Source organism: Notechis scutatus, chromosome 3 (assembly GCF_049901735.1).
Source record: "Notechis scutatus isolate UNSWTSFEM ecotype Mainland chromosome 3, rNotScu1.2, whole genome shotgun sequence".
Taxonomy (NCBI): Eukaryota; Metazoa; Chordata; class Lepidosauria; order Squamata; family Elapidae; genus Notechis; species Notechis scutatus.
The window spans coordinates 109,312,191-109,600,548 of record NC_142011.1 but is presented as its reverse complement, the minus strand read 5'-3'; the positions used below and the strand labels follow the sequence as shown (position 1 = coordinate 109,600,548).

Genomic DNA, 288,358 nt, shown 5'->3' with positions numbered 1-288,358 from the left:
GAAAGTTTTTTTTTTCTCGTTTCACTCTCCTTCCTAACGTGACAGCGGATGGAATCATAAGAGAAATCCGAAAACCTGCATTGGAGGTAATTGAATGCTGAAGGGATAAGGATTTCTGAACATTTAAAGGGAAAAAAAATCTTTTTGGCTGTGAGTGGGAAGGGAGAGGAAAAAAAATTGGAGCAAAATTTGAAAATAAGGAGAAGATTGCCTAGAATTCTAAAGAGTTACTAAACATCAATAAGACTTCTAAAAGATATATTTTAAAGGGAACTTTGTGACTAAACTTTAACCCCAGAAAGAGAAAGTGAAGAAGGAGAAAGTATTTAAAAGAAACAGCTTGTTTGGATTGTTTGGTGATTTTGGAACTTCTGAGAATTATTTCTGATTAAAAGCACTCGGGTGGTTGTTTGGAAAAACTTTTTCTCTACACAATGGCATCACTTGTGGATGGACTGAAACTTGCATACCAAAAATATGAAAAAGAAAAGCAAGAAGGAAAAGATGTCCTTGGCACTCTTTTTCAATTTTTAGAAATGGCGGTTTGTACTTGTGTAAAGCTGAATGAGCAACAGGATGACTGGGACAAAGAAGAAGCCATCTTTGATGAACAAATAATTTTGGTCAGAGAAGGAAAAAAGAAAGAGAAAAAGGAAAAGAAGACTTTAAGACCTGGAAAAACAATCCAAAAAGAGAAGAATAAGGTGAAAAGGGGATATTATGTTAGGAAACAACAGAAAGGGGGAAAGCAGAATAAAAGGGAGGTGGAGAGACAAGGGGGTAAAGAGGACAAGGAGAAGAATAAGCAAGGGAGAAAGGAAGGGATGAGAAGCCTTAATGGTGGGGAGCAAGATGTAAAGAAGCAAAAGTTTTTTAGAGATAATGGATAAATTTTATTGAAAAAGGGATTCTAGAAAAGTACATAAGATTGCATTTCTATATTTGTATTTAGAAATAACCATAGAAAATTGGAAATAATATGTAATTTAAAATGCGATAAAATAGTATAATCTAGTGAAATTTTTGTTAAGAAAAGGGGAGTACTGTAATGAAACAATGATTTAAGATATGTGATGTGGGGGCGGGGGGAATAATTTTGGAAAGTATAAGTGTTCCCACAAAGGCATGATATTTAACTGAAAGGGGTAAAATGTTTAAGATATAAATGATTGTTAATATTAATGATTAGACTATGTTATCCTAGTGAAACTTTTTGTGAAATGAGAGATTTGAAGTAGGAGAAGGGGGAACATCGTAATGAAATAATGATCTATAATATGTGATGTGGGGGGGGAATAACTATGGAAAAGAGGTGCTCCCATAAAAGTATGTGATTTAACTGAAAAGTAATGTGCTAAATGTTTAAGATATAAATGAATATCAATATTAATGAATAGATTTGTATTGGTTTTGATAATACTGTATAATTTTAGAACGTACCAGACAGAATCCCAATGTAAGTTATGTGTTCTATATTAAGTATTATAAATATAGGGGAAAGAGATAAAGGCATCATACTCCATTTAGTGTACAGGAGAAATTTTTTTCAAAGAAGAAAGATAAATGGATAGCTGGAAATAGAACAGACAAAGAATAATAAATATTATGATTCGAATTGAGAGGAGATAAATAAAATTAAATTGAGAAAATTTAAAAGAGAGGAGAAGTTATATAGAAAATTGAAAATGCTAATAAGATATGGAATGGTATGTAAAATGAATATGAATTTGAATTTGTGTCTGTACCAAGAGTTTTAACCCGGGACTAAGCAACTTTCAGAAAAGAGATTTCTTATGCTTTTATGTTTTGTGTTTCTGTGTATTTATGTTTTGTATGTCTTTAAAAATTAATAAAATTTGTTCAAAAAAAAAAGAGAATATTTTGAGAGGCAGAAGTTCAGCTCTTTAGGCATTCCTCCTAATTTTCAATAAAGAGTTATGACCAGAGGTGGTATTCAGCAAGTTCTGACCAGTTCTGGAGAACCGGTAGTGGAAATTTTGAGTAGTTCGGAGAACTGGCAAATACCACCTCTGACTGGCCCCGCCCCAATCTATTCTCTGCCTCCCAAGCCCCAGCTGATTGGCTGCGTCTTCTTTTGTTGCCCTGCACAGGAGAACGGAGCTGGAAAGCAGGTTAATGGGAAAGGAATGGGATTTTACAGTAACCTTCCCCTGCCACACCCACCAAGCCATAACCAGTGATGGGATTCAATTTTTTTTACTATCGGTTCTGGTTATGACATACTTTTGTTCTATGCATTGAAGAAAGCTTTGGCTGGATGAGACAAAATCTTTAATCATCCTGAAATATATGATTTGAGATATTTGAGAGAGCCCAAGGATAATCGTGGGGCTCAACACTTCAGACATTTGGTTTTTTTTGTATTCGCTTATCATTATGACATTTTGCTGCATGTAATCATTTATTTTCATTATGTTTTATATTTATCTTGAAGATAGAGTATTTGATCACAGAGATGCATGATCTATGTAAGTTCAAGTGCACAATAATATAAATTTTAGATTTATAGTCACTCTTCTGATTGGGTTATTTTGTGTTTATACAAATAAAGTATGATTTCGTCTCTTTTTAAAAATGAAAAATAGAAAAGGGTTGAATAGGATGCATTATAAGCAGCAATTTCACAAACTATTTAAAAACAGAACAGTAAAATACAGAAGAAATATTAAATGTGGACATAAGGAATTATAAGAATGTGTATGCTTTTTGTTGCCCAAAATATATAAAACATAACTACATGCATACAACACATCCTTGTCATCCTCATTTGATGGTTGTTATGGAGACCACTATCTTTCAGTTTTAGATTTTAAATATTCTAATTTTTCCTCCTTTTTCCACCTCCCTCTTCCCAATCCTTCCTGTTCTGCTATCCTTTTGTGTGTGGGAGCCCTCTGGTGCCTCATAAGAGTAATGTAATAATTTTTTTGGGTTGGTGGACTTCCAGCAAAATGTTAAGAATACTTTTACCAGGAACACAAGAGAACAGAAGCAACATCATGAAAGTTTGTTCTTAGGCCAAATAGCTCAACCTCCTTGTTCTAATTTGAGCTATTCTATGTAATGAGAACTTGAACTGAATAAACCTACTTACAAATAGGTTTGGACATTTGGGTATTGTCCTCCTTGCGCATAACGAAGTACAACAGGAATATTTACAAAGTAATTGTGTAAAGATTGCCCCTTTGGAGAATTGATTTCATTCCCATGTAAAGTTATATTGTAGTATGAACCTGGAACATGCTGAAAAGGTTGTTTATAAATATTGTCACAACAAAATAATAAAATAAAATATGGAGTCATGTGTGTGGTTTTGCTATCTAAAATAAAACAGGCCCAGATTCAGATCGTGTAAATGAATGGAAGTCTATTCCAAATTATCCTGTTCCATCTTGGAATTATGATGTCAACAATATCTAGTGCAAGTTTCTTATCATGTGTATATATATATATTATGGGTAAAATATGAACATAAGTATACAAAGATATAAGTGACATGTTGTAAGGGTGACTCCACTCTTCAGGATACCCAGTAAGCAAGACCTCAGCAGTGACTTCCATACTAAGTATTCATATATTTTATTTCTCATCTTTTGGGAAGTGAAAAAAATAGTTTAAATTCAATCTTTCATACAAGTTTTTTGTGATGAGCTACAAGTAACTTTCAATGAGCTGCAGGATGCCCGGTTCCTCCTAGCCGCTATTTAAAAGTTTGCATATGAACAACATTCCGTTTTTTTAAAAGCTAAACACTTATAGGAGTTCCTATTCCTTTCTGAAAGTCATTCCATACAAACGTTCAGGAGAATGGAATGGGTGAAAGCAGGCAGGTCAGGAACAAAACCTCTTCAGTGGTGTCATTTGCACTTTCTTGTTAGCATCCTGTCCTCATTAGGTGATTTGCAGAGGTGTCTCTAACATCTCCATAAGAAAGGTGTCAATAGGGGTATCACCAATTAGCTTGAAGAAGAAGAGATGTTCCAGGCATTTCAGACCAATAGATCTCAGTGCAGGCAGTCTGAGAAGAAGTTTAGCAAATCTGGAAGAAGGAGGGAGGGAGAAAGAGAGAGGAAAATCTGTAATGAGTTATTGTTGGTAACACCAAGGTCAAAGAGAACCCACCTTTTATGAACTGGGTTGCCAGCAGAAGCCTGCATGCAAGTGCTAAAATATCTGACATCATTAAAACCATATGTCCTTTGGATGCCACTGATTTTATACACACCCACACACATCAAGAAAGAGAGAAAAAGAGAGAAAGAGAAAGAGAGAGAGAATTATTTGTTATTTGTGTGTGTGTATTTGTGTGTGTATGTACTGTATGTGTATGTATATGTATATACTTTATTAAAGATTATATTTACAAGTAAAACATTAATACAGATTAAAAAATATAAGTATAAAAAGAAGGTGCAAAATAGGAAAAAAAAGATAAAAGGATATAATAAAGGGAAAAAAGAAATAAAGAAGTGACATCCCAACAAGCGTAATTCCAGTAAATTATCACCTCCTCTTAACAATGCAGAAATGATCTCTCCTTCCCATATAACATCTCTTAACTATAAGCAAATCCATAATGCATTGTCATTTCAGTCCTTTCAGTCATTTTTAAGAGTTACGAGGAATAACATATTTATTTTAACCTTGATCAAATAAACTAACTTTATATTCCTTTCACTTCTAACAGTCTTGATGTTTAGTGATCAACATCAAATAATGATGTAGAACTCTCTTTCCACTGTTTCTTTCTCTCTTCCCTCGAGATTCTTCAAAATTTTAACAATAACTCTTTTGTAAATTGAATATAGGAAAATTATCAGATCACTCTCTTGATATATTAATTGAACATCATTTGTATATTGCTTTTAATGAAGATATTAGACGTCTTCTATACATTCAGTATAACATCTTTTTCCATGTTGTTGCCTGTCATTTATAAATATGGGAGGCATGGTGGCTTAGTCACTTAATGACACTGGAGATAATCTTTGCTCCAGAGGTTCAAATCCTAGCACTATGTGGTGTGGTGAGCTCCTGTTGTTCAGCTTCTGCCCTCCTAGCATGCTACACATGAGTAAATAAATAGGTACTACTTTGGTGGGGGGAAAGAGGTGGCACTTTGTGCAGACAGTTAGAATCCTGCTGGTGCTGAACCTTCCAAGTTGCAATGCCTGTTGGTGCAGCAGCTTCAGTGGAGGGAGAGGGCCTTGGATGCTGTTGCTACAGGAAAGCCACATGCCTTTCTTGCTGGTGTGGAGCCAGCTCGCCCTCATGTGGCACATCTTAAGAAGCACGTGAGTGGGAACCAAACAGGGCTAGCTAACAGGCAGCCAAACTACAATTCTGCATTAGCATTGTAATCTCCTGGTTAATGTAACATTGCCATATTCTAAATAAATAAATAAATTTGTAAATACACTTTCAGCTCATTCTTGTCAGGTAGAACTTGTTCCTCTTCCAATAACATTTTTAGATGCAGACTCGTCATAGAGGCAGATGTCTCTGTTGACACTAATAACATTCAGAATCCATTCTTGTATCAAAAATATCATTCAATTTGCCTAATATTAGAATAATTTGCTTCATTCTGTAACTATGTCAAATTTAAAATAAGTTTTTGGAATTAATTATGAAGAATTTTCCCTGTAGGAAAATGCTGTTGTTCTGAATTTAAAAAGAAAAAAAATAACATTTTTTTAAAAAATTGGGCATTAGAGGGAACTAAAGATTACAATTAAAAAGAACACACAAACTTGACATAGTTACAGAATGAAGCAAATTATTCTAATATTAGGCCAATTGAAGGATATTTTTGATACAAGAATGGACTCTGAAGGTTACTAGTGTCAACATTTTCCTACAGGGAAAATTCTTTATAATTGATTCCAAAGGCTTATTTTAAATTTATCTGGATCCTTAGTCCATTTGTAACTTTCTAAAATCAATTTTTATTCACTTTTGCTGTTTATTACATTTTTAAAAAGTTCTTAAACTTGAATTTAAAATTTTATTTATATATATTATGTTATAAACTTAAAAATATTTTTTTATAAAATTATTTTTATAATTTATAAAATTGCTTACTGTTGATACATATCTTCAGAGAAATTGTCTAGAAATATATATTTTGGAAATGGGAATAACAAGAAGGGACATATCATGTTATCATGTTCAGTGGATGAGTAAAAAAGCTACATTTTTTTTTATTCAGATACACATGTTGATTCAGAAGATTTTAAAAGAAGGATATACAATTGAGGACAGAGGTTTTTGCAGGGGTGGGATTCTACTGGTTCGGACTGATTGTATAGAACCGGTAGTTATGATTCTGCACAGTTCAGAGAACCAGCAAATCATGCCCATGGCTGGCCCTGCCCCTCTCCATCTGCCCCTCCCCTCCCCACCAAGTCAGTCCTTATCACGCATGCACAACATCGCATGTGCATGCCCAACATGTTCTCCCCCCCCAGTCACTCCTTAAAGGTATTTCTTTTTTTCCCCTTCCGATGATCAGCTGTTCCAGGACCCCCCTCACTCTCTTATTGCTTTGCCCAGGAGGCTTCCCTGAGGCCCAGGAGGCAAAAAGGGGCGTGGGGGGGTGGGGACGGGGGGTGCTGTGCCCTCCCACGCTCTGTTTTTGCCTTCCTGGGCCCCTTCCTGGGAAGCTTCCTGGGAGCAAAAACACCCCCCAGGAGGCTTCCCTGAGGCCCAGGAGGTTAAAAAACAGGGGAGGGGTGTGCTGAAAAAAGAAGAAGCCACGCTTACCCAGTCACATGGCCACGCCCACCTAGCCACGCCCACAGTACCGGTTGTTAAAAAATTTGAATCCTATCCCTGGGTTTTTGTCTTGGGTTTGATGGACAAACTATTGGGAAAATGTCATGGAACATTGTTTTTGTACATGATAACTGCAGCAAGATTATTATTTGCCACAAAGATGAAAAAATTGGCATTACACACAATGGAGGAATAGTTGGTAAAGATGGTGGGAGTTGCTGAAATGGCTAAATTGACATTGAATTAGAGAAAAGACATGTTTATTGCTAATTGGAAAACCCTTACGGACATTTTGTGTAAAACAGAAAAAAAAATAGCATAATGTATGGTTTTGATGATCAGACAGGGTAGATTATAGGAAGATGAGATTTATGTAGATTATAGGAAGATGAGAGTTATGTTGTAACCATAGAGTAAGTGGTAAATTTATAATTATACTTATAACTGTTGTAAAAAAGATTAGAAACTACTTTTTATATCTTTTTTCTTTATTTTGTATTTTTTTTCTTTCTTGCATTTTAAACTTTCTCTTTGATTTCTTTTTCTTACTTTATATTCATTTGTATTAGTTATCTTCCTTTAATGAAATTGAGGGTATGTGGTGTGTTTATGTATGTGTAAAATTCAGTATTATTTTTTCTCCATCTATTACTAAATTTGTAATAATATAATTAAAATTGAACACTTTGAAATGCTGTTGGAATGCATTGCAAATGCCAGTATTCCTTTCAGTTAGAGGTCTCTTTTCTCTTTAAGTCATCTCCATACAATACTACTCTCTTAGTTATGCATATTGGACAAGAAATATTAATTGGCTGGTTTAAAATACTGCTGCTCAAAAAAGAGATGAAGAACACAAAAGGATTTTAAAATAATTCAGAAAATGCAAGGGTTTTTAAAACTTTAGCAATCTAAATATTGTCCAGCAGATGGCAGAATGGGACAGCATAAAAATTATAAAAGTTAGCTTGTGGGAGATTTCTCTTTCAAACTAAGAACTGTATTTTTTCCTAGATAAGTTTTCAGCGCCAAATACACTGGAGTACTAATCCACACCAAGCCACATTTATACTCATACCTTCACCCTTCCCCACTTTTTGTATTCTATTTAAAAATAGCTCTCAGGACTTTTCCACTTTGCGGTACTACAATGCCAGGCTGAAATGAAGCTGACTTCAGAAATCCCTGCATTATATATAATATTTATAATCCAGCAATCCAGGCAGAATATCAGGTCATCACTGGGGTCAAAGCAGAATAATGGACTGAAATTCATCAGTCCATGATTCTGCTTTGACCCCAGTGATAACTTGAAGTTCTGTCTGGATTACTGGATTATAAATCAGGATACCAGGCGTTTTAGTCCCCCCTTGGGCATGGAAGTCTGGGTGTCTATTGGCCAGTTGTTTTATCTCATTCTAACCCATGTTATGGGAAAAACTTGTTATGGGGAAAACAGGAGGCAGGAACATTATACATACTGCTTTGAAAGGCAGAGTATACCTACAGAGTATAATTAAACTCTCTTATTGGTGGACCTACCCATTTCTTTACCAGTACAGGATGGCGGAGGAGGGGAATCGAAAAGTAAACACCACAAGTATTACATTTTTTATGTCCCTTGGGCTGGAAGGAGAAAGTGACTGACTTCTTGTCAATTGCACTTTAAAAGATTAAATTAAACCAGGTTAGGCCAGTCTTCCACTGTTATATCAGTGAACTTGTATATACAGTCATTCTCATTTAGTGACTAACCTTGGTTAGTGACCAATCACATAATAGTAATAGTAGTAGTACAGGATGATGTTGTGCATTCCTGCCCTCTGAAAAAACTGATCATAAAAATCAGCTCCAAATCTTTTCCTGTCTATATAAGATTCAATGGCCTGAGAAGTTAGTAAGAAAAATAAAGCAAAGAATTCCTTAAAATGAAGATGCTAAAAGAAAAATCCTTCTCAAATCCAATATGAACAGCAGAAACAAACCAGTGTATCTCTGCCAAAAAAAATTATGAAAATCTGATTTAAAACGACACACACACACACATACTATATATAGGTAAAGAAAAAAGGTCATCAAACAACACATAGAGGTAGTCCTAATATGCAGAGACGTTGTCAGGAAGGCTCAACTTCAACACGAGTGGAAGGTAATGAAGCATGTGAAGAAAAACTCAAGTGCTCTTTAGATATGTTCAGAATGAAACCAAGAGAAAAGAAGCAGTATGCTAGCTACTCTGAGACGATGGCAAAAGATAGCAAGTAACAGAGAAAAAGATAACATACTCCACTCCTAGATTGGTTTAGTCTTCTTGGAATGGAGGACATGTTCTACTTGATAATTTCAAATAGATGATTAAAAAGCAGGATTTGAATCTGAGCTTGACAACAGAATAGTCAGGAAATATTGACTGACCTTGAATGCATTTAGATTTCTAGAGCCAGCTAAAGCATCCTAGCATACTGAATGAATTTCCTGGCTGTTTTCCACGTTCAAAAATTGACATTAGGTTAGTCTGGTGAGACTTATTCTAAAACAAAGACATGTCAACGTCTAGTAACCACTGTTTTATTTACAGATACTTAAATGTTTTTTTTCACCTGCTCTTGAATCCTTAATGTCAAAGTGCTTGATTTTTGGTTCTTTGAGAACCATCTTCTTTTTGAAGATGGAAACCTTTATTCTCCTTCAATCAACCAGTATGTCACCCAGGTTATTTTAAAGGTAATGGATAATATTCAAGCTAGACATCAGCAAGTTTCTTCAATATCTTAAAATGCAGGTTTGAATTTGAACCTACTCAGAGTCAGTAGGTATTCTATGTCGTGTCTATGCTTGAGCTAAAATCTTACTCTTTCATTCAGCTCCTACAGTTATCCAGTGTAACTCAAGTCCTCTTTTCAGAAAAGATGAAGCAAAAAGAAGAGTTCAGCAGTTTTGCCTTTTTTCTATTATCTATTATCCTCATACTGTTTTCATAAAACTTCTGATATACTGAATCTTTTCCTTTAATTCCCTTTTCTAAAAAAAATTAGCATCCTTTGCCAAGCTTGTTTTGAGATTTAGCTTTCCTGGCACCTTTCATACTTATTAAATCACTTTTTCTGGTGACCTGTTTCTATTTCCACCTCCCATATATGCTTTTTAAATTTTTAGATATACACCAAGCTTTTTGTTTAGTCACAATGGCTCCTTCTGCTGTTTTTCAAAACTTTTCCTTCTCTGGAATTGTTTGTGATTGTGCTTTTAGTTGTAAAATTAACACTATTAACACAAATCTTGCATGGTAGGATTCCCCAAATCTTGTTAGAGTGTGCTTTGAGGAGCTCCTTCCTTAGAAACTCTCACCCATCAGAGCAGAAGGAGGAGTAAAAGGGACTTGTATTAAGGTAAGGGCACTAATAACCTTACAAGGTCTTTGGAGGGGTGGTGGGAATAGAGAGATAAGTTTTGATTGTCATCTTCAGCTGAAAAAAGACTATGCAACACTCTGGGAATAAGTGCCTCTGACTCGCATGGCAAACTTTAAAATCACTTTGGCTGATTTATTTCCCTTCTTGAACAATGAAAACCTAAAAGAAATACAGTATGTATTTACTTGTAAAATGTCTCAGTACTATTACCTCAAGCTAAGATACAAAAACATCATGGTTGATGTACTTCTGTAACATCTTAATATCATTATGCATTAAGCAGCCTAAACAATTTCTATTTACCTTCCAGGTTGCTCAGGGTACTTCTGTTTTGTGTATGCCTCCAGGGTAGCATAAACTTTCTCACGTAGCAATTCTATCTCTGCAGGACTGGACAGGCCTTTGGCATCTGATGCAGTGACAATAAAGGAAAATGAGGGACAAATATTCTAGTCCCTGAAACAACCAATTAAAAAAAATAGCAATAACACTTAGACTTATATACCACTTTATAGTGCTTTACATCCCTCTCTAAGTGGTTTACAGCGTCAGCATATTGCCCCCAACAATTTTGGGTCCTCATTTTACCCACCTCGGAAGGATGGAAGGCTGAGTCAACCTTGAGCCTGGTGAGATTTGATCTGCCAAACTGTAGGCAGCTGGCTGCAGCAGACATAGCCTGCAGTACTGCACTCTAACCACTGCGCCACCATGGCTCTAATCAGCTGTAATCATTCTTAGGGATGAAAGTGCTGCACCATTTCGGACAAGTATCAGAAACAGTCATATTGATTCTTAAATTGTGTATTATATGAAGAAAATCTAACAATTTTGTTATCTATTTTAAGAAATCTATGAAAAGACATGTAGCATAACGGCATAGTTACAGTTGCAATTTGAGAAGTTATAACATAGCCAATACTGAATACTGGGGACAATCTCAGCATTCCCATTTTCCCTTCTATTTTGTGAAGGATAATCCCTTCTCTTTTTTCTTCTGCAACCTTCCTTTGCTATTCAATTACTCTTCTCCACGTAGCATTCCATTTCTCTTTATCTTTCATACATCTACCCCTATTGTTTCTTGTAGATCATTGCTGCCTCAGTAATGCAGCATGATAATGGCAAATATTGAAAGTCAATTAAAAAGAAAAAAAGAAATCAATTATGAAAAGTCACAAGAAAAAAAAAATACTCTCTGCTCCTCAGAATCCAACATAGTCAATGGCTATATTAGCTGGGTGTAGAGAGGTATGAGAATTTCCTGAGGAAGATTGCAGCCTTCCCAAGATACTTAACCTGGATTGAACAAGACAATGGCTCGCAGACACCCCAGTTCAGATTTGTCCATCTGCATGTCTTTCATTTTGGATACCAACTCAGTAAGAACCCTGCATACAGAGACAAGGAAGAAGGGGAATGAGTGAATCAAATTATATGTATGCATTACTGGTGCTTCTACTGGTTAAGTGGGTCTAGGACAACTCACCACAGCCATTTGGCTATGCCCAACTCACCGTGGGGCAATTCCATGTGGGACAACACAATCCAGTAAATGTTATCCATCACTGTTTCTTTGACATTATTTTCTTTTTTGTCCATTTCTACAAAAATAGAAATAATGTCAAAGAAACATGGCAAATAACATTTCTCACATGGAGTTATCCCATGTAGAATTGTCCCACAGTGAGTTGTCTGCAGCGAGTTGTCCTGTGGCGAGTTGGCCGCCGCAAGTAGTATGGAATTACAAGGAGGTGGGTTCTTGTTTTTTGGTTTAATGAGCCATCAATTCAACACTATAATCAATTAGAGTCACACTGCATTTCGTCTATTTTCATGGTTGTGGAAAATCTGAATTTTTTAAACAGGGAAATAGTGTAATCACGCAAATGGATGTTCATACTGTTTTTTATCCTATTTCAAACTGGGATTTTAATCTAAGCAGTGATAAAAGCCCCTGTATGTTTTGGAATGCAGATACCTGCAGAATTATCCATTTCAACTAAATCCCACTCATTCAGTTTGCATGTCCTAGAGGAAGGTGCTCTTGTGAGAAATTTGGGGGAAGGGGGACAAAGCTTCTCTATGGGATCTCTAATGCTCTGGCTTTCTTGTAGAAATCAGCATGTCACCTTTTCTGCCAGATTTTAGGCTGTTGATGGAAAGAGAACTTTCAAGAGAATTGTTAATGCTTAGATGTTAGAGCTGTATGATTCTGGCAATTTTACAGGCTGTTGTGTAATTTTTATTCTGTTTGAATATGCTTTATGTGGTACATCACCAGGATTCTATTTTAAACAAATAATTGTGTAATAAACAAATAACTGTATCACTCAACTGATATCACGCCTTCATTACTTTGCAATGTCTTTCATATTTTTGTCCCAATTATTTTATATATTTATTCCAAAGGAGAACAATTCTAAAGGAACATGTGAATTAAATCAGGGAAAGCTACAACTTTACAACTGAAGAACTCTTATAAAGTGTTAATCTTTTTATCTGTTTGAGCAACTAGAGGTACAAATCATTCCTTCCAATCTCCTGTTGTCTACTATATTTGCAGTGTTGATTCTATATAGATTTCATAAAATATCCTTAGCCTACCATATCAGTTACTTTTTAAAATCCACTTCGCTGATAATTCCTTATGAATCCTTTCTATGGCTTGTACCTTTAGAATATGCCTGTGCATCATGTCTGTATTTCCTCTTTCTTACAATAGACTACCTAGTTAGCTAGGCTACATATGTGGAAACTGAAATGTCCCCATATCTTCTTTAGATCAACACATTCCATTCATCAGAAAAGGAATTACCATATTTTTCGCACTATAAGATGCACCTGACCATAAGACGCACCTAGGTTTAGAGGAGGAAATCAAGAAAAAAAATATTCTGAACCAGAGCCTGAAAGGACTACAGATCACCAAAGGATTGGCACCGTGACTGGCATTCGCTCCATAAGACGCACAGACATTTCTACCCACTTTTGGGGGAAAATAAAGTGGAGTAAAAAATATGGTACTTTTCCTGTATATGACCTCTATTAACCATATCCAATATTATTTGACATTGTCTCATAATGAACATATCACAGAGGAGGGAGACATGCAATTGAGATACGCTCTTATACAGGCAATATGTACATATAATCTTGCAGAAAAAAATAAGATCCTATATTTTTGTTAATAGGGTACAGTTTTAATAAAGTGGCCACTAATATTTTGAAGAGAATTTGAAGAGAAGAGAATTTAACTAGGGTTCTTAAGCTGTGGCTTTTGCCCAAGACTACAGCTGATGGCAGTAAATAGAAAGGATTTAAATTCATTCATATATGCTGTCCCATTCACAGGAGCTGGATCATTTCCACTCATGGACACAGTAAGAAGAAATGGATAGTCAGTAAAAAATGTTAACATCACTTTATTTTTTTTAAATTTCCCTTGATCTTTACAGCAGAAAAGCAACAACAAATAATGCTAGAAACCATCCATCTATAAGAAATTGCAGAATAATATGCAAAACAAGGAACTAACAACATGGTATATAACTGGCGTGTAAGCGAGTCCCAAGGCAATTTCTGAAAATCAAAACTTTTTTGAAGGGAACAAAATTAGAGCAGAGAACTTTCACAAGTGTCTCCCTGCATAAACGCAAGCAGCCTTTCCTTTCTGACAGATTTCAGAAGTACTTATTTAAGCTTTTCTTACTCTGTCATAACTAACCAGAAGTCATCTAAGAAAATGCAAATGCTGGAATTAAGAATAAAAACATACCTGTCAAATATGGAGCCGACTCCAGCGCTGTGTGCACTGCTCCGGTGCACGTGTAAGCCAGTGGCCAGTAATATACCATCCTGTACAGAAACAGAGCGATGGGAAAAAGAAGCAATCAGCAGTTCATTCCAACCTAAAAAAGGAAATAAGAGTGATATATACTTTTTTTTTTTCTTTAAAAAGAATGCTGCTTGATAAACTGGCTGTTAATTTGACTGCGCGAATTTATGCTACACTAGAGTGTGCAAAGTTTTATTTATTTAATTTCACCCCTGTAACTATTCTCCCTCCCAGAAAGTTCAGTTTGTTTGCAAAAGAACAAGTATTACTGGTATTACTTATAAGCAACAAAGATCAAGAAGATCTTTTTTTTTAAAAAGCAACTGAAATAAGTAATAAGGCAAAAGATAATAGCATGGATATTGAAAACCTATTTCTCATTTTGCACATTATTAGAAAATGTTTGCATCTCATGGCATAATCTTTGAAGAGAATTCAAATATATGACTTGCTATTGAATAAATATGTTTCTGCACAGGGACACCAGATATTAGTAAACCAGTAAATGTTTAAAAGAAGTTATTTTAAACTTCACAATGCAATTGGAGAAAAATGTGTTTTACTACTTTCCAATACTAAGAAGACAAGCAAACCTACAAACCAACCATCAAAAACCTGTGTGCTGAGGATTTGTTTGAAATAAATTCATTTCCTAACTTAGTCACTGCTTAACTTTGTTCTTATTTTTATTCTTTTCAATCTCACTTTAAAGAAATGCACAAAGGACAGTCATTTGACTTGATGTGTGATTCTACAGATCAGCACAAGCACCATGACAATATCTCAATATCAAAAACCTGTGTGCTGAGGATTTGTTTGAAATAAATTCATTTCCTAACATAGTCACTGTTTAACTTTGTTCTTATTTTTATTCTTTTCAATCTCACTTTAAAGAAATGCACAAAGGACAGTCATTTGACTTGATGTGTGATTCTACAGATCAGCACAAGCACCATGACAATATCTCAATATCCATGGGGGTTGTACAATCACATCCAATTGGGGAGATGTTTTTTCCCCCAAGTACAGGTAGTCCTCGACCTATGACCACAATTGAGCCTAACATTTCTGTTGCTAAGTGAGATAGTTGTTTTGCCCTGTTTTATTACCTTTCTTGTCACAGTTGCTAAGTGAACCACTGTGACAGTTATTAGTAAGCACTGTTGTTAAATGAATCTAGTTTCTCCATTGCTTGTCTGAAATTCACAAAAGGTGATCATGACTCTGGTTCACATAAATATGAACCAGTCATAAATATGAACCAGTTGCCAAGAATCCAAATTTTGATCACATGACCACAGGAATGCTGCAATGGTCATATGTGTGAACAATAAATCACATTTTTCAGTGCCATTGTAACTTCGAATGGTCACTGAACCAATGGTTGTCTAGGACTGCCTTTGGTCCATAGATAGTGAGAATTTAGAGGATTAGATTTGAGGTTCACAATATTACTCATAACTGCCCTGGTAGTAACTGTACTACCTGTACTACACTCTGGCTGTCAAGATGAAGCACTTCCTTTCAGCCTTGAGACAGGATAAATCCTACCATTCTGCCTTGTTTAGCTCTGAGATTCATTTGCATACACAATTCCAAAACCCACCGCCTACCTTTTCCTGACAACTTTGGACTTTATTTTAGGAATGCAGCATGAAGTAAGATTCAGAATCCCATTCCTTTGGGATGAGAGAATCTTACCACCAGCTGAAAATGATGACCTCGATGACTGAGAAACTCTACAGACCACCAGCTGAAAAATACTAATGTTTAAGCTGAAAACCAGTTACAGAGAAAGTAGGAAGATTGGATTATATGAAAATGTGAGGAAGCTGAACAGCTGCCCAAATTCTGAAGGGCTGGGCATTTCTTCCTTGTCTCTAGCCATATTCTGTCCACATTTTTTCCAAAATGGGAAGATGTCTTATCTTCTGGAAGAACAAAACCAGTGGTGGGATTCATATTTTTTTACTACCGGTTCTGTGGGCGTGTCTTGGTGGGCATGGCAGGGGAAGGATACTGTAAAATCTCCAGTCAGAAGTGGTATTTGCTGGTTCTCCGAACTGCTCAAAATTTCCAGTTCTCTACCAGTTCTCCAGAACTGGTCAGAACCCTGCTGAATAAAACCACCTCTGAACAAAACACCTTGCAAAGAGCGATGGCAAAGAGGAAGCCTACAAGTCATTACCTGCTCGAAGGAGGATAACTTGGTCTTCTAATGTCAGGTCTGAGAAGTGCGGAATCCGCTTGGCCCATTCAACCAATGTGAAAAGCTGTTTATCAGCTGCATGGCAAATATTGGTGACAGGATCATTGGTCTAAGGGAGAAACAAGTATATAAGCCAGCAAAAATACCTTGTTTGGGCGTTTTTCTATAAGAAAAAAACTTTTAAATCTTTTGTAAGAGTCTATCCATCTTGCCTATCTACCCAAGGACAGTCCAGGGTGATGGAGCAATTCTTGTCTTCAATTGGTATTTTCTGCCCCCTTTACCCCATCTCCTCATCCAGGGAAAGAGAAGAAGAAGAAAAAAGAACGAAATTGCCTTTCTGTCAACTGAAAAGTCTTAAAGGTCAGACTGCGACATGAAATTGGTGGCCAATCAACAGAGCTGAATCTGAAGCAGATTATAAGATACACCTTGGCACCAAAAATATATATTTAAAATTGTACTTTGTTTATTAGGGAACAGAACAGCAAAGAGAATCATGGATGAGTTTCTCATGGCTTAGACTAAAAAGGATTCAGGGAGCAACTTTAAATAAGGGTGATCTTGTATTCCGGTTTGAGCTTCTTCGGCAACAGACCGAAACCATGTCTCTGTGCGGTTTCAATCCGTGCTCGCCGCTGGAGTGCCCCGAGCTGGCTGGTTTTGGGGCTAAGCCACCCCATAGAGGTTGTGAAGAGGGGGGGAGACTGCCTGCAGGGTTGAGGAGAGCTGCATCTCTCCTCCCCAGCTGGCCATTACTCCCTTTCCTGAAGGCGGTTGTAGCGGTGGTCAGTAATGACCACCACAGAAGAACTCGACTGGAAAAGAATGTGCAGGAGGAAGATAAGAAGAGAAAGTTTTGGTTGACTGGGTCAAACAGCAAAAGCAACAAATAAGGTACCCTGGAATTGAAACTATTTAAAAAAACCCAATAACATTGTTCCCTAAGAAGATTTCTAAGCTGTGAAGGAGAGAGAAAAGGGAAAGGATTTGATTTTTTTTCTCCTCTTCCTATACTGACAGCTAAGAGACTTAAGCAAGAAATTGGAAAAAAAAAATCCACTTTGACATTAATAGGCATTTAATGCTGAAAATAAAAAGTCAAAGGGATAATAAAGATTTCTGGATAATTAAAAGATTTTGAAAACAGGAAAGGAGAGAAAAAGAATAAAAGGGCAGGATCTGGAAGGGAGGAGACTGCCTGGAAGTAAAAAGAACTTACAGCAAAATCTCAACAAGACTTCCAAAAGATACATCTTAACTGAAACATCGCAACAAAATAGTAAAACCCCAGGAAGAGAAAGTGAAAAAAGAAATAAGAAGAAACAGCTTGGGACTATTTGGATTACTTGGTGATCTCTGGATTCTTGGTTATTATATTTGAATTACTAAAATCAATCGGGTGGTTGTTTAAAACTGTTTAAAATGGCTCCACTTTTAGAAGAACTGAAAATGGAACTTAAAAAGTACAAAGAAGATGCACAAGAAGGGAGAGGTTCTTTTGGCTTCATATTTCAGTTCTTAGAAATGGAGATTTGGAACTATGAGAAACAACAAGAAATGCCTGCAGAACAAGAAGATTGGGACAAAGAAGAAGCCATCTTTAATGAACAAGTAATCTTAGGTGGGGGGGGAAAGGAAAGGGGGGGAAAGAGAATGGAAAGTTTAAGATTGGGAAAAACAACCCCAAAAAAGAATAGACTGAAAAATAAGTATAAAATCAGAAAGCAACAGAAGAGGGAAATGCAGAAGAGAGAATTAAAAGTAGAGAGACAAGGGGGTAAAAAGGGGAGGGAGAAGAAGAGAGGGAAGAAAGACAGGAAAAGAAGTTATAAAGGACAGAAACAAAATATAGAGAAACAGGGCCTATTTAGAGATAATGGGTGAAAATCTAATGGAAAAAGGGATTCTGCAAAGGTACATAAGATAGTATTGTTATATTAGAAATAGAAATAATTTCAGAAAATATGAAACAATGTATGATTAAATGTTTGATAAAATAGTTATTGTAACTAAGTGGAATGCTTGTCAATAAATAAATGTGACAAAATGAATATTTAATGATTTACAAAACATATGTGAAGAGAAATAAGGGAAAAATTAATTATGGAGATTAGATGTGTCTTTAAGGAAGTATGATATTAAATTGAAAAGAAATGTTAAAGATGTTAAGACTTTAATGATTATTAATGATAGAACTGAATTGGAATGGAATGAGGGTTTATAATTACATATATTTATAATCCTTTTTTTTAAAAAGAATATAGTATGTATTATAAGAATGTACCAAGCAGAATTCGATTGGAAGTTATGTATTATGTATTATATTAAAGGTCATAACCTTAAGGTATATATTGAAGTTTAAATAAGAGTTGAATGGATGTAATTAAAAGATATAAAGGTGTCATACTCCAATTAGTAACTACAGGAGAAAATTTGTTTAATGAGAAAAGATAATATGAAATTGAAACAGAACAGACAAAAGTATAAATATAATGATTTGAATTGAGATGAGATAATCAAAATAAAATTGAGAAAATTAAAAGAGGGGAAAAACTATATAGAAAATGTAAAATAGTATAAGATATGGAATAGAATAGAAAAATGAGCATGAAATTGAGTTTGTGTCTGTATAAAGAAGTTCAACCCGGGACCATGCTATTTTCAGAAAAAGATGTTTTACTTGTATTTTGTGTGTGTGAAAACCCAAATAAAACTTTATTAAAAAAATAAATAAATAAGGGTGATCTTTCCAAAATGCAGAACTAGTCTCAAGGAACTAGCTTGTAAGGTTTGAGTAAGAAGTGTCTAAAATAGAATAGAAAATAGAATAAATAAGTATAATAAAATCTCTATTGCACTCTGTTTGACTTCCTACTCTATTTTTAAGTTAGGTTTGCCAGTTTTTGCTTCCTGAATTCTGAAAGTCTTACCTTTGAGCTACTGCATATGGATTGTAACACTCCATTAAGACCACTATATGGCTGCACAAGGAATATTCTATAATTATTTAGTGCCATCTAGGAATTATCCTGATTTCTGTGGCGCAAACCTGAGGTTGTACTTAACTCTGTGATAACCTAGAGTATATTTACATTTTTTCCCTTGCTGCTGTTAACTCCAGAAGTTTTCCAAAAACAAAAGTATTAGGAAACCCCCATTTAACTGTGGGAGAGAATTGTGCTTGCTCAGGGATTTAGCCAATGGCTTTTCTGGCATTCCATACTAATGATATAAGGATTAGGTTTGTATTCTGGTGCTACAAGGATTTTTGAATGCTCCTCTTTCCAGAGGTGCCTATTTAGCATTTAGTTTCTGAACTTCCCATTTGTCTTTTGCTGCTAGGCTACTAGGAATGCAGGAAGGGAATTGGACAACTTGCCATGGCCAACTTACCACAGGACAACTCATTGTGAGACAATGTAACAATTCTATGTAATTATTTAAAATAAATTTAAAAATATTTTAATTTTTGCCATTCACATTTTATTCTGTCTTTCTTTTTGCATCCTTTCTTTAATGATTCTTTTCCACCATTTCTTTGATATTGTCCTGTGGCGAGTTAGCTGTGGTGAGTTGGCTGTGGCAATTTGGTCATGGCAAGTTGGCCATGGTGAATTATCATAGACCCTGCAGGAAAGCTAACTACATAGCAGGATCTGAAGCAGATCCAATCCATAGTCATACCCCATATCAAGCAAATGTGCATCTTAAGAATCTGAAACACTGCCCAAATGCCAGGCTTGCACATTGTAGGGACAGCAGCCCAGGCCGTGAATGTTGGGCATCTTTCTTCCATTTCATCCTAGGAGATCAGCCCAAGACAGCTTGGTTCAAAGCAAGGAACTCTCCCATTGAGCAGGATGGGTGATGACCTCTGTGAATTGAACTACTGCCCTTTTGCCTGTGCTTGTCCACAGAATTCTTTGGCAGCTAACAGATCAAAATTAAGCTGAACTCTTATTTTTCTTCTGTTTTCTGGCTTTGGTGAGGGGAGGGGAGGAGCAGAAGTTAAGGTTTAATGATGTTGGAAGCCCAACCCACCTCACAGGAAAATAGGAGGATGAAGTCTCTTTGTGCTACTTATAAAAATAATGAAGTCAGGAAATAAATAAATAGGAAACCATTTGCATATGCATATGAACATTCCTGAGATTGGGAATTTAATCCAAGTAATATTAGTAAAGCAAAAACATTTTATTTAAAGTAAATACACTCTAGAAATTTAACACTTAGCTAAATACAATGTATCAGGAGGAAATCCAAACAACATATGCTCACTGTGTGCATGTCTGGAAAAAGAGGCAGAACAAGCAACTTCAGATTAGTACTTTCTTAGACAAGGAGAAACCAAAACGGATAGATTTTTTTGTCCTAACTTTCAAGTTTCTGCTTGTGTGTGTCATAAAAAGACCCCAGGTGTCTATCATTACCAGTTGTTAAAAACATTTTAGATTATGAACCTATAGTGCACTTGCCAAAGAGGTCATTTTTTTGAATGTGCACTAACTCATGTGTTTGTATTCAGGATATTCAATGTTACTCACATTACTCACAGTTACTCACAGCCTAAGGAACAGCACAGAAATGAATCTCACCTACCGAGGTTTCTGCACTCACGTCACCATATGATTCAGACTTTGGTTCAACTGCCATTTCAGCTTCTAAAATCCTTTCCACGGGCATATCCTCAAGACTCCCACCATTGCTGCTTGTAGATTCCACTTCATTCTCACTCCGCTCTCTGCTTCTTTGCCTCTCTTCTTGAACCGCTTAGTGCACAAAAAAAGATCCACAAGAATTTTGACACACTCCACTCTGTGTCCCAAAATGTAATCCTATAATTATACTGTGACTTTCTTACATTTTCTCTGACTCCCGCCCATCAGCAGGGTGCTTAAGTTCAGAACAGGGTTTTCTCCTTCCTTAGATTCTTTTCTATGTTCAGTTATTCTACTAAGACTTTCCTAAGCAATGGCTGTGCAGATTTTTTTTCCCTGCCTAAATGCAGGACCTTACTCAACACTGAATTGCATTTTGTTGGCTAGGCCCCAATATCCAAGTCTGTCAAGATTCTTCTGAATATTGAGTCTAGCTTCCAAAGTTTTAGCTATTCTCCCCAGCTTGGTGTCATTTGCAAATTTGATGACTTCCCCTTTTATTCCCTCATCTAGATCATTTATGAAGTATCAAGTTTGAAAAATGCTTAAGCTTCTTGAGACTATTACTGCTTTTCAACTTGCCAAAGAACTGGGGGGAGGGAAGGGCGAGATGAAATGTGGAGGCTAAAATCTTCAACTGTGAGAGTCAAGGACACTTCTGCAAGTGTCAGCCAAGACATGGACTGTTATCAAAACAAAAGGCTGATTCTTAATTGGACAATGTAACCAGTTCCGTGGGAGGAGGGGATGAAACTCATTTTTAACTATTCAGGGTTGCGTGGGGAAATTTAGAGTTGGTTTGGCTTTCTTCAGTGCTGAAATGATGTACTCAATAAAGTTTTGCTTTGGGGGTTTTAAAATTCCTGAAGATACCTGCTTTTATTGGGTCAGTTGGTCATACGGTTGACAGGAAGATGGTGAAGAGTACCAGGCCAAGGACAGAATGTTGAGGTACTCTACTAAATCCTTCCCTCTATGTAAATGTAGTTCTGTTCAGGGCTACACATTGAGTATGGTTTGTTAGCCAGTTACAAATCCATTGATGGTGATGCTATCTATACCAGTGGTCGCCAACCGGTGGGCCGTGAGAAAATTTTGGTGGACCTCAGAGAAATGTCACCCCCAGAGCACACACCCCCAAAGTAATTAATCCAGGCTGCACAGAAACACAAGGCTGCGCCGCCCACATGGCCCCCGGGAACCCTCCCTGCTCACTCACTCCTTACTCAGTAAACTTGCCTGCTAAATTTCTGTTTTTTCTTTTTCTGACCATCAGGTGTTCTGCTGTGCCAGGAGATTTACATTAGCTAGAAAGCAGGAAATGGTTGGATTTCTTTTTTTCTAGTTAGGCTTTAGATCTTCGGCTCTGCTTTAAAATACAGCCGAACCTCCCTTAGGACTGAAGGTTCTGTTATTCAGTGCAGACTCATGGCAAGCAAATTTGGAGACTGAGCTAGCCGATGGCAGATAGATAGATCACTGAATGATTCTGTGAGCAACTCAATCTGCCTGCCTGCTTTGCCTGATTTTGGGTAAAAGTTGTTCTTTTTTTAATAAAAAAATTCAATATTTACATACATGGTGTGTTGTGAGTTAATTTTGTGAGTTTGCTTGCAAGCAAATTTTATGTGACAGACTGAGCTAGCCAATGGCAGATAGATAGATTTCTGAATGAATCTGTGATTCTGTGAGCAACTCAATCTGCCTGCCTGCTTTGCCTGATTTTGGGTAAAAGTTGCTCTTTTTTTATAAAAAATTCAATATTTATATAAATATTTATAATATTTACATACAAACCATGCCCAGCTAGTCACATGACCACCAAGTCACACCCACAAATTAGGCCACACCCACAGAAATAGTTAGTGGTCCCTGGGGTCTAAAATTATGAGTTTGGTGTTCCCTGAGGTCCAAAAGGTTGGTGACCCCTGATCTATACCATATTTTTCTAACTTACCAAGAAGTAGGCTGTATTCTAGTTCTGTTCTAGTTATAAGCATCTTTTTGTTAATGGTGGTTTGTTCTTTGGGCTTGCTGTTTGACATCCAAACATTTCATTGCTAGGCTAGGCAACATCTTCAGTGGGATTTCGGTTGAAGAGTCCTGTCTCAATTTCCCTTTGCTTTTATCTATCCTGAGTGGTGACGTGGTTGGTTGGTCACATGACTGGATGGTCATGTCATGTGAAGGTCACCAAGTGAGGAGGTGGTTGGTGCTGTAATTGGTTAGTTGTCCAATTAATCTGGCTCCTTTCGGGCTCATAGGCTGGTTCCAGATTGATATATTTGTTGAGTGGCCTATTTGTTGAATACCAGGCTTTGACAATTTGCGTGCATGGCATGTGGTGGCATGGCCAATGATTTTTGTTCCATCCCAGTTGAATTGGTGTTGCTTGGTGTCACTTTGGGTCAAGATCAGGGATTTGCAGTCATGCCGGTTGGCTGCTAGTCAGGATTCTTGTTTTTAGTTGTCATCCTGTTTGTCCAACATAGATGGTCATAGCTGTTGCATTTGATCTTGTGGATTATGTTGCTATTCCCTTCCTTCAGTCCTTGGTTTTCTTCCTTTCTTGTCCTTGGTTCTGTACAGCTCTTGTTGGAATGTTGATGTTGGTTTGTGAGCCATTATTATTCCCAATGGTTGTAGAATTCTGGCCAGATATTGCTTTTCCATGGAATTCTTCTTAACCTCCTTATTTTTTTGAGTTGATTCTGCTTGCTGCAGGGTGTCTCCTAGTTGATGTCAGGGTAGTTAAAGTCCCCCCACAGTAATATGTTTTCTGCACACCTTATTTAACTGATCAGCAAAACATTCATCTATTTCCTCTGCTGGGTTAGGTGGCCTGTTCTATACACCTGCTATAACCCACTCCCCCCCCACCCTCTCTCTCCTTGAGGAAGTGACAGTTTAGGAAAAAACCCACATCAATTTAGTACTTGGCAAATCTCTTTATAACTAGTGCCCTGCTTGGATAGAGTTTTAATTTATGAATCGCATCTTGTTTTCTTTCACTTACTGTGACTGCCACAGTCGCACTTCAGAACACATTCTCCTATATTCTTCAAAATGGCAGATCATCAAACGTACAGAGTAAACTGCATAGCAGTGGCCTGACTTTCAGTTGTTGGAGAATTGATTCATCTATTCCAGACGAAGAACAAAAACAATGGGGCTATGTTTCTTCTGATGTAATTAAGGATGGTTTGTGTATGCATATCTTAGTAAAGTATATGCTAAGTATGTACTTACTATATACCGTATGTTCATATATGTGTATGAATGTGTATATCTTAGTAACATACCTTCTCTTTTCATGCCTGTTGCTAGACATTTCTGATAGCGGCAATACTGGCAACGGTTTCGCTGACGCTTGTCGATCAGACAGTCTTTATTATCTCGACATGTGTAGACAAGGTCCTTTCTTACTGTCCGCTTAAAGAATCCTTTGCAGCCTTCACAACTGTACACCCCATAGTGCTTCCCTAACAATACAGCAACATACATCAGTACATTCCAATTGGGATATATTTAAACGTTTTCTGCACTTTTGAGTTGGGACATTCAAATTATATGTGACAGAACCACTCAATATGCCTGAGAAGTCTAAGAAACTGTATAGGAAACAGACCAGACTGTGATACAGAATACTGTGAAGAACCCAGATGTGGATCAGAATAGCAGCCAACCAGGGAAAGGGGTGTAATTACATGAGGCATGGGTGTTTTACCACTGCAAGAGTGGTTAGCCCCTCTCATCAGCTGAAAATTTGGCCTCAAATAAAACAATAGTCCAATGTTCTCAAAAGCTATACATTAAAAATGATTTTGACCTGAACGAAGAAACAAAGAGATACTTCCTGCATGACCAACTGAAAGTGCTACACAGAGGGAAGAATCCTGAGGCAATATTATATCATAATAGTTATTTAATACTTCCCAGACAGTCCCCTTGACATGCAAGCTGTGGGTACCTGATGATCTGTCTCCACAAATTGCGCAGACATGCTTTGTCAGGGATCCTGGACTTGGGGATGAATAATTCATTGCTCCCATCTGTTGGAAATTTGGCAAAGGCTTTGTATCTTCAGAGGTTCCAGCACTGTTCACAATACTGGACTAAAAGGGAGAAAAAAGCAAAATGGGTTATACAACCTCAGATTGATCTGTGATCCAATATTCAGGACAGGACAGAAGAAATAGTCTTCTGTTGGTATTTCCATATGAGAGCAGAACATGTGAGCATCATACTTTCTATGATCAAGCAGACTCCATTCACAAAGTATTTGTTAACATAAGTTTAGAAAATAACCACCATAACCTGGCAACTCATGGAACAATGTGGGATTGAAAGGGGTGGGACAGGGGCAAAAGAAAAGAAGTATATTATTTACTTTATTTGCTGATTCATATAAATCCTAAATGTGTCTGTGTGATAATAGAACACGGGGGCGGGGGTTGCTTGGTTCTGCCAGATTTTAGTAACACTGATATGACATGATATATATTCTAAAAATCCAGACAAATAAACATGAATAAGACCAGAGAGTTTTTATTTGTCCCAGAAAGAGGTTGAACAACTGGTCCTGTGATGCAGCTGTAACATTCTGCAGCTGAACATGTTTAAAACAGTAAAGATGAGAGTGGATTTTAGGAGGACCTCTTCTATTCTACTACCTCTTACCATATTAGACAGCATAGGATCAGCAACAGAGTCCTTCAAATTTTGGGGTTCTATAATCTCCCAGGACTTGAAATGGACACTTAACATTAAAACCATAATTAAAAAGGCACAACAAAGAATGTTCTTCCTACATCAACTCAGGATGTTCATACTGCCCCTGTTATGTGGCAGGGGCCTATCAGTGGTGGGATTCAATTTTTTTTACTACCGGTTCTGCTTGAGTCCAGTCCACTATTCCAGCTGTGTATCTAATGACTGAAATTGTCCAGGTGTTGATTGCCTTGCTGGTATTTCCTCCATTGAGTTTGGACTTTAAGATCTTCTATTCTCTCTTGATATATTGACCCCAAAAGTATTCTTGACTTTAGTGTGCTTAAAGGATACCCAGGTACTTGTAATAATCATCTTCACCCAGACTCTTAATGTTATTTTCATGGGGCATCTTGATTCCTTCAGTTTCCACTGTTTTTCCTTGTTTGATAATGAGTGTGGCACATTTGTCCAAGCCAAACTCCATTGCATTATATTGACTATATATACGGACAGTGTTGAGCAGCGATTCTATTTCAGATGGAGTTTTTTCCATACAGTTTCAGATCATCCTTGTAAAGGAGATGGGATAGTCTGGCAGATGTTTGATGTTTGATAGCCACGTTTGATAACTGAGTTATTCAGTATTATTGACATAGGTGCAATGACAAATAGTAGTGGTGATAGTGAATCTCCTTGAAATATTCCTTTCTTGATATTAACCTCTCTCAGGCTCTCACCATTGACCTGCAACTGCCATCGATCTTTGCACAAAGCTTCTGATGTTTCTACTGACTCCTGTTATTTATAGGCCCTTGATTATCTAGTCATGTGGCAGAGAGTCGAATGCCTTTTTGTAGTCAATCCAAGCTACATTCAGGTTGGTCTTCCTTCTCTTGCAGTTTTCCAAAGTCATTTTGTCAATTAGGAGTTGATCTTTTGTTCCTCTGCTATTGGGGCAGTTTCCTTTCTGCTCAGGTGGAAAGAGATTGTTTTCAACTAGATACTGTTGGACTGCATCAGCTACCACACCAGTTAATAATTTGAAAGTTGTTGGTAAGCAGTTAATTGGCCTGTAGTTGCCTGGTGCTGTCCCTTTTGCTGGATCTTTCATTATCAGGTAGGTTCTGCCAGATATAAGCCACTCTTCAACTTCACCTCATTGTAGTACGTTGTTACATTGTTTGGTAATGAATGGATATAGACCAGTTAGATGTTTCAAGCAAAAAACATGCAGTTCATCTTCACCTAGTGCTGACCAATTCTTGATCTTCCTTTCTCTTTTCTGTACCATTTCAGCTGTTATTACTAGTTCTTTCATTTCAACTTCTTTTTTATTCTTATCCACATATTTTAACCAAGCTGCGTATTTCTTTGAGTTATCCCATATTTGCACCCAGAACTGCACTGTTTCTTCCATATCAGGTACTGACTGATTCACTACAGTTTCTCCATTGATGGATTGGTAGAAACGTTTCTGATTGGATTGAAATTGGAGGTTCTGCCTATAATTTGCAATTTAAATTTTGTATCTGCTTATCTTCTTGGCTATTGCTGTTATTTGCTGTTTTATTATTTCCAGTGCTTCCTTGTTTCTCAGAGGTATTTCTTGGTTAGGTATTCTTTAGTCTTCTTGTTCTTCAGCTTCCTTTCTTTCATCTGTTCTACCTTGTTTGCATCTGATCTCAACTTGCTGATCTTATTTTCCAGTGTAATCTTCCATTTTTGTGGTGCAATGTTTGGTTTTTTTTCTTCTCTGTTGATTTTGCATCCAAGATATTCATTTATAACTACAATGTGCTATACATTAATTGGTTTGTTTCATGCAGTGAGTTGGTGTTTAGATTTGATATTGCAGTATTTGCATCTTTTAATGCTTGTGCTAGCAGTTTCTTTGGAACAAGCTGTACAGTCTTAATGCAATATCATCCATGCACTAATTAATTTATTAATCAGTTCTGTGTTCATGAAGCACAGAACAGAGCAACAATGATTAGGAAGTGCTACTGAATACTGCACTTTCCTAAAAGGAAGAAATGTTATCAATATTCCTTCAATCTAGCTTCTTCAAAGTCAACTTCCTGCCATAGTCTGCTTAACACTGCCTAGAGCAACAAGGGGTGTCCATAAAAACAAATATAACTCAAAAAATATTCAGATTTATGGAATTTGGTTACTATAAATTCTGCTATGAATTTACCCATTCCTAGGCTGATGTGCACATCTGTATATAATCAATTTCCAGAGTTCCATTTTTCTGGTTTTTAACATGAACAAATGTACCAAAGAATGTTTTAAAACTGTGTTACAGAATGAAACATATTTTAGAAATGCATAAAGAATGTAACATTTAATCATGTTTAGATGAAGCTTCAACTGGCACAGAATGTAATGGTGAAAACAGTGGTGGGCCTGCCTAGGATTAAAAATCTTCAGAGGTGGTAAACACAAAATTTAGAACGTAAAGTCATAGGGTGGGAAGAGATCTCAGAGATCTTTTAGTCCAATCCCCTGCTCAATTTGGTAGCCTTATATTATCCCAGTCAAAAGTTTTTACAGTCTGATTTTGAAAACCTCCAGTGATGAAGCACCCACAATTCTGGGAGGCAAGCTATTCCATTGGTTAAGTGTTCTCGCTGTCAGAAAATTTCTCCTTATTTCTAAGTTGGATCTTTTTATGAGAAGCTTCCACACATGCAGAAGGTAGACTGTTTTGACAGTGTGCAGATCTTACCTTCCCAATTAATTGTAATTCTTTTAAATACAAGAATTATAATTATATTGAGTCAAATTACAAGCATTATAATAATTAAATGTATTTATATTTCAATAAAATCTTGGTAACTGAAACTTTTACCCATTATTTCTGGTCCAAGTTTCTTTGGCAGTGGAAAATAGTTTCTGACCATGTGACCATGACACATTAGTGATTGGTCTCATTCGAGACAACAACGAATCTGCATACAGACAGGAGGTTATATAACTTGCCTCATGGTGTAACCGGAACAATCTGGAACTTAACACACTCAAAACCGTAGAAATGGTGGTAGACTTTAGAAGAAACCCTCCATACTACCACCTCTTACAATACTAGACAACACAGTATCAACAGTAAAAACCTTCAAATTTCTAGGTTCTACAATATCACATGATCTAAAATGGACACCTAACATAAAAAACGTCATTAAAAAAGCACAACAAAGAATGTTTTTTCTGCGCCAACTCAGAAAGCTCAAACTGCCCAAGGAGCTGCTGATCCAGTTCTACAGAGGAATGATTGAGTCTGTCATCTGCACCTCTATAACTGTCTGGTTTGGTTCTGCAACCCAACAGGACAGACACAGACTTCAGAGGATAATTAGGACTGCAGAAAAAACAATTACTACCCACCTGCCTTCAATTGAGGACCTGTATACTGCACGAGTCAAAAAGAGGGCTGTGAAAATATTTACAGATCCCTCACATCCCAGACATAAACTGTTTCAACTCCTTCCCTCAAAACAACACTATAGGGCACTGCACACCAGAACAACAAGACACCAGAACATTTTTTCCCAGAAAGCCATCACTCTGCTAAACAAATAATTCCCTCAACACTGTTCAACTATTACAAAGTCTGCACTACTATTACTGTTAATCTTCTCATCACTCCTTATCATCCATCCCCGCCCACTTGTGATTGTAGGACTGTAACTTTGTCGCTTGTATCCTTATGATTTATATTGACTGTTTCCTAGTATGATTGATTGCTTATTGTACCCTTTGACTATCATTAAGTGTTGTATGTTATGATTCTTGATTCTTAATGAATGTATCTTTTATTTTATGTAGTATTTCTTAGTGGTTCTTTTATGAGTATTTACACCAAGACAAATTCCTTGTGTGTCCAATCACACTTGGCCAATAAAGTATTCTATTCCATTCCATTCCATTTCATTCCATTCCATTCTATTCTATTCCCTGTAGCATCTTCCTGTGTACCTGAATCTGTCATCCTTCTTTTCTACAGCTTAAATAGCAGTAACACTTAGACTTATATACCACTTCATAGTGCTTTACAACACTTGCTAAGTGGTTTACAGAGTCAGGATATTGCCCCCAACAATCTGGATCCTTATTTTATTGGGCTAGAAGGATGGAAGGCTGAGTCAACCTTGAGCCAGTCAGGATTGAACTCCTGGCATTGGGCATAGTTATCCGGCAGTACTGCATTTTCACTACTGTGCTGCCACCACTCTAAATATCTCAAAATCTAATTAAGACAGGAAAATGTGGAATTTTATCAGCAATTTCTCTCCCGAAGTACTTTGATCCAGATTGAAATAAAAAACTTTTATTTTAAAAAAAGAATTGGAATTTCTAGATCACTGAGGTTGGCAGCAGCCCCAATCTTCTGCATGTGACTATGGTATGTTCCATACCCTGTACACACTTTCCTATCAACAGTGGTGGAACTAGGGGTTCCTTCCATTTTCTATCTGCTTCTTTTAAATAAAGGAATTTAAAAAAACAGATAGGGTTGAGGAAAAACTGTACTATCCTTCTGACATGGAAACAGAGATTTATTCTGTCTATTAATTAAGCAAGTTAACTTGCTTGCAATCAGTCTGACTGATGGCAGAAAAGTGGAGGAGACCAGAAGATGGCAGAGCAGCACCACTAGTAGGAACTTGCATTCCATACCTTCCCTCAGGCTCTCTGGCAGTGAGTAGGGCAGTAGTAGCTCCTTGTGGACTGGTTCTATTTGCTTTGAGTAGAGGAGGAAGAGCTCTACATTTCTTCCATCCCAGAAAGCAGCTCAGTATAATCCATCCCTGACTGGCAGCTTCTTCTGGATTTTTTTTAAAAAATGTAACTAAATTAAGGCCCTTTCATATAAACAATTTCTTAGAAAGTGGCTTTGGACCTCTATGATTTCACAACATTGGCAGAGCTGATTTATTTCCTTCTCAACTGTCTTATATTTCAAATTATAACAAATTATAACAAACTAGTCTTTCTTTGAAAGGCTGGACTCTATATAAGCAATCAATTTCCTTCTTTGCAGAAACTCTTTCAGAGAAAAGTTAGCTTCATAGCTTTGTAGTATTTTCCTTCTCCAAGTCCAAAGGAAGTATGGAGCAGGACAGTAATTCTTTCACTGGCAAAAGAAAAATGACATTTATTACACCCTAAATAGTTTTGAAGGCTTGAGTGTAGAAACTATGGTAGTGTGTTTCCTTAGGGCATCAGGTGTAATATATATATATAGCAGATGAGAGATACAGAACTACTCTGTGTGGCAACAAGGAGAAAGCCACTGAAGCACCTTTAAACATTATTGCAAATGATCAATATAATATGCCTGTAAATATATAAACTAATCTTCCTTAAAGAGGAACTTTTTATTGAGAGAGAAAGAATATAATTGACCAGCCTCAATATGTGAAAAATCAAGACAGAGATAGAAAATTTTAAATAGCTACTAACTCAATCTATTTTAGTTGATTATGGACTCCTGCTTTCTTTCTGCACTAATTCTAGGATGCATTTCAGTACTTTTAAAAAGAAAAAAAAGGAGGCTCAATTTTGTTCCTCTTATATTGTATTTCCAAATTCTAATATAGAGGGTGTTGGTGTTTCCTTAAAAAAATATTGGTTCCTGCATGCTAAGTTCAATGATATATGACATTTGGGACAGCAGCTTGAATCCAAATCCATTAGCTGGCTGCTTGCTAATCCCTTAGGACCAGCTGCCTCATCCCATTAGCAGAAAAGCAAATGTAGCACACTTCTTTGAACTACTCAACACGACAGCTTGGCATTACAATCTTGTTCTGAAAGCCATTTCATGACAACTAGGAGGACCTAAATTTGGTAAACAGAATTGGGGTTGTTTTTGTTTGACTGAGTATCTTCCACACACAAGTGATCCAGCACTGGGAAGAACAGGACCAAGAAAAATGAATATATGCTATGCTATCAAAACAGCATAAAAATAAGTTATGTCAATGCTAGAAAGAACCACCTCAGGGAAGGGCTCTTGATTTTGTCAGAAGACTTCTGTTAAGATAAGTTCCATTAGGAAGCTGCATTTTAATTCAACAGGGTTTCTGAAACTGAACGAAAATAAAAATATATTGACTAATCATTTTCTTTTTCTTTTCCCTTAAAAAAACTTCATTCATTTTCCGCCTGTGGTTGAATTATCACCAGTCATTTGATTACACACTACAAAAATTTGCATTGCATCATTGGTGAATATTTATTTTTAGTTACATTTACAATTTTTACTTTTCTCTTCCTCAGGGTGGGTGGGCAGGGGAAGGACAATAGATACTCAGAAGACAAAAATGAATGTTCCATAGGTCAGAAGTGCTCAGTCTACATTTATTTATTTATTCAATTTCTGTAGCTCAACCAGGTAACTCTGAGTGGCTTAGAATTCTAAAATTATAAAACAATGTAAACAATTTAAAAAGCACTAAAACAATAAAAATATATACAAAATAAATAAGTACAAACAGCAGTCAGGATGATTAATCAACTAATAGTAAAGCTAAGGCCCATTACTTGGCTCTATGATTAATTGATTAATCAACTAATATTAGTTTAGCCCAAGATCTTAGCTGAATCTCTGGTTACAAAAATAATTTTATTGTGAGCTACATAAGAGAAGGTAACATATAAATTAATCTAGAGAAGTAAATAAGTAAATTAATTAACTATGTGCCTATAACATGCAAAAGGTAACTTCAAAAAATAAAACCTTTGAGTGAGGATAGTTAGAGAATAGTTCCACTCTTTTCCTACTTATCATTTCTCCTTTTTTATTGCACAAAATGTTGAGAAATCAATTATCCTTTAGAAAACATATTCCTTAGAAATAAAAGGTAATTTTCAGAAGAAAGATGCAGGAATGGACACTGATTTGACCCACTCTATACTCTATGGTTCTTCAACCAAATTGTTCTACAAAGCAACTATTAGGATATTGCTACATGGAATCCCATAAAAGATTAAATGCCACCTCAGGCTTTAAAGCTGGGGGGACTTCAGGTGGCCTAAAGGACAGAAAAAATCTGGTCTTCAGTGGCAGAAGCAGTTACATAGAATTGACTGGATTGTCAATTGGGAAGTCAGATTTATTTAACAATTGCATGATTCACTTAACAACTGCAGTTAACAACTATGGCAAAAAAGGTCATAAACTGGGGCATAACTCACTTAAGAACCGCTTTGATTAGCAACAGAAATGTTGGGCTCAGTTGTTGTCTACCTGTATAGCTAGACATTGTTTCCCATGGCCAGTCGGGATCAGGAAACAGACCATTTGGCATAGTTGAGAGACTTTTGATCTTAACCCTTGGTCACCATTCTGAAAAGCATCTGTATCCCTAGTTATTTTTTGTCATTTAACACCTGTGAAAGAAATGCCTTTAAAAATTAAGAGCCTTGATAAATAGTGGGTAAGAAAAAGACAGAACCTTTTATTCCAGTATAAAAGCTTCTTTAACTGCTATTGCTATTTTTTATTTCCAGACTGTATAACTTTGTATTGATGTAACCTATAGAAATATAAGCACAAGGCAGGCTTTAATATAGAACAGAAAAAGAACATTTACATCTTTATTTTAGAAAAAGGAAAGAACTCATAGATAGAAATAACTCCACACATGGATTAAATTTATGCTGAGGATATGAAATAATAAAAATGCTGATTTTATTATACTAAACAGAAATTATGAGATTTGGTGCCTACCTGTGGGCTGCTATGCACAGCAAAACTCATGTCTGGTGGAGAAGTCAAAGGAACAGCATGGGATGCAATGGGGCTCGTGATTCTCATAAGTGGACAGCCTGTTGTACTGCCGGACCCTATGGAGTTTATGGGGATGGACAGAATCTCTGATGCACCAAGAGATGCTTCCAGATAGTTGGATTTGCTGTTTATAACAGAGTTCCCGTTTGGTGGCAGATTTCCACGTACAGACCTGGTATGAACTGGGAAACCTGAAAGAAGAAAGAAAGAGGGTAACTCACAGGGAAGACAAGAGCATATTTCCCATATAAAATGTTCTCTCATTCCTTAAGTAGGGATAAGTATAGGGTTTAGTTTCCTTTTGTGGAAAAAATAGGATGCTGGAGACTTCTGTCACCTTTGTCTCTTCCGGGCAACCTCTCGTGTGCCATTTCTGGCACGCATGCCATAGGTTCACCATCAAGGATATATAGTATCTTCTTTGCTGACCTAATAAAACTTTTTTTAAAGTAAGCCTTCTGTGCTATTTACATTCCATCTAGTACTAAGCTAAAGAATTAGGTAAGGCTCTCAGGGAAGGCATGGTGGTTATATCTTCTGTTGCTCATGCTTGCTGGAAGAACTTAAGAGAGAAGGATAAACAGATGAAGACATAGAACATAGTCTTTCCATGTGCAAAATTAAACCTGCCTAGACTCCAGAGTCCATTGACTCTGACAAATGTTTTTAACGTGATTTAGCAAGCTGAGCTTTTCTTATCTTTTCTTATCCATATTCTCTTTAAATCAGATTTGACTCTTATCTCCAGTAAAAACACAATCAAAGGAACAATTCATACAGTAGATTAATAGGTGGGTAGGACAGAAAGAGAGATGAATGTGCCCAATTTGACTTGTATTTATTCACCAGGAAAAGAATCAGGCCAGGTCTAACCTTTCTGTTAAGCGTCTTTTGGGGGATAAATTCAATGAAATAATTGTGCACTGTTTCATGTTAAGATGCAGTGAATTAATCATTTCTATGTTCTTTAGGATATCAGATAAAAACCCTCCAAATAACTTCTTAGTTGTCCTTAATGTGGTGTGGCTTTTACTGCATTTCTATAGTGTATTTCATATAGTATAGTATATAATTTTGGTATATATTGTTAGATAGGAAAGAAAGGAGTGTACTCTAACACTAACATATTTTAATAGTCATGCTTGACCTCTGCATGAAACTCTTCCATGTAAGCAACAACTTAAGAATTATGTAAAGGAGACTTGTACACATGCACAAATGCACAAACATACAAACATATCTACACACAACCATACATGCCTACTTCTCACAAGCACTAATATACAAACACTGAAGGCATGGGCAGCCAATGTTCTATGTTTCTTTTGTCATATTTCATATAAATATCTTCGGAAACATTCTGTATCTAAGATTTTAAATTATGGGAATTGCAAAGTGATTTTTATTCTTTGAAGTTGATAAAACATTGCATGGCCCTTGTACAGTTTTCAAATGTCTAGGGGTCAAGATTACCATTATCTAACTCAGACTAACTCTCAGACTAGCTCTCCAAGGAAGAAGAGAGGTTTCACAGTTGTCTGCCATTACCAGAGGGTGGCGTTTAGCACAAGTGGTTTTTACTGTGGCTCAGCACCTCTTCAGCTTTTCCCTTTCCCCATGAAGATGCCCAAGGGGCAGTAATGCTTGCTTGGTTCTGGGAGCTGTCAGGACACTCTACAGAGGTGCCAAGACCAAGCAAGCAGGCCAAGAACCTATTCAGTTTGGCACTGCAATCTTCCTTCCTTCCTTCCATTTCTATAACCACCCAACATATCCAAGCTTACACAGATAACAGATAATCAGAGTTGGAAGGGACCTTGTAGGTCATCTAGTCCAACACCCTGCCAAAGCGGGAGACCCTACACCATTTCTGACAAATAGCAGTCCAATCTCTTCTTGAAAGTCTCAAGTGATGGTGCTCCCACAACTTCCGAGGGCTAAGCTGTTCCATTGGTTGATTGTTCTCACTGTCAGAAAGTTTCTCCTTATTTCCAGGTTAAATCTCTCCTTGTTCAGTTTCCATCCATTATTCCTTGTCTAGCCTACAGGCGCTTTAGAAAGTAGCTTGACCCTCTCCTCTCTGTGGCAGCCCCTCAAATATTGGAAGACTGCTATCATGTCTCCCCTGGTCCTTCTCTTCACTAGACTAGCCATATCCAGTTCCTGTAACCGTTCTTCATATATTTTAGTCTCCAGTCCCCTAATCATCCTGGTTGCTCTTCTCTGTACTTTTTCTAGAGCCTCAACATCTTTTTTATAGTGTGGTGACCAAAAGTGGATGCTGTACTCTAGGTATGATCTTAGTTTGGCCTTATAGAGTGGTATTAGTACCTCATTTGATCTTGATTGCATCCCTCTGTTAATGCAACTTCGGATTGCATTAGCTTTTTTGGCGGCGGCTGCACACTGCTGGCTCATATTTAGCTGATTGTCCACTAAGACTCCAAGATCCCTGCTATTGAGCCTGGTTTCACCCAGTCTATATGTGTACTTTTGGTTTTTCTTGCCTAAGCGTAGGACTTTACTTTTCTCTACACTGAATTTCATTTTGTTAGATGCTACCCAGTGTTCTAGTCTTATATAATTAAAACAATCCCCTAAATAAACAAGTATCAACTGCAGACATGATGACACCAACACCAAACTGTTTTCAGGGAAAATGCCAAATGATCAACTTGGTTTTAGAAAAAGCCAAGGAACAGACAGGCATCATTGCTGATGCAAGCAGGATATTTGAAAAAGCCAAAGTGTGCCCCAAATAAATCAATATGTACTTCATTGTACATATTGATTTCAGAAAGGCTTTGATCATATAAAGCTGTGGAATGTCCATAATAAAATAAGAATCCCATAATATTTCATTCTCCTTATGTGACACCTAAGAACAGGTGTGAAATCACAGGCAGAATGTTCACAAAACAGACTAACTCCAGGTGGGCAAAGGAGTATCATAAAGCTTTGTAATCTCTCCCTGATTATTAAACACATATGCTGAATATTTATTGAATAAAGCTGAATTGGAGGCTATGGTTTTAAAATTGGAAAAGATATTAATAAGCTGTACTATGCTGATGACATTATTCTCATAGCTGAAAATAGAAAAATGAACTCCAAGCTCTAGCAATGAAAGTCAATGGAAAAATTGAAGCTATGTTTCAATACAGTATATAGATCAAAAACTAATTGCAACAAATGAAGTAACCAACATTACAGTAGAAAGAATGGGGAAGGCCCTGAAATGATAGGTAGTTTCTGCCTTTTAGATGCAAACATCAATAGTAATCCTTTTTAAATACACCACTCTCTAATTAGATTATCTATTGTGATTAACATCACATCAGTCTGAGTCAATTTCTTGCAGAAGTAATCAGGTGAAACTGTTTCTCCTAGCTACCAGTTACTCATTACAATATTTAGTACAAACATTTCAAAAACCATGCTTTGTCTCACAAAGCTCCCAATGTTCACCACTGAAAAATGGTACTGGTATAATTTTATGTAACTTTTGTAATGTGGAAAACAGTCATTTGAAATGGTAATTAGCACTCCCTTATTGTAACTTTTCAGGTTTATAGTCTGAAGATGGATAAGACAGAATCAAGATAGCTACTTAAGAATCAGTTACATGTTATGAAATATGCAGATCTGCCACCAATCTAGCTATCTCCATACTTGACCCTCATAAAACTAAGAAGTGACAATGTCATTTTATTTTTGTTGTCCTTATTAACTGCATGTTGTCAATGCATCTTCCATTTTTGAGGAAGAAGGGGGAGAGTGACATAGTGGAGAACACAGTCCAAGTCTCACAATTATTAAGCTAACATTTTAGATCCAACTTTGGGTCTAAATATAAAGATATATAAATGGAAATCTTTGATATTTCAGTTCAATAGTACATGTGTTAATTTCCATCTCTTACATGTATACAATGGTTAAACTTTTTTGAGGCAAGCAAGTTGCATACTCATACAGCCCATTATCCTATCTTGGTAAGTTTACTGAGGAGTGATACCACTATATGGCTACCCTACTTCAAGCTCATAAGATTAAATACTGATCCATAAAAGATATAATTAAGATCTTTTCTTCTGATGTGTGTGCATCTGAGATAGAGAAATAGAGAAAGATGCATCCTATAAAATATGTGGCACCAATTTATCAGCGATCAACTATAGACACTATAGATGCTGAAAACAGTCTTATAAGTCTTAAAATAAAAGCAAGCAATGGCTTTTATTTATGCATTTATGACAGCTATTTTACAGAATTCATATGGGATTTTAAACTCATGAATTCATCTGAAATTTAAAAAATAAACTCACAATGAACTAACTAAAAGAAGGGTTATGCATTCACTTTTTTTAAAGGTCATCTCCTGAGCTCCAGTAATATAATGATGAAGGAGCATCTTCCCAATGAGAATGTATCTTGGTAGATGTAGGAATATCATTTTCTTTTCCTCAACATGAACATAAATCCAGTGCCTGTTCCCATCCTCCAATCTAGTGTTCATCTGCACACAAGCACCTAACTTACTATTTGTGTTGAAAATCTGAAATCCAGAACTGTGCATGATGTACTTACTCACAAAGTCTGTGTGAAATTTCATGAAGTGTGGCTGATCCCCGTACATGTTTAATCGTCAATCCATCACCTCACTGGAACAGCAACAGTGCCTCCAGTTTCAAAAATCCTTAAAAATGTTTTCTTCTCATGATCAAACATGACCCAAAGACAGCAGTTTCCAGCAATTCCAGGGTAGAGCAGTCTCCTCAAGTGGAGAAGAAATTATGTGCAAGCAAATCCTGCTTAACCACAAGACAGCAATAGCAGCTGCTGGCTGGCTGGTTAGAAACAGTTGGAGCTGCTTTTCCCTCCTTCCCTCCCTCTCTCCCTCTCCCTCCCTTCCTTCTTCTCTTTGCTTGCAGCAAACTTAAAATCTCTTTCAAAGGGAGCTGGATTCTTGCTTTATGATATCCTGATAGCTGAATTCATTAATGAGAAGACCAATCAGTGTATCACTTTACTGGTATAGCTCTCAAATCAAAAGCTGGGGGAATAAGACTGGGTTGGATATTATTCAGTGTGTTCGTTTTTAGAAAAGTTCAGTGCTTTGTGAAGTCAGTAACAATGACATAGAGCTAAAGTTATAAATAGCTATTTCTGTGCTGATCTCTGTGAGATACAAATTAGATAATATCAATTATCCAATAAGGAGTTTTTAAAATGTAAGATTGAGACATTGATTTGACATTGCCATAATTTGATAGCTGGTGCTCTCTGTCTAATAACAAAACAACTGCAATTAACAAGTAAACCCTTTCCATTGCAATTTGCATCTGCATGCTTAGAAGTGGCAGACCTGTTGAATTTGTTGATTAATTAGGTACCTTCAAGTTGGTGTTGATTCTTAGCAATCACTTAGATCTTCTTCAGACTGATTTGTCCCCAACCTTGTCTCTCAACAATGCACTCCTCACCACTAAAATCAGGTTAGGACATCAAAGTGATTCCTTGAAAATGGTGAATATATGTTCAAGACCATATCATGCAAACTAGTTAGTCTCTTCTTCCACTTTACCTTAACCTAGAGCTTGCACCATCCAACCTGAGGAACCTAGCATATGGCACTGCATCATCAATCACTTTACCTTGTTTAGCCATGTGGTTTCTTTGTAAAACACAAGAGTGGTTTACAATTTGCTCCACCCACGCAACAGAAATTGATGCCTTTGCTATTGTCATACTTCTGCTGCCCAATACCGGTGTCTTCTTGCTTTAGTTGAGTAACTGGGGCCAGATATTTATTTATTTTATTAGTTTATAATATTCAATATAAAAATACAAAAGCAAATAATAGGAAAAATAGGGAAGGGAAAAGGGAATGAAAAAGTGTAGAAAAGAAGGGGAAAAGAAAGAAAAGGCATTGACTTCCAACTCCCTTTGGTGCAGTAGAATAAGATCAAAACTCAACTTTTTACTTTTATATAATAGTATAAACTAGCCATTTCTATAACAATAAACCTATCTAATCGGTATAGCCCAAAATCAAAGTTTCATTTTTTTCCACCTCAAGCACCAAGTCCAGAAGCCGTTTCCAAGTAGAAACAAAAGTAGATATATTTTTTTCTTTAATCAAAGCAGTCAAATTTAGCCATTTCTGCAGACTTCATCAACATTTGCAACCATTTGTCCATTGTGAGAATCAAAGTGTCTTTTCATTTTTGTGCATTAAAGTAATCTTGCTGCCATCAATATACATAACATCAAAGTTCCATTTTTTCTCCAAGTCTTTTTCCATTAAACCCAAAAAAGAGGTTTTGGTTTTATCTTTATATTCACTTTAAGAATCTTCTGTATTAGTATATGAATCTTACTCCAATATTTCTTTCCTTTATCACATATCCACCATAAATGATAAAAAGTCCTTTCTTTAAATTTGCATTTCCAAGATTCGTTTGAAATATCTTTATACATTATTGACAACTTATTGTCTGGTGTTAAATACTTGACAATTTGTCAGATTTTCTATGAAGCTATCTCTTTGGGTGTCATCCAAGGAAACTTTTTGTAGAAAAAAAATGGTGGAGAAGCCAGACTGGGGGACTTATAATCAAATAATACTTTTAAATTTTTGTGATCCTATCCTCAAGTGTAAGAAGGACATCTGTCATTGGTTTACATATTTACAACTACTCCAACCCCTTGTTCAAGATAGGAATCTTCATACCAGCATACCATCTGAAGTCCAATATTTTATTGAAAACCTCCAGTGATGGGACATCCAGGCAGACTGTTCCACTGCTTAGTAGCTGTCACAGTGAAGAGAGTTCTCCTTATTTTAAATTTGGATGTTTTTCTGATAAGCTTCTACATATTGGTTTTTAGCCTACCCTTGAGAGCCATGGAGAAAAAATCTGCATCTTCTTCCCTGTGAAAACCCATCAATTATTTTAAAAATTGCTATCATATCTTCCCACATCCTTCTTTTCTTTAAGCTAACTCTAAGATTTTGTAAGATTTTGCTTTCAAGTTCTCTACCATCATTTTTGTTCTTCTTGGCACTCTTTCTTTTTGCAGAAAGTGGTTTGCCATTACTTCTTTCAGGTTTTTTTAGATTTCCCTGTCAGTCCATGGCCCTAGATTTCCTTTTTTTTTTTTTTTGAAACAAATTTTATTAATTTTAAAGACAAACAAACCATCATTAACCATTGAATACATAAAACCTCTTTCCATTATAAATTTTACAAGTCGAATAAAACATTATTTTATACAACATAATTCTATTTTACACCATTTCCATATGAACATATAAATATCTCTTAGCAAATTTCTCATTATTTCTCTTTATTCTTATTCAATTTCATTATTATTATTATTATTTCCTATATTTATCCAATTTATAGTTATCATCTTCATTTCTCTCTGACTTGGTTACCGTTATTCTCATCCAACATTCCTCCAAGGTTTTATTAATTCTCACACAGACATAAACACACAAAACACAAAAACATAAAACTTCTTTTAAGAAAGTAACTTGGCCCCAGATTACCTCTCTCTATATGGACTTCAATTAAATTCATGCTCATCTTATATACCATTACCTATCTTATTTACCATTCTATATCTTCTATATAGCTTCTCCCCGCTTTTCACTCTTCTTAATTCTATTTTATTTAATTCATTTTAATTTAAATCATTGTGCTTGTATCTTTTGTCCATTCCCAAATTATCCATTTATCTCATTCCCTATAGTAAAAAAAAAGAATTTCTCCTGGAATCACTAATCAGAGTATGATGCCTTTCTATCGTCCCCCTAAATTAACATTTAAAATAACGCCTAGTACCCAATCTGATTCTGCTTAGTACATTCTACCTACTAACTTTTAAAAAGAAGAAAAAATAATAAATCCAAAATGATTAAATACATAATTAAATAATAAATCTAAATATTGAATCTTGTAACATTCCAATTATCTATTTCAAAAACAAATGCTACAGTAATAAGTTTATAATAACATCAACACAATAGTCAATTAAACTCTTTAATTAAACTCAATATTCTAAACATTCCCTTTAATATTTTATTAAATTTTAAAGTCTATCATTACTAAACATTTCAATATTTTAATCTTTTATTAATTCTTATAACATTCTCATTTTCTATTTCTAATACAAATACTACAATACCATCTTATGTACCTTGCAGAATCTTCTTTTTTAAAGAAATTATACATTACCCTTTGTCCCTAAAAAAATTCCTTTTTTCCCATCTTGTTTCAAACCTTTGTGGCTTTCCCCCCACTTTTCCCTTCCTTTCTTATCCCACCTGACCTTTTTACCCCCCCTCTCCTAACCTCTGCCTTGTTAGCTTCCCCTCTCTGTTGTATTCCTTTTTTCTTTTGCTTTCCAACATTGTGGTGATTTTGCATCTTATTTTTCCTCTTTCTTGGGTGTTTTTTAAAGTCTTAAGTCCTTCATTTTCCTTCCTCTCTTTCTCCTTTCTTTCTTAATTAATTTTTTGGATTCATTAAAGATGGCATCTTCTTCTTCTTCTTCTTCTTCCGCTTTCTCCATCTGTTGTTGTGTTTGCTGATAAATAGCAAGCGCCATTTCTAAAAAATGAAAGGCTTCTTTCACAGCGTCCTTGCCTTCTTTCTTTATTTTTCCATATTCCTTTCTAAGTTCATCAACAGGTAAAGCCATTGTGAATCTTTTCTTTTTTTCCTTCTTCTTAAAACAACCAAGATGTTTCAAAAGTTAGAACAGTCCCAAAGTCCCAGAGTCATCAATCAGTCCAAGCAAAGCACAAAGTTCTCACTTTCTCTTCCTAGGGTAATATCAATAAAAAGAAAAAAAAAGCCCAATCTGTATTTTAAAGCCTTGTTGCAATTGATTTCTAGTCTCAAAATCTTCAAGGCATCTCCTCCAACAAGATCTCAATATTTTTTTGTCCTCTCCTTCCCACTTATCACAAGAAGCCAAATTTTTACCTTCTATAAAAAGACAGGTTTCTCAATATCCATTTGTTGATTCCATAGGGAAGGAGAGTAAACTTTCCTTTCAGCACCTCGAATTTGCCGCTTGAAATTCTCCTCTGGAAACAAAATATCATTCAAAAAGTCATAGCTTTCAGGATGTTAGGTGCGTCTTAAAGTCCTGGGTCAGCCAAGAAAAACTTTCTCTTCACAAACTTTCTCCCTCTTCCTCCTGCACAGTCTTATCCAGCTGTCGTCTTCTTTGTGGCGGCCATTACAGACCGCCGCTCCACCGTCTTGAGAAAAGGGGGTTTTGCCGGCTGGGGAGGGGGTCTGCAACACCCCCAAACCCCTCTCCGGATCCCCCTGTCTTCGGCTGCCTCTAGGGGGCAGCCCCAGCCTCCAAACCCGTCCGGATCGGAGGCACCAAGATGGCTAGCGCTGCAGGGATCGCGCAGTATCGCGAATCCCTGCCGCTACCGAAGCCGACAAACCGGAAGTCCCCCATGGCCCTAGATTTCCTGATAGCCCCTCCTCCATTCAATTGCCCAGCACGCTCAGGGGTGGGATTCTATCAGTTTGCACCTATTCGCTAGAACCGGTTGTTAACATTCTAAGCAGTTCAGAGAACCGGATGTTAGAAGAAATTACTGGCCTAATCCTGTAAGGAAGGCAGGAAGGAAACATTCTGGTGTTGCTTACAGAAACTGCCTCTCAGTTAACCCTTATTACATTCTTGGCAGGACTAGACTTCCTGCCACAGGAACGTCTCTGGAGTTTTTTTCCCCTCCTTTGCTGGTACTTTGCTTGTGTGGAGTGACCATTCAAAGTTACAATGGCACGGAAAAAAGTGGCTTATGACCATTTTTCACACTGACAACTGTTGCAGAATCCCCACAGTCATGAGAGGCCAGGTGAGGAGATGCGTGCCTCGATGTGAGTGATATTGAGTTGGCCACGCCCAGCCAATAACATGACCACCAAGCCATGTCCACCCAGTCACATGACCACCAAGCCACACCCATCACCTAAACCACACCCACAGAACCGGTTGTTAAAAAATTTGAATCCCACCCCTGAGCACGCCCATAGTTGACACTTCCTGGGTAAAAGGATATATTAAATACTATGTCCTTGATTATTTAGAAGAGCAACACTTAAAGGAAAGTGCTAGTGTGCTACATGCTTGTGCCACTGAATTTGTTGTGAAAGCACAGGAACAAAATATAAGTGGGATAATAGATGCAGTCTGGGATTTATGTGTCTGTTTTCACAGTTTGATTTCAGAGGAGCCTGCTTTTTCCTTCCACTTAACACACTTAGAATGTGGGTATTAAAGATGTACCTGCTGGGAACATTAATGAAATTAACCCCAGAAACCTAAGCAACCAATTCGATTACCAAGAGTGATATGTTAAACCATGACACCCTAAGAACACATGCAGAATACATTTCTCTCTGAGTACCCATCTGCTAAAGCATATCTTTACTAATAGAGCTCTTCCAATTTTACTCATCCTAGCTTAGAACAAAACTCTCAGGTATAAGTATTTAAATAAAATAACATGCTAGGGAGATGTTAAACATTTCCTACCTTAGAAAATGTACTTCCAGAGCAATCTGTCCCCAGAAAGCAAACCAATTTACAGGCTATTTAAACCTCAAGAGATCTTGAGTTATAATGCTAAGACCTTAATGAGACTGAACATTAATGAGTAGGGTCATTAAGTCATCTTAGACCGACTTAAGAATCTTCAACAGATGTACTTTATTGTAGGCACAGCTGCCTTTTTTGCCTTGAAAATTATCAGTCACTTTTGACATAGAGCAGGCAAAAAAGAAGGTAGCTTAATTGTTTTGCTTACTTGTGTGAGCAAAGTTTTCATTGCCTAGGACTGCTGTAACTCTACAGTGAGTCATAACAATGTTAGGATTCATTTTAGGACTCATATTATTATCTTAGCATATTGCAATCACATAAAAATGCGGGTGAAAGAATGAAAACATTGGCTTGAAACTTAAAATTAAAAAACCATCATGGCATCCAGTCCCATCACTTCCTGGCAAATAGAAGCGGGGTGGGGAATGGAAGCAGTGACAGGTTTTATTTTACAGCATACAGAACAACAGAGTTGGAGGTCTTTTAGTCTAACCTCCTTCTCAAGCAGGAGAACCTATATAATTTCTGACAAATGTCTTCTTAAAGATCTTCAGTGGTATAACACATACAGCTTCTGAAGGCAAGCCTTTTCACTAGTTAATTATTCTCACCGTTAGGCAATGTATCCTTAGTTCTAGGTTGCTTCTCTCCTGAATTAGTTTCCATCCATTGCTTCTTGTCCTGCCTTCAGGTGCTTTGGAGAATAGCTTGACTCCCTCTTCTTTGTGGCAGCCCCTGAAATATTGGAACACTGCTATCCTGTCACCCCTGCTCCTTATTTTCACTACATTAGATGTACCCAATTCCTGAAACCATTTTCCATATGTTTTAGTCTTCAGTCCCCTAAATCATCTTTGTTGCTCTTCTATATGCTCTTTCTAGAGGCTTTTTTTTTTGGGTTCTGAGATCACTGTAGATAGTGACTGCAGCCATGAAATAAAAGACACTTGCTCCTTGGGAGGAAAACTATGGCAAACCTAGACTCATATTAAAAAGCAGATACAAAACCTTGATGACAAAGGTCTGTATAGTTAAACCTATGGTTTTCCCAATAAATGGCTCTGAGAGTTGGACCATAAGGAAGACTGATCACCAAAGAACTTTGATTGTTCTTTGGAAAGACAAATACTGAAGCTGAAGTTCAAATAGTTTGGTCACCAGAGGAGAAGAGAGAACTCATTGGAAAAGATCCCGATGTTGGGAAAAATTGAATGCAAAAGGAGAAGGGGACGGCTAAGGATGAGATGTTAGATAGTGTCATCAACACAGTGGGCAGACTCCAGGAGACAGGGGAGGATGTGGGGGGGGGGCATGCTGTGGTCCATAGAGTTGCAAAGAGTCAGACATGACTTAGTGACTGAACAACGACAAAAGATATGAATCTTAATATGAGTCCTAATAATTAGAATTGTAACCCTTTCCTTCCTTCTTTCAAATTAAATGACAGATGATAGATGGATAGATAGATAGATAGATAGATAGATAGATAGATAGATAGATAGATAGATAGATAGATAGATAGATAGATAGATAGATAGATAGATAGATAGATAGATAGATAGATAGATAGATAGATAGATAGATAGATAGATAGATAGATAGATAGATAGATAGATAGATAGATAGATAGATAGACAGACAGACAGATAGATGATGATAGACAGGCAGGCAGGCAGATAGATACTCACCATTCTCTTCGTGAGATTAGAATTACACTATGTCCAGTCTCCACAATTACATTTGTCTTTATTATTTCCCCTTCCCTTAATGTTTATCCACATAATTAGTCAAGAGCCATAAAAGTCCAGTGGCACTGTTCTGTGGGCAGTTAGCTAATATTGGCACTAGATGATGATGATAGCTTAATTAAGAGCATACACTTTCAGACAAAAAAAGTACAGCATTTTATACTGCAGAGAATTTGCTCAGAAATAATTATTTCCTCCACCTGTTAAAAATATCTAATATCTATAACCATGTCATGTTGAAAATATCCACATCATAAAAGGAACCAAATTATAGATGGAAATTGAGAAATACCACATTGATTTCACTTCTTCTCAGCATATACACAGAACAATCCTCCAGATACAAGGGTTATTCCACAATATCACCTTCAATGTTAGCACAAACAGTGTAAGTCCAGCAAGTAATAGATTGGACAGAGGTTGACATCCCATATCCACCAATTTTACTGCTGATTACAGTACTCAGGAAGTGACAAATTAAGCAGCAGCATATTTTAATTACCTTTTATGCAAGAAATGTGCAAAATGAAAAGGTTAGCAACCTCAGAGTAAAAAAGCTGGCCTAACTTTTGTTTGAGATGTTTTCGGTTGGAGGCATTAGAAACTTTGAAACTTTGGTTGCAAATCATAGGCACCAATGTTTCAGCTATAATATACTATAATGCTGGCTCCATTTTTATCACTCATTTGCAAACAATGATAGGAGAGGTTTTTTGTAATTTGTTTGCATGTGGCAATATCAAAGAACAACTTATCTCATGTACTTCTAATAGTTGTAATGCCCTCAGGTTCCAAAAGATCTGAATATAACACTATTTCGTTTAATCAATTTATTGAAAAAAAATTGAATGCCTTATTGTAGTTGATTATTAATGCTTCTAAGGAAAAGAATGGAGACTGCCCAGCTTGCTGCTGTTGAAAAGCAGCAAAGTGAGATGCAAGGAATCATTTAAGACCATCTCCATGCTCCCAATCATCCCACTTTGATTTTTGCCTCAAAAAATATTTGTATTGTTTGTAGCTGCATTCTGTGCCAACCTCTTGACATTCATGCAGTGGAGCAGAAGGAAAAGTAACAGACTTTGTGGGATTCTCTGTTTCATCCATATTCTTCATTCAGTGTTTTTGGCTCACTTAGAATTCTCTGTGTTTTCCTTTCCAGCATTACTGTGTGAGAGATTTGTTCCAGATATGATCGGAGTTATTCAAGAGACTGATGGCACATTCATTTGGTCTCAGTCTCTGACTGAACAATGCACTCTCCCCCCAAATAGCGTGAAAGTGGGGGAGGGGGAAAAAAGAGAACTACTGTAATGCTGAGATGTATCCTGAGGAAGAAAACACATTCAGAACTCAGGCAGGGAAAGTTGAGTCAATTCGATGCTCTCTGAGCCACAGACTGCCAACAATTCCGTCTTTTGTGAGAGCCGAAGAATCAGAGTCTATGTACTCTGCCCTCTCTTCCTTGCCAGAGAGGAAAGGTCATGAAGAGGCACATAATGGAAAAGCATGAGACAAACTTTCCCGAGGAAGAAGAGAAGTGGCCCAGCCAGATCTCTGAAAAGGAGCCTCCGCTTCTTGGTTTTCAGAACAGGTCACAGGCTGGGTGAGACTCCTCTGGGCATGAGCAAGGGAAATTTCACAGCCCAAGCCACCGAGAGATATTTGGGCAAAACGAGACTGAGGAGGAAGTCCAGACAGCACTATACAGTAACATCTTCCAGTCAGCAAGCACATTTTTAATTAGTCATTTAATTTCTTCTCTTGGCAGAATATCCTAGTCTTTTTCAGCGTTAATTTGGAGAACCATATGATCAACATTTCATAAATAAATTGCATAGTTTTTCACATTCATAATACTGTATTATATTATTATTTCATTATAAATATACAGTATAAAAATGAATAGGATAATCAGTTCTAGTCCCACCTTAGGCATGAAAGCCAACTGGGTGACTTTGGGACAGTCACTACCTTAGCCCAACTAACCAAGGGAAAAATAGGAGGAAAGAATATTAGGTATATTTGCTGCCTTCAATTATTTATAAAAATAATAAAGATGGGATAAAAGTAAATAAATAAATAAATAAAATAAAAGCACCTCATCTAATACCCTACATTAGCACAAAAGAGGAAAGAAGCAGATTCCTAAGAAGCTATGAATTCTGGATTTTACCATCAAAATTTGAAGCAGTGCAAGGAAAGGAAAGCTGAGGGACTAACCAAGAAGGAAATCAGTGATTTTGGAATCAGATTTTGGAAAAGCAAAGACTCTTAAATCATATTTTCACATTCTGTAATTGGGTTCAAGCTGAACTTTTTGTTCTGATATTCCTGCTTAGATGAAACTGGAGGAAGTGAGACTAAACTTTCCCTGGTTTCTGCAAGGGAGCAATTGAATAGGAAGAAACTAACCAGTGTTTCATTGACTGCAATCACCATTTGGAAAAAAAAATTAAAAGTCTGTTTTGCACAACATACTAGCAGAATGGAGTTGCCTGGCTTGTACTTCAGAGTGTATTGTATGATGCAAATCATGCAAGTGAGGTTAGAACATAGTATGTAGATTAATAGGGTTGAAAGGGACCTTGGAGGTCTTCTAATCCAACCCCCTCTCCATTGCAGGAGTTCCTATTTCATTCTGGTTTTCTTTGGGCTTGATGGATGGATACACGTGATTATAGAAAGAATCACAGAACAGAATAATAGGGTTGAAAGAGACACCAGAGGTCCTCCAGACCTGCCCTCCAGCCAAGCTGGAGACCATTTCAGACAAATGGCTGTCCAATCTCTTGTTAAAAACCTCCAGTGATGGAATACCCATAACTTCTAGAGACAAGCCCTCCATTGATTAATTGTTCTTCCTGTTAGAAAATTTCTCCTTAGTTCTAGGTTGGTTCTCTCCTTTATTAGTTTTCATTCATTGCTTCCTATCCTACCTTCAGGTGCTTTAGGTTGACCTCCTCTTTTTTGTGGTAGTCCCTCAAATATTGCAACACTGCTAACATGTCCTTCTTTTCACTAGACTAGACCTACCCAATTCCTGCAACTGTTCCTCATATGTTTTAGCCTCCAGTTCCATAATCATCTTTGTTGCTCTTCTCTGTACTCATTTTTTCAGAGTCTCAACATCTTTTTTACATTGTGGCAACCAAAACTGGATGCAATATTACAGGTATGGTCTTACCAAGGCATTATAAAGTGGTACTAACATTTTACGTGATCTTGATTCAATCCCTCTGTTAATGCAGCCTAGGATTGTGTTGGCTTTTTTGGCTGCTGCAGCCCAATTCAGGGTCATATTTAGGTAAGAGGTTGTCCACTTGGACTCCTAGATCCCTCTTGCAGTTACTAGTATTGAGCCAGGTTCTATGCATTTAGTTTGCATTTCCTAAGTGTAATACCTTACTTTTCTCACCATTGAATTTCATTTTGTTAGATAGGACCCAGTGTTCAAGTTTGTCAACATCTATCTGGATCTTGAGCCTATCTTCTGGAGCAGGGGTCACCAACCTTTTGGACCTCAGGGACCACCAAACTCATAATTTTAAATCCCATGGACCACTAATACGAATCCAGCATGCCGCTCGCTAAAGTGCCTGGGCTCCCACTGACGGGATGGAGTCCTTCAGGCATTTAGCTTGGCGCCTGTTTCTACAAACTTATGTGTCATTTGGACCAGTTTCCCACAGAAAACAAAACACTGGGATCTCTCATCTCTCTCTTTCCCTCTCCCCTCTCTTTCTCCCTCTCTCTCTTTCTCCCTCTTTCTGTCTCTCTCTTCCCCCACCTCTCTCTGTCCCCAGGATGGGGGTGGGGGGAAAGGAACCTCTGAACTGGTGCTGGGTGATGAGAATCTGATGTCCAGAGGCCGACAAGCTACGTGCTGAAGACTAGATGCCTGGAAGGGAGGTGGGGCAACAGGGGTGATTCCGGTGGAGGATGGACTGATATGCATGGGAGATTGCAGCATTGGAGCCCTTCCCGGGTGTTCCCTGGCCTGCGAGGGGGTGGGGGTGGTGGGAAAGGAACCTCTGAACTGGTGTTACCTCCTGCCTCCATGCATCAAGGAGGTCGAGCCTCTGCCAGCAATGCCCTCAGGTGAAGATGTTGCGAGGGGGAGGCTCAACCCCTCCTCTCAGGAGCTTCTCTTCCTCCTTGCTAGAAGCGTTCACCACTTCTCTGGCACACACCAAGCTTCCTCCTTCCTAATGGGTGTGTGAACACTTCTAGCGAGGAGGAAGAGGGGTCGAGCCTCCCCCTCACAACATCTTCACCTGAGGGCATCACTGGCAGCCACTTCCTGTGCTCTTCCAGCTGCTACTTGGCCTCCTCGATGCACTGAGGCAGGAGGCAGCAGCCACAACATGGGTTTGCTAGGGAGACAGCAGGATTGCCCCACCTCCCGCCAGCCATCTGGTCTTCAGCACATGGCTTATTGGCCTCCGGACATCAGATTCCCACCACCCAGCACCAGTTCAGAGGTTCCTTTCCCCCCCATCTTCACCCCCTCACAGGTCAGGGAACACCCAGGAAGGGCTCCAATGCCGTGATCTCCCGCACGCTACCCTCCCTCCCCATGCACATCAGTCCATCCACTGCCAGTATTACACCAGTTGCAGACACGGGTGCACTGCAGCCCAGCAAAATTTTCTCACAGACCACCAGTGGGCCACAGCACACCGGGTGGTGACCACTGTTCTGGAGTGTTGGTTATTCTGCCAGTTTGGTGTCATCTGCAAATTTAATGAGTTCCCCCCTTCTATCCCCTCATCTAAATCATTTATGAAGATGTTGAAGAGTATTTGTCCTATGGTGTTGCTTCCATGGGATAGGTAGAACTTTCTAGCCTAAAATCCTTAAAATGTATAAATGAACAAATTATTTGAAAAAAAAATCATGGTTTTTGGCAGTGATTTAAGTATATGTTGCTTGCTGCTAAAGAAAATCTCCTGGAAGACAAATACTCCTTTGAAACAAAAATATAAAAGGTATTCATCGTTCATAACTTGCAAAGAGACATATAAATTGATGCAGGAAATAGCTCTCTTCATGTCTATGCAAAATGTGTACAGACTTATGGGGTTTCCCCGCCACCCCTGTGAAATTAATAGTCTTGTGGTATGTCTGAAGGTATGTGACTGTCCACTCACCCTTCCTTCTAACTGCTTAGGTGCTGGGATATAGGGAGGGAAGGAGATATAATTGGAAGGAGCAGCCAGTCTCGAATCTTTTCTTGTCCCACATTAGATAGTGCTTGAAGGCTGTTTTTCCTGCCCTCTAGGTGGGAGGAGAAAGAAGCCAGGAAATCCTTCAATTGGTGACCTGAAAACTATCCCATATTAAAGGCCACAAGGGCAGCACAGATTGTGTCAATGTACGTTTTACACTACAATATACAATATAGATTAGGAGTCGGATGATGTATTTTTTAAATAAATTAAAAATGGCATACATAGACTATTTATTTATTTATTTATTTGTTTATTTGTTTATTTATTTATTTATTTATTTATTTATTTATTTATTTATTTGTTTATTTATTTATTTATTTATTATCAAATCTAGAAACCATCCATCTCCCTCAAGAAGAACCCTGAGCAGTGTACAAATAATAATGGTGAATATACTTTAATTTCTGCAATTCTTTTCTACATTTTTAATACATTTCTAAAAAAAATTAATTTTCTTTTAGATATGGAGAATGTTAAAAAGACCTGACTGATGAGAAATGATCACTGGGACCAATCAAAGAATAACACTTGTTCAACCTCAGTGTCACAACTGGAAAAGGATAGGAAGTTCTGAAATAGAAAGAGTAACTGCTGAGAGTTGGCAGTATTTTGGGTTGTGAAATACAGGTGAAAAACAGAAAAAGGTAGCAAGTTCTGCCCTGAGAAGAAGAAAAAAGATTTTGACTACAGCAAGGGCTCTAGACAGAGACAATTTTGATTATATGATAAGTAGTTCTCTTTTTTTGTCATCATTTGTTCTTTTATTTAAAGCTTGTGTCTGGTGGCACTATGTGAAAAGGAGGGATATAAAAAAAATCAAAATGGCAGTCATGGGAACATGACTGAAACTAGTGGTGGGATTCAAATGTTTTTACTACCAGTTCTGTGAGCATGATTTGGTGGGCGTGGCAGGGGAAGGACATTGTAAAATCTCTAGTCAGAGGTGGTATTTGCTGGTTCTCCGAACTGCTCAAAATGTCTGCTACCAGTTCTCCAGAACTGGTCATTACCTGCTGAATACCACCTCTGACTGAAACCCTGCTCCTTTGAACATGCATATGATGCTATTAAAAGGGTCTGGCTTTAGTCATATTGCCAGAGCTGGCTTCTGATAATTTTTACACATAAACACACACACAGACACACACACTGGCAGATGCTGGTCGTGTATCCTGTTAGAATTTTATTGTACAGTAACTAGAGGTGGTATTCAACAGGTTCTGACCAGTTCTGGAGAACTGGTAGCAGAAATTTTGAGTAGTTCGGAGAACTGGCAAATACCATGTTATATTCTGGGCATGGGTGCAAGTAATTGAGACGAGTCAGTGACTTAGTGAACTTCAACTCTTTATTAAGAATCAGAACAAGAGAGAGCCAAAACCCTTGGGCAGCAGTAGCCCTTTTATAGAGCTAGCTGCTGACCTGTTAACCAATGACCTGTGTCCACATGCTTAACTTTTGGCCAATGAAAGATGTTAAACTAATAGCCAATCAGGTTGCTCCATGAGAACCAATCCCAGTTCGCTATCCAAGGGCCAATCCAAAGTGCAGGATTTCAAGCCTGCTTAACATATTGTTAATAAGTTTATTAAAATGGTTTTTTGTTAGTTCATAACACCCCTCCCCCCCTAGGTTCCGTTTGAGGGGTGCGGTAACATATTCACGTAGATATGCAGGTCGTTTCACCTGCCTGTTTGATTTTCGCAGTTCCACTGGTTTTTGTCTGCAGTCCGATTCCGGTGGAACGCTATCAAGGGGTTCTACGGGAGGACTCGGCGCGGCTCTCGTTGTTGTTATTCCAGTCTCCTAGGCTTGCTTCCGGGTCCCGTGGGCTTGCCTCCCTCATGCTATTTCTGGACGGAGATATCACCCCGCTCCCTGATTCTTCTTCAGGTTGCGCATTTCTTCGGTTAGGTTTCTGGGTCCCCATGATTATGTCGTCATCTAGCCCATTTTCGGCCTCCTCGATATCTCCTCCCCCCTTAGTTTGTGAATTATGGGAGTCACGGGAGGTGGGTGCCATTCTGGATCGAAGTTGATCTATATGGCGTTTCCAAAGTCTCCTGTCATTAGTCTGTAGGCAGTAGGATCTGGGGCCGGTGGGTTGGGTAATAGTTGCAGGGACCCATAATGGGTCGCCTGAAAAGTTTTTAGCAAACACCAAGTCGCCTACCTTGAATTCGCGGCACTTCCGCTAGATCCACAGGGTTTTTCTGGTGAATACGAGGGATGGAGGCGGTCGAGGGTGAGTGAAGTCTCCGCCCCATTAGTAGTTCGGCAGGCGTCTTATTCGTGATGCTGTGTGGGGTGATGTGTTGGAGCAGGAGTATTCGGTTGAGCTTGTCGTCGATGTCCCCATAGTCCATTTTATGTAGGGTTTTCTTGACGAACTGAACCATTCGCTCCGCCCTTCCGTTGGCCGCAGGGTGCGCCGGCGAGGTGAGCGCGTGGCAGATGCCCGGTCCACTAGATACTGTTCAAAAGCTAGGGCCGTAAACTGGGGCCCGTTATCAGAAACTAAAACGTCCGGTAACCCATGTGTTGCAAATAATTTATTCAGTTTATTAATGACTGACTCTGTTGTGGTTGTCTTCATCTTTTGGATTTCTAGCCAGTTTGAATAGGCATCAACTGTTAATAAAAGCGTGTGTCCTTTGGTGGGTCCCGCAAAATCAACGTGGATACGGGACCACGGACCCGAGGGTTTCCCACTTGGTTGGCGTCGCTCTAGGTGGGGCATTGCTAACATCTTGGCACTTCTGGCACGTGGTTACCCAGGCTGCAATTTGTTTATCAATACCCGGCCACCATGCGTAGCTTCGTGCGAGCGCTTTCATGCGCCACGATGCCCGGATGTCCCTCATGTAATACTTTTAAAACAGTCTGTTGTAGCCTCTCTGGGATGACTACTCTATCCCCCAGAGAACGCAACCTCTCTGGGAGAAAAGCTCTGTCTGCCGATTCTTGAATGGTGCGAAATCGTCGTGGATCTGGTCGACTGGCCATCCTCTTCGACCCAGCTGAGGACTCGTGCCAGGATAGGGTCCCTTTTTGTCTCGATTGCGATGTCTCTTGTTGTTAGTGGTGGCGAGTGCAGCGTTTCGATTTGGAGCGTCGTGAGGGTTGGAGCTGGGTCGTCGATGGCTTCCGGAAGTGGAGAGCGACTCAATGCATCAGCGTGGGGAATGGCTTTCCCTGGGCGATGTTGTAAGGCAGCTAGGAACTCAGACCATCGAGTCATTCTTGGCGATAATATGTAGGGGTTGGCTTGTCTCCGCTATAATACCAAGCAATGGTTTGTGATCTGTAACTATCGTAAATGCTCGCCCATATACGTACTCGTGAAAACGCTTCACAGCAGACACAACAGCAAGGGCCTCCTTATCGAGTTGGCTATAGTTCCTTTCGGCCTTTGATAATGTTCGTGAGAAAAATGCAATAGGTGCTTCGTTTCCGTTTGGAAGTACATGGCTTAAGATCGCTCCCACTCCAAACGGTGAAGCGTCGCAAGTAATAGTTAAAGGTAAAGTCTCGTTGTACTGCATCAAAACAGCATCGGAGGTTAGCAAGTCTTTCACTTGTTGGAAGGCGCGTTCCTCTCGATGTCCCCAAACCCAGGTAGCTCTTTTATCAAGAAGTCTGTGTAAGGGCTCCGCTACAGTCGCCTTCTGGGGCAAGAAAATGTTGTAGAAGTTAATGAGCCCCAGAAAGGCTTGGAGGTCTGTTCTATTCTTGGGCGTTGGGCGTTTTTAATCGCTTTTAGCTTGTTATCAGTGGGGTGGATTCCTTGACTATCGAGAAGGTATCCCAGGAACTCCACCCTCTCGGTACACAGTTGACATTTATTTTTTTAACCTTCAGGCCGGCGTCTTTAAATTTTCTTAGAACCATTCTGAGACGCTTTTCTAAGATGTCTCTATTAGGGGTGGCGATTAATACATCATCAAAGTATGGTACGACCCCTTTTATGCCTTGTAAGAGTCTCTCCATTAAACTTTGAAAAATTCCCAGAGCTACGCTCACTCCGATTGAGTCTATTGCACTTAAAAGCGCCTCTATGCGTAACGATAGTTTGTGCTCCGCAGTTTCTGCATCAACGGGCAACTGTTGGTACGCTTGTGCCAAATCCAATTTAGCGAATATCTTCCCACCACCCAGGGAGTGGAGAAGGTGTTGAACCACCGGTACCGGGTAAGCACTTTGCTGAAGTGCGTGGTTCAAAGTGGTCCGATAATCCCCACAAATTCTTAATGATCCATCTGGTTTAATGGGTGTTACAATTGGGGTTTCCCACAGCGGGCGTGGTCGGTTGGTTCTAAAATGCCCTGGGCTATTAATTTATCGAGTTGCTCGTCGATCTTTGGTTTTAGTGCAAAAGGCACCCGACGAGGCTTAAGGCGGATGGGAGCTATCTCAGGGTTGAGGTTAAACGATATTGGGATCCCCTTGTACTTGCCTAGTCCGTCTGAAAAAACGTCCTGGAATTCTTGGACGAGAGACTCCTCCCAGTCGTTGCTCTCAGCTCGGTGGACGCCGGCTACCACGATCCCGAGCGGGCGAACCATTGTAGGCCTAATAAGCTAGGCCGATCACGATCGACGACAGTCAGTGGTAGTGATGCGATACGGTTCTTGAAGGAGACTTGGACTTGGCTGGAACTGACGACCGGAATTCTGTTGCCCTGGTAATCCTTGAGTATGATCCTCTGGGGGCTGAGGTCCTGTCGACGGATGGCCGGGATTAGTTGCTTGAAAGTTTTCCAGGAAACCATTGAGAGGGACGACCCCGAGTCGACTTCCATCACGCAAGGTTGGTTCTCGATGGCGACCTTCACTCGGATCTTCCTTGCGTCTAAGGATGTAGCGTGGCCGATGGTAATGGTTTGGTGTGCTTCTTCCCGTCTCGTGGAAGAGGCAGGTGCTTTATTTCTGTAGGAGTAGTTGTTCCATTGGTGGTTCGGGTGGTTCCGATTCGCGGGTTCGAATCCTGAAGACTGGCTGCAGTTATTCTCCCTGCGCTTGGGACTGGACCCTCGCTTGTTTCTGCAGACCTTTGCAATGTGGCCTCTTTTTCCACAGGAACGGCAGAGTGCGTCGAGGAATTTGCAATCGGATAGTGGGTGGTTTGCCCCACAACCCGCGCATTGTCGCGGGAATCGTTGGGTTTGTTGGTCTCGTTCGGACCGGAGTCGGTTGACCTCTTCCTCATCACTTTCTGATGGGGATTCCAGGTCTTCATGATGCGCCGTTGTTGAGTGCCTCTCAGAGCGAGGCGAGGTGTCATTCGCGAGTTGACGGAGCGGTGCGTTGTTGCGGCGCATTCGAGCGGCCGACTTCCTGGTTGCTTCTGTTGCAGTAGCGTCTGCAATGGTATCGGCAAGATCGATGTCCCCTTTGCCATGATCTTGCTTTGCACCGTCTGGTCATCTAATCCCAGAACTATGCGGTCTCGCAAAGCTTCTTCGAGGTTGGAAAACCCACAGAGGCCTCCCAAATTCCGGAGGTCAGCGATGTAGTCTGCGAGACTTTCGCTTTTCCGTTGGTCCCTCTGGTAAAATTCATGTCTTCGAACAAGTGTGGGCACAGCGGGTGCATAGTGGGCCTTTAGGAGGGGAGGGAGGGCGTCCCAGTCCATTGATTTCACTTCAGCCGGTTTTGTGAGTGATTTTGCCATTTTAAATACGGCCGGCCCGCAATGGGTCAGGAATATTGCTCGTTTCTTGCCGGTTGTCGCGTCCTTTAAGTTATTGGTCTCCAAAAACATTTGGAACCGATCCATATATGAGTCTCAGTCTTCGTTTGCCGGGTCGAATGGAGCGGGTGGTATAGCACCGCTGGCCATGTTGCCGTCGTTGGTGCGTGTTCAGCCACGTGCTCTGCTTGTCGCTCTTTAGTGTTCAGTCAGCTCTATCATCTCTTGCATCCCACCCTCGTCGCCAGTGTTATATTCTGGGCATGGGTGCAAGTAATTGAGACGAGTCAGTGACTTAGTGAACTTCAACTCTTTATTAAGAATCAGAACAAGAGAGCCAAAACCCTTGGGCAGCAGTAGCCCTTTTATAGAGCTAGCTGCTGACCTGTTAACCAATGACCTGTGTCCACATGCTTAACTTTTGGCCAATGAATGATGTTAAACTAATAGCCAATCAGGTTGCTCCATGAGGACCAGTTCACTATCCAAAGGCCAATCCAAAGTGTAGGATTTCAAGCCTGCTTAACATATTGTTAATAAGTTTATTAAAATGGTTTTTTGTTAGTTCATAACATACCACCTCTGACTGAAGATTTTACAGTAACCTTCCCCTGCTATGCCCACAAGCCACGCCCACAGAACAAGTAAAAATTTTTGAATCCCACCACTAATGGTAACAGATAGTATTTTTGAATATGTTCGTTCAGAGCTACCATTAGAAGAACCCAAAGAAACCCTATCCATCAAATTTGTACCCAGAACCCAACCTGAAAGAAAATGGATTTCTTATGTTATGATATAGGGGAGGAGTTAGAAGAACCAAGGAACTAAAAGGGAGGGATGGGATGTGGGAAAGGTTTTATTCCCTGCCTCAGGGTTAAGTTGCTTGCTGAACAACATCCAATAGCCAGTGTGGTATAAAGTTAAGATATTAGATTGACACTGGGGAGATGCAATTCAAATATATCCTTAGCCAAAAAAAACCATAGAGCCATTTGGGCCATTCACTCTTTTTCTGCCCAATCTACTTCACAGAGTTGTTGTAGTGTGAAAAAACAAAAGGATACAGTGCTATGTTTGCTCCCTTGGGCTCTGGAAGGAAAGGCACGATATAAATATAATAGATAAATAATCCCAATGAAATTAAAAAGTATCTCAAAAGCAACAAGCGCAGTAAGATTTCACGTTCCAACTAACAACCTCCAAACCAACCAACTCCGGCACATCTGGGAAAACTCAAATCTGAAAGTTCTGGGATTTCCCTTCCCAAAAGAAATTCAAAGATCCATCCCCTGCACCCACCAGTCCATCACATGGCCCAATCAAAACATCATCCCAACTGAAGACATTCCTCCAGACATCCCTCTCCGGGTGCAGGATGACATGTCCTTGACTTTCTGAGAAAGAATGTTGTTGAGTCTAATCTTTCACCTCACCATGAAAAAACCCCTCCCAAATTCCCAGGCCCTAAATATGGCAGCCTTGAAGCTTCCAAGTAAAATATGGCTTCCAAGGCTGACATAAGAGGCAATAGGACAGATGAATAGAAAATAGGGAAGAGAAGGAGGGAGGGAGGGAGGGGGAGGGAGGATCAAAATAGAATTCAACAGCAAAGAATCTAGCTTTCATTAAAAAAACTACTCAAGAATCTAAACACAAACCTTAACATTTGAAAAATCAGAATTGGACATAAAAATTATATCTTAGCACTTCTTTTTTCCCCAGTCCACAGCCTGTAATAATTAGTGGAGCATTGGACATCTCATTCATATATGTATATCCATCATTATGTCATAAGGTAAAGGTAACGGTTCCCCTCACACATATGTGCTAGTCGTTTCCAGCTCTAGGGGGCAGTGCTCATCTCCGTTACAAAGCCGAAGAGCCAGCACTGTCCGAAGACGTCTCCATGGTCATGAGGCCGGCATGAGTAAACACCAAAGGTGCATGGAACACTGTTACCTTCCCACCAAAGTGGTCCCTATTTTTCTACTTGCATTTTTACATGCTTTCGAACTGCTAGTTTGGCAGAAGCTGGGACAAATAATAGGAGCTCACTCCGTTATGCGGTGCTAGAGATTCAAACCGCCAAACAGCCAACCTTTCTGATTGACAAGCTCAGCATCTTAGCCACTGAGCCTCTGTGTCCCTCATTGTGACATAGACATTTCATTTATGTGAATGAATTATTAAATATCCAAAATATGAATAACATAATATCTGAAACAGTGCTTTATAGCAGAATCAGTTAAACAGACCTTAAGGGACAAATTAGAGAAATGGCAAAAACAGTTTGAGAACTGGATATTATTGGAACTGGAAGAAAATGAAGGGAAGGTGCTATTTCTGTTTTCCAAATCCATTCTTGTCCCCCTCCCCAAACATTTCAATCATATTTAGAAGAGTATGGAAGAAGAAAATTGCTCACACAATTTGGTACAGGAAAAGAATTAGTATAGACATATGTACTCAAACACATCTCTCTTACATGGCACTTCCCCAATTGTAGCAATCGTTTTAAAAAATGTTTTTAAAGTTTTTTTCCCCTTTCTTTTTCATGAAGGCACTGAAGCAGCAGCAGACTTAGCTCTTTTCAGCAATATCAAGTTATTTTTATTTAGTGTATACTATGCTTTTTAGTTTAATATTTCAGCTGTTAGTTATTTTTAGTAAGTCATATCTTTTCTTTTTAGTTTACACTTGTAGAATTATATTCTTAGAATACTTTGCAAAATATCTGTCAGCCCTGCCCCAGCTGGCTCTCTAAGAGAGAAAGACGTTTGACTCCATCAGAAGATTACAAGGCTCTTTTACTAGAGACAACTGGAGGCAGCGAAAACAGGGCCAGATCTGAAGAAAACCCATGCAAACTATTAAATTGTTTCAAACCCTTAGTGCTCCCCAGTGGTGGGATTCAATTTTTTTTACTACCGGTTCTGTGGGCGTGACTTATTTAGTGGGTGTGCCTTGGTCATGTGACTAGGTGGGTGTGCTTGGTGGTCATGTGACTGGGTGGGCGTGGCCAACTCAATGTCACTCACATCAAGGGGTGCCTCACCTGGCCCCTTCCATCCCAGCCATTCCTTGTCACCCAGCCTCAACTTATCTATAGTTCTGTAAAAATGTTGTTCACCTTTATTGACTTTATTATCTGCATACTATAAATGTACTTTCATGGACCACTGAAAGGAGGAAATGGCTCACATGCTTTACCCAAGAGGGTGAAAGGCAACAGGCTTTTAAGGGGCTGCCACAAAGAAAGGGGGACAATGTATTTTCCAAAGAAGCAGAAGGCAAACAAGAAACAATGGATGGAAACTGAACAGAGAGAAGCAACCTAAAACTAAGGAGAAACTTCCAGACAGTGAGAACAATTAACCAGTGGAACTGCCTGTCTCCAGAAGTTCTGGGTGCTCCAACACTGGAGGTTTTTAAGAAAAGACTGGAGAGCCATTTCTCTGAAATGGTATAGAGCTCCCTCCAAGGCCCTTTCTAAGTGTTATTCTGTTATTCTGATATTCCCAGGATCTCTACTCAGAGTTTGGCATCCTCAGTTTTTTTGCCTGAACTAGGGGTTGGACTAGAAGACCTCCAAGGTTCCTTTCAATTCTTGTTAAACACATGAGTATTTAATGCTCTGGCATTATAATGCTATTGACATTGAATGCATGTAAACCCTGAAAAATATGTGGTAGCCCTGGGCAAAAGAAAGACAGAAAAATCACTCTCGGTGTAGGGACAGTGTAAAATATTAACACATGATAAATAATGGAACAATTAAAAATAATAGCACAGAGTTTTCTCTCTTTCTCTTCCTATTTTTTTCTTTCTCTCTCTCTCTCTCTCTCTCTCTCTCTCTCTCTCTCTCTCTCTCGTACACACACACACACACACACACACACACACACACACAGCACTTTTGTAGCTTAACAGACATGCATTTTGAAGCAGCTCCTTTAAATTTCTCCAAGGCTGGAGTGGATTCCCCCACCCCCTCTGTCAGACCGCACACCTTCTCACTCCAGGCACTTTAACTCACAAGAGGAAAGCGATACTTGCAGCGTCCATACCTTTCTTCCTTTCCCTCGGGGAGAAAGAGGACGTGGGGAACAGAAAGCTAGGAGAGCGATTGGGGTAAGTGAACAACCGGGTGACGGGGTTGGGGGCATGGCCAGCCAGGGGTCGCCACCGGTTTGGCGACCCACACCAAATAATTGCTACCAGTTCGCCCGAATAGATGCGAACCAGTTGAATACTACCTCTGGTGCTCCCCCCTTTGAACAGTTTGTCAATGGCCAATAGGATGGTAGCTGGATGTTATAAGACCAAAACACTTTGAGAAGCAGTTAACATTCCATTCCTAGGTCCTGGGTGCCCAAAAATCCTTGAAGTGGGCCAGATGAAACTGGCTTACACCTCTGCTTCCTGTTTGTGCTGGTCTCCCCCGCTTTCCACCCTTTTAACAAGCACTTTTACCCCACATCCTCCTCCTTCTCAGGATTGTGGAAGGCTGTGGCACAAGCGATGGGTGGGGCAGCCTGACAGTATCTTCATGAGGAGGAAGAAGAAAAAAGCACAAACTATTTCTGGAGATCTACGCCATGGGAAATTAATTTAAGCTATGGACCATCTCCTTAATTGGGGATCATCTATCTTAAATAATCAATCAAAGCCTCTAAATTTTACAGCAATTGAAGGAAGACATAGGGCTTTAACCACCCTGCCAATCTTCCCTGTCACAAGAATAAGAGGGGAAAATAGATGACGTCAATCCTCTTCATTTCCCTCTCATCACAAATTCATCCTTCAAGCATGTTTTTGGCTGTGGTTTGAAACTAGTCTTGTTTTTTCAAGTTGCTTCCAGTGGTCTTGTCCTTAAGGGGCATGCATAAGTGCGCCATCGTGCCTACCATTCCTGTCTTATTGTTCCCATTTATTCATACCTATTTCCTGTATTCTTACTCATGTTTATACCTATATCTATTACCTTGTAAGCAATTGACAAATCAAATAAATAAAATCAAATAAATAAAAATAAATTATAGTTTATTACTTCCTTGCAACAGTTCACTGACTATTTGCAGAAGAAGGAAACAATGGTTGTCCTAACAGATAAAATATGATCTCTTCTTCTCCTTCTCCTTCTCCTTCTCCTTCTCCTTCTCCTTCTCCTCCTTATCCTTCTCCTTATCCTTATCCTTATCCTTCTTCTTCTCCTTCTCCTCCTCCTCCTCCTTATCCTTATCCTTCTTCTTCTCCTTCTCCTCCTCCTCCTCCTCCTTCCTCCTCCTCCTCCTCCTTCTTCTTCCTCCTCCTCCTCTCTTCCTCCTCCCTAATAGAGGTTATGTGTTCAAAACCTAGCAGAAGTGTGAAACTTTTTACTTCAAGTGACTAAAAGGACAATGAAACATTGGAAGCCTGTACTTAATTGTGAGAACCTCGCTCCAAAGAAGAATGAAATATTTTGAGGAATATTAAAAAGGGAAAATATTATATTTCCCCAAAGGGAGAAATGGAGAAACATGCTCTAAAACCAGCTTCAGTCTTCCTACCCCCAAGCAGAAACTGAGGAGGCTAGCTTTTAGAAATGCAAATATGGTAATCCATTCAAGACAGGATATTTTGAAACTCCTTGCAGCAAAGTCTGAACAAAGGCAGAATGGTAGGATTAAAAACAGCCCCTCACCCAAGAGCCAACACAGGACAAAAGCTATTAAGCCACAATAGGAATTGCCCAACATCCTTTCAGAATATAAGCCTCTTCATTGCACCATCCCACAGCAGTCCAAACTTCACCTGGAATCTCAGATAAACAATAAGCCAGAGGCTGACCAAATTAGCTCAAACACCTAGGATTTGCATTTCCTCTCTTGCTTATAAAGCCAGCTATGACCCCTTCATAATCCCTACATGACCCCATAGGAATCTGACAACAGCCAATAGAATACATGTTGTTGCACAGGAATAGGAAGCTCAAGTGCAAAGCCCAAAGAAGGTATAACACCCTCCCGCAATTTCATTTTGTCAGCTGCCGCAGAACCATAAACACTGGTGGTTTATCTTTAAACCATCTTTCCAATCAGCCTCCATGCTTCCAGTGTCTTTCTCCAAACTTGGAACTGAACCAGATGGATATTTCTTCCAACATAATCTTTCAGAAAGAGCACTTGGTCATCTAGAGCAGGGATCCCCAACCTTTTTGACGCCGCGGCCTGGTACCGGTATCAGCTGGGCGCCGCGGCCCGGTACCGGCATCAACTGGGCGCCGCCATCTTTTTTTGATGAAAAAGATGGCAGCGCCAGTGCTTCCGGTGAGCTTTTTCGGGTAGAAATGGCTTTCTACCCGGAAAAGCTCACCGGAAGCACTTTTTTACCAAAAAAAGATGGCGGCGCCCAGCAACCAGCGGCCCAGTAAGACTTGTTCCGCGGCCCGGTACCGGTCCGCGGACCGGCGGTTGGGGACCCCTGATCTAGAGAAAGCTAGGTATAAGGAAAAAAGGAAATACCAGTGGGGGGAAAAAACATTTTTCTTGGGTTTTATACCAGCAATCTCTAATATAAAAACCAAAATTCTTTACTACTATTTTTTTAAACTGCTGGGTGAAGGTCTAGACATTCTTGAAGAGCAAATAAGCTATAAAAAGGATTTTTTATATTAAAGTTTTATATATATGTGTGTGTGTATGTGTGTGTGCATGTATATGCATGTATATGCATTTGATGCTTTACTTGTGTGTTGCATAGTGTGTGTGTGTGTGTGTGTGTGTGTGTGTGTTTTCTTAAGTTTTCGCAGGTATTTATAAGTATGGTATTCAGCTTTATTCGGGTATTTTCCCACGTCATTATAGTTGTGCTTTTAAAATTGTAGCGATGTTTCGGCAGAATCTCATCTGCCATTATCAGGCTTGTGTATTGTGACGAACATGTTTATAAGATCCTATAAGATCCACCCAGTGGTGGGATTCAAAATTTTTAACAACTGGTTCTGTGGGCATGGCTTAGGTGGTCATGTGACTGGACATGGCTTGGTGGTCATGTTATTGGCTGGGTGTGGCCAACTCAATATCACTCACATCGAGGCATGCATCTCCTTGCCTGGCCTTTCATGACTGTGGGGATGCTGCAACAGTCGTAAGTGTGAAAAATGGTCATAAGTCACTTTTTTCAGTGCCATTGTAATTTTAAATGGTCACTCCACACAAGCAAAGTACCCACAAAGGATGGGGGCAAAAAACTCCAGAGATGTTCCTGAGACAGGAAGTCTAGTCCTGTAAAGAATGTAATAAGGGTTAACGGAGAGGCAGTTTCTATAAGCAACACCAGAATGTTTCCTTCCTGCCTTCCTTACAGCAGTGGTCCCCAACCTTTTTTGTACCAGGGACCAGTTTCAAGCACAAACACTTTTTCAAGGACCGGGGTGGGGGAAGAATCGAAGTTTGGTGGTTTGCTTGCAGACGTTTCATTACCTGACTAGGTAACATCTGATGTTGTTACCTAGTCGAGTAATAAAACGCCTGCCAGCAAACCACCAAGTTCAGGGGCGCCTCGGCCCTGCCTCCCTCAGCCCCATCCCTCAGGTGTCTCCCTCCCTTCCTCAGGTGTTGCCTCGTTCCTCTCTCAGTCGCTCTCTCGCTGCTCCACCAGCCCAGGAAGAAACTGCTTCAAAGAAGCCGGGGGGTGGCTTTCCTGTCGCGCAGCTCCTCCGAAGTGCCGTTTACCCCCCCCGCCCGCCCGCCCGCTGGTTCAATCCAGTGCTCCGTCTGCCTGCCTGCCTGCCTGCCTGCCTGCCTTCGTTCGGAGCAGCTTCGCTGATAAAAAGAGGCGAATAGTTATTATTCTCAGCCGAAGCTGCTCCCAAACAACCAGACAGGCAGGCAGGCAGAACGGAGCACTGAATTGAACCGCGGGCGGGCGGGCGGGGTGGGGGTGAACGGGCGCTTCGGAGGAGCTGCGGCGACAGGAAAAGCCACCCCCCCCAACCCCGGCTTCTTTGAAGCAGTTTCTTCCTGGGCTGGTGGAGCAGCGAGAGAGCAACTGAGAGAGGAACGAGGCGGGAGGAAACCGAAGCTGCTGAGCCAGAGAGCAGGACAGGCTTCGGTTGCTTCCTCCCTCCCCTTCTTTCATTTGTGTCCTTGATCCCCGATCCCAGCAGCATTCACCGAAGGCGAAGAAAGCCGCCATTTTTTTTATTTTTTTTTCCTTGCGGCCCGGTACAGAGTGCTCCACGGACCGGGACCGGTCCGCGGCCCGTTGGTTGAGGACCCCTGCCTTACAGGATTAGGCCAGTAATTTCTTCTAACAACCGGTTCTCCAAACTGCTTAGAATGTTAACAACCGGTTCTAGCAAATAGGTGCAAACTGGTAGAATCCCACCCCTGGATCCACCCTCAGGAAGATTTCACAGAACAGAGTAGTGAACAGCTGCACATGAATTGTCCATTGAGAGGACATACTGGTAGTAAACAGCAGTTGAGAACATTTTGCAGGTTATTGCCAGAGTGTCTAAGTTCAGACAGGATTTTCTTAATCTATTTTAAAGTCAAGCTGGTATGAGCAAAGAACAGGGGCAGCTTAAGCTCTAAGCCCAAGATTGCTGCCAACTCACCTCCCTCATGGAACTGTAATGAACATGAGGAAAATAAGAACTTCCCATGGGTGTACCCATACATTTTGTTGGAAAATCTGGAGGCAGCATCCAGTTTTAATCCTGGAGTTCTGTGATTTTTCATGCAGGTTAAGTGAATAAGCCAAAAGGCATTGTGAACTCTACTGTCACCAATTTACACATCATATATCAGTTAATATTACATATAATATTTACCTACATTTCTTTAAATATATTTTCTAATATAAAACATTGTTCTGTAATATACAGTCTACACACACACACACACACACACACACAAAATACAGAATCACAAATGTTTTTTATATATAATTTTGTGCACATTTCTTTGATTATGCAAATTGATAATATGTACATTTGATTAAATTAAATCTTGCAAAACTTGGAAACCTTGGAAATCCTGAAATATAACAATATTTTGATACATTTTGTAATTTTTTTATCTTCCATTCCTTCTGATCATTGGAATAAAGATTGTATGCACATGTGGAAAATTTTGAAAATACTATTGGATGGTGTACAACAACTTTATGATTGCTTTCCCTTTTTAAGGAATAAAAATCAATTTTCTAGAATATTTATGGAGGCCATCATTTACCCCCTCTCCATCCAATGCCTTAGAAAAATGCCAGGTTCAAAGCATTACTGAAAACGAAGAACATTGGCTAGGTACTGGCATGGTAGTGAAAGAAACAAATAAGCAAAAATGAAATTTATTGGGGGGAAAGTTTGTGTATGTTTTCTTCTTCCCTAGTTCGCTACCCACTGACAGGAATTGAAAAGTTCAAGAGGCAATTTGCTCATAATTCAAATTCCTTTGAGGCTGAAGAGATGCTACACTTGATGTGAGCATTATTTGTATTCTGCAAATGAATGGTCTGTAGACTGACTACTTAAATAAGAAATAAGTTTGCTTGCTTTGAAAGTTAGTTCAACAATCCCACCCCCATTCCCAACCCTGGCTTGTTTCATAAAACTCATTTTCTGACTTGACTCAGAGACGACTCTTATTGGTTTCCAATTATGGAAATGCAGTTGTTAAAAGCATTCATATGCCAAACAACATCGGTTTCAAAAATGACAGTTTCAATGGAGATAGAGAAAATAGCATATTTCAAAGGTATATTCTACAGTGTGAGAAGAAAATGTCTTTCATGATAACCCAACTCTTCCCCAAAATGGAAGTTCTGCTTCTGAATGACTTGCATATTTGCAAAGGTCTAATACTTTCCCCTTAATCTACAATGGGTTAGAAAGGAGCAACAATTTAACATATAGGAAATTATAGTTATTTCATCCAAAAATAGGGTTGTCACAGCAGGGACCTTCTACAGTGGTGGCATGTACAGTGAAATATACATAGGAATCAAGTTGCAAGACTTCAGTCCTCCACTGCACTGCTCCTTCCACTGCTCCATTCGAGAATATGGCAGAGGACTGTTATGAAAGGCATGGAAACCAATCACATAAATGGTAAGTCAATTAGTTTAAAACTAAATTGTAATTTACACTTCAACTAAAGTGGTCCTCCCTTTTTTCCTGGTCCTGGTCCCCAAATTAATAAGAGGGATAGGAAAAAAGATTACTTCCTTCTTTTTATTTTGGATTTTCAGTTGAGTTGCAGAGTGAGTCCAAAAACTACCTAAATATTTCATTAGACATTTCTTTAAAGTATCTTTAAAGAGCAACCTGGCGTCTCACTGATCTGTTTTCAAATGTTGAGATATCCTATGCTTATGCCTCCACTAAATACCCTATCCTCAAAGTATAGTGTAATATGCTGTACTTAAAACTAGTAGTTATGTCTAAATGGTGCCATCTACTGGCCACTGTATTTTTTCTTATTAAATCAAGTACATAAAGAGCCTTCACTATCTCCCATCCCAATCAGAGGGAAGTGTTCTTTTTGAACTCGCAAAATGTTTATAGCAAAATGATATAAACTAAGTCTCTATTGGTCTCTATTGGTTATAACAGTGTAATACATTCAGATTCAATGATGCAAAATTATTTTGTTCTATAATTATTTTATTATCAAAATATTTACAATTTAAAGCATAAAACACAGTTGGAATTAATTTTAAATAAATTAAATACATATAATATATAAAAAATTATTATGTTTCATATTTAATCTCCTTTAAATAAACTTTTATTTAAAAATAAGGAACTGTGGGCTTAGACACTCATACCTTTTCTAATATTTCATGGTACGTCAAACAAACCATATGATGATTTAAGAGCAATGTGTGAATCCATACAATTGAAACAATCAAATTTATGGAACTGAAGAATGAACAGAAATTCTAGATTACTACAGATATGAAGGGTTTTTTCCAGGAGGGAGTGTTGATCCCTCAGGAGTAAATCAAATTACTAATAGATATCTCTGTGTTACTTATTAAGCTGGTCCCTAATATAATGTATAAGTACTTTCAAATAAAGTTCCATTTTAAAAAAATATAGTTCTGGGTTTATTGTGGAGGATTATTTTTAGAATTGGTTCACTTATACTTTGCTTCCAAAACAGATTTAGTCATCTTTGATTTACACAAAATTGCACACAATTATCCAAGAAATAAATACTATTCATAATTTAGATAATACAGTACTGAATCCCATAGGGATGAAACATTTAAAAAAACTTGATTCATTTCAAGACACACTATTGACATTTGAGGACTATATGTAGGTACATTTCTGCAAGTTTAGCTTTGGCAGAGCCAATCATCTCCCTTTTCTATGTTGAAACTGAACTGTTCCCTAGAGGTATTGTAGATAAATGTACCACGATACTTAAATACTCCCTGATGACTAAGAATTGTGAGGTCTCTTCTTGAAACATGGCCACAAAAGACAAAATGTGCAATTCTACATGAAAATGATACTTCCACCTTTAACCATTTTCAATATGTCAAAAGTATCATTTATAAAGAAGCATAAATTGCCAATATCTTTGTTCTAGATTTGCAGAAATGGAAGGGAGCTATCAGAGCTCAAAATATCAAGGACAGAAGGTGGACTGTGCACAAGGCTGGAACATATGCCATGCTGCTTGGATGGCTTCTATTCTTCCTTGATATGTTGCCAGCATTGGAACAGGATTGTTGTGGTAGGACAGGATGTTTCTTCTCAAGTCATTGTCCTCAAGGAACCTCCCATTATCCATGGTGGAAAGACTTCTCCAAAGGCGACTTATCTTAGTCCATGAGTGGCTGGATATCATTTCAGAGTCGTCCACATTTACTACCTGAAAATAACAAAATATAATGGTTTTGGATGTGCCTCCTTTCAACTTCCTTCCTTAGATATTCCAAATATTTGTGAGACTAGATCAAAATCCTATGACTATAACAATATTGTATTTACTGTTTTTAAAAATTAAACTCCAGCGAAACTTGTAATTTTTAAATCCAAATATTTCTGTGGCTATATGACACAATATTATTTGACATAATAATGTCAAGTTATTCTTAGCTGCAGACAATTTTTGATCTCACTTTAGGTCAATTTCCAACCTCACTATTTAAAGCATCTGCTTCTGAACGTTTCTTTCTAAAGAAAAAAGAAAAAAACCTTCTGTATGACTAAACACATATGAATCTGTACCACAAGTTATTATGATGTTATATTACACTCAGACAATTTTATTAGTTGACCAGGATTCTGCTAATATTTTTATTGTATCTTTTCCTGCCCTACTTATTAAAATATTTTATTATTTTATCCCTCCCACTGTTTTTAATATTTTAGTTCAGTTTGAAATCTGCCTAAGAACTCTGCAATATTAGGCAGATTATTGGAATGATTAATAAATTCGCTATTATTTATCCTTTCCTCCAGAGCAGGGATTCCTAAGCATTTTGCTATTTTTTTTTTATAAAAGTTTTATTAATTTTAACAACAAATAAAAACACATAAAATTTAAATGTAAATTTATGAAGAATGATGATGTTCTTATGTTATGTTTTATGCTAAGCATTTTGCTATTACACCTCACTTTTGTGTAATTTTAATGTATACACTTCCCCTAAAAATCCAAACATTAAAAGGAACACAAAGGAACAATGGAAATATTATAATGAGAAGAGGGTGGAGCCTCCCAGCGATACCAGGCATAGAGAATGGTCACCTCTATTCCTATACTGGTTTTCTCCCTATTTGTGGGCTCTGATAGAAGCCAAAGCTGCCTTGTAGCTAAGGAGGGGTGCTCTGTGCAATCTCCTGGGCCTTTTCCCCTCTAATGCCATGGCAAGCAGAAGAGACAGTCTAAAATGGCTGCCACAAAATCTGGGAGAGATGACGACCACAAGCACTGTACAGGAGCGGACTTTGGTGAATAGTGTGTGAACTGGGTGAGCTTTGTTCAAATTTTAACCCCAAAAGAATATCCAGGGAAAGAAAGGTTCACAACTATTTTTAAAAAACAGCAGCGACCTAGAACTTTTGAAATGCTGGAACTATCCACTTAAAAACCAATGCTATTTTAAGAGGTGAAAGAATGCTTAAAGGAAGCTTTTAAATATAGAAAACCTGGAAAATAGCTGAATAACTTGAAAAGTGATCCTTGGGAGGAACTGTCTTTTATATTTGTAACTTCTAAACCCCTGGAATTTATTGGGAAATTAGCTGTTTTTGATATACTGTTTAATGCTGGAACTGCTGGAACTTGGAAGGATGTCATCTACTGGAAGAAGAAGGGAACTACAGCACCAAATCCTCTGATGAAAGTGTGAAATGTCCAATACACATAATAGAAAAAAGTAAACAAAGCTGGGAAAGAGGTCTGACCTTGACTTTATCTCAGAAGGCAATTTGGATATTCTGAACTACAGAGTGAGTTTCACTTCCTTTTTGAAGATTTAAAGACGAACTAAATTGTTAATAATTAAATACTATAAAAACTGATAATTGGACTGAGGACTTGAAAGATTGGAGAAAACACAGTGGATTAATTTGGATTTGGACTATTAATATTATCTGATAGAACATCAAATGAGGTCAAAGAAGAAAGGGATAGAAGAAGAGAGAAAAGAAGGAAAATTCAATATGACTTTAACATTTGGACAATTGGGAAGACAAACAATTGGAAAACTAAAAGATTATAAAATACTAAAGAATTTTTAAAATTATAAACTAGGAAAAAAGATTTGGAGACATAACTATGAGAAATGATTACTAATAACTGGATTGGTGGGAGTGTTTAAATATTGAGTCATTGCAATTATAGAGGTATATTGAGTAATTTTTACTGAATTGTAATAAAATGGATTACCAGGTGATAATAGAGGAATATGAAGAAATAATTTTGATGAGTAAAGATATGCATGAAACTATAAGAACAATAAGGAGACAAGGGGAGTGCCTAAAGATAAAGAACTGAGTATAGAAGGCCTGCAACAAATGGGTGTGGGAGGAAGAGGAATAAGATATTTGGGAAATAGATCAGAAATTAGAAGAAGCAGTGGAAGGGGAAAAAAATCAAAGTGAGATGCAAGAAAATAAAGATAATGGAGGGAAAGGACTGATAAGTTGAAATCTAGATAATATTTTAAAAGCTTATAACAGAATAGAGGGTGGAGGAGGAAAATCTCTTCAAAAATTGGAAAGTCCAGAGGAAAAAAAACCAAAAATATCTTTTTAAAAAAAGAATGATTTATGGACGGATGTTCAAAAGATGCAGCAAAAAAGAAATAAAGGGCAACTCGAAAGGAATAAAAATATTATTAAAAAACTATAAGTTTCCAAGAGAGAGAAAGAAAAAAATGATTAAAAAGTGGACAGATGATGGAACTCCAAAGAGACCAAGAGACGATGGATAGCGATAAAATACATTAGCAAAATGGAAAAGTAGAAAATATAAATAGGGAAAACAGTAGTATATATATTAATAGAAAAATAGAATTTACTTTATTTAAAAATAAATTAAGGGTAGAAGGTGGAAGTTTAGGATTAGGGAATTTAATTGTATTATTAATATTAACAGTGTGTTAAAATGTATTTTGAATTTCAAACTTTTAAGAACTGTGGGCAGTTGGAGATGGAAACCCGAGATCGATTGAATACTGTTAATATTTGGATTGATTAGTAGTGTTGGATATTTGGGATATTGAAAGCATGGTGGAAAAATGAGTAATTTTTAAAATATCAAATACAAGATAAGGGATAATAAATAATGGTGAAAAGAAATGTTATGTATGCTTAAATGAACCAATGGGAAAAATAAGAAAGAATAGAAATAGAAATAAGAGAGGAACAACAATATACATATTTTAATATAACAAGATCCATGCAATAACAAGAGGGAGGTCTAGAAATTGAATGGCGGTAGTATCAGATATGTTTAATTAACATGAAACAATGAGAATGAAATGTAATAACTATGAGTTACAACATTATGTATCTGTACTAAATATATGATACCGAGGTATCACACTGTTCACGCATTGACATGTATAAGTAATATAAAATAAAAAACTTGACTTAAAAAAAAAGAAAATATTATAATGAAAGTTTGGGAAAATTGAATGTATGGCAATAATATATAAGGAAAATTTGGCAGGAAAATCAGAAGTTGTAGCCATGTGATATCTCCTTAATGATCTGTGGTGACTCACTTAACCAAATGGGAAATGGTGTTGTAAGTCTGTCACGTTTACTTGATGTTTTGCTTAATGATCGCATCACATAAGCAACAAAGTTGCTGTCCCAATTGTGCTCACTAAGAAAGGACGACCTGCACTCCTGAAAAAGTTGTTGTAAGGTTAAATCAAATCTAAAAGTATACAAATCCATTTTAAAAAGCATTATGTATGGAATAGATTAGCCAATTGTTTCCCACTTTAGTATGGTCCTTCCTGGATGAAGATGGAAAAATTTTATCCCATGGAACATTGAAAACCCCAGATCATTTTCTAAGGATTCAAGACTTAAATCTTACATATGTCTTAAATACTGTAATATTTTCTTAGTCAACTTTGTCACTTGACGGGAAAAATATATAATTTTTTCATAAATCAGTATCCAGCCATGAAAAACTTCAAGCGTTATTTTTAAAAAGATGTTCGTTTTTTTACCGAAACATGTGATTTAGCATAAAATACATATGGTTTAATTTGGCAATCAGTATTTCTCCAGGCCTCAGGGAAAGTCCATTTTTTCAGTCCTACTACCTAATATTCCTTATTAGAAATGTTAGCATGTTCACCTAGCTATTTTCATACTAGTATAGAGTATCACACTACTGCTGAACTATGCTCTTGGCCTCCAGCCATCCACCATTCTATGTACCATTAAAAGCAATAAACAATAGCTTTCTGTACAACTTACTTGATTAAACGATTTGAGCTTGGAAACTGCCTTCTGAATCAAGGCTTGAGACACTGCTAAAAAGCACAGGAAAAATAATGTAAGTTACTGTGCTCCAAAACAATATAATAACAGCCAAAAATTGCATTAGATTCTTCAAGAATCTGGAGAAGGAACATACCTTGTAAAAGTGAATGATTTTTCTGCAAGAGAAGGGCAATAGAGAAATAGAAGGAAAGAAAAAAAGAAAATTAGTAAAGTAAGTAAGATATCCCATCTTTTAGCAATTGCTAATATAAACATATCTGAATTATCTTCATTCTGTAAAGAATCATCTTATATACATACATAGAACATAAATCATTCTATGATTCTATGATTCTATATGTATCAAAAGCATTCTTATAAGTTGCTTTTTAAGTTAACCTTGCTCTCATCTGTTATCTGTGAAAGTCCATTCCCACAACACTTGTTCATAGAGTTAAATGTACTTCAGTTACTAATTTAATTTATATTTAGTATAGAAATTTCTTTAAAAAACGGATAATATCCGCCCAGGAAAAATTACTGGGACTACAGCTGTCATGAAGGCAAATTCAAACCTTCCAATTTGAAGAAATCTCCCATTGATTCCAGTAGAAATTTTGTCTGAATGTACAATTTCAATTTCAGAGGACTGCAGCAAGAGTCAAAAAATTTCAATTTTTCTTTCATATATTATCTAAATCTGTTTAAAACAGACACATTACATTTTAATACACTTTTTTTGCTATTTAAGTGCATTCAGACAAAAATTTTATCTCATTTTTATCCACGTACACACAAATACTCAACATACCTAATAGTCCTGCTTCCTATTTTATCTACAACTTTGTGAAGTAGATTAGACTAAGAAATCTACCTTGTAATTTGGCTACTTCTACACAGCACTGCAGTTACTGTATATAAAAAATTGGGTATTACTTTAAAACAATAAATTATGAAAATGTCTTACTTTTTCCTTGAAGACGCTTTTGGACCCAGATAATGAATGATACCACTGATAGGACAGAAAGCCCAGTGACTGATGTACCAATTGCTAAGAATTTCCCAAGGGCTGGAGAATCTAATATTTGAAAATTGGAATAAATTAGAAAAGTATAAAAATCTGTTTTACTGGCTTTGAATCTATTGTTCTAGACAGCAGTGGCAACCCACTTCTGAAAAACCTTGCCAAGAAAATTGCAGGGATTTGCTCAAGAATTATCTGAGAATTAGACATGATTGAACAAAAGAAAAAATTACTATATATTATTCTAGTAATTAGCTCCTATTTATTGTATTAGGATGATTTTTCAAAATTCATATATCTTCCCTTGGAGCATGAGTGCAAAAATGGTAGTCCATCAGCAACCTTGGTGTGCTCTTGGAGGCCAAACCAGAGTAACTGTTATGAAAAACTGGAGCTTTGAGTTGCTATTTGCATTTAGGATTTACAAAGCAAAATGGCTATCTTAGAATTTTCAGATGCTTAAGCCCCCAAATTCATGCATTTAAATTCCTGAATTCTCCCACTATTGCTATGATTCTATGAATTTGATATAGCCCTGCCTCAAAGTACTAGAAATTACAAATATAATATTTCCTCATCATAAAGATGCTTATTTCATACAATTCTAGTAAAACCCCTGTCACTACAATAAGTATGAAAACGAATCCTGGCATGCATGTAGCACCAGTAACCAAAATATATTACTGGATAGTCCAATCTCTGTCCCTTACCTTCACAAACAGGAATTGGCTGACTCCAGTGTCCATCCGATGAGCACTGAATCTGGGGTGATCCTCTTAAAGTGTAACCCTTTGCACAAGCAAAATCACAGGTTGATTTATACTTCAGTTCTGTAGCATTATGGGAACAATTCATAAGGCTTCCTTCTGATTGAGGTACTGCTTGACATTCCACCACTGAAATAGAGGCAGGTCATTCCGTAAGTCATCTCATATATGGTCAAAGAACAGAACATAGAAATACAGCAACAGTAAGGCAATAAGGTAAGACCTTCACCTTCGCATGTAGGCTCCTGTCCATCCCATTCCCCAGATGCACCACACTGGAGTATACTGGGGCCTTTCAAAACGAAACCTTCTTTGCAAGAAAAATTGCAAGATGAATTCCAGGCATAATTTCCAGAAGGGTTGGAGCAGTTGAATAAACCATGTGCAGGCTTCTGTAGTGCATGACATTCCACAACTAAAGACAGAATTGTACTCCATTAGGTTAGGCAACTTCCTTGGTCAACCAAATCCTTATTGGTTGAACACAAATGAAAGCTGTGAATTTTTTATCATAGTACTGAGGTTCCCTTTAAACTCTCGATCTCTCCTCCCAATTATTTATTTTCTGTTTCAAAATCTAGCACCAATTTCCATAATTTTGCTGGATACCCTAGGAAAATTATTTGCTAAATAAGACTTTATTATTTCCTCAAAAAAAGATTATGAGTTGAAGGGCTAGAGACCCTTCAGGGTGGCATAAAATGCATTTGTGTTTACTACAGCACATACAAATTATATTTCAACAAGATTTCCATTGCTGTTTTAGATTTTGGGATAAATTCCCAATAAAAATGTCTTAAATTTCACTCCCCTTTTTTGGCAGTGCATTGAAATTCATAGTAATCTAAGGGATGTTCTATCATTGGAGTCAAAGGGACTAGCCTAGTTTAAAGTGTAAGATGCCTATTTCCATGCTGAAAATATAACTGTTGAAGTACTATTTTCTATAATTAATTTGCACTTTCTTTCTTAAAAATGGGTACAAAATTCAAAGGTTCTGATTCTTTATAAACCTTTTCCGTATGCATGCATTGTTTATAGACTCACCCTGAATCTAATAAATTATAGAAAGCTGCTTGATAATGTAGAGTTTGATAAGGTATTTCCTAATTTCAGCAAATGTATGGAGGTGACAAACACAATGTCTCATTGCTTTTAAAGTTTACCTTCACATTTAGGAACTGGATCAGACCATTCACCATTTGATGAACAATGAATGTGGGACGATCCTTTCAACGTGTAACCCTTCATACAGCTAAATTCATAGACTGACTTGAAACTTGGATTTGTGTCATTGGAAGAATGTTTGGCAATTCCCATTTCAGGAGGCTGCACTGCTACACATTTTATTGCTGGAAATAAACATAGCATATACAACAATTTACTTTTTTGTGTGAAAAAAAATTATTCAAAGAAAATTAAAATACAAAATACCAAAATATTCAAAAAAGGACAAGAGAATTAAAAATCCCAACAAAAAACATTGAAAAGAAAAAAGAAGACTAACACATATAGACATAACATCCTCCCTAAATGAATGCTGATTAATATAATTCAGTAATGTTAGTTTCCCACCCCTTGTGAAACAGGCCAAAATAATTTTAAACTATTAAACTACCAAATCTACTAACAAGTTGTTAGCCTGTCATCTATAAATAACAAAATAGTTAACAGAAAAAGCAATAATAACAAACACATAGAAGAATAAATGTAATATAAATTAAGAACAATAACAAGAGATAGACAAGATTGAAATTCCAAAACCCTCTGTTAACAAACTATTATTGTAATCAAATCGTAAAAAATGTATCATGGCTTCAATCCCAAATTATCCCAAATATAAACCCTAATTGGTCCCAAATCAAATATACATATGCGTTTCTTTATACCATCTCTTATCAATTGCTGATTGATTGAATATAATAAACCCAGTCTCCAAACTAAATCTATCTTGCCCCAAAAAATCAAATACAATTGTTCCTCAATCAGATGTATTAAGTCCATTTCCCACTCTCTTTCAAAACCCTTAAAAAAACATTTGCCACTTATCCACCCAGAAGTTTTCTGCTATTATATAAAAGCACAGTGTTACACTTTCATAAGGTTTATGGAGTTGGCTCTATTCTGAGTCTATATTTCTTCTTGGCCAGGATACAGCTGGGAAATCACATTTCTTCTCCATGTTCTCCACTATCTGTGTTATTTCTGTGTCTGTATTTCTTCCCAATGAATCTGCTACTTTGAAAACAAGTTCTTCTTGTAGGTTTAAAATATTTAATGTCTGTTTTTAAAAAAATGTTTTGCCCAGACTTTATAAATTCATCCAACCTTTTAGGAATAAAATCAACTAAAAAACTGCATATTGCTAGACAGACTCTGTTTTCCCCCTTGGGTGTCAGCCTCCTCCTCCTCTCTGTAATCCAATATATTGTTGCTCAAAGCAGGGAGGAAGGAAAAAAGACAGAGAAGATATTTTCTGACTATTTTGATCCAAAAAGTTTTTGCAGGTTAATTAAACACAAATCCAAAGTCAATGAAAGCGAAATTGAAAAAAGCAGTCCAATAAATCAAAGAAAAAAACCAAAAAAAATCCAGCTGGGGTTGATATAAATCAGCATTCAGCCAACCAATTAAAGATAATAACAGAAGATAATAACAATTTAAAGATAATAACAAAAACAAAAGTTCAAAAAGTGAACTTAAAAATTATAGGAATGCTTATGATAAAATTCTATTGGTAGGAAGAGATGTAAAAAAGACCATTTATTTTTCAGCTACTCCCATGAGGAACTACAATCTTCAAGATTTCCCCTTCTGGGTGGGTCCACAGCCATCCAAAAACTATCTTGGGCCATTCCTAAACGCTCCCTTTCAAATCCAGGGGGCAAGATTGCCGAAGAACCAGCTCTGGCAGCAAACACAGCAGATCATGAGTAAGAAATTGTTTCTTTTTATTTTTCTGATATGTATCCATTTCATGTATTCATAGCTATGTTTATACTTATACCTGTTATCTTATAATTGCTTGACAAAATAAATAAATAAATAAAATAAAGAGAAAGAAAGGCCCTTATTCTTCAGCAGCCATTTTGTTTTGGAGTCTCACACAACAACAATTTATTTTGATGATAAATGGGCCAATTCACTACATTAAAAAATATATCCCGTAGGAAAACAATACTAAGAACTAAGATAAGAAGGTACCTTCACATTCTGGCTGTGATGCATCCCAGTGTCCAGAATCATCACATTGGAGTTCACTGGATCCATTCAGTTTGAATCCTTCTTCACATGCAAACTTGCAGGTTGAATTCCAGGCAGAGTTTCCAGAAGGACCAGAGCAGCTCATGGAGCCATGAGCCGAAGGCTTTAGTTCAGGGCAATGCATGGCTGTAAATGACAGGATTTGAATTATCACTTAGACTGAAAAAATATGGAGTGTTATATTTTCATACAGTATTTTCATATAAGATGACTTTTTATTGTCATTTTGGTCATTTTTTTACTATATGGCAATTATGTGTAAAAATGATGAGTTGGGAGGTTAATATTGTATAAATGGGAAAGGAGGTTAATTGACTTTGATGTAATTATGCTTCAAAGTACTAGAAAGTACTAGAAATTAGAAAAATATAATATTTCTACATCATAGAGATGCTTATTTCATACAATTCTAGTAAACCCCGTCACTACAATAAGTATAAAAACGAACCCTGGCATGCATGTAGCACCAGTAACCAAAATATATTACTGGATCGTCCAATCTCTGTCCCTTACCTTCACAAACAGGAATTGGCTGACTCCAGTGTCCATCTGATAAGCACTGAATCTGGGGTGATCCTCTTAAAGTGTAACCCTTTGCACAAGCAAAATCACAGGTTGATTTATACTTCAGTTCTGTAGCATTATGGGAACAATTCATAAGGCTTCCTTCTGACTGACGTACTGCTTGACATTTCACCACTGAAATAGAGGCAGGTCATTCCATAAGTCATCTCATATATGGTCAAAGAACAGAACATAGAAATACAGCAACAGTAAGGCAATAAGGTAAGACCTTCACCTTCGCATGTAGGCTCCTGTCCATCCCATTCCCCAGATGCACCACACTGGAGTATACTGGGGCCTTTCAAAACGAAACCTTCTTTGCAAGAAAAATTGCAAGATGAATTCCAGGCATAATTTCCAGAAGGGTTGGAGCAGTTGAATAAACCATGTGCAGGCTTCTGTAGTGCATGACATTCCACAACTAAAGACAGAATTGTACTCCATTAGGTTAGGCAACTTCCTTGGTCAACCAAATCCTTATTGGTTGAACACAAACTAAAGCTGTGAATTCGTCATCAGAATACTTACAAAATTTGTGTTCCACAATAACAAATATTATACAATCCTCGACTTACAGTCATTTATCAGTGACTGTTCAAAGTTACAACAGCGCTGAAAAAAGTGACTTATGACTGCTTTTCACAACCTTTGCAGCATTCCCATGCTCACGTGATCAGAATTTGGATGCTTGGCAAATGGCATGTATTTCTGATAGTTGCAATATCCTGGGAGGCATGTGGTCACCTTTTGCCCCCTTCTGATAAGCAATGTCAGTAGGGAAGGCAGATCCACTTAACAGCTGTGTTATTAACTTAATAACTGTTATTAACTTAATAACTGCAGTGATTCACTGTGGCAACAAAGGTTGTAAAATAGGGCAAAACTCACTTCACATTTGTCTTTTTCAGCAACAGAAATTTTAGGGTGAATTGTGGTCATAAGTCGGGGACTGTAATAAGTGACAGATAATAGAATGTAGAATAGAATGCAATTCATATTATTACATTCCTGTGTTTATTTAATGTGATAATCTTTCCAATCTAACCAACAGAAATAACTAACTACCTGAAATAACTAACGAAAAAACAAAGTTTCAGCTTAGAATGCATTTGTATGCATAAAACCTTAGTGTATTGGTAAAATAAAATCCACCTTTGGTGACTTAAAGAATTGTTCAGAGTATCTTGAGACACAGTCATGATTTTAACTGAAGGTAGCGCAAAAATGTTTTGACAGCTGAATAAAATGCTTCTAATTCTACAACACAGACTTAGACAATTCTCTTTGGTTTTCATTTGGTTTCAGCAGTCAAATGTACATACCTTTACAGAATGGAGATGGTGCAGACCATTTTCCAGAATCTGTACATGTTATTGATTCCATCTCAGTTGGTTTGTAACCTTCCTTGCATTGAACATCACAAGAAGAATTAAAGCCAAAATCCTGTATTGGATGTTTGCACATAAAGATACCTTGATCTGGGTCTTCCAGTTGATTGCAAGAAATTACTACAAGAGAACAGAAGAGTTTGGATAAGGCATTTGTTCCAAAGTGGAACAAATGGACAGAATGGGAAATCCACAATGAGTTTGAACTAACTAAATGACTAATTAATCATACCATGTTCACAGTCACGTCCATAGAACCCTTTGTTGCACTGGCAGGTGTAATTGTTAATTGTCTCAATACATTCCCCACGACCACTGCAGGAATTTGGAGTACAAGAAGCTGCAAGACAATTAAGCAGATTATATTGTGAAAACGTTACAGTAATGATATTATGGCTATTATAACACAATAGTACAATAAGGTATTTCCCTTTAAGAAGAAAAGAGGAAAAAAACTATGTTTCTATCTTGGAGGTTCATTTTCCCCTTTTGGGCTTTTTGTCCTTTTGGTGCTGTTTCTTTTTTTCTTTTTAAAAGCTGTCTGCTGTATTGTACAAATTTCAGTGGAAAAAAATTTCCATAATGGAAAAAAAAACAGGAACAACTATTTCCATATATTACATAGATTTTTCCAAATTCTTGCTTTCATGCAAAACTGTTTCCAAAATTTCTTTCATATGACTTCCCCATAATAACCCCATATCTTTGCACTTCACAAGATACATCCAATGTTAATTTGATTGGACTTCCATTTATAGCCAGCAACAATTATTACATCTGACGTTGAACATTTTTTTAGTATAGCTCTTTGGAATATTAGAAGCAAAATCTATACAATGAAATTACTCCAAATATATTCTTACCAGATGTCCCATTGAGACATATAATTGATTTACAATTTTACATCAGGAATGATTCAATCTGAATCTAACCCCTTATTTTTCAATGTTTACAACAATCCTAAAAATAAATATGTAGTTTTCCTACTAAAAACAGTATAAACAGTAATTAGAGTGATATCAATCCATACCATTATAGCACAAAGCTCTTTTAGTTTTATAACATGGTTCATCATTCCACTTTCCTGAATCTTTTGTTCGTTTTATATAGATCTCGACACAGTCCTCATTCGTTTTTCCATTGTTTGGTTCACCGTCAGCCCAGTTTTTAGCTTCTTCTGTCAGTTGCTTGTTTGTTCCAATCCATCTCCATTCATTCTCAATTTTTCGGATACCAATCCAGTAATATTTTGAATTTCTAGGAAATGTTGCATTTAAGTAGTGAATTTCCTCTTTATTCTGAATAGCAACCAGGTTTGTGAAATGGGTTTTACACCATTTCTCTGCTTTGGTGTAATTCATATTTTCCTCTGATGCATGGTATGTCCAACCATTGCTAACCTTAAATAATAAAAGTCCTAAAACAAGACAGAATAACAAATGGTTGTTTTAACAGATTAACAGAGTTGGAAGGGATCTTGTAGGTCATCTAGTCCAACCCTCCGCCCAAGCAGTAGACACTACACCATTTCTGACAAATGGCAGACCAATCTCTTCTTGAAAGTCTCAAGTGATGAAGCTCCCACAAGTGATGAAGCCCCTCCAAAGGCAAGCTGTTCCACTGGTTGATGGTTCTCACTGTCAGAAAATTCTCCTTATTTCCAGGTTAAATCTCTCCTTGTTCAGTTATTCCTTGTCTGGCCTATAGGTGCTTTGAAAAATAGCTTGATCCCTTCCTCTCTGTGGCAGCTCCTCAAATATTGGAACACTGCTATCATGTCTCCCCTGGTCCTTCTCTTCATAGACTAGCCAAACTCAGTTCCTGTTACCGTTCTTCATATCTTATTCTTTATACGTTGTTCATATATTAGGGGCCCTGCATAAACGCACCAACGTGCCTACCGTCCCTGTCCTATTGTTTCTTCTTTTTTCTTATCTGTATCCATTTCATGTATTCATAACTATGTTTATACTTATACTTGTTATACCTCACCTGTTATCTTATAATCATGTATTCATAACTATGTTTATACTTATACCTGTTATAATCGCTTGACAAAATAAAGTAAAGTAAAGTAAAGTAAAGTAAAGTAAAATAAAATAAAGTAAAATAAAGTAAAAAAAATAAAATAAAATAAAATAAAATAAATGTTTTAGTCTCCAGTCCCCTAATTATCCTGGTTGCTCTTCTTGCACTTTTCTAGAGTCTCAACATCTTTTTTATACTGTGCTGTTAGAATTTAGCTATCTGAACTAAGCCCTAGAGACCAGAAATGTAGTTCATGCTAAAAGAAGACAGAAATAAAGGTAGGGAGGATAGCTATGGGAAGAGGAATGATTTTGGTTTAAAAAACAGATGGGAGATAACTATGAATTGGATGGAAGAGGAAGAGAGCACAAAACAACCAGCCATATGCCTAGACTGGACTTCTAATATGGAATGGAACCTAAAGCATGTTTTTAATGGAAACAAATGACTTGATTAAGAAAACAGAATGAAAAGAAAGTGGATGAAATATAACAAGTGATCTAGAAAAGATAGAAAGAGGAAACAGACAAAAACGATAGTCTGAGTTTTGAGAATAATAAAAAAGAGAAAAATGAATCTGGTGATAACTTTCTCCTTCAGACAGTTTGGAAACCACTATGAGAGAACATCATTAAGCAGATCTTGGTAAATTTTTGATATCATTCACCCTCACACAAACATAAAATATAGGAAATATCCTGTATTTTTGACATTAGTTTGCTGTCTGTTTTTAGCCAAAATATTTTTCTACTTTGTATTATTAGTGTAATTTTTAAAAAGTATAAAATAAGATTCCTATTTCAGTGAAAAGAAACCTACAGTAAGAAATGTTGCTTCCACTCAGTCAGAAAGGCTCCTAAGATTTGAAATACTCACTTACCATAGCAAAGAATGGAGAGAAAGTGAAAGGTATTCATCACAGCAGAAACAATCTTTAAATCCTCTAGCTTTGTTCCTGTTGATAGTTCTGCAGTGTCTGGATTAAAAAACAATTAAAATAATAGGTTGTTCTAAATTGATAAAAGAAGTAATGGGTTTTCTCAAGTGTGTTTGTATGTGTGTGTATGTGTGTGTAAATAAAAACATACAATTCACATGCAGTTTTATATTAAACTTGAAATCCAAACAAAAGTAGCATTTAATCAGCCTTCTGACACACAAAGTTCTTTTTCCCTCTCATTTTCCTCTCCCAGTTATCAGCAACAGATTGGTCAATGAGATTACAGGATTACACGTTTTCAAGAGAGCTAGTCTGAATCTATTTAAAACATTTGAATGCTGTAAATACAAACTGGAGCTAGAAAGGCGTTGAACTGGTGAAAACATTCTGCATGCATACTTTTTAAAGTATGGAGTTAAAATAGCTTATTCCTTCCCCAGCGTTTAATCTGCCTTCCAAATGAATTGAAATGACAATTCCCAGCGATTGGCATTTTGTTATATTAAAGGGCAATTAGCTATGCTGGCTGGGAATTCTGAGAATTGCAATTCAATCATTAGGAGAAAATTACTTTCTGGACATGCCATAAGAATATAAAGTATGAATTTCATGAAGTGAGACTTACATTCTGTACGTTAGACTTATATATATATGTTTAAGAAAATTCAGATTGGCATTAGTTCTCTGTTGAATTTATAATTTAATTTTAAAGGGCAGATTAATGTGAAAAGTAATATATATTTAATAATATAAATAATACTTTTATTCTTTGATCCTGCATTATAAATGTATTTTCTAAAAGAAATTTAGCAAATTGCAGTTTTAAGATGGAATGAATGTTGTTATTACTCACGTGTCCTTTTTCTATTCAACTTTCCCTTTGGCATCCTTTGAAAAATTTAAAAAAAGCTTTCAATTTTTTATTTTTTTTTACTTACCAATAGCAACTGTGGAATGTGAAATCTTAGTTCTAGTTAGATGAACAGAATAGTTGTCTTGTTGTCTTCTGCAAACTCGAGCTTTAAATTGACACTCTGCAGCTTTCACTTGTTGATTGTTGGCCTATTGCTCAGCTCACTGCCTTATATAGAAGACTCCAGCTGCTTTGGAAATCCCATGACACACCCAACAGGATATTACCAGAAGAAAACGAGAATTTCCCTAGGTAGGAAAAAAGCCTCCTTGGAATATTCATGATGTTAAAGCACTAAGACCACCTCCCTGCCTTTCCCGTTTGAAAGCATTTGTCCTCGTGAATATCTGATTGCAATTCCTGGACACAAATGTTTGTTTTAATTAATTCCCATTTTTAAAAATGATGTGCTCAAATTCTTTTGTTGATGGAGCTATTCTTGGAATTGGATTCATTTCAAGGATTTATTTTTTAATATTTTTTTCTATTTAATTATGGAGGTGGAAAAATTCTTTGATTGTCCATCCATCCATCCATCCTTCCTTTTATCTAGCAACTTATGGCAGTAAAAATACCCTTCCTCCTCTTAATTTTAACTTCATAAAACCCTGTAAGATAGGTTAGGTTTGAGAAATAGGGCCTGACCTGAAGCAGAATGGAAAGTTACCAGAAAAGTATTCTTATAATTAGCAGAAGTTTCTTAGCTTATATCGCAAATATTATAGAAGTTGCTTAATATAATATTGTGAAAACCAGAAAATTGCTGAATCTAAGTCTAAGAATTAGATATGTTCCATGTAAACAGCTAAATGGCAAGGGTGGCAAAGGTGGGTATGGAAAATAACAGATGGTGTAAGACAAGTATTTATATGCTGAATTGTGCAAAATGGCTAATTAGACTTACTTCCCCCTATTGTAGTACGCCCTGGGAAAAGCTGAGACTGGGAGCTGCATAAAAGTAACCCCTCAGGAATAGCCGGGGGTTCAGAATTTGCCATGCTAATGCTCTGAACCTTTTGCGCAAATAAACCTGTATTCTCCTACCCTTCGTGGTCTTGTGTCCTGATTTGGAAACAGGATCTGCTGCAACAGACCCACATTCGTTCCTTGAGTACAATAGCGTAGCAGTAGCTGTGTGTATATCTGAACTTGTCTGTCACTGATCCTAGTCCCTTACCTTGGTTCCTGCTCCCATCATGATTGCCTTGTGACTCCAGGCCCAGTTGGGATCTATTGCCTCCACATGTGCAGGATCAAGGATTTCCCATTCTAAGGCTAGCCATGGCTCAACAGAAGAATATTTTTATGATTTAACTCAGTGGTAGTCAACCTGGTCCCTACCGCCCACTAGTGGGCGTTCCAGCTTTCATGGTGGGCGGTAGGGGTTATAAATCACCATTACTGTGGAACCGGTGGGCGGTTAGAGAAAATTTTACTACTAACAGAGATACAAAAGTGGGCGGTAGGTATAAAAAGGTTGACTACCCCTGATTTAAATGAAAGATACAATTCACCTTGTCTCCCCACAAATGCATTAACCTTAATAACTATTGCAAATAATATTGCAAAACTTGTAGTTGATCACATTGGAAATGAAATTTGTAAGGATTTTCAGGCCACTCATAGGAGAATTTTACTGTCAGGCTAGGAGGGAGGGAGCATGGGGGGAACAAATGGGCAATAAACATGTATTGGTATGTGATGGGAATTAGGAAGGGGGGAATGACAATTTGACAAAGAGCAACTTGGAACCAGTTTGTGCCAGCACTCAAGGCCATGCACCCGGAGAAAAGAATGTGGATTACCTCAAACATGTCAGCATTCTCAAAACACCTAGGTGGATCTTCACTGGCTGAAGATGGAGTGGTCATGGGGGGAGGGCTGGGATAAGTAATAGCCAACATTCCAGAAGATAGGCTTAAGATACAGAAGGATCTTGACAGACTTGAACATTGGGCGCTATCTAACAAAATGAATTCAATGGTGAAAAAGTAAGGTTCTACATTTAGGCAAGAAAAATCTAATGCACAGGTACAGTATATGTGGTACCTTGCTCAATAGTACTAACTGTGAGAGGGAACTCAGAGTCCTAGTGGATAACCATTTAAATATGAGCCAGCAGCATGCAGGAACTGCCAAAAAAGCCAACACAGTTCTAGGCTGCATAAAAAAGGGGATAGAAGCAAGATCACATGAAGTATTAATACCGCTTTATAATGCCTTGGTAAGGCCACACTTGGAATACTGCATTCAGTTTTGGTTGCCATGATATAAAAAAGATGTTGAGACTCTAGAAAGAGTGCAGAGAAGAGCAACCAAGATGATTAGGGGCCTGAAGGCTAAAACATATGAAGAACGGTTGCAGGAACTGGGCTTGGCTCGCCTAATGAAAAGAAGGACTAGGGGAGACCTGATAGCAGGGTTCCAATATCTCAGGGACTTCCACAAAGAAGAGGGAGTCAAGCTATTCTCCAAAGCACCTGAGGGCAGGTCAAGAAGCAATGGGTGGAAACTAATCAAGGAGAGAAGAAACTTAGAACTAAGGAGAAATTTCCTGACAGAACAATTAATCAGTGGAACAACTCCAGAAGTTGTGGATGCTCCAACACTGGAAGTTTTTAAAAAGGTATTGGATAACCATTTGTCTGAAGTGGTGTAGGGTTTCCTGCCTAGGCAGGGGGTTGGACTAGAAGACATCCAAGGTCCCTTCCCACTTTGTTATTCTATTCTATTCTAAACTTTTTGTATATTTTCATACAGGAAACTTAGTTCTAGTCTAACTTTGCTGTAACCAGTGTCCTTTAGTAAAAATACCCTATCACTTCATCCAAATGGAGTTGAGGGTTTTTCTTTCCTAAGGGATCAGATTGGCGCAGATTTGACGTTTACAATAATTTGAGGATATCTGTTGTGTGTGCTTATTAATAAGGCTTTTGGCCTTTTTCTTGGTATGATATGTATAGAATCTCCCTAAATCTTCCTCCCTTGCTTCTAGGTTTTACTACTTTTTTCTTCAAAGGTTGTATTTCAGAATTGACCATGCTTGCTTTTTTCCAAATTTCTTCTAAAATTTCCCCTTCAGTTAATAGACATAAACTCTTTATGGAAGAAATTCTCATTTGGTAGTCAGAAACAGAGGTGGGGAACTGTCAGCTTCTGTTTGCTAATAGTCATGTAGCTCACCACTATTTGAAGTCCCACCCCAGATACAAAGAAAAATAGTTTTTGTAATACATTTTGTTGCAATATTTTTAGCATACCCTAAAAATGTTATTACTCCAAAACTTTTTTAAAATTTCATCTTTGCATCATATGCAGGAAAACATTTTTGTCTTGCTATCCCTTTTCAAGTGTAGAGATCTTACAGTACAATAAATATTATTTAATTATTTTATACTGCAAAAACTACCATCTAGCTGGTTTTGAGCTTCCCCGAAGACAGACCGCTGACCATGACTGTACGCAGCTTTGGTCTGTGCTTTGGTGTCGGAGAGCCCTGATCAAGCAGATTTGGGGCAGAAGCCACCTTGGAGGGGAGGCGGAGGAAGGGGAGACCATCAGCTGGGTAGAGGGGAGTCCCAAATCCCCTCCCCGGCTTGGCAATTGTTCCTTCTCGAAGATGCCTGAAGCGGTGGTCTAAAATGGCCACCCTGAAGGGGAAGATTAGACTGGAATAAGTTTGTGCAGGAGAGAGAGAAAGAAGCGAACAGCAGGAGGAACAGGACGATACAATTAAATGGAAGGTGCTCCCAGGATTAACATTTCAAAGAATTTTCAAGAAAGGACTTAAAGCGGAGAATAGAAAGAGAGAGAGAGAAAGGTGTGAATTGCTTTTGACAGCGTCAGGGCTTTGAACCGAGAAAGGTAGACGCTGGGGAAGCTGGGGAATCTAATCAATTTGGATAAGTATATTTTGATTCTATATAGGCACTAATAAAGCTGAACTATAGATTGTTAAAGAGAAAATCTAATATCAATTGCATTTGACCTTTATTTGGAAGATTGTGGTTTAAAAAGCTCTGAATAATTGGGAAGAAAAAAGAAAAGAGGGGGTGTAGATTTGTCATAACAAAGAGTGCCATCTGAGTTAAATCTAACTTGTTTTTCTTTCAAAAGACTCTGTTTCTTAAAATTGTAAGGAAAATTGATACAATAAAACAACTTTGAAAAATTGAAACATTGAAACAAAGAAAGAAACAGGAAGATTCTGCCCTTGGATTAATTGTTGATTCTGATATGGATTTGGCATTGGATTAGTTGAGGATTAAAACCTGAGGAAGAAAATAAAAGCTGACTGTTGGAAATTAACTTTAAAGACACTATTTGGATTAAATTGCTAATTAGAAAGCTGTAAAATGGCAATATCTCTTCTGGCGTTAAAAATGGAGCTTAGAAACACAAAAGAAATATTACATGAATGAGGTGAAACGCTGGGCTTTTCTTGAAAATTCATTGAAAACGCCATTGCAGAATATGAACAACAAAGACCAAGGACAGAAGAGGAGGTGGAGCAAATCATAGAAGGGGCCATCTTTAATTATCATCGAGAACAAAGAACTCTGGAAAGAAAGAGGAAAAGAGTTGGAAATAAATATTGGAGATTTGGGAAGTTGACTAAAGAGGGAAATATCTGGAAAATTAAAAAAGGGAAAAAGAATCAGCAGAAATTCGAAGGGCAGAAGGAAGTTATAAATAGAGAGGGGAATAAAAACTGGAGTGAGAATAAAGGGGAGAATACAAGGGGAAAGAAAGGGATAAGAAACAGGACTTGGGAACAAAGAAATTGGGAACTGCAAAAAAATGGGAAAAATTGTTTTAATTAGACATAGAGATAATGGGTGATTGATATTTGGAGAGGGGATTCGGCAAGATGCTGGGGGGGTAACATAAATAAATTTGTAGTTGTGAAATGGGGACATATAGATTGATAAGATGGAAAATAGAACTGCTATTTTTTGATAATGGAATTCAATGCTCTTTTCCTTTATGCATAGAGATAATTGTAACAAATAATGGAATATGTTTATTAAATATATTGAAATACTTTTAGGATTGGAATGCTGATTTTCTTGTTTAAATATGAATGGAATAATTAATGGAATATGTGTATTAAATATACTGAAATAAATGAAATGATATAGGAGGAGAGATGAAATGGAATTAACATCAGGGTTTAGGATTAAATGAGCAGATTAATACGTCCTTTTTTCCTGAAATTGTAGATAAACTTTATGAAATTAAAAAGGGGAAATCATGCAGAATCTGACTTATATATGTTATGTAGTTTTAAATGGGATTATTAATTTTAATGTTTTAGGTAATAAAATGTTAAACATTTAATGGGATTTAAAAGGGGAGATGATTAATGAATATGTAACTTAGAGGTGGCACACTTAAATTGATATTTTAGGGGGGAAACCAATTTATAGAAGGAGTGTTATTAATCAGAACTTAAGATGGGATATACAAATGTGACGGTTAAAAGTACTAAAGTATAACAATTATGAAGTTAATATATGTGAATTAAATAATGAGATAAGCATTTGGAATAATATAATAAAATAGAAAATGTATAAAAGCATTGTTAAGATAAGAAATTAAATACAAAAATTGAATATGTAACCATGGTCATATTTGTATGTATATGTGAAACCTGTAATCATGCTGTTCACTAAAAAGAGATGTTAAAATGTGGAAAACTGAATAAAACTTGTTTTTTTAAAAAACTACCATCTATCTCTGGATAGTTTTGAATGAGTTCTAATTTCTGCTTAAACCAATTGGGGCTATTCATACCAACCATTTTATTGCAGAAGCAGATTATGTAATTTATATTAATTTATTGCTATTCTGAGGATGTCTTCTTTTAACAAAAATGGCTGATCTGAATCATTAAACTGCAGATTTTTGTTAACAGATATAGTTTAGATACTTCAATTGAATTGGCATTAAGATAAGTGGTCCTAAATTTTGAAAAAGATAACAGGCATCCATAGAGAACAGTAGGAGGAGCTTTTTAGCAAAAGATGCTTCTAGAATGAGCCAATCGATACAGAAGTTCTGTTCAGACATCGTCACAGAGCCAGTTTGAGGTTCTGTGAAGAACCCCAGGTTAAAAAGTCTAGAGGTTAATAAGTCAGTTTGGTCTCAGGTTAGAAACCAGGAGATTGCGAGTTCTAGACTCACTTTAGGCATGAAAGCTACTTGGGTGACTTTGGGCCAGTCACTCTCCATCTAACTCAACTCACAGGGTTGTTGTAAGGAAAATAGAAGAAGGAAGGAATACTGTGTGTGTTCATTGCCTTCAGTTATTTATAAAAATAACTAAGGAGGGATATACTGTAAATATACAAAAAATAAAATTCACCACCTGAACTATGCTAAGAAGCTCCTTCCTTCTGAGCAGGGTTTAGTCTTTAGTGGATGTCCTCTAAGGTCCCTGCCTATTGTATGATTCCATGGTTCACTGTCCGCAGGGAATCCAATAAACATGGTGGCCCTGTCTCTTTGTACATGCATTAATGTAGGAGCATGGACATGAGGCCACGTGTGCCATCTTGTACAATTTGATTTCTTCTACAGGCACTGCTGCTGCAAGTGATGCATACTTTGAACGGAACAGTCTACACACCCTGCAAACTCAGTATGATTTCCTATCATTGTATTACTCTACTGCACATACCAAACTTCGTCTTCTTTTGTCTGTGTGTCCTTTTTTGCATGAGAAATCTACCCCAATACCCTGGTTTTAGGAAAAAAGAAAATGACTTTTCAGTGGATGAAGAACACATCAAGGGTATGAATATCTTTTCAGTTTTTGCCATTATTCTTTTGGAATTCATTATAAACTCTTTTTTTTTTCTGAAGCTGATTTTAGGAGCGTATTTATTATTTACTAGATTTATACTCATCCAGGTAAGATGGCATACACGTAGTATTTCCTCCTCCATTTTTTTCCAACAACACCAACTCTATGAAGCATACTGGGGAGATAAAGTCTGACTGGCCCAAAATTAGCCCAAGAATTTCTATGGCTTAAGGTTGCTGTCACCAGCTCTAACCAAAAACTTTAATCAACACAGGTTTTCATATGACATTTATGTTATCTCTGAAGAAGGAAGATATATAAATACTAAGCAAGCATTGCCTAGTGTTCTTTAAGTCTTGTAGTATACATTCATAAGTATAATGTTTGTAATTTTTACTAGGATTTTTTTCTAATGAAGGGCTACATTAAACATCAGAAACTTCACTTGTCCATGTATACATTTTAATGGTTGTATTAATTTTACTTTAGTGACTTTACATGTTGGGCACTGCTAAGTTTACAACTCTGTTGTATTAACTGGAATTCTCAGAGTGACTTGCAGTAATTTCACTGGAATAATTCATCATTGGAGTTCCAAGAAGGAAGGAAACTCCGCCAGACAGTTTGTTGTGGGCTCAGAAATATCTTTCCTGGGCAATGGCCAAGCAAGACTTTGTCTGTTGATAAGCCAGAAAAAATATTGCTGTAATATTTGAAAAACTTCCAATGAATTTTACTTTTCCTTGCAATCTTATCAAAACTACAGAAGCATTTCTTAGGGTTAAAAACTATATAATGACATACAGTATATGCACATAAATATTTATATCATTTCCACACTCCTTTTTGTAACTGTATTTTAGATTTCATTTACCAGGGGTGGGATTCAAATTTTCAACAATCGGTTCTGTGGGTGTGGCTTATGTGGTGGGTGTGGCTTGGTGGTCATGTGACTGGGTGGACATGGCTTGGTGCTCATGTTATTGGTTGGGCATGGCCAACTTAATATCACTCACATTGAGGCATGCATCTCCTCGCCTGGCCTCTCATGACTGTGGGGATGCTGCAACAGTCCTAAGTGTGAAAAATGGTCATAGGTCACTTTTTTCAGTGCCATTGTAACTTTGAATGGTCACTCCACACAAGCAAAGTACCAGCAACGGAGGGGAGAAAAACTCCAGAGAAGTTCCTGAGACAGGAAGTCTAGTCCTGCCAAGAATGTAATAAGGGTTAACGGAGAGGCAGTTTCTATAAGCAACACCAGAATGTTTCCTTCCTGCCTTCCTTACAGGATTAGGCCAGTAATTTCTTCTAACAACCGGTTCTCCAAACTGCTTAGAATGTTAACAACCGGTTCTACCAAATAGGTGCGAACTGGTAGAATCCCACCCCTGCTTTATATTCCAAATCAGCTTGAGTCCAGGTGATGTCCTGAATACATCCATTAATTTTTCTTGGCAAAATGTAGTGGTTTGCCCTTGCCTTCTAAGATTTTTTAAAACTTCTCAGTCTAGTCTGCAGTCTTGGGATTTCCTTGTGGTCTTTCATCCAAGTAACAACCATATGCAACCTTGGTTAACTTTTTGAGATCAGCCAAGATTGGCTAGAACACATTTTTAGCAGCAGGAAAGCATGAATGCATTTTTGTGATATTATGGTCCAAATATGTTACTAGAATATTGAATATTTATTTAATCTTTATTTATTTATTTAATTCTAATTCAGTTTTACTTCTTAAAACTTGTCCATTTGGATAAATGGATGTATAGTGACAACTTGAGTCAGCTGCTACCATTTATCTTGCTATCTTTCCCAACCAAATGTTAAAGATCTGAGAATCAAACATATATTAGCGCCTTCTGACTCTGCATAGGTTGCCAAGAGCAGCATTTGTAGAAAAGATACAGATAAGACCTGGCCCATATCTTATTGAGATTGTCCTTGAGTTAACCAAGCAGAACTCTCTCCAGGATGAATTAATCCAGGCATGCTTTCCTGCCTTGACAGAAGAGATGGAAGTCAGGATCTTTGGGGCTACAAATCTACAAAGGAATAAGTTTCTTTACTTTGATGCTACAAAGTGTGAAGTACAATGTAGCTTATTTGCTTCCCAACAGCTTCACAGCAATGACTCCAATATATCCAGGAAAACAGCTACCACAATGACTTCATAGATACCCCCACCAAAGATCCACCAAGAGCAACTCATGCTTCTCTTAACCAGCATTTATCTTCTTTCTCTTGCTCACCCTGGAGGAAGATCCTTCCCTTTTTAATGTTCTTGAGCATCAAAAGACCGAATTCCCAAACTTGATAAAAATAGTTACAGGTTATTCTAATGCCAGCATAGGGACCAACGATGAAGCTCTTTTCCAGCACTATAATCCACTTGCACATTACCAGCTGGGATAAACTCATGGAAATCTAAAGTTTTGTTGCTATTAAAGGGGAGGTTGGAGACTGTTCTTAGTCTCATTGAAACTTAATGGCTTTATGTCAGATGACCCTGAAGATGAACTGGAGCTGAAGGGGAGCATTTATTCTCAATTACTAGATAATAATAGCTAATACATAATGATTTTGCATCTTGTTGCAAATATTTAATGTCACTTTTTTCTAGAGAATAACCCACTATCACTAAAGCAAAATTGACGCCCCACAAGTTTTTTGTTCCCCTTCTACTGACAGAAACCTTTCTGGTCTTATACATTGTCCACATCTCAATTCAACTTTTTGTTGATCCAGCTGTTAATTTTTTGAGACAGTCTATGACAGCAGTCAATAATGCTCATGAGACACTGTTCAATTTTCAGCAAATCATCAGCTTTGCCCAAGACCATTTATAGTCCAGATGACCTTCTTTATATCTGTCTAACAAACACCTCAAATCTTGATTTGATAAGGAGTACATTTCAGCTACAACACAGGTCATCAAAGCTTACAAGAATGCTCACATAAGTAATAACTTCTTTTCATACAAAAGCTTTATTCTGTTAAAAAAAAGTATTAAAGGAGAAGAAACAAAAGTATGCACTACAGAATAGGACCAGGTTACAGCAGGTTGTGATATTTGAAGGCAGTCTTCTGACACCAAGTACATTGATTTCTAGCAGAATTCAACCCTATAAATAGCTATAATTTAATTCCCTATGGGACAACAGAACAGCAACAGAATAACAGAGTTGGAAGGGACCTTGGAGATCATCTAATCCAACTGCCCACCAAATTTCTGACAGATGGCAGCCCAGTCTCTTCTTGAAAGCTTCCAGTTATGAACCTCCCACAATAAAACTCCAAAAAAAAAAAAAAAAAAAAAATTCTGGCCCCTGAGCAGCTGGATTCAGTTCTGAACATTAAACAATCAACCAATGTATCATGATTTGGCTGAGAAATACTCTATCCTAGGGGTCCCCAACCCCTGCTCCATGGACCGGCACCGGTCCACAGCATGCCAGGAATTGGGCCATGCAAACAAGTGAAACTGCATCCGTGAGATGCAGGCAGCACACAAAACCAGCCCCCACCCAGTCCTTGAAAAAATCTCTCTCCATGGAACTGGTCCCTGATGCCCAAAAGGTTGGGAGCCGCTGCTCTATCCCACCAAAAATGCCTTTGCATTCCTGTCAATTACTTAAGGCTAGCTCTTGATTCAAAACTACATGGTGGACTTTGGAGAAAAATAGCTGCCACATTGATTGGTCAATGATCCCTTAAACTGATAATAGCAATGCATCATGGCTCCACCATTCAAAGAAAGGGCAACTGCAATGACAATTTAACCAAACCTGTCCCTATTCAAAAGGGCCTGAAAAAAGAATGCATTCTTGTCTTGCCATTGATTAATTTACATATTAGCAATGTTGTTGATGTCTTTTTTTGAGTGTAAGATAAGGATATGTGTGGCTGAAATGGGTTTAAGAAAAAAAAAGAAAAGAGAACAAGGCGGGCGTGGTGGGCGCTTTGTGCCCCCTTCAGCCTAAGGGTGGTGAGGCAAGTTGTTGGGGTTGGGAGGCTACAGTCGGGTGGTGTGCCTCTATTGCTGGCGTGGGGGTTGGCTCTTTGGTGGGCTGAGTACTGGGGCGTTGTGCGCAAGGGGCGGGGGGGGAAGGCGGGGGCGATGGGGCCAGTCGTTGGTGGGTGTTCTGGTTAGTGTGGCCAGAGAAAAGAGGTAGGCCCCCTTTTGGTTGTTGGGGGGGGGGGGGGCTCTCTTAGATTTAGGGAGTCCGGCCTCAGGCTGCGTCGCTTTTTTCTTTTTTGCCAAGGCTGGGTTGGCCTGTGCCGCGGCTTTGGGGTGCGAGGGCGGGGGAGGTGGTCGCCGCAGGCCCTGGGGTTGGGGCCCGGTTGTGGGGGGGGGGGGGGGGGGGCCAGGGGGGGGGGGGGGGTGTTTTTTGGGGGGGGTTTTTGGTGTACCACTGTTGCTAAGCCAGAACATCATCCTCCATGTCTTGTTCATTGCCTGGTCACCAATTACATATATGCTGATGATGTAACCATTCTCTCTATAGTTGACATGGGTATTTATTAAAAAGATAAAATATGTTTTTGCACACTGTAGCTTTTCAGTAATATCCCCTCTTGGCCTTTATAAAATTTTGACCAAAATAAGGCAGAGAATCCCTTGGGACCAAGATTTCCAGTTGGATAGAGCCAGTGCTTCCAACACCTTCCTACCTTCATTATAATGCAATCTTCATCCCTTTTGGATTATCCGTAAATATTCTTTAAATATATATATGCCCCATTAAAGAGATTTTTCTCCCTAGCCTAAATTAATGCATTGCCTATTCTGATGGCAATAGGCAACTAGAACAGCTTCTCTTGTAAAAATTGCAGGTGTGTGCTGAGATACAGAGGATGAAACACATATTATTAAAGTGCCCACTTTATGTACAATGATGATCAGATCTTTTGCTATTATTAGAAAACATGTTTTCTTTGTGACCATACATTTTAATGACTGGTCTAGAAGTGTAAATAAATTTCAAATGAACAATAATCTTAACAGAGTCTTAAGAGTTGGAAACAGTGGTGGGATTCAAATATTTTAACAAACGGTTCTCTGCCCTAATGACTGGCTGCATGGGCATAGCTGGGTGGGTATGGCCAAGGGACATGGCCAGGGGACATGACAGCACTCTGCCAGTTAAAAGTGTAAGGAAAAAAGAGGAAAAGAAGTGAAACCAAAAAAAGAATGACTTCCAACACTCTTTGGTACAGATATAAGTAAAAAATGTATCAAACTCTTACTTTATGATTAACATTTGTCTACATTATTTCCATAATCCCATATCTAATCATCAAAGCCCAGATCAACTTCTAATTTCAGTTTCTTACAAAAAGTCCAGTAATGGTTCATATCTCTTTAATAACTATTTGTTAAGGAAACCACAACTGATTTATTTAATTGCACCATACTCTAAATAAAACAGGAATGGAAAATCCTAAACTCTAGTGTTGATCTGTGCTTCTCAACTTTGGCAACTTTAAGGTGCAAGGACTTCAATTCCCAGAATTCCCAAGACAGCATGAAGTTCACCCATTTTAAACTTGCCAAGACTGAAAAATGCTGATCTACAGATAGGGAGTTTTCCATTCCTCTTTTACTGGTTCTTACTTATTTATGAGCAATCATAATGCACAATCCTCACTTCCACCCCATCCCAGAGCAACCACCATTCCCTCACTAACCTGCTTTCCAGCTCCATTCTCCTGCATGCAGGGCAACCAAAGAAGACCATGTGACTACCAGTTTAAAAAAGGTTAAGTCAAACCTTCCAACTTCTCGGGGTACAAAAAGATCTCATGAAGTTGGAAGGTCTGACTGACCTTTTTAAAAACTGGTAGTCACATGGTCTTCTTTGGTTGCCCTGCACGCAGGAGAATGGAGCTGGAAAGCAGGTTAGTGGTGGTTGCTGCAGGATTTTGCAGAAGGCTGTCCAGGCCAAAAACAGGGTGGGTGTGTCAGGGGGCAACCTCCCTGATCAATGTGGCCGGCCGGTCCATTTGCCACCTCCCAGCTGATCAGTGCAACTCCCAGTCACGCCCTTGTAGCCTCCCCACCCTGAATGGCAACCCCAGTAGGTGGGGTGGGGCGAAGCCAGCCAGTGGTGGGATCAACCGGTTCGCTGAACTATGCAAAAAATTAACAACCAGTTTGGTGAACCAGTGCGAAACGGCTGAATCCTACCACTGGTTGGAAGGTACCTTATATATAATTTAGTTTATCCATTGCACAGAACCAATTCAGTGTCATGGTTAAGGCATCAGGCTAGAAAACAGGAGACTGTGAGTCTCACCTGAGGCATGAAAGGTGACCATGGGTCAGTTGCTCTCTCTCTCTCTACGCTAGAAATGAGGCAATGACAACCTTTGCCAGGAAAACCACAAGGTAGTTTGTCCAGGCAGTCTCCAAAAACGGAACATAATTGAACAGAAGAAAGAAAAATTCCTTGCTAACTACTAGATCTACTTAAGTAACTTTGACAAATGAAATCACCTAGTCTTTCGTGATCTCTAGTGGCATAACTTTCATTTGGAAAAGTACTGTGCCTGAATTAACATCAGTTTGTTTTCTTTTTCCTTTTTGAAATTAGGAATGATTTTGTAAATTCCTTGGAGTCCCAGAAAATTGCTTTTCTTCCTCTGAACAAAATTTGGATATATGGAAAAATAAACTTCTTTTTATTATTTCCAGAAAGCACAGAGTAACAAAAGAAAAGAAAATAGAAACAGCAGTGCTTCTTGTTTTGTGTTTCTTAAATTGTTTTGGTGTTATATTAAATTACTCTTTGGTGTATAATAAAAATGAATTTTAAAGCACATTGTTATTTTTCTCAAAATAATTGATGGATGCAGAGATGAGGAGGAAATACTTGCTTTCCTTTTTCTGAGCTTGGAAGATGTTCTTGCTTTGTGTGATATTTAGCAGAAAGAAATAATTCAGTGATTCCCATCAGTAAGTCCTCTGAGAGTTTTAGTATAGCTGGTGATGTGTAAAACAGTCTCCACTCTGTCTGGCTCTGCATCATCATAAACTGGAATTATTTGCTTTAGTCATTCTGTCTCTCTTCTGTTCAGGAGGAAGAATTGGCGACAACAGTTTAAAAAGGGCTAAAAGTCATTTGTACCCTTGGTGGGGAATTTCCCTTTTTTCCTGGGCTGTGATCAGTGGGGAAAGTGAGCTAATTCTTTTCCACCTTTCAAACTTTATTCAATTTATTTATTTGATTTTCATATTCCACATATTTTAATTAATTATGGATATAATTTGTTAACCAGCTATATTATGCTCATATAGATAAATAAAATTACAACCTTTAGGCAAGGTTTCTTCATGCAAGTTCACCTATGAACTGGTTTATGTCTCCCAACATCAGTTATATTACAATCACCAAATCCTGTAACAATTTAATTTCCTCAGGTGACAATTTCCTCAGATCTTAAAAGTCTCATGCAAAATTTGGCATTCTCTCATGAGAATCTCAGGATAAGTGGGCAAGCGATAAAGATTACACTGTTTTATTAAATTCTATGTACATTTGAATCGCTTTGTGTTTATGGAAGCTTGTGGTTGTGGCTATTTCTTTGGCCTGCCTTATGTGTGACTTCTTGTTATTAGTAACCTATTTGTAAATCAAGTTGGCATGCGTTTACCCAGTCTGAAACAGAAGAAGATGTATGCTGACTAGGAGAAATATTTTGTTCTTCATAATCTGTAAGTGGGAGTTGGTGTATTACCACTGCAATTGTTGCTCAAATCAAGTCCCCCTTTGTCCCCATTAGAAGGCAGGCTCAATTCTGCTGGAATAATATTTGTAATGCCACCAAGAAGCAGTTTAGCTAGATCTTGCCTTAAGGTTTATAATCTCTGAAGAACAAAATCTTGTTCATTCTTGATAATTAAGGCAAACGAGTTCCTGACTTCCATCCCTTTGGTCAGAGCAGGAGAGGAAGAGGGGGTTAATTAATCCTGGCATAGATTATGTTTTTGTCTTCCTGAGGTCAACTTCTCTGAAATAGGGGTCAGGGTCTTATCTATATCTTTCCCACCAGTTCTGCTCTTGGCAATGAGCCCAGAAACAGAAAGCTCGCATAGGCTTAGTTGTCATGTCTCCAAAGACTTTCTTAAAAGAGATCTGAAAAGCAATCAGATAGTTTCTTATTATGATTAATGTAGAAAGAATTTTAGAAGTATCAAATGTTAGTATAATTTAGCTAGCACCCTTGAAGCTTTGGAAGCCACTCTGCCACTGCTAAATCCACTTGAAAAACTGGGGTACAAGGAAACAACTGCTTTTTCAGGATGCCATTTATAGATGTTCACTGGCTATTTTGGATAGTAAGCATAAATTGAGCTCATTATTCATAACACAGATGGATTTATCTCAGGGAAATAAATTGGATTGATTTTGCTGCCTACTGCAATGGGGAAAACCTTAAAAGATGTAGGGGAGAGTCCAATTTTTTAACTGGTGGCATTTACATTCAAATTTAGCTGGGAGAGTCTCTTAGCAATAAGGGGACATTGATTTGCCATGAGATTAACCCAAGAAGAACTCTGTTAGCGGAGTACCCACGTGGAGGGTGGGGGGGACCTGTCCATCGATTGATTTAGCAGATTTTCTTCCGGGGGGCGGCATCCACTCAAATTTTTTGCTTCTACTTCTGCCTTTCCCTCATGAAGAACCCCATTTATTAACAATTATCAACAAGTTCAGTTGTTTAAAGAGAATGAATCTTCCACACTTAATGACCTGCAGTCCTGTTCTGGAATCAAGTTATCTTTTGTTAATTGTTTCAAGGGTTTTTCCTTGGTGTTATCTTCCAGGTGCTTAATAAAATCATCTTCTTTTTGCATATTAGGTTTATGGGTGTTTAAGATAAAATAATCCAGTCAAGACCAATATGAAATCAATCAGCAAGTTTAGTTTATTAAATTTATATGCCACCCATCTCAGCAATAAAAGTACTCTGAGTGACTTATAAAAGTAAAAAGATAAATGTAAAAACTATTAAAATTAAAAAATGCTATATAAAAACCTAGAATGACAGAGCTGCTGCTGGATGGCATGGGGATAAGTTCTTCTTATCCTGCTTTAAAACAAAACAAAATGAAGAACAAAATGAAATAAAAGCAAAATACAAGTTTCAAAACAACATTGAGAGAGAAGGAAGTAAGATGGCTCATTATGGTGTCTTGCCAGCTTGGGCAATAAAAAGGCACTAAGGTGATGTTAGGTTTCATGTGTTTAGGTGACTTTGTTTAGTGGCATTTTTGATACATATTATGTCAGGGTTATTAGCTAAGGTAAGTAATAAGCTAAAATATTGCATTAATAACAGAGTGGAGTTACTAATTTCATTCTACTGCCAATATTTTTTTAACCTGAAAAATTGTTTGGAAAAGCCATCCATTCCATAATATAAAAAGCAAGACCTCAAGGAAGCTAAACTCTAATTTGACAGTAGTTAGTCTGCGAAAGATTTTTTAAACTCAGTGGTAATCATAGAATCATTGGATTGGAAAGGACCTTGGAGGTCTTCTAGTCCAACCCCTTGCTAAGGCCATCCTAGACAAATGGTTGGCCAGTCTATTCTTGAAAATCTTCAGTGATGGAGTGCCCACAACTCATATCCCTGTTTGATTGTTCTTACTGTCAGGCAATTTCTCCTTAATTCTAGGTTGATCTCTCTTTAATGATCTTCCACTTGTTGCTTCTTGTCCTGCCCTCACCACAGGTGCTATGGAGGATAAATCAACCTCCTCTTCTCTGTGACAACCCCTCAAATACTGGAAGACAACTATCATGTCTCCCCTAATCCTTCCCTTCATTAGTTTAGACATACCTAGTTCCCTTAACCATTCCTCATATGATTTACCCTGCAGTCTTCTTATCATCTTAGTTGCTCTTCTCTGAGCACTTTCTAGGATCTCAGCATAATTTTTGTGTTGTGGTGAACAGAACTGGATGCAGTATTCCAAGTGTGGCTGGCTAGTGTAGGATAAAGCAGTTCTATCACTTCCTGTAATCTTGAGACGCCCCTCTGTTGATATAGCCAAGGACTGCATTGGCTTTTCTGGCAACCCTACCTTAGTGTATGGAATGGATTAGACACTTTGGGTTGAAATGCTTACTGAAAATATGGTGAAGTTAGCAATGCCTTCTTACAGCTCGAACAGTTGTCTCATTATTTGAACAAATGTCTGCTATAAAACATGATTTAGATCTACTGAAAAAAAGTTTTTAAGCCTTTTGTACAAAAACATGAAGTTAGACCTTTCTCTCCTATTAAGGCTTATACACTTCATTCCCAGAATGCATTATAAAAAGGGCAAGTTATTAAAGGACATTGACAAAAATATGCAATGTTAAATTATTATATTAATAAATCTGATAAAGTGGCAGCCCAACTTATAGTAATGCCTCTCTGGATCCCTAAGAAGTTACCTGTGAGCTAATCTGTTCTCTTCAAACTCAGCAGACTGCTCTCTGTATCTTCCTAAACAGTCTTAATATTGGGACACTGAGATTGTAGGATAGCACCTTCTTTACCATCAATACAGATAGATTTATGTGCTGCTGAATGGCTTCCAGCTGTTCAAAACCAAAAACAGGTTTTTCTATCTTTTAATCAGTCTATTATTCCACTAACGCTATTTAAGATAAGACCATATCTAGCATCATTTCAAATCATCCCCATCAGAGATTTTTCACAATCTTAAAGTTAATTCCTTATTCAACTTTGCCTCAGCTAGATCTTGTACCCATTCCAAAACTTCAATAGATCAGTAAGGTTTCCTCTCCCCCATGTATGGCCTTGAAAAAACAAGGCATCAGGAACCAGCCCCTTTTACTAAATGAAGATGTGTCACATCCAGTTGAAGCTTGACCTTATCAGTGCCTTTGTTGCCCAGGTCTGAACAAGATAATATAATGCAAAAGCTGGATAATCTTAAAGAAATCTTATTGGTCACTATAGCTGCAGCAGAACCATTTATTGATCTTGCATCTTCAAATATTGACACCAATCATCACTCTTCAATGGATAATGGAATGATTGGAAAACACTCACCCAAAAATATTTGTTCCTGCTCTTATAGTATGAACGAGGAATCTGCTAGAGACTGTCAGGCCTTGTTAACTAGAGAGGAAGAAGTACACCCCATACCAGGACAGTTGCTAAACAACACGCTTTGGATCTTAGATTAGTATTACATGATGGCCTGTTATCACCTCCCTTGGAGCCTTTTAGTCTTCTTTCTCTTGATCTGGCTATTGCTAATGGAACCTGTAAAATCACCCAACTGGAAGCTACTCCTCAAATCCACGTGCTATCACAACAGGCACTTACTACTAGGTGAAACCCTATCCCTGGTTCCATTCTAGATGTCAGTATGTGTGAAATGTCAAAGACCCTCGTACCAACAAAAGACTCTGCATGTTTAGTTAATCCTATTATACTTACGATCATATATCACTCTACTAACTAGAGCATATAAAACATTTGCTAGACCAATACTTGAATACAGCTCATCAGTCTGGAACCCGCATTACATATTTGATATTAATACAATTGAGAAAGTCCAGAAATATTTTACGAGAAGAATCCTCCACTCCTCTACTCGTAGCAGAATACCTTATGCCATCAGACTTGAAATTTTAGACCTAGACAACCTAGAACTACGCCGCCTTCGGTTCGATCTAAGTATAGTATATAAAATTATATATTGCAATGTCCTATCTGTCAATGAATGCTTCAGCTTCAACCAAAACAATACAAGAGCACTAAATAGATACAAACTAAAGATAAACTGCACCAAACTTGATCGCAGGAAATACGACTTCAGCAACAGAGTACTCAATGTTAGGGTTTGAGGATTAACCCCTAGCAGAGTATTGCAGCAGTAGTCAAGCCAGGAAGCCAAAGGAGAGCGGAAGGGCCCCAGAGTATACACACACTGAACACAAACACTGTTTGTAGTTTAAATAGTTTTTAATCCAGTTAGAGTTTAAGCATTGTCATTCAGTCCATTAAGTCATTCACAGTATTTCCATCCAGTAAGACTCACTAGTATAGTCCAAGTAAAGAGTCCTTGCAATATCTTTATCAGCCGATAAAGATATCTTCTCCTCCTCCGGTTTCACTTTCCAGAGAAACAAACGCTGGATATTCAGTAGAATTACGCAGTAAATCAGCAAACAGTAGCAAACAATAACAGTTCAGTCACAGGCACTCACAGTCAGTAATCACAGTTAGTCGCAGCAGCACACAGTTACAGATACAGACAGCTTTCCTGCTTCTAATGCTTCCTTATATTGTAACTTCTAACCGCACCCTTAATCGGCTAATTGCCTGCTGCATTGTGCTTAAAGTGATAAGCACTTAAACCATGATATCTAAGTTTTATATATTTATTCACCCAAACCATATTTGGTATCAATGTTATACCTAACATACTCCCCTTTTGGGTGAAATAAATATATAATACCTTTACAATCTTATCCCATATTTTTCACAACTCTCCTGGTGCTTACTGGCACCTTGGGCTTTAGTAAAATTATCAGCTAAATTGTCCTCCGACATACAGTACTCTAGCTGAATCATCTTACTTCTTACAGATTGTCTCACGTTTAGGTATCTTAGATCTGTATGCTTGCTCCTTGTTTTTACTCCAATATTTGTGGCCATTTGAATTGCTGCCTGATTATCTTCATGTATAATTATAGGATAATCTACTGTTATACCTATATCAATTAACATTTGTTTATACATTATTAATTCTGTACATAACAATGATAAACAGGAGAATTCTGCCTCCATAGTAGACAAACTTATATGCTGTTGTCTTATTGACTTCCAGCCTATTAATGTCTTACCCAGCATTATGGCTGTTCCTGAAGTCGACTTTCTAGTGTCTCTTTCTGATGCAAAGCTAGAATCTGCATAAGCACACAGAATTAAATCACCCTTTGGTTCTAAATACAATGAATAATTCATTGTCTTTTTAAGATATCTTAATATCCTCTTAGCTGCATTCCAGTGTCTTTCACATGGTGCAGAATTGAATCTAGCCAACTGATTCACGCAGTACGATATATCTGGTCTAGACCAATTACTAATATAACTCAAACTACCAATTAAAGATTGATAAATCACCTTATCAAACTCAGGGCTTTGTAAATCAGTGTTGCTAAACTCCTGACTCATTGGAGTCTTAGCTGGCTTACAAAGCTCCATCTTGTAATCTTTTATCAATTTGCTTATCTTATCTTCCTGAGATATCTTAAAACCTTTCCGTGTTTTCTTTATATTCAAACCGAGATACTTCTTTATCTCCCCTAATTGCTTGATCTTTATTCTCTTTCCTAATGATGTTATTATTTTATTTGCTTCATCATTAGTTTCAGTTATCAATGCAATATCATCTGTGAATAGTAATAATAATGATACTTTCCCATTTGTCTCCCTCTTAAACAGACATGGATCGGCTAAACCAGCTTTAAATCCTATATTGTCTAGTTCCTTTACAATATACTGGTTCCATTCATAGCCTGATTGTTTTAGACCATAGAGGCTTTTCTTTAACAACCAACAATCATTATTATTCTTATTTTCACTTTTAATACCAACAGGTTTTTTCATATAAATAATATGTTTTAATGGGGCGTGCAAGTAAGCAGTTTCCACATCTAGATGGTTAACTATATAGTTTTTACTAGCTGCCCACACTAAAGCTGCTCTCAAGGTTGCTGCCTTAAGACTAGGTGCAAACACCTCATCATAGTCATTGGCATTCTGCCTAAAACCTTGGGCTACTAACCTTGCCTTATAGATTAAATTACCATCCTTATCTGTTTTTACCTTAAATATCCATTTGCAGCCAATGGATTTCTTTCCTACAGGTAATTTGGCATTTTCATAGACCTTCATATCTCTTAATGAATTCAGTTCCTTATTCATTGCTGCATACCATTTTTCTTTTTCCTTATTAGGATACTTTTAATTTCTTCTACAGAATTAGGAACTTGATTAATCTGGCACACTGTGTTAGCCTGGTACCTATCAGGCGGTCTAGATATACGTGTAGTTCTTCTGGGAATTACAGGGCTTACAGGAGGACTTTGTTGAACTACTACCTGTTCATCTTCCTCATCCTGTTCAGCTATTGAATCTGTTTCTTCCTTTATGGGCACTATTTCATCCTGTATTTGTCTTTTTACTTTATTTTTAAAGTTACAGGGATAACTAATGGGATTTCTATAGGATTCAATAATTACATCTTTATTGGCATCCTGTTCTAATTTCTCCCATCCTTCATGTTCTAGAAATTGGGCACTAGCACTACATAACACTTTAGATGTGCCTTTCTCCCAAAATCTATATGCCCTATGGTTTGCCTGATAACCAACGAAGAAAAATCTTTTAGCTCTATGTTGCCCTTTTTTTCTGAGTTGTGCAGGAATATGCACCCATGCTGGTGCACCAAATGTGTGCAGGTAACTTAGGTCAGGTTTCCTGCCATGCCATCTGGTGAATGGAATTTCACCTGTTGTTGTATTAACAACGTTGTTCAATATGTTATTAGCACACATTGTAGCCTCCCCCCACAAAGAATCAGGTAACCCAGAATCATTTAACATTGTTCTAACCATTGCCTGTAGTGTTTGGCCTCTTCTTTCAATAAAAGCGTTATGTTCTGGCCTGTATGGAGCAGACTTCTTATGCTCTATTCCTGCTACCTTAAGTCTGTTCTGGAATTTGTTATTAACAAATTCCGTGCCATTATCTGTCACCAGGGTTATCAGTTGTCGTTTAGACTTTCTTTCAGCAAATCTAAGCCAATTGAAAAAATGTTGATATGTTTCAGTTTTGCTTTTCATTAAATAGCAAAACCCATATCTAGAATAATGGTCCATAATGCTCAGTATATATCTAGCACCCCCCATACTGGGTTTCTTTGGACCTATTATGTCTGCAAATACTACTTCTAAAGGTTCTTTTGTTTTGAAACCATTTAGCCTATTTGCAGGCAATACTTTGCTCTTATCTCACAGCAAACATTACAACGCAAATATTTATCACAAGGTTTTAACCTTATTCCTTCAGATAACTCAACTGTACGTTTTAGCATTTTAAAATTTACATGCCCCAAACGCCTATGCAATAAATGGATACATTCATGATGAGGTTTTATATTATTAAATACAGTCTGAGCCTCCTCACTATTATCTAATACAATGTTCCATTTAAAGCTGCAGTTACCCTTTTGTTATCTTTTCAATTATGCAATTATTATCCTTAAAAGTAATTACATAACCTAATTTATCTAATACCCTTACTGAAAGCAAATTAAACTTTAGTTGCGGTACATACAACATTTTTATATCCTGGTTTATGTACGGACAACGTGCAAAACCTTGACCTTTCGCTTTCAGGTTCCAGCCATTGGCAAGTGATATATGTTGAGAACTTGTAGACATTTTTATAAATTTTGTCTTATCTCTTGTGATGCAGTGGGATGCGCCACTGTCAACCACCCATAAATTATTCTTCACATCAGAGTTGCTAAACGTGGCTAGTTCAAATGCTTTCTTTGGCTTTTTTTACATTCTGGCTTTTTCTCTTTTTGCAGAACCTTGCCAAATGTCCTCTGCCTCCACAATTAAAACACTTTTTAATTGTGTATGCTGTTGAAGATAAATTCTCTTCTTCCAGGTGCTTTACTTTGCTTTGCTGGTTTCTTTCAAACTTTGAAGATAATTTCTCTTCTTTCTTATCTTCTCTCAGCTCGTCACGCTCACGCCTTCTTCTGGCTTCTTCTAGTAGCCTGCCTGTTATGTCGGTTAATGAGAGGCTTTCTTTTGGCAATACCTCTAACGAAGTCACATAGTCATCATAGCTTTGATCTAATGAAGATAATATTATATAGACTTGTTGCAGTTCATTAAATATAAGCTCTTTTTCTTGCAAATCTTGAAAAATGCTCTTCATACAGTTTAAATGAACTAACATATCTCCATTCCTCTGAAGATGCGTTCGAAAAAGCTTCCGTGTAAGATTTATATGTGCTCCTACACTGTCCCGAACATAAATCTTCCTGAGGTTCTCCCAGCAGTTTGCAGCATTTTCTTCTCCACGAATATGGACAAGCTGCTGATCACAGAGAGTCAGTCCTATGATGCATAAAGCCTGCTCATTCTTCAGTTTAAAGTCTTGTAACTTTTCTTTATCATCATCATTAGCAGGATCCCAGCTACTCACATCTGGTGGGTTTGCTATAATGTCCCACAAACCTTCTCTGCGTAGAAGTAAACTACATTTCATTGACCATGAAACATAGTTTGTTCCATCCAGCCTGGATATCATGGACAGTTGTGACAAATTTACTTGTGCCATTACTCTTCAGATATTTTGACTATTTTAAACTAATTAAAACAGTTTGTTTTTACAGTAATGTGCAACTCACACCAACTCTCTCTGCTATATCCTGGTTAGTTAAACTATGCTGCTGGGCCCATAACCAATGTTAGGGTTTGAGGATTAACCCCTAGCAGAGTATTGCAGCAGTAGTCAAGCCAGGAAGCCAAAGGAGAGCGGAAGGGCCCCAGAGTATACACACACTGAACACAAACACTGTTTGTAGTTTAAATAGTTTTTAATCCAGTTAGAGTTTAAGCATTGTCATTCAGTCCATTAAGTCATTCACAGTATTTCCATCCAGTAAGACTCACTAGTATAGTCCAAGTAAAGAGTCCTTGCAATATCTTTATCAGCCGATAAAGATATCTTCTCCTCCTCCGGTTTCACTTTCCAGAGAAACAAACGCTGGATATTCAGTAGAATTACGCAGTAAATCAGCAAACAGTAGCAAACAATAACAGTTCAGTCACAGGCACTCACAGTCAGTAATCACAGTTAGTCGCAGCAGCACACAGTTACAGATACAGACAGCTTTCCTGCTTCTAATGCTTCCTTATATTGTAACTTCTAACCGCACCCTTAATCGGCTAATTGCCTGCTGCATTGTGCTTAAAGTGATAAGCACTTAAACCATGATATCTAAGTTTTATATATTTATTCACCCAAACCATATTTGGTATCAATGTTATACCTAACACTCAATGTCTGGAATACTCTACCTGACTCTGTGGTTTCTTCCCCAAACCCCAAAATCTTCAACATTAGACTGTCTACTATTGACCTCACCCCTTTCCTAAGAGGTCTGTAGGGGGCGTGCATAAGCGCACCAAAACGTGCCTACCGTCCCTGTCCTATTGTTTCTTTTTTTTCTTATTCATATCCATTTCATATCTTTATAACCATGTTTATACTTATACCTGTTATCTAATAATTGTTTGACAAAATAAATAAATAAATACTTATATATAGAAGGATATAATGCATCTATTATTCAATATCTTGTATCTGAATTTGTAAAGGCTAGTCCAAGACTGTAATAAAGATATCTGAAATTTTAACTCTTCACCCCCTATAAGGTTAAACTGATACCTTCTGATCCCATATCCCTTCCCTCATCTATAAGCAAATCTATAAAACATTGCAAAAAAAAGTTTTATTTTAACCTTGATCAAGCACCTTCAACTACAGAATACCAGATTATCTGTGATTGTTGTTAAAGTTTAGCCATAGATATATGAGAATGTGTTTTAACACATATAAAAAAATAATATTCAAATAATATTATCAAATAATATTCTCTGTCAAATAATAAGACCAGAGTAAGTCTAAACCTTTCCTTTTTATTTCAAAATGCCAAACTTTCACTCTCTTACTTGTTTAAGCCTATTTTCAGGTTTCCATTATTCAACCCTTTCTCCAAAATGAGACTTTATAATCTTGACAAGTAATCAAAAGAATATTTTTTGCTATTTTTTGTCATAAACTTGTCATGTCACTTTATATTTCCCAAAATAAATATAATTATTTCAAAAAGCCCAAGAATACTTTGTTTCATTACAATTTTGAAGTGTGCTGTATGCATGCATGCATAACCATTGAATTATCGCTGGGGAAATTGCAGCTGCTGCAAGTTTATCTCTGAATAGCCCTAGGTGAATAAGCAATCAAGTGAATGGTCTTCCAGCTTATGATCCATTAGTATTTCCTTAATTTCAATGAAAGTTCTTTTAAATATCCTGTTGAGCAAAGAACAGATCTCTTGGGTCTAATCAACAGATAGCAATTCAGAACAGTAAAATAAAAAAGAATTATCTATAAATAGATAGTTTGCCCAGTCCTTTCTAATGCCAGGAATATTGCAACTCTATTCACATACACTTGAGGATATTAGTGCAATAAAACAGAGACATAAAAGGGTTGTCCAAAACTTTTATACAAATAGGAATTCTCAAATCCAGCTCCTTTTCTAACAGCTTCCAGTGGCCACTATTACATATTATGTGACTAGCTTTTAATGCAGAGATCCAGAAGTATCTTAATAAAAAAAAAAGTTAACTCCAAGTAGTAGTAGTAGTAGTAGTAGTAGTAGTAGTAGTAGTAGTAGTTTGGGCTACTTCAAAACTTGTACAATACCTGTTTCAAAGTTTCATTTCTGTATATTTTCAAACATCATTCCATCAGTCATGTGCAACCAAATTGCCAAACTTGGTTTGGATCAACAGCCCAACTACCAGCCCAAGCTACTTATAATCAAATACATTTCAAATTACTTTATGTGTCAGTGAAGGTAAACCTCGACTTACAACAGTTCATTAGTGGATGTTCAAAGTTACAACAGCACTGAGAAAAGTGACTTATGATCACTTTTCACATTTACGGCCATTGTAGAATCCTGTGGTCTTGTGATCAAAATTCAGACACTTGGCAACTGATTCATATGGTTGCAGTGTCCCAGTTGTGATTCCCTTTTACAACCTTCCAATGACCAGTCAGTGGGAAAGCCAGTTTCACTTAACGTTACTAACTTAACAACTGCAGTGATTCAGTTAACAACTGGGACAAGAAAGGTTGTAAAATGGAACAAAACTCACTTAACAAATGTCTCACTTAGCAACAGAAATTTTGGGCAGAATTGTGGTCATAAGTTGAGGACTACCTATACCTAAAGAAAAAGTGCTTTTACTCTATTTGGAGTAATTTACTTGACTATTCAGGTTTGGAATACAACAATATACAGTACACAGTTTATTTTTTTATGAGTATCAGAACCAGATTAGGCTTCAGTCTGTTTAGGTTTGAATAAATACAACAAATGTTTACATTACAATTGATTTACAAGCTTCTTTTGGTCTACTTATTTGATCTTCATCTACATAACCTCTCTGCTCCGTTTTTACTCCCCACTTCCTCCTCTGTATAAATTTAATTCCTGCTTCAATCAAACCCCTTCATGCAGCTGGTGAATTGAGGGTATCTGATGAATGCTTCTGCCTTCTAACCAAATTTGTTACTATTGCAGGGTATTGTCATACTGATCTGGGGCTTCTGTAACATGCTCTCCTACAGTGTGTAATGTCTGTATTAGTTAATTCGGTTAATCCAAAATAATTTAGATTTGGGCTGCAAATTGGATTAATTAATGTTGAGCAAAGATGCCGTTTGTTCTGCTCCTTAAGAAGCTCAGCCAGAAATCTTGGTCCGAACTACACAAGGCCGAGCACAGTTTAAAATAGATACGGTTAGGACTTAATATCCTATATTAAGCACTTTTTGGTCCACTGGTCGAGCTTGAAGAATATTCGCTCTCTACCCTGAAATTGTTGTCTTCGTAGGAGGTGGAGGGGGGGGGTCAACGCAACTCAACTTTCTCCTCCTTTGGAAGAGTCCCGTTCCGCTCGCGAATTCATGCGGCCGATCCGCAGCTCGCTCACAACCAGTACGAGCCAATGAGCGCTTGCGACTGGCGATCGAGGCCCCCTTTTTGCATTGGAGAGGCTTGACGCGACGCCGAAAATACGTCGATGCTTTCTCTTTCTGCGCTTCGCCGCGCGCTCTGCTCTATTCCGCGAGCTTGGGTAATGGCGGCTGGAGCGCAGCTGAGCTCGGTGCCTGAAGTGGAGCTGGACCCCGATGGCACTTTCAAATATATCCTGGTGCGGGTGCAGCGGGGGACTGATGAGCACCGCGACATCGTGAGGGGCACTGCGGACGCCGAGTTCCACAGTGAGTGGAGCTGTCAGCTGGACCGGACCCAGACAAGGGCTTACCAATGAGCACCGCTCAGCCTGAAATTAAGAAGCCGGATAGCACTAGAGAGAGAGAGAAAAAAAAAATGGAAAACTTACATGTGTGACTAACGAGTGGGCTCTGAGAACATTAGTTCAGTGCATTTAACCTGGGTTAGATCCGCTGTCAGATTTCGCTGGGACACCCAAGCCTAGTTCAACCATAATATTCCGTTTGCTTTCCTTTTAAGTATGGTTTGTGGGTTCTCTCTCTCTCCCCCCATTATGATTTAGTAACAGGAGAATATAGGAACTTGAATATTGAGTGTGCATACTTGTGTGAATCCAGCCATGTTGAAATAATTTGTTTCAGTTATGCCCTATTAATTTTTGCATTTGAAATCTGGATGAGAAAAGCACATTGTTCTATCTCTTATTTGGATTATAGTATAATAAATCTAAATGACTGTGATGCTTTAGACTCACTGCCATGCTTTTCTTTTCCACAAAACTTTGCTTAATTGTTTTATTTTATCATTCTATTTTGTTTGTGGACAGAGAAAGCCAAAAAAAATAAACTCTTGTCAGACTTTTCTGGCATTCAGTTTTGGTATTTCTTTTTGACATCTACAAGATGAAGAGAGTCTATATTCATTTATAATATTTTTTTCTAGACATAAATTGCTTGAATGATATGAATACTTATAATTCAGGCAAGATAGAGTTTTTATAGTTCCTACAATGTTTACATTTCACAGATCCTTGTGTTTTGTCTTTATAGTATTCTAATGATCTATTTAGCTTCTATTTTTTTATTACAGATCACATATTTGAAAAAGTAAACCCTGAAATGGAAAAGCTAGGTTTTGTATGCAAGTGTCTTGGAGGAGGAAAAATTGAACATAACAGCAAAGACAAGAAAATCCGTGTATTTGGCCTTTCTACAGTAAGTGCTGTTTACATATGCTGCCCAAGTATGATGATTTAATTTGCATATTAAGATTAGAGTAGGGTTCATAAATGCATTAATTCATAAGAAGGAATGGTATAGATTTTGGGATGAGGTTTCTAATTCTCAGATATCTTCAAAAATGTATCATATTTCATGTTACACCATTCCTTGTGGAATTTTTATTATGTTCATATATTTTCAGTTATGCCGATTGCAAAACGACAACTGCCAAACAAGAACATATTCTAAATTACATAGTATCCAGAATAATAGGCATAATGAATCCAGATTCTTATTTTTATTGCTTTCTATTCTGGAGAGATCTTAGGGCCACAACTGGGATACCCAGGAATCATTCCTTATTTAGGAACAACCTATTTCTGATGCATCATAGAAAACACAAAAATTTACAAACTACAACTGTTTGATACTAATGGTTGTTCTTCAGTTTTATTTAAGAAATTATGGCAGTTGTTTATCATTTATTTAAATTTGTATAGCTGCCTCTTACAAAAGGTGACTCTGGGGAACATAGAACAATCAAGTAAAACAACAAACCTGTTATTTTATCATAAATTACCTGCTTTGAGTTATAAAAAATAAAATTGTATAGCTACCCATCTCATAGAAAGTAATTCTGGGCAGCAATGAACAACCAAATAAAACCAAGTTACTTTATTATAAATAATCTGCTGTGAGTTATTTTATAAGTTGCTTTGAGTAGACTTATTTTATCATTAGCTGTCTATTTGGAACAGGTACTATTAGGAATAAGTCTGTTTGGAAATAATCATGCTCAACAGCTGTAGTAGAATGGACTAAAATATTGTGAGTGTCTTTCCCCACCCTTTTATTGTACGATTCCATGACACTAGAAATCTTTTCTTCTTACAGGGATATGGTAAAGCTGATCATTCTGTGACTGTTGAAATACTGAAGAGAACTTATAAAGATTATGAAATTAGCTGGTCAGATGACAAGAAATAAATTGTATAATCTAATATAAACCTGTATCTTTTCAAGATAGTTATACACTTAATTCTAAGCTCCCATGCGAAAATACAATCAGTGCATTTAGCCTATACTGAATAAAAAATGGGATATGAATGGGTTGCTTCATGATTTAAATAACTTGAAGTTTTATCACGTCTTCACATCTCATTGACAGCATTTGTATTTTTTAAAATCCATACTTCCAGTTTACATTATCATAAAGATAATTTTGGACCCTGCATTAGTGCAAGCCCCATTTAAACATTTTTAAGAAATAAAGTTTCAAGTCAAGTTTTACTTTGAGGACTGAATATTTCCATTTTTGCTGATAAACTGCCAAGTCATAGCCAGAATGAACACATGATCTTTGATAATTCATCCAGTTTCAATATTAAAACTCATGGAAACTATCTGGAATAATATGCCCAATACTTGCAGTTCTAGGCTCCAAATTAGGGATCTACATCTTTTTCAGGTACACCTTTCCTAAAATAATGCAATTTTAGAGCTTTATTTGGGAAAACCAAAATCATATATAACAATTTATTAATATTTTAATTTAGAAGGGGGACTGTGAGCCATTGATACACTGGCAACTACAGATGCTGGATATAAATTCTCCTATTGGCAATTACATGACATAATTCTCGTTGTCATCCAATCCCAGAGCAATTTAAAATATAATAGCATGTAGACAGAGGCTGCTTACCCCATGGTGCTATAAAGAAAATAAAGATAAATTTCTCTCATACATATAATTTACCCATAGTTAATTAAGCTATGATTTATTGAATCCAATTTTCTCAGTAATTAAATACAAGGGCTGAATTGATTGGTTTGTCATTCTGATATCTACCAAATTAGTTGGAAAATAAACATTTTACCATAAATATATTAATTTCAGAGATGGCATGTAAAATGAATTTAGAATTTGTAAAGCATGAACACTGCCATTCCTATTTTGCTTTTGAAGCATCTGCCTTAAGTTTCTTAAACTAGTTGGATCTTTATGCCAGTAAAATTGAGATAATTTTGATAAGCGATTGATGTATTAGATGAAAAGATATTGTACATGTATCACTCTTAGATAAATTAGATGAGGAAATAACAATTGTGAAATCAAATTAGGTCCATAAAAGAATGCAGTCTTAGACATTCATGGGAAATGACTGCTAGACAAGATCAAGCAAAAATTATCCTTATCAAATCAAACCAAACCTTTATTGTCAATGCACAACATGTGTACAATGAAATTGAATGAGCCTCCCTTGGTGCAGCCCCCCTCCCCCCGAAACACAAAATACATCTCAATAATTCAATAAATGAAAGAAATAGAATCCCTAAACCCAAATAAGTAATAACACACATTCCCATTTCCCTACCGTGTTTCTCACAAAATAAGGCCGGGCCTTATTTTTTTTTTGACCCCCGAAAAAATGGCTAGGCCGTCTTTTCGGGGGTAACTTAATTTCCTCCCCCACCTAGAGTGGCCCATACGCCACGAGGCCGTTTCTTTCTTTTTTTTAAATAAAGTTTTATTTGGGTTTTCACATACAAAATACAAGTAAAACATCTTTTTTGAAAATAGCATGGTCCCGGGTTGAACTTCTTTATACAGACACAAAACTCAATTTCATGCTTTTTGTATTCTATTCCATATCTTGCCATACCTCGCCTTGAAGCGGCTGGGGACTCTGCCTTCAAGGGAGCTTTCATCGGCCGATAGAAGCGGCCTCGCGGCAAGGGGTGTGTGCGCTCGCCCCGAGGCCACTTCTACCGGCCAAAGTGGCTGCCCTTGGGGAGCTTCCATCGCCTGAAAGACACTGCCTAATGGCGAGGGGACACGGGCAGCCATGCCTCGCCCCGAAGCGGCTGGGGACTCTGCCTTCAGGGAGCTTCCATCGGCTGATGTTCTATTGGTAGATCGGGGTATTCTAGCCTAGGCTACCTGCAGGGCACTCCTAAAGGCAAGTTTTCTCCCCACCCACCCCCGCCCTTCCCCCCCATTTCTCTTCACCTTGTGTAGTTCTAACAGACGATGTAAGAAATGGCAGGGAAACGCATGGATTAAATAGGCCTATATTTTGGGGGGTGGGGCTTAATTTCACCTCATGCCTAGAAATCATGCTGGGCTTTCCTATTGGTGGAGGCCGTATTGTTGGAAAAACACGGTATGTGTATGTTACATTATATTACACTGGTATGAACATGTTGCACGTTGTGCTGGCCCTGCAAGTCTATCATATTAAACCTAATTGTAGTGTTATGTTGCATTCAGAAGTCTGAGAACCCATGGATAAAAGTTATTTTTCAGCCTATTTGTTTGGCTGGCTATGCTTCTATATCTCCTGCCCAATGGTAGGAGAGTAAAGAAGTTCTGACCAGGGTGTGAATCATCCCTGAGGATTTTCCTCACTCTGCTGAGGCAGCGGGTCCTGGCGATTTCATCCATTGGTGTCAGGGGACAGCTCATAATTTTTTGTGCTGTGCTCATCATCCTCTGTAATGCCTTTCTGTCTGCGGCTGTCAAGCCAGCATACCATACCGTAACACAATATGTAAGGATACTTTCTATCATAGACCAATAGAAATTATGTGGTATATACCTTGCACAAATAATTATAAATAATTCAGAGACAAGAAGAAAACCATAAATGAAAAAGGTTTTGGTGTAAGTAAAGACAAATGTAGTAGTAATTTATTACACCTCTGATAACAGAAAATACATATTTCATAATATGCATGTTAGCATGTTAACAGGAATTCTTAAATGTCAGTTCAATTATGAAACGCTTGAGCCCCTTCTCAATAACTTTAACCACTTGAGATTTAAATACATTCTTCTTTTCTATGAAACTTGTAAAAAGGTGGACCCCTCCTCCACACCCAAAATAATGTGCTTTGCTAGCTAAAAATATGGTGCCCTTTCTTGCCAATAAACTTGAAAGTGCATTATGGAAAGCTTCGTAGTAATTAGGATTATAAATAGTTTCTGATGTAAGTATAAGATCATATTTTACTACAGGTTTGGTGTTATTTAAAATAAAACGACTAAATTCTGACCATTCCCCAGAAAAAAATTTGCATTTAGGCAGAAAATCTTGGGTGAAGTCTTTTTTCCTAGATTGATTTAGGTGAAGCTCGGTATCTTCCTCACCACTGTCATCTTGAGGACAAAAATTCGCCAGTATGTTCGGCATGGTGATTTCTTCAATTACTGAACTGTTATAATCTTGAAAATGAACTTCTTTGGCATTTCCTTTTAGTGCAACTATTCCTAACAGTCCAACTCCACACCCAAGGTCCAAAACTGACTTCTGTGCAAACTGAATATCAGTTTCTGATAAATAATCCAGGAGATCAAAAGTGCATTCCCAAATCTTTAAACCTCCTTCATAGACACCTGTAATTAGGTCAGATTGAGAAGAAATGCTAGACATGTTTTCTTTGACAGAGTTCCCTGGGAGTGCAGTTGCTACCACATAAATATTTACATGGTGAATGCCTGGTAAAGTTGCAATAGTTTTGCTCTCAAGGACTTTACTGACATCTTTAGGAATATCATGCACCTTGGCAGATTTGGGACAGGATTGTTTCCTCGACAAACTTGTATCAGGATTTGCATTCAAAGTACTGTGGTCTGATATATTAGCAGTGGTTCCAGATAAATAGCAATTTAATTTATTTTCTTCTGAGGTAATGTTATTGCTGTTTTCCTGATTATTCAATAGGACCATTTCCTGCTGTAGCTTTTCATTCTCAGCAGTATCTGTTCTGTTTTCTGCTATTTTGTCTACAGAGAAGTTGAATTGAAATTCCATTGTCTTGAGAAATAAACAGAAAAAAAAATTGGTCTTTATTAATATGCAAACACATACTGATTTTGGCTGTACTTAAAAATAGATGTACAAAACTTATTTTTAAAGTGACATTAACTTCTACAGTTATAGTTTCTTATAACTTTCAAATATCCTTATAAATGTATACAGTATATATGTGTCTTAACAATACTCATACAGTTGTAGAAAGTTAGCCTCTCCTAGAAGAATGAAATATTTTAGAAAATATTAAAAAGACAGAATATTATATTTTCCTGGATGAGAAAAGGAGAAGCATGTTTTTAAAGACAAAACAGCTCCCTGCCCCCTCTGCTTCAGCTCCAGGGTGATGGGATTAAGACATGGTCCTCGACATGACAGGATTAGCCCTCTACCCATCTCACCACATGGCACCTTGGGACATCATCCAGCAAGATTTAACCAAGCCTGGGACTCAAGACAACTTACAAAGTTACCCCTGCATGGCCCCATGGGAGTCTGACAACCAACCAGGATACATTTCTTGCCACAGGAAACAGGCAACAAGTTGAAAGCCCAACAGAGGGTATAAATCTCTCTCCCTCTCTCACGTGCTCACTCCATGTGGTCCTGTTCCACCATTAAACCATCCTTCCAAGCAATATCCTGTGTCTTTCTTCCCACTTGGAACTGAACCCAGGTGGACATTTCTTCCAACACAGTAAATGCTACCCCATCCTGTGGTTTATCTGGTTATGCCAGGGGTCTTCAAACTTGATAGCTTTAAGACTTGTGGACTTCAACTCCCAGAATTCCTCCTCCAGTCATGTTAGCTCAGGAATTCTGGGAGTTGAAGCCCACAAGTCTTAAACTTGCCAAGTCTGAAGACCCTTGGGTTATGCCTTTGTGTGTTGAAAGGAATTCCAGAGAGACAGCAATCTTCGTTGTCCAGGAAAAAAGATACGCCAGATTTGAGGCAGGATTAATTTGTCCCCAAATCTAATTCAGTTTCAAAAATCTTTTTCCCAGCGTTTCCACGGGAAAAAAGGAATACAGCATAACCAAATCTGACACACCAAGTACTTTCCTGCCAAGTACTACCTTAATTATGCAACTCCCCCACTACACACACCCCACATAGACACTCCCCTCCCCCTTCCAGGAGCAGCCTAATTACCACACAATACAGGGTCCTTTCCCCCCAACCTCGTGAATGGTGGCGTTGGCAGACTCAGAAGACTTAAGCCTCTCACGGGAGGAGGACGCCTCTAGCCCACGGCAGGGCAGCCCATCGACTTAGCGGAGAGGCAGGCCGGCGGGTGAACAACCGAAAGCCCACGGGGCCCAGGCGGGGGTCTCGCTTTCCAAAGGCTTTCCAGAGCAGCTCCGGCGCAGGACTAGCCCGCCCTCGAGCTGGCTCTATGATCGCCGCGGTGTTTGATGGGAATCGCGCTGAGCGGAGGAGGAGGAGGGCCTTCGCTTTTGGCGGCAGATACGGAGTGAGCGCCATGGCTCGGGCCGAGCCTGAGGAGGTGTCGCTGTTGTCCGAGGTGGAGGGCTGGGATCCAGAGGCGTGCCGTCGCCAGCTTTCCGCCGCTCTGCCGCGCCTTGTCATATCCTTCTCAATTGCAATAGCCGAGGCGCGGGGGCAGTTGGGAATGGGAAAAGGAAAGGTGCCCCCCATCCCCTTCCTTTAGTTTATCGTACGGGTATCCCTCTGCCGGTGTTTGTGATGAATGGTCAGTGGTTTCCTCGGCCCTTGCAAGCCTCGCAGCCGGCTGAGGGGATGGCTAGAAAGGAAGCGCTCCAAGTGTGGGAAATGAGAACGGCCCGTAGGAAACGCAGGTAAAGCTCAGCCGTTTCTCAAACGCAGCCGCCTGATCATTAAATATATTTCTTCAGTTTATTTGTTTTTCGTTCCCTTTCCACAGACAGCGGCTTACAATTGCTAACGTGAAATTCAAACGTTGGATAGCAGTAAATAATAACAAATCAGTGGAAGCTCCCTTTCGGAGATCTGATTTTTCTGAGCCCCCCATTCGCTTGAAGAGCCTCCATGGATGGAGGAGGCGCTTGTCATAGCTTTCTGCCTGGAGGGAACCAAAAGAGATTGAAACGACCTCACTGAACAGGAATGAAAGAATGAAGCAGAAGACTGAAGCGATACTATACTGTGTACATGGAGGGAAACAAGCGGAGCAAGAGACTGATGTCTGCTTCTCCCCATCTCTCTTGTAGTGTTGGCACTAGTTCCTAAACTCCTGCTTCATTCTTAATTGCCTTGCTTATTTGCCCCTCCTGTTCATTTGCTCACTTTCAACAATGCCTACTATTAATATATTTTTAGGGAATGCAAGATGTCTCTCTAGTTTAAACATACAATGATATAGAAAAGACGTATCTTTTTTTAAAGGTACATGCAGTATAGTAGAAAAACTTACAGCTTTATTTACAGCATTATCATTGAATTTCTTTTTTATTTTTAAGTGATCATGTTTATATTTATAAATTTTAAATTCCTGTTTTTGTTTGCTTTCTGCCTTGAGTAGAAGGGTATATAAATCAAATAGGTAAACATTTTAATCCTCCAGAGTCCTTCATAAAGCTAGTTGTAAATGCACACATCTTAAATATACAAAAAGTTTAACATTTAACTATATTTAACTGACATTTTCACTATATTAAGATAGAAACAAAATAAATGCAATAGTATTATGTTTCATGACCAGTAAGTAGTGCTTATTGTGACCAATTTTTTTAGCCGCAGAATAGAATTTGGAAGCAATATTTTATTAGAGCATGGTTCTTATTTCAGTGCATTAATGTTGAAGTTACTGCTGAAGTCTATTTGTCTCTTTTGGCCCTTATGTTTTTGTTTGGTACTATAATTGTTAAATGCAAAGATGTAAAATGTTACACTTGGGAGTGGTTCAGAAACAGCAGCTAATTAGATAATATAGCCCCATTCTAATCAACTGAGATCAAATCTAATCTGTTTTATATAGTTGTAATCATACTGATCTTTTACCAGTTTTCAAATGTAATTCACAATGCTGTTTTTGATTTGTAAAACCTTAAAACAACTGGGAAAAGTATCCTAAATATCACCTTCTGATTCAAGGATCTGCTTGGATATTGGGATTGGTTCTCTAAGATGTACAGTATTCCTACACTTCCTATCCCCCTTGATAGGAAGTAAAGAAGCTAATGATATATTGTCCTTAAAATAATTATCCAGGGAGTTTGCCCATCGTTATAACCTAAATTAAAAAGGGAAATAAAACAAGTCAAAACAAACAATTGAAAATCAAAAAGAAATCCTATACATTATTTTAAGATGAACAGCCAAAATGCAAATATGCTAGGGTAATTAGAAAAACATTGATGGTGGCCTGTGGGCTTGATGCATCACATGCAAGCCACCCCCACCCCAGCTCTGCAAAGGTAAAAAAACGTCACAATATATCCCGTGACATCAATATGACACAGCAAGTTTGACACATGAGATTTGGAGGAACCAAATACTTTTACCACTGTTTAAACTACCAGCAAATATATAGTTTTATTTTTCAGTTGGTTGCAATGACAAATTCTGTCTGATTTTAAATCAAAACTGATTCCTCTTGAGGCCCAGAGGATCCTGGAGTTTCAGTTCTTTGGGTTGAGATACATCCTATGCTCTGCAAGCCACAGACATTTTTATTTGGAAGTAGTAATCTCAATTGGTGTAGCCAGTGTAGCTTAAACTACTGTTGTTTAGTTGAAAGCAGAACCATTAGTATATATTGTGAATTAAATTAGCGTGCTCAGATGTTGATAAAGCTCAACTTTATTTTAAGATATGAATATGCTATTTTTCTTAATATTTGTACTCTTTATATCAGGCAACTGACAGTGGGATTCAGCATATATGTAAGTAGTTTCTGTATAGACTTTTAAAGTATGCTTAATTCCTTTATTGTTTGTAATTATTAAATTCTATGAATATGCACGAAACAGATTTATTTTGAACCCAGATCAAATCATTGTGGACTGGAGGTTCTGCAAAATTGTCTCAGGTCAGCCACAATTCATCATAACATTTGGGTGGTTCCAAGCTATGGATGACACAAAGTCTGGGCAAGGCAAGCAGACCAAAGCTGGTGCTTTTCTTTCGTATGTCCTAGGAGGTACCGTATATGCCGGCGTATAAGACGACCTGGCGTATAAGACGACCCCCCAACATTTCCACTCAAAATATAGTTTGTTATATACTCGCCCCTCTTCCGCACGCCTTCCACTTTTGCACTTTTTTTTTTTGAGGCACTTTTGTCTACCGTGGAAAGCGAATCCCGTGAAGCTGAAAGGAGCAGCCAGCCTTCTCCCAGCTCCCAAGGAAAGCGAGGCTCGCACCGCCCGGGCTCCGCTGAAGTATCCGGCTGGGGCTGTCAGGAGTTGTTACCGCTAGCGCGGCTCCGCGCGGCTCCAGTCCGCGTTGCCTCGGGAAGGAAAGGCAAAAGGAAGAGCCGGCGGCGCTTTGCAATGGCAGCAGCGGCTCCTGGTTTTGCCTTTCCCTTCCCGAGGCAACACGGGACTGGAGCCGTGGAGCGCGCCAGCGGTAACAACTCCTGACAGCCCCAGCCGGATACCTCAGCGGAGCTCGGGCGGTGCGAGCCTCGTTTCCTTGGGAGCTGGAGAAGGCTGGCTGCTCTTTCGGCTTCACGGGATTCGTTTCCACGATGCGCAAAAGTGCCTCAGCCGCGGGCAGCCGCAGTGCTTCCCAATTACTATTTGCGGCGTATAAGGCGACCCGGCATATAAGACGACCCCCAATTGGAGGCATCTTTTTCAGGGCAAAAAAGTCGTCTTATACGCCGGGAAATACGGTATATCTCACCTGCCAGCTGTTCTGTGGATGTTGTTACATTTATGTCAGCAAGATCTTTTCTGGAATCACCCTGCTTATAGAAATTCAGAATTTCTCAAATGAACATCTAAATATGAGTGCTTTAGAGCCACCAACCAAGCCAAATTATCCTGTCAACCATCTTTTGCTTCCTTCAGTCAATGATACCAAAGAAACTGTATTAATCCTAGCTTGTTAGATCTTCATAGTTAAATGATTCAGAAAAAATGCAAGATTTTTCAGTAAACATGCTATATGGGAATTCAAAATGAAGGCAGCAAAGTATTCAATAAAGGAGAATATTTGTACCGTATTTGCCGGCGTATAAGACGACTTTTTTGCCCTGAAAAACATGCCTCCAAGTGGGGGGGTCGTCTTATACGCCGGGAGGACTCCGACTCCCACTTCGAGCTTGAGTTGCAGCCGGGAGGGAGGCTGGGGGGAGCGGTGTGTGTGTGTGTGTGTGTGTGTGTGTGGCGGGTGTCACTCGCCACGCGCTGCGCAACCTTTCCCCTCTTCCTTCCTTAGCGGTGTGGGAGGAGAGGATTCAAGATCCTCACGTGCGGCGTACTTTTCTTTTTCTTTTTTTCTTTTTGCACGCAGGTTTTGCATGCGGGCGGCTATAGGTTAAGGATGGGGAGCCCCGGGTGGGTTATCAGGTTTTACGGTGCTTCCAACATGTGCGAACGGTGGGAGAGCGGAGAAGAGAGCGAGCGCGCCCGCTGTGTGAAATCCTGCCGTCAAAGCAACACTGGGGAGGCAGGGTATAAATTTACCAGGTTAATGTAGCAATGGTGATTAATGCCCAGAACATTGTTTGCGGGTATTGTGGTGTGTGTGTGTGTGTGTGGTGGTGGTGAGGAGAGGTTGTCCTTTGAATGCGGAAAAGTAGGTGTGACCTTGTGTAGGAAAATAAAGAGATCCTTTTTAGCGTGTTTGGCTTCTTTGCCTCCCCTCGTTCGCTTTGACGTGGAGATAATGGCCTTCGGGCGGGAGGGGAAGAAAACGGTAGCTGGATCATTTCAAATTTCACTTACTCTCCTGCCTCACTTCAATATGTCTGAGCGACTCCAGATACTGGAAGACTTTTTGAATGAAAGTGTTACCTCCATATTTTTTTTTAAAGAGGGCCACTTGGGGAAAAAAAAAGATTCTAAGGAATTCCTTGTTTCTTGATTAAAGAGAAGGCATTGAATATACTGTTCCTTGGCAGCCTTTTCAGTGTCCGGGTTTTTGGTGTGTGTGTGTGTGTGTGAGAGAGAGAGAGAGAGAGAGAGAGATCAGCTGTATTGAGAAGAGAACGTTTCCTGTGTTCTCATTTTATTTACAACATATTTTACGCTTAATGGTAAGCAATGAAAAATATTTTTAAAACTCATTTCTAAACTCCATAGCTATTTGCATATTCTTGGTTCAAAATTGGATTAGCTCATTTCAAAATTGTCCAAAGCAGAAAAGTGCGTCAAAAAAAAAAAAAAAGTGCAAAAGTGGAAGGTGTGTGGAAGAGGGGTAGTCTTATACGGCAGTATATAACAAACTCTATATTTTGAGTGGAAATGTTGGGGGGTCGTCTTATACGCCCAGTCGTCTTATACGCCGGCAAATACGGTAGCTCAGGGTTGAAATGTGCGGTCCTTGATGTTCTCCGAGCTTGATTGTTTTTTTGCATATATTTCATTAGCCAAAGTAGATAACATCAGTACTAGTCATGCCTTGTTTGAGTAATGCAGCGTCTGCAGGAAAACAAGTTCAGAGAGACCAAGGACCCCTCAGAAAAGTATTCTCTGGCAGTACATTAGTTATATTTACCGTATGGGGACAGGACAAATTCTAAATATAACTTCAAATTCTAAGCATCATAAAATGGTTATGGTTAGAATGCTGCTTAATACATGAAGAATATTACCGGTACTTATTTCTTATACAATTACAGCTCCATACTGCAGTATTTCTGGTTTCTGAAAAGATGTTACTTTTTTGCAAGATCAGAATGCTAAGAATTGCAGTCTTTTATCATTCTCATTATTTTATCACTCTCATTATTTTGGCTCCCTCGCCTATACATTATTTTCTTTTTCTGGAAACTTACCTTAGGCAGCAATAAACTTCACAAAATTTTTCTCAGAGTTGAATTTTCAAATGGAGGAGTTTCTACGCCTATACCATGCTATTCATGTTATTCATGCTGAGCCTGTTCATTTTTCTTATGGGGGTAATCTATGGAATCACAACTACAGTTTCTATCATTTGGACCAAGAAGGGAGTCTTTCTTGCAACATTCATACAAACTCTGCTCTGAAATACAAAAGACTTTTGAGCACATTCTGGGTCAGTGTAAGTAGGGGAAGGACTGCCCTGAGAAAAAAGGGGAGGAAAATACATTACTGTGTAACAGAGGTGTATACAGGCAATAGTAAATTTTTGCCCCAAGTATGAAACATACTCCTTTAAAAAAACACGTTGGAAAAAAAGACCAAACAGAAACATTTATAATTAAATATATACAAAACTATACATAAAAAGTGCTTAAAAATGAAAAGAATGCAACAGAAAAAAGAAAGTATCACTAGCGATTAACAAAACATTTAAACGATAGCAACAATAAAGCAGATCTGTCCTAAAATGCAGTGATTTTTACAATATTTATAGTAAATAATGATACTGATTTAATAGGAAATAAGTAGGTTATTCTCTCTTCCAGCCTGTCATGCCATCCAATTAAACGCAAAATTAAACTGGAAATATTAGTAATAATATTAGTTAAAATCTGTTTAGTATTTCCATATTTGTGGTTAAAAGCTGTAAAATGTCACATTGAGACTGTTCACTGGGATATAAGCCTTGGATTTATGATTTATTACATTTATTTATTTACAGATATCTTAAGGATTCTGACACAGAGATTTCTACCTCACATAAAACTTTCAGAATTGGAGAAAGGTTTTTTCTCAAAAATATTCCCAAAGGTATGATATTGTATATTATGAGCTGAAAAGTGTGAATTAGTAACTATTATGTGTATGTGTGCATACTCACACGCCTTTCATTCCATCTTGCTTTCCTGGATAAGTTACTGAAGTTTTCTTGGCAAGATTTTTCAGAAGTGGTTTGCCATTGCCTCCTTCGTAGGGCTGAGAGAAAATGATAGCTCAAAGTCACCCATCTAGCTTTGGGCTTAAGGCAGGATTAGAATTCACAGTTTCCTTGTTTCTAGCCTGGTGCATTAGTTACTACAAACTGGCTCTAATAACTCCTGGCTATGCTGATAGTCCTCCACTTACAATCTTTCATTTAGATCAGTGAGTTTGTCCTCCCTACTTTTTTTCTGTTTTCTTTATTGAAGAAATCTGGGCTTCTGGTCAGTACAGGTCGGGAGTGGATTAAGCAAGGGAAAACTTCTGAGGAGCTCTTGCCTATATAGGCAAGTGGCTGGTTTCTTCAAAACCTAGCAAGAGCCAGGAAAGGTTTGCAGTCTCCCTTTGGCCAGCAAGTCAAGGCAGAGGCGCCTAGCCCACTAGTGCGGCTTCATTGCCTAAGCATGGAGGGTTGTTTAGAAGCCTCTCGGGCATTGGGATGCAATGCTAGGCACTAACCTAGTTGGTTTCCTCCCCCTACTGGGCTGTTTTTGGCTTTGTAAACTTATTGTTGCTTGTCTTCCTTTATGGACTCAGCTGGGTCTGGGCCTCCCAGGGCCGTCTCCACTCATGAGGTGCCCATGCTCATTTAAAGACCCCATGTGTTCATTTAACTTCAGCATCAGAGACAGCAAGAAGCGAGGGCTGTTAAGCGAGGTTGTCACGACTTGTGGCAGAAATGGGCAGGCTCCATTATGGTCACAGATGGATCGTGTATGCTTCTTTAGGAAGGAAGACTATGTAAATATCTATATAACTAAGCACAATATCAAAAGTTATTGAGGATCAACCAAATGTACTTAAGCTAAGAATTGACTGGAATCTAAACAGGCTACAATGATTCAAATGCAGCTGGAGTTTAGTTTTGTTTTTGCCAGCTGTTCCCCCTATGGCCTCATTCTCTGCCCAGTTGGGTGTGAAATTTGGAGCTTCTATTCTAGTGCTGTACTATTGCACTGCAAGAAAAAGGATAAGACTCTTGTCCCCTGATGTTCATGCTTCATTTCTTTCTAGGATATCTTAATTCAGTGCCTGCTAATATGAAGGAGGGTGGATTTTTTTGTGAGTGTCCTGGCTGATAACCATTGCAGACCTTGAATTTCTCTTGTATTTATTAAATGCTATCAAGGGTAGTAAATGTCATTCCATTTTATAACAAATCACAGTGTTTTGTTTGCATCTAATTTATTGCTTTCAGTTAATATTGTTTCAATTGTGATTGTTTTTGTTCAAGCAGACCATAGAATTGTTTGACCTTTTATTATATGAAATATCCGCTGAAGCCACAAGATTAACAAACAAGAATGTACAGTTAAACATGACATTGAGAAACCATCTTCAGGTAAATCTAGCTCGAAGAATTGTCCGTATCTTGTTTTTCTATTATTCTAAGATTTGGGGGCTAATTTATACCAACTACAAAAAGTAAATCCATTGAAAATGTGTGAGCAGTTGCTGTTTTTGTCCTGTTGCATATAATGTATGTGTGGCTGTGATTTCAGAAAAAGAAAATTAATTGCAACTGCTACTTTTTTTCTGGGTTGCTGGATTTTTCAGATGAATGTTTTTCTGCCCAATGCAGCTAAATTGTTAAGACAGACTTATTAATGCAGATTGAACCCACCACCGAGCTAATAAAAATTATTTTTTCATATGTATTCTCAAGGTTAAGCGTTCTATTTTCAAAGAAACAAACAACTAATTTGATCTTTGTTTAGTATATGGCATATGCTAGATGATCTTTGTAGAATGGCTAAATGCAAAGATATATATTTTAAAGCATTAAAACATTGATGCCCAAAGTATTTAGTTTTTTTTTCTCTTCTTTGAAGTCAAAATTTAACAGTAAAAAAATAATTTTTAAGACATCAGATTTCTGCTGCAGTTTTCTTTTCAACATTTATTATTTTATTAATAATATTTTTTTCTTAACAGGCCCTGATACATATGTTAGAAGTATTAACAGATTGTGTGCAACACATTTGTAGTAGACAGGAGATGGTACCCTTGGAACATGTCTATAGCCTTCCCTCTTCTGTTCTTCATGTAATCAAGAATACATTTCTACACTGCAAGGTTAGTGAGGCTATGTTTTGAAAATGAGCTCTATACACTAATGTTCTTGTATTATACCTTAATTTATATTTCATTGAAGTTTCATGATAAATTACACTTAAAATGTAATGACAAGAATGAAGATACTAATCTGCAGTAATCTTAATTTCACTTTTGTCAACAGAAGCAAAAGCATGCATCAAAGCACAACTGAAATCAATTATTTTAAAAATTCAATTACTACCTTTCAAAACCAATTTTAGCATATATCTTTAGTTTTCACTTTGTGCTTTAGATGGGATTATTTTTTTTAACCATGTATGATTACAATAATAAAAATGATTCTTTCATATAATCTGTTCCCATTAACTTTGTAACCTCAGTTCTTAAAAATTAAAGATTACTTTAGTGTTAATTTGCTTCACCAGTTTTGTATCTGTCAGAAGGTGCAAACCATTTTAAATTTAATGTAAACCATTTTTAATTCAAAGAAAGTTTTTCTGACCTTGCTGAAAGTATTCTAATCTTAAATGTATCAATTCAAAGTGTTTTTATATTGCTAAGGAAGTATTTCATTTTACTATAAAATAACATATAATCCCCCAATATGTGCTTGTGTGCTTGAAATCAGTACAGCATTGAGAAATTTGGTGTGTAATTTAATTCAATATTGTGCACATTGATATCTTCTTAAAAAATTCTTCCAAACACTCATGTTTAACAGCTACAGATAATATGAAGGATAAAATTATCTGGATTATTAATTATTGAATAAATGCTTCCAAGTTCTTGGATCATCTCAACTGCTAATCTAATAATCTAATAATTTTATCTTTGAATTTCTGTTTTGCTACAGAGCAGTGAATCTTTATATGCAGAGTGTCTCCACATGGTTTCTGATTTACTACAGTCTTTGTTTAAGGGGACCTATAGTTTACAAAAACAGCTTATGCTGCTGCTGGATATTTTGTCTATAAATTCCTGTGCTACTGAAGACAGCATAAGAATTATGGCATCAGGTGTGTATTTTTAAACAGATCTCACTTTATTGATACATGGCACTAAATGTCCAAATGTACGTCTCTTTGATGAACATTGTTAAAGAAATGTAATTTCATGAAAGTAATAGAAAGTCTTCATTGACTATATATTCTACATAGCCATCTATTGTATTCAATACTGGTTTTTTTCTTGCATTAATTTTTTATATTTATTTCCTCTACAGTGATTCACACTATGCTGGAGATCTGTTCTGCTATTTCCAGCATAGATCATGCACTGCATGCAAACACATGGAAGTTTATAATCAGGTAATTTTAAGCTATCACTTTTCTTAATTATACAATCGAAAATTTGGAAGGGGTTTGGATAGGGTTTCCATCCTACATTCTGTATCTTGCAGTAGCACCGCAGGAACATTGGGAGTATAGCAAAAGATGCAGACCTATCTTCTGTCTTCATTGTTTTACTGCAACTGGTGTACAGAACCTTGATTTTCCCAAGCAGAAGAGCTACTACGTCTTCAAGACTTTGATAGACCTCCATGAATTTATCTAATACCCTTTAAAACCATCTAAGTTCGTGGGTACTTCCACATCCTGTGGTAATTAATTCCACAGATACATTCTTTTGTTTGTTCTAAATCTCTTCCATAGTTAGCAATCTAAATTTGACTTCCAGGACCTGCTGACTAAATATAAGGTTCTTCAGTGTTCTTATGATTGATATAGAACAGAGGTATCAAACTCAGTTTCATTGAGTGCCGCATCAGGGCTGTGGTTGACCTTCATAGGGGGTGTTTAGGTGGATGTGACCAACTGGGTGGGTGTGGTCAGCTTGACACCACTCACTGGGCGTGGCTAACTGGGCGTGGCCAGCTTTCCACCACTCCTCAAACTGCTGGCATGTTTCTTCTTCCCATTGGATAGACCGGGCCATTGGGTGGGCCAGGACAAAGCCACACGGGCTGGCCCCTTACATTTTCCAGGACAGCCCTGCAGGCCAGATCCGACCACATCGCAGGCTGAATCTTGCCCATAGGCCTTGTGTTTGACACCCCTGATATAGAATATAGAATAATACAGTTGCAAGAAAACTTTCTATGCAGATATACAGATAATCAGAGTTGGAAGGGACTTTGTAGGTCATCTAGTCCAAACCCCGCCCAAGCGGGAGACCCTACACCATTTCTGACAAATGGCAGTCCAATCTCTTCTTGAAAGTCTCAAGTGATGGTGCTCCCACAACTTCCGAGGGCTAAGCTGTTCCATTGGTTGATTGTTCTCACTGTCAGAAAGTTTCTCCTTATTTCCAGGTTAAATCTCTCCTTGTTCAGTTTCCATCCATTATTCTGGCCTACAGGCGCTTTAGAAAATACGTGTTTCTCACAAAATAAGGCCGGGCCTTATTTTTTTACCAAAAAACAGCTAGGCCATCTTTCGGGTGACTAATTCCCTGCATCCTCGGGTGGGCGGCGCACAGCTTGATGTTCGGAGTTCGCACGTGCTTTCTCTCCTTGCTGCCACGCATTTGGCGCAGCCACGTGTGGCCAGTCAGGGCTCCTCCTACGAGCCCTGAGGAGACACTTGCTCAGGCGCTCCTGTCGCCGTGCCTCGAAGGTAAAGCAAATTTTTTAAAACGACACCTACTACAACAGCCTCTGCCCGAGGGCACCCACGTGGGAGGCAAGTCCGGGCAGCGCAGGATTGGCCCACCTCGGAGAAGCGCCCAGCGCAATCCTGCCTGGCGCCGGGCAGAGCGCGAAGAGCTCAAGCTTGGGGCGCCCAGAGCAGCTGACAGATGGGCCTTCCTTCCCAGCGGCAGAGCTCTCACCAAGGCAGTGAGCGCCTCCCGCCGGGCCCTCCGCTCATCCCACCAGGGCCGCGCCGGAGCCGTGTGGGCTGGGCAGAGCCGGGAAAGCGAGCTGAGTGAGGCGCTTGCTGCCTTGGTGAGAGCTCTGCTGCCGGGAAGGAGGGCCCGCCTGTCAGCTGCGCTGGGCGCCCCAGGCGAGCTCTTCGCGCTCCGCCTGGGGCGCCCAGCACAGCTGACAGGAGGGCCCTCCTTCCCGGCGGCAGAGCTCTCACCAAGGCAGCGAGCGCCCCGCCGGGCCCTCTGCTCATCCGCGAGGGCCGCACCAGAGCCGTGCGGGCTGGGCAGAGCCAGGAAAGTGAGCTGCGGGCGAGGCGCCGCTGCCTTGGTGAGAGCTCTGCTGCCGGGAAGGAGGGCCTGCCTGTCAGCTGCGCTGGGCGCCCCAGGCGGAGCTCTCGCTCTCTGCCCGGCACCAAGCAGGGATGCCATCTGGGCGCTCCTGAGGTGGGCCGATCCTGCGCTGCGGCGCCGGAGATTCGCCTCCCCACGTGGCTGGGCTGCCCTCTCGGGCAGGGGAGTCTTTGTCGACCAGTAGTAGGGCATCATTTTTAAAAGAATTGGCTTTGCCTTCAAGGTGAAGGGAAGACAGTGACAGGAGCGCCTGCAGCCAAGTGTCTCCTCAGGGCCCGGTTGCAGGGAGGAGTCCTGGCTGGCCGCATGTGGCTGCGCCAAATGCCACGGCATTGCTCTAATGCCGCGGCAGCAAGGGAGAAGGGAAAGCAACGGTGGCGAATGTCTCCCGGCATGAAGTGCCCCACCAACGCAGGCAGCACCATATCCGGGCATGCAACAAAAGTACTTCCTAACGGCAAGCCCCCCCGCCATTCCCCCCATTTTGCATGTTTAATATGGGCCTTAATTTGGGGGAGGGGCTTAATTTGATTTTATGCCAATAAAACATGGTGGGGCTTCCTATTGGTGGAGGCCGTATTGTTGGAGAAACACGGTAGCTTGACCCCTTCCTCCCTGTGGCAGCCCCTCAAATATTGGAAGACTGCTATCATGTCTCCCCTATTCCTTCTCTTCACTAGACTAGCCATATCCAGTTCCTGTAACCGTTCTTCATATACTTTAGTCTCCAGCCCCCTAATCATCCTGGTTGCTCTTCTCTGTACTTTTTCTAGAGCCTCAACATCTCTTTTATAGTGTGGTGACCAAAAGTGGATGCTGTACTCTAGGTATGATCTTAGTTAGGCCTTATAGAGTGCTATTAGTACCTCACTTGATCTTGATTGTATCCCTCTATTAATGCAATTTAGGATTGCATTAGCTTTTTTGGCGGCGGCTGAACACTGCTGGCTCATATTTAGCTGGTTGTCCACTAAGACTCCAAGATCTCTCTCACAGTTACTACTATTGAGCCTGGTTTCACCCAGTCTATATGTGTACTTTTGTTTTTTCTGGCCTAAGTGTAGGACTTTACTTTTCCCTATACTGAATTTCATTTTATTAGATATGGCCCAGTGTTCTAGTCTGTCAAGATCTATCTGGATCTTGAGCCTATCTTCTTGGGTATTAGTCCAACCCTTTCTAGTCCAACCCTTTGTTTGAGCAGAGGACCCGACACCATATTTGGGCAGGAGCAGTGCCCATTTTGTAGTAAATATGTACAGACACATCATCCACTTCTGACTGCTGGTAAGATCATGGCTTGTTCTTTTAGGGTAATTATTCAGCATTCTCTGAATATCTGATTTTCTTGTTTGATTAATCTTCAGAGCCCATAGGGATGCTTTTTGAAAACATCAAAACTATACCAAAAGTTCTTGACTTTAGTCAGCATTGGTTTGGACTTATGATCCCAAAAGAACACTACGTAGTATGTCCATTTTGTCAAGCTTGCCCCAAGCAGGTTGTAACTCCATGACGTCAGACATATCTGAGAGCAGCTACAATGAACTTTGGGTGGAAATCACATCTATCTAATCACATCTATATAAGCCCTCCCAATTTGTAGAATGTGAGTCCCATTTCTGGATGCCACAGTTTGATCAGTGTTTACCAGATGCTACTTGTATTCATCTACTCAGGACCATTGTTGCTTCAACATCTGGTAGATCACTCAACATGAATCTGTGAAGCTGGGTCATTTTGTCACAAATGTAAGCCAGAAGTACAGGAAGAAGAAAAAAGAAATCTAAGATCTTTTTTCAACTCCTCTTATGTTGTCTGCATCAATAGTGACAGATGCTGATCTTCCCCATAGATACTAGTTGCCATACCCACACTTGTTCATTGTTAGAAAGAATGATGCCAAATCAGATGATCATTTAAGAACTGATGAATATTTGTCTTTGCCAGGCAGATCCTCAAGCACAAATCCTTAATAAAGGACAGTTTGAAACATTCAGATATCTTTAGTGGACTTTGTGAGGACATCTTGTTTTCTTTCCAATCTTGCTTGCAGCTGGCTGAACACATGAAACTCTCTGGAACGCAGGTGAATAGATTATAACACAACTTCCTTAAACTGATGCTCCCAGATATCTTGGGAGGAAAAGTATCAAGTCCTAACTAGTGTGGCTCAGAGCCTTAATTTGGTGCTTTAAAACAGTGGTGTAGCAGAGACTTCATAGAAAAAATGATGTGGTTTTCTTAAATCAAGCATGCTATATCCTGGCATACAAATTATAATTTTTTTCAGACTAGCCATAAAATGCCTGACATAGAATGGAAGCTAAGATGTTGTTAAAAATAAGCCTGTTTTCAAAATTCTTAAGCACTTGTATCAGATTATTAAATTTACATAACTAAAAGTGGCACATTAGAAGCTGTACCACAATTTTTATAATATAATTAAGTGTTTCCCTCACTTCTTCTGATCATGTTAAATTATCACATGCACATGAGCGATTAGAAGACCTATGTTGCTGCAGTTTCTATCCTGAATTGACTTGTCCAGGGGAATGGGAATGAGATAACCTGAATTTAGATAATTTTTCTAGGACGTTGTTAGTGCTGTACATTTCAGATATTCTATTTTTGTTTTTTTGAATAGGAGATTATTGATTACAAGATATTCCAGAGAACGATAAAACTGTGTAGATTCTTTGCCAATTCTCTAATGCACTACATCAAGGTAAGAGTTGTAATTGGCTTCAATTTTATTAATATTAATTTAGCATTCTTACTAATGGTGGTGCCATGCACTTTTTATCCAAAGCTACAAATGAACATGTCTAAACTTTGTTCTATTCTTTTTCTCTCAATCTTCCATTTGGATACTAATGGTAGTATTCTGTGTAGTGCTTCTAAATCAACAAAAATACTTCTTGATGGAAATATTCTAAACTATATTACAAATTAAATAACATTAAATTAAAGTGGCAAGTGTATTATTAACCCCTTTTCTAAACTTTAAAATGCTTCCAGGAGATCTTGCATATAATTTGGCCCCAACAGTGAATGCAATTCTGTCATTTATTAGAGATGTCAAACTACAATGACAGTGATGCACCAACAGGCTGCTCAATTACAGAAGAGAAAACTTCATTCGATTTCTGAATCTTTAATGTGTGAGTCTCTTCGTTGCCTTGCCCGAACTGTGTGTAACCCTCAAGATTGTGCAGGATAACAAAATTTAAAGTTCATAGTTTTAAATAAATGTATTTTTATAATTATTCATGTGACATATCCTGTCTTCTGCTACTAAAGCAACTAATTATTAAAATTAAAAGTAGAACATTAAATTAAAAGTACAAAAAATAAAAATTCTTATTAATCCATCAGTTAATTAAATAAAGCCCTGGCAAAAGAGAATGGGAGGGCAAAATAACTTCTGTGGTAATGTAGCCCATAACCTAGGAGCGATGCCAGGAGCAAGGCCCTGTCCTCTGCCCCAGAGAAAAGGACTCTGAGAGAAAGAATGGATAGTTCAGTATCCAGTTGGGTTTTTAAAAGTTAACACTAATATTCTAAACCATACTTGGAAAGCAATGAATCACCTGGGCAGATATTTCAATATAGGCCCCTTTGACTTTTCTATCTTGTGCTAGTTTATATCTAGCTGTACCATGTTCTGAGCCAGCTGAACTTTGCAGTACTTTTCCAGGCTGGCTCTTGGTAGCATACATTGCAACAGTTGAGATGGAGTGTGATTGGGTTGTCTATAAAATTTGCTAAATTTGAAGTAACATACTAGTTATAATTGCACAAATAGGTTTCTCATCACAGGTGCCAGCACAGCTAAGGTTTAAAGAGCATTTCTAGTCCATAGATTCTAGAGAGAGCACAACCCTATCCGGACTCATGGCCTCTGATTCCAGTTTCCTGTTGCTCAGCATCCCCTCTGATTGGTTTTTTAGTTTTTGGCATTTATATTTAACACTGTTTAACACTTGTTACTTTACAGGAGTTCACTTCATTCCTAGTAGATTCTTGCTTTCAGCTTCACCAGACATATCTTCAAATATACAGGTAAATGAAACATAGCTAATAACTATTTGATTTTACTGTAGAATGCTCCTCTATCCATGTTTTCTGAACTTGAATTTGGAACTAATTTGAAAGCCATTTTCCAGGTATGGTTTTCAAATTTGTAATTACAAAGCTGAAATTTTTGGCATTCAAGAAATGGGGCCCATAAACTAAAGCCCAGTGCGGAGTGTGCTTAATGAGTCTGTGATGGTGTTGCTATATAATTGATTATAATAAACAAAAGATAATTTCTTGCCTTCCTAAATCATACACCTTACATGTAACTAGCCATCATAGCCAGTGTGGAACATAAAAATATTAAATTATTTTCCTGTAAGCAAGATACTGTTTCAAGGGATCTCTAGTTCAGATAGCAACAACATCAACTCCAAACAAAAAACATTCCACTACTTCTTTGCTGTTCCTCAGATTTTAATTGTTAAATGAATGGGGGTATTAACAACCAGGAAAAAAAAACTTTGAATTTGGAGTGTTTGGGAAGCATTTTATCCTATTAGATAACAAGTAGAAAAGGATAGAGTAGAATTAAATTGAATTGAATTCTTAATTGGCCAGGTGCGATTGGACACACAAGGAATTTGTCTTGGTGCAAATGCTTTCAGTATACATAAAAGAAAAGATACATTTGTCAAGAGTCAAGAATCATCAGGTATAACACTTATAAGGATGCAATACATAGGATACGATCAGCAATCAAATCATACTAGGAAACAGTCAATATAAATCGTAAGGATACAAGCGACAAAGTTACAGTCATACAGTCACAGGTGGGAGGGGATGGGCGATAAGGAGTGATGAGAAGATTAATAGTAATACTAATGCAGACTTTGTAAATAGTTGAAAAACATAACAGCAAACACATTTGTTATTAGAAGAGAGAATGTTAGCTATCATGGGTTGGAAAGGGCCAAAATTTTGTATTATTCAGAACTGGAACAGAAATTAAAGTAGACTGAAGATAGAGTAGCACAAATATTTATTTATTTATTTATTTATTTATTTATTTATTTATTTATTTATTTATTTATTATGCCGTCCATCCACCCAATATTTATGTAGTGTATAATAATGTCCTGCATATTACTATTTCACATAAACAAATGCTTTTTAATCATATTTTTGTCTACCACCAGTTCTTGCTTAGCCAAAATTTAGGATCTATTTATTGCCCTCTGAAGGCAAATATTCTGATTGGATTTTACCCCATAGCAAGTCATGATGTATCTGTATTTAAATGAAAGCTTATAAGAGGAAATCCCAACGTGCAACCAAAATTAATCCTTAGTAAGACCACACCTGGAATACTATATCCAGTTTTGGTCACCATATTATAAAAAAGATGTTGAGACTTGGAAAAAAATCCAGAAGAGCAACTAGAGGCCTGGAGATTAAAACATATGAAGAACGGTTACAGGAACTGGGTATGTCTAGTCTGGAAAAGAGAAATACTAGGGGTGATATGATAGGGGTATGTCACAAAGAAAAGGGGGTCAAATTATTCTCCAAAGGACCAGAGGGCAGGACAAGAAACAATGGATGGAAACTAATCAAGGAGTGAAGTAACCTGGAATTAAGGAGAAACTTCCTAACAATAAGAACAATTAACCACTGGAACCGCTTGCCTTCAGAAGTTGTAGGTGCTTCATCACTGGATATTTTAAAGAAAAGACTGGAAAGCCATGTTTCTGAAATGGTATAGGGTCTTCTGCTTGAGCAGAGGGTTAGACTAGAAGACCTCCAAGGCCCCTTCCAGCTCTATTCTGATTGATGGATTGTATTCAGCATTACTTGAATACAACTTTTTAAAAATTTGATGCTTGACCTTTGGTACTAATGTTCAAGACAGTGAATTCCCTTCTGCTATTAGCAGAAGTCAATATTCGCAATGGTGGCAAATATCTAGCTCGGGTTTAGGATGAGATTCTTCCTCCAAGCTGTTGGTTTCTGAACATTTCACTACCAGGATAAGTAACATCTTCAGCAGACTTTAGGGGATGTCAGTATTCTGTTTATAAGGGCTTTAGATATGGGTGTGTCAAGTGAGGATCTTGTGATGGGTCAGCTGTGAATCATCAGTGAGTCTTGTGATGGGACTTGTGATAAGAGATTACAATCAGATCAGTTGCATTGTTTACAGTTGACTTTGTAGATTACATTGTTTCTTTCATTTGAATTTTGTCTTTGTTTCTGGATAATTCCTGGTGGAGTCTGGCTGGGTTTGCGGGCTATTGTTATTCCTAGGGGTTGGAGAAGTCTGGCTGTCATTTCTGACACCCCTTTTGTGTATGGTAGGGTTAGTTTTTGCATAGTGGTTGGCTGTGTGGTGTGTTGTGGATTGGGTGCTGTGTCAGAATATGAAGTTTTTGGATAGCCATTAGGGAGAAAGACGTCGAGCAGCTGTTCCTCTTCTGCTTTTTGCAGTATGGTGCTGCAGTGTGTCCTGGCCCTTATGAACCGGGTCTGGAAACAGCTTCTTTGGTGTGCGGTGAGATTGTTGCTTGCAAAGCTAAGGATCTGGTCTGTGTGTATGTGTTTGCTCTTAGATCTGGGTTTCTAGTTCTCTGTCGTCTAGTCTCCTTATGTCATCATCGAGGAATGGGAGTCTGTTGTCTGTTTCCTTTTCACGGGTGAATTTGAGCCAAGGGAGTATATTATTAAATAGGTGGTGTGTTTCTTCAATTTGGGAGCATCTGATGATGACAGAGGTGTCATCAACATAGCATGTCTGTTAGGAATGTAAGCTACCTAACAGCTATTTGGGTTGGAAATGTATAAACCAGGATAGACATTTTAATACTGTATCTTTAAGAAAATACTAAATCTGTAATTGGGTGTGGTTTCCCAAATGACCATAAGATGGAGCCAGAAACCTGGGTTGTCTTAGTCTTAGTCTCAGAAGTGAGTGAGTCTCTGTTTCCTTCTGTTGGAGAGTTTTGCCGTTCCTCCATTTTTCCTAATTGAATTTTTCCTGATTTTCTTGGATTTGATGTAAGTCTGTTACTGAACTGTTTTTAATACTGGAATTTGTTATTGGATTATCCCTGGATTGAAAACTGACTGATTTACCTGTGAGTGACTTTGGACTGTGTTTGAACTTTGCTTAAAAGTTTCTGGAAGTAAAAACCTACATTTACTGCACATTGTATCTGTGTGCTGTGTGTGTATTATTCAAACACTTCTCTCACTACGTCTCCCTGTATACGCTCATTCTCCTAACAGGGAATTACCTCAAAAATGTCCAGTATTTTGGTTGGATGGTGGGTAGAGCTATGGATTCGAGTCATTAAATGATTGTTTCTGCTATTAGGCCTGGTATGAGTGATCCATCAGGGTACCGTCTATTTAATTATAGATTTTCCCATTGAACTTGAAGTATGTGTTGAAGCATAGATCCAGGAGTTTCATGATGGTTTCTGTGGACATGAAGTGTTCTTTAGTGGCATCATCTTTGTGACTATGGTGTTTAGTGAGTAGTGGTGTATGGTTTGTTTAGCCGGGTTGATGGCAATCGACATGAAGAGAGCGGTGACGTTGAAGGAGACCATAATTTCTTCCTTGTTGATTTTGGTGTGTTTGATGCATTAGAGAAATTGTTCTGGGGAGTTTATGATGTGCTAAATGCAACCATTGAACTTCTAATCAGTTGGGAATAAGGTATTTGAAAATCTATAAACCGCTCTGCTTTGTACTATTTTGAATCCTAAAAGTTCATTTTTAATATTTAATATTATACCTCAATAGTTAAGGGCATGTTAAGTACTGTATAAGAAATGGGACTTGCATAATGCATACAGCAATGAGACATTCTGCATTCTTTTTCAACAGTAAGTTTCCACCAAGTCTTCATGCTTTGGTAATTTCTGAGGCTCATCAGGATGAAATAGCCAAGGGATTCCTAATGTCCCTGGATTCTCTCCTCCTCCCTTTACTTGCCTTTAGGCCTTTCGTAGAAGTCGTGTTAAGTAAAACTTTAGGTAAGTTTAAAAGTCCTGAATATGCTCCAGTATATTAACTTTTCACAAAGAACTAGTACTGTATATTCAAAGGCTCTTTTCCTCACTCATTTCTTGTAAAATATAGACTCACTGCAACAGTATTGCATGCACTTTTAAATCTAATATTGACATAACCTGCTTAATTCAAGCTCTTTTATTTTCGTATAGCTAATGGGCTTTTCAGACAGAAATAAAGCAAGAAATATGTTAGTTTCATCTGCTTTCTTTACTTTTTTAGGTATATCATAGCGCAAGCATGAGTAATCATGATTGGTTCTAACTCTTCAAATTGCTAATTAGAACTGAGACTAACTACCAAAGAAAGAAAGAAAAATACAATTTAAACTTTTGGAAAACCAACAGCAAATATTTTAAAAAGATAGGTTTCCTAGTAAGATAGTTTTGGTTGTCATTACAAAATTCAGTTCCATGAACTATCAAGTATTTCTAGGATTGTTTTTGTGGATTAGTTAGGCTTGTCAAACTTGAGAAGTCAATAACAATTACTGTATGCATTTTGTTATTTATTTAACCGAAATGCATTTGCTGTTTTCCAAATTTCAGCTCTCTCTCCTGAGCTGCATTTTCCACAATGTCAGCTTCTTCTTTCTTTAATGGCGTTGTTACCATCCCAGCCCCAGGATGTGCAGGCTCTGTGGAACAGTGGAAGTCAACTCCCAGAAGAGATTCCCAGGTGCTTTCTACTGTCATCAATCTGTGTTTGACATGTGTGAGTGTATTTGAGTCTGATTATTCTCTGCCGATAAGCCAAGACTTTGACACATCCTGAACTTGCTTTATGAAAACAGGTTACATTGTTTTAGTGAAGAAAATGTATTTGGTTTTAACAGACATGATATTTTTCCGATTAAAATCGGAATTCGATTTTTTGGGAATCGCCGGGCGGTGCGAGCGGCGGGCGGTGCGAGCGGCGGCGGTGCGGCGGCGGGCGGTGCGAGCGGCGGACGGCGCGAGCGGCGGCGGGCGGCGCGAGTGGCGGGCGGGCGGGCGGGCGATTTCTTGGCGCGCGGTGGGGAGTCTCTTTTGGCCGGCCCCGATTTTTTTTTCAGAGGGGAATATCATGCCTGTTTTAATGAAGCAAGTGAAATTCAACATTGAGTTTTAAATTAATATGTTTACAATACTAATGATGACATATGAACTTATATTTGACTTATATAATTGGTGTCATCCTTGTTTGTATTTTTCAGAAATCTAGTGATTAATACTACGCTTCAGTCTATTTGTTTTAGTGATGTGTGAGGACTAGTACCAAGGATCTTTGTAGAGTATGAACTCTTCTGTTCTGTTTCCTCACAGGTTGCCCTTGTTTGCAGCCTTACTGCTCAGTCTTCAGCAGTGCCCCAGTGAGCTCTCCCTTCCTGTCTTCCTGAAAAGAGCAACAGAGACAGGACAAGCTGAGGGCTCTCTCACATTTTACCACTATGTTTGCATCCACTTGTGTACCTTTATAACATCCCTCTCAGTTTCACATTTCCATTTATTGGTAAGGAATATTGCAACTCTTAACTTGGAAGAGCATTTGAACTTTAAAACCAGGCATTTATTGTAGACAATTTGGGTAGATCATGCTTCACTAATGTGGGTTACATTAATTGTGATTTAAAAATAAAAGAAATGCACACATATTATCATTATTAAAATTGAGCTCTTATTAGCTTCAGCTTTTCAGTACATAGTTGCTCTTTCCTCCATCCATTTCCCCATTGCCTCTGATCCAGGTAAATTACTCATTATTCATCTTACTAACATCTTACTCAGAAAGCTATACATTTATAAAGCTATACATTTCATATTGTCTAAAGCTATACATTTCATATTGTAGCCTTGTGTTATTTGTTGGTGATAATATGATATACATGGTCAGAAGTGCACACTTTCTCTCAAATAGAATCATGATTTCTTAATGCAACAATTATGTATAATTTCAAAATATGCTCAAAGCTGTGAGTCAAATCCTAAAGTATTTTTCTATAGTTCTATTCAACTGGGAGTCTACCTTTTCTCTTTACTGCCTATGGGATGACAATTAAAAAAACAACTTTTGGTTTATCTGTGTCTGTTTGTTATCTGTTTAATGTTTAGGAATCTTTGCTGCTGGAAACTGTATTAGGTCCAAATATGATTATGGCTCTCCTAGCTATGGATGTCTGGTGCTTCCTTGCCCAGTAAGACCAAAGGTGTGCTGAAGGATGAGGGGTTACATCAAAGGGTGACACAAGAGCTGCTTATCTGCTTATCCTTTACATTTGAAAATCAAAAAGGTTAATCTATTTTCTTCCATTCAGGATAAAATTGTGCTTGCTTAAAACTAAATGACAATTTGAGTTCAAATGTTCCCATTGAAAGATCATTCCAAAGTAATAGAGATTGGCTGGTCATGGATTTATATACTAATCTTACTGTCTTTCTCATCTTTTAGGTATGGAACAGAAGACTTGTGTGCACACCATACCTTTATAATAGCACATGTGGTAAGCAGCATTTGGGTTTCTTATAAAAAAGACTAATTTGAACTAAACAGAAATAGTAAAGTCAGGCAAAGAACAATATGAAGTTTAAGTGGTCTAATTCCAGATTTTTTGATACCTTGGAAAGTGTTATTTTATAATACAGAAAAATGCTTTTTTTCCCCCTGACTTGCTTATAAACAAAGTGGTAAATGCTGGTTTTGTAATTTAGAAAAATAGGAGTAAGAAAAAAGGGTCAAATTGATTACTGCATTGGTGATGCACATGTCTAAGCTGAGTGCTTTCAGATTACTTAAAGCTGTATTCCTGGCCGAGCCAGTATTTCTCTTGGGGCTCTTTCCCTGAAATGTTGCTACTTGGATGAAATGCTTTTGGAGTGCTCAATTGTGATTAATTTTGGTAAGCAGTTTTTTAAAATGTGTTTGGTATTTTTACTTAAGTTGTCAGGACCTTTACTAAACCATTTCTTGTCTTTTGGGTGCTCTGATATTAAATTTCTGAATAAGAAGAAATTCTTGTTTCTTCTTATGAAAGCAAAATAAATGCATTTGAAGAGGTTGATATGAAAGGGTGATTGGTCAGTTAGGCTAGATAGTCTGTATAGCAGACATTTTGCATTTCTGATAACGAATCTATAAATGTTGAGAAAATTATGACAGTGGACTAATTGCTGCCTAAAATTAGGCCAATGTGTACATAGGTGCAGATTCTGGGCATTCAGATGAAGTTGATTAAATATTGTTTCATTTAAAAACCATCTGTTTTGTGTTCAACTTCAGGTAAAAGCTTGTCCTGCTGAATGTTACCAAGTCTCTTTCCTAGGGGTTCTATTACGACGTTTGCTCTTTCTGATGGCCCCAGATCACCAGGCAAGTCTCACCTGATGTGGGTCAGCTTATAAATATTGAGCTTTCTTTCTTCAATGTGAATATCAACTCACTAGCTAATATGAATCAGTTTTTTGTTTGCTTGCAATGAACAGTAAAATATACTCATTATTGCAGGACAGTTTATTTCTGGTGATTAATTATAACATGGAATGAAAAAGGAAGATTTTCTTTTCCTTTAATTTGACTATCAATTACTTTTCCACCTGATTTGAAATATTTAAGATATATAAGATATATATAACATTGATGAAATATTTAATACCTTAAATATTTCATCAATGTTCTTCATTGTGATCTCTGTGTTTCTATCATGCTCCCTTTGTGGCTGCTCATGATGTCATTTAGAATATTTAGAGCAGGGTAGACAGCAGCCTGTAGGCTTCTGTGCATTCCCAGGGCTCCTGTCATAACTATTACTGAAATTAGTGTCACAATTCCCATCATTTGGAGACAACCAACACATGGAAATTATTGTATAAGACCCCAAATAGGTTTTGCATAAGTTAAAAATCAGAGCCCTTCCCACAAACAAAACAAAAAAATCCACTCTTCTAAAAACTAGGCAGAAGCCCACTTGGGTTTCTGTATTTGGTAAACATTATAAATGGTGATAGCCTGAAAGTGACATTGGTGGCTTGTGAAGGGCTCTTGCTTGTATGTGTATGAGAAGAGGAATAGTTGAATGTGATTCCAGAAATCATTGTGGAAAGGTTGTGAAAGTTGCATTCCTCAGAGCATCTAACTGACTGAAGTGTTATGGCCTTTTCTTTTAGTGTTAAAAGTATAAATACATTTTAGACTTATTGCTATGGGTAGAAGAAAGAGCAAGTTCTATCCTGGGTAGAAGAATAAATTGTTGATTTTCCCCCCACTTTCATGCAGCACTTATCCCATGCTTTTGTTTTCATTTCTTTGTAGTTAAAATTCACCCAAAAGTTTCCTCCAAAAGATTCTGAGAACCTACTACTGTGGCAACACCTTTCTCTCCAGGCTCTGTTACCATTGCACAGACAGAAGGTTGCTCATGAACTTTTTGTGGCAGGACTTGTGCAATGTCAGGAGTGGCTGAATAGTGAAAAATCATTGAATGTACTTCCACAAGTGGTAAGAAAAAGTGTGAATCAAAGGATTCTTTTTATAAATTAAAAACTGATGGAGATTATTTTGTCTTCCTTAGTTCCTATCTTTTCTGAGAAGCCTGCACATATAGACAGATAGACCAATATCCTGTGATTTTTCATAATACGGGGTTTAATGTTTCCTGGCTTTACAAAGAGGAGTGGCCCAACTGTATCCAGCACCATCTATTGCAGTGAATCTTCATGAAGGGTGGAGAGTTCTGAATTACAAAGCTATTACTTGAAAAGAGAGTGCAGTGAACTGTTTTCTTCCTCACAGTTGCAGAGAAAACCAGAGCATACAGAAATAGCTTCTGCTGCTTTTAGAGAACAGAATATTCCAACAAAAACCCAACATAATTGATTTACTTTAATTTTGGTTTTATAGCCTCTGAACCTCTCTAAGTTCTTGTATTAAGCCAATGCTTCTCAATCTTAGCAATTTTAGGAACCGTGGCTTTCAACTCCAGAATTCCCCAGGCAGTTTGAAGTCCAGACATCTTAAAAGTTGCTGAGACTGAAAAGCCCTGCACCGGGCATTTAATCTTGGGAGATAATTTCATTAGAACTCCATACTAGGGGACTTGTTCTGTTGCAAGATGATTCTTACATTATTTCTATCTTCTTACAATTCTTCCCTCGGTTCCTAGAACATGGCTCTCTCAGCCTTGCTGTCTATGTGCCAGAGTGCTAGAGAGATCCTGGAGGAGGAAGAGCAAGTAGCACTGATGGGAGCTCTTGGCCAGGTTGCAATCCATCTGTCAGCTACGCAGGTGAAGAATGTTAATTTCAGCTGCATTTGCTTGACTTTTTTCATTGTAATGAGGGGAATATAAAATATTTTTGGTAGGGAAATGGAAATCATATTCCATCTTATTTCTGCTTTTTGTTACAATACCTGTATTTCTACCTCATTGTAATAGCTTCTCAGGACAAATTGAACATCACTTCATATAAGATGTGATTGCAATAATGTCTGTTGTGTGCCAGAAGAAAAATGTTCTGTACAGCTCCCATTTGTCTTTGACAAAATAACCGTTTTCAATGGCATGATTTTTTTCTCCATTTTCTTTGAAATACTCTTAAATAAGTATATTAAGCCTCTCTCTATATCACTACCATGTTCCCTGAAATCTCAGAAGCCAGTGGAGAATATTTTTTAAAAAACTGTATCCTCTTATTTAAAAGGTATTTTAATTCATAATTCACTATACAGGAAGGGTACATGTTCTGTAAGTTTTAAAATATGGATTTTAATAAGCCGAGTAGTTGGTCAATAACCAAACTGACTGCTGCAACAAAGAAATTATATATCCCTTCCTGATGTTAATATTAGCAACTGCATGTATAGTTTCAGAATCTTGTTTAAACAGTGAAATGAGAGCTTGGGGTGACACAAAATGTTCCTTTTATCGATTAAGATATCCAGTCTAGCCTGTTTCCAGCAGACATTTTGCTTGACACTTCAACTTCTCCAGCTGTTCATTGAAAGATTAGAACCACAGTTGCTCATTCAGGTAAGAAAAGATTTGGTGGGTGGTGGGCTTGATTTAGATGCAGAATTGACTAATGTACTGCTTTTCAAAGCTAGTTTTAGTTAAATATACATAATGTATAAATAAATAATCTGATGTTATATTAGTTGTGGGAATATGAAAATGCCACATTCCTGCCATTCTTTATCAAATTATGGAAAGTCTGGCAACGAATAAGCCAAACTACTTCATGCCTCCCAAAGTTTATTTCCCTGTTCAATGAATAACTCCAAATTAAAACATCTGAGACAAATGATAGCTACCCTACATTAGAACGCAATCAGTAAAGATGAACCCTCTATCTCTGGTAACTGGTGCTGCTATCAAAACACTCTCACTGTTGAAAAGGTCTTTCTAACATGCCATCAGAATCGTATGTCCTTTAATTTTAAAAAATGGTTTTTCTATGACCCATTCTCTAGAACAAGAAAAAACAGATCTTTACTTTCTTCTGTGTGACATTTTTTCTGGTATTTGAATTCTGCTATCTCCCTCCATGTTTTCTTAAGGGTAAAAATAATTTTTTACAATTACCATCACCAGGAATAGTAGTCACCATCCTATTCCTATTATTTGTTTATTAAATCTTAATTTTTCATGTATCACAAATGTGGCCATGTCCTTTTCTTGCTTAATGAGAGTGCAGGATTTGCTTAACGATGGCAACCAGAAGTGCCAGAATTGCCATTGCTAAGAGGTGTTGCCCCATGACATTGTACTTTAGAACAATGCCATTAATGATGGAAATTCAATAATGAAATTGTTCTCGTTAACAGAGGATCACCTATAATGTTGTTCCATTTTAATTTAGGCTCACATTTTGGATGGGTATAGTGTCACAATATATTGATGACATTGAATTGCCTTACTGTGTTAGCATAAAATCAGGACATATCAAACAATAATATATGCATGAGAGTGTGATATTCACAAAACAAGATAGGACTGTTATAGTTATGAGAGAAAGTATCAATCGGTCCAAAATGTCCTGCTACTTACATAAATGAGTTTTTCAGAATGCTTCAGCACTCATTTTTTATTTTACTGAATATTATATTCAATAGTGTCTTTATGAGCTAAAGGTAGGTAGTTTATCTTATAAAAAGGAAGAAAGGATAAGTGTCTGAGCAAATTGAATCTTGATCATAAAAACCAGCCTCAAAGATAATTCAGTGTAATTTATTTTCTGCAATTTTTCTTGTTTGATACTTATTTTGTCCATAGATACTTTCACTACAAACTTCCTTTTTGCAATTGAATTCCCCTGATCATGTTGTGATTGCAGTGTTAGATTTTCTTTCTTCAGTGGGAAAACCTATTATTCCTCCAGATTTCCAGGTAAATAAAGCGAACTGTTATTCTGTTCTCTCTTTTCTGTATATATTTTCTTTGACGTAATCTTTGGAACAGGTTACAGTACAAATAAAGAATAGCAGTTGAGATGTTACTTTTCAACACTAGCTCCTGAATACTGTATTAATACAAAAAGGAATAATGATTGTTCTTTGATCTCTGTGTAGTCTAAACATGCAGATCTACATTTAGATAAAATGTCCTAAAGCTGAGAAATGTTGTTGACAGGAGACAGAATTCCCTCCCAGTCTTCAATAATTAATGTAGAGGCCATGTATACCTCCAGTGGAGAGGGAAAGTGTGCTGCTATTTACAGATACAGATCTCCTCTTGTTATATCTGTATTATATACATGTATTAAGATATTATGAGCTATTATAATTATTGAAGTTACAGAATTGTAGGTGACATTTAAATTAACTCTCCTGTCTAGGTGGTAATGATAAGGTAATTGTTTCAGGGCAAGCCAAAGTTTGAGTAGATCTATACATAGAAAAACATGGACAAACCATTTGTTCTGATAGACTATGAAGATGAAGGGGTCGATTTAGTTTACTGGTAGTACATTATATGGAAGAATTTAATTAACAAGAAGTTTGAATGAAATGAGAGTGCTTGCCTTAGTCCATAATAACAAAAACAAATATTAAGAGTGTGAAAAAGAAGCCATTTTCTTTTTTTGTTTTTTGTAAAAAATTTATTTGGGTTTTCACAAAACATAATACAAATAAAATATCTTTTTTTGAGAATAGCATGGTCCCGGGTTATCACTTCTCCATACAGACACAAACTCAATTTCATATTCATCTTTGTGTTCTATTCCATATCTTATTACTATTTTAATATTTTCTCAATAATTTTTCCCTTCCCTTAGTTTTCTCAACCTTGCTTTTAATTATCTCATTCGTTTCTAAATTCAATTACACACACACACACACATCTTTTTCTAAGTTTCAATATCTTTCTAATCATTATATTTATACTTTTGTCTGTCCTGTTTCAATTTCATGTTTTCTTTTCTTATTAAACAAAATTTTCCCCTGTAGTTACTGATTGGAGTATGACACCTTTGTATCTTTTAATTTTTGTCCATTCAACTCTTATTTAAACTTCAATTTACAATTATAACATTCAATATAACACATAACTTCCAGTCGAATTCTGCTTGGTACATTCCTAAAATACACACTAAGTCCTTAAAGAGAAAATATATATATAACAATAATAAATAAGATACTTATTCTATTCCAATTCAGCTCTGTCATTAATGTTAGTTATAATCTTTTAACATCTTTAACATTTCTTTTCAATGGGATATAATACTTCTTAGGAACACTTATAATATTTCCATAATTTTTAATTAAAATGTTCCCACCCTTTCCTAATTTCATTCTCTCATTCTCTTTATTTCATTCATTTATTAACAAACATTCCATTCCATTACAATGAGTATTTTATCTATCATTTTAATCACACTTGTTTCATATTTTCTAAGTTCATTTCTATTTCTAATATAACAATACTATCTTATGTACCCTTGCAGAATCCCTCTTTCAATTAAATTTTCACCCATTATCTCTATGTCTTCTAAATAGGCTTATACCTTTAATCCTTGTATGTTTTCCCTGTTTCTCTATATCCTGTTTCTGTCCTTTATAACTTCTCCCTCCCCTTTTTGACCCCTTGTCTCTCTAGTTCTAATTCTCTCTTCTGTAATCCTCTCTTCTGTTTCTTCCTAATATTGTAATTACTTTTCAAACTATTCTTTTTATTTTTGGTTGTTTCTTCAGATCTTAAATTTTTCACTCTCTTTCCCCCCTTTCCTTTTTTTCCCCACATAGAATTACTTGGTCATTGAAGATGGCTCCTTCTTTGTCCCGCCCTTCTTGTTCTACAGGCATTTCTTGTTGTTTCTCATAGTTTAGGATCTCCATTTCTAAAAATTGAAATACGAAACCAAAAAAACCTCTTCCTTCTTGTGCATCTTCTTTCTGTTTTTTTAAGTTCCATTTTCAGTTCTTCCAAGAGTGATACCATTTTTAAAACTTTTAAATAACCACCCAGTTAATTTTAGTCCTTTAGATCCAATAACCAAAAATCATCAAGTAATCCAAATAATCCAAAGCTGTTCTTGCTTCTTTTTTCCACTTTCTCTTCCTGAGGTTCTATTCTCTTGTTACAAAGTTTCAGTTGGAATTTATCTTAGGAATCTTTTTAAAGTTTCACTGTTAATTCCTTTTACTTCCAGGTGGTCTCCTCCATTTTTCCAGGTCCCACCCTTTTGTTTTTTCCTTTTCTCTCCTTCTTTTAATTTTTTTTTAAAATCCAGAAGTCTTTATTATCCCTTTGACATTTTATTTTCAGCTTAAATGCCTGTTAATGTCAAAGTGGATTTTTGTCAGTTTCTTACTTAAATCTCTTAGTTGTCAATATGGGGAAGGAAAGGGGAAAAAAACCAAATCCTTTCCCTTCCCTCTCTCATTTGCCGCTTCAAAGTCTTCTTTGGGAGCAACGTTATTCTTTATAGTTCAGATTCCAGGGTACCTTATGTTGTTGCGCACGATTGTGGATTTCGGGCCGTCGATGAAGAAGCTCAAACCAGAAATCAAGAAGCCATTTTCTTGATGTTAATAGGCAATATTTCTGCAAATATCTATATCCCAGAACTATATAGAACTCTACAACCTTAAATATCTTATCTGAGAACAGTATATCAAAATGCATATCTGCTCAACATCAAAAGCATATGGCAGGGTGATAATGCAAGACATTTGTGATGAGGTGACATTGTGGAAAGCAAAAATAAATTGAGTCAAAATCAGGAATTCTTTCTCAGATAGATATTTCGTTTCATTACATATAAGGATTATTGCCTGCTTTTTTACAAGAATTCCTATAGATGTCTGAAGCTGTCTGGGTCGCAATAATGAAAATCATACCGGTAGTTTGAATTGATAAATTCTGAGTTGTTGACACAATATCTCTTTGGAATAAGAACTACAGGTTCATACCAACCTATTTCTCCATTTCTTCCCCCAAATTCCAATCAATCTTATAATTAAATTTATATAATACAAATTATAATTATTTTGCAAAGCAGAAAATGTAGACAAGCTCTTTCAATTTTTCAGATGTTACAACCATTTTTTTCTCCACCAAAACTTTTAATAACCAGCTATCCTTTTTGATGGAATTTGGGATTAGAATAAAAATATGATTAGTAAATCACATAGCAACTTGAAGTAATGCAAGTGACCTTCGGTTTCTTAGAGATGTATCAAAATAAGCAATCAGGTACAGATTTGGCAGTGAGGAATATGTTGGTTTGGTTTTTCTCTCTTTAATTATTGGAAAATTGAAAAGTGTAGCAGCTGAGATCAATTTGACAGTGAATCAAATTGACAGCCACAAAAAGCATTATAATTTAGAGCATGTTATTTAATGGGATGAAAATTAATTTTGGCAGTGAGGGGTTCTAAAACATGTATTTTTACACCAAGATTTCAAATCTGTTATTTTTGCAATTGCACAATGTTTAAATTCACATCTGATCATATACCCACAAAAGACTCTTCTAACCCAAATACTGTTAATTTTCATCTTCTCAAAATTACACCTTCTGTTACAAAAATTATCTACATGAATCTTACCTTGCTAAGCAAAAAATAATACATGCAATCATAAACTAACATAAGTAAGCAATTATCTGAGTTAAAAAATTATTTAAGTAAGTTCCATCAAAGTTTTGATTTGTTTCGTTCTTCGATATCAGCTGCTGACTTGCTTCTTGGCCTCTGATATAACCCTCACGTTCCTCGTGTGTATAAATTCTGCTTGCTTCCTCTGAGAGCTGTTTCACACATCTCTCTATTGATTGGGCATGACAGGGCCACTATGGTACTTGCATTGGTTCATCAATGAACTTCTTTATTTCTGCTGCAGTCAGTTTGCACATCAAAGGTGGCTCATATACACCTTTAGTCCAGTCAGTCAGCTCCATCAGAGTGGATGCTCTGGGGTTGATTAAAGGTGTTTTTCTTGCACATACAGAAAATCTCCCAGCGCATCATTATCCGCACCCCTCAAGTCAATGATAGTTTGTGCACCAATTCTCTTCTCTTGAATGGCATCTGAATACAAGAGTGTCTGTATTATCATTTCATTGAAAGCGTACCATGCTGAACGATGGATTTTGCAAAACTGCATCTACTACAGCCTTCTTTTGCAATCTGATTTGCTGCAACTGGAACAACACATGATGCGGGCTTTCAGTCCAGGAATGTTTTACTTTGATATTGAATCAGCAAGGGTAGTACACACCAACAATGTATTCCACTAACATTGTTAACTTTTGGAGAGTTTTGCCCTTAAAGCCATATTTTGAAACCCATATTCGACAAAGCCTATTTGCAGTTATCAACCAGCACGAATGGCTTATGGGGCCAATTTCCAGAAGAGCCAGATCTGTGGGAGGTTCTCCTATTCTTATTGCCTGTGTGATCCTACATCCATATGTTTGATCAGTAGAGAGATCTTTTACAACACTGTCGCTCAGTGAAATGAGAGGCTCACCAATTGAAACTTTGGTGAATGAAGGAACAGTATCAAGTTCTGTTATGGTGTTTAGCATGTTGCCAATTTTACCTGTTTATTTGTTGTTAGACAAGATCTTCCCATCCAATTTTGTGATTAAGTTTCCGTTTGTGTGGATGCACACACCCCAACCAGACCACCTTCTGGTCAAGCTTGATCTCTACCCAGTACATGGTGCCACCTTCACAACCAGTATTAACATTTGTAGAATCTCCTCCAACGGTCTTCAAGCTTTTGTCAATGCTTTTCTTCTTCATGAAATACACCAGGTTTTCCCGTTTTGAGCCTTTCTCTGAGGTGAAATAATAAAAATATCTTCCACCCAGCTCACTGCACACATAATAATCTTCTTTGATGATACTTGGGAATTACTGGTCTGAATTGTTTGCTTTCAGCATAACTTTAGTTGCATCAATGCGGCTGTCAAAGAAGATGCATTCTATTTCATACAGAGATCATCAAATTCTTGATCAAGGGACTTCATAATTTTTCTAGGGCTCTCTTGACTGTTTTGTGGTCAATTACAAGTCTCTTGTCTTGATCAAGCTAGCATCTATGAAGGCAGCAGTGGCATTGTAGACCAACAACATATCTTAATGCTCTGCATAGTAGCATTTATTATTTCTAATCTATTGTATTTGTCTTTTCTTTTGAAGTAAAGGGCACATGTTTGATCTAAGGCTTCATAACTTCCATCACATTCATTTTCCTCATCAGTTGTCCTTCATTTTCATCATAAGAGATAATTACTTCATTTGTCAGTAATGTCTGGAATACTTTTCTGCTTATATTTAGTGAGCCTTTGTCTCTCATCATCTTGCTGCTTTTGCCTAATTGTTTCTGCTTGGGCACATCTGGCAAACCAATCTGGTGTGATCCAAAAGAATCAATCTTGCCTCTCCGACTTTTAATGAAAGCAAGTTCTTTCAGTGGTAACTTTGTCTCCTTAAGGCAGGTATAGTTAATGTGAGTTTTTTTGCAGCCAGCAGAGCAGCTGAATTTTGCACAAGTATGATTTGACACTTAAAATTGAGATTGTCAAACAGTTTGTCAAGTTTCACAGTGAAAGTCTCTTTGACATCTAGCTTTCCTATGCCAAGAGATATGTTTTTAGTTTGATCCCAGCTCTCTTGGATCTTGTTCAAGATTGTCACTCATGAATGTGCAACAGGGGTCATGAAAGAATTGTTTGCTGGTTCCCACTTTTCAAGCAGTTTTGCCAGACTAGTCTATTGCATCATTACTACTTTGTTCTCTTAACAGCAGGCCGTATCTGAGAATGTCTCACAGTGTTGAGAGTTCAGATAGCAACAAGTCTCTGCCAGTCCCAGTTAGGTTGCTCATATGAGTCTTTCTTTTTTTAGAAGTCATTACAGATCAATTATCACACTCAAAGGAAATGAGGCCAGCAGTATTAACACTCTCAGACAAAATAACATTTAACAAAAAGAGAAAGACAGCTGAACTTGGGAAATGAAACAAACAAAATGTTAAAAAGTTATGATATTTATGTATTTATTTACTAAACACATTTAAATTATATTAAAGTAACCTAAAATCTTGTCACAACTTTTGAGCATCCCTAATGTTTGGAAATTGAAAGTTAAAAAATTTGACATACCCTAAATATGGCCAGTTTTTTCATAGGAGCAGAAATTTGGTGAAGACACTCCATCTGGGCTTGATTCTAAATTTATTTTAAACTAACAGTCATTAATATGTAAGATATTTCCATTTCTTTACTCCCCTGATGAATATAGTTTGTTGGTATACATGAATAAATTTTAACAGCTGAAATATGTTATTGCAAATTGGTTGGTTTGTTCTGGAGAGAGTGACATGCCATTTGTTATTTGTTATCACTGTCTTGAATTAATTTTAGAGTTGTAGATGAATTATATAGGTCTACCTCTGTAGTTATTACTTTGTAGAGTTTAAACCAAACTAATTGTATTATTCACTTGTTAGGCTCAATTTCTGTCCAACTTGGCCTGTTTGTTTGGTTCTTTACTGGGTAACAATAGCTGGCTAATACAACAGCATGCCATAGAGTCATTCACTCAATTTGCAGAGGTAAGTCCAATTGTGTTTTTCAAGTTTTAGATAGTCTGAGTTAAATTCTTTCAGATTGTTGCAAGTAACTAACTCAGGATGAAATCCATTTGTGAAGCAGAACCTGTCCTTTAGAGGACTTACCTGTAATGGAATTTGGAGAAATTGGAAGCAGCAGAAGCCTTGCCCAAAGTACAAATTCAAAATCTCTGCATCTACCACAGTTTTGGGAAAAGGTAGAATTATATTTCATAGCCAGAAGTTTGGAGAAAGCGGGGAAACCATAGAGAAAAGCTAGATTTTTGCCTTTGCCTTGCAAATTTTATTTAAAAAACAAGAAATATTCTTTTTTCTGCAGTCCTTTTTGCATGACAGAATATAGGGATGGGAACAGCAGGCTGATTATTAGCAATATAATTGTTAGGAAGATTTAACTTTAGCTAGATCAACATCTTTGAGTTGCTTTTCATACTCATGATTGAGTTTTATTATAGCAGATCATATTTGCTTAGTTACAAGTCATGTTTCTGGAGAAATGAAATCTTAAAGTATGAGCTGCTGAGGAAAGGAAAATGTGAAGAAATTGCATAGTGTTTCTATTTCTTTTGAAGTGTATTTTGGTTGTAATGTTTATTGTTTATATAAGACAATTAGTTTCAGTGTGGAAAAAATAAGGGAATATGAGCAGAGCAGAATCAGGAGTACTTTCAATATTATATTTACTGTAACCTAAGTTTCTGTAGTGCTGAAAACATTCAGTACTTAGTAGATATTCTTTGATGCTGCTTGATTGTTACACCTAATAAACCAACTAGTTACTGGTCTAAACTTTCCTTACTTTCTGTTTTGTTTTTGTATCAAGGGAACAAGCCATGAACAAATACTTCAGAAATGTTTGAACTCTGTTGAAATCAAAAGCAAAGTTGTTGACTTTCTCTCCAAGGTATACAAGAAAATATAAAAGTAACAATGCAATCCTACTTTTAAACTCATGTTTCATTAATAGCGTGCATACTATCTTTATTATTTTAAGATACACTGATCTTGCAGAACAGATAAGAATATTTATGAACCTTGGAATATAATCTAGAACATGGGTGTCAAACTCAATTGTGTCATGTGATGTATTGTGACTTTTTTGTATTTTGCAGAGCTGGGTGGGCGTAGCCTATGTGTGATGCATCTGGCCTGTCAGTTGTCAGTTTGACACCCCTAATCTAAAACTGGCTAGACAAGTCACAAGGCCCAATGCTTTGCAGAATTCTGCTGAGTGAGGTCACAAGATTTCTGGCTTGTTTTCTTGTTCAGTAAACATTTCAGTACCCAAAGCAAGGGTTCCTCTTTAGAGCCTGTGTGTAGCTAGCCACATTTATTTTAAATATTTATATTGTACAAGTAATCCTTATTTAGTGACTATATTTGGCACCAACACCCCAGTTGTTAAGGGATGTGGTTGCTAAATGGAAAATCTTGTGACTGTAATTGTGCTTTCAAATTTACTTGGGCTTTCCTTTTTCCCTACTCTGCTCTTTGGAATGCTCTGCTGGGATAATTATCAAGAACAGAATTAATGTTTATATTTACATTCGCTGGAAAGGGAAGGATTACAAGAGAGTAAGTAAGCACATAGTGAGGGCTACACATTGAAAGGAGTGCCCTGGCTGTTTGTCTAATGCATTCATGGCTCTGAGTCCTGAGCTGCTTGGGAGGCAAACAAAAAGCTGAAAGTGGGAAATGATTAAAGTCCTGCCTGCTAATTAAGGCCACAGAAATAAACTTGTTTAACTTGCCATTGGTACCTTTTGGGGAAGGGCTGCAGAGAAAGCTCAGGAACAGATCATTTGTTTAAGTAATCTCACTGGGGGGAGAGGGAGTAAAGAGTCATGGACACTAACTGGTGGTAATGGTGAACATGACTGACAGAGATGTAATGGTCGTAATTGCAGGCATTGATTACAGAATTATTTTTTCATCTCTGTTGTAACTTTGAATGGTCGCTGCCTCAGACAGTCACTAATTGAGATCTACCTACTTTTCTAACTGAGGACAACTTGGGAAAAATAACAGATATGAAGATTCTCAGTCATCCAGGTCACGGTTGTCCCATAGCTGTTTTTTTCAATAGCAACTGAACTTTCTGGTTTTTCTTTGAAGACGTTTCGCTTCTCATTCAAGAAGCTTCTTCAGCTTCAGAATTTTAAGTTAGATCTTTATTCTTCTCCACCTGAGTGTCTACATAATTTTAATCCTCCTTGCCACACTTCTAGGAATAAACTAAGATAACTTCTATGATGGGAACTATTAACAGCCATTGATTATTAATACTGGGTTATTTTTATTATTCTCTCACAGAGCAATCATATTGAGGAGACACCAAAAGCAAAAGCAGATCGAATGAAAGAAGAAAATGCTCTTTTTATGCACTTCTTCCTGGAGGCCAGAGCGGATGGGCAAAAAGCTCTTATTGGAGAGGTATTCTGTAGTTTTTTCAATAAGAAATTCTAACTTCAGAATGACAGTGTTATTTTTTTATTGGAAAATTTAGGGTTAATTGAGGGTAGTCACAGATACTGTGACATTAACATGATCTTAGTTTTATCATTCATGGGAATTAACTCCAATTAAAATTTACATATCTAAGATGTATATACAAGAGGGAATCACATTTATTAAATTGATTGCTAGCAAGATGAAATGTTACTTGCAAGAAACAAGAAAATGCACCTTCCAGGCATCTAACATTGTTCTTCAAATGATGTCTAATCTTAGATGATCAGTGCCTTGAAATGTATTCTTACATTCCAGAACATCTTCCAAAACTGCAAGTTACTTTAGATCGTTTTAGATGTAGAAGTCTGTTCATCTCTTCCTAACATTCTCTGTATAATGGAGATAGTACTTGATTTAGGACCACAATTGAGCCCAAAATTTATGTTGCAAGTTAAGTGAGTTTTGCCCCATTTTATGACCTTCCTTGCCACAGTTGTTAAGCACTGCACTTGTTAAATTAGTAAGACAGTTGTTAAACGGCTGGCTTCCCCATTGACTTTGCTTATCAGAAGGTTGTAAAAAATGATCCCATGATCTTTGGACACTGCAGCTATCATAAATATGAATCAGTTGCCAAATATCTGAAATTTGATCACGTGATCATGGAGAATTCTGTAATAATTGTGTGAAAAATGATGTCATTTTTTCAGTGCTGTTGTAACTTCAAACAGTCGCCAAACAAACTATTATGAGTCGAGGACTACCTGTAGAAAGGACTACAGAATTTTCATAATACTGCTTTAGGACTAGTATTTAGAGGAGTCATTTTACGTAGGGAAGAGAAGTCTGAAGTCTGTTGTATATTGTTTTATAAATATAAAACTTTCTATATTTATACAACAATCTTGCCTCCAAAACTGAGTTTGTGACAGTTGGACTATAACTGCTTCTATAGATCTCTACTATTATGTGGTTTTACTAATTTTTGTTTCCAACTGCTGCATAAATAGCCAGTAATATCAGAACAGCTTTAGAAGTATGTAACTGAAAAGATGCTACTTATTTGCATGTGAAGGAACTTCCCTCAACATTACAATCTATTCTTTTTGGTTGGCAAGGAGGATTAATTTCAGGCATAAATACCCATATATTTAATACAGAGCCACTTTGAACCTTCTAAGACGAAACATAAGGAACATAGGGCTTGAAAATCAAAGGGCATCATGGGAAATTGTTGATCTTATTGCATTGCCTGTGTTCATTATATCCCCCTGCTTAAAATCCTTGTGTTACAGAGCTGGTCTTCTGTTTTTTTAATTGTAGCCGTCCCCCAAGAGAATTTGCTATTCACCCACTGAGGTGCAGTACAAGTCAGCAGTTGACACTGCTGAAAGGGCGCTGGAGACCATGAAGCAGTTGTTACAGAAAAGCCCATCTCCCACTTGGCTTGCAAAGAAACTGGAAGCATTACAGGCGACATTGCACAACTTAAAGAATAGTATACATTGATCTGGCTAAAGTGTCCTTTCTGGGTGATTTAAGTACCATACTAAAGTTCCACATTTACTGCTTGAACACAAAACAGGCAGAACTAGTTGTAATTCTGGATCTAGAAAGCTGCATGTTTATAATTCGTTATGGCTTTCTGGTTGAAAAATATTGTAACTTGAGTGAAAATAATAATTTAAAAAGTTGCATATGTGTTAATTTATGCTATTTCTTTAGTTTGTTTATATTGTCTTTACTCCCAAAACATAAGAATTACAAATATACTCAACAATCCCCTTCAGGACATTTTATCTGAGAAATAAACTGTCTAATATAAGAATTTAAGATTTGCTGCTATCCTGTGGTTTTTCTCTCCTGTCCTAATTTAATCTCAGTTACTCTACAATTACCCTTGTAAAACAATTGTAAGATTTTCTTGTAGGATCAGCAGAAACGTTTTGAGGCCAGTTTATTCATAAAAATAAGTTGCACAAAAAGCTAGTGATTTATCCATTTATTTTTCCTAGAATTCTTTACAAATAAAACAGTTGTGGAAATATAAAGCCACATATCTGTAACATCCCGCTATGTCCAATTGTTAGCAACCAAGGCAGGGAAATCCCTGCTGTAGTTTTGGCCTAAAAGTTTTAACTTAGAAAAGGCAAGCACTGATATTGCCAATACCAAGTTCTCATTGCTTGTGAAAGTGGAGAGTGAAGAGAGGACTTAGAATGTCCAGGGTCCTGTGAAAGAAGCTACTGAACTGTAACCTATAGAAGATCTTCATCATCACCAGTTAGTATCTTCTTCCCAATTCAGGTCATCGTCTTCTTCCCAGCCAACACCATCCACCTGAAATAATGATCAAATCATGAACACAGCCAGTGACATTATTGAACTTATTATTGAATACCACTGCTAAAATAACAGCGAGAAAGTGCATTTTTTTCACAGGGTATCATTTTTATTTCCCAGGAATATCAATATCAATCCATCACAATCATCTTGGGTTGGGGATCCTGATTTTCCTGAATCTAACACAAACAAACTGATCAAAACAATTTCTTCTTACACTACTAAGAACCTGTATGGCCTTCCTATATTACAAAGTGAAACATGGATGCCACATCCAACTCAGACACAGACACCTTCATGTTGAAGTTAGTTCACAAAATAATTACATAACAATATCATGCCTTTTCTCTAATACTATCATAGAACTATTTTAGATTTGTATCTTTTCTCCATTATGAGTCTGTAGCTAATACATATTTTCTTTAAGCAATCACCTGTTCAAAAAAGACATGTAGTACTCTCTGCCAGTGCAACTACTGAAAATAGAACCCAAGAATTAATGTACAAAGCAGCAAGTTCTGATGATGTGCCTACTGACAATATACAGAAGTAGAACACAAATGTTTGTGTGCGGTAAAGAAAACAGAAAATAGCTGGTGGTTGGCACAGCAATTAAAAGAATATAAGGAAAAGGAAGGTACACTACAGTACTGGGAAGTGGGGCCAATATATGTGCTGTACTTGAATTAAAATACATTGCTAAGGCAAGGAAAGTGCCTGAGAGAGGAGAGTTAGTGACTTGGCACAAAAGCTACACAGGAGAAGATGAGAGGAAGGGAAAAGCACACCAGACTTTCCCTATTTCTCCACCAAGCCCCCTCAGAAATAGGTCTCATCTGAAAATGAAATCAACCAAGTTATTCCAAGTTTCAATTCAATCAGATCATGAACTGTCCTAACAGTTCAGTTGAATCAGTGTTATGTGAGCACACCTACTAAGAATGTAGCTGACAAAATGCCATATCACTCATGTATGTAATCAATCTGATATAACAACCTTAGTAGCCAACTAATACACAGGAGTTTTATAAAGTACTTACTAGAGCTTCTGTTCTTCAAATTCTTACCTCTGCAATTTCTGATGCTGCAAATTTAGAAGAAAACTGCATTTCTTGTGCATTGCTCATAGAGCGCAAAACTGTGTCTGAGTTATTCTGAATAAATGAATGGGTCTCTAGTTCTGGTAGAACTAAAAGCGATGATGAAGATTTGATATCTGGGACCATGTCTGCAAACCAGTCCAGCTCTGTGTCATGCAATTCTTTCCTTTTCACCTGGATCACAAACTCTTCTCCTAAACCACTTTTCAACTTGGGAGATTTCTCTAGAAATGATGTTTTGGTCAAATAAGACTTTTGATTCTGGTCTCTTGGGTCACAACCATCACTGTTGCTGATAGACTCTGGCAAAGAATTATTTTGCAGAGTTCTGAGTTCTGTTTTGGGCTCAAATGTATTTGGAGGCAGCTGCAGCTCTGCGATGTCATTTATCCTTCTATCATAGTGAGTGTTTCCTGAAGAGAGCTTAAAGGGAGATTTCTCTTCTCCATCATGATTGGCAAGACATGGATGGCTGTTAACACAAAAGTCTTTCAGTTTGGTATCAGCAATTCTACTTTTTTCTGGCTTGACCTCTTCACATTCATTCCAATCTGGCCATTCCTCTGTCGTCTTCTCAGTCACGTGGCAGTTTTTGCCATTATTTATTGTACTTATTCCACTAGGAATATTATATAAATTCAAAGAGTCTTGCTTCCCTAGAGAACATACACAAGCTTTGATCAGTGATTTAACGAAACTAAATGAAGTCATACACAAACACACTTTTGTACTTAGCTATAATACAAGGTAAGAAAATATTTTCTAAAGCTGAATAACAGCTGCACAGCCTAGAATTCTCTCAGTTGCTATAACATTTCACTTTACATTCAAAAGAAAGAGTATCTTATCATAGCTTTTTCAATATCCAAACGTATAGCTCTGGAGTTTGTCTTAGATTGGCAGATATAATACTTTTTAGAAAGAAAGGTAAAAATAAGCAGGACCAAGGTTACCTTTTCTTAGGGCAATGTGAGATCCTTCCCCTGGTACATTGTTCTTGTTGCTGAAGGACAAACGTCCAGAATTGTGGCACTTAAGAAACATACTTGAATTATGCTGTAGTGGCAGATAGATTAGTTTACCTTCACAGCTCATTACATCATCAGAAGAGTCTGTTAAGATATTAAGACATAAATAAGGATATACTAGGAAAAAAGCAGCAACCCAGTAATATCAAAGCCTTTAAAACATATTTAATACTTTTCAGAATACTGTTTATTTAGTTTCATAAATAAAAGCATGATTTGCTCTTATCATAAGATGGATAAAGAGTTATAAAAACTGTAAGCAAAGCAATAAATCAGAGATGGAGAATCTGATCTGTATGCCCAATTTGGACTTCTAACCCATCTGAACAGGAATCCTCACCCCAGCAGCATGAATTGCCCTTTGCTTTCCCCCTTATTACCCTCCTACAAAGATAAACTGATAAATGGAGCCTGAAGCCCTATTCCTGACATTGCTCTTCCTGCAAATGAGACTTAGTTCCACAAGTCTATTAGTACAGCAGACAGATTTAAAAGCAGGAATACTTTCTCCTGCATGAGTTCAACCTGCCTAAACAGATCTAATGTGTAATGATGAATGAAATGTGTTAATTTGATATTTTTAAAGAACTTTGGGGACATGTGATCGGACACTTTGTTGACTAGATGATGATGAGTCTCTTATCCTACTTTATATCTTCTGAAATTTCACTGTGACAGGAAAAATAACAAGGAGCTATGTAAATTGAGTTGCACAGACAATTATTTCCTGGGAAGTCTTTAATTCAAAAATTATTTTCTCTGTCCAGAAGCTGTTTACCCACATATTTCCCATTAAAAAGCCAATTCAGTAAAATCCAGAAGCATTTCTGAGATCAGAAGATGATAATGCAAATTCTTTGATGATCCAGCATGTTCACCAAACACCCAGAATAAGATAAAACAGTATTGCATCTTTATGAAAAAGAATTTGCTGTATCGATTAATGATTCCTATCTGCTAGCTACACAATTATTCCAAGTTACATAACATCATTATACTTTAGCTTTGTTTAGAATTTATTATATAAACAGCCTACCATATCAAGGAAAAAATTACTGCAATTTAATGGTTCAGTAACTATCCCCAAATGAATCCATACATGTAACTTTCTCCCTGATGCTTTCCTTTTTAAAGTATAGCACAGACTGTGATTAAGCATGTTGCTCCAATTAAACTGTCTGATCTAGTTTCATCAACAGAGCGTGTTTTGTTTGTAGGAGAGCTACAGTTGTCTGTATTTATTTACCTTCAGAGGAAAGATCCATAATTTTAGTGAAACCTGGGGCTGAACGCTTGAAGATCTTTATTCTGTCACCCCCCACAACCACATCAGGTCCAAGGAACGAGACTAGCACTCCTAAGCTTTGCAGTGTAACGGCCACTAGAGAATCACTAGTATCTCGCAAGCCAAGTAAGACCTAGAATAAAGATATTCTGTCAAATGGAGTTGGGTTCCTATCCATCTTCAGTTAAAATAACAACAACAATGTAGGTCTGAAAAATCCCTTTCTTAATACCTGTAGTACTTGGGGGGGGGGGAGGCAGATATTAAAAAGTGTAATTTATTGGGAGCATTTACTACCACAAAAATACTTTCAAGCTGGTTTGGCTATAACTCGTCCAAATTTACCTGCTTTGTGTAGATTTAGAATTGAATATACAAAATAGTTTTGAAATGCCAAATACTTGTTCCCATTTGTGACCGTCTAGCACAGATAAAAGTAAGTGGGTGTAACTAAGTAAACTAGAAAAGGTGGATAAAGGGAAAAATCAATCCAGATGGAGAGGATTGCTAGAATTTCAGAATCATATTCCTGAAGAGAAATGAAAAAGACTAGTTAACTTTATCTTTGTAAATAATCTCACTGCATAAATCAACAATTTTTAATAATTGTTATTTACTAGAAAGGAATTTCCCTCCCTGCCACATATACAGAACATAAAATCCCATGAGATGTTCACCTTACATTACCTAGCACAGGCATCTACAGCTAGCCACAATGATATGACAAAACATGCATTGTGGTATCATTGCACAAACACCATTCTTTCATACTCATAGAGTTTGAGTTGTGAGGTTGCAATGTACATTTTTGTCACTTGACCTGCTATTGTCAAAACGATCAACTGTTTTGCTTGGTAAACATGGTAATCAAATGAACCTTCACCCCCATCCTACACCTGAGCTACAGATATTCGCCACTATTGCATCACAATGTCTGTCTGTCTATCATATGCATAGATGGGTTGGGGGGAAAGCCTTCAGAATTGCCCTACCTGACAAAGTAAGGAAGCAGGGCAGTATGTACAATGTTTTTCACCTGTGGCAATATGATGTTTTTCAGCTCTTTCTGTGTAAACAGTTCTGCATAGGCATCTAGGTGAGAGAGCAGTACCATCCGAACATGTTCTTCATGCACCTCAAAAAGTTTCAGCAGCACTGGGCTGACATGTGCCTGGAACATAGCCGGAGACAGCAGGCCATTGATCTGGCTTTCACCCAATTTATCTAGCATGAAGAAATTGGAAAGTTAACATGATGCCAGTTAAAACTGGCAATTCAAAGTTGTTGTCACAACAATTACCACAAATATTTCATTTTACATTTAACTATTCAAAATTTAAACTAAGTCTTTAAAGAGACCTGTTGCCTTTTGTGAAAAAAAACAGAAAGCTACCTGCTTACTGAAGCCAATGGGAAGGAGTCAATATGACAACTTTCATTAAACTCTAAGAACAAAAACTCCACTAGTACATTTAGACCAACCATTATCTCAGTGAAAGAGTTAGGAAATCAGGATAGAAAACATGGCAGAAGAGATGAAAACGGCCATAACAACTTTTGTCCCCTATTGTATATGACCTGGTTAATCATTTCATCCTGTGGCATTTCATCTGGGGTATTCCCACTCTCAGGCTGAATGCATGCTGGAGGGTTAGTAGTCAATGTTTACCCTTCTTGGGCCCCAAAAGATGAGGAAGAAAACTCTTCACGGCTACAGGTTCAGCAAACACAAGCTGATTGAGCAAGAGAGGTACCAAGCGCAAAGCAATCAATTTCTCTGATAAGCCAGCCACTCTATCTAGCAGGAATCTGTATTAAGAAAAAAATTGGTCAGTAGCTCACGGTTTCTATATTTATATTTTACATTGACCACTTCTCCCCTCAAGCATTTAAAAAAAACAACAAGTCAAACCCTTTACATATAAGAATAAGCTCCATGATTTCTTCCACTGTTCTCTACCCTCAAATGTAGACATACAGTTTTGCAGATATGAAACTATTGATAACTTGGAAATCAAATCTGTCAAGCTTACACTTTTTTAAAAAATAACAGCATTTATAGTAGTCCACTAAATCATACCAAAAATGCAATCAAATGTCGCAGAATTAAATAAGTTCCTTATTATATTCCCTCCACCCTCCTCAATAACAAGACACAGTATTCACTTCTTCTCCACACAAAGACACAACTATGGATTTGAATAAATTTGAAGTATCTAATTCATGATATCTGACCAGTAGGAAATTCATATAGACAACCACATTGAGGGTGCTAATTTGGTCTAGAACACTTGTAGATTACAACTGGTTATCAATAATCAGGTCATACTCCTGAATATCTAAGCCAATTACAGATATACTTTAAGCAAACAAACTTTGTGAACAAACTGGGCCTATTAGGTTTTAATACTCCTTTATGTCATTGGATACTGGATTTCCTTATTGATAGTTCCCAGTTTGTGCGAGTTGGAAGAAAAGTTTCCAACTCCATCTTCTTGTTCCCCACAGAGTTGTGTCTTGAATCAGCTACTGTTCACCTTGATGACTCCTGACTGCTGTGCCAAATCTGTACAAATCATATTGTGAAGTATGTGGATGACACGGCAATGGTGAGTCTTATCTGGGATGACAGTGAAGATGCATATAGGCAAGAGGGTGAAGGCTCTGGTGGACTGGTGCAATAAAAGTAACCTGGTTCTAAATGTTAATAAAACAAAGGAGGTCATCGTAGATTTTAGAAAGCCGGCCATACTCCACTCTGTATCAAGGATGCAACTGTAGAGGTGGTTAACAGTATTAACCTTTGGGGGTGAAGATAACTAACAATCTGAACTGGTCTCTCCACACGTCACCCTTAGAGAAGCATGCAAACCAGCATCTGCATTTCCTGAGTCAGATGAGCAGAGAACATCTTTCTCCTTCTATCCTGGCCACTTTCTACAGAGGCACGATTGAGAGCATTTTAACACTGCATCACTGTTTGCTTTGGTGGCTGCAGTGCCTCAGAAAGAATGTCCATTCAGAGAGTGGTGAGGACAGCCAAAAAGATTATAGGAAGCTTGTTTCCTGTTATTCAGGATACTGCTTATAAGTGCTATGTGCTTAGAGCTCAAAGCATTGTTAGAGACCCCACATACCCACTTTATGGTCTGTTTCTGTTGCTCCTCCTCTAGGAGGAGGTCTCCAGATTCTGTAACAGCTTTGTTCCCTATGCCATCTGTCTGGCAAACTTGCAAGATTAGTTTCTCTCGCCATGTACATGTATACATCTGAACTAGACTGTGTTGTTTCTCCATGTCATATATCTTGGTATATTAATAATTTGGTATATGTATGTACATGTAGGTAGGTATGTATGTATTTTGTCATGTTCATGCAGTGTATTTTAGAGGTGGAGACCTTTTGAGAGCTGTATGCAACGAAATTTCATTTTAATATATGCCAATTAGTGTACATTCTAAGTGACAAAGCTATTCCAAGTCTAAATCTAACAGCATGTACTTTTGGCATGGGTACAATGATGCCATCTTCTATTTTATGTACATTCCATAGAAAATATTATTTCTGTGTAGTTCAACTGGAAGACAGCTGGGAACGTCCATACAGTTATTCTTTTTAATGTGTTCCTATATAAAACCTTACGTGAGCCTTATTTGATTTAAAAATAGATTTAACAGTTTTAATATTTGAATTAACAGCATTAATATTTGATATTAACAGATCAAAATTCCCATGTTAAAGCAACTTTGAAGACTAAATTTATCTTTCTTTCAAATACCCAAGAAAGCAAAGCAATTTTTTTTAATGAAGAGCGTTCCATAATGTAGAAATAAATATTGGGAAAAACCCTTTTACATATTATTTCTAAATAGGCTTCACTGAATAATGGTGTCCCTTAAAATGGTTTCTGCTACAGATCTACTAAAACACAGGGAAAATGTAAACCAAGCAATCTCATAAAAAGCAACATCCCATACTGTTGAAAGGTTGAAACCAAGGCCTTGGGAATTCGTAGGTCTTTAATACTGGGCCAGTATGATCTTGAAAGAGCAATTTGGACAAGTGATTAAGGCATCAGGCTAAAAACTGGGAGACCCAAAGTTGTAGTCACACCTTAGGCATGAAGCCAGCTGGGTGGCCTTAGACCAGTCACTCTCTCTTAGCCCTGAGAAGTAAACAATGGCAAACCACTTCTGAAATTTTGCCAAGATTTAAAGCACAAGAAAAATAAATCTTGCAGCCAAAAATTGCTTAGCAGCCTAACTTGCTTTAGCATACATATATGTTTCTGGACACTTTTCATAATAAACAAAACAGTTTTTTTATCATTCTTTTGCAAATTATTTTTTGTTTTGAAAAATGACACTGCTTTCAAATAACTTCATTAATTTAAAAACATATTTCATTCATATGCAAACTTTTATGAAAATGCCAATAAATAAATGCTAATTATTTTAACTATATCAAGCAAGGTCATAGGTCAGTAGCAGAATACATAATTCTAATATAAAAGATTTCAACTTATTCTTTTTCACTGAAAAAGTAAAGTACTGTAGAAAAGAATGACACATTATTAATTTGGACAAAAGGTCCTGATCTATTGATCAGAATATAATATAGTAAAGAATTATTGTCATAACTTGCTTTAGAACTGCCACTTTGAACATTTCTTTTAATTCTTTCTAGATTTTAGAGGATGACTTAACCACTTGCACAAATAAAAAAAAGAATTAGCTTAATTTGACACTGCTATCCAATTTTATCTTTTCCAGTTTTTTATTTTCAGTTTCTCAAGTTAGTATATCAAACAAACAACAAAAAGCTTCATAAAATGCCATAGAATGTAATATACAAAAGTAAAAAAAAGAGTCAACATTTATTCTTACTTGAAAAATTCTGTTTTTTCCTCCTCCGATTTCAGTGTTAAACTATTCAGAAAGCTTACCACTTCTAAGAAATCATTTCTGAAAAAGTTTAAATGGTCATTATTGAGCAAAGACATACAAACAGAACAGAATAATTCAACATCCACAAATAAAAATGACTCATTTGCAAATAGAAAGATGCAGTCATGCTTCACAGTGAAATGATAACAAAACACAAACTTAAGAAATTTCTCCCAAGAACAATTCATGTTAAATTTTCAGCCTAATCAGCCTCAGGCTCTGGCACAAGCTAGTTGTTAAAAAGGAAAAACAAAAAACTAACTAAATCAGATCAGAAACTATGCTATAAGAACCGGGTAAGCACAGTAGAAAAACATGTAGACAACAATATTTATCATTCTTTTAACCAAAACTTATTTTGTTAATCAGTGTTGCTTATTCATTGATCACAGATTATGAAAAATACTAGAACTACTCAAATCATTGCTCATATCTTATATCACCAAGATTGAAGCAATTACAGTTGCAGTATTATTTAGTTCCTAATGCAAGGAACAATAGAAATTAACTAAGAATATATAGCAGCTTTCTCCCATGTTTAATTAGAAAACAAAACATCTTCAGTGAAGCTTTGACAAGTTAGTTTATATTTCAATGACATACTTACCTAAAAAATTCATGAAACAGTAGGTTGGACAGTGGGGAGCGGCATGTTACATCCAGATTTAGCAAAGTGGAGTGTAATGTATGCTGAAAGCTGGAAAGTACATCTGCTGAAACTAAAACACAAGGTTTAATCAATTCTCTTTGAAACAAAGAAGAAAAAATTCTGTCAAATCAAAATGGCATACTGAAAAATGAAAATTATTTATTCTTTTGCACCTTAAGCAAACATTAACTCTCCAAAACAGCTTCTTTTTTCGTTACATTGACAATAGAAGAAAATAAAATGAGATAAATGAAGATACAAGTACTGAAATGGCAACTAAATATAACAGAAAATTATTTCAAAGGAATGAAAGTGAAGGATAGGTTTTTCTACTTGAAAATTCTGAAAAAAAAAAACTTTCATAAGATGCACAGCAGAGTTTAGAAGTTTATTTGCTCCACATGTCAAAAGCACCGAAATATTCTGTTTGGGATCAAGAAGAGAAATTCCAACTTTTAAAATTAAAATTAAAAACTACACTAAAATAGTCAACTTTTAAATCAATTCTTGATCCAATCTATACAGCAGGATATTCAAACCATTGCTACCTTGACATATAAGAATGATTTTTGAAAAATCCCTTCTAAGGATTCTAATACACAATCCCTGATGTTATTCACTGCATAATGTTATTCAACATTATGTGAAGTGCAGGATCTTGTAAAGAAACCTACTCTAATAACGTACTCTAATTAATTTACTCTGTTAAAAATATCATGGCACAAATAATTGACATTTCAGTTCCTTTGGAGAGAAAGTTCTATCATTTTATATTTTTAATTACTAAAGTCAGAACTTTCTTATTTTGTGCTCTCTAGAGCAGAATGGCCAGCTCACAGTGGCCAGCTCAGTGCGGATGGTGGGCATGGCCAGGGGGAATGGACAAGGCCTGTGCCGGGTCTGCACAGATGACTTGGTGTAGCCAGGTGGGCTCAGACCAGTGGGCGTGGCTGAGTAGATGTGACTAGGTAGACACAGCTGGGTGGGTACAGTTGGGTCAGTGCTGAACAGCCCACATTGGCCACCTGGGTGCATAGAAGTGGGTGCAATCAGACTGGCACAGATGACTCAAAGCCAATGACTCGGAGCGACCAACTGGGCACAGCTGGGTGGGCATGGCTGAGTGGGTGCACTGGGTAGGTGCGGCCAGGTCAGTCTGGAACAAATTGCACCAGCCAATTGGACGTAGGGACAACTTAGCACCCCACCAGCTCCTCGCCTCCCCAGACAGCAGCCAAGCGTGGAGTTGGGTGCCATTTCGTCCCACTCCAGAGTTGCAACTTCAAAAGAGAAAGAAACCCATGATGTCTTCCAGAGCTGGAGCTCAGCGGTGGTTGATCTACCATCCCGAAAACAAGTTCCCCATTGCCCTCCCCCTCCTCCTCAATCCTCCAAAAGGAGGTTTCCGCTCACCTGGATCTCAAGAGCTGTCATGTTTTATATATTTCCCCAAGGGAGACAAAACCTCATCTTCTCCAGATCTTGCTGTATATAGTTGTGGGAGTGAAGAATTGAGCTTTCTCCATCATCCTCCCAGGGAAGGGGCACAGCTCTCCAAGGCTGGAAAACTAACTTTCTGCCTCTGCCTTTCACAAGAGCTGTTGGGCTGAGGCCTGTCCTGAGCTGGATCTTCAGTTTATTTGGAAGTTGCAGGGGGATATACACTGTATATAAAAGTATTCCCTTTTATCTATTCTGAATTGTGAGTATATTTACATTTGAGGTTATACATTCTATTTCCAACAATTCTTACCTTCTTCATTTAAAAAAGTAAGCAGATTTTCAATCATTACACCAAATGAGTAGGCATCTCGGGAATGCCCATGGCCTTCAGGAAGAAGCTGGAAGTCTGCAGACTGGGGAATAAAAATATTATATGGAAGACACTAACCATTTCCAAAACATTATCTTTAAATATATCATATTTCTTTTAAGTATTTAAAAATATATAGTATATGCATTTTTCTACTGAAATACAAAAAGTACCATATCAGAGATACATTACCAAAACAAGGAGACTAAATTTAAATAAAAAAGATGTGCAGAGAGTATAGAAGAAACACCATATAATCTAGGAGGAGCTGTTTGACATACATGGCCAGTCACAGCATTTGGTAAGGGATACATTAACAACCAAAGAACTGTTTTAATCCTGAAATCAAGGACATAATCAGGGAAGGAACTCTTGTACTGGGCGAGTTGCATTAAGTAGGACAAGATAAAAAGGCAACAAAAGGCTCTACAAGAAAGATTTAGAGAAAACTGAGCTACTTTTTTAAAGTTCAGGTTTTCAGAACCATAGGAGTTACTCCCAGGATGATAAAGAGCCTGCAGACTTTATTTGAGAAATAATAGAGAGAAATGGTACAAAATACTCATAACCAGTAATTTCTATCATGTTCAATTAGGTGAATAAACTGAAATTACAGATCAGAGTCTGATAATAAAGCAAAATTCCAGGAAAATAATTAAGTGATCAAATTTGTGAGCATAAAAAATAATGCATTATTTTCTAGGACTAACATAATTTTGTCAAAGGTAATATCCTTGAATTCAAAATTTCTTCTACTATAGGTAGGTGAGTTAGTTGATATTTGTTCAATTAGTTGCTTATCCACCTAGCTGTAGCAGTAGAGATTTTGAAATCAAGAATATATAATACTTGATGTATTCGTTTATGGTTCATCATGAATGAATACATTAAAATGACATCTTGAATGGTGTGTCACACAAGATTTTTGTCTTATATATGCTACCTAAAATATTTATAAATTATCTAGATGTGTGATAAAGGTATTATCAAACTGACAGATGACATAAAAAGCAGAAAGCAAAATCAAGCAAAAAGAATCAGCTAAAAGTAACATTAAATTTTACAGAAACAAAATTGAAATTGTTTCATAGAAATTCGTGTTTCTAGCCCAACATTATATTGTCTTCAATTTGATAAGAGTTAGGTTTTTTTTATTAATTCATAATATAAAATACAAAAATATAAAAGGAAATAGTAGGAAAGATAGTGGAGGGAAAAGGAAAGGGAAAAGTATAGGAAAAAGGAAAAAGAAAGAAAAGGTGTTGACTCCCTATTCCCTTTGGTGCAGTACAATAAGATAATAACATCAAACCTCAACTTTTTACTTTTACATAATAGTATAAACTAGCCATTTCTATAAAAACAAACCTATCCAATTGGTAAAACCCAAAATCAAAGTTTATTTTTTTCTACCTCAAGCACAAACTCCAGAACCGTAGAAACAAAAGTAATTGTATTTTTTTTCTTTAATCTAAGCTATCAAATTTAGCCATCTCTGCTAACTCCATCAACCTTTGCAGCCATTCGTCCAGTGTGGGATTCAACGTGTCCTTCCGTTTTTATGCATAAAGTAATTTTGCTGCCATCAACATATATAGCACCAAAGTTCCAAAAGACTTTTTCATTAAACCCAAAAGAAAAGTTTCTGGTTTTATCTTTACATTCACTTTTAATATATTCTGTATTGGGATGTGAATTCTACTCCAGTATTTCTTTGCTTTGTCACATAAAGGACTCTTCATTACTTTTGAATTTCCAACATTCATTTGAAATACCTTTATACATTCTTGACAACTGATCTGGTGTTAAATACCAATGATATATCATCCTATAGAAATTTTCTTTTACATTATAATTTAGTATAAATTTATACTTACACTTATAATTTAGTGTACCTTTCATCCACATATTCTCCTATTGTTCAAGCTTTACATTATATCCAAAGTTCCTTGCCCACTGAATCATGCAGTCCTTTATATGTTCATTTTTCAAATTCAAATTTAATAACTATTTATAGACCTCAGTAATGATTATTCCATCATTATCACACATTTTCACAAAATCAAACCTATAACTCTTTTTGTCAGATTTAAATCTTTGTTTCAATTATAAATATGTAAACCAATGGCAGACACATCCTTCTGATTCTAACTCCTTAGACTTAAGGATAGGATAACCAAAAATAAAAGATATTATTTGACCATAAATCCACCAGTCTGGCTTCACCACCTTTTTTTCTAAAAAAAAAAAAAAAAAAGCTTCCTTGAGTGACACCGAGATAGGTATCTTCACAGAAAACCTTTTTTTATATTTATTTCAAACTCTTAGGATGGCACATCTAACAAAATGGTTATTAAAATCAGTTTTTACTTTAACTTTGTCATACCATAGATAACTGTGCCATCCAAATCTTAATTCATAACCCTCTAAATCAAATAGCCTCTTATTTTGGATATTTATTTATTTATTGATTCATTCATTGATTGAATTTATATTGCCACCTATTCACCCATGGCGACTCGAGGCGGCTTACAGAATATAAAGCCACATTTTAATAAAAACTAACAAAAAGAATCAAATAAATTAATAAAGTACAATATAACAAAACCACTCCCCAACTCCCACCCTCCACCCCAATGACAGCAGATCACACGAGCCATTTAATGGGCTCTATCCTGCTCTGGATTCCCCAGGCCCACTGGCGGAGTATCAGAGTGGAGGCCATTCTAATCTTTGGGGGAATTATGTTCCAGAGAGAGGGAGCCACCACCAAGAGAGGTTCACCCGTTCTTTTAGTAAGAGCAAACAACAAACATCAAAATACAATTTCAAATCTGATAAACGCAAACCTCCTCTTTCTTTAGCACCTTGCAAAAGTTTTTATCTAATTCAGAGGTGGGATTCAATTTTTTTAACAACCGGTTCTGTGGGCATGTCTTAGTTGGTGGGTGTGGCTTGGTCATGTGACTGGGTGGACATGGCTTGGTGGTCATGTGACTGGCTGGGTATGGCCAACTCAATATCACTCACATCGAGGCACACATCTCCTCACCTGGCCTCTCATGACTGTGGGGATGCTGCAACAGTCGTAAGTGTGAAAAATGGTCATAAGTCACTTTTTTCAGTGCCATTGTAACTTTGAATGGTCACTCCACACAAGCAAAGTACCAGCAAAGGAGGGAAAAAAACTCCAGAGAAGTTCCTGAAATAGGAAGTCCAGTCCTGCCAAGAATGTAATAAGGGTCAACAGAGAGGCAGTTTCTGTAAGCAACACCAGAATGTTTCCTTCCTGCCTTCCTTACAGGATTAGGCCAGTAATTTCTTCTAACAACCAGTTCTCCGAACTGCTTAGAATGGTAACAACCGGTTCTAGTGAATAGGTGCAAACCTGTAGAATCCCACCCCTGATCTAATTCTTGTTTTTTCTCCGTGCCATATAAACTTAGAAATAACCATTTGCCATTGTTTAAATGGAGTATCATCACTTGCAAGTATTGGTAATGTTTGAAACAAAAAAGCACCTTTGGTAAAACATTCATTTTAATTACAGATATTCTATTCAATAATGATAATTGCAGTTTAATCTTAGTAAATCCTTTTTGATATCATTCCAAAGAGGCACATAGTTATTTTAAAACAGTTTTGCATTTGTATTTATCTATATAATCCCAAGTATTTCACCTTTTCTTCAACCTTAAAATCAGACATTTTAGTCAATATATCACAGTCCTGAGAGGTCATATTTTTGATAAGCATTGTCATTTTCTGTTTATTTTAAAACCTGCTAAAACCCCAAACTCATTTAATTTCCTCACCAAATATTCTACAGGTGAAACTCAAAAAATTAGAATATCGTGCAAAAGTTCTTTTATTTCAGTAATGCAACTTAAGGTGAACCTAACATATGAGATAGACTCATTACATGCAAAGCAAGATAGTTGATGTGTCATAATTGAGATGATTATGGTTTACAGCTCATGAAAACCCCAAATCCACAATCTCAGAAAATTAGAATATTGTGAAAAGGTTCAATATTCTAGGCTCAGTGTCCCACTCTAATCAGCTAATGAAGCCATAACACCTGCAAAGGGTTTCTGAGCCTTTAAATTGTCTCTCAGTTCAGTAGGAATCACAATCATGGGAATGACTGCTGACCTGACAGTTGTGCAGAAAACCATCATTGCATCCTGCATAAGGAGGGAAAGCCTCAAAAGGTAATTGCAAAAGAAGTTGGATGTTCCCAAAGTGCTGTATCAAAGCACATTAATAGAAAGTTATGTGGAAGGGAAAAGTGTGGAAGAAAAAGGTGCACAAGCAGCAGGGATGACCGCAGCCTGGAGAGGATTGTCAGGAAAAGGCCATTCAAAAGTGTTGGGGACTTTCACAAGGAGTGGACTGAGGCTGGAGTCAGTGCATCAAGAGCCACCACACACAGACGGATCCTGGACATGGGCTTCAAATGTCGTATTCCTCTTGTCAAGCCGCTCCTGAACAACAAACGTCAGAAGTGTCTTACCTGGGCTAAAGAAAAACAGAACTGGTCTGTTCCTCAGTGGTCCAAAGTCCTCTTTTCTGATGAGAGCAACTTTTGCATCTCATTTGGAAACCAAGGACCCAGAGTCTGGAGGAAGAATGGAGAGGCACACACTGCAAGATGCTTGAAGTCCAGTGTGAAGTTTCCACAGTCTGTGTTGATTTGGGGAGCCATGTCATCTGCTGGTGTTGGTCCACTGTGCTTCATTAAGTCCAGGGTCAACACATCCATCTACCAGGAGATTTTGGAGCATTTCATGCTTCCTTCTGCAGACGAGCTTTATGGAGATGCTGACTTCATTTTCCAGCAGGACTTGGCACCTGTCCACACTGCCAAAAGCATCAAAACTTGGTTCAATGACCGTGGGATTACTGTGCTTGATTGGTCAGCAAACTCTCCTGACCTGAACCCCATAGAGAATCTATGGGGCATTGCCAAGAGAAAGATGAGAGACATGAGACCGAACAATGCAGAAGAGCTGAAGGCCACTATTGAAGCATCCTGGTCTTCCATAACACCTCAGCAGTGCCACAGGCTGATAGCTTCTATGCCACGCCTCATTGAGGCAGTAATTGCTGCAAAAGGGGCCCAAACCAAGTACTGAGTACATATGGATGCTTATACTTTTCAGAGGTCTGATATTGTTCTATGTACAATCCTTGTTTTATTGATTGCATGTAATATTCTAATTTTCTGAGATTGTGGATTTGGGGTTTTCATGAGCTGTAATCCATAATCATCACAATTATGACAAATCACGGCTTGAACTATCTTGCTTTGCATGTAATGAGTCTATCTCATATATTAGTTTCACCTTTTAAGTTGCATTACCGAAATAAATGAACTTTTGCACGATATCCTAATTTTTCAAGTTTCACCTGTATGTTATTTTTTGGGTCTTGCAAAAATATAACCAAGTCATCAGCAAATGCTCTCAATTTATAAACTTCCTTGTTGACTGTCATGCCCCCATTGGAGCCTGAACCTGATCCAGATGAGCTGGATCAGAAGCTGACAGAAATCGAGGGGGCAGCTCCGTTGGCTTTGGAGGAAATGGGAAGGGCAGGGCCAGTCTGGGCAGGGCTTTTCAGGATTAGAAAGGCTTGTAGACAGGGAGGAGCAGGAGAGACAAGAGTTCAGGCTATGAACAAGGAACCACCCCCTCCTGATCCTAGAGCACGAAGAGAAAAGGCGAGAACAACGCAGACTGAGCCAGCTATAATGGAGGAGAGTGCCCTGCTCCCCTTCACAAGGCACACCTGGGGACTAAGATGTAAAGAGATGCTGGTGGGAGAGGCATTTGTCGGGAACAAGCATTGAAGCTGTAGAGCCTCGTGTGCACTTACTGACACCTGGAGATTACTTTACTCTGTCTCATGGGGCTTGCCTGGTTTGTCTGCTTCACTGAACTTCTTGCTCTGGTTACTGTTATGCAAACCTTGCTTACTGGACTTCTGACCTTGGTTACTGCTTTGCTCACCTTGCTTACTGGACTTCTCACAGCCAAATGCAGGTGAAAGCTTTGCTCCAGGACTTCTAGTAAACGTGGGGACGTTTGGGGGAAAAGTTGGAGCAATAAAGGGGAATTAGACCTGTTCTATGGCTGTGTTGCTTTCGTGCATCACCCTTTTAACACTTAACCCTTTGCTGTCTGTTCTCCATCTCACTGCATCAGCTCCTGTTTCTACCCCTTCCTTTTAAGACTTGTTTTTACCAGGAAATATAGAAACCGTAAAGCACAAACTGTGGCTCATTATCCTGTTTTGAGTTAAAGAGTTCATGCAGAAAGGCAGAAGGCTTTGCTGAGGTCAGTTTGCAAATGGCGGCTCCACGTGGCCCCGTAAGAACAGCCCACAATATTGAGTTCTGCAGATCTCCGGAAGGTAAGCAAGGATTGTGAGGGGTGATGGCTGCAGGGACCCCAAGGAAAGGAAGCAGAGCAAAGGGGTATCTCAAGGGGTGTGGGATGCTCTAAAAGGCCCAAGGCAGGATCCATTATTGTTGTAAGTCGAAGATTACCTGTATTAGCTTCTTTCCAAGTTTGAGGTATCTTTCCCCACTCTAATATGTCATTCATTATATCCTTTAGTGTCTGAAGAAGTTCAAAGCATTTATAATATTGGCTTGTAAGACCATCTGGACCTGAAACTTTGCCTGATTTCATTTTTTTAAAGGCTTCTGATATTTCAAAAATAGTTACCAAATCATTCATAAGTTGTCTCTGAGTATGTGAGAGTTTAGGTAATCATTGTCTTAACCAATACTCATCTATTTTAGACACATCTAGCTTCTGCTTTTTTGTAAAAGTTATAATAAAAGTTACAGAAAGACTTTTTAATAAGTTCATTATCTGTTATTACCTTCACACATTTTCTCAATCATTCTCTTTTCTCACTCCCTGTAACATAGACAGTTGTTGACATAGCAATTTAATTTGGTGTAAGATTTTAGAGTTTGTAGGTGTCTTTTGCAATTCAATTTCCTTTTGTTTAGTTTCATCCAATATATTTTGTATGTTTTCCTGGGATTTTTTTCTTCACTACGCCAGCAGCCCCTAACCTTTTGGGCATCAAGGACTGCTTCTGTGGAGGGGGTTTTTTCTGCACTTTGGAAGGGGTATGGTTTCGAGTGCTACCTGCATCCTGCAGATAGGGCTTCGCTTGTTGGCACACCGGAAACCAGTGCCAGTCCACGGACAGTGGTTGGGGATCCCTGCTCTAGTAAATTGTATTGTATAAAATAATCCCTCATAACTATTTTGCTAGCATTAAATTTGCCCTTTTGCCCAGATTATTATAAAGTATTCATTCAGTTTCTTTTTATAGTCCTTTATAATACAACCATCTCCTTTTGTAAGTCAGATTAATTTAATCTCCATCTATAACTTAAACTCTTTTTTCTAAGTACTAGAAGTGGATTATGATCAGAAAAAGATTTAGGTAAAATATCTACTTTTAGATTTTTATTTGCAAGATTTTTAGAAGTCCATATCATATCAACCCTTGAAAAAGATTTATGTCATTCTGAAAAGAATTTCTTTGCCCCCATTTACCAATTACTGCTAAATTATCCATCATCTCAAAAAAAAAAGTCTTTGGTAGTTTACCCCGAGACGATTTAACCCCTTTAGTAGAAGTTTTATCCAAAATTGGGGAAGCCACTCCATTCCAATCCCCCAAAATAAGACAATTTTCATGCAAAATAAGTAGTAATTGATCCATAAGATATTCAAAAAAATTACTTTATCATCATTTGGCACATAAAGTCCAATTACTATTGGTTTTATTCAAGTAAGTTCAATTTCCACTGCTACAAATCTACCATATTCATCTGACAAAAGGCACTTAGGTTTATATCAACATTAAGTTTCCTTAAGTAATGAAATATTTCTTTACACTTAGATGGGGCATTTGCCCCTTTAATATTCCATATTATCAACTTAATCTCCATCCTTGGGTAAAATAGATACGTTCCTATACAGACATCTCAATCACATCTTCTTCAGTATCGAACTTTTTGAGGTTCATCTAGTTGCTTGTCCGTATCCATTTCTTCAGCTTAGTGCAAAATTAGTTTATATTTTATCAAGAAGTCCTTCGCTTTTTCTAAGAATTCAGTCTAAATCTATGCTATTGATAAGTAAATATCATTCCTTCAGGTTTGTCCTAGTAGAAGGAAATTTTTCTCTTCTTCAGGATATCAGTAAGAAAGGAATAAGCTTTCCTTTGTTTCAAAATTCTGACAGAGATTTCCTTTAAAACAATCACATCCATGTTTTCCATTCTTAGTTTAGATTTAAAGTGGCAATCCAAAACATGATCTCTCATTATTTTTCTTACAAAATGGCCTAATTTTGTTATTTTGGTAATTTTCTAATGGTAGCAAATCTAGAATTTACTCTATAAATTTTGTTTATTTCAAGGTTGAGGGTCTTTTTTCCCAATTAATTAACCTGGCAAGGGCTTTAATCATCCTTGATCTAATATCCTCTCCAAACAATTCAGGAACTCCTCAAAATCTTAATTGGAGTTGCTTAAACTGTAATTCCAAAAGAGCCCTTTCACTCAATTCAGCTTCATATTGGACATCTTTTTTCTCCAATTAATGCTCCATTAGATCCACTCTATCCTTCACCTGTTTAATATATCAATCAAGTGTTGTATCTCTTCATGAAGTTCCTTTGAAAGTGTATCAAGTTTGTATCAAGTTTTGATCCAAGTTTTGTTCCCATTACTTGAATTAGTTCATGCGTTTTAGCTGTATATTCATCCAAAAAAGATCTTAAAGATTATGCATCTCCTGATATTCTTTTTTAGCCTTCTCAATTTGATAAGAGCTGTTGATTAACACTGCTTGAGTATTATTTTTATGTGTATTCATTTAATTTCAAGTGATCTAGCCAAAACTTAATTAGCATGAATGTCAATGGGTATTTACTCAAATACTACTGCAGTCAAGATATATCATGTCTCCAGAATTTTCATATTCAATTACGGAAGTTACCAAATCAAAATAGAAGACAGTAGATATTTTTTAGAGAGCATATCACCTGGTGAGATTTCTTCCTAAAAATTCATATTGTCTTAGAAATTTTTAATGTGCTTATAAATCAGTCTTTTTATGATCTACTTCCACAATTTTCACAGGTTTTGATGTCAAGCTGAATAGATTATTTTGCTCTTTCCACTCTCTGAATGTAAGAGAAAAAAAAACCTAGTCTCCTCCAATAATTAGGTACCTACTAGGTTCTCCATATTTTCTCAAAGATAATACTTAACAGTTTGACAATAATATCAGCTATTTTTAGTATTGTAGGATGCAATTCTTCTGTCTCTGGAAATCCAAACTCTGAATAAATTCCTTACATTCAGAAAGGATGTTTTCTAAAAATTCTCTGACATGATCAGTATATTATAATGATTAATGCTTAAACAAGCATGTTACAGTTTATGATAAATGGCTTGTTTTTGTTCTATCTTAAATTTTTCAACATTCCCCTTCTTATATGGCCTTAAATGTGGTTCAGTAATTTAGCTGAATTGTTGCAATCCTTACTTAATACTAATCTTTGTTCCTATTGAGCAGGGTGGGATGCAAATATTTTTACTACCAATTCTGTGGGCGTGGCTAGGTGGGAGGGACTAGGTGGATGTGGCCATGTGACTGGGCAGGCATGGCTTCTTTTTTTTGTGCAGCACCCCCCCCGCTCCATTTTTTTTTTGCCTCCTAGGCCTCAGAATAGCCTCTGGGGTGGGGGCATTTTTGCTCCCAGGAGGCTTCCCTGAGGTCCAGGAAGGCAAAAAACAAAGCAGCTCCCACCCACCCCTGCCTCCTGGGGGGGCATTTTTGCTATCGGTTTGGCCAAACAGTAACATTTTTTACTACCGGTTCACCCAAACGGGTAGAATCCCACCACGGTTACTGAGCATATTACAGATTATCTCATTAAGTAATGACATAATAAAAATAGTAGGAGAAAGGTGCATATATTTGCCTTCCTAAGTTATTTGTAAAAATAATAAAGATGGGGTATAAATAAATGATAGATAGATAGATAGATAGATAGATAGATAGATAGATAGATAGATAGATAGATAGATAGATAGATATAGACAGACAGACAGACATAGAAAGACAGACACAGAGACTGACTTAAAATAGTGGGACTTTTGCCTTTTTTTGTTTTTCAATTTTTTGGCATTTTGCTATTTTTATTGACCAACTGGTGTTCTTTTCACTACCTTTTTAGACATTCCAGAAGCTTTTTGTTGTTGTTCTTAGCATCTTTCATCAACCGCAGCCTATTTTGAGCATTTTATTATGACACCTACTCTATGATTCCAAGTTACTTCTGTCCTTCCACTGACTCACCCTTTTTCTTTTTAATATTCACTAACTTTTTGTATAGCTATACTGGGATGTTGTATTCTTTCCTGCTTTCCCAAACCGGAATTACATTTAAGTACAACAGTTCAAAAGCACATGCATGCTGCTTGGAGCAGTACACATGAAAAATGTCTAAATGTCATAAAAAATAAGACAACAGAGTAGCAGGGTGTCTTAAAAAAGTAAATCTTAGGGTACACTGCAGAAGCATTATGTCACTTGCAAGATTGCCAATTCTGGGCACACTTTATGAAAGATGTTGGTAAAGTTGGTAAATTCAAAGAACAGAAGCCAGGAAACTTGAATGGGGTTGGAAATTAAGTACTATGAGGTTCTACAGAAAGAGCTGGGTATATTTATCAGGGAGAAGAAAACTTAAAAGGGAACTTAAAACAAATATGACATAACTAAAACTCAGGGCAGAATTGAATTTCTTCAAAGACTGAAAGCAGAACCTATGAGCGGAAATTAGAGATTTGCAAAATTTGGTTAAATATCAAAAGAAACTTCCAAACAATCGATGATCTAGAAATCATTGTAAATAATGAGATTTGGGTAATTTTTCACCTAATAGTTACATGTTTTTACTCAATTTGGCAGACATCAATGCAACAGACTTCAATTACAACAAAAATTCTACTTGAACTTATGAAATCTAATATCATTTATATAATGGTTATAACTGATGTAAAATGACACAAATTATATGTTTTGTATCATATGTTTAAATAATATAAATTTTTATAAATACATTATATAATTTGCATAATGACATCACTACAATGATGTATTTTATAATTTAATGGTATTTAAATAAAGGGTAAAAATGGGTAAAAAAAATTGGTAAAAAATTTAATGGGTGATAGGAAGTAAATGAGAAAAGACACCCATTTCTGAACTCACCATTAAATTAAAGTTTCAGTGCACCTGCATAATTCAGAAAAGCATGGATTTTGAATAAAAAAATTATTCTGATTCACACAGATTTTATATTATAGATATTTTAAAAGTATATCAAGTAACTTAGTATAAAAGTATAAAAATTCTTTCTGAATACATTTTTGCCTCAGTTTTTAAATGAAAGTCTTCCAACTTCAAAAGATGTCACATATTAAATTTGCTTTTAAAAATCATGTTGAATTTCTGAATCTGATAAATTTGAAATTAAAAGTAAAATATTTAGGGAGGGAATTCAGCACCAACATTTTTAGGAATGTAACTCATGTTAATTTTATCAGTTTTCCTTACAAATGGATCCAACACTGAATGATGCATACCATCTTGATATCTTTAAAAGATATAAAATATCTTTTATAATATGCATGCAACAGATAATGAAGAGTTACCTCTTGGTTACTACATATGTACAATTAAACACACATTAACAGAAACTATTTTCTGAAGTTATCTTTTAGATAGGTCTCAGCACATTTCTCCTGTATAAACAATGATAACACTTACCTGTTCTTCAGGTGGAATCCCTGTCTTTTCTCGTATTGACTGGATACTACGCAGAAACTACAATGGGTGAAACAATGGAAAGCTATATTAATGCAGAGGAACTTGTGTCAAAACGAGAAGCTACAAAGATTTGTATTTGTTATCTTTGTCCTTTCCTTACCACCATTTGAATATTTATTCAAATATCAACAGCATTTCTCTAGCCCCCTACTCTTGATGATTCCAAAATCCAAATGAATCATTTCAAGCTATGTTGCATATAGCCCAAAAGTTCTGTAATAAGATCATAAAATATTTTTTAAAAATGGCTTTATCACAGAACAAAATCACTGTCTCTAAAAGACTGTGTGTAATTTATCTCAAAAGAACAGAAAGTGCAATTGATATATACTGGACAATATGAAATATTGATAATTACTAAATGTTAATAGAAGCTTCAGTCCCATCTCTGTTGACTATACACTTCGCAAATACAGAAGTCAGGTGTCATTCTTATAACCTTAACAATAATTTCACTTTTCTAATTTGGTCAAAGCTTGGAAACCAAATCCTTACATGCCACAGCAATTAGAGCATAGCAGTGAATCCTAATTTAAAATTAGTTTATATCAAGGGCTCACAGGAGATCATATTCTTTCATCTTTAGCAAAGTAGTGTCTTCATTAGTCTAAATATATGTATGTCATTGCAAGGTTGCAACAATATCCCTAAATAATTCTTCACTGAACCTTATCAATTAGCTTCATGTCTTCTTGTTCAATGCTGTTGGGGACTCTGATTACAACTTTGAAATAAGGCAACATGACTGGCTTATAATCTCAGACATGCTGGAATCTAAAAATAACTAAATTATTCAAGAGAATGGAATGGAACGGTGAAGACCATTCAAGAAACAGAAAGTAGTCCCCTTGTGTGTGACAACAGAATAAGGTGCTTGATTCTACCTCTGCTGTTGCTTCATTCTGCTTGCAGACAGTTTCCATGCCTCCTAATTTCCAGTGTCCATCCTCACTCACAAATACAGAGGATAAGCAGATATTGTTGTGGGTTAGGTTTCCCTAATAGGTGTTTTTAAAAAGATAAAAAATACATAGTAAGACTGGGAATAGTTAAATATAAAACTTTTGTTAGTACTAATTAGATATCCTGAGACAACAAAGGACAGCAGTCAAAACCACAGAGGAACTTTATATCCCACTGGAGAACTAGAAAGAAGGTTGTGTTATGTCAGACCAAGTTGATACTAATCAGTTTATTACTGACACACATCAGGACAAAAAAAACAAGGTAGGCTGTTTTAAGAGTTTGCTTGCTTTAGTTGTAAAAAGAACTATTCATCAAAAACCACTAAATAAAATAGCTGAAGACACTGCTCAAATACACCTCCAAATACGAAGAACTGAAATCCAGAGTTCTATTGTTTCAGTTGCCTATTCCATTATTCTGCCACTTCTTATAATTACTAATTACACAAGTCATCTAGGGAAATATCATTATTTCCATGACCATGTATGTGTTTAATTAAAAGAAATTCATCTCCCATCTAGAGGCACAAATCAAATTCATGCTGTTATTCCTATCCAATATGACTATCTTACTTTCTCCTGCACTGCCTCTTATTCCTTATTCTCTTCACCAATTCTTTTTACCTCACCTTAACAAAATCTAATGTAAAATCCAGAATAAAATATAAAGTATAATAGACTTTTTAAATTCTTACATCTGTATACAATTGTGCTTCCTCTGGGTTGAAACAAAGCATAAACCAATTGAATTTGTTTGATTTTGAAAACATTTTGCCCATGAATCAAATAAAAACAAACCAGATATAACATAGCAACTTAAAAGATTGAAGGATCTCTTTGTACCACTCTGAGATTTATTCCAGACCTGCCTGTCCTCATAACATTGGCTTGTTTTGAGAGAGGAAGACAGTACTTATACTGTGCAAGTATAAAAGATGGACTTCCCAATTCTTGGACCCGTAGACAATTTACTTTTATGTTGGTTTTACTCTTACTTCACCAAGGGCAACCTCCTTGGCGTCTGAATTTTAACTAAATTAGAAAAGGAATGCAACTATCTCTATCAGCAAGCCTTTAAGTCAATTTCATCATCCCTATTTAAAATGACCACTTTGATATTCCCTCCTTATATAAACACTACCCTAAATTCTTGTTCACCTGTCTCCCAACCTCTAGCTTAGGTGGACATTACCGTGCCTTGTCCTTCCTTGCCCTGCAACCTGTAACCATTGTCAAAGCAATAGTGAAAATGTTTGGTTGTAATAATGTTGACATATTCTTCCAGCAACTCAAGTAACAATGGCTTTTTAATTGAAATAGAATGCTTGACAATAAGATGGCTCCCTTTCCTGCAATACTATAACTGCTTATTCTTTTAAAGATCACTTAAATATAATGAAAACATGATAGGCAATTAATTTTCTATTATTTGGTTAAGATTGAAAGGATTTTCTTATTCTGGAAATTATGACAACATAGGGAATAGAATGGTATTTGAGTATCATTTTTGAACTCTCCTATTAGTTAGCTTGGGAGATAAATGATTGGCTCATGAGTTTTCTTTGTCTCTAGTCAGCATTCTGAGTCTAACTAAAGTAATGGTCAAAGGATGAATCTAGAACAGAGATTGGAAACAAAATGATAACTGTGCTTTGGGCACATGCCCTAACTCAGGCCTATGAAAAATGCACATATATAAAAAGATGACACAATGTGATTTATTTTTCATTAGGAGACCCTAAATTATGTTAAAAAAACAAGCAAACCAAAGCAGTAAAAAGAAACATGAGACATTTGATAGATACCTTAAATACAGTGTAATTAAATACAGTGATAATCGCCCAGCGACCCTCTTTAAGGTGAGCCGTCTCCTCTTAGAGAAGGAGGAGATTGAGGTCCACCTGAAGGGGCGCGCTGAGGAATTTGCGGATTTTCTGGAAGGCAAAATCGCTTGACTTCATTCCCAGTTAGATGCCGGCGTAGTTGCTGATCTGGTGGAAGCTTCTGAGCCAGGTTCTTTCCCTGTTATCTGGGAATGGTTTGACCCTGTTGCTCCTGAGGAAGTGGACAGGATCCTAGGGAGTATGCACGCGAGCACCTGTATTTTAGACCCATGTCCCACCTGGCTTGTGAAAGCTTCCCAGGAGGTGACAGGCGGATGGACTCTGGCGGTGATTAATGCTTCTCTACAGGAGGGGATGGTACCCCAGCACTGTAAGGAGGCTGTGGTCCGCCCTCTTCTTAAGAAGCCATCACTTGACTCTACCTGGTTGGATAATTTCCGACCTTGTCTCCAATCTTCCCTTTTTGGGGAAGGTTGTTGAGAAGGTGGTCGTGCAGCAGCTCCAGAGGTTTCTGGATGAAACGGGTTATCTCGACTCCTACCAGTCAGGATTCAGGCCTGGATTTGGGACAGAAACAGCATTGGTTGCACTTTTAGATGATCTCTGGCGGGAGCGGGATGGGGGTAGTGCATCCATTCTTGCTCAACTTGACCTCTCAGTGGCTTTTGATACCATTGACCATGGGATTCTCCTGGGATGGCTTTGGGGGATGGGAGTGGGTGGCCTTGTGCTGTCTTGGTTCACTTCCTTCCTCTGCGGCCACTCTCTGTTGATAGGAGGGGAGAGATCCAACCCTCGCCCACTGCTTTACAGGATTCCACATCTCCGCTTCTGTTCAACGTTTATATGAAACTGCTGGATGAGATCATCTGTCACCATGGACTGAGGTATCACCAATATGCTGATGATACTCAGCTGTATGTCTTGGCCTGTGGTGAGTTAAGTGTTGCTGTGTCCTCCCTCTCACAGTGCCTGGAGGCTGTTAGGGACTGGATGGGGAACAACGGGTTGAAACTAAACCCTTGCAAGACCAAGTGGCTCTGGGTCTGGGGTTCGTTGGTTCAGGGAGAATTACCACCTTTAGTCTTGGATGGGGTGGCACTACCCCAAACAGACCCTGTGCGTAATCTAGAGGTTTTCCTGGACTCACGACTCCTGTTTGAAGAGCAGGTGGTGGTCGTGGCCAGTAGGGCCTTTGTGCAACTACGGGTTGTGCACCAATTACGCCCTTTCCTAGATCAGCAGTCCCTACTCACTGTCACTCATGCCCTGGTCATTTCCCGTCTTGATTATTGCAACGCGCTCTACATGGGGCTGCCCTTGAAGAGCATCTGGAAGCTCCAGTTGGTGCAAAATTCAGTGGCCCACATGGTTTTATGCAGACCCCGGTGTGCACATGTATCACCTCTCCTGCAGGAGCTGCATTAGTTGCCAATTTGCTTCCGGGTGCAATTCAAGGTGCTAGTTGTCACCTTTAAAGCCCTTCATGGCTTGGGTCCGGGTTATCTGAGGGAACATCTCTTCCTGGTCACATCTACCCGACCCATTAGAGCGAGGAGGCAGGGAATGCTGCGGGCCCCACCCCTGAGGGAGATAAACCTGGTGGGACCAAGAAGAAGAGCCTTCTCAGTGGTGGCTCCATCTCTCTGGAACATCATTCCTCCAGAGATTAGAATGGCCCCCTCATTAATACTATTCTGAAAGGCACTGAAGACCTGGTTTTGCCAGCGGGCCTGGGGAACCCAGAGAGGGATGGAATCCATCAAATGGCTAGTGAGATCCACTGTCATTGGGGTGGGGGGTGGGAGTTGGTTTTTGTTTTTTTGTTTTGTTTTTTGTTTTCCCAAATTTTGTTCTCTTGTACTTTACTAATTTATTTGATTCTTTTTGTTGGTTCTTATTGTTTTTATTTTTATTTTTTGTTTTAAATATGATTTTACATTGTGTTAGCCGCCTCGAGTCGCCATGGGCAAATAGGTGGCAATATAAATCATATAAATAAATTAAAGTAACAAATTAATAAAGCCTATTTCCACATGTCTCTTTATTTTGATTGGAAAGTGCGTAACTGTCACACTCACCCTATCATGAAGGAACACAAGAGCCTGTAAAACATCATAGATTCCAGCACATATCTCTGAAGAAGAGAGAGCCTCCAGGATTTTTTCCAGTGGCTGCACATGCTCTGTAACCAGGTGAATTCCATCTACTTCCACAGTACATGAAAGGAAGCGCAGAAGGCAAGGATGGCGTAAAGTTTTCAGGTGCTTTCAAGATGCAAAAAAAAAAAAACCACTACTCAGTATTGCAAACATATTATATGCACACACTTCATATCCAATAGTGAAAATGGAAAGAAGACAAATATTATACACTTCCTTTCTCTATAGCATGAGTTCCATATGATTACTAAGCAACTTGAGTATTTCATTAGAATATTTGGACAAAATTAATTCTAGTTTGCTCTCTAGTAGTCAGAATTTCCACCTATATATTTGTTTCAAATTCTAGCCTCATACATAAAATGACAGAAAATCCTGGCACTCCAAAAGCCTAATTTTAAATAACATCAAATACAAGTTAGCTATCTACATTTTTCTATAAGTCTGTAATGTTTTTGAAGGACAACTCACAAACAATTCTATGAAAGTTTCAGTCTCCAGTGGCAAATACTCTATACAATATGTAAAATGTCTGCAAGCATCACTCATTATGATCCAAATAATATAAATGCAGGCACAAAATCCAAACCTTTAGAATTCCCCAAATACAACAGTTTTGACATTTACTTTTTGCAATTTGTCACAGTCTCTATTTGATATATATAATAATTTTAGCTTACTTTCCTCAAAAGTAATTCCATATGTTTATTCCATATACTTATAAAATCTAAGAATGCTTAAAACTTTCCCAATTATATTAAAGAACATATTAGAAGAACTAACACCCTGTGATCAGATCGTGCAGTTCTTTTTTAAAAAGAGATCAAAGTAATTGAAAAGGAACTAATAAAATTGTAATTGGCAGAGTTTCTTTGAGCCCACCTGACCTGAAGATATTAAAAATAATTTTGAAAACCACAGTCAATGCAATTGGACAACAATGTCACCTTCCCTTACTATAGATATATAAAATTGATGATGTCACCTAGTCATGAGTTAATAAAACATATTTCAGCAAACAACCAAGCTAAGAGTACCGAGAACTGCACATATGCAAAATATTTTGAGACCGAAATATCCAAATATTGAAACATCCCATTCAAATCCATTTTATCCCATAGACTTCTTTTTGCTGGAAACTGAAAGTAAGTACCATAAACCAGCAAAAAATATCAACATTTGCAGTCACATGACTGTAGGATGCTGCAAGCAGCCATAAATGTCAGCCATTAGCCACATGCCCAAAATGCAATTCCCTCCCAGGGGGAGGGGTGTGTAAAAATTTTGACTTCAGGTGATGGTGGAGTCTGCTGTAACATTGAACAGTTGCTAAGTGACCAGTCATTAACCAAGTACCGTGTTTCTCACATAATAAGGCCGGGCCTTATTTTTTTTTGACCCCCGAAAAAACGGCTAGGACGTCTTTTTGGGGGGTGACTTAATTCTCCCCCCTTGCATCCTCGGGTGGGTGGGCGGGCGGCGACAGCTTGGATATTCGGGAGACCTTCGGGTTCGGGCCACCGTTGCTTTCCCTTCTCCCTTGCTGCCGCGGCGTTTGGCGCAGCCACGTGCGGCCAGTCAGGGCTCCTCCCTGCAACCGGAGCCCTGAGGAGACACTTGGCTTCAGGCGCTTTGCTTTCGAAGGTAAAGGGAATTATTTTACAAAGCCTCCCCTGCCCGAGAGGGCAGCCCAACTCCACGTGGGGAGGCTAATCTCCCGGGGCCTCTTCCATTCCTCCCCGACCTCCCTACGCTGCGCGCCTCTGACGCGCCGTTCCCTTCAGCCCAGCGAGCTCTTCCACCTCAAAGAAAGGCCAGGCGGGCGGCTGCAGGAGCAGCAGCAGCGGGTCTGAGCCGCTCGCAGCGGAAACAGCCACCACCCGTAGCCCGACGGGGAGAACGAGCGAGGTTAGCGCCCGCCAGCCCGGGCGAGATTTGGGAACGAGGGGCAGGAGGAGGCACGCACACACCCGCGGCTCACTTTCCCAGCTTTGCCCAGCCCTTACGGCTCTGGCCTCCCCGCCTCCCCACCGGACCCTCCGCTCATCCTGCCAGGGCCGCGCCAGAGCCGTAAGGGCTGGGCAAAGCTGGGAAAGTGAGCCGCGGTGTGTGCGTGCCTCCTCCTGCCCCTCATTCCCAAATCTTGCCCTGGCTGGCGGGCGCTAACCTCGCTCGTTCTTCCCGCGTCGGGCTACGGGTGGTGGCTGTTTCCGCTGCGAGCGGCTCAGACCCGCTGCTGCTGCTCTGCAGCCGCCCGCCTGGCCTTTCTTTGAGGTGGAAGAGCTCGCTGGGCTGAAGGGAGCGGCGCGTCAGAGGCGCGCAGCGTAGGGAGATCGGGGAGGAACGGAAGAGGCCCCGGGAGATTAGCCTCCCCACGTGGGTTGGGCTGCCCTCTCGGGCAGGGGAGGCTTTGTAAAATAATTCGCTTTACCTTCGAAAGCAAAGGGAAGACAGGAGCGCCTGAAGCCAAGTGTCTCCTCAGGGCTCCGGTTGCAGGGAGGAGCCCTGACTGGCCGCACGTGGCTGCGCCAAACGCCGCGGCAGCAAGGGAGAAGGGGCAGCAAGGGAGAAGGGAGAAGCAACGGTGGAAGGTCTCCCGATATGAAGTGCCCCACCAACGCAGGCAGCACCATATCCGGGCATGCAACAAAAGTACTTACTAACAGCAAGCCCACCCCCTGCTCTCCCCCCCCCCATTTCGCATGTTTAATATGGGGCTTAATTTGGGGGGAGGGGCTTAATTTGATTTTATGCCAATAAAACATGGTGGGGCTTCCTATTGGTGGAGGCCGTATTGTTGGAGAAACACGGTACTATCTGCACGTAAGAAAATATACAATTTATCTGGCAATGCCTATAGTTTTATTTATTTATCAATTTACTAAATAATAACCAACCAATCTAGAACAGTTATGAATCAGCAATATTTTATAAGCACAGTGATACATAAACAAAAGTCAAGCCCTCAAATACTAACTCTGCCCTTATTTTAAGAAAATGGCAGTAGCAAAAAAGGAGCCATAGAAACACTTCAGCTCTTAGGGATAAGCTATTAGTGATTTTATCAAAGCAATTCTGAGCCAAATAATTAGACATATCTTTTTTTGTGTAAAACAATTAGCCTGAATTTATTCACAAATTTATCATGCAGTTATAAAACTTTCTAATTATACCTCACACAATTACTTAAGTCATCAGTACAAGAAGATCTGTGTCACGGTCAGCAACTATTATGTAAAATGGCCAGTTTCTACAAATATTTATCAGTGTCTGAGACACTTATATTTACATATCTAAACATTATTATTTTCTTCCTGTGCCTAGCCTTGAATGTAAATAGAACATAAAATACTAAACGTAATATAATTGCTAATTTCTTGTGAGAATATAGTCAGTTTTGTAAAACATGGTTTATATTTTAATGTTTCTACAAACCCAAAAAATATGTTCAATAAATTATAACAAAGCAACAATGATCAAGTATGTTGTGTGAATCCAACCATAATCCTGTCAGAATAATACTCTATACAGCTATGCATACCATGGTATACATCAGTAATCACTAGGAATTAAGTTCAATGTTACCTTTTGTACTGCCATTTCAAAGGCCATGTGTCTTTTCCCCATAAATTGCCCTTGAAATTTCTACTGAAAATAAATTTCAGAAATTTCTATACAAATAGTAATAATATAATAAACATTTAAATACCTTGGCAGCTCTGTTAACATTGTCTTCATTCTCTCTGTTGTAAACAAACACTGAAGCAAGTTTGTCATGCTGCAATATTGCTGAATAAATATTGACTCCAGAAGGTAATGTAAACGAAGGTTCACCCACTGCATCACGCTTTAAAGCACTGTTCTCTGATCCCATTACCTAACTCAAGGGGTCTTGGAATATATTTTATGGTAGCAAGGAAGCTTTAAGGAGAAATGATTTCAGACAAATTAGTCCCAATTAATATAAAATTCCTTATATTTAGCAGCATTCATAACAAATTGTGATTATACCATAATGCAATTCTTACAATTACATACTTAATGTGAATCACTTGTATAATCCAGAAACCTACGTGTTAGTATTTACATGATGCATGTGTCGTTTGATACACCCATCCCCACCCTTTCCTTCTTTGTACAAAGCAGGGGGAACATAAAAAACTTTTCACTTTTTATGACAGATGTAAGATTAAAATTGAAAATATAAACAGATTAGCTATACAATAACTCATATTAATCACAGTAGGTCTTCCAAATTGATATACCTATGACTATACAGAAGTAACTGTAAAAAATGTTTAAATGTCTACCAATGTCTTGAACATAAACATTTGAAGTTTTTAAGTATATGTGCAGTTACTAAATGAACTGTTGTAAGCTGAGTACTACTTGTACAGTATATGCAAAAAGATCAAAGAATGTGTGTGTGTGTGTATCTGTGTGCATGTGTGTATTAATACTTCAAATATAAAAATATGGTTTCTCCTGAAACAATCCATTTATCCATTTTACCACTATTGGATTTGCCTTTGAGCTTAACATCAAAATCTCTATTCTACAGGCTTCACAAATTTCTCTTTCTACTGAAAAGAATGCAAAAACATTCCACTATAGTAACTGAAGTTCATGATCACATGAACTAAGACCCTCTGGTGGTTGCTAATTTTTAGTTATTTACATTTTGGCAAAATTGTTTGGCTTTTCTTTCCTCCCAAGTCATAGGCTTATATAATGGAAAAAAGACACATTCATGATATTCCGGAAACTGTTAAAGAACATTTTCTGTACTTAAATTAGTCAATAAGAATTTGTTAATAAAAAGATAAGTACATGTTTTTCCTTGCACTGAGCAACTTAAATTCCTTTTTGGCCATGGATTTTATTTTAATTTAATTTATATCTCCTATTTTATTATTTTTAGAAATAACTCAAGGCAATGAACATATCCAATACACCATCCTTCTCCTATTGTGCCCACAACAACAACCATGTGCGGTTGGTTGGGCTGAGGGAGAATGACTAGCCCAAGGTCACTCAGCAGGCTTTTCATAGCTAATGTGGCATCTGAATTCATGGTCTCTGGCTTTCCGGGCTGGTGTCTTAACCATTAAACCAAACTGGGTCTCAATTTTAATTGGCTTTGTTGACTATTTGTTTAATTGTCTTTCTGTATCCATTTAGAGATAATGATGGAAAACCCAAAGCACAAATTGAACTGATAAACAGTTAAATGCAATGCATTTAAATCACAGAAAATTGAAAGTTTGGAGGCTCATAGAAAAAAAATTAGTTTGACCATTACTGACTTCTTTTTTAAAAAGTGAAGCAACACTTTTACCAGAAATACCAAAGAATGATTCATCATTCTTATTTATTTTTAATGTACATGCCCCTCATTTCCATTGTGTGGCTCTAGGTGACTTATAGCACGCTATCTATGTGTTCCTGTTAACTCTCAGTATTTCATTCTGCTTCTTGGCTCAGCTGTGTCACTCAGCGATTGAGAAAAATACAAGTTCTGGTCACCTATCTAAAAAGTTGTATAATGTGGAATACAACTGAAAAGTGAAAAGTAAAGAAGTGAAAAGTAAAGAACAGATGTTCTAGGCAGAAAAAAATGTTTCAAACACAAACACACAGAAAAAAAATCATGACGAAGATCATGAAATTTTAACTTCGTTGCTTGTATCCTTACTGATTGTTTCTTAGTATGATTTGATTGCTTATTTGTACCCTATGACTATCTTATGATTCTTGACGAATGTATCTTTCCTTTTTATGTACACTGAGAGCATATGCACCAAAGACAAATTCCTTGTGTGTCCAATCACACTTGGCCAATGCAGAATTCTAACCGAATGTAATGAAATAAAACAATATTAAGTCTGTAAAACCAATGTCAGATCATCAGACCTACTCTTATATTTCAGAGACGGACGAGCAGAAAGAGAAACTGACTGACTTATCCAACTGAACTCTACAGTCTCTAAATGTACCAGTTAATATTTAAAATGTCACAGGACTCTCCACTTTTCTGGAATAAAATTCTATGACGATAAAACGAGGCACTAATAACGCGCCGACGTTGGGCGGCTCTCTTCCTTTGCTGGGCTGCGCCTCAGCGCTGGTGACAGGCAGTCTGCTTGCTGCATGGTAAGCAAATCGCCAGGACCGGGACGAAAACTCTCCCGAAAAGACGGCGAGCCTCAAAATAGTTAATCCTTTCTCGGCAGCGTCGAGCTAACAATTCCCCCCGGTACCGGGAAATCAAGCCCCCCTCCCCGCCCCCGCCCCCGAACTGCCCGGGCTGTCACCTCCGGTTGGCTGGCGCCCTCTCACCTGCCACCCCGCCGAGGGGGAAGGAAAGAACCGAGCTGCCCTCACCGCCCCACTTCCTCAACAGCCACTTCCACAACAAGCGCTGAGGGAAGGGGAAGGTAAATTTCCGGCTTACGCAGACCATAGAATCACACCGGAGGATCCACTGACGCCCACAAGATCGTCCTTCGCTCCGCGCAGGGGTCGGTGGCGCCATATTGAGTGAGGGCAGGAGAGCCTGGCAAAGAGCGCTTAGTCGACGGAGCGGGATCGCGGGAGCCTGTTAACCGCAGGGACGTAAAAATGTCGATTTATAAAGTATTAATAAAAAATGCCAGTTAGGAAGCTAGGGAAAACGCTAGTATGTCCAACACTGCAACAGTGAAATTAACTTCCCACAGTTAATTTCCAATAACTTTTTGCCTTTGCATGGTGTAGTAGGGGACCGTCGTCTTATGGAAGAAGCTTCCCGGAATGAAATGGCGTTGTCCCCAAGAGCACCTTCATGCACTAGGACACTGTTCTTCGGTGTAAAAGCAGAAAAGTGCGCCAGAGGGAAGAACTGTGGGGTGCCCTTAACATCACAGATCTTCAAACCAGAGGAGTAGCTCTGCCTGGGAGTCGGGAGTGCCTCCTTTGAGCCCCTGTCCCTTGGGACTGCTGCTGTTAATGCTGCGATCCCCATGGGTTGCAGCAAATGAGCCCTGCCCTCTGCTTCTCCTGTCAACCATGGCAACAGAATAAGCAGAGAAAGCAGGAATAAAGCTCCCCCCCTTCTGCTTTGCTTGCAAAGGAAGAGAGAAAATGGGGGAGGTAGGTGTAGATAATGATGTAATTCGAGGGAAGCTTTTCTCCCCCATCTTTGCCCCAAGGGGAAGAAAGTGGGGAAGGACACCAGACTGAGACACCTTTGGTTCTACTGATAGAAGGCCTTTGGCAGGTTTGGGATGGGAGAAGTGCACCCATCCAAACTATTTCACCACTCAGCTGTCTTGGTTGCTCTTCTTTAGTAACTTAAGAGGGTTGCAAGTGGAGAGTATTGGTTTCCAGTAGTTCTCCTTCTTCCAGGGCCAGTTTCAGTTGTATTTGTGGGCAGGAGAATGCGCACTTCTTAGAAAGTGTCTTAGAAATGTATAAGTCTTAGAAATGAATTTGGAGTAACTCAGGCGAATTAATTCCTGTCCTAAAAAAAAACCCACCTGGGCTTTGTGCAATTTTGGGGCTAAGGTTTTACTTCAAAACACTTTTAAAGCATCCCATATTAATTTATCTCCTTTAATAAAATAGAACCCACCTGCAATGTGTTAGAGGTTGATTTTTAGGAAGTTATGGTTTATGTTTTTTTTTAAATTGTTTTTAGTTCATGATTTTAATTTTTTTACTTTGGGAACTTTTACTTTGGAAATTTATATTTTTGGGATTATATTAACATCATTTTTGTTTAACTAAATATTAAAGTAATTCAACATTTAAAATTTAAGCCTGGACTTTCTCTTTTCCAAGAGTGCACTTCCCCAAACTGATGATATTGCTATTTGAACTCTGTGTCAAGAGCTCAGGACAGATCCTATGTAATAGTTGCTTTGAAAAAAAGTTTTCCTTGAGAATGTCTACTCTGTAACAATGCATTTATCTACAGTTCAGGCAAGCACAACATCCTTGAAATCAAGTCAAAAAACTGTAATACAACATATGCTACCACCAATGTTCCTTTCAGGTTGAAAAATCTATCAAGACATTAGCAGTCCATTAGAAAATGACTATTATATAAAGTTCTTTTAAAAAAAAGTTGCTGGACATTTTGAAGACAAAAAGGGACAATGTATTATATGACATTTCTGTCAGCCACTTTCTTTCCCCAATGAAAATTAACAATGAAATTTAACTATGTATCCTATACATCAGGAAAATTAATTTGGCCGAGTCTGTTTCAACTGTGACCCCAGTAACAAATAATCTTAGAAAAAATATTTTGATGCCAATTTAATTCCCTTTTTAAGATTGAATCATTTTTGAAATGTTCGAGCCTTACTGCTATTCAGCTTGCCAAAGAACTGGAGGGAGGGAAGGGTGAGAAAGAATGCAGACGTTCCAGGGAGAGACCCTGAGAGCCAAGAACCCACCAAGGTCACTGATGCAGGTGCCCGACAAAGAAGTAAACTGTTCTCAAAACAAAAGGATGATTCATAATAGGACAATGTGAACATGCATGAGTGGGGAAAGGGTGAAGCCATTGTTTAATCATGAAAGCATTGCGCGGGAACAACCAGAGCTGGTTTTGAATCTTCAGTGCCAAAATGCTGTATCCAGTGATGGGATTCAAAAAATTTTACTACTGTTTCTGTGGCTGTGGCTTGATTGGCGTGATGTGGCTTGGTGGGCATGGCAGGGAAAGGATACTGCAAAATTCCATTCCCTCCGCACCCCACTAACCTGCTTTCTAGCTCCGTTCTGCCGTGCAGGGCAACAAAAGAAGGCCCAGCCGATCAGCTGGGACTCAGGAGGCAGAAAATAGGGGGCGGGGCCAGTCAGAGGTGGTATTTGCCGGTTCTTTGAACTATTCAAAATTTCCGCTACCTATTCTCCAGAACTGGTCAGAACACCACCTCTGGGTGTGTCCAATAAAGTTATACTTTTAGGATTACAAAGTTCCTGAGAGTACCTACTTCTTTTGGGTTCTCTAGTCAGACCGTTGACACTCTTGTTCCCCAAAAACAAATCAAATTGCCTAATAAATACAAGTAGTGCTCAGTGACAAAGTTTCCCATTCCTGCTGTCTAGCACTCCCATCTTTCACTAGGAATCTTATTTTAAAAAAGAGCAGTTCAAATTCAAAAGGGAAATTTAAAATTCACATTCAGAATAGAGCTGGAAGAGGACCTTGGAGGTCTTCTGGTCTACCCCCCCTGCTCAAACAGGAGACCCTAGACCAGGAGTGTCAAACTGGTGGCCCGCAGGCCAGATGCATCACATACAGGCCACACCCACCCCAGTTCTGCAAAGGAAAAAAACATTGCAATACGTCACATGACGTCACTTGACACAATCGAGTTTGACATCTGTGCCCTATACCATTTCAGAGAAATCACTGTCCAATCTTTTTTTTTTAAATATCTCCAGTGGTGAAGCACCTACAATTTCTGAAGGCAAGCTGTTCTACTGGTTAATTTGTTGTCACTATTAGGAAGTTTCTCCTTAATTCCAAGTTGCTTTTCTCCTTGATTGGTTTCTATCCATTGTTTCTTGTCCTACCCTCTGGTGTCTTGGAAAATAAGTTAACCCCCTCTTCTTTGTGGCAGCCTCTCAAATACTGGAACACCCCTATCATGTCACCTGTAGTCATTCTCTTCTCTTCTCCGGACCCAAACTCAAATCCTGCAACTGTTCATGATTTTAGTCTCTAGGCCTTTAATCATCTTATTTGCTCTTTTCTGCACTTTTTTCAAAATCTCAACTTTTTTTTTTTTTTTTTGTAATGTGGTGACCAAAACAAATGTAGTATTCCAGGTGTGGTCTTATTAAAGTTTTATAAAGCATTACTTATACTTCATGTATTTTTGATTCTGTGCCTTGTTTATACCATCAAAGATTGTATTAGCTTTTTTGGCTGCTGCTACATATTTTTAGCAATCGTCCAATAAGACTCCAAGGTTCCTCCCACAGTTACTGTTTTTGAGCCAGGTTGTACCTTTGATTTTTCCTGCCTAAGTGTAAAACCTTGTTTTTCTCATTACATTTCATTTTGTTGGATAGGGCCCGTTGTTCAACTCTGTTAAGATCCTTTTGGATATTGAGCTTGTCTTCTGGGGTATTGGCTATTCCTGCCAGTTTAGTGTCATCTTCAATTAAATTTATGGAGTCAAGACTGTTTTACAGAGGCAATAAGAAAAGACATGGCACAATGTGTGTCTTTGTAGATGGTGATGATCATGCAGATGAAAATAAATAGAAAAGGAGATAAAGACATTTCAAAGCTCATTTCAGGAGTGCTGTAAATGAAAAGAAAAAACCCCACAGAAATCCCGTTTTTCTTCTTGTTCAGGTTTACGAGATGTTAAATTGAGAAGCTTTGGCCTGCACAAAAAGTACTTGAGTTTTCCTTTCACAATACATGACTACTCTTCTAGAGAGAATGCATGCCAAATAGAACATCTGTAGCACTTCTTCCCCCACCTCAGTACCATGAACATTTTCAGACAGTGTGCCAAAACTGGCCAGGATTGTAGGAGTTGCAACACATGCAACACATTTGGAAGGTGCCAGTTTGAGAAACTGTGATCTAGACCAGTGGTTCTTAACCTTTTTGAAAGAATCACGCCCTTGAGCCATTGAGGAAGTTATTGCCCCCCTCCTCCAACATCACAACACAGGGAAATAATTCTTCAATTTATGCAAACAAGTTTTTTGTTTTCTTTAAAATTGTCATCAGGACATATCGATGCAAATAATTTATTTCCAGTCTTTTTCCCATATCTCAACTGTGTGAAAAATTCTGATGCCACCCATCACTTTACTCCCAAACTTCGTGATACATGTATTTCATTGTTATCTTATTTATTCAAGACACTTAAATGCAATGATCACTGAAAACAAAATTCAATTGCAAGAAAATGAAATGCCTGAAAGAAACAGTAACATTTAATGATTTAATTACAAGTGAATTTTAAGACACAAAAAGAAATATAAAAAGAGCATAAGAACAAACCGCAATGCAGGAACTAAGAATTTCAAGATGAAGACTCTGAAACTAAATTAAGATTTGAGGAAAATATATATTCATGCACACTGTAAAAAGGGTTAAAAGGACAGAAAGAAAATTTTTACAGAAGGAAAGCAACAAAAATCAGAGCGACAAATTTAATGGGTAGAGTGATAGAGGCTGCTGCGCAACACGCATGAAGATGAGCAATGTGTATTCACATATGTACGGTGTTCTGTACTGAAGCTAGCTGGAGGAACATTTTAAAACAGTTCAATCCACGAATAGCGAACAATCTGATGTTTTTGTACGACAGATATACAGCAGTTCACTGTACAAAAAATGTCTCAATGTATCCCCAAAACTTCTCGCTCCATCGCCCCCATATCGCACCCCTTCCATTCCTTTGCCCCCGCATCACCCCTTTTTGTTTCATCGCCCCCCTGAAAAATGAAATTGCCCCCTGGGGGGCAATATTGCCCAGGTTAAGAACCACTGATCTAGACAGACCCTTCATATGTGCTTGCATGAAGGTATTTGCTGTTATTTGACTCCAAGGAAATTAGATAAATTTTAAAAAATGTAATGGAATATTGCTGGGAAAGTTGGTGAAAAAAGGAATTCTGTGTATTCTGATATTATGTATATTATTTAGTCACTGTTTCTGAAAAAAAATAAGCTTAATTGTATCCCTGGCTTCTTAGCAAATCTTTTGGCTACTGTGCAGAACATTTGTGATACAGGGTAAGTACCAAAGTTTATCCTACAATTTGCAAACAGCATTATACATTATGAAATTTCAATTGATTTTAAAGTCAAAATGTACACAGTGTGCATAATTATTACACAAGTGATATTCTGACCATATCATTTTATGCATATTTCCCACCTCCAGGCTGTATAAACCTGAATGTTTAATGGATATAAGCATATCAGATGATGTGTTTTTCTGTAATGAAGGGTGTATGTGGCCTAAGGAGATCTACCCTATATCAAGAAGTGCATAATTATTAGGCAGCTTCTTTTCCACAGGCAAAATAAGCCAAGAGATTTAACTGACTCTGAAAAATCAAAATTTGTGAAGTCTTTCAGAGGAATACGGCACACTTGAAATTGCTAAATTATTGGGGCGTGATTACAGAACCATCAAACATTTTGTTACAAATAGTCAACAGGGTTGCAATAAATGTGTTCAGAAAAAAAGACTCACATTAACTGCCAAATATTTGAGAAAAATCAAATGTGAAGCTACTAGGAGTCCTTTATCCTCCAGTGCTGTCGTATTCCAGAACTGCAACCTATCTGCAGTGTCCAGAAGTACAAGGTGTTCAGCACTCAGAGACATGGCCAAGGTAAGGAAGGCTGAAACCCGACCACCACTGAACAAGACACGTTAAGTTGAAACGGCAAGATTGAGGCAAGAAATATCTGAAGACAGATTTTTCAAAGGTTTTATGGACTGATGAGATGTGACTCACTCTTGACAGACCAGATGGATAAGCCCGTAGCTGGAACAGAACTCCATTTCGACTCAGATGCCAGAAAGGAGGAAGTGGGGTATTGTATGGGCTGGTATTATTAAAGATTGGACCTTTTGGGGTTGAAGATGGACTCAAAATCAACTCCCAAACCTACTGTCAGTTTTTAGAAGACACTTTCTTTAAGAAGTGGTACAGGAAAAAGTCTGAATCTTTCAAGACCACCATGATTTTTATGCAGGACAATGCTCCATCATATGCATAATGAACTGCACTGCATAGCTAAGCCAGTAAAGGCCTTAAAGATGAAAGAATAATGACATGGCCCCCTTCCTCACCTGACCTAAACCCTATTGAGAACTTGTGGGTCCTTCTTAAACAGGAGATTTATGGTGAAGGAAAACAGTACACCTCTCTGAACAGTGTCTGGGAGATTGTGGCTGCTGCACAAAAAGTTGATTGTCATCAGATCAAGAAACTGACAGAATCCATGAATGGAAGGGTTATGACTGCTACTGAAGATATTGGTCACTGATTTGTGTGTGTGTGTGTGAAATGTCAGAAATGTTTATTTGTACATTTTGAGTTGTTTGTTTATTATTCTCACTTTAACAGATGCAAATAAATGAGATAGGCAAATTTTCAGTTTTCATTTAGTTGCATAATAATTCTGCATACTAATAGTTGCCCAATGATTGTGCTCACATATTCTTTTAGGAAAGCCAAAACCTCACTTTTACTTTCTTAAATGTTCAGGTTTGAGGTTTATTAATATTTTGGATTGACCAAGAGCACTACAAAGAATATTATTCAGTTTCTTCAATGACATTATAAAGCATAAATAAGTTATATCTTTTATACACCAATTAAATTTTTATTCAAAAACAAAGAAGTCATATTAGTTTAACTTATGGACCCTGAGCGTACAGTGTAACAATCACTCAGTCTATTTCAAAGGTAATTAAATTAATTGCTCAATATACATAACATTAACTTTCCAGTTAGTAGATTCCAACATCTGACAAAAAAAACCCAGAAGTAATGCATAGATGGAGAAGGGAACTGAATTACTAACATTTTCCTGGGACAACAACAAACATGTATCACAGTCATGTAAACAGTAGCATCATGCATTGATAAGAGGAAAAAATGCCCTAATTAAGACACAATTCAACAGTACAGGAAGTTTAATATGGTAGATTGTTTTATCGGGATCCAAAGTTGTTATAGTAGTAAGGTTCATCTGGTCGATAACCATAAGCAGTAGTTGGGCGGCTTGGAATTCCTATGGGCTGGCCAAATCCATCCATTGCAACACTACAAAGAAAAGGCGACACAGTCAACATACAGATACAATACACTGTCTATGCAAAACGGTTTGGGAAAAACAATAAACAATAGTAAATTATTTAATATCAGTTGTACACAGGACACCAAATAAATTATGTTCAATCTAGCTGACGGTTATTATAATCAAAGCCATTTTTCTAATTTGTTATGCAATACCTAACATTAATAACTCATGATAACATGCTATAGTCTGTAACCGTATTACTGCTCAGTAATACAACTTTTATAATATAAAAAGTGGAAAGAGAGGCACATAACTAAGGCAGAATATCTGCAAATAGCCGAACTTGCAAAGATGAATTCAGGAAAGCTAAAGCTCAAAATATAATAAGCCTTGCGACAAAAGTAAAAAAATAACAACAACAACATTCTTTCAATATGTAAAAATGAGAAAAAAGGTCAAGGAAACAATTGGTCCATTAATGGGAGAAAATAGCAAGAAGGTAACGAGTAACGGGGAGAAAGCAGAACTGCTTAACTAATTTGTTGCACTATTTTTACACAAAAATAAAACAATTTAACCTATCAAAAAATAAATTGTAAAATGCAGATTAGAAATGCAAGTCAAATTAAGCATGAAAATGGTAAGGGAACACATATCTGCTCTAGATGAGTTCAAATTACCAGAACCAAATGGATTATGCCCCAGGGTTCTGAAGAAATTGGCAGATGTGATCTCAGAACTTCTGTTCCATATTTTTCAAAGATCATGGAGCAACAGTGAACTACCAGGTGCCTGAAAAGGGGCTGATGTAATTCCTATCTTTAAAAAAGTAGAAAAAAAGGGATCCAGGAAACTACAAACCTATCAGCCTGACATCAATACTTGGGAAGATCCTGGAAAAGATAAGCAAGCAACGAATCTGCAAGCACCTAGAAGCAAAGTCATAACTAGAAGCCAACATGTGTTTGTCAAGAACAAATCATACCAGACAAATCTTATTGTGTTTTTTGACAAAGTGACAAAATTAGTGGACGAGCAAAATACTATTGTGATAGACTTGGATTTCAGTAAGCATTTGATAAAATAGATCACAACTTACCACTTGAAAAATGTGGGTTAAACCAGTGATCCCTAAACTTTCCAATTTTGCAGACTGTTAGGAGGGAGGGAGGTGATAGTTCCATGTGAATAGCAGGTGAGCCTGCACAGCTTCATTTGCACAAGCTGCATGCACAGGTGTAGCTATGCATGTGCACATACCCACCACATTTTTTAGCCTGGTTCTGAACCCAGTAGTGGGCCACGATCTGGGGTTTGGGACCCCTGAGTTACACAGCATCACCACCAGATGGATTTGTAACTGGCTGACCAACCACACTCAAAGTGTAGTCCCTAATGGAACTGCATCTACATGGAGGGAAGTATACAGTGAGATACCCCAAGATTCTGTTTTAGTAATCTTCAATAATCTTCAATACCTTCATCAATGATATGAACAAGTAGATAGAAGGGGAACTCATCAAATTTGCAGATGACACCAAGCTGGCAGGAATAGCCAACACTCCAGAAGATATGCTCAAGATACAGAAGGATCTTGACAGACCTGAACAATGGGTCCTATCTAACAAAATGAAACTCAACAGTGAGAAAAGTTAAAAGTGCATTAAGGAAGAGAAACCAAAGGTACAAATATAGAATAAGTGGTACCTGGCTCAACAGTAGTAACTGTGAGAAGGATCTGGAAGTCCTAATGGACAATCACTAAAACATGAGCCAGCAGTGTGCTGCAGCTGCCAAAAACCCAACACAGTCCTAGGCTGCATTATTTGAGGGATAGAATCAAGATCACGTGAAGTGTTAATATCACTTTATAATGCCCTGGTAAAACCCCACTTAGAAAACTGCATCCAGTTCTGGTTGCCACAGTATAAAAAAAGTGATCGAAGACTCTAGAAAAAGGGCAGAGAAGATTGATTAGGAAACTGGAGGCTAAAACATACGAAGAATGGTTGCAGGAATTGGGTATGTTTAGTTTGATGAAAAGAAGGACTAGGAGTGACATGATAGCAGTATTCCAATATATCAAGGGTTGCCACAAGGAAGAGGGGGTGAATCTATTCTCCAAAGCCCCTGAGGGCAGGACAAGGAGCAATGGATGGAAACTAATCAAGGGGAGAAGCAATCTGGAACTAAGGAGAAATTTCCTGAGAGAATAATTAATCAGTGGAACAACTTGCTTCAGAAGTTGGGGGTGGGGTCCAATCCTGGAGAGTTTTCTGCTTCAGCAGGGGATTGCACAAGAAGACTGCCAAAGTCCCTTCTAACTCTGCTATTCTGTTATTTTCCTCTTTTGTCTTTCAAGAGATGAAAAACTAGAAGCAATTATCTTATCTGATGAAAGGGCAATCAAAGTTCTCCTGATGTTCCTTAATGGCAGAACTTGCATTCCTAACTTATTACATTTCTCTGCTAGACCAGGAGAATGATGTTGATTTAGAAGTTGTTCTTGAACCACTAGATGGCAAGCTATAGTCTTTAATTACCACTAGTTCTTTCCAGACAGTTTCAATCTATTTCAGCTTACGCAAAACTACCCCTGAACATTTTCTTAATTAGGCAGGAGAGAGAATTATGGTTTTAATTAAGTCCTGATCAAATCAATCCTTTTAGTTCAAGAAACATGTAAATAATTAAGTGCAGTGTCTTAATGTTCAGAGCTTGTGATGTTTTGGTGATTTCCAAATGACTTACATATGCAGTAGCTCAGATATGTCACTCTGCAATGTTAAATCATGCATGTATTAAAGCATTTAGATTACAAGGAATAAGTCACATCCCAAGATACATGCTGGTAAAGATTCAAATCTATGAGCAAAACCATTTTCAACTTTTTATCTAAAAATGTAAGGTTGCATTAATTACAAAACCTGAGTGAATATGCAGAGCAGAATAAAAGGTGAGATATATAATTAGCCAGTATGCAATAGTGAAAATAAAAAATGAGATTTGAAAATTATATGTTGTCTTTTCAAATTAGATAATTTCTAGAGATCTTTTTTACACTATGTATAAAAAATGAAACAGCAGATGGTTATAGCTCAGTATTGTATTTACATACAAGGACTAAAAAATTTCATAATACCTTCTGAAAATGTGTGCCTGTGTTATGTTTAGTTGGCTGACACTGGTAAGAGTTTTTACTGTCCCTTATTGAGGTAAAAGAAATATATGGTGATGGCAGAAAATATGATTAAATCATTATACAATTGGCAACGTTTGCATAGTCAGTTGTAATGTAGCTTCATACACCCTGGTCAGATTTTACATTTCAACGAATTCTGAAGTGAAAAGAAGATGACAATACCTTTGCATGGTACAAACACATGGTACAAACATTATTAGCAATGTGTTTTTTTAATTTTTATTATAAAAAATAATAAATACAAATGAAAAATGTCAATTAAAAACATGAGAAAACTTTCTGATAACAAATCTTTATTTCCCCAACAGTTGATCACAACCTATATTGTACATACATTTCACATTAAAAGTAATTGCCAATATGCACTTAAATCCTTTTATCTCTTATTATTATATTCATCTATTATATTTCTTCTTAAAAACTGAACATCTTAATTTGCCCTGCTGTGTATAAGGGAACTATTTTAACTTATATTTGGTTAGACTTCTATTATGTATATATGCTATTAATTTTGCATTTATGTTTTCTGGAATTTTCTAATAAGAAATTCTGTGGTTTCAGTTCAAATCTTAGGATTTTCTGAATATTTTGATGTTTTTGTTTCCAGAAGTTTTTAGGTTTTTTTTTTAAATACATAACCAACTCACATGATTAAATATTCTTTCTTTATTATGGTACTTTAAACAATTATTTTTACATGATTGTTATTTCTAGAATGAGAGTCCCCCTGAGATTTGAACAGGTCAAACCCAAATGATGTTTCAAAGAACCTTGAAAACCTGACTCTTGGCCCAGGCATTTGGTAATTTTCTTCTTTTTCTTTGTTCCCATCTGGGTTACTTATCTTTGCCTAGCTTGCTTCTTTTTAATGTTGTTTTCTTGTCTTAAATGTTTTTTTAACATTTTGTCACTGGGAGTTTGGTGGCATATAATTTTAATAAATAAATAAAAAACTTGCCCATCTTGGTAATTATTGACAAAATTATATATCATCTGTAAACATTTTATACCAATTCCTCCTAAAACTATAACAGGGAGTGAATTTTATTGATTCTTTTCACCATAGCTTTTTCCATACTGGGTTAACTTCTCTGAAATTTTGTGTCCAATATAACATGCAATTTTTGATTTGTTCCACTGATGTGTCATATTTCAATAACAATGTACTTATATGCCCTAATAGGTAATCTGGGCTTTTTTTCCTGAGATTTGGACAGGCCAAACCCAAATGTATTTCGAAGGGCCTTGGAGATCTGATTCTTTCTCCAGGTGTTCAAATTCTTTCTCAAAGATCTTCTTAAAACCACTTTTTATTCTTCCAGTAATATGCAAATACATCAGTATTACAAATACACCAGACTGGGATAAAAGTAGTCCTCAACTTACAACCATTCTTTAGTGACCATTTGAAGTTACAATGGCACTGAGAAAAAAACAACTTATGACCAATTTTCACAATCTATTAGCTAAGCCAACTCCAAATATATAGTCATTCTCAAATCAGCCTTTTTTAAAGGGTGTTACAGAATTAAATAAAAAAATTGTGAGCGTTTTTTAGTCGTGGGTTGAGAAAGGGTTTCGGTGCAAATCAACAATTGTCGTCTGTGGCCTCTGTAGTTAAATCAATGTTTCGCGTCTTTGTAGCTTTTACAGATACGGGCAATTTTCAGGCATTTTTAACACAGATTTTTCTTGCTTTGATTTCAACAATTCCATGTAATTTCTATTTCTTAAACGATTTCTCTCATTTGAAATTACTAGCTGAGATTTTTGCACAGCTCTTCCGTTTTATAAGAATGAAGTCTTTTTGTTTGCAAATGTTCAGCCAAGTGTGCAGATCAGCCAGTAGACTGTTGAAAGTAGACAGAACAGCAATCACAACCAAAGTGGTTCAGATTATTTGTTCAATTTGGAATTGTCGTCACCAGGCTAACTATATCCCTAACGAGCCAATCACATTTTAGCACCTTATTAACAAGTATGCAGTTAAAAAAGAATGGAAAAGTGTCCAAATTTCTGCACCAGCTACATTCATACTTTTCTGTAAACTATTGAAATTTGCAGAAAGATATTATGTTCAACTTTATACCCTACAGAGTTTGTATCAGCATTTATCTACTTTAGATTTTACTGAAACATAAAATTTCAACGATTGTAAAATTTCTTTCTCGGCTATCTTCAAAACCTTGTTGCACCAATTAAACAATCATACTTTAATTTTAAAAAAATGGAGCAAGAGATATATAACCCTCAAGAAACAAGCTATGTTATTCCTGCTCCTTAATTTGGAATTATTCAAACATGCTAACTTATATCTTCTAGCTCTGAAATGCTTATTATCAATGAAAAGCTCTTTTGTTAGAGTCTAGCTTTAGAAATGCTAGTGAATTTTCAGCTATATAGTTACCTTAAAAAGAAAAACACAATAAAATTTATAAAAGACAAGATGATTAAATCAAGTTTCCCTCTTGTACCACATAATGGAGCTCTACAAGGATTCTTCTGGCCATAACTTGGCATTTAACAACTAGTTATCATTAAGGAAGAAATTTTATTCTATTTAACTGTTGCTGATTTACTGCAGTGAAAAAAATGGCTATATAACCTGAGCAGTGACTAAACAGAGAGATCAAAGCCACAGTCTGGAAATTAAAATAAACCTTCAGGCTACTTCCTGCAAGAAAAATCACTTTGGAAAACTAAAACAGAGTCCACCTAAAAACTGTTCTATTTTATGAGCTGTCACATTAATTCAAGTGGTTTCAACCAGTCAACTTCAGGACATCATATTTCCTTGTTTCTGTCTCACATACTTCTGTAAGCAGTTTTGGGAAGAGGGGGAGGATAAAAATAAAATCAGAATTCTTTCCTTTGGATTGAAACTGAGAAGGTCACAGTTAAACTCATTAAAACAAACAGGTTTTCATTTGAACATTCCATTCTCATTTATCATAATTTTAATTTTTTTAGATTTGTATATAACATACATTTCTTTAATAACACTTCTGTATTGTGTTCAAATTTTGTTTAAATCAGTCTGGATGATTTAAAACTCAAGAACTGGTTCATTTTTACCAGCACATCTGGAGGAAGTTCAGTGAGAAGTAAGACCATAGGAATTACTGCTAAGTTTCAAAAGCTAACTGTTTTTGACAGTTTTCTCCTGAGACATGAAGAAAATTAAAACTTTAATTCCTCAGTTTTATGGAACTGGACAGCCTTACAAATTTGGCACATAAAATTACTGTATCTAGATTATAGATACTGCATTAATATAAATTAATACAAATGAAAAGTCATGTCCACTGAGAGAAACAATTATTATTGAATAATACCTTAAGCCAATCAAAGATCATACAGTTTATCCTAATGTACAACTGAAAATTATTAATCAAATTTTAGAAGACTGTACTTAATATTTATAAAACAACTCCTCACCATTTAACCCACACAATCATGAGTTATGATTCTATGATTAAACTATTATTACAATGTTTCAAGTTATTAACAATGCCAATGATTCTAACAAATATAGTGGTTTTTAGGTTTATGAACTTTTTTGAATTTTCAATATTTCTGCATAAATATGACCTGAAGGATGACTTGTTTTCCACAAACATCCTAAAACTAAAGAGAACCAATTAAACAAATGGGTCAAAAACGTTATATTTGTTTATTTGTTTAGTGAAGAAAATAATTCAAAACCACATATTGCACGTGGCAGAATGTTTTCTAAGAACTGCTGTGATGGCAACAGCAGTTCCCAAATAGCCTTGGAAGGAAGGAATCTTAATCTTAGCAAAATTGCATGGGCTTTTGCAAAGTCAAGTATCTTCCTTGGGCAGAATGGAGTGGAATGGAATAAAAATTTATCAGACATGGTCAGGCAAGAAGTGGGCGCACTTGGAATACTGTTTCCAGTTCTGGTCACCATGATTAAAAAAAAAAGATGCTGAGACCCTAGAAAGAGTGTGGAGAACAGCAGCAAACATGATAAGGGGTCTGGAAGGCTAAACCATATGAAGAATGGCTAAGGTATGTCTAGCCCAACAAAGAGAAATATTATGAGTGATATGAAAGCTGTGTATTTGAGGGGCTGTCACAGAGAAGAGGGGATTGACATTCTCCAAAGCATCTGAAGTGATGGGTGGAAGCTTGTTAAAGAGAGATCCAACTTCAAACTAAAGAGAAATTTCCTGACAGAACAATTAACCAATGGAACAGCATGCCTTCTAGAGTTATAGGTGCTCCATCCCTGGAAGCTTTCAGGAATAGATTGGAAAACCTTTCATCCAGGATGGTACAAATCTGCTGCCTTGAGCAGGGAGCTGGACTAGAAGAACTCCTAGGTCCCTTCTAGCTTTATGATTCTAGTTTGTTCTGAATTTGGCGATTCATTTTACCCTCACAAATCCACTATGGGTAGCTGTGATACCACAAAGACTGATAACTCCTGAGATACATATATTAAAATGCATAATTAAAATAAGTAGAACAATTAATTTTTTGCTTAAATCTAAGTCCCAGTGAGATCAGGAGTTTTGTTTGGGTAAGGGTATAGGTGACAGAAATTGGTTTATTATTTTAGAGAGTCACAATATCATAGTTTTTAAAAAATAATAATCCCTAGACCTTTCCATTTCAATTTTCTGATTTCACATACATGTTTATAAATAAAAGATACTTCATAATTTCTTCTGTCATATTGAACTTTATGATCAGCTTTGTTTCTCTGTTTGATACAATGACTTTATTAAAGATACCCAAAGTATCCAATGCATCAATAGGAACTAGTAGTGACTATGAAAAAAATCTATGACACGATATATGTGAATCTAGTTACCAAAGCTATTACAAATATTGTTGGTTTGGGGGTTTTCAGTCAGAATGTCTTTGGTACCCTGCTATTAACCTTTTCTAGGGCATCATATTTTGTGTTACATTACCATAGCAGATCTGCCAAATATTACAGGCCCTGAAATAACTTAAGAACAACTTCACATTCTAAAACATTTGTTTGGAAATGTACTAATGACAACTACTGATTTCACTAATATAAACTTATCTTTTTCTAGAAGTAATTTACCTGCCAGAGAAAGGATGCTGATTCACAAGATCTCCATTCTGAAGATGGTAATCACTGAAGAAATCAGGACTTATTGCTCCATCATGTGTTATTAATCCATCTAAGAAACAAGAAAAAATAGGGCATGAATATGGTTCTTCTGAAGTAAAATGTTAAAAGTAGAGAGGACATTTTATTTTGGAATTACTAAGTTGCATTAGTTTCCTGTGCTACAATGAAAAACTACATTGTCAATGGTATATTTGTCACTTTGTCATTTCCACTAACTACAGAACTATGTCTTTGAACATTTCTAGTCAAACCTTTGACTTTTGGAAGAGGATTCATGGATTTTGAAGGGCTCAAAGTGAAAAATTAATTTTACTCTTTTGGTGCATGGACAGTTACTATTTTCTATACTGACGTAATATTAGGCTATGTAATGTATTTTTTCGCAGAAGAACAAGAAAGAAGTTACAAAGAAAAATTATCTTTCTTCCTTACGACTAGATCATAATATTCCTATTACACTGTTGGTAAATGATCTTCGCTCTACAAGGCATAGTTTGAATATCAGAAAAGCTCAGGAGGATCTTCAGCCAACACAACATACGTGCACACTTCAAACCCAAGAATACATTAAGGCAGAAGCTTGTCCACCCCAAGGATAAAACATCCAGGCACAAACTGAGCTATGCAATACAATGAGCCATGTGTAGATCTGTACAGTGGGGAAACAAAACAACCACTTCATAAACACATGGCACAATACAGGGGAACAAAGCCGTCAGGACTAGATTCAGCAGTCCATCTGCATTTAAAAGATACAGGCCACTCTTTTGAAGACAGCAAAGTCCACATTTTGGACAGAGAGGACTGCTGGTTTGAAAGAGGAGTCAAAGAGACCATCTATGTTAAAACTGAACAGCCCTCTCTCAACAGAGGGGGGAGGATCAACATCATCTGTCTCCAGTCTACCTCACAGTCCTTTCAACAGTTCCAAGAAGACTCCACATCCATTTGCACCACTCAGGTGAACCTGAGTGATGACACAGAGAAACCTCCAGGTGGCCTTAACAACTCTCTAAAAGAATGCAAATTACCAGCAAGCAATATAAATCCTTCCATTCTCCACCATCCAGTCAGAGCTGAACAAGTTTCTTGGATGAGAAGTGAAACATCTTCAAAGAAAAACCAGAAAGTCCAGTTGCCTCTTGAACAAATTATTTTTGGATCTTGGGAGGTGATTAAGCAAAATCTAGAGTTGAAAGTGATCCATTGGTTTTTGTGTTGGAAAGGATTACTAGAGCTTCCTGGTTTATAACACTCCTACCTACCACAAACCTACCTACCACATTAGGCTCTCCACTAAAACACCTAGCAGAGAAACAAGAGATAGAACTCTACTTATATTTCAGAATTATTACAAACTAATTGCTCTAGCCACCAGGCCTTGAGGTACCTTCCCTTGAGACCTGCATATTGTGGTATGCTTTCCCATTATGATTCTGGAGTAGGATGATGGGTCCATGATTTTGTCCTCAATCCTCATCTACCAGGAAGTATGTTGATGATTATAAGTAATCTACAAATGTAACTCTTTTGCCACTTCCTTTAGTCTACATATTATATTGGGATTGGGGAAAAATCCCCTGCAAAAAGAAGAGACTCTTGTAATTATTGTGTCCTGTGCACCCCACCCCATTCATACTCATAAAGCATAATGTGGGGAGGGAGACTTGCAGCTAGAAAGACTAAACATTAGTGAAAAGTAACAAATTTCATTATAAATAAAAGTACAGGTACTCCTCGACTTATGGCCACAATTCAGTCCAAAATTTATTTTGTTAAGTGGGAATCTGTTAAGTGAGTTTTGCCCCATTTTAAAACATTTCTTGCACAGTTGTTAAGTGAATCACTGTAGTTGATAAGTTAGTATCCTGGTTGTTAAGTGACTCTGGCTTCCCCATTGATTTTGGTTGTCAGAAGATTGCAAAAAGTGATCACATGATCCTGGGACACTGCAATGGTCATAAGTATGAACCAGTTGCCAAGCATCTGAATTTTCATCACATGATCATGGGGATGCTGCGAAGGTTGTATCTGTGAAAAGCGGACATAAAGTCGTCTTATACGCCGGCAAATACGGTAAGTCATTTTTTTCATTGCCCTTGTAATTTTGAACGATCACTGAATGAACAAGTTGTAAGTCAAGGACTACCTGTTACTCTATTTATACATTGCAACTATTCTATACTGGCTTAAGTTAGAAATTTGCACTGTTTTCCATGGCAGCTTTAATGTGTGTTGAAATATGTCCTTTGAAATACATGACATACTGTACACTCAGTGGTGGGCTCCTGCTGGATCACACTAGTTCTCCCGAACCGTATGTTCATTTTCTGAGCAATTCAGAGAACCGGTTGTTGGAAGCAGAAAGGAAAGATTCTAGTGTGCCTGTATTTCTAATCTAATCCTTATCTTAATTACCGCCCCTGCTGCTTTGTTTCCCCTGCCGCCCCTAGTGTTTTCAGAAACTTGCCTCTGGGTTGAGCTTTGTTACATGATAATAGCCTTAATGGTTCTTGGCAGTACTCCCAGACTCCCCACCCCCCACCCCAAGCTTTTTGTGGTACTTTTATTCCTGGGGCTTGAACAGCTATTTACAGAAGTGTTGGCATAGCCATAGAAGAAATGGCTGAGAGGCAGGATGCAAGCTTGGCATTCTGTCTGATTTATTGACTGCCTTTCTGGGGGGGTGGGGGGGGTGATTTTTCCTTAAATCTGGATATCTTGTGAGGTAAGTGAGACCAGCTGGTATCTTTAAGTGGTGCAAATGAATCCAATGATTCCTCCTGGGTGCTTTGTCAGTTCACTCAGCACAGGAGTCTTTTGTCTATGGAGATTCTTCAGTCATCCAGGTCATGGTTGTCCCAAAGGGGCTTTTTTTCGAGAGGCAACTGGACTTTCTTGGTTTCCAGAAAGTCCAGTTGCCTCTTGAAAAAGCACCTTTGGGACAGGAGTCTCTTACATTGCTTCAGAGTGGCTGAGGCACATGATTGCTCACTGATAATAAGTTGATCCTCCTTCCAATTTGTTATAGTTTGCTCTCATGGTAATATGGCATAATAACATGGCACCAATTGTAGAAAGTTAGCACCCACCCCTCTCCTAGAATAATAAAATATTTTGAGAAATATTAAAAAGGAAGACTATATAGTATTTCCCTGGATGAGAAATGGAAAAACATGTTTTCTTAGAGGGAGAAAGCAACCCCCACCTTTTAAAATAGTCCACAGCAAATGTGAGCACAAGAGCTAAAGAGATAGCTATATTCATAGGCAAAAATTCCCTGAAGCAAGGTCTGAACAAAGACAGAATGGGATTAGCCCTCACTCAAGATGTTAATTTGTCTCTTTAGCTTGGCATTTTGTAGCCCAAAAATGCCCACCCACTTTTTGGAGATCTTAAATGACTTCTCTGCTAAAGGGTTTCACTTTATGAACAAAAGTTGGCTGTATTTTAACTATTTTAATTCCACAATGTGCTCTGGCACCCTGCCTAATTTGTAACTCTGGGTTGCAGATATTGTTGAGCAAAAGGAAAGTATTCAGACAGAATGGTTTAGCTTTCCATGACAGCTGTGTCTCATTGATCTTCAGTGTGTATTCCCCCATTTCTAATCTAATGATTGGTATTTAGGGCAGTTTTTTTGCAAGCAAAGAAACTTTTTGTATTTTTGTACAGGTAATCCTTGACTTACAACAGTTCATGTAGTGACCATTCAAAATTACAATGGCACTGAAAAAAGTTATTTATGACTGTTTTTACACTTAAGACTTGTGGCAGCACCCCCATGGTCACAAGAGGCCGGGCGAGGCTAAGTGCTCCTCAATGTGAGTGACATCAAGTTGGCCACGCCCACTCAGTCACATGACCACCCAGCCAATCATTAGGGCAGAGAAACAGTTGTAAAAAAATTTGAAGCCTACCACTGTGTACATACATATTCATACACATGTACACAATAAATATATTATTTATATATACACACAGACACATAAACCCATACACACATATATATACATATACACACATATACATAAATGCACACATTCCATGGTTCATTACATATTTCCATTCAAATGGGAATTTGAAACTGCAAAATTACTTGATAAATTCAAGTAGCAATTGTTTTACCATTTGTGACAACAAGCTGGTATCAGATAAAACAGATGCAAACAAAAATCAGAATTGTTTAAAGAAGACTTCTCCAATCCAAGTAAATATATGCAAACATACTGTAACAATACTAAAAAAAATATGAAGGAAAACATGTAAATTTCCCTTTTTTATTATCTGCTTATATGTAAATAGCATCATGAATTGAGTAAACATGTTTGTATTTCTTTCTAAATCCCATTGGAGAGACACGTGCTACAAGAACATAAGTTAAACAGACATCAGAGTATATAACTATAAAATTTTAGATCAGAGCTAGGAATTGCAAATGCTACAGGGTGTCAATCTTCTTCTAACTATTCACTCCTAATTTAATATCATTGCTCTCTAAAACTGCCTTGTTCTTTTAAACAAATTAGAATGGAGCAGGAAAATTCAAAATATACAATCTCACACATCTGGATTTTTGATCACTTTGATTATTTACTGAATATTATATGCTGCTGCAATCAAAAGCAGTAATTAATTGTACGTAATGATTTTAAAAAGCAATCAGCTTGAAGGGAAAGTATGAATGGTAGGGGGAATTACAAATACTTCAAACCTGAAGAATGCTGCTATAATCTATTCCCAAAAAGTTTTAAATTCTTTGCTTAATCTTATATAATGTTTCTCAGAAATTAGGCCTTCAGAATTATGGCTGCATTAGATTTTCAGGTCACAGCTTCAATAGTACCAGCTTCAACTGATACAATATGCAGCTGTTTGTGTAGTGCTAGGACCTCTCAGGTTCTAGGTAACAACACCTCTCCTGCAAGAAGTTTATTTACCAGGTATAATTCAAATTATGGCTTCTGATTATTCTATGAAAGCAAGTGACTATAGTTCTTCCAATGTATAAGCCTCATTAGAATTCTGGCTTATGCTCTGCTAAGATCCCTTGGCCTTTCCAAATAGCGATTTTTTGAATAATTAGACCTAGCTAATACCACAGTAAGTCAGGAGTGTGACAATCAAGTCTGTAGATTAAGAGATGGCTTAGAAGTTGCATTCTCTGAAATTGAAACTGCATCAAAAGGAGCTGGCAGAAGGAAGACATCTGGAATTAACAAAGTATATATCCATGCATGTATTCTGTTTTATGTAAGTATCTGTGGGCATTACAGATAATCCTCGACTTATGACCACAATTGAACCCAAAATTTCCATTGCTAAGAGAAACATTTGTTAAGTGAGTTTTGCCCCATTTTACAACCTTTCTTGCTACAGTTGTTAAGTAAATCACTGCAGTTGTTAAATTAATAACATGGTTAAGTGAATCTGGCTTCCCCATTGACTTTGCTTATCAGAAGGTCACAAAAGGGGAATTACATGATCCTGGCACACTGCAACTGTCAGAAATACATGCCAGTTTCCAAGTGTCTGAATTTTGATCATGTGATTATGGGGATGCTGCAATGGTCATTAGGTGTGAAAAAAGGTCGCAAGTCACATTTTTCATTGCCGTTGTAATTTCGAACAATCACTAAACAAATGGTTTTAAGTCAAGTATTACCTGTAATGCGTATAATAAGCTTATTAATCTATTTCAACTGCTTCGAACCAGCAAACTTTTAAAAAAATTCTTCCAAGTAAGATATAGCCTCTGCCACTAGATTGACAAAATAGTCCTCAAAACTTATGAGAGCCTTACTTGTCAACATATGCAGAAAAATCCCTTGTCTTAACAACTTTCATACTAATATCAAACATACAAGTGAAAGGAATGTATTGCATATCTGTTCTGAGAAGCAACTTCAAGAAGCCTGGGATAGGAAGGAGAGTTGTATGCTGCTTTTTGTGTCAGGCTTACCAGCACTGTAATAAAGATCAGGTCGTTCTAGAATATCGCCTTCATGAATATATGGCTCAATGCGGTCATCCCCATACAGGTATTGCTCATTTTCATCCATTTGCCGACTTTCCACCATTTCTAGCCACTGAGAATTGTGCCATCGGAATTTCTCACTTTGTATCTTCTTAGCCCATTCTTCATCATACTCCTGTTTGGACCATTTAGAAATTTAATGTTAAGAGTTCAGTGGCATTCTTTGTTATACTTCACTTCAAAATATCAAATGTATTGCAAGAAGATGAGGAGGTGGAAAAGAGGAAGATCAAGCTCCAAAAGTAAACAAAAAGCAAGCAGTAATTAATAACTTATTTGAACGTCTGGTGCTGGAGTTTTGGCTTTAAATGTAATTTATTTTGCCTGTGAGAGTACCTGTCAAAATGTTAAAACTTATTTTTTTTAAAAAAGAGTGACAATACAATGAAAAACAAGACCTTAGGAGTAGCACTGTTGGGTCTGAAAAGAGCCATCTTTAATCCAGGATTCTAGTTCACGTAGCCAATGAAATGCAACCAAGATGCAATCAAGGAAACAAATGGTATTCTACCTTAGCAATTGGTCTTTAACTAACACTAAGATGAAACACAACTTTTACAGTATACTTTTCTTTAATTCTAAATTTGGCCCAAGTTCAAATGAGTGCTATTGTTGCCTTACAATCAACAGTAAATTTTAAATTATTCTGTGATGGTCATGCAAATTTTTTTTCAAAAGTATTCAAAAGAAATTCATTTTTAAAAATTTATAACATTACATCCATTAGAGACTGCTAATATGACAATATTGTAATTAATCATTTGCAATATTTGACTTATTCAAGAAAATAAAGTCCAGCATACTCAGCAGTGTTTATGTGCATTTTAAAAAATAGATATATTATGCTCTACATAGCATTACAATTGCTTTAATAAGTAAATATTATCCACATCACCTATTAGATAAATATTTAAAAAAACTCTTCCAAAAGAATTTCATATATAAAAAATACATCATATTCATGTTAATACATTCATCAGTGCTATATCCAGTTTACCTATAAATACAGTACCAGTATATATAAGGACGGCATCAGTATATATAACTATGGTACCAGTAAGTATAAGGAATATATTGTATTAAAATATTCTTGTTACATAGTGAGTGCAATTTGTAAATATATATTTCATTTATCATTCATTGTTCTGATTCTTGTCTTGCTCTTAAGAGTAACCATTCAGGTAGTCCTTGATAATTGAGACTGGGAATTCTGTTGCTAAGCGATGTGATAATAAAGCAAATTTGAGTCGACAATTTGAGTTGCCATTGTAAGCAACTTCATGGTTATTAGGCATGACATCACTTGATCTCCACTTATGATTTCCTGCAGGTTTGCCTTTGACTTTGCCTGTCAGAATCCAGCAGTGAAGGTTGCAAATGCTAATCATGTAACCATAGGATACTATGATCACCACAATTACAAACTGGTTGCCCAGCACCCAAAATATGGTAGCTGGGACACTGCAACGACCATAACTTCAAGGACCAGCCGTAGTTTCCTTGTTCAACACCATCACAACTTTGAATGGTTACTGAACAAATGTTTGCTAACTGACAACTATTAGAATAAAAGAATCACTTACTGCTATTATATCCAGTGTATTATCACAGACTTTACGGATTTCAGAATTTTTATCATGCATCAAGTCTATAAGATATGCAGGAGCCTCTAAGAAGATAGAGTAAAGGATCTAAAATAATTTTGGAAGCCTGAATCTGGTGATTAGTATGTTTTTGCTGTAAAAGATACATCAAAGGAAATAAAAGAACGACATTCATATACTAATCATTATAATTTATAAAAGAAGAGAACAATCTCTTTTAAGGATATATTATATTTTAAAAGAAATAATTTCACCCCCCCAAACAACTTTACCTTTGAAAGGAATGTCATTTTACACTCACTAAAAATATCCTAAAAGAGAAAGGAAGGGGTCTGCTTCATAAAGAATGTAGACAGGATAGCCCTGCACTCCTGCTGCTACCTTCTATTGGCAGACAGTAAGCCTATGCAAAGGAATATAGTGTCTCCTCTATCCATGTGAAGCGTACAACTGGAATATCAAGTTATCAATAAAAAGACTTTACACATGGAGAGGATGAGGAAGGGCCAAAATCCAAATGAGGCTAGTATATTTATTTAACAAATTCATTACCAAATCTATTTGAAGAGAAACAGCCCCTAATTTCAACAGAACTTATGGTAGAGGAAGCATATGTAGGTTGCCTTTTGCTAACCTAAATAGATCTTTCTTCAATGGAACAGGAACCTATGCATTACTTACACCATACTATACTACTGGAAATTTTGCTTTCAATAATAATGTTGATGAAAATGGGAAAGACAGTAGAAATAGAATCTATCCTTCAAAATTATGTCTTATTCCTGTTGTTCTGTACCTCCTCAGATAAAGTAGCAAATCGAAAGGCTTAGGATAAAACTTTGGAAGTTTTCCAGAGGTTTAACTTGTGGCAAGCATTCTTTCTCTCCAGCTCCATTCATGGAAGTTATATATTCCAGTCATATAGCCAATTCTGAAGCATTTTCACAAATAGCTAAACTATAATATGTGTCGGGTCAGCTTACCACACAATGCTTCCTACATATTGGCTGAAGAAAACTGCATATGCTTGAAACAATTTAATTCTATGACTTGATTAGTTACTCCGCTCATTGATAGTTACTTCTGTTTTATCTGATACCTTCGTATTCCAGAATGGTATTTAGCTAGTTTATTCCATCTATCTATTTTTTCCCCTCTTGTAATTCAACTGTTTAACTACCTCATGAAGATCAAGAAAAGGTTAGAAGGATTATAAACTAATAGGCTATTACCTTGCACACATAAATGAAAGATACCAAATTCAGGACTGTATGGATACAGCCTATTTCTCCTTTTCATTTGTAAATGAAGAAAGCTAAACCCAACCTGACAACAGCAGCATGATCAAGGGGACATATTCATCTGCTTAAAAAAAACAGTTCCACATGAATGAATGCATACATGGAGGGAGGGAGGGAGAGAGAGAGAGCACTTCATTGTCACTGCATGCATTCTCAATGCTAGTTCCAGCTTTCCATTAAAAGCACTAATGGCAAAGGAACACTTGATAAAGGATACGAGTCTCTTTGATGATGACATCTCTAGTGGCTTGATGGAAGACCATCTGGTAAAACACATAAATGATTTGGCACACAAACTCATCATCTTCCTGCTGAGCTATAAAGAGAGACGGTTGTACTGTGTCATATTTTAAATCACCGACTACAAGCAATCTAACCCACATGAATGTGTAGTACCTATCTATACATCTTACTAAAGCTAGGAATAATAATTTTTGAAAACGTATTTAATGAACACTGTATCAAATTACTTATAAAATAATAAAGATTTAAACTAGGTTAAATTTATAGCAGCGGCAACTTTTTCAGATACAGGTGCCCTCTCTCTTTAGGTAACTACTTGCTCTCCCTGCTTCCTTTATTTTTACAAATACACACACCTTACATTATATCTCAATTCAATCCCAACATACAGATTCTTTTTGTTTTCCTCGGGCAAGAAAACATACCACAAATTGTTTAAAGAGGGAGATACATTTCTTGTTCCAGAATTTCATATGACTTCCACTGAGAAAAATAAAAACATCTGTCTTGGTCAATCCATCTTTCTTCAGTTTTCACAAAGAAATATGGCAGAAAGAATTGGGATCAGTTATGAACTGAATACAGTCTGTTCACTGGTTTTCTGTAGTCCAAAAAATACCACTACCATGTCATTATTTAAAATTTAATTTTAAATCAATTCTGAATGAGGCAACTGCTTTACAGAAAAGATGGATATTTAGGACCATATCATGATCCCACAAAAGAGTTACTATACAATCCCATATCATGGGACTATACAGGATCATATCATGATCCCACAAAAGAATTAGTATAATCCCACTTATGATTATTATTCCAAACCTCTTTCTGAGTAAGTGGGACTGTACTGACTCATCTTAGACTTCTGGCCCACTCAAAAACACGAGTGGACTCCTGAACAGACTGTTAATCTCAAAAAAAAAACAACCATTCCCTGAAGCATCTTATTTCTGTGCCTTCCAGATCTGTAGTTCTAAGTCCATCGTTGTTCCTGAGGCCTTTACAGAGATGAGTCTCAGTTGGGACATGGGCCTGCGGATATCTCAATAGCTGGGAACAGGTCTTCCCCATTCGTCCTGCTGGGTCCTAGGCACTGATCGTCAACAGTCTTTAAAGCTTCCTTGGCTCTTCATTCTCTGCATATGACTGCAGCATGGGTGCAGGAATCTTAAGAGCAAAACTATATTTTATAACTTAAAATTATAGCCAACATTTTGTTGTGCAAAATAATACACAAATGTTCAAAGGAAAGTGAAAAATAAACTGATGTCTTCCTTTGCCAACTCCCTTCACTGTTCCCCCCCCGCCCCCCAAGGTTATGTTGGAAATAATGGATTTGGGACACAAATACATTGGTTCTATGCCAGCAAGAGAACCATAAATAGTGGCAGGAAGTCCTCAGCTATAAATCACACCATATAAAAACAGGGATGAAATTCAAATCTCAAAATTTCAGATACAATTGATGCCTTCTTAAAAGAAGATGGACCAAATTAAATTGCATTTTAAACTCTAGCCCATGATGGCGAACCTATGGCACACATGCCACAGGTGGCATGCGGAGCCATTTGTGCGGGCACACAAGCCCCAGCCAAACTTGCCTGCACTGCGCATGTGTGCACCTCCCAGCTGATTTTCAGCCTGTTTGAGGCCATTTTGTCCTCCCGGAGGCTTGAGGGAAGACTCTGCAGCCTCGGGAGGCTGAAAAACAGGCCTTCTGGAAATACCGAAAGTGCCGAAACAGGCCTGTTTTTTGGCCTCCAAAGGCTGCAGAGGCTTCCCTCGAGCCTCTGGGAGGGCGAAAATGGCCTCAAATGGGCCGAAAATCACTTGGGAGGTGCGCACATGCACAATGCAGGTAAGGAGGCGGGGCGGGGTGTTGTGCGGGCATGCACAGGGGGGCGATGAACATTGAATTGTGGGTCCCATCATGCACGTGCTTTCGGCACAGCACAACAAAAAGGTTCGCTATCACTGCTCCAAGCCTTAATTTCTTCTATAAAATTGTTCACTGCACAAACTATTTTACTTGGTAAAATTCAATTTCATTATTGGTGTGAGGTGGGATGCAACTTCCTAACCCTGTACTAAAACCTTGATTCCAGCACAGTATTGCTAAATTTTGATAATAAAAATTAAGGAACAGTAAGTAATGCATAATAAGCAAACACTCAAAAAGTAGTGTGCAACACTTGCTACATACCATTCAATAGTTCAATAAGTGCTGGAATAATTCCTGATTTAGCTAGCAGCGCTGCACAGGAATCATCCATTGATACAGTCCCAATCATTATCACCACTTCCAAGACAAGATCATCTTCTGCTGAACCTGGTAAATTTAATAGAGCAGCAATATTACAGCGCCCTACTGAAATGCAAACCTCTTTGTTCTAAGACTTTCACAGCATCTCTCAAAATATGAGCAAACCTTGTTACATTATAGGGACACTATTATTGCTTCTCCAACATGAGATGCTGGCTCAGCTTTCAAGTATCACTCAACATGAACGCTGAACATAAAATTATGTCATCACAGTTGTTGCACCAATTCTTAAAGAACCTATTTACAAATACAGTACTCTAGATTAATATAAATTTTAAATCTTTTTGATCTATGTTCATTGTAGCTTTTTGAATAATTACTAGGCACTGTAAAATCCATGGACTCTTCAAAAATAATTATTTTTCTCCCCCGTCTATCCATTTCTGCACCACCTTAATGTGGTGATTAAAACTTGGTCATTTGAAAAGTAAAAGAAGGAAGCAGGGATGTGCTGGTGAGAACATTCCAGGGAACACTGGCACATTTTGTTTTATTCCTAAATCATGCCAATCTAGCAATTTGGCATATATAATTTTTTGGAACAGGAACAGATTGTCATGTTCCAGCTGCAATCTGGCCAATAGGCTCTGCAGCAAGCCAAAAACAAAAATATAATGCATGGTGACATCATGATGGCAAACCTGCCTTTATAGCTATCCTGACATCTAAAATATATGTTGCATTATTTGTATCATGATGCATGTATCATCACTTGTCTCCTTTGTCCCCCGAGCCTGGCCCCAGTTCAAACTATGAACTATTTTTACTTCCAGAAGGTTTACTTCTGGAAAGAGTCTGGACCATCCCCAAGATGACTGGAAGCATAGCTGGAAGAAAAATAGAGTGTTCCACTGTTCCCCAGAACATTCCATTCTTGGAATGACATATTTTGCATATAAGTAGAAGGAAGCTTGGATTATTTTATCATTCATGTGGCTCAGTAAAAAGCAATTCATGATTTATTTTAGCTAAACACATGAGACAGGATTAATATAGGAATCCTTCGTAATCCAGGTTGCTTAGCTATTATAATTGTTGCTCTTCAAATGGCCATCACTGAATTTACATACATTTATACCTGCACATGTTATCATTTGGAGTATTTTTGGCAAAAATTTCATCTTCCTCTTAGCATGCACTTCTTCAGATTAACCTAATCTCTTCAACCAATGCAAAAAAAGTGTCTATATGGACATTTGGATGAGTTGTATGAATGCTCAGATGACCACCCAATACTGAGTGTGCATCCAAACTCTGGAACATTTTCAACCGGGAGGTTAGGAATGAAAACATGTATATTATTAAATTATACTCATCCAAAAGTAAATGAAAATTTAACATAATCCTTAAATATCTTTGCATAATTTTATTATTTTATCTATTCAGGTGATTAATTTCAATCTCTTTTTCCTTGTTGCACACATAGCGAAACAAGCATCTTAGCATTCTTTGATTTAATATCGTCTTTTTATCAACATTATTTATATGTATCTTTTCTGTGCTGAAATTGTCAGTTTAGTTTTGAATATTTGAATACCAATTCCTTTGTGCTGGTGGATAACTACAATAAAATTATTTCAAACACAAGATTATGAGCTGCGTCTAGCAAATGAAAGTAACAGACAAATAATGTGTTTAAAACAAATAAACCAGAGTGTAAAAATATAATTTCTTGAATTAGGTAGATTGAGATGTATTCACTGTCACAGTTTAAGATGTATTGCACTGTTTCCAGTTCAATGAGGGAAATGAAAGGCAGTGCTGTGAAGCATGAGTTGATTACACATCACTAGGTGAGGAAGAATTAGCTCCAGAAAGACAGAAAAATCACAACTTGTTGACAAAGAATGAAAACCTGTGTGTTTCTCTATATGCACACATGCCTTCAAGTCAGTGTTGTGAAATCATAATAGGGTGATTAATTTATTGAGTTTGCTCAGACTAAAATTGGACAAAATCCTCCATCTTCCTTTGGCACAGTAATATATTGGGTATAAAGTCCTGCCTGCTTTTCTGAGGTTGGGTTTGTGTGTCTGGAGAAGAGAGTATTTAACTTATTGAAGACCTGTCCCAGTAAAAACTTTTCTTTTTCTTTTTTAACATAACCAATACAAAGGGTGTCCATCAGAAGGGAAGGCATTTTCTGACAAATTAATACAATTTTGGATAATTTCCAGAATGTATCCAAAGCAAACAAAACCAAATTAAACTTTAAAAAAGTTTACAAACTTTATAAGGAAAAAATAATTCTTTATAAGAATAATGTTCTTCCAGTAAATATAGAAATGTTGCAGAAGTGTTCAGTGTTCAAAAAGGAATTAAAATGATGTTCAATATGTTAAGTCAATAAAGTGGCATCTTCTGGTGAAAAGCTAAAGATACAGACCTGGCTTTAATTTATCTTTCAGATATGGTACCATTTTGTACTCTTTTAACACAAGTTCCCAGTCCAAATCAGATAAAGTCAAATTTGCCAATGTTCCTAAGCATTCTATCACAAATTCCTCCTCTTCATCATTAGATATCTGAGCTGCCAGATCACCAACATAATCCTAAACAAAACAAACAAAGCAAGATTTGAGAGATGTAAAAGAGGAAACATTAGAAAATTAATGAGAACTACTGCATTAACTCAACCATAATTTTTTTTTCAAAATCATTGTTAGGTTGATGATTAACAATGATAAGAAATGTTTAATCAAACTCAATTTTCTCCATCCTCTTTTTTATTCACATCAGAAAAAATGGTTTGACTTGGATAAAAAAAATGAAAGACTGTTCACTACTTTTAACTGCTGCTTTTTCTGGATGGATGGCTCAATTCTGGTAATATATTTATGATATGTAATTCAGTTTATATGTACTATTGTAGCAATTTTGTTAAGCAGGTCAGTTCTTATACTTACAAGGAATATACAGGGTGCTAAAATGGAAGAGACTGCTCACCTGCAATGGTATTCTCAGAGTAATCATCTGTGCCTTCATTCATATGGGATCCCATACCTGTGCAGAGTTTATATCAGGGGATTTCTTTAGCTGAGAATATTTTAGGTGGGAAGTCTACCCCCTGAATATCTCATAGGTGGGGCTCCAGCTCTCCTCTTGGTTTCTTAGAACAATGCAGCAGCATCAGAAATACAGAATGAATGTTGTTACAAGTGTTGTGGTTCACCAGGAGCACGTGTGGATGGCTGAAGTCACTGACAGTGAGGAATCGGACAAAGCGCCTGCGTGTGATGCAGGGATGGGGCCAGGACTATCGGAGAGTGGAGTGCTTCCTTCGGAGGTTGTGGAGTCTGGCAGCAGTGACGAAGAGGACCCTGGGGAGCCTGTGCTCAGTGCGCGCACGCGCAGGGCTGCTCAAAGGAAACAGCAGCTGAAGCAGCACAGGCGACTCGAGAGTAAGGCTGGAAGGTGATGGCCCCTCCCATAAAGGGATAAAAGCTAGCCTTTGGGGTTGGCTTCTTTGCAGGAAGCAAAGAAGTTCTTTCTACTCAGAGTCCCCTGTTGAAGCCCTGCTTACTCTGGTTTGTTTTTTGAAACTTCTGGCTTTGGATATTTATTTACAATTAGTCTTTTGTTCTTGGCAGCCTTTCGCAACCTTGAAAGGACTTGCTCTTATCTGGGGCAATTAATTTTGAATGACTCTTGGCTGTGAATGCACAGAATTCACAGCGCCGCATTAAAAAGGTTTACTTTTATGCATACTTTGTGTTTGTTTGATTTGAACAAGGCTTGGGTCAGAACAATAAGCAAGAAAGTGGCTGGGTTATGTAAATGATGGCTGTAGGAAGAACAGGCTACAGATAAGAGCCTGTTATCTATTGTTATGGCCTTTTTACATCACACATACAGGTGCCTAATAATCTTACCTAAAAGATGAAAAATCAGATGCCAATTGCAAGCCAAGATGGAACAGTCCATGCAAAGGACAAGTATGATGCTAAGTATTCCTTCAATAATATTTCCACAATGAATGAAACTGGAAATCTCATTCTCAACAAATAGTTGTTGAGAATGACAGAAAGATTGTCTCTGAAAATGTAACAAATCTAACAAATATGCAATCCAGTTTACAAGAATGAAAACAGAATTTGGGTGGTTGGAATGATGCCACTTTTGAAAGAAAAGAGATTTTGGGCATAACAGGCAATGATGCTATATTCTTCTGAGTAAAAATGAATTGGCTAACCAGATCCAGTGGGCATATAATAGGGGTCATCTAATTGAAAGATTCAAAAACTGAAAACCAGATGAAATTTTGTATATAGAAATATATGAGGCAAAATCAATGTAGAGTTATCAGAACTTCCAAGACCTGTTGAAATCATAGGTTAAATGAAGCATGCTGCCTCTTGCAGTGTTCGTAGGTTTCAACAATGCAGTTTTATCCGTATTCTGGGATAACATAACTGTGCCATAGAAGATGAAAGTATGACATTCAGAGGCACCCTGAAGTCACAATTTCCACATTGGAAATTGATTCAGAAACAGAAGAAATTTTGTAGATCAGTGAAATGTGAAAGAAAGCCAAAAGAAATTTGGCAGAGAAAGTCTGCCAAATTATTATCCAATCTGTGAAATACAGTATGATTAATGAGAAAATATGGTGGAGGATGGTGTAATTAGGGGCAGTGGCCTAGAGGCGAAGATGCTTGCATCTCTTGGAATGTTGAGAGTTAGGCAGCAACAGATGTTTCTCTATCAGGGTGCAAAAATAAATATCTGCTGCGAACTCCGCATAGGTGTCAGAAAGGACATCCATCCAGTAAACACTCTGCTCCACCTATTCACCCAACTCCACCCCGATAAATGGGATTACAGGATCATAAAAAGAAAAAAAAGAAGTGTGGTGTAAAGTTGAAACTGGTAAGATTGGAAGCAAAGTGCCACACACTAGTGCCACACACATTATGTAAACAAATGCTTTTGGGAAAAGAGCAGCAAAAAGTCAGTTAGCAAGCCAAGGAAGGAGAAGTAAATGAAATGTAAATGTAAATGTTTGTTTAAATATATGTAATGTTTAAAAACTCATCTTCCTCATAGATTGACTCTAGATGATGTACAAACACTGTTCCTTTATGACAGGGCCGTCAAAACTCGTGGGCTGTGGCCCGGATGGGTCACATGCTGGCCACGCCCACGCCCATGAAGGAGGAAAAAGTCATGATACGTCACAATAACGCTGTGATAACACAAGTTTGACACACTTGCTCTATGTAATCTGGCAGAGGCACCAATTCCAGATTTTATCCAAAATGTTATCAGACAAGAGAAGCCAATGTCAATCATGACTGTCATACATTTTGTGAAAATTGTTGTAGCTGATGAAACCAAAATGGGAAAACTCATAATTGGAATGTCTGAGTCTGTGTCAAGTCTATGTTAATTTGTGCAATATGGCAGAAATGGTATGCATATATAATCCTCTTGTTTTGAGCTACGTGGTAATAATTCCACTTTTTCTGTTTCAAAGTTTAAAACTGGACAAAGCATCTTTCTATAGGATTGTAAGATAATGGGAATAACTATGAATGATACAGGCATTTATGAGACTCATTCTACTGCTCTCTTACATAGAATAATATTATTTTCCTAAAGTACAAATGGTTGAGAAGTCTAAAAAACTGAATATATACTCACTGAAAAAACTACTCTATAATCACAAATAACCTTCAAAAAGCAGAGACTATGGTAATAATCTCTTCTGCATCTCATCCTCTGATACCATGACAAAAGCTGCAAGCTGGCTATAGAAATCGGTGATCAGACTTTCTAAGATTTAATGAAGTCGACATTGAAAAAGTTGAGGGTGGTACCTGGCAATGAATTAATTGTCAGACTTAGCAGTGGTACCAAAGCTTAATAAATGGTGGTTTGGGATTTTTCTTCTTTTCAAACCTTTAAACTTTGATTCATTCTTTGATTTATTTTTCCTCTTTTTAGCTTACTCATATTCAGATGGAAACTACAAAGAAGTTAATAATCAAATTATCAACTTTAAAGCAGATGTAATCCCAAATAAATAAATGACCCTTGTAAATTGTGAACTTGTTATCACTCTTGATTGCAAATCTGATAATTAACCACTGAAAATGAAGCAAATTATCTTCGTACCAAGGCTATTAGGCACTCGTGAATTTCCATCCAAAAGAAAGGCTCAAAGCCAAAATGAATTATTTCTTCAAATATCTGAAAGAACTGTATATTGCTGTGAAAATATTTGGTAGCATGCGCATCTATCAACTACTTGGCCTTCACTAATGTAAATAAGACATGCTAAATATAATAGTATTTTACTATCATACCTGGACTAATTATAGCCACAAGCATCATAGTCTGTCAGAAACATCAAGAGGCCAATGCCCTTATTCTCTTAGTTTGGAGCTTTCTCACTCTCTTTTAAAAGAAAGAAATTAAAGCATAAAATGGAAGGGGAGAAATAATAACATTCAGACAAGTTTGGTAGAAATTAAAAACTAAAGTCAGTTCTTTGCAGGAAGGCCACAGAAAATGACGTACCATTTCTGGCAGTCAAAAAGGAACTGAGGGGAGAATAGAAACCCTGTCTGTCAGCATATATACCAATGATAGTTAACTATTTTGGCACCGAGTGCTAAAACTGCAGTGCGCATGTGCATCAGTATGCGCATGTGCCCCAGTGCCAGAACCCAAAAGAGAGCAGCTGGCTGGTGTGCATATGCGTGACAGAACCCAAAAGAAAGCAGCTGGCTGTGCACACGTGTGCTGGGCCAGCTGTCCAGCGTGCATATGCATATTGGAACCCAGAAGAGCAGCTGGCGATGGTAGGCGTGCCCACAGAGAGGGCTCTGCATGCCACCTCTGGCACGCATGCCATAGGTTCGCCATCACAGATATATACTGTAGAAGAAAAACTGACAGAACCTGGGAACAGAGTGAAGAGAAGAATCAGCCTAGAATCTCTACAAGCAAGCTAAGTCCAACCCTCCTTGAGTGCCATTGATCCTTATCTAACTTTAACCAGGTGCTGGCAGTGCATAGCTCCCATGAATAAGCTTTATGCAATAAATAACTGAACCTTCATGTGTGAACCTGGTCTTTTTTGCCTGACAGTCGGGTGTCCATAGCTATGAAAGATTCCTGTTATAGATAATGGGTGCCTATGCTCATACAATTAGTTCACTACAGAAGTGAAATTAAAATCAATTATTTCTAGCTCATTTCTAAATACCAAAATATATGCAGAAGAGTGATAATAAAATCACAGTTTACAGATTAACAGATGACAGCTTAATTTTTCAAAGGGCTCATGCAGATAAAGAACAAAAATGTTAAATTAGTTTTATAATTGTCATAGTTAATAATTTAGTATCTGCACAGGTTCAGATAAGGACACCAATAAATGTATTTTGTAAAATTACTGACAAGCTTTAATTATGAATTGGATAAGTGAAAGGTACTACAATAGCACAAGTCTTTAAATTCCACACTCTTGTGCAATTCCACTAGAATTAAGGCACATGCAATCATTTGAGAAGGATCATTTGTTATGCATAAAATAAGTTTGCTTCTTCCAATATCCCATTTTACAAATTTAGAACTTGAAAAGATGAAAGCCACTATGCTTACAATAAATAAAGATTTAGTTGGTCCATCATGTTGAGATATGTTTCTAATCATCTTCATTAACAATGGATCCTTGAATTTCAGCGCTCTCTTCATCAGCATCTTCAAACCATTTCCTGAAAATGTAAGAAGATAAATGAAAAATGTATGAATCAATTAATTATGCTTCCAATTTTCACAACTGCCACCATAAAACTGATTTTTTTAAAACAAAGGAAACAAAAATGATATTAAGGTAGGCTGACATCTTTTCATGAAATTTGTTTGAAATTATGGAAGCAAAAAAGTACAGTAAGTCCCATTAATTCATATGATTTCTTATATCCCCTAAAACACCAAAAATAGCAGATACTCTTTTTAATAAACTTTGTTAATTTTGCAATTAAAACAGACAAACAACATACTCATAAATATGAAAGAGAAAAAAGAAACAAAGAAAAGTAGAAAGAAAGATCAGAAAACAATTAAAAACAGTTTCATCCTCAACAGTTTGTGGGACCTTATTTTCAACCTTATTTTATACCCTCTATACAATTAATCCTTGTGTGATTTTATATGTATGTATGTATGTATGTATGTATGTATGTATGTATGTATGTATGTATGTATGGCATTCAGCTTTGTTCGGGTATTTTCCCACGTCATTGTAGTTGTGCTTTTAAAGTTGTAGCAACGTTTCGGCAGAATCTCATCTGCCATCATCAGGCTTCTGTATTGTGTTCGTCTGTGAGTCAGAAACGGCTGTGAAAGTCTGACTCACAGACAAACACAATACCGAAGCCTGATGATGGCAGATGAGATTCTGCCGAAAGGTTGCTACAACTTTAAAAGCACAACTATGACGTGGGAAAATACCCAAACAAAGCTGAATACCATACATACATACATTCACTACTACAATTATAACATTTCTTCTTTTTCCCTTTATTGTTTAATCAATCTTTGTTCTATTCATTCATACCAGCAGTTCCAGCTGTCGTAATACTGTACATTGATGTATCTTTTCTTTTTAATGCCAAAGTTAATTTGTCCATTTCTGCACAATTTACTATTTTTTGAATAATCATTTCCTCTGGTGGAATATGAGGTTGCTTCCAACATTGTGCAAAGGCCAGTCTGGCTGCTGTCAAAATATGTACTATTGTATACTTCACTTTTTTGAGAGTTGTTTATTAAAGATCCCTAATAGAAAGAGTTCTGGTTTAAATTCGATCTGTTCTATTGTCATTTCCTCCAACCATTTTCTAATTTTCTGACAATATTTTTGAGCCTCTATACAAGACCACCACATATGGAAGAAAGTTCACTCCTTTTTTTTTACATTTCCAGCAATTCGGACTCATGTTGGAGTGCATTTTCGCTAATCTCAAGGGGGGGAAGGTGCCATCTGTAAAACATCTTATAGGGATTTTCCTTGTAGGCTGCCGATTTTATGATTTTATTATTTCTACTCCAGACCTTCTCCCATTCTGTTAAAGTGATACTTCGTCCTATATTCCTACTCCAGGCTATAATATTCCCTTTGACAATTTCTTCCTCTAATTCTGCTTCTAGTAAATAATTATAAAATTTTGTTATATTTTTTTTATCTGGGCCTCATAGAATTTTGTCTAGTTGCTGAAGTTTATTATTGATTCCAAATTCTTTCTTATCCTGTTTGTATCTACTCTGAACTTGAAGATATGCCTATCTATCAATTTGTACTCCCTGGTCTTGAAGGTCTTGCCACAATTTCAAATTTTCTTGTGTATCCAATAAGTCCTTGTATTTAATCATCTTAGTAATATCCAAATTATTTGGGTGGATCATTGCTTCGATTGTTGAAATCCAGATTGGTATCTTTAAATAATGTTTTTTCCTTATTTTCTTCCAGTTGCTCAATAATGCATCTCTAATTAAATGTCTGTGAAAGTATTTCAGGGTAGTTTTCCCGATATGCCATTAAAAAGTATGCCACCCACCCCCCTGTAAGTCATGGCCTTCTAAAACTAATATTCTCTTGTTTGTTAAATTCACCCATTCCTTCAACCATATTAAGGAGGCCGCACTATAGTACAACTCCCAGTTTGGAAGGGCCATTCCTCCCTTGCTCTTCATATCTTGCATTGCCTTTAATTTTTTTTCTCATTTTTTTCTTTTGCCAAATGAATTTTGCGATTATTTTGTTAAGTTCTTCAAAATACTTTTTGTGTACTTTAATTGGTATTGTCTGAAATATATAAAGAAATTTTGGGAGAATAGACATTTTAATCGTAGCAATCCTACCTAATAGTGAAAGTTGCAGTTTACCCCATGTTTCTAAATCCTTCTTTACCTGTTGCAATAGTCTGTTGTAATTATTTCCTTTAGTGTTTTGCAGTGTGCTGTCAGCCATATTCCTAAGTATTTAACTTTATCACTTGAAATCCCATGACCTTTTCTAATTCTAACTTCTGTTTTCCTGTTTGATTTTTAGTCATTAATTTCATTTTCTTTCTATTAATTTTTAATCCTGCAACTACTCCAAATTGTTCTATCTCCTTCATCAGTTTTTGTTCTCTTTCAATTGGCTCTTCAATAAAAAAAAAATCATATCATCTGCAAATGCTTGCAGCTTATATTCTTTCTTAACCTTTAATCCTTTTATATCTGGATTCTGTCTAATATATGTTAATAATGTTTCCAATGATAATATGAAGAGCAGGGGTGAGAGTGGGCAACCCTGTCTGACTCCTTTCTCTATTTTTATTGGGCGGGTATATTCCTCATTTATCGTAATGTTCGCCTGTTGTGTATCATAGATAGTATAATAATATTATAATATTTTCAAATTTGGTGCCTAAGTTCATGTTATAAATTCTTTGTATTAAAAATTGCCAATTCAAGTTGTCGAAGGCCTTCTGTGCATCTAAAAACATAACGGCTATTTGTTTTTCGGGGTGGGCTTCATAAAATTCCAGAACATCTAGTACTATTCTTAAATTATTCCTGATTTGTCTGTTCAGGAGAAATCCATTTTGGTCTTGATGTATAAGGTCATTCAACATTCTTTTTAATCTGTTTGCAATAATAGAAGTGAATATTTCATAATCTGTATTTAACAAGGAAATTGGCCTATAGTTTTGTATATATTGGGAATCCAAATCTTCCTTCAGGATCAGCAAAATCAATGCCCCCTCCATGAGTCCGGCATTTTGGCTGCCAATAAGACATTGTTAAAAACTTCCACCATAAGGGGTCCTATTAGTTCTCCTATTGCCTTGTATAGTTCCCCTGGGATCCAATCTGGTCCCGGAGATTTACTATTTTTCTGGTTCTTTATTGCTGTTTTCAATTCAGACCAAGTAATATCTTTGTTTAATAATTCTTTCATCTCTTCCCCAATTACTTTATCCTTCATTTTATCTAAATAGTTTCTTATCCTATCCTCATTGACCTCCTCCTTTTTATATAAGTCTTAAAAATACTTATGGACAATTTCTTTTTTCTGTTCTATCCCCTGTTGTGTATCTCCATGTCCATCTATTAATTGGTAAATCAATCTTTTTTCTTTCCCTTTTTTAAGTCTATAGGGCAACCATCTCCCTGGCTTATTAGCGTGCTCAAAATAAATTTGTCTAGTTGTATTCAGATTTATCATCATTCTCTCTTGTTCAATTAAATTCAATTTGTGTTTCATTATTGTCATCTGCTTTTGCATCTTGAATCCTTTGGAGTACTATGTAGTTGAATTTCTAATTCTTTAATTTTTTGTTGTAATTTATTTTGCTGGGCATATTTTTCTTTATTTCTCTTGGTATTATAAGAGATTGTTATACCTCTTATTACTGCCTTCATTGTGTCCCAAATGTTTTGTTTCGTAGTTGCGCCATTGTTATTTTCCTTTAGGAAATACTTTAATTCCTCCTTAAGTTTGTTCATATATTCTTTTTCTCTAATTAACTGCGTATTTAATGTCCACCTTTTCCTGGTTTTTTTTTTCTACCTTTCCAGATTATCTGAATTGGATTGTGGTCTGCCCATTCATTGGGTAAGATATCAATCCCTTTTATTTCATTCGCTATTTCCCCATTCATCCATGCTATGTCAATTTGTGTCCATATTTGGTGGGGGTTTGAATAGAATGTAAATTGTTTTTTCTCAGGGTTTAACCTTCTCCATATATCAATCAAATTTAACTCCCCCACCATTTCCATACATATTTTTGGAAGCTCTCTTTTTTTTTCCTGTTCCTCCCCCCAATACTGTAGTCTTTTTAGTAATCAACAATAGCATTAAAGTCCCCTATGATACAAATATTTCTTTTTTCCAATCCTACTATTTTTTCATATAAATACTTAAAAACTCTTTTTGCTCTCCATTCGGGGCATAAATTACCACTAAAAGGATTGGAATAGCATTGATCCAGATCTGCAAAACCAGAGTTCTTCCATCAGGATCTGACCATATTAACTCTGCTTTCATGTCCTCTTTCACATACACTGCAATCCCTTTCTTTTTCCCAACATCTGCCGATGCAGTAAATAGCTTCCCTAATTTCGGGCATTTTAAATATGTTTCATCTGATTTCTTTATATGGGTTTCTTGTAGGCATACTACTACGTCTGCGTTTTGCTTGATTAATTTGGCTATTGTCCTTTTCCTTTTTATCGTAGAGTTTAAACCATTTATGTTAATTGACAATATTTTCCTTTCTTCTTCCATTATTTAATTTTGTTTCGCTCTTTGTCTTGTGACTGATCCAGTTTCTCTTTGTGCCTGAAGGTGTATCCTATCTTCTTCTCCTGATGTTTTTGACTATTTCCTTGGTTTCCTAAAGCTCCATATCTGTTCTTATGTTGGTCTTGATCTTCTTGGGAGTTCGTTTCTAATTCATCCTTACTGCTCTGCTCTTCCGGGCCTATCAACCTTTCATAAAATTCCTGGGCCTTTTCCATAGAATCTATTTTAATTTTCCTTTCCTCCCACGAAACTAACATCCCCTCTGGGATTAACCATTTAAATACAATTCCTTTTTTATTTAAGTGGGCTGCTAAAAAATTATAATCTCATCTTTGATCTCTTACTCTTCTTGGTATTTGTTTGAGAACCAAAACTTCTTTACTTTTATATGTAATTAATTCTTCTTTTGATATCTTGCATATAGTGTCCCGGACGTTCCTTCTCGCGAATTGTATATGGACTTCTCTTGGGCATTTGTGGCGTCTCGCATAATTTGTGCTAACTCTGTAAACTCCATCAACCTCTCAAGATATCATCTTTGTCCTTTTCCAATAGTTCCGCCAATATTTCTGCCATTACCTGTTCCAAATCTTCTTCTCTTGATTCTGCTATATTCTGGAATCTCAAGTATGTAGCAGCCTTGTCCATCTCTAGGTAGATCAAGGAGTCCGCCATTTCCTTGCTCACATTCTTTAGTTGTTCATCTACCCTTTCCAATTTCCTTTCAGTTCATTCTGTTCTTTTCTCTACCTCTTTTATTGTTGCTTCATTTTTCTCCAAGGCCTGCTGTATTATTCCAACTTTCACCTCTACTTTGAAAATATCTGCTTTCATTTCTGCTTTTAGTTTCCCCATCTCTTCTTTTAATCCATTTATATCTGCTCTCATCTCGTTATGATTTTTCATCATTGTTTCTTGCAACTTCGACATCGATTCTTGTAAAGTAAGTAGGATCGATTGGATCAGCTGGCCATTACTCACTTTCCCGAAGGCGGTTGCAGCGGTGGTCAGAAATGGCCACCTCAAAGAAGAACTCGACCGGAAAAGAATGTGCAGGAGGAAGATAAGAATGTGAAAGTTTTGACTGGCCGGGTTAAATGATAAAAACAACAACTAAGGTACCCTGGAATTTAAATTTACAAAAAAATAACATCGCTCCCAAAGAAGAGTCGGAAGCAGTGAAGGAAGGTTTGGGTTTTTTTTTCTTCTCTCCCTGTCCCTATACTGACAACTAAGAGACTTAAATAAGAAATCGGAAAAATCTGCTTTGACATCGACAGGCAATTAAGCTGAAAATAAAACAAAATGTCAAAGGGATAATAAAGATTTCTGGACACTAAAATTTTTTTTCATAAGCAGGAAGGGAGAAAAAAAGAATAAAAGGGCAGGATCTGGAAAGAGGGAGGAGACTGCCTGGGATTAAAAAGAATCTACAGTAAAACTTCAACAAGACTTCTAAAAGATACATTTTAACTGAAACTTTTTAACTAAACAGTAGAACCCCAGGAAGAGAAAGTGAAAAAAAAGAGCAAAAAGAAACAGCTTGCGTGTATTTGGATTACTTGGTGATCTTTGGATTCTTGGTTATTGCATTTGAATGACTAAAATTAATTGGGTGGTTGTTTAAAAATTTATACAATGGCACCACTTCTGGATGAATTGAAAATGGGACTTAAAAAGTACAAAGAAGATGCACAAGAAGGGAGAGGTTCTTTTGGCTTTGTTTTTCAATTCTTAGAAATGGAGATTTGGAACTATGAGAAACAACAAGAAATGTCTGCAAAACAAGAAGACTGGGACAAAGAAGAAGCCATCTTTAATGAACAAGTAATTCTATGTGGGGAAGAAAAAGGAAAGGGGGGAAAGAGAATGGAGAATTTAAGACTTAAAAAAACAACCAAAGAAAAGAAAAATAATTCAAAAAATAAGTATAATACTGGAAAGCAACAGAAAAGGGGAATACAGAAGAGAGAAATAGAGGTAGAGAGACAAGGGGGTAAAAAGGGGAGAGAGAAGAAGGAAAGGAAAAGAAGTTACAAAGGACCGGAAGAAGATATAGAGAAACAGGACCTATTTAGAGATAATGGGTGAAAATTTAACTGAAAAAGGGATTCTGTAAAGGTACATAAGATTGTATTGTTATATTAGTAATAGAAATAACTTTAGAAAATTGGAAACAATGTATGATTAAAATCAGGGATAAAATATTGTAATTTAGTGAAATGTTTGTTAATAAAATAAGTGAAATAAAATAAATGAGAAAATTGAATTTGGAAGGGACGGGAACATTTTAATTAGTTAATGTTTTATAAAATATAAGTGAAAGGGGGGGAATTAATTATGGAAAGCTTATAATTGTTCCCATAGAAGTATGATATTTAATTGAAAAGTAATGTTAAAGAAGTTAAGATTTTAATGAATATTAATATTAATGATAGAATTGAATTGGAATGGAATGTGTTGTTTTAATTACATATATTTATATATTTTTTCTTTTTTTAAGAATATAGTGTGTATTTTAAGAATGTACCAAGCAGAATCCGAATGGAAGTTATGTATTATATTGAATGTTATAACTTTAGGGTATATTGAAGCCTAAATAAGAGTTAAATGGATAAACTTAAAAGATATAAAGGCGTCATACTCCAATCAGTAACTACAGGAGAAACTTTGTTTAATGAGAAAAGATAATATATAATTGAAACAGGACAGACAAAAAATATAAATATAATGATTTGAATTGAGACAAGATAATTAAAATAAAATTGAGAAAATGAGCATGAAACTGAATTTGTCTGTACGAAGAAATGTAACCCGGGATTATGCTACTTTCAAAAAAGATGTTTTATTTATATTTTTTTTGTGAAAACTCAAATAAAATTTACAAATAATAGTAATAATAAAAATAAAACATTTTAATAGAACATTAATTTTTTAAAATTGCTTTCTACAAAGAGTGTTTCTGAGACTTTTTTTTAAAAAAGAACAAACAATCCATTATTTGACAGTTTAAAAAATTGTAAATAAATCCAAATGTAAATTAGCAGCTCTGATAAGACATCTATTAAAATTATTCCAATGGAGGCAGAGTGAATGATGCGCACACACTGATGAACAAGACATATTGAGGACTCTGGATGACTATCCCCATTGGCTTCCTATAGATACAGAGCAACAGAACATAAAAAATAAAACCTATAGGATCCCACAACTCAAAGATACTGGAATGGAATAACATAGCAATTATTCACTGTCAATCTCTGGACAGCCATTTCTTACAAGTAGAATTGAACTACACGGTGCCTACAATTCACAGACTAATTCCAACAGTAGTCTGTAATCAATAATGTCTATTCTAAGATCCACGAGAATAAACATGATAATATTTTCCTGGCCTTTCTCCCACTAAAGATCATCAATCAGCACAACCAAGTTTTTTTTTTCTATGCCATATCTAGGTCTTAAGCCAAAATGAAATAGATCCAGGTAATCTATTTTCAAGCCCTTTTCAGTGCTCTCATGTCTAAGGTTTAGCTAAAATTTTCTTTAGGTGAAATACCATTCCCAAAGAACAATATTAACATATTTTCAAATGTATCAGATTATTTTAATACAAAACTAGAAGAAATGCTGATAATTATTCCTCAGAGTACTAGGATTCTGAATACAAAGTTTTGAATATATAAACACATAATACTATAAGATATGAACTAAATAATTCAATGGTAATTTAACTTGATGTATAAGCCAAACTGAAGCCAGTTTTGTGTTGTGGTTAAGGCATCAGGCTAGAGATCAGGTGAGTGACTCTGAGTCCTGATTAGGAGACCATGGCAAACCAATTTCAAAAAACCTTGCTAAGAAAACTGCAGAGACCAGTCCAGGTAGTGTCTAGAAATCAAAAATAAACAGAAAGCAGAAACAATTCTTTTTAAAAAAATATTATATTTAAATACTAATACTTCACTCCATCTTCCCTTCCTATAAATTACTCAGCTTAAATACAATAATTTTGGAAGCCAGGTAAAATAATGGATAATTACATGTAATTCCAAAGCACAAAAGGATTCTATTATTAGAGGAAAATGCAAGTTGGCTCAGAAAATATTTTACACAATGAAATCTCTCTAAAGCCAGCTGTTGTTTGTTATTTTGCTCATAGTCAGCAACCTTGAATATACTCGACAATACTCACCTTCACAAATTAGTTGTACATTCCTCTTGTTAGCAGCTAAATTAATGCAGAAGGAAATGAGTTCCAGATCAACACGTTCATCAGGACATTCCAGCAGCATCTTCATTAGCTGGCAACACACAAATTTCAATCTGTTAAATTTTCAGGACATCTATTTGAAGCAGCATTAATTGAAGTATTTTCTCCTTTAACAGAATAGGGAAATCTTTTGCTATGAAAGACTATCAATCTACAGAACAAAAACAATGGAGTTGTAGTCAGAGGCAATTGATGGGTGGGGATGTTTTAGGAGATTTGACAATTTGTTAATATGGCTTAGTCATCTGGCCTGGGGATCTGGTAGTAGTGGCATGGAGCCTGAAGAATGGCTGTAAGTTGGTGAGTTTGATTGCACTCTCCTCCAGATTATCTTTTTATGTATAGTTTTAATATTTTTTATTGTTTTAATGTTTGTTAATGATTCTTATTTTTTGCTACTTTGTTTTGTGCTTTAACTTTGCATGCTACTTTGTACGTCATTCAGAGACATGTATGTAACATGGGTGGGTATATAAATTTACCAAATAAATAAACAAACAAACAAACAAAATCTGGCTGGTTGACTTTGGGTCAATCACCTTCTCTCAGCCCAACTCACCTCAATGGTGGTTGTTATGTGGAAAATAGGAAGAGGAAGGAATATTAGACATCTTTGCCACCTTGAGTTATTTATAAACATAATAAAGGTAGGATTAAAAAATGTAAAAACATATTTCTTTCTGTAATCCATCTCCTGTAAAACAATCTCTCATAAACACAAAGTAGGAAAAAGAGCAAGTAACATACTTAACACTATCTACAATAAAAGATCAAATGCCACTAGTGTAACAGATGAACTTTTGTGAAAAGTACTTTTCTGAACATATCATGATTATTACAGCTGATATACAAGCAAATATATAAAACAGCAAAATAAATAATTTAAATTACGATAGATAATTACTCAAAGTGCAAAAATGAGAATTGCCAAAAATTCTTCAGGTCTAGTCATTTATTATGCCTTGATGGATATAAACTAACTCACTCACTCACAGTTGTTTGGGGGGGAGTTACAACACAATATTTTTTTTTGCCATTTTAAAACTGAAGGAATAATTGATTTCATTAAATTCTTATGATCTTTGTTAATATATTTATTATCTATAACCAGTGTCAGTATTTATACATACTCTGGAAATCAGAAGCTGAATTATTTATTCCCATAGATATGAGGTTTGTATCACAGCAGCACTGCATTCACCTCTCCTAGTATTTAAAAACCACTGGCTCTTACAATATTGCTCTTTCTTTAAGCTACAAATCTACCACTACTACTACTTCTACTGGCTCTTTCTGCACATTAACAGGAAATGCCAGCAGGTACTCTAGATCTTGTATTTCTTAGAAAAGCATGCTAAAGTGAAAGATATATTTCTATCTCTCAAACCATTTCCTGTAAAACTGCACTCTTGCTCTTCGTGTTCTGAAAGTAGAAACTTGATTTATAACTAAATGTTTAGAAAGCTGCTTGAATATAGACAAATTTCCCATAACTATTGGATTAATTTTCATTGGATATTTTGATGGGGAAAAGAGCAATATCCAATTCAATGCACATTTTATTTCTATACAAAATTAAAGCACTGACTTTCAGTACAAAGTTTCTAAAGAGGCTTTCTGCAATTCAAAGTAATTGTATGTATGGCTTTTGGTATCATATTCAAACAACCAGCAATGGTACACAAATGAGTTTATAGAATGGTAATCCTTAAAAGTCTTGCTTAATAATTACTAATCAAGTCAAAGATTTATTTCCTTCATTCTGAAAAGCAAAGTGTTGAGGCAGAAAGGCTGCAAAGTTGATTTAAAACAAAAAGGATATTTTTCGTTCTCTATTAGCTTTTTTTGGTAATCAAGTCTATCATATACAGAATTTTCTCTATTTTTCCACAAGAGGATAGAGAACAATAAAAAAAATATTGATTGTGAAAATCAATAAAAGAAAAGTCATATAATATAAACCTTTCCTGGAAATTGGACTTCCAGTGAAGAAATGACAAACTGAAGACAACTCTGCCAAAAAAATAGTTTCACCAGACAAAACTAAGACTGATCTGAAAGTGGATTTAAAAATGACAGGTTAGAAGAATGATGTGGAAAAAGATGCTACACCAGACATACAAATGAAACCAGCTTAATGAGTAAAAAGATTTACAAGTAACAAACCAAGAGAATGGCCTGGATAATATTCCTAAATTGGATTTACAAAAAGGCCTTGTTAATGCTTTGAAGAATTTGTGAGAAGAGACAAGTAAAAATGAAATCAAGTTCTACAGATTTATTGGAAGGGTTTAATGATCAAAAATATTAAAAGTAAAAGAAAGGTGTATAAAGTTTGTTTTATTTGATCAAGATTAAAATAGCTATGTTAATGTTATCTCTAGTAACCCTTACAAGATTTTTGCTGATCAGGACTGAAATGTCATTGTTTTAAGAATTTGTTTATAGGCAAGACAAGAGATATATAAAGATCATTTGTTCCATTTTAAGAGAATGTGGTAACTTACTAAAATTATTTATACAATTTTATACATTTATTTACAAAAGTATGAAGAAACACTGTAAGTCTCTATCTGGGTCCATAAATAAGATCTTTAGCCAATAGTCAAATACTTTAATTGCTAGGTGACTTTGTATCTGCTTTACTGCTGAAGTTGGCAGTTAATGGCAACTGCTTCAGCAAAACACAGAAAACAAGAGTTCCTATGGCACAGTAAAATTTTAAACAGAGTATGGATCCACCTGGTGGCCGGTAGCTAGTATCTTACAATGGCCAAAGAAGGCATTTATGGTCATGATCTGCTGTTGTGGTTGGATTACCGATTGAAGCCCCTTGTGCATGCAAGAAAAAGCTGTATGTCAATCTACGCCTCCCGTGGATGTAAGGCTTGTCATTGGTTGCTTTCCTGCACACATTATAGGCTTAATTAATGCTCTTGGTGGCACAGTGGTTAGAATGCTGGACTGCACGCCACTTCTGATGCCTGCAATTTGGCAGTTCAACTCCCACCAGGCTAAAGGTTGACTCAGCCTTCCATCCTCCCGAGGTGGGTAAAATGAGCACCCAGATTGTTGGGGGCAATAGGCTGACTCTGTAAAAACCGCTTAGAGAGGGCTGTAAAACACTATAAAGTGGTATATAACTCTAAGTGCTATTGCTAAGTGCTCTTGCTGTTGCTAGATCTTATATTTGAGGCTGATTTTAACCATGTTATTGTAATGTAGGTACTGATACGAAATACGAAATGCTTGTATCTACTGCTGTTTGTCTTTTGACTGTATAGTTCAAATTATTAAAAGGGACTAATTGTTTTAAGTTAATATTATATCATTTCCATAAAATGGGATGATTAGATTTATTTTTAACTTTGGACATATGGATCTGCCAGATATATAGCCCGAATTATACATTTTGCAACTGGCTTTCTTCCAATTAACAGCTTTTCTAGTATCTGTAATAAAACTTAAACATCTTATGAACAGCAAGACTCTGACTCTGAGTCTTTTAGTTCTAGTATAGGTCTGGGTGAAGGCTGACATTTGAGATACCTCTGGGAAAAGTTAAGTGTAGATGTTTGTTTTACCCCATCTGTGCTAGAACAAACATCCAGCTTTGATTGCCTCTTTCCCATTAGTGAAACTCCGAAAGGAAATATATTCTGCTCTAAATCATCCTTCAGGCTGCTAGTTACTATAGGTTTCTGCAGGGTGGGGCTAAAGGCGGTGTGGTGTGTGCATGTGTAGTGTACTGTACATATGTGCTACTATTATTTATTAGAACCTGCTGTAAGAATAATGAAACCTGAAACTTAATTATGGCCAGAGACCAACATGCAGTAATATAATAAAAGAGGTTTTTTTAAAGAAAAAAAAAATCACATGATGAAAAAGGGGGGGAAACTTAAAAACTAACCAGGGTAGAGTTAAAAATAATAATAAATTAATAGGTAACTAATATTCAAAATAATAAAACTTGAAATTGAAAGAATATTTAATACATTATCAGGATGCTATTATACCCAGAAACTTTATTTAAAAGGGTCATAAACCTATTTCTGCATATTTACAACTGAAAATGAATCTTTTTATTTAAAAGATTATTTAGAAAATGCCATCACTACTAAACTGAGTTCCTATACAAAAAATGGAAGGAGGGGGAACCCTGTAATTTTATCTAGAGTAGTTCAAAGTTTTTAGAATAATCCTTTAGTATGAGTTCAATGTTTCCCATTATGTCTTCATTTAATTTGATTGCTACTCGTGCCGCTTCAAAGGAAGATATAATTACTGCCAAATAGGAAATATCAAAATTAAATTTGTTCTGCTTTTACTGCAACCATTGTCATCTTTTCTTCATTTAGAAGGAGAGCAATAAAAGGGTTACAACGGGTACAACGAACAGAGAGTAGTTTTCAATCAGACAAGTCCCACATTGAGTATCAGATGCCACAGCGGAGGACTAGAATCACTGTGTCTAGACTCTCTGGCACCTGACTTCACTTATTTACCAGTGACCAGAGGCCAACCCCCAACTGCTTTCATACACCTCAGTCCAGTTCTCTCTATTGCCTGCTCACACATCTTTGAATGATTATGCCAGACCTGCATGCCTCTGACTGACTACTCCCTAACTTTAATGTTTGAAGTAAAGCTCTGGTTTCTTCAGCAGATAATCGAGGACAAAAGCTAAAGGAGCTGTCAACTGAGGACGTTTACCAGCATTAAGCTAAAAAAAATAGATCAAAGAGGGACCAAACAGAAAAGTATAGTGGAAAACATGTGGATAAGTCAGTTGCAGCTTGCCTACTATTCTGTGGAAGAATATTAAATATCGCTATGACATCACTGCACAATCATGCTCTTTGATTGGCCAGGCTATTACCTATGTGCTGTTACAAACATATGGTTTATATTTGCACCTATTTAAATGATGCTTGTGATAGTGGGATCTAAACAAGAATAGACTTAACTCTAACTACAATTTCATCCATTAATCTGCAGAAGGCTTGAAAAAGTTTTCTAGTGATATTGCATTCTTATCAACTATTAAAGTGATGCAACACAATCCTATGATTCTATACCTGAAACAACTTTAAAAACAGAATTAAACAATGAAAGTTTATTTGATACTTCTATATAGTCTGCAAAATTATAATAAACTGGAAGCTTATAGTTTACATTTCTGAAAGGGAAGACTTTAAGTCTCAATCTCACTTTCATGATAATTATGCAAAAAATATGGAAAAAGGAAAAAGTAAGAATCTAATTTTGGACTATTTCTAAATACTGTGTAAGAATTATCAATAAATAGTGTCTCTACAGAGCAATGGTAAAAGCAAGTATAAGTAAAAACCACAACTAGGAGCAACAACTCATTTGTTACGCAAAGCAGTCAGTAAGTGAAACCATGAGTGGGCTTATGATCTTACTTCAGCTTTCCTTTGGTTTATATATCTGCTAAGGTCATAAATGCTAGGAATGATTGTAAAAATATTTCTTCATTATTATTATATTGTGAACAGCAACTGTATAAAGAACTGTATAAATGAGGACTACCTATAGATGTATTTCGGTTACATGCGAACAAAGTAAATGACAAGTGATGTAAATATGGCAAGTGGTGCAATTATAGACTACACTGAACAGACAATTCTGATCAATTTAACTGCAAATCATATGCTTTTAATTCTTCATTTATTAAGGCATAGATGCCACATTGAGACCAATTTGCTTAACAAATTAGAGAGGTAACTTGCCATAAAGTAAATAAGAGAGAAGTTTAATTATAAGGGGAAAAACAGCTACAAATACTTTGAAAAATCAATTGAATTTACTAAATAAACATTTACTAAAAAAAAGTTTAGATATTAAACTCTATTGTCACAAAAAAGAGCAAATTTGAATATTACTTATTTTAGACTAAAGTCTATAATAAAAATCAGTTCTGTTCATGCTGTGAACAGTTCAAAGGCTCATTAGTCACCCCTTCCCCATCTACCCCCCTCAGTGAAGGCAGAAAACTATAAGACTCGATCTTCTCAAATGTAGCCCTAGACTTATGGAATAACCTTCCAAAGAAGCCTCTCTGTTGTCTACCAGGTGCTTAAAAGACAATCCTCTTCTGCCAAATATTCTAGATTTTAAACATCACTTCCATTTATCATTTTATTGTCATATTAAACCAGGTATCGTTGACATTTGAAGCAATGATCTGAACAGATACTTCACCAGATTTTAACTATCCAATTGTGAACATTTTAACAACTGATTGTAAGGATAATTGTTTGACAGATTAAATTATAATATATACAGTATAATATAGATAGGTAGGTAGGTAGGTAGGTAGGTAGGTAGGTAGATAAATAGATAGATAGATAGATAGATAGATAGATAGATAGATAGATAGATAGATAGATAGATATAATTTTATCAGATATATTTAATAATTAATAAACATGCTGGTATCTGTATATGTCCTTGGGGCTTTGGAATGCAGGCAGTATTCTCATGGCTTGCCTGGTAGGTGAGTTTCCAGCAGCTAGCCTAGAGCCATTCTGTGCCCAACTCAACATTCTGAGAGAAAATAGCTACTAATTATTTTCTATCACATGCTTAACACCCAATTTTAACAATAAACTTAGAAGTTCTTTATTTTTTACTGGGATAAAGAGCTGCTCCAAACAAGATTGCTGCACAATTTCTGGGTCTTCCAGGACTTAACTCCTGCTCAAAATACAGGTAGCAGCTATGGAATGATTTCCCTCAGATTAATCTAGTGCACCAACTGTGCCCTTTCTTAGATTGAGATTGTTTTCTCATAGTCTCTTATGTCTTAGTCACTTAGCATGTGCATTCTTCATGGATCTGCCTTTGACAAACCACTCAGAAGCTGCGGCTGGTCCCAAATGCAGTGTGATAAGAAATTATGGACATACTGTATGAGCTGCATTGAGTGAAATTCAACGTGCTGGTTGTAACATATGAACCCCTTAATTGCCTTTCTTCCATTGTTTATTGCTATTCAATAAGATCAGACAGAATAGCCATACTCCAGGTCCTATCTTCATAACAATATCTTCTAATCAGACCTAGGTAGCACCTGCACTTTGGAATCGTATCCCAGCAGATTCAAGTTGCCTCAAACTTGAATAGGTCTTGAAACCTAGCTCTTCCTATAGGTGTTGGGTCAGGAAATTGTATTCTGTTAAGTGTATTAGTCCCCATGCTTTTGCCTTCATTTTATATTTATTATACTGAATGTGTAACTTGTATGCTACCTAAAGTCATTATAAATTAGACAGATTAAAATGAATGGACGATTCCATCCAATTAATACAAAATTTTATTAGATTAAGTACAAAGCTGCAAATTTGTTGACATTTGGGAAGACATATTGAAACAATTGTAAAATATAACTCTATAGTAATGCAATTGAATCTACGAGTTACTAAAATGCTCATGTCTGTAACCTTTAATTGGGTGAAACAGTGCATCATAAGGCAATTTTTTTCAAGCATGGTACCTCAAATGGTCTAACTTACAGAATGCCAAGATGCATCACTTCCTTGAGAATGAAATTCTGGAAAGTTTTTGCCATTTCAGAACTACCATTCTGCTACAGTGATGTTATCCTCATTTATAACAGTCCCTGATGCCTACCCACAAGTCCCACATATGACTGCTACTGACAGTAGAAGCACAGCACTGAGTTGAGACTTGCAATTTCCTTCCTGAGAATCTTGCAGGGAAGGTTCCAAGTTGCTGGGGTAAGTCTCCCATATCTATACAATCTTTGCTAGTCCCTCTGCACACACAAATATATCTGAAAGGATGACCAATGGGTCAAAGGCTGTCTAGTATTAATTATATTATTTTCAGGGCTGAATCAAAACAGATGTTAGGAATATGAGATTACTATCTTATGTACACTCACAGGAAAGTACGCATTAAACTCAGCAGGACTTTTTTTTTCTAAATCAACATTCATGATAAAACAATTTCTTTTTCTCTGTGTGTGTATGAGTGTGGAAGGGAGCGAGTGTGTAAGCAATTTGTGTGTGTGTGTGTGTGTGTGTGTAATACATTTTATTGCTGAAATGTTGAATTATAGGCGCTTGAAAGAACAAACATCCATTAACATCTCTTAAAAGTTTCAGAATGCCTTCATTATTAAATATATATTTCACACTGTCAAAATTTATGGTGGGGATTTCCACATTTATGTATCAAAATTTCATTACAGAATATGAAATAAATATAGTGGACATGATCCAACATAAATAGCACTGTTTACAATAAAGTAAAATTTCTAAATGACTGAACTCCAAAAATACTAAACAAAGGTTAATTTGTGCAATAATTAGACTCATGTTGTACATATGTGTACTAAACATTGACATGTAACTGGAACAGAAAACTATCAACAAAAGACTAAACAACAAAAATGTTTTGAATGAACCAGATATATTAAGTTACTGAATATATCAATACAATCTAGTGCCTTTATTGAAAAATGAATGGAAATGTAAAATTACAAGGACCTCAAAGTTATTTAAAAATCTCAATAGCAAAGTAGGATAAATATATCCCCAAAAGTTGCCCTGTCTGAGATATTTATAAAATTCTTCTTTAAAATATGTGTTTAAATATATCATTATAATTTAAATAGTGCAACCATAATTAAAAAATAGTTTAGCATTTGCATATAGAATTAAAGAATATTCAACAAAACTGAAAGGACAAAATCAGCTGCAGAATTAATATTATCCTGTCCTTAAACTTTACTTAGAGACCCACCGGCTCTTGATCCTTGTTTTAATTTAAGGACTTTCAAGATAGAAATAGTATGAAGGAAGAAAACATACCAACCTGAGGTATACAGTCAGTATAAGCAAACATGGATTTAAAACGATCATCCATGCTTATATGATAGAGAATACACATAGCCACTTGCTTATAATTTTCATTTCCTGTGGGAGAAGGAAACAAAAACATTTAACAATGAGCATCTATATGAATTAGTCACATCTGATTTACATTTAGCCACATTTAGGAACTCTTTTCAATGCTTACAGAAGGAAGGGTTTTATTTTGACTGATAATGACTTTTTTTAATAAAAGATTTTCAGGGAAATCTCATACTAAGTGAAAAAAAATCAAGGAACCAGTTTACAGAGAATTTTGTATTGCTATTATATGCTGTAGATTATTATTCTTTATACTCACAGATAAGACAACCATAGGTAAGTTTATCTTGAATTTTTTCATTCCAATATTGCACCAACCATATAGAAATTGATCCTTGAAATTTTTATGTTTTAATTATCACAATTGGTTTTTCCATAGGTGATGCATTTTTCATATTTTCACCATATTCAAGGATCAGCTTATCCACAGATGGATTTCTCCATGAATATATGAGGGCACTTTTAGAAAGTGCTACTGTACATACCTGTGTTTCTGCGAAAATAAGACCGGGTCTTATATTTTTTTGACTGCCAAAGAAGGCACCAGGTCTTAATTTTGGGGAGGTCTTATATTTTTACCAATTTTTCCCGTACCAGGAAGGGTGGTCGCGGTGAGCTGCCCCTCCCACTTAGCACCTCCATGGCCTCACTAAACAGCTGATGTGTACTTTCAGAGCCTGAACATCTTCTTCAAAACAACTGATCTGAGCCTGCATGTCTTTTCTAAACAGCATTTTCCTACCGAGCCTACAGCGCTGCAGTCCTGGGATATGCTGAAAGCTTGGGGAGGGGGAACCTTTACTGCAATTGGCAGGAAAATGGGTAGAGGGATTCTTTTTACTCCCCTCCCTCATTTGTTTCTCTCTCTCTCTCTGTCTCTCTAATACACAGAGAGACATTTGATTGTTTGAAAGGGACAGGATCAGCTGATCCGTGGGCAGGGGTTAAGGGGCCAAGGTGACTGGAGAAGGGAAGAACTGCCTACTGGGCTGACCATGCCCACCCCTTCACTAGGGCTTATTTTTGGGGTAGGCCTTATATTAGGCCCACCCCCAAAAAACAGAGGCAGCTTACTTTTGGGGTAGGTAATATTTTTGGGAAAACATGGTACATTCACATAAACCAAACTCAATTTGGGGAGTATATTCTAGAGCCTAAATTTCTCAGTTTATCCATAAGTCTATACTTGTGGGTTTACTTTCCTCATAGGTATTTCATCTTTAGAGTAGGCTAAATCTTGCAAGGATGTTGGTGCTGTAAATTACCAATTATTTTCCCTTTTATTAGGATCTCCTGTTTCCCTAACCCATCACTTTAACAAGCTTAGTAAAAGCCTGTTTATTAGTTCTATGAATAAGATTTGAAAGGATTGATAAAGAGTTGTATACAGAGTGAAGTAGAAAAATAAAATTCTTCATGCAGACCACGTAGAAATACTTTAGGCACAATTCAGTTAAATGTTTTGGACTGGAATCAATGTGAGTAAAAAGTACTTTACTAAATCTTATTACATTATGGAGAAATTCTATAAAATTATACCTTTCTAAGCAAAGTATATAGAACATAAACATTAACTTTCCAATAAATGGGCAATTTTGGATGAAGGTAATTTTTCATATGATCCTACAATATACTTATTCAGACACAGTTGTCCTCAAAGTTCAGATAATGAAAATACTCTTGAAAATCAACTATGGAAAGTTTCTGGATTACACCCTTTACTTTCATGCAAGTAAAAAACTAATGAGATTCTCAATATTTTAACAAAAAATATTTTTGAGCTATGTTATCCCTATGTTGTTTAGCCTTATTGAACTGCCTGATTCTCATGTTTAATAAAGGATTTTATTTCTTTTCTAGATATGAAAATGTACCTTTAAAATAAAAAAAAACCTACAAATTTTCCATATCCTATTTATAGTCATGGTCTCCATTTGAATGTCAGGAAACAGCTAAGCAGAAAGTAGGGATATCATCTCTACTTTCCTTAAGTGCAATGGCCTAATTTTAAAATAGTGTAAGTTTCAGTTTATTTTTCAATAAATCATACTTGGTAGGAAATTAGAAACGGTCCAGTGGAAGGTACAAGTCGGGGGCGGGGGTCTCTCATTCTCTCAACCGCATCATTTGCCAGTGAAGATTAGAAAAATCAACACAATCACCCGATGCTTTCCACCCAATACATAAATTATATGTTATATTATAATTTTATAATAATTTATATTTATAATATTATAATTGTATAATTATGTTATCTTTTTCAGGAAGCCACTGAAGAAAATGAACAAGAGAATGTTTCTGGAACTATGCCTATGGTTTATAATGAATTTACAGGTTGTGATCAGTAACTTGTCCACCATTCTGCTTAAGTATTGGTAGTGCTATCATTTGTTTTATATTAGCAACAACAAAAAAGAGCAAAAGTCCATTGGTGCATGACTGAAAATGAAAATTAGAGTCATCTGTAGAGGCCAAGAAAGTTTTTTAAAAAATACAAAAACCATCATTTTTAAAGATAGAGAAAAATATTAGAAAATGTTCATTAAAATGTGTCATTGAGATAAGGTTTACTAATTAGACTTAAAACCTGAGCCCTACAGATGCATTACAGATAGACCTTAACTTACAACCATTCATTTAATGATCAACGTTACAATGGTACTGAAAAAGTGACATGATCAGTTTTCACATTTACAATGGTTGCAGCATCCCCATGATCACATGATCAGAATTCAGATACTTGGCAACTGGCATGTATATTTATGATGATGGCAGCGTCCTGATGTCATATGATCAGGTTTGCAACCTGTGAAGCAAAGTCAAAGAGGAAGCCAGATTCACTTAACATTATGTTACCAACTTAACAACTGCAGTGATTCGCTTAACAATTGTGGTAAGAAAGGTCATAAAATGAGGTAAAACTTACTTAACAGCTTAGCAACAAAATTTTGGGGCTCAATTGTGATCGTAAGTTGAGGACAACCTGTGTAGCAATAAATCTGAATAATGATGACCTCATTAATATTGTGGTTAGAAATACTTTTTGCAGGAATTTATAATTAGGTAACCAACTAATTAGTGTGAATTGTGTTCAATTGTCTTTGCATTCATTATACAATTTGAAATATTTGTTTATTCCAAGATGAGATCAATTAATCCTCAAAACATCAGTCATTAGCGGTTGTAACTGACTATTCTATGTAAGATATTGCCATTATAAAATATACAGTGGTTTATAGAAATAATACTGTTTAAATTTGCAGCTGTGGTTCATTTGGAACAGTTGGAGTGGAAAAATATTGTCCCTTGGGCTATTTTCACACCACATTTTCAACAAATTTAAAGTTGCAACTATGCATATCTTGGATCTCAAATTTAAAATTATTCCAAGCTTTTGAACAGTAAACCACAAAATATCAGTTGTGGAGCAGAACTGTTTTATTTTGCTCATAAGGACATCATTCCTATAATTTTAAGGCTAGATTTTCTAACTTGGGACTTGTCAACCTCATTCATCAAAATCAATGTGAAGCATCTGACCTAGAGAATGCATTGCAGTGACTGAAAACTCATATATAGACGCAAGAAATATATGCTTCTGAAGTCAAAATGTGTTAAGAGAGATATTTAGGAGTAGTTTTCTTGGTATATGAAATGCTTTCCCTTGCTGACTTCAACCATTCCAAACAGACAATAACTGAGTTGACACATGGGCACATACATTGTATTAAGCCATAATTGTTTGGTTTCACTTGGGGTTATGTATGACTCCAGGTACTATGATTTGTAAACACAATGGTTGAAATTAGCCTTCCTCAAATTCATGTCAATTCCTACCTCTTAGGGAATTGTGTTAGCTATGCTAGTTAAGCTATTCTGAAATTGGAGAATTTAGTTTAGGTCTCCTGCTGATTGGTTTAATAGTTTTTAGTGGGTTTCTTATGTTTTTAGTTATTTTTTTATTGCTTTTGTATTTTTCATTTCATTATGTGAGTTGGGTGGCTAAGTGAATGGAACAAATTACTGTCATATGTGAAATGCCTGCTGAATATTGTCAACTACTTTTTACTTTCACCTAAAGTTGGCATTAAAAACCCAAAGTTGGTATTAAAAACTACTCAACAGTGTAATGTGTCATTCTATTTTTCCATGCTATGTATGTATTGGAGTAACATCATGTTTTTGAATTAAGCGAACAGCCTTTTTGTGATCATGGTCTGTATAATTTTTTTGTTGCTGTTAAACCATTTTTTGATTTCTGATTACTGCAGGAGTTACAAATGTGACACAACGATGCCACTAGAGAGATTAGGGCCAGAATCTATGAAACGATTTATGAAAGTCAGCAGGGTTATTTGAAATAAATTTGCGGATTCCACCAAAAGTTTAATGCACCTACAATTCTGCATCACTTTGGTTGCTTAAAGGGGAAAAAACCATATCACTGTCATTCATTAATTAAGATACTTAATTCAGAAATATAATTTCCTTAGAAATATACATTAACTTTTGTGGACGGTACCTCACAAGTACGATTTCTTAAATGTGCACAACTGAAAAAAGTAGTAATTGTTGTCTTCATTTACTACTCATGTTTGGGAGATAAAAGATTTTGCTGTTACTTGTCTTGGAAGAAAATATTTAATACTTTGAAAAATAATTTATTTAGACATTGCAAGCAAAGTCACTAGCTGTGGAATATCTAGACATACCAAAATATCCAAGAGGAGAGCCAGTTTGATATAGTGGTTAAGAAGCTGGTCTAGAAACCAGGAGACTGTGAGACTGAGTCCTGCCTTAAGCAAGAATGTGAGCTGGGTGACCTTGGGCCAGTCATTCTCTCTCAGCCCAACCCAACTCACAAGTTGCTTGTTGTGGGGAAAATAGGAGGAAATATTATGTCTTGAGTTACTTATGAAGTAATAAAAGTGGTATAACAATTTAATTAAATAGATAATATGGGGCAGAACACTCTCCTGTGAGTATTTATATTTATTATATTATATTATATTATATTATATTATATTATATTATATATTATATTATATTATATATTATAGTATATTATTATAGTATACTATTATATTATTTATATTATATTATATTTTGTTTTAATAGTAATTAAGGTTTTATTTTAAGTGTTTATTTTATTGTATGCTACCCAGTTATGTCAGTGAAATGAGCAGATATATGTGCTTCATAAATAAATAAAAAACACATGGAGGGGGAGCTGACATAGATGTTGTACATAGTAGCACAAAATCCACCTTCAAAATAAATCTCTGAATAGTTATCACTGTCCGCAGACCTATTTTTTTTATTCTTCATATGTTACAACCAATTACTGCTAGGAAAAAATGGACACCTCAAGCAACATTCACACACAAAATATTGAAACCAGCTGTAGCAGAATTGCTGTAAGAATGAAGGTTTTTCCATTTAATTGGAAAAACAAGAGGAAACATAACATTTTACTGCTATGAGTAACTTCAAGCAATCTTGATAAGATATTGTTGAACTCTTAAGGCAGGACATATGCTTTCTGTTATGTTCTGCTGCATCTAACTTTTATTGTTTGCTCACTTAATTGGGTTTGGAAATCCATGTTTCTTTATAGGATAAATTAGACTTAATTAGAAAAACACTGCTGCTTTTAATAAGTAACTCCTTTCTCATACATATGTGTAAACTGCTTAATATATAGTTTTAAATTCAATATAAAAAGGACAAATAGTTTTTAAAAAATAGCTTTTGAAAGGACTATTCATAAAAATAACAATGTTAATAAGGTGCCATAGCTGAGACAGAAGAACAATACAAAGCAAAACATAAAATAGATTAATATAGCAGGCCTCTTGATTAAGGAGAATGAAAAAATGATAACATGGAGAAAAGATAAAAATCATTTATAGCAGGGGTTGTCACAGAGTTCCAATTTTAAAATGTCAATGACAAAAAATGTGAAATTTTGAGCTGATTATCAGAAATAATACTTTAGAGCCCTGATTTTAAAATATTTACTCTCCAGTAAAATTTTACATTTTTAAGTAGCATCTTTAAGAACTTGTGGAGATTGGAATGTTCTAATGAATACATAATATGTATTTTCTTATTATGGAACAAAATAAAATGCATTTCTTAACTTTCATTGTATGTCTAACAAAAAAGAATAGTCACTGTTTTAAAATATGAAGCAGCACGATAAAAATATAAAAGGAGTCGTCAAGATCAGAGCACAACTGGGAAGTATATACCAGTTACTTCCAGTAGGTTGCTCTGCAATAGCGGAATACCCTATTGATGCATTCTTCTTGCTACGTAGAAGGAGTCTAGTTGTTAATTCATTTGACTTTTAAAAATTCGGCTTGGTTCTGCAGGGTGATGGGCAAGACTAGATTTTATAGTAATAACCTGATTGTTTTCACCTGATTATCTTGTGAATTTGTAATACTTTGAAACTGGAAATTGGGCACCAAGATTCTTTGTTTGTAGAGTTTGTGTTATTCTTCTTAGAACATCTTTCTGAAGTTATGAATGTCAAATTAATCCAGTTTGGAGAATCCAATCTGAATGTGTTAGAAACCTGCTAGATGAGATAAAGAGATCGACTTATTAGTTATAATTTAGATCTGGGAAAATGAAATCAGGAGTTATTGCTGAATAGATTGATTGATGGAATCTATTATTAAATCAACCATACTGAGATCCAGCAACTTTCTAGGTAAGGTGTATATTTCCTTTAGCCTCATTAAATGAGACACAGATATAATGTCACCATCATTTAGAAATACTTAATATTACTTACATTCAGAAATAATGTTTTAGGTGATCCTTTTGTAATTTTGAGAATAGGTTGTAATTGCTGTAACAAACTGACTGTCATGGAAAAGACTGCTTATTCAAAAACCTATTGGCTTCTTTGGTGAAAAATTACTCATAATTTTGATGTGTGTATAAAATTATACAATAATTATTCAGGAAGATAAAGCAATTTCCAGCAGCCTTCTAGCTCTCAGCATGCTCTACCACCCCAACACCTTTCCTTTCCCTTCCCTAAGCAGGCATTAATGCATGAATGCTCCCAAACAAAACAATGGATTGTAATGACCTAATTTTATTTCCAATATCTTTGATGGGGGCTTAGATGCATTTCAGCAAAGAAAGGGAGTGGTAAAGTCTGTTGCTTTGTGGCATGCCAATTTCACTAGAGCAGTCTCCTGGTTTCAAGGCCAACAACCACTACACCAAACTGGTTTTAAAATAAATTGAAAATCATAATAAAAATCAACAGATTTTGAAGATAAAAATATTATTGAATTTACTGAAATATTCTAATACCTGTAGAATACTTATGAGAATATGTCAGGAATGCTACAACAACATAACCAAAGATATTCAGGCATTTAAAGCAATAGTTAACATGTTAATCATGCTAATCAATAGAAAAATATAATTCCTAAAATTCTAATAAACAATGGAGCATGATTATTAAGACTAATGCTAAGTTTCATAGTGAGAAAAGAAATCTACCCAACAATGCAGTGAGTTTTGGAAGAAGTCCAACTTGCACCATCTTATTTCTCAAGCCTGTGTCAAAGGAAAGGTTCAGTAAAAGTCTAAGAGTAATATTCAGAAGATCTTCATGTTCACATGGTATCATTTTCACTAGTTTGTCAATTATATCCATTTCAACCTATGGAAGAAGTATGGAAAAACATTAAGACTTTGTGAAATATTGCTAACATTTAACACAAACCGAAGGAAAAATGTAATGATAGACAAATATCTCTCCATTATGTACCAATAATTATATTAAAAGGGTTTGTTGGAATTTCTCATGAATTGTTTATAGATTTTCTTCATTCAACACGTAATGAATGGATATTTAATTTAACTAGCCTCAATACATTTTAGTGTATTAAGTTGAAATAGTTCCATTTTCATTTTTTTCCAATTTTTCATTCTGAGATACTGTTTATCTGCTTTAGGGAACAAGGTATTAAGTAATACACTGCTTCAAATTAAGTGTATCATGTTCAAAAATGTATCATTTGAAAGTACTTAAAATTTGCATCTTGTTTTAAAAGTAGCATTTCCAAATACCTATAACCACTATCAATTCAGAAGAGACATCTGATCATAATTAAAAGGTAAATTAAATATCTCATCTTTTTGTTTAGCTGTATACAAATTTAATCAATAAAACTTGTTAGACATAATTCAACAGACTCACTACAATGACTAATCTACAATAATCTAATATATATAGGATTTTGTCGTCTGAATGTCTGAGACCAATTTATATTAGTTGAACCATCTATTCCAATACATTATGATATAATTTACTACAAGTCACTGTGTCTTTTTAAGAAAGAAATCTGAAATTTCAATTCATTTGTTCCACTTAATGAACCTGGGATTCTTCTGCATAGTAAGGATATTCTGTCTTTTAAACCAGCGGTTGCCAACTGGTGGGCCACGGCCCACTGGTGGGTCGTGAGAAAATTTTGGTGGGTCGCAGAGAAATTTCAAACCCAGAGCACCCCTCCCCAAAGCAATTAATCCAGGCTGCGCAGAAACACAAGGCACCATCCACATGGCCTGCAGGAACACTCCCCGCCCACTTCTTACCCGGCAAACTTGCCTGCTAAATTGCTATTTTACCTTTTTCCGACCATCATCTGTTCTGCTGTGCCGGGAGATTTAGATTTAGGAAGCAGGAAATGGTTGGATTTCTTGCTTTCTAGCTAGTCTTTAGATCTTCAGCTCTGCTTTTAAGCACAGCCAAACCTCCCTTAGGATTGAAGTTTCAGTTATTCAGTGCAGACTCATGGTAAGAAAATTTGAGAGACTGAGCTAGCCGATAGATAGATCACTGAATGATTCTATGAGCAACTCAATCTGCCTGCCTGCTTTGCCTGATTTTCAGTAAAAGTTGCTCTTTTGTTAATAAAAAATTCAATATTTACATACATGGTGTGTTGTGAGTTAATTTTGAGTTTGCTTGCAAGCAAACTTTATGTGACAGACTGAGCTAGACAATGGCAGATAGATAGATCTCTGAATGAATCTGTGATTCTGAGCAACTCAATCTGCCTGCCTGCTTTGCCTGATTTTGGGTAAAAGTTGTTCTTTTTTTAAATAAAAAATTCAATATTTATATAAATATTTATAATATTTACATACAAGCCATGCCCAGCCAGTCACATGACCACCAAGCCACACCCATAAATTAGGCCACGCCCACAGAACCGGTTAGTGGCCCCTGGGATTTAAAATTATGAGCTTGGTGGTCTCTGAGGTCCAAAAGGTTGGCGATCCCTGTTTTAAACAACTACTTGACTTTTCCCCACAGAAACAAATAAAGCAACAAAGTATCTGATGCATAGCATGGGCCGCTTAGCAGATAAAAACAAAATGAAAACTAGAAATTTCATTCTGCTTTGTTGACTAGCTTTCAGCATATGTAACAATATTTCAATAGAAAACTATAAAATTATACCATATCATTTTTGTTTTCCATAAAGATGCTGAGTTTCTTCAGAAATGACACAACCAGTATTAACAGTTCAAAGTTATCTCGGTCAAGAGCTTTCACCAACATATGGACAATATTCTTGTTCCTCATCTTCAATTCAGTCCGTGTGTCCTCAGCAAGATTTAGCAGCAAATAAAGAGCAACTGATTCATCAGCAGGCAAAAACAAAACACACAGTTGAGAGATTATGAGTATTCTCTGGTCACTTTTTAATTCATGAATTATTTCAAGCATCTGGATCAACTTTGTTGTATATGTATTATATACTGTGAACAACAATATTCTGAACTTAAACTCAAAAGATAAATCAACACATCTGCATTGTCTATCTCAAATGTGTGCTATTTCTTTATCCGAAAGTTTTTCAAAAAGCAATTTTATAAATGTCAGCCCTATTAAGTAGACCAGATAAAGAAACAAATCCAGTGAAGATCTAAACTATTTTTTTAATTAGAACAGCTATAATAATAAAATGTTGGAAGTATGAATGTGCTACATTTTCCCTTTTATCTTCATTAAAATTGGGGGGAGGGGAGGTGACATGAAGGGTCCCTGAGACATTTTCGCAAATTTTTCTTGGTTCACGGTCATGTTTCCTTTATCTGATTGTTCCCTTGGTAGTAGACCTTCCTTCTGACCAAGACCATCCTCTTTATCCAACGCAACACCTTTCGGTTATACTGAACTTAATCATAATTGTTAGCGATTAAACCAATAAAAGATTTAAGTGACTTTACTTCTGTTAAATATATTATCTTCACTAAAATAATACAAATTAATACATAGTAATATAAGTTTCCGAACATTTTATTTCATTTGTATTTTGAGCAGAAATAGGTCAAATTAATTAGCTGCACTTTCAAGTTACAATCAAATTACATACTTATCAATTCTACTTTAATTAATAAATACTGGGAATCATATTTTTCCCATTCCAGAGTTTGTGCCTTCCTGACTTTCAAAATAAAAAAATTTGTAAGGTATATAAGAAGAAACATCAGGATACATATGGAGGATGAGTATATGCAGAGGAAAGGAAAGAAGATCTCTGTCTGTCTCCTTTTCTCTCTTGAAATTTTTCTGGCAGGCTATTTAATGGCACTGACCTTCAGGAAAAGTACTTACTAGTGGGGTGTTTTCATCTAATGAACATTCAAATCTAACATTAAATTCTCAGAAACTCTTTTTCTGCTCAATATATTTTCATTTACAATACTATACAGCAGGGATCCCCAACCTTTTCGGCGCGCGGCCCGGTTCCGGCGTCAGCTGAAGCGCCAGCCCGGTTCAGCGTCAGCTGGGCGCCGCCATCTTTTTGACGAAAAATCACTTCCGGTGGCGTCACGGAAGTGATTTTAAATCAAAAATCGGCGCCAGCGCTGGTGAGCTTTTCGGGTAGAAATGGCTTTCTACCGAAAAAGCTCACCAACGCATGCGCCCCATCTTTTTGACGAAAAATTGCTTTTTTACCAAAAAGATGGCGGCGCCCAGCAACCAGCGGCCGGTAAGGCTTGTTCCGCGGCCCGGTGCAGGTCCGCGGACCGGCGGTTGGGGACCCCTGCTATACAGTATATCAGTTTTTAAAGAGCTTTTAGAATTTGCTTCTCCATTATTAGTATATACACAACAATGTGAAATTATTAATTCCATTATGTTATATACACCCCAAGGCAGTGAATGTGCCTTATATAAACGTACCGTATTTGCCGGCGTATAAGACGACTTTTTTGCCCTGAAAAACATGCCTCCAAGTGGGGGGGTCGTCTTATACGCCGGGAGGACTCCGACTCCCACTTCGAGCTTGAGTTGCAGCCGGGAGGGAGGCTGGGGGGAGCGGTGTGTGTGTGTGTGTGTGTGTGTGTGTGTGTCGGGTGTCACTCGCCACGCGCTGCGCAACCTTTCCCCTCTTCCTTCCTTAGCGGTGTGGGGAGGAGAGGATTCGAAGATCCTCACCTGCGGCGTACTTTTCTTTTTTCTTTTTTTCTTTTTGCACGCAGGTTTTGCATGCGGGCGGCTGTAGGTTAAGGATGGGGAGCCCCGGGTGGGTTATCAGGTTTTACGGTGCTTCCAACATGTGCGAACGGTGGGAGAGCGGAGAAGAGAGCGAGCGAGCGCCCCACTGTGTGAAATCCTGCCGTCAAAGCAACACTGGGGGAGGCAGGGTATAAATTTACCAGGTTAATGTAGCAATGGTGATTAATGCCCAGAACATTGTTTGCGGGTATTGGGGTGTGTGTGTGTGTGGTGGTGGTGAGGAGAGGTTGTCCTTTGAATGCGGAAAAGTAGGTGTGACCTTGTGTAGGAAAATAAAGAGATCCTTTTTAGCGTGTTTGGCTTCTTTGCCTCCCCTCGTTCGTTTTGACGTGGAGATAATGGCCTTCGGGCGGGAGGGAAGAAAACGGTAGCTGGATCATTTCAAATTTCACTTACTCTCCTGCCTCACTTCAATATGTCTGAGCGACTCCAGATACTGGAAGACTTTTTTGAATGAAAGTGTTACCTCCATTTTTTTTTTTAAAGAGGGCCACTTGGGGAAAAAAAAAGATTCTAAGGAATTCCTTGTTTCTTGATTAAAGAGAAGGCATTGAATATACTGTTCCTTGGCAGCCTTTTCAGTGTCCGGGTTTTTGGTGTGTGTGTGTGTGTGTGTGTGTGTGTGAGAGAGAGAGAGAGAGAGAGAGAGAGAGAGAGAGATCAGCTGTATTGAGAAGAGAACGTTTCCTGTGTTCTCATTTTATTTACAACATATTTTACGCTTAATGGTAAGCAATGAAAAATATTTTTAAAACTCATTTCTAAACTCCATAGCTATTTGCATATTCTTGGTTCAAAATTGGATTAGCTCATTTCAAAATTGTCCAAAGCAGAAAAGTGCGTCAAAAAAAAAAAAAGTGCAAAAGTGGAAGGTGTGTGGAAGAGGGGGTAGTCTTATACGGCGAGTATATAACAAACTCTATATTTTGAGTGGAAATGTTGGGGGGTCGTCTTATACGCCCAGTCGTCTTATACGCCGGCAAATACTGTAGTTTGAAAGTCATTAGCTGACGAGTCATTGGTTTAACTTTAACCTATATACAGTGTTCTTAATTCTTTGCACTAAGTTTAAATGCAATGCTACAAATAGCTATTGTATTAACTTTTTAAACTTTTGGTAAACAAAGATAAACACTACTGAGTTCTAAGTCATTCAAATAGCTTCATTTTTAACAAATAGAATAAGTTATGCAATCTTTTAGACTTTCCCATAATTTCTGCTAAATGCTGAGAAAGTATCTATAGTATATTGAATAATTAGGAATCAAAATTTGTACCTCGAAGTAGTTGTTCTTGCTTAACCACCAGACCTTGGTACTTTTTAAAGGTTTTTTCATATTCTTTTTTCAGTGTTTGATTTTCAGGATCTTCATCAAGTGATATTTAGAGATAAGGATATGCCCAACACTTAAGAAATGCAAAACCTATAAAGCACTTTTTGATATGTGGAGATGCCCATGTCCTGCTGCAATTACAAGACGCGATATGCATATAGCATAAGACTCCTTGTCCAGAAAGCCTTCTGGCACACGCTATAGTATATATTATCACCCTCACTGGCTTCTTCTGATTGTAAAAACAATTAAACCAGTCAGCAATGTTCTTGTAATATGTTATAAGCAGGAACTCTGGATTACTTTCCTATTAATCAAAAGTAAAAAAAACAATCCAGGAATTCCAGAAACCAAACACTGAATGGGTTTCCATGACTTGCTTAAGTATTTCTGTGAGCAGGAAGAAAACAAGTATGACTGAGCAATGAATATCAGAGTATTGTTGGTAATAAGATAGAACTATTTGGGCGTTTTGGTTTTCTGTGACATATGAGCAACCTCAGTAATTGCCAGCCAATATAAATACAGCTATTCAAAAAGCAGATTTGCTGCTACTTTGTTGATTTATACTAGTTCTCTTTAACCAATATCTTAGTTCTCTGCATTAACCTGAAATAAAGGGACTGTGACAGACTACAACTAATTTCTTGTAGCAATTGCCAAACTAAGATAACCACTAAAATATTTTTCTATATACAGAAAATATACTAATATTCTATTCATTCTCTGATAATAGATCCTATATATCCAAAAGGGTACCATTCTCATAAATAATATATTCAATCTTGAAAGCATTACTACCATAAAATATTTTATTTAAAAATTAAAGGTTAGGAGAATCTGAAGAACAACCAAATGAGCATGCAGAGTGAACACAACAACTGAGTAAAATGAAGTAGACTGCTCTAAGTTGTAAGAATAAGTTGGATTCATGCCTGTCCATTAGTCTACTAACAACAACAAACAAGGATATCAGCTTTTTTCTTCTTGGTAAGTTCCTCTTGCCAGAGTTCATGCCTCTTTAGCTCATGATCAATGATATTCATGCAAAGAGCTCCAATCTTATAGTGTGTAATCAGTCCATGAAACTGAGAAAAGCTACATTAAAAAGAATTAAAATCAGAGTACTGGTGTCAGAGTAAATCCTATATTAACCCACAAGCATGACTTAATAATTACTGCTGTATTCATTTTAAAATATTAATGTTCCAGAACATATTGACTTACATACATGTTACTATACATACCTGGAAAAGCAGAAGAATATATATATTATATTAGTAGCAAGTTCTACACTTTGTTTCCAGTCCTCTCGTAGAACCCTGGCCAAAGCACCCAATGCAGTTTCTAAAAAGTAAGAAGAAAAGTACTGTCTCAACAATAGCATGACGTTCATATTTACAGTATGTCTTCAGGATTCTCATCAACTATATTCTCAATAGCCTACCCTAAAAAAGGAAAGTTACAGACTGTTTGATAGTTGTTGAAAAACTTTGGATCCAAGGATGGTGAGGAGGATGGTGACCACTGCCTCTTTCAAAGCAGGAGGTGCCAGCAATCTTATCTACCATATAACCTGAGTGATCTTCACAATGGCCCATCAGATGGTTTTTAAAAGTAATCAACATAATTTCCTATATTTATAGACACTGGAATGTGCATTGAGTCAAAATTATCTTTAAAGTACTGTACACTTTAACTTGCCCCCTTACTGACTTACATAAGGAAAACATTAGTGCTTTTAATGAGAATCTCTGTGGAGTACATACATTTTAGATCCTAACCTCTCAAAAAAGTCTGAACATGAATCACCATGAATAAAATTAAAAAATTCAGAATAGTACCAAACCAAAAATCTTTTGACTACAAGTGTCTCTGAAAGGCACAACATTACCGTAACAAAGATAAACAATTTGTTTTTATATATAATTTTTTCCCAGGTTTTCAAATTATTTAAACCAAGATAGTCACTATTACCAAAAATAGTTACTGTGCTACCTCATGACAGCCAATTATTTAATGAGTTTAAGAGTCAATGAAAAACCATGGTCTGGGTTATTCTGAATAATCACAACTTTAATTAAGGATCAGTTATTCTGAACACAAACTAGTATTTCTTGTGGGATTCATTTATCTAATTATGGTTAGCTAAATTTACTCCACTTATTGAGCCAATAGCCAGCCCAATCGTAATAGCATTAATCTGATAATTACCATTAAGGAGAAGTTCTTCTAAGTTATCAGGATTTCTGGCCAGCTGCAGAATAAGTGCAGAGCCACGAACTTTATCTGGAATATCTTCATATAGCAATTCAATGTACTCATCCATGTCATTAATATTAGCTACTTCATCAATCTGAAAACACCAGGCAGGGAAAATTAGAATACAGAGGAATGCAAGACATCAATAAGCAAACAGTTATAAGGAAAGTTAAACATGAAAACAGTCTAAATGCGTTGAAGAGACAATAATTCATGTTAAAAAGTAAAGTTTTGTATAAACAGAGCTGAAGGAAATATAAAATCAGATTAACTTGAATAATTAAATAAAATAATTAATGTTGAATAATATTAATCTGAATGCGCTGTCATATATTACAGTTGTAGAGAATATATGGAACTCAGATTTGAACTGCTGGGTTCTTGTTGTTCACTGAACTTGGCTGTTTTCCTGCAGTGAACTGATGTTTTCTAGCCTAAAGGAAAACAATCAAGTTCAAAGAACCCAATGGTTTTTATTTTTGGAATGGAATTGCTTCTTTGTCAGTTAACATACAAGAAATAGAAAATGATAACAAATTGCTATGCTCCAGAATCATAGTAAAAAGATTTGAAGGGCATGTAGATGTGCATGCAGCACCCGCCAGTAAATCTGAAACCAAACATGCCTTTTCCAGGATTGCATTGTGATTGCAGAATATAGTCAAGTGAATTCAGGAAAAGATGTAGCTGCTTTAAGCAGTTGCCAGCAAGCTCTACATTAGAAGTCTAAGTATGCTCCATATCACCTTCTTCCCTTTAAACCTGAAGCACTGCATATATAAATTATAGCTAATACTAGACAATCCATGATCCCTTGGCTCATTCTTTCAGAAATATTTCCTTACCCCAAAGAGGTAAACAGTTGAGCAAAGTAGCAATGGGAATGGGAATGATTTCTGACTTCTGCCAACTTTCTCATTGATTTTGCTTGTGGAAAGCTGGTAGTGAGTGTCAAAAATCTTGATCATGTGATGGCAGTGTGGTGGCAATTGAAGTGGCCACAACTTTGCCTATACAACTGATCTGAAGATCATTAAAATGTTAATCCCATATGAATAATAACTTATCATCTTATGATGCAATGTTTCATCCAACTGAAGGTTAAAAACAGACAGTTTTAGTAATATATAAATTCAAATGCAGCCTAAGCCCTGGTATTACAGTAAAATAGACAACTATGATAATAACTTTAATAATGATTTTGTTCCAGAATTATTAGAAACAAGGAACAGAGAAAAACCAAGAAATAATGGATTATTTAATAATAAATTAACTAAAGTGTTAAAAGTTCTTTTAAAATGTAATAATTTGTTATATTGTACAATTGAACAATAAAATATAAGATGCAAATCTGTTTAAAATAGATTAATCTTTAATAATTTCAGTATTTTTGTATAAAATATACATTTTAGAAAAAATACTAAATTGGATTCAATTATACCTACCTCCATCCCTTCAAATGGTGGTGGATCTTTAGGTTTACTGGATTTTTCTTTCTTTTCTGTGGAAAGACAATACAGAATAATGGCTTATATACTTTTTAAAAGTCTTTCCTTACTTTTATCATGTTTAGGAAAATAGGGTAATTAGAGCAGGTAGAATTGATTAAATGTGATATCAGTATTTCTACAGGCATATAGAAGCATAATTTTCCTCAATCGATCAATCAAAACCAATAGTGCTAAATTTCATTGCAATATACAAGCAATCATTGTTTTTCCATAAACATACCAATTATTTTGGTTCAAACAGTGGTTGCCAATAGTACTGGCCTTTTCCTCTCAATATTCTCAAAGGAAAAAGTGCTCAAGGAAGATGGCAAGGAAATAACAGGCAGTAGGGACAAGCAGAGCTGCTTCACTTATTCTTCACATCAATTTTCATGCAAAAAGAAATTATAACCCAACATACCAAAAAAACTACAGTAAAAGACAAACTAAAAATTAAAATTAAAATAAGCAAGAAAATGGGAAGAGAACACCTATCTGACCTTGACAAATATAAATCACTGGGACCTGACAGATTACATCCCAGAGTTCTGAAGGAGTTGGCAGATGTTATATCAGAACCACTGTACCATATCTTTCAAAAATCCTGGAGCACTAGGAAAGTATCTAAGGATTGGAAAAGGGCTGATGTGATTACCACCTTCAAGAAAGGGGGGGGGGGGACCCAGGAAACTACAGACCAATCAGTCTAATATCAATACCTAGGAAGATCCTGGAAAAGATAATCAAAAAACAGATCTGTGAACGAGAAGCAAATAAATTTATAACTAATAGCTAGCATAGGTTTGTTAAAAACAGATCATGCCAAATCAATCTTATTTCATTCTTTGATAAAGTCACTAAATTAGTAGACCAGTGAAATGCTGTGCACATAGTATACTTAGATTTCAGTAAGGCATTTGACAAAGTAGACCACAACCTACTTCTTGGTAAGATGAAAAAATGTGGAATAGACATCATCACCATCAGATGGATTTGTAGCTGGCTGACAAACCCTACTGAATAAGTATGGGGGGGGGGGGGGGGGGGGCGGGGGGGGGGGGGGGGGGGGGGGGTGTGGGGGGGGGGGGGGGCCCCCCCCCTCCCCTTTCCTTGGGGGGGGGGGGGGGGTGTGTTCCGATAATAAGGGGGGCCTAATGGTACTAGATCCACATGGAGAGAAGTAAGTAGTGGGTTATCACAAGGCTTCATCTTAAGCCCAGTACTCTTCAATACCTTCATAAATGACTTAGATGAAGGAATAGAAGGGGAACTCATCAAATTTGCAGATGACACTAAATTGGCAGGAGTAGCCAACACCCCAGAAGACAAGCTCAGATTCCAAAAAGATATTGACAAACTTGAACAATGGCCCTATCCAACAAAATGAATTTTAATGTGGAAAAAAGCAAAGTTTTACATTTAGGCAGGAAAAATCAAAGGTATAAGTACAGATTAGGCGAGACCTGACTCAAAAACAGTAATTGTGAGAGGGACGTTGGAGTCCTAGTGGATGATTATTTGAATATAAGCCAGCTTTGTGCAGCAGCAGCCAACAAAGCTAATACAATCCTGGGTGTATAAACAGAGGCATAGAATCAAGATCACATGAAGTTTTAGTACTGCTTTATGAAACCCTATTAAGACCACACTTGCAACAAATTTTGGTCACCATACTACAAAAAAGATGTTGAGACTTTGGAAAAAGTTCAGAGAAGAGCAACTAAGATGATCAAAGGCCTGGAGACTAAAACATATGAAGAATAGCTGCAGGATTTGGGCTTGGCTAGTCTAAAGAAAAGAAGAATTAGGGGTGACATGATAGCAGTATTTCAATATTTGAGGGGCTACCACAAAGAAGAGAAGGTCAAATTATTCTCCAATGCACCAGAGGGCAGGGCAAGAAGCAATGCTTGGAAACTAATCAAAGAGAGAAGCAACCTGGAATTAAGGAGAATTTCCTAAGAGTGAGGACAATTAACCAGTGGAAAGCTTTCCTCTAGAAATTGTGGGCACTTCATCACTGGATGATTTTAAGAAGAGTCTAGAGATTCAAGTCTAGACAGTCACTTATCTGAAATGGTATAGGCTTGAGATGGGGGCTGGATTAGAAAACTTCCAAGGTCCCTTCCATCCCATCCCATCCCATCCTATCCCATTAATATTCTCAAAGGAAAAAGTGCTCATGTCACATATAATTTGTTTCAATCTGAACTTGTTTTGCTCACCTTTGGCGGATGAGGTATCTCTGCGATTTTGCAGGTAATAGAGTAATTGTTCCACCTCAGCCAGTTTGGAGGGATGAATAAGTTTGCATTCCTCTACCACCTTCCGAGCCAAGGAAGAAATGTCTGTATTTGCATTGAGACTTTTCAACCGAATGCTGTAAAATAAAACCCAGCAGCTTTTATTTTCAGCTTGCACACAAATTCTATCTTCAACATTTAGTTTTAAATGTATAAAATTCAGTCTTAAAATATAAATTATTTTACAATTTCAACCTTTATCAAGAGCCATGGTGGTGCAGTGGTTAGAAGGTAGTATTGCTGGCAAAGACTGTCCACAGCCTGGGGTTTGATCCTGATAGGCACAAGGTTGACTCACCATTCCACCCTTCCAAGGTCAGTGAAATGAGGGCTCAGATTGCTGAAGGCAATATGCTGATCTTGAAACTGCTGTAAAGTGCTGGGAAGTGATACATAAGTCTAAGCACTATTGCTATTTTGGTAGACAAAAATGGGCCATTTGGTTTTCTTGTTTTATTTAAAGCAAAGCCCTTCTCACTCATGACCCAAACTTCATTCAGATCTGTTAACTGGCATATAATATTTGTATTTAATCTCCACCGAACTAGACAAAGCCCACAATGAAAACAACCATAGAACAAATATGGCAGAAACGATAAAAATGATCAAATATATCAGGAGACAGTACTCCGTTATACCCAATTTCATGTATGGCCACTGAGTTGCAGTTAACCAAAACATGCTAAAGCTATTCCTCATTTAGCGACCATAATTGGGACTGGCAACTAGTTAAGCAAACTAGTTGCAAAGTGGAACTGCAACAGTGATTATGATCTTACTTCAGCTTTCCTGCTTTAGACCTGCAAAGATTGTAAATGCGAGGGATTGTAAAGTTACTTTTTCATTATCATAACTGCAAATTATTGTTCAACAAGGCTGTCTGTCACTAAACAAGGACTGTCTGTGTTGATTTTAAATCTGAATCTGAATTCCAGAATAATGCCGTCTACAATACAAACGGGCAAATCAGAGGCAGCGGACATCCTCAAAACCCTGTTTGCCCTCCATGAATGTTTACAATTCTCATCACTACCACTGGTGGTGGCCTGAGAGAAAAGCAACCACAGGTATTCCTTGATTTATAACTATTCACTTAGTGACTGTTCAAAGTTATGACAATCCCTCCCAAAGGTATTTACAATCCTGTTTCAAACTTACGGCCATTGCAGTGCCCCTGCTTTTCTTCACCCTTACAATTGACCATAGGGATGCTGCAGTACCAAACCATCTTCCCCACCCATCCCACCCGGTCCCTGGAAGCTTCAGTTGTTCTGAAGCCAGCCACAAGGGAGCCTAAAGAAGCCACCAGCAAAACAAAGAGCAATTAAGTCAAGGCCTATTTGTAGGACTTATCCTGAGTCACCTCATGCTCCATTTGAGCTACAGGGTGGGATGGGGTGAAGTCATTAAATTAGATGCTTCACTTAATGGCCATCACAATCCACAACCATATATAATGGAGACACCATTACAGTCAAAGGACTACCTATATCAAAGTATGGCTGCTAATAGGACTATTCAACCCTCTTGAAACAGCTACAAACGTATGATCAGAGAGATTGTTAGGTATAAATTTTTATTCCAATTAAAAAATATATGAGAATGAGATGGGAGAGTGTATTTGTAATGACCCCGGGGCGTGGCACAAAGGCAACACAGTCATAATAAGCAATAAGAGTCCCTTTATTATCTCCAACTTTGCCCCCAATGTCCAGGTTACCTTCGGCTGGAGAAAAACTCTCCCAGGAACAGCATTTAACTCAGGGGTGGGATTCAACCAGTGCTACTACCAGTTCAGTGAGAGTGTGTTTTGCACATGTGTGTACAGCATTTCCAAAAAAACTCAGCTGTGCCACCCGAACAGCTGACAAGCACTGCGTGCAGGTGCGCAGCTTTTGAAAAACCTCTTCTTTCCTGCTTTTTCAACCTCAATTGTGCCGCGCAAAGCAGCTGAGGTTGAAAAAGCATGAAATAAAGAACAGCCAAGAGCCCAGACGGGCGGGTGAGCCAAACAGATGAACAAAAGGCTGTTGCAGCGAACCTGTTTGGTGTCTGCTGCTCTTCAGAGCCGAACCGGTAGCATCCCACCCCTGCTTTAACTGTAGAAAATTCAGTCCAAAAAAAGGTACACACAAACTGTAACTTAAAATCCAAACAAACCAACTGAAGTAATTAGTTTGGCAGGGCAGGAGCAGAAATTTCAGACTTGAAAGCACGGCAAAATTCACACAGTTGGGAAGATGCCAGGAACACAGATAAGCCACAATGATACAAGATAAAGTCACATTTGCTCCCAACAGCTTGCCTTTTTTTATACACTGTGTTACCAGCTGCAGCTAATGAAGGGAATCAGGGCCCTTTCCTCCCCCATAAGCCATGCAACCCATGTTGCTCTCTTTTCCATTCCTCCTTACGTGCCCTAGGATGAAGAGGGGGTGGGCCTGGGTCTTCCTCTGGATTCCCTCTCCCTTGTTCTACCTCTCCCTTTCTCTGCACAGCTGGGCTTTGCCCTTCCCCAGTTTCTTCCCAGCCAACAAAGCCACACTCCCACTCCCTGTCAGCTGTTTGGCTTCCTCCTCAGAGTCAGATTTCAACAAGGTCATGACAGTATTGCTCTTTCTATTGTATTATTAGCAATGGAAAATCTAATTCACTAAGAATAAGTTTAAAGTGGCTTTTATGTTACCTGCAAATGTGTGTGCACACAACATCTGAACTGGAAAAGGGAATGTGTGCATTTATTTATTTATCTAACATTTGGGTGGTATACTGGAATCTCAACAACAGTCTTGAAATACTAAGCTTAGAAAAAAGCAATAAAGAATAATATAGACATCTGCCTTTCCCACTAAGGCATCAAAGAAACCCAGCTTAAAAAGAAACCCTTTCAGAGCTTTCTATCAGAAGTAAAAAAGCCAAACATATTTCAAGATGCAATGTGGCCCATGGAGCTGGGCCACAACCAAGAAGCGATTTTATGACCCCCCATTTCAAATGGAGGCTACACCTTAACCTAACTGTAGCAGGACAGTGCCATGCCATGCCCTCTGAATTGATCCACAGGCCTACTGGCAACCAATGCATTAACTATTTATTTATACATTTATACATTGTTTTCTATAACAGCGTTTTGTCAGCCAGTTATAAATCAATCTGTTAGCGATGCTGACTATCTCACATTTTTCTTACTTACCAAGAAGTAGGTTGTTGCCTACTTTGTCAAATGCCTTACTAGCAGTTAGAAAAATCTAGCAATTAATAAACCACAATTTAATTAACCATGCTAACCCATGGCAAAATATGGTGTACAAATACATGCAAAGGGAAAATAAACACAATCATTGTGCAAAAAGGACTTGCCATCATAAAAAATAGGATTATTTTTCTTTTACTAAAATAAAGCAGCAAACCTTTTCTCCTAGGAGAGTGGTGGTTAAATCTCTTTTCTCTCTTTTTATGAGGATAAATCAATCATTTAACATGAAGTAATAAATACATTTTCTTTCTTTGATATTATGGATCTTGGTTGCAATTGGAAAAGTGCTATATATATTTTGGATCTCTTAATAAAATATTTGAGGCATAGTAAGAACTTTTCATGTATTTTAAATGATTTAAAATGATTTAAAATAAATATATGTGCTTGACATCTCTTCTAACTAAATGTATAAAAATATATATAATTAAATTAAGGCTTCAGATTTTATTTTTCTAATTCAATCTTTAAAAAAAAAAGACTTTAAAGACAAAAACATTGGCTATCCAAAATGTTTCATCAAAGGCTTTTGAACAAAGGTTTACTTGAACATTGTAAACTTACATTTTTTGACATTCCTTACGCTCTCCCAACATAGGATCTCCCATCTCCCCAAGAATTGTAGCTTCCACTTCATAATGAACTATAAGTGCCTTTTCTGATGGATGTACATCAATATTTCCACCTTTTACCTTTCTGTTAAGTAAAAATTAGTGAATTAAAAACCTACAATTTTTGTATCAGCTAAGCACAGAAATAAAAACATTCTGAGGATTTTTCCAGGTTGCAGTACCTCACAAGTTTGAACTGATCAATATAATCTATATTATTTTATAAAGTTGCTGTTACATTCAGTATGCTTCCTTATTATTTCCAGCATGTGAGCTGTGCAAGTTTAAAAGAAATGAAACTATATCCCGCCAAAAAGCAGTCAAGATCTTCCCTAACATCAGTAGAGAGAATGGTCATTCCCATGGTTCGCAAAGAGCTAAAGCCACCGCAGGGGCGATACGCTCGAACAGGGTAGGCTGGTGTCGCCCCAGACCGCCCCCGCTTTTCCACTAAGGTCCTTTCCCTTGAAATCACCCATCTGTTGGGCATTAACCCAAACCTGGTGCAGCTCAACACCTTCTGAAAAGCTAGCCGCCCTCCCGGCCGAGGCATCCTTCATCTCCTGCCATTTTCTCCAGCAGAAGAACCGCGCCCCTCCTCGGCCTTCTGCTCTTACTCTCGGTTCAGTGCGCCCTCCCGCTTCACTTTGGCGGGAAAACCATTACCTTTTGAGGTACCGAGCATCCTCCCCCTGCATAGCGGCGACGGTCAACCTTAAAAGAGGCAGGGAAGGAAAGGGCGACCGCCAGCGAAGCCGAGACCGGTTGGGTTGGGTTTCCGTTACCAAGGGAGAAAAAGCGAGCCGCGCTGCGCAGGCGCAAGTCGCAACACGAGGCGCAGGCGCAGAGGGTTTCTAGAGAGAACGCCTTGCTTGGAAGCGGTGCTGTGTGACGTTTGCTGATGTTTGTAAAAGGGGAGCTTTCGTAAATGAACTTAAACTTGAAAGCTTTTAGTTTTTGATCGTGGCTAGGCTGAATAAAAATGCTGAATAGTAAAGATACAGTACAGATTTTTTACTTTTCTGCGAGAAAAGTCTAGCATCCTTTGCGTTTTAAAACTTCTTAATTTAGCAGCAATAGTGAATTTGATTTTCACTATATTACATGCTTAAATGTGTTATGTCTACACTTCTACACTTCACGTTTTGTCTTCAGTTCACTGTTTAACATTTTCCACATCCAAATTCTAAAAGACAGTTGATTATAGGTAGAAGATAATTTCCCGAGATAGACAAATTACCTGTTTTTTAACTCATTTATACTGTATTGTGAAATGTAAACACAGAGCTTAGAGAAAGAATATATTATCAAAATAAGGTCTAGGGGAGTATTGTTTCAATATTTGAGGGGCTCCTACAAAGAGAAGGAGATCAAACTATTTTCTAAAGCACCAAAAGGCAAGGCAAGAGACTATGGAAGCTAATCAAGCAGAGAAGCAACCTAGAACTAAGGAAATTCCTAATGGTGAGAACAATCAACCAATGGAATAACTTGCCTTGGGAAGTTGGGTTACTCCATCACTGGAGGATTTGAAAGAGACTGAACAACCACTTGTCTGAAATTGTATAGGGTCTCCTCTCCTCCTTGAGCAGAAGCTTGGACTAGAAAACCTCAAAGTCCCTTCCAACTCTATTGTTCTATGTTCTCTGCCCCACAAGTACACCACTTAATTGTTGCTTCAGAAGGGGGGGGGGAATTAACAGACCATTTATGAAGTGATCAAGTTCTCCACAATAAAAATATTGGCCTTGTGTGCATCATCAGTGTAAAAATTGTAAAAACTGCATATTAATAGTACACATATAACTTTGGATCAAGTAGAGATTGGTCAGCTTCTGTTCCCTTCCGTTTTCATTGAAACATACAATTAGTCCAGATGTGCCTAAAAACGTCTATGTAACTGTATACAAGTAGTTCTCGACATACGGCTGGTCTCTTAGCATCTATTGAAGTTACAAGACAATGCTGAAAAAGTACATCCAATCCGGTTTTAAAGTTATGGCCGTTTCAATTCCCCCATTGTTCACCCTTATGACCCACCCACTGCAGGGATGCAGCAGCGCCCTCGCCTATCTATCTCCCCCATCTCACTGGGTCTCTCAGTTCAGTCATGCAAGGGAACCTAAAGAAGCTACCTATGTAGAAGGCAGTTATGGCTTGTAGACCTTGGCCAATTCCTCATCCAGCCATCCCCTTCTGCCCCTCGGGATTCCCCCAGGGCAAGGCCTGCTTGTAAGCTGGCCTTTCAGCCAAGCAAGGGAAAGAAAATACAGGCAAAGGGAGGAAAATTACATCTTATAGGCCTCAGACAACTGTTGATCCAAGCACCTGAGGGACTTGCAGGACTCAGCCTGCTGCTCACCCATTTCCAGAGCCCAGAAGCTCCCAACTTACCTTTGTATTTTGCAGAGTTGCCCAGGCAAGGCAAGGCAAGGCTTTCTTGTAGTGGTTGCCAGCCTCATGGCAACCTTATGCAAGTCTTCTAGTAAGTGCTACTTCTGGGGAGACAGTAGGAGGCTTTTTTTAAAAAGGAAGCTCCATTTGTAGAGTTTGTGCAAAAAAAAAAAAAAAAAAAGCAGAGCCTCCTAGTCTCATAGAACAGGGATCCCCAATCCCCAGCTGTGAACCACACATGCATCCTCAATTGTGTAAGCAGTGGGCAAGAGTGTGTGTGAATGCTCCATTTGCACGAGTGTCCCCAAAATGGAGCTGTGCACATGTGTGCTTGCTGGCCACTCACAGGGAACCTGCCCCCCCCCAGTCGCTCTGCAAAGCTGGAAAGGTTGGGGAACACATAGAACCTCAATTTAGCCTGGAAAGCAAACTGGTCTTCCTCTGAAGAACAACTAACCAACAGAGGGCAACATGCCCATATGGTATTGTTCTGCTACTTTTCTTTTGGAAAATTTGGCAGCTATTCTAAGAACTCTTTTAGTTTGGGGGGACTGAACCTCAAAAGTCATAGTGAGAGCAAACATTTAGAAATATTTATCAGTCCAGAAACAATTTTCTGTTTTTAGATACCAAAATACAGCCTCCTTAAAAAAAACTCTACAAACAAATTGAATCTTCTTTTGAGGGGTGTCTCCTCAAAAGTACCACTTGTTAGAAGAATAGAATAGAATAGAATAGAATAGAATAGAATAGAATAGAATAGAATAGAATACTTTATTGGCCAAGTGTGATTGGACACACAAGGAATTTGTCTTGGTGTAAATACTCTCAGTATACATAAAGAAAAGGTACATTCATTAAGAATCAATAATCATAACGTACAACACTTAATAATAGTCATAGGGTACAATCAACAATCAAATCATACTAGGAAACAGTCAATATAAATCATAAAGATACAAATAACAAAGTTACAGTCCTACAATCACAAGTGGGAGGGGATGGGTGATAAGGAGTGATGAGAAGATTAACAGTAATAGTAGTGTACACTTTGTAAATAGTTGAACAGTGTTGAGGGAATTATTTGTTTAGCAGAGTGATGGCTTTCGGGGAAAAACTGTTCTTGTGTTGAGCTGTTCTGGTGTGCAGTGCTCTATAGTGTCGTTTTGAGGGAAGGAGTTGAAACAGTTTATGTCAGGGATGTGAGGGATCTGTAAATATTTTCACAGCCCTCTTTTTGACTCGTGCAGTATACAGGTCCTCAATTGAAGGCAGGTGGATAGTAATTGTTTTTTATGCAGTCCTAATTATCCTCTGAAGTCTGTGTCTGTCCTGTTGGGTTGCAGAACCAAACCAGACAGTTATAGAGGTGCAGATGATAGACTCAATAATTCCTCTGTAGAACTGTATCAGCAGCTCCTTGGGCAGTTTGAGCTTTCTGAGTTGGCACAGATTAGCATGAGACCAGCTGCCTCTCCAAGAAAGCCTTGCCTTACCTGGCCCAGGCTCCTCTGCAAAAAAACAAAGGTAAGTTGGGTGCTGCTGGGCCCCGGAGGCGGGTGGTCCCTCAGATGGCTGAATGGGCAGTTGTCCAAGGCCTATAAGCTTTAGCTGCTCTCTGCGCCAGTAGTTCTTTAGGCTCCCTTACATAACTGAAACACCCGCTTGATAGCAGGGAGTGGCGCATCGGGGGTGGGAGAAGCCTTGGGAGGCCTGGAACAGATGGGCCTGGGTAAGTGCTAGGCCTCCTGAAGCACCTGGTGCCCCCCATAACAACCTGGGGCATTATTTAATGATTCACTTGGGGGAACAGGGATAGGAGGATTATTAGGTTTGACACTTCATGTAACAGCCATCGCAATGTGCGATTGTAATGGGCAGGCTCCTTTATGATTGTAAGTTAAGGACTACCTATATGTTCTTTATGATATTGTAATATTTAATTAGCAGGTTTATAGCTCAGAGAGCACCAGGTACCACTCATTATAGATCTTTGTAATACTTCTCTTAGGTTACTTTGATGGTCCTTGGAAATACTAGCCTAGGGTAGTATTCTTTCAATATTCCATATGTTTGTCTGAAGAAATTAAAATCAGAGTGACATTGCATGATGAGCGATTTATACTCTTCATAGGCATGAACTGCAACTAAATAAACTTTCAACTTAATTATCGTCCTTAACTCTAAATAAGGCTCCAGAGGGGATTATAGTACTAAGTAAAGTAACTGCACAATGGTGGGCTGTACTCCTTGCTAAATTGTTTAGGTATATAACTAAAGTCTGAAGCATGGAGAAGGTACTAACAATCTCAAATGATCTCAGAGAAAGCTGAGGATTGCTGATTAATACTTGGAGGGGAGATTTCCAAGACTTCCCGCAGCTAAAGGCCTGACAAGGAACTCGAAAACAACAAACAACCAGAAGGAGGCAATGGCAAGCTATGTCTGTACTGTTGCCTAAATCAATGGTTGGGTTCTGAGAATTCCTTATCATGGTATTCGGAGTCTGAATGTGCCAATCCAAAGCCTATCTTTTAAATTTTTATTTCCTAATTAAATTGCTGCATGTTTTTTCAGAGACAATCTGGCACAGCTTCTGTAGAAAATTGGAAATGGCAAAGCCTCCCACACAACTATAAAATTGAGAGTGATTCTGCAACCATAGAGCAATAGAATGGCTCTAAATATTTTATAGATAGATAGATATTCACCCTCATCTTTAGTTGGCCATTTTGCTGATTCTAAATTGGCCAATTCTGTGGAATTTTTAGAATTTGTTTTAGATTGTGAGATTCTAAAATATCTACATTGTTTAAATACCGTGTTTCTCCAACAATATGGCCTCCCGCAATAGGAAGTCCCAGCATGTTTTATAGGCATAAAATCAAATTAAGCCCATCCTCCCAAATTAAGGCCTATATTAAACATGCAAAATGGGGGGGAATGACGGGGGGAGCTTGCCGTTAGGAAGTACTTTTGTTGCATACCCGGATATGGTGCTGCCTGCGTTGACTTTGGCGTTGGTGGGGCACTTCATATCGGGAGACCTTCCGCCACTGTTGCTTTTCCTTCTCCCCGTGCTGCCACAGTATTTAGAGCAACACCATGGCGTTTGGCGCAGCTACGCGCGGCCAGCCAGGGCTCCTCCCTGTAACCGGAGCCCGGCGGAGACACTTGGCTTCAGGTACTCCTGTCGCTGCCTTCCCTTCGCCTTCGAAGGCAAAGCCAATTCTTTTAAAAACAACGCCCTACTACAGGTACGACAAAGCCTCCCCTGCCCGAGAGGATAGCCCAACCCCAAGTGGGGAGGCGAATCTCCCGGGGGCACAGCACAGGATCAGCCCACCCCGAGAGAAGCGCCCAGCCGCCATCCCTGCCTGGCGCCGGGCAGAGTGCGAAGAGCTTCGCCTGGGGCGCCCAGCGCAGCTGACAGGCGGGCCCTCCTGCCCAGCGGCGGAGCTCTCGCCGAGGCAGCGAGCACCTCCCCACCGGGCCCTCTGCTCATCCCACCAGGGCTGCGCCAGAGCTGTGCAGGCTGGGCAGAGCCGAGAAAGCGAGCCGCGGGTGCACGCCCACCTGCCAAGCGAAACAGCTGGGCTGACCCGAGCTTGGCTTCCTTCCCAAGTCCCTCCAGCCCGAACCCGAACGGGCCACCGGGAGAGGCTGCCCGAGGCAGTGATAGTGCCCACCCATCCGTGGACAGGGAGGCAAGGGAACGGCCTGTGCCGCGTCCTCCGAGCTGAACCCCGCCGAGTGAGCGCCTCTGCCCGATGCCCATGCCGCTTCAGCGTTTGGAGCTGCCGGTGCATTTGGAGATGTGTGGGGACGGTGACGGGCTGGGTGAGGGGTGGAAAGGATGGGCAGCTTCGGGCTCTCTCCGCCGAACCCGCCAGCCAAGGAAGCAGCGCTGCCGTCGCCTCGCCTCCCTGTCTGCGGAAGGGTGGGCACTATCACTGCCACTGTTTCATTCAACTTTCTTCCAGGTAGGGAATAAAACCTCCCTAAAAGTTGGGGATAGGGCGGGGCCTGTGCATAAGGCGGCAGCCTAGGGCCGGCGGAGCGCCAGAGGTTCGGGGAGGGTGCTGAAGTGAGTGGGTGTCCTGCCTGCAGTACCCATGCCAGCTACATCTTCCCAGCCAGAGCTGGAATGCCGCCATGTTTAAGTGCCAGTAGATGCCAGCCTTCCCTCCGGTGGGTTTGGGCAGCTGCTAGAGAGAGATGGGCCTTTTTAGCACCTGGTGCCCAGATGCCTTCACTTCCCCCTAGCATTTCATTGCTAACCTGATTTCCAGCTCCGTCACATTTCCTCTTCTTTCTCACCGTCGTGTGCAGGGAAACCAAAGTTTGTGAGACTAAAAAAAAAAGTTCAATCAATCAATTCCAATGTCTTGGGGCGGCGACGGGGGGGGGGGTGGATCTTCCAAAGTTGGAATTGATTGATTGAACGTTTTTTTTAGTCTCACAAACTTTTGTTTTCATGCACATGATAGCAAGAAATGCAGGAGTTGAAAATCAGGTGGGCAAAGAAATGCTTGGGGGAAGTGGGCAGTGGTAGGTGCGGCAAGCTCCATGGCGTGGTGCTGTTCTGCAATGGAGAAAAGGGAAACGAAGCAGCTGGCACAAGGGGAGGAGGAGGAGCAGGGAGAAGAAAGAGGGAAAGCAGCCTCCTCCTTACCTTGCGCCTGCTGCTCCGTTTCCCATTTTGCCACTGCAGCGTAGTGCCCAGGATGCCCCTTGACAGGGGGGGGGGGGTTGGGTGATGGTCAATCCAGCTCACCCAGGGTCAGGTTGGCTGCTGCGGAAGGCTTGTCTTGCATATGCGGCAGAGTTGGAGGACGGGGATGGGCCACACCTCCCACAATGGCCAACCTGACCCTGGGCGAACCAGTTGTTAAATGATTTGAATACTACCACTGAATATAATTTAGTATATACGACTAATGCATCTAGTATACAGTACTCAGTATCATGTGGCTATTAAAGTGCAGATTCTACTGTTGAAACGCTGATTCCATTTCACTAAGTTTCTTTGTCTCAAGCCCTTCTTTTATTTATTGTTTTCTTGCCTAATGAAGAACTTGATATTGTACTTACTTTGGTGCCAGTTTGATTGATCATCATAAATGTTCTGTCTTGTCATGAATGTTGGTTCTGTTTCAAGATTATTGAGATAAATGGTATATGGAAAATTTAAATCAGTCATTGTCTTACTGACTTTTACAGGAATGGGGCAGAGCTGGCATTGACTTTCTGTAATTGCAATACCACATCAAAATATATGAGCAAGGAAGTTATAGGGAAGGCATGGACTTGTTCATTTTGTCAAGTGACAAGATTACTTCGTAACCAAAATAACTATGCCTTGAAATTCTATTCACAATTATGTCGTGTCCCCCCACTGACAGAAGAAAAGATGCTTTGTCATTGGTATTAATTGTTACATATTACTTGGTAGAATTGTTTTCAGTTTCCCTTCCATTCTCAAAGCTAAAATCAACTATGGATTAAATTCCAGAACTTTCAGCCACTCTTAAAACACCTCCCTAAAATTTGCAAAATAGAATAATATTGTGGGACTATATCTGTATTTTCAGGTCTTTTTAAAGACGCCATTACACATGAGCTAAAATTTAAGGGCATTTGTCATTGCCTTTTATTTGCTGGGAAACACCACAATAAAACGACAGTTTGGTGGAAGAATGCACGTAGAGCATACCACTGGAATGCAAAATCTACTTCAATTTGGAAAGATCTATCAGAAAAATCCTAAATGCTATGCCCTATGACTAGATGAAAATGTTTTATATTCCACGTTGGTCATCTTTATTCAACCACAAATTTGTTCCATCCTGTTTCCACAATAGTTCAAAATGCTCTTCCTAAAAGCCTGCATTTTTAGAAATTGCATATTTATTTCTATTAACCTATCAAATTTAGGCACCACCAATCTCATTATCTAAGTGACTCTGGGTAGTTTACAGATAAAATATATAGATAAATATTTTCATGCACATTTTGAAAGCAAGTGCCCTGATATACTTGGGTTTTTTTCCTTGTTTTGGTAAGAAGTTTCCTTGCAGACCAATTTTAATATAAAGATAACTGAATCATCCCATACAATTTCTCCCATCACTATTTTTTCCCCAAATCTTAAATTTGTGCTTCCATACTGAGTGTTTCTAGTGCTACCAATCTGAAGACTTTGTGAAACTATTCATCTTTTGCTTTGTAACAGGTTGTTTGTGGTAAGAAGTAAGATATTAGTGATAATAAAATATGCAAATATTATAAATGGAAGTTGTCTTCAAAGCACTCATATTTCATGAATGATATGCTTCATGAATTAGTGCTTCATGAAACACTAATATGGAGATAGTAACAAGCTTTAAATTCCAGTTATACAATGATGTTCCTCATTTATTTAATCCTTTATTCATTGCCAAAATAATAACTTTAGAAGAACTTGAATATGGTGACCTCATGGTTAAAAAGGAGGTTTCCTGATCTCTATGCAGAAACTCAGTGAGGATAAAAATATGTCTGCCATTTACTTTTATATGATTTATTAATGGCAATTCATAATTGTATCTGGATCATGGTGGCCCAGTTGTTAGAATGCAGTATGTCAGACTAACTCTGCTGACTGCCCACTGCCAGCAGCTCGGCAGTTCGAGTCTCAACAGCTCATCCTTCCATCCTTCCGTGGTCAGTAAAATGAGGACCCAGATTGTTGGGGGTAATATGCTGACTCTGTAAGCTGCTTAGAGAGGGCTGTAAAGCACTAAGTCTAAGTGCTATTGCTATTGCTATTGTATGCAAATTGACTAATTGCCTGATGATTTATTTGCTTTGAACACTTATAGCAATACTACCAAAATGTTGGTCTTTGTTTTAGAGACCACAGGTCAAGTTTTCTCAAAATACACATTTTGCCATTTCTGTGCTTCCTTCCACTAATTGTTTCCTAGTGCTAGCAGCATCCACAGTTTCTTCTTCTGTAGCAACAAAATGATGCTGTCCTAATTTTGGATGAGAAACATAACTAAAGAGTCAGTTTGGTCTAGTGGTCTAGAGTCTCCCAGATTCCCACCTTAGGTATGAAAATCAACTAGGTGACTTTGGGCCAGTCATTCTGTTAGCCTAATCCACCTACAGGGTTGTTATTGTGGGAAAAATAGGAAGATGAATGTTCACTACCTTGAGTTGTTTATAAAAATAATAAAGATGGGGTAAAAATAAATAAATAAACCATGCTTGAATTCTTGAGCTTTGATATCTCCTTCTTCTGCATGTCATTGGTCCAATCACAGGACTGCATCAGGAATTCAGCAAATTTATCAGGAGGACAATATATCACTACTTTTTGTCTTTTTATCAGGGGTGGGATTCTACCAGTTTGGACTGGTTTGGGCGAACCGGATGTTAATTTTTCACCTGGTTCATTGAACCGGTATTTCAACCGACCAGCTGGTCCAGCCCCACCCTGCCCCACTCCTTCCAGGAATCTTCATGTGGCCCATTTTCGATTAAGGTAAGTACAGGATCAGCTTGGATGTTCTGGGAGGGAGAAAAATGGACCTTCCAGAAATCTGGAAACGAGCCTGTTTCCGGCTTCCAGTGGGCCTCCAGAGCCTGAGGGAGGCCGTTTTCACCTTCCCAGAGGCCCGGGGGAGGCCTATGGACCCTTGGGCAGGCAAAAAATGGCCATCCTGGAAGTTTCAGCAGGCCACGCCCACTATGGCCACACCTACCCAGCAACTGGGCAGTGAACCAGTTGCTGGGATTTTTGAATCCCACCCCCACTTTTTACCCTCTATCCTGTCATGAAGAGGCTGTTAAAGTTAAAAGCAAAATAGCAGTCACAAGAGGAACTGAGTCAAAAGCAGCAATTTCCCCTACAAAATTGTCTGCTACATCTTGCCTGTCAACGATTTCTTTAGCTTCTACACAATAATACACAGGAAAACAATCAATACAAACTCAAGGTAAACTGCTTCAAACTGGATTGCAGAAAATATGACTTTAGCACAGAGTGGTAAACGCCTGGAATGCTACCAGACTCCGTTATTACAGCTTCAAACCCTCACAGCTTCAATCTCAAACTGTCTACTGTGGACCTCACCCCATTCTTAAGAGGTCCCTAAAGGGGCCGTGCATAAGCGTACCAGCGTGCCTACTGTCCCTGTCTTACTGTCTCCATTTACCTGTATTTACTTCCATTATTTATGTTCATACCTACACTTGTTATCCTGTACAAGTTTGACAAATAAATAAAATAAATAAAAATAAATAAATGTCTCTCTCCTTCCTTTCCTAACTTTATATAGGCAACAAATGCTGATCCCCATATTCCTTTGTGCACTGTTTGGGAAGTAATAGCCAGAAGGGGTTGGTTTGTCTTTATTCCATTTCTGCCTAAACCAGTAAAGGGGCAAGAGTGAAAGTGCTTACAGTATTGTCAGCTCTACAGTCTAGACTCTAGAGCTATGGCTGATAAACTACAGTCTGAACTCTGCTCTGACCAGCTCATAATGCAAAATGACAACCAACAAGGATTATCAAGAACTGTTATTATAAAATTTGGAATTTATTTTGTGAATGGCTAGATAGAAGAGTAAGAAATTGAAATATGTAAGTAATAATATCTATTACTGATCATTGAATGAGTTAGACAGAGTAAGAAAATGAATGTGAAACATATTATTGAAAGTCAATAAATATAATGTTAAGGCTATTATAATAAGTGATATATGCGATATAAAATACTGATTAGAATGATTATAAACATATATAAGTAAAATATATATGATAATGTTATTATGTGCACAAAGAAATGTGTACCCAACTGACACATTGATGAACAGAAAGGTTTTATTTGTTTGTTTTTGTTGTTGTTATAAAAATAAAAAAAGTATTTAAAAAAAAGGATTATCAAGAACTAATGGTTAGGGAGCATACTCCTCTCATCAGCCTGAAATGCCCCCAAAGTGCCATTTTGATTCCACAGGTAGTCCTTGCCTTACAACCATTTGTTTAACAACAGTTTGAAGTTACGATGATGCTGAAAAAGCCCATCCTCAAAGTTACAATCATCACACCAATTGTTTTAGCTTCTTTACATGTCCACCAACATGGTAAAGGGTTCACATTTCCAACATCCATTTGAAATGCCTTTATATAGTCTAAATAATTTCTTTGGTGCCATGATACATTATTTTATAAAAATATCCAATTCACGTGTATTTTCTCTTGCTTTTTCTTTTAAAATTCACAATTACAAAATATAAAATATCCTCTTAGAAAAGCTTCATTTGCATCCAAACTATTCTTACTACTGTACCTTTCTTAAGATTACTGAAAAAAGTCTCTTAATTTCTTTTTGCAAACTTCCACTACCATATCCTTTTGTAACAACATCTCATTCAATCTCCACTAAGAGAGACATTTTTTCTTTCAAAAGATAATATCATTGGAATGTGATCTGAGAAACTGTTATGATACCTACACTTTATGAATATCAATAGACAAAAAATTAGATCATATCCATTCATATCTATTCTTGGAAAAGATCTATGTTTTTTGGAAAAATAAAAATATTCTTTTGAGTCATTGTTTTATATTTTTATACATCAACAAACTCAAAATTATTTATTAAATAAAAAAGAATCTTTGGTACTTTGCCTTGTATATTTTTAATATTTTTCTCAGAAGTTCTATCTATTTGTGGGGAAACCATCCCATTTCACTGTCCCGAGATGCTAATTTTCATACTGAAAGTCCAATAATCTATCTATAGGTCCTTTATAAAATCGTCATTTGGAGCATATTTTTTCAATAACAAAGTCTTAACCTCCTATGGATTAACTTCCATCCCAACATGCCTGCCATGATTTTTTGGATACAGTGGAAGATTTATATAGAAAATGTTAGGGTTTGAGGATTAACCCCTAGAAGAGTATTGCAGCAGTAGTCAAACCAGGCAGCCAAAACGAGAGTGGAAGGGCCCCAGAGTATACACACACTGAACACAAACACTGTTTGTAGTTTAAATAGTTTTTAATCCAGTTAGAGTTTAAGCATTGTCATTCAGTCCATTAAGTCATTCACAGTATTTCCATCCATTAAGACTCACTAGTATAGTCCAAGTTAAGAGTCCTTGCAATATCTTTATCAGCCGATAAAGATATCTTCTCCTCCTCCGGTTTCACTCTCCAGAGAAACAAACGCTGGATATTCAGCAAACAGTAGCAAACAATAACAGTTCAGTCACAGGCACTCACAGTCAGTAATCACAGTTAGTCACAGTAACACACAGTTACTCGCAGCAGCACACAGTTACAGTAACAGACAGTAACAGTCAGCTCACAGTAAGCTTTCCAGCTCCTAATGCTTCCTTATATAGTAACTTCTAACCGCACCCTTAATCGGCTAATTGCCTGCTGCATTGTGCTTAAAGTGATAAGCACTTAAACCATGATATCTAAGTTTTATATATTTATTCACCCAAACCATATTTGGTATCAATGTTATACCTAACATACTCCCCTTTTGGGTGAAATAAATATATAATACCTTACAATCTTATCCCATATTTTTCACAACTCTCCTGGTGCTTACTGGCACCTTGGGCTTTAGTAAAATTATCAGCTAAATTGTCCTCCGACATACAGTACTCTAGCTGAATCATCTTACTTCTTACAGATTGTCTCACGTTTAGGTATCTTAGATCTGTATGCTTGCTCCTTGTTTTTACTCCAATATTTGTGGCCATTTGAATTGCTGCCTGATTATCTTCATGTATAATTATAGGATAATCTACAGTTATACCTATATCAATTAACATTTGTTTATACATTATTAACTCTGTACATAACAATGATAAACAGGAGAATTCTGCCTCCATAGTAGACAAACTTATATGCTGTTGTCTTATTGACTTCCAGCCTATTAATGTCTTACCCAGCATTATGGCTGTTCCTGAAGTCGACTTTCTAGTGTCTCTTTCTGATGCAAAACTAGCATCTGCATATGCACTTAGAATTAAATCACCCTTTGGTTCTAAATACAATGAATAATTCATTGTCTTTTTAAGATATCTTAATATCCTCTTAGCTGCATTCCAGTGTCTTTTACATGGTGCAGAATTGAATCTAGCCAACTGATTCACACAGTACGAAATATCTGGTCTAGACCAATTACTAATATAACTCAAACTACCAATTAAAGATTGATAAATCACCTTATCAAACTCAGGGCTTTGTACATCAGTGTTGCTAAACTCCTGACTCATTGGAGTCTTAGCTGGCTTACAAAGCTCCATCTTGTAATCTTTTAGCAATTTGCTTATCTTATCTTCCTGAGATATCTTAAAACCTTTCCGTGTTTTCTTTATATTCAAACCGAGATACTTCTTTATCTCCCTAATTGCTTGATCTTTATTCTCTTTCCTAATGATGCTATTATTTTATTTGCTTCATCATTAGTTTCAGTTATCAATGCAATATCATCTGTGAATAGTAATAATAATGATACTTTACCATTTGTCTCCCTCTTAAACAGACATGGATCGGCTAAACCAGCTTTAAATCCTATATTGTCTAGTTCCTTTACAATATACTGGTTCCATTCATAGCCTGATTGTTTTAGACCATAGAGGCTTTTCTTTAACAACCAACAATCATTATTATCCTTATTCTTATTTTCACTTTTAATACCAACAGGTTTTTTCATATAAATAGTATGTTTTAATGGGGCGTGCAAGTAAGCAGTTTCCACATCTAGATGGTTAACTATATAGTTTTTACTAGCTGCCCACACTAAAGCTGCCCTCAAGGTTGCTGCCTTAAGACTAGGTGCAAACACCTCATCGTAGTCATTAGCATTCTGCTTAAAACCTTGGGCTACTAACCTTGCCTTATGGATTAAATTACCATCTTTATCTGTTTTTACCTTAAATATCCATTTGCAGCCAATGGATTTCTTTCCTACAGGTAATTTGGCATTTTCATACACCTTCATATCTCTTAATGAATTCAGTTCCTTATTCATTGCTGCATACCAACTTTCTTTTTCCTTATTAGGATACTTTTTAATTTCTTCAACAGAATTAGGAACTTGATTAATCTGGCACAATGTGTTAGCCTGGTACCTATCAGGCGGTCTAGATACACGTGTAGTTCTTCTGGGAATTACAGGGCTTACAGGAGGACTTTGTTGAACTACTACCTGTTCATCTTCCTCATCCTGTTCAGCTATTGAATCTGTTTCTTCCTTTATGGGCACTATTTCATCCTGTATTTGTCTCTTTACTTTATTTTTAAAGTTACAGGGATAACTAATGGGATTTCTATAGGATTCAATAATTACATCTTTATTGGCATCCTGTTCTAATTTCTCCCATCCTTCATGTTCTAGAAATTGGGCACTAGCACTACATAACACTTTAGATGTGCCTTTCTCCCAAAATCTATATGCCCTATGGTTTGCCTGATAACCAACGAAGAAAAATCTTTTAGCTCTATGTTGCCCTTTTTTTCTGAGTTGTGCAGGAATATGCACCCATGCTGGTGCACCAAATGTGTGCAGGTAACTTAGGTCAGGTTTCCTGCCATGCCATCTGGTGAATGGTATTTCACCTGTTGTTGTATTAACAACGTTGTTCAATATGTTATTAGCACACATTGTAGCCTCCCCCACAAAGAATCAGGTAACCCAGAATCATTTAACATTGTTCTAACCATTGCCTGTAGTGTTTGGCCTCTTCTTTCAATAAAAGCATTATGTTCTGGCCTGTATGGAGCAGACTTCTTATGCTCTATTCCAGCTATCTTAAGTCTGTTCTGGAATTTGTTATTAACAAATTCCGTACCATTATCTGTCACCAGGGTTATCAGTTGCCGTTTAGACTTTCTTTCAGCAAACCTAAGCCAATTGAAAAAATGTTGATATGTTTCAGTTTTGCTTTTCATTAAATAGCAAAACCCATATCTAGAATAATGATCCATAATGCTCAGTATATATCTAGCACCCCCATACTGGGTTTCTTTGGACCTATTATGTCTGCAAATACTACTTCTAAAGGTTCTTTTGTTTTGAAACCATTTAGCCTATTTGCAGGCAATACCTTGCTCTTATCTTCACAGCAAACATTACAACGCAAATATTTATCACAAGGTTTTAACCTTATTCCTTCAGATAACTCAACTGTACGTTTTAGCATTTTAAAATTTACATGCCCCAAACGCCTATGCAATAAATGGATACATTCATCATGAGGCTTTATATTATAAAATACAGTCTGAGCCTCCCTTTCTTACTATTATCTAAGACATATAATGTTCCATTTAAAGCTGCAGTTACCCTTTTGTTATCTTTTTCAATTATGCAATTATTATCCTTAAAAGTAATTACATAACCTAATTTATCTAATACCCTTACTGAAAGCAAATTAAACTTTAGTTGCGGTACATACAACATTTTTATATCCTGGTTTATGTACGGACAACGCGCAAAACCTTGACCTTTCGCTTTCAGGTTCCAGCCATTGGCAAGAGATATATGTTGAGAGCTTGTAGACATTTTTATAAATTTTGTCTTATCTCTTGTGATGCAGTGGGATGCGCCACTGTCAACCACCCATAAATTATTCTTCACATCAGAGTTGCTAAACGTGGCTAGTTCAAATGCTTTCTTTGGCTTTTTTACATTCTGGCTTTTTCTCTTTTTGCAGAATCTTGCCAAATGTCCTCTGCCTCCACAATTAAAACACTTTTTAATTGTGTATGCTGTTGAAGATAAATTCTCTTCTTCCAGGTGCTTTACTTTGCTTTGCTGGTTTCTTTCAAGCTTTGAAGATAATTTCTCTTCTTTCTTATCTTCTCTCAGCTCGTCACGCTCACGCCTTCTTCTGGCTTCTTCTAGTAGCCTGCCTGTAATGTCGGTTAATGAGAGGCTTTCTTTTGGCAATACTTCCAACGAAGTCACATAGTCATCATAGCTTTGATCTAATGAAGGTAATATTATGTAGACTTGTTGCAGTTCATTAAATATAAGCTCTTTTTCTAGCAAATCTTGAAAAATGCTCTTCATACAGTTTAAATGAACTAACATATCTCCATTCCTCTGAAGATGCGTTCGAAAAAGCTTCCGTGTAAGATTTATATGTGCTCCTACACTGTCCCGAACATAAATCTTCCTGAGGTTCTCCCAGCAGTTTGCAGCATTTTCTTCTCCACGAATATGGACAAGCTGCTGATCACAGAGAGTCAGTCCTATGATGCATAAAGCCTGCTCATTCTTCAGTTTAAAGTCTTGTAACTTTTCGTTATCATCATCATTAGCAGGATCCCAGCTACTCACATCTGGTGGGTTTGCTATAATGTCCCACAAACCTTCTCTGCGTAGAAGTAAACTACATTTCATTGACCATGAAACATAGTTTGTTCCATCCAGCCTGGATATCATGGACAGTTGTGACAAATTTACTTGTGCCATTACTCTTCAGATATTTTGACTATTTTAAACTAATTAAAACAGTTTGTTTTTACAGTAATGTGCAACTCACACCAACTCTCTCTGCTATATCCTGGTTAGTTAGACTATGCTGCTGGGCCCATAACCAATGTTAGGGTTTGAGGATTAACCCCTAGAAGAGTATTGCAGCAGTAGTCAAACCAGGCAGCCAAAACGAGAGTGGAAGGGCCCCAGAGTATACACACACTGAACACAAACACTGTTTGTAGTTTAAATAGTTTTTAATCCAGTTAGAGTTTAAGCATTGTCATTCAGTCCATTAAGTCATTCACAGTATTTCCATCCATTAAGACTCACTAGTATAGTCCAAGTTAAGAGTCCTTGCAATATCTTTATCAGCCGATAAAGATATCTTCTCCTCCTCCGGTTTCACTCTCCAGAGAAACAAACGCTGGATATTCAGCAAACAGTAGCAAACAATAACAGTTCAGTCACAGGCACTCACAGTCAGTAATCACAGTTAGTCACAGTAACACACAGTTACTCGCAACAGCACACAGTTACAGTAACAGACAGTAACAGTCAGCTCACAGTAAGCTTTCCAGCTCCTAATGCTTCCTTATATAGTAACTTCTAACCGCACCCTTAATCGGCTAATTGCCTGCTGCATTGTGCTTAAAGTGATAAGCACTTAAACCATGATATCTAAGTTTTATATATTTATTCACCCAAACCATATTTGGTATCAATGTTATACCTAACAGAAAAAACTCAATTTCTTTTTTATTCCTGTTGAATAAGTTTAAATGAATTTAAATAAATAAATAATTATTTGTTTATAAAAATAAACAAAAAGTAATTTTTGTGACTCAAATATTTTATATCTTTTCCTAATATATGTTTCTTGTAAACAATCATATTTTGTTTTCACTTTTTAAAATAATGATTTCAGTAGCCCAAATCCTGCTTTTTTTGTTTTTTATCTTCTTACATATATAAAAGCGAAACACCACTCACGCATCATCACAAAATCTCCAGAACCATAAAGCCTACAAACTTGAAATTTGGCACATATGTTCCTCTTGGCGTCGAGATGCTCACTAAGAAAGGATTTTTCAAAATGACCATCAGAGCATTAGTATTTCGTATATTATTATTAACACATTCTGATGCTAAGGAGCTCTACTCTCCCCCACACCTGAAAAGAAATCTGTTCCAAATGCAAAACATAAGCAGAGGAGAGGAGTTTCAGTTTCAGTTTCACAGCAGCAACCAGCTTTAGTACAGAACAGTTGGGCTAATCCACATCCAGGCTCCTTCTTGCTCACATAGCAAATACTGTTTCAGTTTTCATGTTTCAGTTTTCAAACAGCCCTCAACTGTCTCACACACTGACAGAACGCTAGCCAGATGAATTCTGATGGATGCTGGTAGGCAGAGGCACAATTTTTCCCCCTTATTTTCCTCCCCAAAAACTAACCGCGATCACATAGTTTCATAGCGAAGCATGGGCATAGAGCCAGTTTTATTTATTTTACAAATTTTTGAATCATACATTTCCCTCAGAAATCAGTGTTCCTCTATTCTTATCCTCTCTCCTTACATCTAATTTCTATACACTTTTTTGTGACATTAATTATTTCATAGAGAATTTGTTCCTTCTTTGTCTACAATCACTCCATTTTATTTCTTTCACTTCCTTTCTTTTCCTGCATGTCCATTTCCCCCAAGACCTACTTGACATTACTAAAATTTAATTTGCCTCACATTGAAAACTTCTTTCCAACCTTGGTTTTCCATTATAAACAATCATGCCAGATGTACTTCTTTATTTTTATTAATTTCTTGAATATTAATTACCCTTCATATCTTTGCTGTTACCAGATATATCACCCTAATTTACATCTTATTTGTCTTACTAGAAAGCATCATGTGAAAAACTTGGTTGAACAAAGCTGTGACGGTGTGGAAAGGCAACTTCATGAAGACAGTAGTGTCATTCAAACAGGAAAAGCCAAAGGGGAATATCAGGCCAGCCATAAAACAAACTTACATAGAAAAAGGAATCAAATAAAAGATATTAAAGAATCCCTATAGACAAAAGCCTAAGTAATTAAGAAAACTAGACAAATAAGAAAAGGAAACCCTTACGAACACAGGACATACCAAATAAGCAAAACAAACAGACAAAAGACACACACAAAAAATATAAATTACAAAAGAGACAGACAGGAGATTGCCACAAGACAAACATGAAAATCCATTATAAAGCTAAAAGAGATTAGGAAAAAAAACCGATAATACAATCTACCCACCCCACGGAGTTTGCCTTCCGCACCCCGCGGAGTTTGCCCTCCGGTAGGAATAAAGACAAACTCAAACAGAATTTGACACATTAAGCACAAATACAAACATTCACACGAAATCAACTCACAAAGGGAGAAAAGGGTATAAAAAACCAGGGACTTACCATAAGAAGCTAGCTAGCCCAGGAACGCAGACTTCTCACTGTCCCTCGCCTTCCTGAAAAATAAAAAGATCCAGCTTTCAAGCAGTTGTCCGTATCCTTGCGCTGGAGCTCTCCCAGCGGGAAAATCGAATCCTCGAAGGAAAGGCATTTTGACACCTTTCAACAACGGGTAGCTTCAATGGACCCATCTGGAGAAAAGCACAGAACATGAAAGAATATGACATGGAATATAAGAGAAGAAATGAACATGAATATGAACTAACAAATAAAATTTGTTTGTTAAATTAGCAGAATGTGGAAGAATCAAATTGATCATCAGGATGGACTGTTATTATGAAGTAGAGCTGATGTATGTATATATGCATCATATAAATTTAATGATGAAAAGAACTAACATGTACATCAAATGTTATGAATTGTTCTAAGCTAAATTGCTCTAGTTGCATTAAAATAGAAATTCCTTGGCTATTTCTGCATACAATACAATATTTTCTAATTCTAGTGTAATTTCAGAGCATACTTAGTTAATGTGTTGGATTAAATAGAGCCTGCTCATATTTTTCAGAGTGAAAATCTGAGTCACGCAACTCTTGGAGCTCACAAGCAGGTCAAAAATAAAGTCTGACATTTTGAGAAGCATATTGTCTCTGATAGTAAATACAACTTTATCCTTTATTACATTGCCCACTTAAGTTGCCCAGGATGGTAGCAATCACTGAAACATTGAACTCAAGGTTTTATCTACGTGCTATAGTAAGAAACATTTCAATATATATCCTGAATTTTCAGCTATTCAGTTTCATGGGCTCCATAATAAAAGAACAAAAATGTCTGAATATTTAATTTCTCCACATCATGCATAATTTTATGTATTTTAGTCTCCATAACCTTTCTGTTTTTGAAGCTATGAAAACTTTGAAAATACCAATTTTGCTCCTATGGTAATTGGTGCAGTCCCTGATGTTTCTAGGAGCAAAATGGAAGGAATCCTGTCCAAAAGACTGAGAAATTGCTGCCATTTAGTATCATACACTGGCCTCCTGGAGCTATGGTCTGACTCAGCAGACAAGCTCAACCTTCGCTTTCCGTGCTTAATTTTTTAAATATGTGCAGTTTGGTTCATTTCAGGAGGCCTTGTGCCAGAGCTTATCCCAATCAGTTAGTTGGAGCTGTTTGGTGATTGAAACAGGAAGTTTCTGTTTGGCTCATATGAGCATTATCTGAAGTAAATGACATGACAAATTTCAACCTTCTGTCAAAACTAATTAAATGTTTTATTATTATAAATTTAAAACGTGCAGGATTACCAGAGGAATAATTGACAGAACTTTCGGGACATACAAACTTGATGCAATCTTTCCACAATTAATGTAATAAAGCTACCTGTCAATAGGGATCTTTGCAATCATTGCTATCATTTATACTTTTTTTAAATAAAGCACTTCCTTTTAGAACATTAATCTTCTGATATTCAATCGAGTGCAATCCAATCTCCTGTTGACCAAGCCTGGGGCTTCTCTAATGAGTCCAGATAAGAGTCCTGAAAAAAAAAGACAAGAAAAAGTGTCTAGAAAAGTTGAGTCTGCTTCTAGAGTCTGACAAAAGTCCTCTGCAAGGGTCTGGCTGACTCACACAGAGGTCTCTGTACAATATTCTGATATTCTTCCTCTCAAGAATTATCCTCAAAGGTGGCCATGGTAGCCTCTGCATGAAATGTATTAGCACTGAGTAATAAAGCAAATTCAAGGAGGAAGGAAATTTCCAAGATTGGGAAATGTTTATTCTGTTGTGTTGATGGCATGAAAAATAAAAGAAAAGGGCTTGCAACAGCAAAGTCTGCAGGGCTCCATTATGCTAGTTCAGCATTAGTTCCAATGAGCATGCTATAACTGGCTCCATATCTTGCCAAATACTGTGACACTTTCAGTGCACTGCTTTGGCCAGTTGCACACTGGCAAGACTTAAGCTTCAAAAGAAAAGACCCTCCACCTCGCACACCCAAAAAGAAGGAAAAACCTTCTCTCTTTTCAGTCTGTTGTTTGATATGAAGAACTTCTACTAAGATTTCTCTGCAGAGACTTTGGGTTTTCCTGGCAAACAGGCTTGAAAGATCCTCAGCAGAATGTCTGCACTTTGCATGTCAAGAGGAGCCAGCAGGCTGGGTGTGCCAGCCAAGGGAAACACAGCCTCAGTCCCAAGAACGTTTTTACGAGACACAGACCCACAGCGGACTTGGAGGAGATAACTGAGCTGGGGCCTCTTCTCTCTCTCTCTCTCTCTCTCTCTCTCTCTCTCTCTCTCTCTCTCCTTCCCTCCCTCCCTCCCTCCCTCCCTCTCCCAGCAAAGACTATTTAGGATCCTAATGTGTGGTATTATATTAGATAATTAGATGAGTCCCCGATCTTCCTTTGAGCCCCTTAGATGCAACCTCTCTCCCACCTTCTCTTAAAACACTCTCATGCAGAACAGTTTGTCAAACAAGTATTTCAATGGCCAAATCCCAGGAAAGGGGAGTTCCCCTCTAATCAGGAGAGGGGAAAAAACAGTAAGGAAAAGGCAGGAATCACACATATCTTAGTGAATTTGTGCCTTTGGCTGTTTTTATACAAATAAACTCTGGAAGACATGAGTCTGCTGATTAAGGAGGCAGACACTGCAGGAGAAAGGAAGAGAATTAAACCACAACCGAAGCATAAAAATGGGTCCTACCCAAACCATTTTGGCCTGACACTTCATAAATTATGTGC

At 37.3% G+C, this 288,358-nt stretch overlaps 7 protein-coding genes and 1 pseudogene across 15 annotated transcripts; 3 read left to right on the top strand and 5 right to left on the bottom strand.

Moving 5' to 3' along the window:
- Window positions 1–3,584: 3,584 nt before the first annotated feature.
- Window positions 3,585–44,075, bottom strand: RXRG (retinoid X receptor gamma). 3 transcript variants are annotated; one of them, XM_087960960.1, is made up of 10 exons: window positions 44,006–44,075; window positions 33,371–33,621; window positions 24,890–25,034; window positions 24,222–24,401; window positions 20,861–21,030; window positions 16,238–16,367; window positions 13,990–14,122; window positions 11,511–11,602; window positions 10,515–10,620; window positions 3,585–4,060 (listed from the first exon to the last, which is right to left on the bottom strand). In XM_087960960.1, exons 2-10 carry the CDS (start codon window positions 33,455–33,457, stop codon window positions 3,913–3,915), a joined length of 1,191 nt encoding a protein of 396 aa, XP_087817086.1. In that variant the 5' UTR covers window positions 33,458–33,621; window positions 44,006–44,075; the 3' UTR covers window positions 3,585–3,912. The 3 variants fall into 3 exon arrangements, with proteins under 3 accessions (XP_087817086.1, XP_026537963.2, XP_087817085.1); XM_026682178.2 differs by lacking the exon at window positions 44,006–44,075 and adding an exon at window positions 38,018–38,302; XM_087960959.1 differs by lacking the exon at window positions 44,006–44,075 and adding an exon at window positions 38,022–38,300.
- A 24,169-nt stretch (window positions 44,076–68,244) lies between these two features.
- On the bottom strand, window positions 68,245–83,731 carry LOC113421680 (E-selectin). 2 transcript variants are annotated; one of them, XM_087960958.1, is made up of 15 exons: window positions 83,619–83,730; window positions 82,621–82,716; window positions 80,743–81,129; window positions 79,945–80,052; window positions 79,647–79,832; window positions 78,560–78,745; window positions 78,274–78,459; window positions 77,701–77,886; window positions 75,663–75,848; window positions 74,726–74,911; window positions 74,440–74,625; window positions 73,673–73,783; window positions 72,860–72,881; window positions 72,700–72,755; window positions 68,245–68,620 (listed from the first exon to the last, which is right to left on the bottom strand). In XM_087960958.1, exons 2-14 carry the CDS (start codon window positions 82,655–82,657, stop codon window positions 72,704–72,706), a joined length of 2,019 nt encoding a protein of 672 aa, XP_087817084.1. In that variant the 5' UTR covers window positions 82,658–82,716; window positions 83,619–83,730; the 3' UTR covers window positions 68,245–68,620; window positions 72,700–72,703. The 2 variants fall into 2 exon arrangements, 1 of the variants encoding a protein (XP_087817084.1); XR_015748737.1 differs by lacking the exon at window positions 72,860–72,881 and having other exon boundaries at window positions 73,650–73,783; window positions 83,619–83,731.
- Window positions 83,732–108,744: 25,013 nt separating this feature from the next.
- Window positions 108,745–112,607, top strand: LOC113421677 (14 kDa phosphohistidine phosphatase). Its single transcript, XM_026682193.2, has 3 exons — window positions 108,745–110,546; window positions 111,370–111,494; window positions 112,395–112,607. The coding sequence occupies exons 1-3, from the start codon at window positions 110,345–110,347 to the stop codon at window positions 112,485–112,487; spliced, it is 420 nt and encodes a 139-aa protein (XP_026537978.2). The 5' UTR covers window positions 108,745–110,344; the 3' UTR covers window positions 112,488–112,607.
- A 2,550-nt stretch (window positions 112,608–115,157) lies between these two features.
- On the bottom strand, window positions 115,158–117,890 carry METTL18 (methyltransferase 18, RPL3 N3(tau)-histidine). 2 transcript variants are annotated; one of them, XM_026682191.2, is made up of 2 exons: window positions 117,497–117,890; window positions 115,158–116,317 (listed from the first exon to the last, which is right to left on the bottom strand). In XM_026682191.2, the coding sequence occupies exon 2, from the start codon at window positions 116,312–116,314 to the stop codon at window positions 115,247–115,249; it is 1,068 nt and encodes a 355-aa protein (XP_026537976.2). In that variant the 5' UTR covers window positions 116,315–116,317; window positions 117,497–117,890; the 3' UTR covers window positions 115,158–115,246. The 2 variants fall into 2 exon arrangements, with proteins under 2 accessions (XP_026537976.2, XP_026537974.2); XM_026682189.2 differs by having other exon boundaries at window positions 117,468–117,720.
- Window positions 117,712–156,020, top strand: FIRRM (FIGNL1 interacting regulator of recombination and mitosis). 2 transcript variants are annotated; one of them, XM_026682182.2, is made up of 24 exons: window positions 117,712–117,903; window positions 120,163–120,202; window positions 124,053–124,141; window positions 125,547–125,651; window positions 126,245–126,385; window positions 127,221–127,383; window positions 127,590–127,674; window positions 131,534–131,672; window positions 132,231–132,311; window positions 133,584–133,648; window positions 137,495–137,643; window positions 138,229–138,358; window positions 138,985–139,171; window positions 139,771–139,853; window positions 140,108–140,159; window positions 140,936–141,025; window positions 141,965–142,150; window positions 142,815–142,937; window positions 143,586–143,681; window positions 144,924–145,037; window positions 151,614–151,718; window positions 152,560–152,640; window positions 154,050–154,169; window positions 155,511–156,006. In XM_026682182.2, exons 1-24 carry the CDS (start codon window positions 117,712–117,714, stop codon window positions 155,694–155,696), a joined length of 2,802 nt encoding a protein of 933 aa, XP_026537967.2. In that variant the 3' UTR covers window positions 155,697–156,006. The 2 variants fall into 2 exon arrangements, with proteins under 2 accessions (XP_026537967.2, XP_026537966.2); XM_026682181.2 differs by lacking the exons at window positions 117,712–117,903; window positions 120,163–120,202 and having other exon boundaries at window positions 123,955–124,141; window positions 125,544–125,651; window positions 155,511–156,020.
- A 154-nt stretch (window positions 156,021–156,174) lies between these two features.
- SCYL3 (SCY1 like pseudokinase 3) lies at window positions 156,175–190,806 on the bottom strand. Of its 3 annotated transcripts, none has more exons than XM_026682186.2 (14): window positions 190,603–190,806; window positions 187,973–188,184; window positions 184,183–184,368; window positions 180,177–180,290; window positions 179,233–179,289; window positions 167,292–167,394; window positions 165,497–165,608; window positions 164,830–164,907; window positions 161,613–161,752; window positions 160,980–161,167; window positions 159,905–160,076; window positions 158,584–158,742; window positions 157,598–158,286; window positions 156,175–156,527 (listed from the first exon to the last, which is right to left on the bottom strand). In XM_026682186.2, exons 2-14 carry the CDS (start codon window positions 188,135–188,137, stop codon window positions 156,465–156,467), a joined length of 2,226 nt encoding a protein of 741 aa, XP_026537971.2. In that variant the 5' UTR covers window positions 188,138–188,184; window positions 190,603–190,806; the 3' UTR covers window positions 156,175–156,464. The 3 variants fall into 3 exon arrangements, with proteins under 3 accessions (XP_026537971.2, XP_026537972.2, XP_087817089.1); XM_026682187.2 differs by having other exon boundaries at window positions 190,578–190,697; XM_087960963.1 differs by lacking the exon at window positions 190,603–190,806 and adding an exon at window positions 190,181–190,200.
- LOC148131335 (uncharacterized) lies at window positions 182,941–184,169 on the top strand (annotated as a pseudogene).
- A 6,591-nt stretch (window positions 190,807–197,397) lies between the features above and the next one.
- Window positions 197,398–267,083, bottom strand: KIFAP3 (kinesin associated protein 3). 2 transcript variants are annotated; one of them, XM_026682183.2, is made up of 20 exons: window positions 266,942–267,083; window positions 266,229–266,360; window positions 262,331–262,485; window positions 260,061–260,116; window positions 258,568–258,709; window positions 257,601–257,700; window positions 257,327–257,451; window positions 256,297–256,395; window positions 252,950–253,128; window positions 250,978–251,140; window positions 243,350–243,450; window positions 234,404–234,512; window positions 225,511–225,623; window positions 220,286–220,451; window positions 217,780–217,905; window positions 215,551–215,649; window positions 214,012–214,097; window positions 212,354–212,543; window positions 206,341–206,440; window positions 197,398–198,075 (listed from the first exon to the last, which is right to left on the bottom strand). In XM_026682183.2, exons 1-20 carry the CDS (start codon window positions 266,971–266,973, stop codon window positions 197,964–197,966), a joined length of 2,385 nt encoding a protein of 794 aa, XP_026537968.1. In that variant the 5' UTR covers window positions 266,974–267,083; the 3' UTR covers window positions 197,398–197,963. The 2 variants fall into 2 exon arrangements, with proteins under 2 accessions (XP_026537968.1, XP_087817088.1); XM_087960962.1 differs by lacking the exons at window positions 197,398–198,075; window positions 206,341–206,440; window positions 212,354–212,543 and having other exon boundaries at window positions 214,033–214,165.
- Window positions 267,084–288,358: the final 21,275 nt, after the last annotated feature.

Excerpts from the sequence above, each read along its gene's own strand:
- LOC113421677 (XM_026682193.2), top strand. The coding sequence starts at position 110,345 with ATGCTTTCTCTTTCTGCGCTTCGCCGCGCGCTCTGCTCTATTCCGCGA. Across the intron at positions 110,547-111,369 it reads TGCGGACGCCGAGTTCCACA|ATCACATATTTGAAAAAGTA; the intron begins GTGAGTGGAGCT and ends TTTTTATTACAG. Across the intron at positions 111,495-112,394 it reads GTGTATTTGGCCTTTCTACA|GGATATGGTAAAGCTGATCA; the intron begins GTAAGTGCTGTT and ends TTCTTCTTACAG.
- METTL18 (XM_026682191.2), bottom strand. The coding sequence starts at position 116,314 with ATGGAATTTCAATTCAACTTCTCTGTAGACAAAATAGCAGAAAACAGA.
- LOC113421680 (XM_087960958.1), bottom strand. The coding sequence starts at position 82,657 with ATGAATACCTTTCACTTTCTCTCCATTCTTTGCTATG. Across the intron at positions 79,833-79,944 it reads TGGACGTGACTGTGAACATG|TAATTTCTTGCAATCAACTG; the intron begins GTATGATTAATT and ends GTTCTCTTGTAG. Across the intron at positions 77,887-78,273 it reads GCCAATTCCTGTTTGTGAAG|CCATGCATTGCCCTGAACTA; the intron begins GTAAGGGACAGA and ends TGTCATTTACAG.
- FIRRM (XM_026682182.2), top strand. The coding sequence starts at position 117,712 with ATGATCGCCGCGGTGTTTGATGGGAATCGCGCTGAGCGGAGGAGGAGG. Across the intron at positions 124,142-125,546 it reads TCTCAAAAATATTCCCAAAG|ACCATAGAATTGTTTGACCT; the intron begins GTATGATATTGT and ends TTGTTCAAGCAG. Across the intron at positions 127,675-131,533 it reads ACATGGAAGTTTATAATCAG|GCAGATCCTCAAGCACAAAT; the intron begins GTAATTTTAAGC and ends TGTCTTTGCCAG.
- KIFAP3 (XM_026682183.2), bottom strand. The coding sequence starts at position 266,973 with ATGCAGGGGGAGGATGCTCGGTACCTCAAAAG. Across the intron at positions 260,117-262,330 it reads AGATACCTCATCCGCCAAAG|AAAAGAAAGAAAAATCCAGT; the intron begins GTGAGCAAAACA and ends GTCTTTCCACAG. Across the intron at positions 217,906-220,285 it reads GAAAGATAAATTAAAGCCAG|GTTCAGCAGAAGATGATCTT; the intron begins GTCTGTATCTTT and ends TAAATTTACCAG.
- RXRG (XM_026682178.2), bottom strand. The coding sequence starts at position 38,066 with ATGTACGGGGATCAGCCACACTTCATGAAATTTCACACAGACTTTGTG. Across the intron at positions 10,621-11,510 it reads CATTGTCTTGTTCAATCCAG|ATGCCAAAGGCCTGTCCAGT; the intron begins GTTAAGTATCTT and ends TCACTGCATCAG. Across the intron at positions 4,061-10,514 it reads TACCCTGAGCAACCTGGAAG|ATTTGCTAAACTTCTTCTCA; the intron begins GTAAATAGAAAT and ends TCCTTCTTCCAG.
- SCYL3 (XM_026682186.2), bottom strand. The coding sequence starts at position 188,137 with ATGGGATCAGAGAACAGTGCTTTAAAGCGTGATGCAGTGGGTGAACCT. Across the intron at positions 180,291-184,182 it reads TTGTGTTCCTTCATGATAGG|GGAAACCTAACCCACAACAA; the intron begins GTGAGTGTGACA and ends AACACCTATTAG. Across the intron at positions 161,753-164,829 it reads GAAAAAACAGAATTTTTCAA|ATTCCTGCTAGATAGAGTGG; the intron begins GTAAGAATAAAT and ends TTCTTAATACAG.